The sequence below is a fragment of the Hippocampus guttulatus genome, chromosome 1 (assembly GCF_054856545.1).
Source record: "Hippocampus guttulatus isolate MCC_2025c chromosome 1, RoL_Hgut_1.0, whole genome shotgun sequence".
Lineage (NCBI taxonomy): Eukaryota > Metazoa > Chordata > Actinopteri > Syngnathiformes > Syngnathidae > Hippocampus > Hippocampus guttulatus.
In genome coordinates, this window is record NC_141261.1 from 10882663 (window position 1) to 11142500 (window position 259838).

Here is a 259838-nt window from a genome sequence, read left to right on the forward strand (position 1 = left end):
CGTACCCCTCACCCCCCCAAAAAAATCTAATGTGATAGTCACACAACAGGGACCTTTCCTGTTCTCTAAAGAAAGTCAAGTCACGAATACACAGCTCCATCTGGACAAAGACACCAGTTCACAGATCCGCTGATAATTTTCCTTTTTAATAAGTCATAATTACGCAGAGGGTCTGACTGTGCTGTGCAGCCCTTGAAAATGAAATATGTTACATTGGGGCCTGATGGTAAAGGATATTGCTTGCCGTTCATACATAATTGAGCAATCTTGAATGTCAAAGCAGTGGGAGAAAATGCAACAGAAGCAACAGAACACCTCACCACAAATCTACTCGGCCTCCTCTGCTCTCCCAGGCTGTCAGCGGGGAGGAACATGTGTTATGTGGTGTACCGATGGGCCCGCAGGAGGTGTATGGTGACAGCTTTTAGGGGAAGGCTCCCAATTCTCATGCTCTTTTACCACGACGACTTCTCCTCCTCCTTCTACTACTAATATGTATGTGGCTCTCCTAGTTGACGAGCCTCTGCAACATTTGCATGGATATCGGGGACAGTGCCTCGGATTGGCAGACCTGGGTAGTGGTCCCCCTTTTTACGAAGTGGGGCTGGAGGGTTTGCTCCAACGGCAGGGGAGCCGTTCCTGCACACCTCCCAGGAAGTCAAATCTCAGACTAAGGAGGTGTAATGTGCTTTTCTTCCTGGCTGTGGAACGGTGGACTGGCTCTGTCCGGGTCAGTAATGTCTCTACTGAAGTCAAGCGAATGTACCACTACCCCATCACTGACCTTTGGGACTCTGTTTTCAGAGACATCACACTTGAAGCGGGTGCAAGCCTCATTTGTTAGAGTGTGCTACACCTTGCTGGGCATTTTGGCGGACGGAGGGCATTTTCTTTTACGCACCCAGGGCACGACTGACAATTTGGTAGCTGAAAGTAGACTAAATTTGAATACATGGTAGAAGCAGGTCTAAGTTGTGGTGCAGATGGTGACGCGATTTTGGTAGAGGTGCAGGCAGACAGATTCTGAGCTCCGTGCAAATGTGTGGTGGATGTCATCAATTGGACATATTATGATTATTATTTGTATTATTATTATTATTATTATTGTTATTATTATCCATCCATCCATCCATTTTCTAATCCTCTTATCCTCACAAGGGTCGCGGTCGTGCTGGAGCCTTCCCAGCCGTCTTCGGGCAGTGCAGGGGGCGGGGGAGTACAGTGATCCCTCGCTATTTCGCGGTTCGTTTATCGCGGCCTCGGTGCATCGCAGATTTTTTTCAAACATATTCATTAAAAAAAAAAAAATTTTAAAAGCGAAAATGCCGCAAAAAGTCCGCAAAAGGTCCGCGAGAGGCAGTGAAAGTCAGCAAAACAACAGCAAGTCACATAGGCAACATATACAGTACTACACACATGTGTTTATTGTATTTCGTTATTCATACACAAACCTAATCTAATTGATACATGTTTAAATATATTAGTATATAGCGTTAGGTAATGTTAACTACTACAAACATGTATGTATACCATTAAATTTGGCCTTATAAATATTATTTATGCTCATACACATGTACATATACCTATATGGGGGGGGGGGGGTTCGCTACTTCGCAGATTTTCGTCTATCGCGGGTGGTTTCGGTCACCATTAACCGCGATAAACGAGGGATTACTGTACACCCAGAACTGGTTGTCAGCCAATCACATGACACACACAGTCTAACAACCATTCACGCTCACACTCACACCTCTGGACAATTTAGAGAGTGCCCCATTAACTTGCCATGCATGTTTTTGGAACGTGGGAGTAAACCTGAGTACCCGGAGAAAACCCACGCAGGCACGTGTGCTGAAAACATGCAAACTCAACACAGGAAGGCCAGAGCCAGAATTGAACCCTGCACCTCACCTTCTTCCCACATTCCAAAAAACATGCATGGCAGGCTGATTGAACACTCTAAATTGTCTCGAGGTGTGAGTGTGAGCACGGATGTGTTGTTTGTCTCTGTGTGCCCTGCGATTGGATGGCAACTGGTTCAGGTTGTGCCCCGCCTCCTGCCCGAAGACAGCTGGGATAGGCTCCAGCACGGCCCGCGACCCTTGTGAGGATAAAGCAGGTCAGAAAATGGATGGATCGATGGATATCTCTAAGTTCACAAATATTGTAATACTGTACATACATAATGTTGCTTAAAACAGTGCTAGGTGACTTATATATATATATGTGTGTGTGAGTGCATGCATGTGTGTGTTGTGGAGGTCTGGCAGAAGGAGAAAAGCCCGCGTGTAAGCAGATATTACAACTAGATAAAATACACATTGCTTGGGCATGGAGGCTTTTTATTTTCTCCTTCTCAGAGATGAATGAGCGTCTGCCTCGCCCAGGAAAGTGCAAGCTTTATATTTTTGACGTTTTTGTGTTTAATGCGTTGTAAATGTTTTATACAGCTTACCTTCGCGCTCTTCCTTTCTGCGCGTTCCTATCCGGCTCAGTTATTGATGCCCCTGCCTGGTGTATATTATGCCTCTCCTGCATGTGGGTACCATTTTTGCATATTGACAGTAACAAGAAAATGCAGGTACGGAAATGGACTTATTTGTGTTACGCTCTACTCACGAAGCTCTTCTTCAAATAACGTATGTCACGGAACACTGTAAAAGACTGCCGGCGAAAAACAACACGCGGCTTCAGCTGTAAACGACTTTTATTTTATCTTGCGCTAGCGGAATGACAAATTGTGTCTCTTTCTAAAGCTTTTAAGGGGTGTTTCAAGGGCCCCTGAAGGGGGGCCAGGGGAGGCACAAGGGGACGAAGGGTGATATTGATAAGAATGGAAGGTGACGAGAAATGTACTCCAGTGTAATGTGCCTTTACGATGGCCTTTTTCATTTAGGATGACCGTCTTTTATGATTCAATTTCTCAGGTGGAGCACGGTGAAATAGAACCGAAGGAGGGAAATGAAAAGAGGCGACAACGCTGAGCACAAAAACCCCAAAGACTCCCTGAAATTAATTTTCCGTCAAAATATTTCGTCGCGATATCCGCTTTCCAGAGCCGATAATAAACTGCCACCTTGTTCTGACAATATTCACTCCTCATTAACAATTTGCACCTTTTGGGTTGAGCTCCACACTTATTAGCTTGCTATCACATTGCGTTTGTCTGGCATCTCTGCGTTGAAGAGCAGTAGGAATTCTGTCAAACCATAAAAGTGGACACGGGGAGCCCTTTGTTAAACCATTTAGCGCCGTTTTTCCCGCTCCCTCGCAATAATTATCCGTTTCTCTTTCCAACGAAACCTTCTGAAACCTCTTCAGCGCCTCTTCGGGATATTTGAATAGGTTTTAACTGTATCTGAATGTACACTAAAGCTCATATTTTTGTGTTAGCAATTACTTACACCACTGCAAACTATAACCAAAGAAACATTAGGCATTAGTCTAAAAGAATATGTCATATTTGGACTTTTTTTATTTTGGGTGTGTGTGTGGGGGGGTAATTTCAACAAATTCAAGAGACAAGAAGAATAATCAAGACCTGGAGGGCTGAGTATCTACACAGATATGAAGAAAAAACACAATTTGTATTTTTTTAAATTGATATTGTGACAGTAAGTTAAAGATGACTTGTGCAATTATGCTGTTAAATTAACGACATGTTTAAATTAACACCTGTCAGCCGGCGCAATTATTTCCTGAGGCAGAATGTTTCTGTTGTGTTGGGTGTCATTATATTGTGCTAGTGGTCGTCATGTTTAATTTGTTCATTTTATTATTTTTTTTATTTTGTCACCTTTTTTTTTTTTAAATTATGAATAGGTACATGTCTTTGATAGCTTTAGTGGCTGATCCAAATCATACCGAATGGCAATGAAAACTCTTTTGAACATTTGCACCTCACCATAAGGGAGTTGAACCACAACCAGGCAACCAGTGAAGAAAAATCCTGATGATATGAATTTTTTTTTTTTTCGATGAACTAACAAATTTTAACATGGCATTAACCACATCCAGGGGCGGAGCTACGTGGTGGACATGGCAACCACTACCTTTCGAAGATTTTCATGCTTCGGATTCTTAGATTCCTTGCCACTCTGCTACAATACATTTATATCCATTGAATATTAACATAAAAAAAATAATCTGCTGACGTGTATTAATAAAAGAATATGTGTTTGTTAAAGTTACTGCAAATCAAATGGACTAATTTAACATGATAGCAAACATACGGCTAACATGGCCAAGAAGTCATTGTTTATCATACCATCTGTAGTCATGAAATAAAATACAAATAAATATATAAACATATAGCAATCTTGCCCAATACACTCAAAATACAAGCAAGGAACAACCCCACAATAAGTTTAGAATCGTGACAAATTAAGAAATATTTGCGTCATTGTGTGTTTTTTAGACATGATTTGAATGAATGAGCCATCGATCGCAGTATGCAACTGGTGGCAGTTGAGCACTCTGATTGGCTGTTAACTAGCGAATCCGTGTATGAGATACGAGTACAGGATGTGATATTACACAAAAGCTAAGCAGCGGCAACAAAAATTGGGATTATTTTAGAAATGAAGGTGAACAAAACATGACTTTCTACTCACACGACATCCCGCTTGTATGTAGTGTGTTGGGCAAGGTTCTGTATGTTTGTAAATTTTATTTCATGAAACCATGACTGCGGATGCTATGATAAACGAAGACGTCTCGAGAGGACTACAAGAACGTGGATGGCTGCACGTTTATTGAGGGAACCCAATTACCGTAGTTGTTTTTGGAGTATGAGATGAAGACAGAATACATGTAGGAGACCCACACGGGCATTCTGTATTTTTATCGGTTTTTCATTAGGGTTGTGTTTCTAAAAGGAGCCAACAAAGAGTTCAAGGGCGTCTGAGGATGGTGCATCCATCTTTTAAAATTACATCTGTTTCTTTTTCTTTTTTTATTTGGTTGCGAATCTGCCTGAAGAGAATTTGCCTTTTATTCTTCTTCTTTTGTCTTCCATGAGTTTCCTTTTCCTCCACACGTGTTTGCCAGCACTTTGTCTTCACACTCAAGATAAGACAGGAAATTTACTCCCCCCCCCTCCCCCACACACACCCCAAACAGGTCATCTGTTGCAGTATCTCACAATGCTTCTTTTCAAGTCATGTTTTGCAACGTTCAAACTGATTTCTTCCATGGATCAGTCATCATTATTTCGAGCACATGGTCACGGATATTCTTTTGTTGCTTTAAAATTGATACAGGATTGATCTGGAAGCCCAAAAACCTCAAACAATCTTCTCATGTAATACCACATGGATGCATATTTTTTTTTTGATTACATTTGAGGAAAAAAATATTGAATACACACGTTCCAAATTTATGCAACTTAACCCTTTCATGCACCCTGTATACTGATCACATGACAAGCTGTCCACTCAAGTAACCACCACCGTCTCTGAAAGGGTTAAATGAGCAAATTACCAACAACTTTGATGTTTGTTAGTACCTCAAGTTTCCTGGTATGATGATTGCGATTTTGTTTGTTGCATCAAGTGGAATCCCCGAAGTCTGACCAAAAATATCTGGAAAAAAGAACCCACATCATCCAACTATTGTTACAATTGAATGGAACATCGTGAGTGATCCAAGCCAAATGCCCGAGTTTTGGCCTGGGCGAGGCCTCTCTCCACCGTCGACTTGCGACCTCCGCATTCCCCTCAGACTCGAGCTGTTTTTGAGAATGAACTGATGAATCCTGCTCGGATGAAAAGGGTCTTCTTATAAAACCCGAACAGTGGCCTTTGGCGCAAATGCCGGCAGATCCTGAGCGTTGGATTTGGGCATCATGCTCGCTGCACGTGTGTGGCTAATTTGCAGAGCTGGTTCGTGTTACCGTAACACTTTCTTTATAAATAAGTCAGGCGACCAATGAAACAGCCTTGGACGCTGTTGGTTTGTTTACGGTGCATGTCTTGTGCACAGAAGTGAGGGGTGCGACTTTGGTCGGAGATCCCAGCGGGCGTGAGGGAGTAATGAAGAGAGGATCCATTTAAATCCTGCTCACGGTTTTTAAAAACTGGACCCCACCACCCTTTAATCATGTTAAAATGTTGCTTAAAACATTTTGCAAGGTTTTTACGATGCTGACAATTGACCCTGGGACAGAGTCATTCCGTTTCAGTCACTTATATATATTCGGGTATTGGTAGCCGAATTGCATTTAAGTTTACTTCATTCAATTAAATATTGCTTTTTTTTCCCTCTTGATTTTGCTACAGAGCACCTGAAATGTTTCCCCTCTAGAAAACAATCATATTATGGTAATGCAGACGCAATAAAATCCTATAAATCCTTTTGAAAAGTAAGCGCGCTTCACCGATGGAATGGAGACGTTGAAAATGTATTTTTATAAAAACCTACGAAGGGATGTTTTCATTCTGTCGCAGTGAGCCGCGTCAGTGATACGCTTTAAGGCCTCACGTCCCCGCATACATGCCGTCATTTTTCTCTCTCTCAAGAAGCTTTTGTGGATTTATTCTCAGGCACATAAAAGGCTTTATAAGGGTGCTTACAGAGAGACTCCAGCAGAATTGAGCTTTTTGAATCTGTTTAAATGATTTTAAAGGCAGGGCTGAAGTCTATGATTTTTCTGATTTATTGCCTCCCCCCTCTTAGTTCAGATTGATGTTTGGTGCCCCCCCACCCCCCATGGTTTCCTGTTTTTATGGCATCATCTTGTGTCCAGAGATGCTTTCCTCAATAAAGAGCCTTTTAACTTTGCTCACGTTTCAATTAAACATAAAAAGAAGAGAACTACAAGAAAAGGAGGAGAAACCAATTTGAAAAAGTGGAGCACGTGTGATACAATTGACACTTTGCATTTCTCAAGATCATACTGCAATTGCATGTTATTCGGCTGCGCGCGCATTGCGACTTGCGCAAGGAGAAAACCCAGTGAGGCGCGGTGTCCTCACGTCACGGGTGTCGCGCGGGGTCGCCGTCGAAACAAAGACGCTGTCCGGCATTCCGAGAGGAGCGAGGGGGGACAGGTTGGTGCACGACGAGAGACATCCATTTTAATTAAAAGCTACACCATCCCACTCGGAGGCCTTAATACAAGGGGGCTTACTGCAAAGATCTCATTGAGGACAAACAAGATGACTGCATCGTTCTCTCTCTCTCTCAGCCGCCGTCCTCGCTGGGATGCGGGCCTGTAAAATGACTGATGTTTGTAAAAAGCGACAGTTGTGCCTACTAAGCACTTCGGCAGGGACGCTCGAGACTTTTTATGTGCGGGTTCATAAACTCCCAGACTAATGCACTCTGACACTCTTATTTTGATATCATTACGGCCGTTGTACTCATCCCCCCCTTTTTTTTTTTTGAGGGGAAAAAATGCGAGTACTTTGAAAGTCGAAATTCATAAATACATTTATGTCAAACTGCACTTAATATTGATTTTGTTAGTGTACAGATTCAATAATAAGGTACAGAGTGCATGAATATTTAAATATCATCTTCATTTCTGCATCTCCTAATGGCCTTTTCTCCTCTACACTCAATTTAAACACAATTTGAAAATGATAATGTATTGAAAATGACTGGAATCCAGCAATAAATCATTGCCGGGCCTTTTTTTTTTTTTTTTAAGATAGTCCAGGATTAGTCTCCAAGGGGACGTGCACAATTAGATTTTGTTCGGCAATTATCCTTCCAACTATGTGTTGTCCCTCCTTTTTCAATGCACAAATGGAGAAAAGCTAAATGGACTACATGATAGAGAGGCTGACCAGACATGTCACAGGTCAAACGATTCCCCACAGTGTACGTAACTTTCTTTTTTTTTTTTTGCATCCAGCACGAAGTCCGTTATTGTTAGCAGCTAATGGCTCAAAGTACAAGCAAGAGTGATGTGTAGCCCTCGCTGGCGCAAATGAATGAACATACGTGTAATAGGCATGCAGAGCCTCAGCGTGCGATCCATACGATGGCCATCAATAATTCATTCTTGACTTTGGCCTTTTGGGAGGCATTAAGGTAATATGAAGAGCGGCCGGGCCAAACGCTTTGCAAATCCTTTTTAAGCAGGATACATGGTATCATTTAGTCCACTGTACTTTACAGCGTATCTAACCGATTTGGATTCATTTTATTGGCTGTGATTACAGTCACTTGTGTGGCTAACAGGTGCAAATGCATTGTTTCGTTTCATTTTATTTTTTTAAGCGTTACAATATGGAACAAAATACGCCTCCCTTGGGGATGACCCTGCGGCACATGAACAGCTGCTCGTAGTTTGTTGGACTTCCTCTCGGCGCATCTTTGCCACAGCCTCACTTTGCAATTTGGTGACGAGACCGTTTGATTTGCGGCCACATTTAGATATCCATATGGCTGTGGTTTGTTTGGAAAATTGTTCTCATATGATAACTGGCAAAAAAAAACAACCCTGATTGTTTTAGGTGAGAGGAAGCCCCAGTTTTATTTGCGTCCCCTCATATGTGTATGCAGTATCTGGACTGGAGTCTTTGAGCGGTTTGACTCCTCAGCCCTGTGATTAGTCCAGCCCATAATATGGAAAGGTGGCCCGGCGGTGGTGGCTAATAGCCTCCCTGTCCCAATAAGTTATGGATGTAGCCTTTTGTGCTGCAGGGTCGTACATAAAGGTCCCCCTTTTTAATTCCCGCTCACCCATGGTCAGGCTAAATGGCTGATGGTGGAATTAAAGGCCCACGTTTTATTCCAGGACACAAACCCTTGCTTTGTGAATAAAACAAAACAAAACAAAACAAAGAAAAAACAAATCCTATTGTCAAGACTCAGAGCTCCACGCACGCACACACGCACACACAAGCACGCACACACACACACACACTTTTTTGGCCAAAGATCGACTTTTGAAGCGACCAACTTCTCACGAACGACCCGATCGCGCACGTGCAAGCATACACACACACACGCGCGCGCGCTGTGCACTCACACGGGTGCCCACCAGTGCACTCGCGCAAATATGCACGTATACCACGATGAGCAACAGTCGGAACGGGCTGAAAATGAATGAAAGCGCAAGATACTAACAAACATCTTTTTTTTCCCCACGCATTTCCTCCTCCCACCCCTTGCGGTTCGCTGGTTCGATTCTGATCGACGTATTAGGCACCGCTGCCTTAAAATCAGAGGTAATTCACTGACTAGCTTAGCACTTAGCGCCGTTGTTTGCGCATAAGCGGTCATGCAGTCATCTGATTGGTTGCCTTCTATGTCAATCAAGTAACGGGATTGATGATATGTTGACTAGCTTAGCCCTTGGCGCCTTTGTCTGCGCTTGAGCGGTGATGCAGTCATCTGATTGGTTGCTCTCTATGTCAATCAGGTAACGGGATTGATGATAGGCTGATGGAGTACGTTCTGTGAAGTTGGCGCCTTGTTTGAATGGCATCGCCACTGCCGAGGCGTTTTCGACGCTTGTCGTGTGAGAGCCCGGGAGCCGCATTGAACCAGCCAAAGAGCCGCATGCGGCTCACGAGCCGTGGGTTGGCCACCCCTGTTCTACTCTCTCCAGTAGGCATTTCTTCAAAACCTATATTTTTCTCTCAAAATGATTTTTTTCTCGTGAATTGTCTTTTTTAGTCTAAAAATGGCATTTTTATTCTCTCGATAGTTACATTTTCCCGTAACACCTTAAATGTTGTCTTTTAAAGGTGACATGGATTAAAAAAAAACATGTTTCAAAACATTTCTCAGATCAGTCTGTGACACACTGTCATGGAAAAGTGTCTTTGCGTATGAAAAAAAGAATGACACAAAATTGTTATTTATTATCAGTCAAGGCCATGATCGTACAGTAGTAAGTACCCTGTGTTGCAACCCCAGTCCGAATCCGGGTCATGGCTTGTGCAAAGAACATACTTGACTTTTGGTTAGCGCCATGACCTCACAGTGCAGAGGTGCAGGGTTCGATTCCGGCTTTCCTGTGTGGAGTTTGCATATTCTCCCCCTGCCTGTGTGGGTTTTCTCCGGGTATTCTGGTTTCCTCCCACATTCCAAAAACATGCGTGACAGGTGAATGGAACACTCTATTTCTTAGCCCTTTGGTGTGAGTGTGAGCGCGGATGGTTGTTCGTCTGCGTGTGCCCTGCGATTGGTTGGCCAGCGATTTAGGGTGTCCCCCGCCAACTGCCCGAAGCCGGCTGGGATAGGGTCCAGCACCCCCCGCCACCCTTGTGGGGATAAAGTGGATCAGAAAATGGATGGATGGACGAATGGATATTATCATTCCAAAAAGACCAAGGACAAAGAACGATGCCGTGCTTTATATCGTCTACTGTTGCTGAAAGTCGCCTGTTTTGAGGGGGCGGCCCTGTATCTTACGTGAGCCCATACAAGACAGTATGGGTTCTCTTTGCCCTTGTGGAGGCAGCACTTATCGCGTCGTCACTGATTAACACTTCAATTCGTGTGCTGATCTGCGAATATGGCACAAGCAGTGGCTACATTGGCATTTAAATATGCCCTTTATGAATACTTTAGGACACGGGGAGTGTTGTTTCCACTTTCCGTAGCAAAATAGCTTTTCAAAAGCGCTGATACATGTATTTCAACAACAATCAGTATGGTGGTGGTTCACATTTTTTAAACGCATCACGTCATTTTGCAGCCCAACACTGTTCGCTAATTGTTTCAGAAGTCGATTCTGTAGCACTTATTATGTTTTTTTTGGTTTCTGGAGTAGATGATTAAAAATACATAATTCTTTGTAATAGAGCCATTTCTGTCGCATTTCATATTTTAATCCAGTTTCATTGAAAACATGGTACATGAATCAAATATGACAGAACACACTCTTAATGTAATCATGCAGGGCTGATACGAATTGCAAATGTCTCACTGACTGAACAAGTACCCCAACACACACATGAAATGTATTTCCATAAATGTTACGAAATAAAATAATCATGACCATTTCTTTTTTTCTTTCTTTCTGTCTTTCTTTCAAATCAACGACTTGGTAAACGTGCGGGGATGTTTTAGATTGGGATTAATATGAAAATGGGAAATGTAGAAGCTTCACATTAAATTGCGGCGCGCTTGGTGAACGACTTGCGCCATTTTCTGCCTTGAACAAGGATGATTCTTGAAACTGGCCCCTTGTTGAGCTTTCGAAGCACTTCCGACATCCTATCGCCCGTGATGCGCCTCCAAGAAATGTGAAAAAGGAAAAAGAGTCATCCTCCGCGAAAATGAAATGCAGGTGCCAGGGAGTCAGTTCACATATGACATCCTGCAATAAATATAATCCATTATCAACGAACAGACGCTATTAGACGCGCACACGCTTGCATTTACGGCCGAAAATATCTCATCAGCATTTGGAAAGTTTTGCTTAAAGAGACCGGGAATGAGCATTCTGCAGACATTGGCTTGAAATAGAGAGGTACCTTTCAAAACAAGTCAATATCCAGCACAGAAGAAAGAGGTCCTAATTAGATTCATTTGCTCCTTGGATCAATGTTTTCCTAGGGATGTGAGTTATAAAGTCAGAGTGGAGCATAAATAATCAAAACCAAATAAAGATGTGTGTTTGGAGAAATATGGCTGATAGTGCTCATAAAATCTGCGCCCAGCGAGCAAAAGCTAAATGAATATTTCACGAGGGGAGTGAGAGAAAATAGCTCAGAAAGAGGAGAAACGGAAAAGGTGCGGCTTTCTAGAAAAAGGGGGCTGACCTTGGCCGGCAGATTGGAGGACTCCTTCAGAGGGTACCTTGGCCCATACTTAGTGAAAAGTAGATAATTTGTTCGTGTCACACACTTGTTGGAAATGGCAGATAAATGGATTCTGGCCATTATTTTCCCCACCTAAGTGAAGTGAAGGAGGAAATGTTGCGAAGAGGACAAACCCAGTTATGACTGATAAGTGTCTAAAAGCTAATGAAGGCTGCCCAGGCCAAGGTCAATGGCTGAGAGTGAGATGCTATGTGCTGCGGCATTGTCCCGCCGCTTAAATATAGAGGAAATATACATTGAGCTTTTAACACCTTGAAACACGGGGAGAGAGTTGGATGTGAAATATGGCCATGTAATGGCTTTTTAATGATGGCCTCCAAGCCCACTATTCTGGCCTGAGATTGGAAATCGGAGGTGAACCTTGATATCACGGCGCTAAGTGCTTGTAATGCACCGTAACTTCTGGCCGGCCCGTTGTAGGAGACAGTTCGGTCCGGCAGATAAATGCCCCGCTAGTGGACGGGGCCTGGACTGGCAGGAGGAGGTGGCACTCGCCATGACTTGCTCTGCGACCGGGCGCGCTCTGATTTGCGGCTTTATACACGAGGCAAGCGGATATACAGGCATGTTTGCCTGTGCGAATGCAGGAAGATCCACTGATACATTTACGTGAGATATCCCCAGAGATGAGCAACTTACAAGATTTTCTCGGTTCGTCATTGGTCAGCGGCCTGGCACCTGTTTGTCATTGTCAATCTGTCATTACTTCAAACTACACACTATTCACTCACATACATTTCGCTAACGTTTATTTACCAATCCATTGGACTGTTAAGTACAGCGGAAGCACGCTGGTGACCGCATGACACGGGTTTAACTCCGAAAACGCTCAAAAGTTTTACTTTAAAAGTATGCTTACCTTAACCCTTTCAGGGACGGCGGTGACTACAGTGGACAGCTTTTCAGTTTATCAGGTTACAGGGTGCATGAAAGGGTTAACCAGAATTCGGGTGGGACGATCCATTTTTCACTAGCAAGCTCAGTTTATGTTTTTCTAAAAAATGTGTTCGTTGACAAGCCACGCGGCTGTGAGCTGGTGGTCAATGCTAGCTACTCTTTTGCTAACAGAGCACAAACATATGCGGCGAAGCAGAAATCTGAGTTTTTCAAAAAAAAAAAAAAAATGTGAGTAGATGAGTCCACAAATGTTAATTGCTGAATTTGCGGGGTTTACTGTCTAACATTTAAGCTTTCACACCAAAATACCATTGCCCTGGTCAAAATAATATAGCACAGCCAGCACAACGTGACCCAGCACGCCGCTCGAGTGAGCGCAGGGGCACTCATTTTGCAAAATGGTCCCGTTTCAACGTAAAACAGAGCCAACCTTTTTAATATTTCCTTCTTTATCTTGTAAGACCGTGTTGAGGGATGAGTTCGATTGGTATAAGAGACTGCAGGTCACACAGAGTGTCGCTCCCGCCATTCGGGTACAAGCAGACCTTTGGCAGGACTTTGGGTTCTGACTTCCATAATCCAGCCACTGAGTGAATAATTACAAAATAATAACACAACGTGCAACATCATCCTCACGCCATCCACAAGCATGGCTCCCTCCACCCGCCACTTGTGTGCTTAATGTCCTCTAAAGACCCATATTACACCCCAATTAGATGGCACTCTTGTTTCCTTACATCAAGGGCTTGACTCAACTGCCTTGTCACCCTCCCTTGGCCTAATCAATTTCATTACTCCAGTTACAGGCGCAGCCCTGCAAAGCGGTGCCCTTAAACTTCAGCTCGTGCTTCAATCGATCAATAGTCCACGTCCCTGCCAAGGTTCCATTTAAAGTTCATTTATTTTAAGCCATCATATAAAACAAGACAGCGCATCGATGCGGCCCCACTTTGTTTTATTTGAACGAGGGTTTCCACCACGACACTCAAATCCACTCTGTTTTTGTCACGCTGCTGTTCTGGGAAGACCCTGTAGTGTAGGTCAGATGCTCTGTGTTGATTCGGTAACGGTAAATAAAATGAGTGTGTACAATCGACGCGGCAAACATGGAAAGGCAACATTTTTGTTTTGGATTGCTCCCATTTTGCCTGAATGAAGGTAAAAGCTACCGATGTAAAAAAGAAAATCTTCACATGTAGTCACCTTTAGGCAAAGCGAGGCAGCTTAAAAATTGCTCAGATATAAAATGTACGTTCTTAAAATTACGAAAAGACTGTAGATGCAAGACCATTTGGGGCAATTGATGGACCGGTAGCAGAATTTTAAAATCGATTCTACAGCTGAGCCAGGGTAAAGCCCTTCGGCCTGGAGTGTTGGTGTTTTGGTCTCTTTGTTCTGGTCAGAGCCCGAGCTGCAACTTTCTTAATCAGCTGCGGCTGTTTGATGCTCTGCTAATGGAGTCCATTCAGAAGACCGTTGTGATGATCAAGTCTACTGGAGATAAAAGCATGGATGATATTCTCCTGGTCTGATTGGAGTGTGCAAATTTCTCCGTCTGGATGTTTTTTCAGCTGGCAAACGGCTGTTTTGTTGATTGATTGGATATGATTGTTGAAAATTTCAAACTTGGCCGTTAATTTCTAAAGACTGGAAGGCGGGCACTCCAACGAACCAACTGCTAATGCAACGCATTTTAAACCTTTCATGCACCAATAATGATGACCTGTAACCTGATAACATGCTGTCCGCTGTAGTAACCGCTGTCCCTGAAAGGGATAAAGTCACTTTTCCACCATATGTCCTCTTAAACGGAAATGGGTGCAATAACAGACAGATTTAGATTTTTTTTTTCTGCATGCTATTATAGTGTCAAGCTTTCGTTTGTCTGTATATATAAACACGAAGAGACAAGAACAAAAGCAAAAAGTATTCATCCATCCATCCATTGTCTAAAGGCCAATCGCAGAAAAGTCTGCATGAGTTTCACTTATTAATGCCTCATTTCAAGTTTGACAAGAGCCATGGCAACGCCACGTTTGTTTCTTCCCAGTCCCTCTGTGGATCTTGCAAGTGCAACATCTTCAATGATCGCTCGGAAATTATTTTCAATCATTGATGAAATATACCTAGGTCTGTCTCCTCCATTACATTTTTTTTACTTGTGATGTCATTTGGGGGACCATGCTTTGGTGCACAATTTTATACAGAATTAAAGTGGTACAATATTCAAAACGGTTATATAGAAGATGATTGCGATTGTGCATTTACCCCAGAAAACTTCATTATCATTCACAGCTTGACAAACACCTGAAATGGATTTGGAAGTCTAACAAAGATAATTGGCTTTGAATATTGTCAACGTGGTCCCCAATTTACAGGAAAGTGCCCCTTCTCCCAAACACCGAGTGAAGTTGTGTGTTTGGCGGATGTTTTTCCATCCCTCGGCGCCACTCTTCACACAGGAGAGCCTTATTATTTAGTCTGTGTGTTTCATGTCGAAGACACTGACCGCGAGTTCACACTTGACTAGCCACACAGGCTGCTCGCATCTCAGGTTGCATGACAGGTGTCAAGACAACCGCCGAGTGACTTCTGGGGACTTTGTTCATTTGTGCTGCTGGTGAGTCAGCGCGTGACGGCTCGCCGGCAACCGCAGGCGGGCTCCTCAGATGTCCACTCAAATGAGCACAAACGCATAACGTGTCACGGGACATTTTCTCTCGCGACTTTCTCATGTACATTCATCATCACTTCACTGGAGATGAAAAAAAATGGACGCAATCGAACGTATACGTATTATACTGTTACAATGAATGGCAATTCTTTTGTATAAAAGATTTCGAGCCTTGAATCGAGTCTAAAAAAAATACACAATGCATGGGACATACCGTAGGTTGACAGTAGAAGGGTTTCAGATTGTTTTCAGAGACGTAACTACACTTTGGACGATTTTGGACCGATACAGTGACCCATAAACTATGGGAAGTTGTTTTATCTCCCTGATATCCAGCTTGCTGTGTTCTTTTTCTTCACTACAAAAATAATTCAGATGACTAGTACCCCCCCAACACACGCACAACGTCCTTCCATCTATCTGCACACTAGTCCAATAAGTTTGACATATTAGCCGGACAACTGCATGTTACTCGTGAGACAAAAAGAGCAGAGTCGACATTTGCACACTTCTAGTCCTGCTTCTGCACTTTGTGTCCTGAAATATCATATAATTTTTCAAATATAATATAATTTTTTAAAATGTTGTCAGTTTTAAACACTTTAAAGCATTGTACAGCACTTTGTTGGATTTGGAGTTGGATTTTTATGTTTATAAATAAAGTTTGACTCATTGAATAATTGATCAAGCAAGTGCTGATATATTGCATTCTCCCTTTCATGAATGACGTTCCCAAGCTTCGTACAGACCATTTTTCATGTGTTCCCTCACAAAAGCCTGATCTCGTGAAGATGAAGAAGCTGCATTGACGTCATACATCCGAGCAAAACATTTAAATATGGAACCTCTGTTTATGCCGTTCTAAAATGTGGAGAATTAAAAAAATCATAATAGAATGTCTCGTAAGACCACGCCCACTTGGCATGAAATCTATTTTCACATGGATTCAGAAAATATTATCAACTGCTGTTTTTTTCAATAAAAAAGAAAAATGTAGATTTTATGAGTTTTTAATACCCACTGTGTTAGTTTTAAGAGTGAGGCTGAGCGAGTGGAACTTCACTTTGATGGAAGAGGCTTGATTTAGTTCTATGTTCAAAGGCAATAAAAATCCTGTTTGGCACAATGAGCATGTCAGCTTTGCCACATATGACAGAGGCCGCTTGCAGTGGCGCTTTGGCGGCAAGAGGCCCGTCTCTGCGAGTGATTTCTTCCAAAGTTGGCCCAAACGACAGCATCTTGTTCTAATCAGGGATTTTGGCTGCGATAACTGCAGCGAGCGCTGCGAGGACTTGGCAGCTGCTTGCATCGCTAACCGTGGCACTCGTACAAAATACACAAATATTTCCACAGTAATTATGTGTCAAGTCAAACAAGCAATTGAGGGCTCGGGGTGAATGTGTTGGGAGGCAGCTGAGAGCAAAAAACCAGCACGGTGAGTTACTTGGACGAATCAGCGGCACCCCAACAAGACAAATTAGGCCATCAGGCTTCTTAAAAGGCGACAGGATATTTTTGGGGAGCCCTGGCAAGTGCAACAGACGACACCGCGTCTTGAAAGCTGGATTCAACAGCATCATGTGGCGTTGCCAATGGAGGAACCCTTGTGCGGCTCACAAGTTGGAGTTCAAAAGATTCAGTGGCTGGCGAAAGGGACTAAGGCATTGTGAGATCATTGACTTGGGCTTTTTTTTGTGGTTTCTAAAGGCTGATTTACAGAGCAATCTGGCGTTGTCACTTGAAAATGAATCACTGTCATGCAGTGCGGTTCAAACGTTGCTGGAAAAAGGCAAGACGTCAAAAGAATTCACACTTCTACCAAACCTATCAACAGAAACTGCTTAGACCATGATGTAATGCTCATTTTACTCCCAGAAGGGCGTAACAAAGTGAAGATGAAAACCTATACAGTATTTTTAAAAACAGCGTGATGAAAATTTTATTTTGCTCCCTGAGTAAAATAAATTACACGAATAAACGATATAAAATGATTGCTGGTTTTTTTTTGTGTGTGTGGGTTTTTCTTTTATTCAAAACCCTGTAAACGCTCAGTCACTGTTTGAAAAACCTCCATCTTGAAACAAACAAATGAGCCAAGAGGAATTCGGGTGATGTCTGAAACCAAATGAGTGACTGCTTTGTGTTTACTCGGTGTGATGGATAGGTTAAAAATTTTCAAAAAGGAGCTCGAAGTGAGGATTGGGGAAAGTGATGAAGGTGACATGAGAGAAGGCAAACTGAACTATTCGGGGATCAGAGTTCCACAGTGAATTTAAGCAGGAAAGACAAAACAAATGTTAGTACACATTGTATATTTATTAACAATTTATTCAGTGATTAAAAATGGTCCAATATCCTCCTGACTACCAGGAAAAAAATGTTGTCCAATCACATTTATTTTGAAATTCCCCAATCTATGTGAAGTAATTGGACTACTCCAAAAGAAATTTTTGAAATTCCACTACATTTTTTTAAACACTTGAATACAAGGCCCAAATACACTTAAAACAACTCAACGTGGTCATAAGTCTTATAAATAAAATGCCAACAGTATTTCAAGACAAAATGTGTTTGATAAAAAGTATTACTTTTCCTCTTCCCATAAAAAGTGCTTGCACTAAGGGAAGCCATTTTGGGTGAGAGATATTTAGGTTGACAAATGTCCTCTACAGAGGACAAATTTGAACTACTGGTAGTCAGGAGGATATGGGCCTGGCATCAGCTGTTCACATCACAGTCTTGCCCCCCCCCCCCCCGACCTGCCAAAAAGCCCTCAATATTTTTCAAAAAGCAAACAACTCAATCTCAAATGTCATAGAGTCATGAGTGACGTTACAAATAACAAGATGCGTTTACTAAGAAATTTAATCGGCAAAAATTAATCTGCATGGACTTACCGCACCAAAGCATTACAGCGATCATTTTAGAACAAAACAGGTTTGTTTAAATCTATCTATCTGTCTATCTGATAGATAGATCCATAGCCTTCTCGGCAGCACACGGGTACCAGCACAGATTTTTTGATTGGGAGGAATGTCGGCGCCATTTGACTGTCTTTGCTGGACATCCCTGGGGCGCTTGTGTCTTGCGCCTGAAGTAGGCAGCATTTTCACAGCCCCGCTTTGTTCAGCGAAAAGGTCGGTGCTGATGGACAGTCTGTGGTTGGATGGATGCATGGATTGAGGAGCCGACGATGAGAAGAAAGGAGCGTCAGCGCAGAGTGCCGATGCGTATGTGGACCTGGGAGTCGCGGCTTGGAGTTTGAAGCGGATTACGTGGGACAGGAGAAGTGAACTAATCTCTCTTTTTCATTAATGGATGCTACAGCTTCCTGTTGCTTTCAAGCTTAGCTTGTAGCAGACGCGTGTGTGCACATTGCAGCATGACGTCCGTCTTTTATCCACTGGTGAAAAGGACACTTTCATTCGCTTCTCCTTCATCTATAACTGCTTCAGACAACAAAGTGTATGCAAAAAAGTGGTTAAGGTTGCACGATTGTCTGTGTCTCATATGTTGTCTTGTATTATTTTGTCATTTTTTCGGCAACTTTTCTTTTGATGGCGGCGCGGACACCCGCAGCGGCTCCTCTTGTTTTATGTTGACAGGGAAGAAATTTCATCTGTGCTGTACGTTACACATACGTACAGCACATTTGACAAGAAAGTTGCATTCAATTCAATCTATCTATCTTTTTCCATGAATGTTAAACAACACCCATTGGACTTTGCTAACATGCCAAAACAACATCAACAGAAGTCGTCTTTTGTGGACCAACAGCAAAAACAGGTCACCAACAAAGCCAATGAGTAGCCACGTTACGTTTGACCGGATTGCCTTGAGATCAGATTTTTACATGCTCCAATTGGGATATTCAAAACGTCCTTGCATCATTGAATGCAGCATGAACCTGCTGCCACGTGAACCAAGTTTCAGATGAATGTCAGCGAAAAGGAATTACCGAACCCAAAAGTGAGCACTGTTTAGTCGACCCCTACAGTCATCCACAATATAGGAGCAGGTTATTTTACACATCCACTTAAGCCCGCTCACAAAGGTATTGTGTGACCTTCAAGCTCCAAGTATCAGCGCACCTGATTTAAAGCTTGCTTATCCAAACAGGACACCAAGCACTTGTCAATTCAGCAAAAACAATATCCCTGTGCGCACAACACACGCACACACACACATCACAAGCTTTCGAAAGAGGCTTACACAGGATCAGGCACTTGAAAAGTGGCCTCGCAGAAATGTGTGCCTCTAGGTCAAGTCCCATTTTTATTTTTTTTCTTCATTGTTTGACGGCCAAGTGGCAGGACTCACATGCAATTCGTCCTCTTTATATTTAGCTTGTTGATGACAGACTCAAGCAGTAGTGAAGATTAAAGCGTATTGTACAGATAAATTCAAGATGCAGTTGATTTACTCCTGATGGGGCAGACTTACTATGAAGAAAACAGAGGCAATTGCCCGGGATCCTGAGATTTCCAGGGACCCTAAACATCTCATAAAAACACATTAATACAGTTTTATTTGAGCTAAAGCCATTATTATTGTTTTAGTCGCAATCCTTGTTATTTAAAACACAACAACATTTTTAATATACTGCATCATCAGTTTGAGACCCCGCCCCCCTCCTTCTCAGGCGATGGACTATTCCATCTTCCCGAACAAGTACAGACTTGATTCAGGAAGAGGTTTGCCAAACAAAGTTTGCAAGTGCAATTTGCAAATTGTGAGAAATATAAGGAATATTTATCCCAGTGGAGCAGGGAAGAGGATAGAGCAAGAGGAAAACAAACGGTTTTCTATCAAAACTATCAAAGGTTTAAACGTTTTTCACTGTGACACTTAATATACTTTACTGACAACAGCAAGAGCCTGACACAGTAGCACTGCTGACAGTTTCACTCAAGGAGGGGGAGAGATAAAGCGGAGAGTGACATTAGGCACGCTTTTCACCACAAAGATACGAGTATTAAAGTGGCTGAAATGGTGAGTATATTACATGTTGATTAATCTTCTTATCAGTCACAGAAAAAGTCTTGAGACGATTCACTTGTAAGATAATTATAATCCTCAAGACCTCGTGTAATAAAACCTTAGAGCGGCAAATAGAATGGCCAAAAGAAACAACAGAATGTTATCATATAATAAATACAGAAACAGAAAGCCAAACAAGGAAAAAAAATCTCCCGTTTAGCTGTTTTTACATACGTCACAAGGAAGCAGTGACAGCTCTGATGAAGGCTGAAGTGACTGCCAAAAGAGAGATTTTTTTCTCTCTTCAGTGCAAAAAAAAAACATTGTCTGGGGAAAAAACATTTAATTAATTTTATGTATTTTATGAATAAATGGAAAAATAGAATGGAAAATTGCCATTAATTTCATACAATGTCAGGAAAAATGCTACAGCGGGTGTGTCCTTGAGGGCCTCTATCCAGAGCATGTTTTCAATGTCTCCTTCCTCCAGTACACTTGATTCAAATGATCAGAATTGTTATCAAGGTTCCCAGAGATTGCTGTTGAGATCAAGTTGGATTTTGACTAAACCAAACATCAAATATTTTTATAGATATCTAAATACACAAAAACTCATTTGCTTAAAAAACCCCAACATGCTATAGATGAAATCCGCTTTCAAAAATATAGAAAATAGATCCTATGAATGCAATTTGTTCGCTGTTCCATGCTTAATTCAACTCAACTCAACTGTATTTATAGAGCATTTTAAAACAACCACCGCTGTATACAAAGTGCTGTACACAGACCTACCGAGTCAGTATTTTGTCTGATTGTCATTTATTTTGTGCAATGATGCATCAACACACACTGAAAAGCCAGCCAAGGACAGTACAGGAAGAGGGGAGGTGGGTTGGTTAAAATGCAGGTTACGGTTTTGAATGCACTGTCATGCATTACAGCAAACAGCAATTGGGACAGTGATTGCTTTACTTTTGCAACATGTGATACAATCAGTCTACTGTTCTTTATCTGGGAGTTTTTCTAAGTCACAAAAAAAACAAAAAAAAAACAACAGCAGCTCAGGTCTCAGTTCCCATTTCAATTTTATTGGTGTTCCTTTCATAAATAATATGGGAATTGAGAAATAAGTTCATGTGCTTGGATTCCATTTCTTATTTAAATGCTCACATTGTCTGCTCCAAAAAAAACCCAACTTGATTTCCCTCCTCACTCCGCTACACAAAGCCCAACTTCCCAGGTGTCTGCTGCAGATGGCGTTAAAAACGTACCCGCTTTTTGAAGATGTTGTCTTGGGTTGCGGTGTAAATTCATTATTAAGGATATCCTTGGCTGGCTCTTATTATTGTCGTGTTTTTGGATGAAAACTTCCTGATTACCAGTGGAGTGAAGGATGAAGACGCAGGCCCCTGGATATTTCATCCGCGCAACTGCAAAATCAAAAAAGTTTTAATGAAAAGTGTGACAAGAATCAGAACAATACAAAAGTCCTGCAGGTTTTCATCGTCATCTTGCAGTGATGCACTTTTAACCGCAGAGAGGGAATCGTTGGAGAAATCATCTGTGGTTGTTTGTGGCTTGATAAAACACCAAACATTTGTTTGGTTTTTACTTTTTAAGCCCAGCATCCCCCCATCCCGCCATCTTCATTACACGCAACATGCCACAAAAACATCCATTTTCTGATCTGCTTTATCCTCACAAGGGTCGCGGGGCGTGCTGGAGCCTACCCCAGCTTCTGGCAGTAGGCGGGGGACACCCTGAACCGGTTGCCAACCAATGGCAGGGCACACAGAGACGAACAACCATCCGCGCTCACGCTCACACCTAGAGACAATTTCGAGGGTTCAATCAGGCTGCCATGCATATTTTTGGAATGTGGGAGGAAACCGGAGTACCCGGAGAAAACCCACGCAGGCCCGGGGAGAACATGCAAACTCCACAAAGGGAGGCCGGAGCCGCAATCGAACCCACAACCTCTGCACCCACCTTTCTTGACTTGGATGGATGATGCAGCTAATAGTCAATTATTACAATACACGCACTCTTTTGAAAAGAATTTCAATATCCCCACAATGTGCTATTTTTACATGCAGGCTATAATGAATCCCCTTTTTATATGTTTACTGTAACCTCCACCCCCTAAAACTGTCCATTCCGTTTTTTTCTCAGTGAAGTCTGTCACTTGGAAAGCACTGAGCAGACATTGTTTTAGTTGTTGGCAGCACCTGCACTCTCGTGAAGTTAGCCAGTGGGGGGCGCTTTAGCAGTGTTGGATCACAAACCCATGTGTCAAAGTGTCAAAAGTTTCTCAACATGAGTTTCTTTCACTTTGCGTGCTCAGTACTTCCATGCAGATCATAAAAAATGACCGCAGCTATTCTTATCATGTGATTGAAACATTTGATTTAGTAATACACAGAGATGAGAAATGTAACACTACTGCATTGTACGCTGATTGGAATTTGTATTGTTTGCAGCGGTGCACAACTGCACTGCAGCGGAATACGACATGTTTCTTATATTCTGTAAATAACAAAAATAGTGGAATGTGGTGTAACGCAACACCTCTGACAAAGCTGAGCTTTATGATCTTTGTCAAGGGGGCATTTTGGATTCAACTGAATGTATCACAGTAATAATGATCATTGCAATAGGAGGAACAAGAAGAAAAGTGAGTGAGTGTTGACACTGTGTGTAAAGTCAGAGCATCTTGTTGAGGGTCAAAGTGTCTTTTCTCAGATTTCAGTTCATTCGCACCAAGACAATGTGACGCCTCCCTCCCACTGCCAGTCAATACCTGCAATGTAAAGGGAGCACGATCACCAAAAAGGAGACTCCAAAGGACTCCGGACGGGGAGAAGTTGAGTTTTATTTCAGAGGAAACATGCCGCAAATAGGCAGGAAGACAGAAAACAGCAAACTCTTGTCGTCGCATATTAAAGTGGCTTGATAGAAAATGAAACCTTTCGGAGGTTGCCATAAAAGAGCAGAGTGCATTTGTCTTTTTGTTCCACTCTTAACAAGGCAGTGGTATCCACACGAGACAGTGATAATGCATTTAAATATGAACCCTATTTTCTTCTTATTGTTATCTTGTATTTTCTCATTCCCCGGCTCCGCATCTTTGTGAACCAGATGTGCCTCCACGTTGAAGAATTATTTCTCCTTCCCTTGAGTCAAATAAACGCAATCAATATTGCTCTCAGGCCTTGAAATATTACATTAATGTTCCATGTGGTGACATTTTAGCTGGAATTTTCAAACACATCACACAGGCCCAAATTAATATTTATCAGCAAGAGGCTTTTATGCTGTGCAAAACGGCATTAGAGTGAACTCCAATAATCTTGTCCTCTTAGCGGGGGGAGTAGTGTCGGTGGATGCCGGAACATTTTGGTGGGTGTAAGCGAACCGGTTGTCTTAATGTGGTCACACTTGAATTTGATTCACAGGCAGACAAAAAATAAAATAAATCGTTTTAATATTTCACACACTTTTCATTTACAGGGTGGCGAGGCTCTCATTTGACTTGAGTAAGGGAGGGTGAGGGTGGGGCTTTGCGGAGGCTCAGCATTGATATTATTATTTATTCAGCTATGTTAAACAATTTGCCCTTCCTATCCTTGCTGATCAGAGCAGAAATGGCGAAGAAATTCCGCAAAGATCGATACCTCAATATGCACTTGATCCCGCCACATAAAGACAGAGTGTTGAAAAAGGGCAAGAATCGTTTATGCACACGCATGCTTAAGTTAATGTTGTATGGCCCTTTCCATTTTCTCCCCCCCCCCCCCCCCCCAACACAAGCAAATCTTTCCAAGGCTCATCTTGCCAATCCAGTGAATTGTTATGCATCTGTGACCATAGGGAATAGCATTCTATCGTTTATAGATCTGTTTTAAATTATTCCTGTCATTGAGCCTCAAATTTATGCTGCCATTGATCCAGCAAGGAAAATATGAAACGAATTGAGGTTGCTATTTGAGGACCTGCGGGTCAAGGAGATTTTAACATTGCTATTATTGAGCGTGGCATCTGTCGTTTTTCACCCAGGCCGCTGCCCTCCTCACTTTCGATGCTCTTCACTGCCAGACAGGGAGCATAAACGCTCCCAATCTGATGACTACAAGGTGAAACGCAAAAAACGGATGCAAATAGAGCACAATGCTTTTCTGTACATTTTCAAGCTTCTATGAGCAAAGATGGTACATGAATGCGCATGTTCACTCTCTTAAGCAAAACTATCTATCTGAGCAGTTACATACCAGGACAAGTGGCGTACTCTCATCAAATGACTGTTATGTTCCGGAATAATCTGGATCGGGGTGGATCCCACAAACGTAGACAAGGATACGATCTTTGCACAAAAAGGTTTATTTACAAAAAAAAAGCGCAAGACCGACAAAGTACAGCAAATGACGCTGATTCCAATAACCGGGAAAAATGAGACAAAACAAAAACGCTTGCAAAAGGCAAGGACAAATGTCATGAAAAGACAAGAAAAGCAAGAACGCAAATAAGACAAACCAAGACTAAGAATGAAAGAAAGACGACTTACTATGACCCCATGCAAAAAACATGACGAGACAAATAACTGGCTTGGGACGTCTCGAAAATTCAAACACTTTCAGATTCATAAGCAAGGCGAATGATCCGACATTGGGCTGTCAGCTTGGAAGCCCTTACTTAAATAGTCTGTTGATTGTGATGCGTGACGGGTGCGCCGCTGGAGGGACCGCCCTCCACTCTAGCTGGAACCGAGACACAAAACACAACAGAACATGACAATGATAATCGATTCATTTAACTAAAACTCATCGCTGCCGACTAGCTTGCTATTTTTTTTTCGACGCATGTTGCTGGTCCCTTGTTGCTAGGCAGAATTCATAGGCCATCCATTCATCCATTTTCTTCTGTTTATCCAGAGTTGCATTTCATCTTAAGCACAGAATCCCAGATTTGTTTCTTCCCAGTTCTTTGACAGACAAGGGGTTCCCAGGCCCACGGAGAGACAGTCCCTCAAGCCTGTCCTGTGTCATCTGCCGCCTTCTCTTGGTGGGACATGCCCGTATCACCTCGCCAGGGAGATGTTCAGGAGACATTCTAATCAAATGCCCAAGCCACCTCATCTGGCTCCTCTTAATGTAGCTAAGCAGCAGCTCTACTCTCGGCCCTCCTGGATGATCAAACTTCTCTAAGTAAGAGCGTGGACAGCGTGCGTAAAACATAAACTCGACCCCTTGTGTCCTGGATCTTGTTCTTTCAGTCACAACTCATAGCTCGACAACATACTGTAGGTGATGGTAGAAACATAGATTGATCGCTAAATTGAAAGTTTGCCTCCGCCAGCTTTGTCTTCGCCTCGATGGGCCGATCCAGAGTCTGCATCACTGCAGATGCTGCAGGGATCCACTTCCTGCTTCCTTTTCCCCTCCCTCATCAACTAGATCTCAAGATACTTGAGCTCTTCCATTTGGAGCAGGATCTTATTCACCACCTGGAGAGGACACTCCATCCTTTTCTGACTGAGTACTCCAGTCTCACATTTTGGAAGTGCTGATTATCATCCCAACCGCTTGACACTCGATGGCAAACCGCTCCAATGAGAAACTAAGATTGTGCCTTGGGCAGGACAACAGAACCACATCGTCTGCAAAATGCAGCACGCAGGAACAAACACCGACATTCTCTATGTCTCGGCTGCACCTACAAAAGTTGTCCAAAAAGATTATGAACACAATCAGTGACAAAGGGAAGCCTTGGCGAAGTCCAAACCTCTCTAAAAAACAAATCCAATTTACGGCAATGTGAACCAAACTCTGACACCGGTTGTACGAGGACTGCATCCTGTATACCGGCACCCTCACATAACGCCTCAAGGGACATAGGGGAATGCCTAGTGCAAGTCCGAATACACCTTACTTAGGGAGGCCGAGTGGTGCATTGCACCTTGACCCAAGGACATTCCCCACAAATGTTAAGAAAAGATGCTTGAAAGATTAAGAGATTTGACCTTCTTGAACGGCACTCTGCTCCCCCAACCTGCCCTGACAGCGAGTCCCTTCCCTGAAAAGAGTTTGGATGTTGCTCCATCCTGTGGCAGTGAGCATCTATTATGTGTCTGATTGGCAGAGCGTGGCAGAGCATTGCACTCTTTGCCTCAGAGCTCAGAGTGGAAACGAGCCAGGTGTTGTGGTAACAGACTTCCCCTGTGGCCCACTGATGAAGAACATCTGGAGTGCTTCTGTTCCGCCACTTCTTTCCTGTCCCCAATATGACCAGGCGATGTAGCTAACAGTGCGATGCATGTCGACACATGGCTCCAAGGTCCCCTGATAGAGGTGGAGACGCTCCGATACTCCTTCAGTGACAGGTCCTCCCCATCCACACATACATTGCCGTCTTCTCATATGCGTGTCTGGTGCTTGGTGCGAAGGGTACAGAGTCCGGTCAAGAGGGTTTCGACACTTTCAGGCTTCAATGCTTGAAGGAAAGCCTCGCATAACATCTGTATATTATTTCACTGATTCCTGATCAATTTATATGCAGTGTATGTGTATTGTCATCTTTTTTCCACCAATTTTTTCCTGTCACATTATAACACACATATTCGGTGCACCAACCTCCATCTGATATGAGCCGTTCCAAGGCAGATTAATAGCTAGCGGAGCGCGAACTGTCGCCAAATACAGTCATACCTTGGTTTTCAACCATAATCTGTTCCAGAAGGCTGTTCGAAAACCGATTTGTTCAAAAACCGAAACCACGCTCTTTAAAAAAAAAAAAAATCTTTATCGAACACGTCTGCTCACAATGGAACGCTACACGAGGAAGCGTCACTTCCTCGTGTAGGGAAGGCGAGAGGAGTCAAGTGGTGCATTCGAGCGTGCTCAGTTTGGTCGAGAACCGATTTTCGGTCGTAATCCGAGGCATAAAAAAACCTCGAAATCTTTGGTCAAAAACCGATTTGGTCGAGAACAGAGACGTTCGAAAACAGAGGTTTGACTGTATAGCAAAAACATTGGTAAATTAGCAACATGTCACACACTAGCTGCAGCACTGCTCATTACCTCGCTTGTACTTCCGTCCACAAAACCATTTGAAATAAAAACACAGCATAATTTACGTTTTTGTTAAACATTTCTCCTTGGTCACTCTGAGGTGCTGGTCGGAGACTGTGGGTTGACCAGATGAGGCCCTCGGGCTATACTTTGCCTAAGTCTTATACTGTAAATGCTGAAAGCATTAAAAACAACAACAACAACAACAAAACTAGTAGGCCTATTGTGTTTTTGTCCTTCGAAGGCCACGGAGGAGTTAAATCTGCTGGAAGTCTGCCCAGCTGGCCAAATGAAGGGTAAGCACAGTGATCCAAAACACCCTCTGCAGAAATAAAACAATATATAGAAATGTACAACACTGGAATTTAATTTTCCCACCACCATCCATTTATATAATACATGAAATGAACCTCAAATTAATTTGCACCGAGGCTCTAAAGTAACAATGTAATCTCAGCGTTATAGCGCAGTTGCAAATGGATTTCTGTCTCTAGTAATTTTATAAGAAGCACTCCAGAGGTCACCTTAAAAGATGTCGCTATTTTTTAAAAGCGCAAACTACCCCATGGCCTGTCAGCAAAAGGGAATCTCAGCAAGGCAATCTGTTTTGTGCCATCGATTTGTCTGCTGTTGCACCTTGTCACATGCTTTGCCTGTTAGCTTTGCTCCTATTGGCAGGGGTGACTAATATTATACCCGCACGTCTGTAATAGAGTGAGGTGTCTCTGCTTATGAGTGTGCAATCTGCTCCTTCCTGACCACTGCGCAATGACTGGAATGTGTGAAAGGTTTAAAGGCCCAAGATGATATTACATGAAACAACAAGAACATCACAAACACATTGGAAAGAAATTCTTTATTTTCACAGAGTGTGTGTGTGTGGGGGGGGGGGGGGGAGGAGGGGGGGGGGGGTGTTACGATGGAGTTCCATTTCTATGGTGGTGAGTTGTATTTACTGTATTGCAAGTCTATGCTAACACAGTAGCAATTTACAGCACATATTTGAAAAACACTTCTAGGCCATGAATATAAAACAATCCAAAAGAAAAACAGCCACTGAGAAAACCTTCAAATGTTGTATGCGGGACTTTGGTAGACCGAGGACCTCCTGTATATGTATCCATCTGTCAATCTGTTTCGTAACCTAGCTAGCAAACTGGCTTTCTATCTACAATACTCTTTGTTATTTATTATAATGACCATACACCAGAACTAGATTTCATCTTGTTTATTCAGTAGAGCCACCAAGTCAACCCTGTTGATAAGAGTTACAAAAAAATGTTGCAAGTGACATCCTGGTTCAGGGAAGATACTGAATAAAAAAAAAAGTGCCATTATGATTCTGTAGTTGAGACAGTTCCATAGAGGCTGTAGTGAACTGGTGAAATTTCCTGTGTTCGCACCTTTATCCAGATCCTCAGCAAAATACAACAGGCTCTTTTTTTTTTTTTTGCAAGTTTTACAATAATTGGTTTTGCGCAATCCTTTTAACTGTATCCATTTTACTATTTACTCTCTTCGGGCCCCATTTTTTTGCCCATCGAAATTCTAGCACAAACCATGGTCTATCCATAAACATGGGTGGGGTTTTCTTTCTTTTTGTATTTTCACAGAAGCACGCAGTTAGAAACGGTCGCTTGCACCGTTGTGGGCGTGAACTCAGCCAATGGATCGGCTCCTCTCATTCCCTTTAAATTCAGCGCAATAAAGACACACGGTCTACAAGGCAGAAGGAGAATCTGACTCACTGGAATCCACACAGGAGATCGACATGTGCAAAGTACGTTTATAAGTATCTGAAAGCAGAACGCCACGGGTGGATGATGTAAAGTTGGCCAGGGCGATCACAAATCAGCACTGTGAAGTGGGCACGACTGCAATCCTGAATGTTTGTGTCCACATCTACGAAAATGGAGCCCACAGTGTCACATCGATTGATTACTGGAATAAAAGATTATTTAAAGACCAAACCTGGAGCTGGCCCAAGATTTTTGCACAATACTCTCACTACACTGCAGGCACATGTATTCTTCAAGCAAAGTCGTAGACCATTCTGTCATTTCCGGTGTAAAACATATTATCAGAAGCTAAATAATAAAATGTATCGCGTGTATGTAGTCCATTCTTGTATAAAGGGGCAAAGAAGAAAAAAAAAGAAGGGTCACAAGGACTGAAAAGCCATTAAAGTGGCGTCTTTTCCATTTTAAAAGGGCAAATATCTGACATATGTCGAGCAGCAGCTGTCAGGCAATCAGTCAGTGCAGCCAGAATGAATGTCATCTTGCACTTCAAATCCACTCAGCATTTACAGAACTTTTTCATACGTCACATGAGCCCACCCCGATAACTCCTCAGCCATAACTCAGCACCTAAATTTAGGCTATATATTAAAGCTCTCCCAGGCTGGACACGATGTGACTTTTGCCTTTTTTGGGGGGTGTTAAAAAGGCAGGCGAATGGGAGGCTGCCCTTGTGCAGTGTTTAGTTTTCAAATTACCACACAGACTGTGAAGGTCGCTCAGAATACACAGTGTGACATGATTCGTTTAAAAAAAAAAAGGCTTTTATAAGGCTTTCACAACTGCATTGTTTGAGAACGACCCAATAAGACAGCAGCATTGCTTAAAAAGACAATGTGGACAGCATCAATGCTATATAATTTTATTGATCGAAGCGTCTTTCTTCACAGTAATGTCACAAGACTGACAATAAATGACTCACTGTGATTGGTTTTGACATTGTGTGTCGCTCTTGTCCTTCAGTCATCCCCAAAGCAAGCCCGATCAGGTGGCTTGTAAATTTCCTCATTTCAGCAGTTTATGGATCGTCCAGTTGCTGTGTTCATACACCAACCTTTCATCTTACGCCCACCCCCGCTCTTTGTGCCTCAACGTTTTCTCCGAAGGAGGAATTTAGGGCTCAGAAAGTTTTATAAATAGTCCTTCTATCAAGTTCCACAACAGGTGTGACCTCTGTGTCCTAAAACTGAACACTTTCAGTGAGTGCTGTTCACTAAAGCAATCGTCAAGGGAGGGAGGGGTACTGAAGTGCCTCCAACTTTATCATTGTAAAACCATCGCTTAGTATGTGATAATGTGGCAGCGCAAAAAAAAAATCTATCTATCTATCTATCTATCCTTTTCCATGACAGGTTAAACAACACCCATTGGACTTAGCAAAGCAGCTGCAGTGAGGACAGACAAGTCATGGCAATGGAAACAGTGCCATATAATTTGGAGTTCTACCAAAATGTTCTGGAAAAATAGACCTCAAAAGCATCGTCGTGTGAAATCAAATCATCAGCGCTTTGTGCCAACACGGGTATATTTTTACAGCCTTGCTTCTAGTTACATACAATGACTTCCAAATAACGTAAAAACAAAACAAAACTACAAAGCGCAAGCTGTTTTGAATTATAACATTAAGTATGCTTTTGTAGCGAGGAGGAAACCGGCTACATTATTCCTGTTGTCAATGAGATGACGATGAAGTGTTTTGTTGACGGTATAAAATTGTAGGTGGAAATTCGGTCTATTTTCGTGACGACGCCGGCACGTCACCATTCAAAACTGCTAATTCAAATGTTGGAGAAACTCTGTCCCCTCATTCATGTAAACTGGTTCTTCCAAATGATTCAGAAATGGGAATTTTGAACTTAACCCGAACTTTGGCTGCATGTAAACGAAGTGTTGTGCCGTATTGCCACTAGTGAGCAGCTGGGGGCGGGTCCTTACCAGATCCAATAGATCAGGGGTGCCAAACTCATTTTTGTTGCGGGCCAGATTTTAGTTAGTTTCCATTGGAGGGCCGTTATGACTGAAACCATGTAAAGAAGTCAAGAATAAGTTCCTGTAATGAGGGGTTTGGGAACAAGAAAATGCTTACAGCATCACTGTTATTCATTACAAATGAGAATTTGAAATATTGGTAGCGATTTTAGCAACCATCATGAAAATTGACATCTTTGATTTGCTTTTGCGGGCCACATAAAATGATGTGGTGGGCCAGATATGGCCCCCGGGCCTTGAGTTTAACACGTGTAATAGATGATGCGTTTGGAAATATTTGTCGACGGGCCGTCCTGCGCCAAAATGTAGGTGCTGACGGGGTGCTGAAATGTAATAGGTGGTAGATGGCTGCTGGCAGCCATGATGGGCAGGATCGGCCGGGAAATACACGGGGCTCCTGGTGTTAGAAATATGGTTTTGAAATTATTGATTAGAAAAAGAAAGTTTTGTGTTGACCAATGTTGAGGGTCGACTTAGCCGAGTTAACCGATTCGATCCCCCCCCCCCCCCCCCCCACAGCCACAGTGAATAGCACCACCTGTTTTCGTGCTCTGTCATATTGCCCTGACATGAGAAGGCTGTGTTAGCAATAGCGTCAATGCTAATGTCACAGTTGCCTTTGCTGCACACTAAAATAACGAGATGATGTGTTTATTTGAACTCGTGATGTGACAAAAACACGTTTTGCTAGTGTTTAGCATTCCAATGAATGTACGTGTCATCGTAGGCATCTGTAGCTCCTGACTATCTCTCTGCCACTTCAGGTTGAATAAATGTTATTCAATAGATTACCACAACTAAGTGAATTATTTATGAATGGGATATTATATAGAATTGTATTGTACTGTAAATCTTTCAGTTCTGTTTTTCACAGTGGCTTAAATGCAAATTACATTTACCACCTGTAGAGGGAGCATTGGAGAAAAGAAACAGAACAAACTTTGGTTAGAATTTATAGGGCAAGAGGGCCTCAGGTGTGCATGTTCACATCTGTCAATATCAGACAGAGAGTAACTTGTGAGTGATTGCCCCCGAGATGAAATGTTTTCAATGTTTGGATCTCAAGAAAGAGTGAAAAATAAAAAATAAAACAACAGAATCACTTTCATGCATGTTAATACATGCCATACGTTACGCCTTGCTATGAATACTAGTCGGAAAGTTGAAAAATTAAACTGCAAGGAGCATTTGGGCCCCGAGGGAATAATTACGGTCAATCATAAAACTTTATCACAGTGTGAGACAAACAGAGTGACAGAGACGGAGCTGATTGCTCAAATATGGGCTAAACAAAGACACTCAGCCATGCATGACTGATGTGCTCCACACTTCAGTCCTCTTAAAGTGATGATTTAAAAGCTACAGAGTCATCATTCTACATGTGTCAGAAAGGAGTGGCCCATTTCTGCCTCGTGTCTCAGGCTAGTAATCAGCTTATATGTTTTCTAATGCCCTAACGTTGCAGTGGAAATGTAAAAGTCGAACACAATCAATTTTGGACCGTTGGTCAAACTCAGATTAGTTGATTTCCTCGAACAAATATTGTTGTCCCGATAGGGTTTAATGGAATAATCGTAAAAACTTTTAACTCTATGGGTCATTTTAAAGCAACTTAACATTCTTAACGGTCTTACAAGTGTAAAAATAATCACATGTTGTAAAAGCAATCAAACAGTCAGTCATAACTTCCATGATGAAAACACCCATAACTTAATAGTCATATAGTGACCAAAGTAGTGAGACACTGCTTTGAATGTGTCTTGTTTGCTTCACCTAACTTCAGGTATGTGATAAATTCTCATTCTTCATTATGTTGCACCCCGTGTTGTGTCTGCTCCTGCCATTAGAGTAAGTGTCACAAAAAGCCAAACATGAAGTAAAAACACAGAATTGATGGTTTGGTGCAAGCTGTCTTGAAGTTTTGGAAAAAAATTGATGAAGTCTTCTGGAACGTCAGACACGATTATGGTTCAAACTCAAGTTTTGTGCAAACTTAGATCGAGGCTTATTTAATCAACTGGACTAGCTTGGGTTTGTCCTGCAGATTTCATTTTTTAAAATTTGAAATATTACACATAGATGTGCCTTATTCAGCTGTTTTTTTGTTTATTATCCGCCCCCCCCCCCACACACATTTCAATTATCACCAGTTTTAAAAAGTTAACTACTGTTAATAGCAAAACAATGAAAAGCCCAAGTCGCTGACTTGTGTGCGGGCAGCATGGGATCGGTTCCCACTCAGTGACGGTGTGATTGAGGGTACGAAAGATTGTCTGTCTCTATATGTGCCCTGCGACTGACTGGCGACCAATTCAGGGGCTCGTGCGCCTTTTGCCCAAAGTCAGCTGGGATAGGCTCCGGCAAACCCCGTGACCCTCTTTAGAATAAGCGGTGTTAAAAATGGATGGATGGATGGATGGATGAAAGGTCCACCTTAACTTTCATCCAAAGAGCCAAGGCAAATTTGTATTTTCAAGTTAAGGCATTGCCTTTGAGGAAACAAACAAATAAATAAATAAAAAGCAAAACATCAAACTATATTTAACTTACCTTGAGGCTCACTGAATTGTGTGACGTTTGCTGACACAATTATGTCATTGTGCCGCCTTTCTAATTTCCTCTCAATTTTTTTGTTGAAGTCTGAATAAAGTACTTTACAGTATAACAATAATATTGTCTCTGCATTTTAATACACTACACTCCCGATGTATAACATCTGTGTGACCAAATTATATTGAATACATTAATGGCCTTTAACAAGGTGCAATATGTCAAAAACTAGCCATCCTATTGAACTTTTATATAGCTTTTTTTTTCTCGTTTCACAAAGTATGTACTGTACTGTAAATCCGTAGCTGGAAACTACCATGAAAAAATTAAAAACAGCGACAAATAAAAAAGCAAGGTTAATTATGTGGTAAAAACATTACATATGCAACTCTTTGTCATTTTATCACAATGAGCGACTTGGGAATGACCACGTTATAAAAACACTCACCACAACCAGTTGGGGAGGTCATGAAAATGAAACACGGGTAATCAGGAAGTGTATGGGTACACTGGTAGTGGTACGTTCTCATTCTCTTTTTCTGTCTGTCTTCCACTCTCCCTCTCTCTTCTCTGCATAATACTTTACTTAAATACTCAAGTACATTACGTATCAGAAAACTATGGCAAATGTCAGACACTTGAAGGATCTGACTTACGACTACAGGTGACGAAAAGTACAAAGAAATTGTGAGATTGATACCAATACAGGATGTGCCATACCTCAAGCACAAGTAAGTCATTGTTGAGCAAGTCGTGCTGAAACGCTCCTGAAACTGGTTAATCAACATTTTCACCTCCATAAGAACACGCCGTGCCAAATAATGATTTTTGACGTTAGTTCAATGTACACACCCTCCAAGCAAAGTTATGTTCTTTTTTCTGCTGTTTTCTTTCGACTTGTCTGTTCGACTCGCCCCGCTGTGCAAAACGCAGAAAAGTGGGAAGTTGGGAAATTGGAGACAATGGGTAACGGTGGGTACAATGCAGCGCTTCATGCCGATCGCTTGTCCTCAAATTTCCCCTGCTGTGCCCTATCAGCTGAGCGCAGTGGCTGCGGGTAAGACAAGAATGAAAGATGATTTGGATTACTTCACATTACTCCAATCAATTATTCAAATGTCCCCATTGGCTTCGTGGCGAATTGAAGGGACATGGCGTGCTCTCACAAAAATGGCAAAACTTTCATTTTCGGGTGATTGACGGTGCAAATATGTCAACGGCAGGTTTTGGCCCATTTCAATCCATGCCACCTGGGTCACACACAGTATATGAAGGAGTGATTATTGACACGCAAGTGGTTCAGCCTTTGTCCCAGACAGAGCATGACTTTTCAGTTTCCAGGGTGTGAAAAGCTAATAAATATTTTAGAATTAGGTGTGTGTCAGAGGCAGGCCGACTCCATCAGGCGTCTGCTCGGCTTACTCTCCCAGGGAAACAGGTGCAACCACATGAAGGAGAATTTCATTTCCAAAATAGCATTTAGCATTTTGCTCCTTCTGCTGCAGGCCTTCTCTGAGAGAAATTCTCATGTAATCATACACCGTGGTTACGGGAAAAACGTCTGAAGTTGATCCACAGAGACATATGGCGTCCTAGCGGAGGGGAGGAGCCACGTGGGCTTGAGGTACCCAAATAGGATTTAAATGTTTGTTTAGCGATTATCTGCAAAGGGCATATTGCTGTGACAATTACGGGAAATTGCCTGGCTGCCTCATAATACAAATAAAATAAACACATGCATGCATAACTATTCGTATTAAAAAAAAATCTGTATGATTATTGTTAGTTTTTTTTAAAATTATATGCCAAGAAACATGGTGTCTCCACTTGGGTGTGATTTTTCTTAAACAATTTCTCAAAGAAAGGTCATTATAATGCATGCACTGGAAAGGAGAGAAATGAAGATACGCAGAAGAGTATATGACTATGTTTACACGCAGTCAATATTCGGGTTCAGGTCAAAATTCCGGTTTCTGAAACATTCGGAAATATCCATTTACATGCGTGAGCGGGGATAGTTACTCCCGCATTTGAATATCCTGATTTAAATGGAGATGCACAGACAACGTTGTGACGAAAATAGACGGCATTTCCGATTGTTACTTTCTAACCTTCAATAAAACGCATTATATTCATGTCACTCACCACAGGAATAAAGCCGTTGGTTTCCTTCACGCTCCAAAAATGTGCTGCGTCTCTGATTGGCCATGATTGTTTTACCCGCCAGACATACAGACTTATACACACGTATACATGTGTCCACAGTCACACTCGGTCAATTTTGCCCTAGAGACAGAAAATAACGTGAAAACACCACGGAGAAATCAATATATTCAAGTTAGGCTAGCTTAGCGAGCGGCAACGTAAGAAGGTCGTCAGTGGCTTCACTTCTTGCTATGACGAATAGCATCGCCGCTGATTTCCGTGCATACAAATAGAATAGAACAGGCGCAGACCACAAACAATGCTCCTTTCAAAGGAGCTAACTCAATCTCATTTACTTGTCCCAATATTTGGGTTAGAAAAGGGGTAGACCATCAGCAAGCGATACAGTGGCATGACATTGATCCTGTTCATTTGATTCAGGTGTGTTGCAACAGGAAGAGATGGAAAACATGCAGGATGACGGCCCTCCAGGAACGGAGTTTAACAGCTATGATCGAGAGCAGGGGGGTGTCCAAACTCGGTCCTCAAGGTCCACCATCATGCCTGTTTTCCAGCTCGCCCAGCTGCAAAACACCCGATTCATATGATCGGGGTCGTTCTAATGCTGCTTCAGACCTGGTTGATGAGCTGATCATTTGAATCAGGTGTGTTGCAGCTGGGAGAGATGCAAAACAAGCAGGCCCGGAGCTGGACTTGCCTTATCTAGTGAAACGGTGAGTGAGGTAAGGAGGTGAAGAAACCGATCCAAACAGGTTGGAATGGGTGGAGGAAAGTGTCATGGGTGTTATGTGATCCAAGTGTCTCTCCTTGGATGAAGGGGAACGTTTACAAGGCGGTGGTGAGGCCAGCCCTGATGTACAGATGGGAGATAGTGGCTTTGAAGAAATGACAGGAAGCAGAGCTGGAGGTGGCGGAAATGAAGACGTGGAGGTTTTTCTTTCCGAGTCACTAGAATGGCTCGGATTAGAAATGAGCTCGTTTCGAGGGACGGCCGATGGGAAAAGTTAGAGAGAGCCGACCTCAAGAGGAGAGAGAGTGAGTACACCGGTAGAAGTCTGAATCATACGGAGCTGCCGGGGAAGAGAGCAAGAGGAAGACCTGAGAGAAGGTTGATGTATAGAGTGAGGGAAGACACGAGGACAGCTGGCATTTGAAAGGAAGATGCAGAAGACAGACTTCAACAGAAAGGAAGACACATGGTGGCCACCCAAAACAAGACAAGCCGAGAGGAAAAGAGGAAAATTCATAATCATCCATCCATCCATCCATCCATCCATCCATCCATCCATCCATCCATCCATTTTCCGATCCGCTTCATCCTCACAAGCGTCGCAGGGGTGCCGGAGCCTTTCCCAGCTGTCTTCAGGCAGGATGCAGGGTACACCCCGAACTGGTCGCCAGCCAATCGCAGGGCACACAGAGACAAACAACCATCCGCGCTCACACTCACACCTAGGGACAATTTTAAGTGTTCAATCAGCCTGCCATGCTTGTTTTTGGAATGTGGGAGGAAACCAGAGTACCCAGAGAAAACCCACGCAGGCACGGGGAGACCTTGCAAACTCCACACAGGACAGCCGTAGCCGGAATCGAACCCTGCACCTCTGTCCTGTTAGGTGGACTAACCACTGGACCACCTGGCTGCCCGATGAAAGCTTCCTACCATCCAATATATTTGTTGTCCAATGTCTCAGTGCAATCACGTTTACTTTGGAAATGCAAATCATGCATTTATTCAAGTGTAAACTACAAAATAAAGATAAAGAGCATAAAGAAGATGGCCGCTTAGTTTGCCCTTGAACTGCATGTTTACATTTGATGGCCTGCCACAAAAACAAAAAAGGGACCCTCCAGCGTCATGAAGCACGTTTAATGAAGACATTTTCAATTTCAGTGAACCTCAACATTTATTGTGGCGCACCAGTAAATGTGTTCAGCATTGTATATTGTGCCTGTTGTTGCTACACGGACATATGTGTAATTCATTTCGAATGATTCACATACTTTTCAAGGCCAGGGAGTACATTGTGTACTTCAGCTGCACTTCATTACACGCTATTTTTTTTTTTGTAAAGGGTGAGATTGTGTTGAGGGCCTCTTTGCAGCCTGCGCGCTTATAGCCAGTGAGTGCCGTGCACTTTTGAGTTGTTCCAATCGCGTCATCAAATGCCGCCTGCTACATAATGAGAGATGTGGCAATTAATTTTCTTTTAATCAAGGTTGAAATGAAGTAAATTGCTGCAGCTGGGCGAGTCCTCATTTTCTATTTTTGCAGCGATGCAAAACAAATACGATAAAATGATGGCCCTCCTCACCTCCTGTAATTAGAAAGCATGAGTGTTGCGAGGGAGATGATACGTAGAGTACCTCCGACAGCGCCCCCACCCCCACCCCCGAAGATCAGATTTCAGCTCTTTTGAAACAGATGACCATGTTTTCTTCACCACGCCTCCCTTATTTGCCTCGTCTTGTTTCCCTCCGCTGCAGTTGAAGACAGCGAGAGAAGCCCAACGTGACATTGACTGCGGGGTTGTTTAATGCCTCTCAAATCTTATTAAAGACCACAGCTGTGAAAGACCTTGCTGAGTCCTCACATTCCGATTAACTCTGTTCTTTCAGAAGCTTTGAGAGCTGATGACGATTGTATTAAAATTACCTGGCCATTGCTTTGTCAACATATGGCACAGCAGCACTGTTCTGAAGATTGGCTTTGTTTTTCATTTTGTCATGTGACGAGTGTACTATTTTTGTCAATTCAAGAGTCATTAGAAACTTTCCAGGTCAGATTCCGATTTGGATTAAAATTCCATTCTCTCGGAATAAACCATTTCTCTTGAGAGAAAAGTTAAGATTGTGTCGATATTGCGGTCTTCTCAGAGAACCTTAATTTCCTGTTGGAGGTGATTGAGGAAGTGGTCACCTGCCTCTTATTATCTGCTGCTTTCAACATGTAAACATGGAAGCCGAAAACATATTGACGGCGGTGTTAATGACCACATTTGATACAAATTTGTGTATATTTGTAGTTGAAGAAAATCCTTATGAAGAGTTTTAAACCAAGTGGCTGTGCTCCCACACAAAGGTGACATTCAAACATTTGGCTTATGCTGTACAACAATTGTAATGGTCCTTTTTGTTTAAAAAAAAAGTGGGGTGAAACAAGTCCTCGAGAAGTTCAGGTTCTTCGGGAAAAAAATGCTTGAGGCATTTTTTTTGGGGCCTCAAGTACCCGCTTATTTACATGTACACTGTCAGGCGAAGAATTCAAGCTAACTGTAGCATCAGTTGCTTATGGTATGCATGACAGTAACACGCCATCAACGCGGTGAGAAGGCCAACTTCAAAATAAACCTTACCTGACCAAATAATATATGGACTTCAATACCTTAGAATGCTTTTATTTTCAAGTTATTCCCGGCAGCGTGTCACGGACTAACATCTGAGGTCAACAACCCAACATCACTCTGGAAGTAACTTTCAATTGTTCATTAACTCATTCACTCCCAAAGACGTTTTTAAACGTCTTTTCAGACTTGGTCTAGAATTGGCTGGTACTGAATGAGTTAAGCATGCTTAACCCCCCCCCCCCCCACCCCCCACTTAATTACGATGACACTGTATTGTACGGCGCCTGCTGTCAGTGTTTAGCAGTGGCTCCGGGGCAAGCGTCTTGCAGCGCCACCTGAAATCTGCATAATTTTTACTGGTCAGGATAAGCGGATTAGAGAATGGATGGACGGATGGATGGATGGATGGATGACTGAAACAGCGACAAAACTGAGATTTAATGTTATTGTGCCACCCTTATGGTGCAGTGAGTCAATCATGAACCCTTTTCTTTGAGGCATTAAGACATTTTTTTATCAAGCTCCATGTTCCACTTCTTGTCTTCTGTTGCTCAAAATATATCTCTGTGGCTGGATCACACGAGCTGAGCACAGTGTTGAAATACAGTGGAAAACGTAAATACATAAAGCCTTGAGTACAAGCTCCAAGTTGGCAAATAAAGCTGGTATGGCACCAGCAGTAGAATATGAACTGCAATCCCACGTTCACCACCACCGTTGCGTCGACAACGAAAAAAAGAAGAAAAAAAAGATCTTTGTTTACTATACACCTGCCACCACCGTTAACTTGTAAAAGACAGCCATCTGCTAAAGGACATTTGTATATGTCTTCAGTTAATTAAGTTGAATGCCACTTTAGTCCGTTCACGCAACGTGACAGAGGATGAATCGACCTTGATCAGATTCGGTGGAGGCATGTAAAAGCAAGGTGTCTTCTAAATAAAAATGTCAGCTTCAAGAAAAAGGCTCAGTACAACTAGACTACATCCTACCAATATGCATCTCATGCACGTTGAACTTATCCAAACTTGTACAATGTCATGCATTTTGTCTACTAGACAAATGTGAGAAACTGAACATATAAGCGAGACGTGATTGGACATGTTTGATCCATAACTGTGTGACAATGAGATCAACGCCCGGTACAGTTGAGTTTATTTGTCTTTCCGAGGTTAACGTGGGGCCAACGGTACAATGAAATGGGGCAAACTAGAAAAACAGGTTTGCGTGGCAATATGTGCAGTTCCTATATGTAAAATACACAATTAATATTTGTATAAAGGATAAAGTGAACAAATTTGAAAATTACAAGCAATGAGTCATTTTAGTAGAGTTGAAAAGTGTTTCTCACTATAAAGGTGCATTCATTTCTATTAGCCCGAGTGTGAATTTAAGAGAAAACTGTTTGACTGTGAAATGAAACCCTTTGGTGGACTTCCTAAAACTATTGTGACGTCCTGGTATATCGATCCATAATCTGAACCGCTTTATCCACGTGAGCGTTCCGGGCGTGCTGGAGGCTATCGGGCTGTAGGTGCGGCCCACCCTGGAGTGATCGCAAGCCAATCGCAGGGACCCACAGAGCCAAACAACCATTCACCCTTTAAAAAAAAAAAAAATTACATCTTCTTTTTTCCCTGAGCTGTTTAGATTGGATTGGTAATGACAGAGGCCTGCTCTGAGGATAAAGTCATGTACTGAAAAAAAAAACAAACAAACACGAAAGCATTTCAAAATTCTTACCTGCCATTCAAGTATAAAAACAAGACGTATTGTCAATATTCATGTTGACGGGGTTTATTGGAGCATTAGGATCATAGAAAGAACGATTTGCCCTTGTTTTTTTTAAACATTTTTAATTGTCTTAACAGCAGGGATGGCGAGTTTATTAGTTTAGCCCCGCCAGCATTTTACTTAATATTCTAAAATATATTTTTAAATTAGTTTCTCAGCTCCACTTTGTATTGGTCAAGCCCTCTTTATGCAGGGAGAGAAAAAAAAATGTTGAGAGGCAGACACAGCAACAAACATGAGACCCGGACGCCCTCCAGTCGATCAATAGTTTGAAATAATTTTTACATTTGCATTTTTTTGAAATGAAATATATGTAAGCAAGACGTGATTGGAGATTTTATATATATAAATATATATATACAGAGAAAGAGAGATAAAAACATATTTGGGATTTAATTATAAAACATTATGACATGACACATCTTGGCTGGAAGAAAGATTCCATAGCTGGACCTTTTTAACTTTTAATTGGGGACCCCTGATCTATTTTTATTCCACATTAAATAAATATGATGACTCCCTCCATGCTGCTGGTGTTTTTTTTTTTTTTTTTTGACAAGCCTACGACTCTAACCGCACGGAGAGAATATATTACAAAGCCATAAAAAAGGTTACAACACATAATCATATCCACGCGGTTCATAATCGGTATTATGTCACTCTGACATAAATTTAGCTTTACCTTACGTTAAAAACAATCAAAGATGTGCGCTTTTGTTGGGATAATACAAAGCAAACAGCGTGTCTTTTCTAACCTTGCTCTGACCTGTGATTAGCTTTTACTGTTTTACAATTAGCGCGACTGCTGAAGGCGTCAGCGGGGCAGAGGTGGGATAGCTACGCCCTTGAGAGTAGGACTTATGAATCAGCGGCCGGCAATAAATGGAGCGGATCATTACTGAATCAAGCGATCTGCAGAATAATCTATTGATTTTCTCATCTTTCGTACTTCTTTATTATTCTGTATCACAGTATTGCAACATCAGGAGGAACCCACTGATGGATGGGACACCTCGGCTGGGACCGTGGGGGCAGGCGCTCTGCTGTTTTGCGAACACCGTCAAGGGTACTGGATGTGAAATGAGCTGTTGTTCAGAGATTTTCACCTCTGACAATCTTAACTATATAAAGAGCTGTCATATTTGAACTAATATATCAATGTTTTGTTTGTTGAAGTTGGTGCGAGGCTTCAGCAAGCACACTGTGCAACAACACAGATCAGGGCAGAGGGAGAATGACAAATGAAATAAGCACTTTAGTCTTTTAGAAATCCACATTTGTGGATGAATAAAGGTAGATAGATGCCTAAATTCAATTTTTATTCCCTTTAAAAGAGTATTTGACTTTCCTTTTTTTGTCCATCCAGTAGAAGTGCGTAAAAAGATTGTTTACACTCTTGTTTGATGTTTTATTTTGACACGTTTCTCTGACGAGTTCAAAATCTGGAGGGTTTGTGTGCTCCCATCTCAGTTGCTATCGCTATTGATCCTTGTGATTCTTATTATGTACAACAGGATGTGTCACGGAACTGCTAATTGGCAATAATCGGTGTGTCAATAGATGGCGAGAGTGCAGAATTTAGATCAGGAAAATTTTCAAATACGACAATGTGACTCGCTTCAAGGAGCCTCATGCTCGGAATAATATCCTGGAAAGTATTGATGTATAGTAGGCTGGAAGAAAGGTAAGGGAAATCCTCAACTGGAGGCGACATCTTTGTTTCACACGTGGCAAGGTAAACGGGATGGTAGAAGCATTGAATGCCACAGATTTGACACACACATTTCAAATGAGCATTCATTCATTTTCATTCATTCATTCATTGTACTCTCATAGCACCCCTCACAGGACAACCCGGGGGACAAGGCGAAAACCTTTCCACAAAGTAGATTGGTTGGGTGAACTTCCATGCACCCACTGTTCCAAAGCCTGGCCTTCCTGTATCTGTACAGTTCATCAAAAGTCATAGAAACACAAACAAACTAATGCTCAAAGATGATTATGCTACAAATGATGGGTGTGCACAAGAGAATCTTTGCAATTTTTGCAAAATTGTGTGCGACCATGCAAACCATGTAACAAAAGTAGTATTAAATTAACGTCACTGGAAGATTCCTCAAAGCATTTCTGAACATTTGTCTCATTAGTAAACATATAAAGAAGTGTTGCAAATTGTCAACATACGCTCATGTGTCATACAAGGCGGCCGGCCGATCATGCGCATAAAGAAAATCGAACACTGCTGCAAAAAAACCAAACCGTGTGTTGTCTCAAGTTAGCCAAGCGCCGTTGCCAAAAATAACACACGTTACTTAGAGCAACTTGAGAGTTGATGCCAGTAAACAAACACGAACCGTGTATTGCATAAGAAGATACCAAAGTGTTGCCAAATCTAACCATGTGTTCCATCAAGCTACCTAATAGTTAGGGCCAAAAACTAACCACATTGCGGTTACTCTTGCAGCCTAGACAGTTAATTACTTGTTATAAAAACAAGTGACTCAAAAGCCACTGCTTATAGCTACCATTTGGTGACAACTTGCTGGCTGCACTGGCAAACAGAATGAGCATTCTGAGATTTGCACACCTCTCATCATGCCTGACCATACAAACCAAATTCGCAATCATTTTATTGCATTTCTTTTGTTCAACAGCTTGTATACAATATTTCAAATACTTATACTGTAGGTAGTTCAGGGCAGTGATTTTTTTTAAATCTTTGAGATAGATTCTGAAGTTCCAGTTGTTAAAATTTCTAACAATATATTGAGGGGTTATTTGGTCACCTTGCCATTAAACGTTAAACAAAGTTCAAGTGAAAAAGCGGCCATTGCAGCTTCCACTCTTCTGCGAAGGCTTTCTCCAACAAGATGATGGAACATGTTTGCAGGAATTGTAGCCTACTCATCCAGAATAAGGTTTGCAAAAGAGTACTGAAACGGTTTACTCAATTCTCTCTTCTTGTCAAGTCAAATCAAATGTGTTTATATACCCCTAAATCACATAAAAGTCGCAAAGGGCTTCTCATGTCCACAGTTGACAAATATCGACAACATCCCGTGATCCGAACACCCAGGAGCAGGGGTCCCCAACCTTTTTTGCCCCACGGACCGGTTTATGTCAGACAATATTTTCACGGTCCGGCATTTAAGGTGTGGCGGATAAATACTACAAAATAATATGCTAAGAGCTGCATGAACACTGGGGGTTTTTCGAGATAAACACGAGGAGCGTCCAATTTGGCCGCAACGCTGATCGCTACGGTCTTAATGCCTTCAAAATACAATACAACACAAATTCAAAGTGCATGAAAATCTCAACTCACCACAATGCTGAATCAGTGCGAGCGCCGAAATTGATTTTCTGCAAGCGGGCGGTCCCATCTCGGGGTAATAGGAGACAATGACACCTGAAGTGTGTGCTTCATGTCGAGTCTACTTCGTCATTTTGTTTTACTCGCCGTTGCTGCACAAAACCCCCGCCTCACACAGGTAGCATGTCGGAAATGGCAACATTGCTATTGTGGCGATCTCAGAGTGTTCAGCCATAACTTGAATCCAGAACACCGGCAGAGTTGTTGTCTCGAACGCACTTTTGAGGCCGCCGTCATTTGCGATCTCCAGCAGTTTATTTTACTCATTTAGCAAGCTCTGGTGTTTTGTTTTTAGCGTAATCAGTCACGTGACGGAGAAGCGTGGTTTGACGTGTGTCAAGTGACACAGCCGGATGTAACGGAGAATCCGATAATTTTTCAAAATAAAACATCTTTCGTATTCCAAAAAAATATATACGACGGAATTAATCTAAATTCTTATTGTGCGGCCCGGTACCAAATGCCCCGACGACCGGTACCGGTCCGCGGCCCGGTGGTTGGGGACCCCTGCCCAGGAGGGTACAGAAAAACTCCCACAGAAAAAATAAGAAACCTTGAAAAGGGGCCGCAGATTGGGGGAATCCCCTTCCAGATGACCAAACTGCAATTGCTGATTGGCAACATTTAATACAATATGATACCATACAATGTTAGTTCCAAAAATGTAAGAATTTGTTCCTAAATAAATAAATAAATGCACGCGCACGCACACACACACACACACACACACACACCTTTTTGTTTTACTTAAAAGCAAGCTTCAGATATGCCACTGCTCGGGTGCAGTGCAAAAAACCCGTCATCATTGCACAATATGTGAGGTGTTCGGTTTAATCAGACTTTCTAAAAGCTGTTAATTCCTCTATTTTCTCTTGTATGTTTTTATTATTCTATTATATTTGTATTTTAATATACAGTGCCTGGCATTGGAGGGCAACCAGTTAAGCGCATAGGTGTCAAACTCAGGTCCTGGAGGGCCGCTGTCCTGCGTGTTTTCCGAGTCTCCCTGTTGCAACACACCTGTTTCAAACGAACAGATCATCAGCATGCTCTGCGCAAGCCTGACATTGAACCTGTTCATTTGAATCAGGTTGGTTGCAATAGGGAGACTTGGAAAACACGCAGGACAGCGGCCCTCCAGGGACCTGAGTTTGACACCCCCGAGTTAAGGGGATAAGCGGGTCAGATAATGGATGGATGTATAGTGCTATTTTTATTTCGCAAAAAACTAATGGAAATTGTGTTTTTCTAGTTCTGGAATGGATTAATGACATTTCAATTCATTCAATTGGGGAAAATGATTTTATACTCTTGACGAGTAAATTGGTTTAGAATTTAGTGACAGATCAAACTGAACCATAGGAAACCAAATTGCCACCGTATATATTTTTTTGCATTTGCAATTGACATGCTCATCTTAGTTTTTCATAATGTGCTCAGACATACCCTTGGAAAATATAAGCATTAGTAGTTATGCTTGAAAACATGACGCGAAATGACATTTGTCAAAACTTTTTTGTTTCCATCTTCGTTACTTCGACAGCGCAAAAGTTGGTCACGACTCAGCGTCAATGGAAAATGTCGACCCCAGCGTGGCAAGAGTTGAGAACCAACGCAGTCGTCAGAGTCAGAGAGAGTCCAGGCCACTTTTTCCAAGCCACACCTTTGAAGCGACAAATTCAATTAAGGACTCCTCTTCCCACTTTGAGTCGGTCTCCAGGGCACATCTTCCGAACGACTCGCTTTCAAAGAAATTCGAAAATTCCACAATAAAACGTGAAAACAACCCCACTAATCTTAATACTAGTAGTGATTATGCAAATAATAATAATAATAATATGACAACTCCGGAAAAGGCGCCAGGCACCGTCGAGGCTCGAGGGTCTCTTGTAGTTTCAAGTGGCAGCAGGACGACAAAGTCCACACAGGTAAGAGTTTGGCGTTTCCTCCAACTCCTCTCTGCATGTTTTCATCTCTGAGTGGAAGTCCACGCTGAAGGCGACACGCGAGTGGGCACAGTTTGGAAAGGAGGGAAGGGGGGAGGGGGGCGGCTGTGTGGGACAACCACATCCAGCCGCTTGACCGAGGGGAGCCGCTCGCTTAGCCGGCCAGCGGGACTTCCAGCGGCTTGGCGACAGCGGCGGCGACGGAGGCGACTGGAGCCGCCTGTGGAGGCTGCTGTCTTGCCTTGCTTTTTTTCTTTTTTCTCACCAACACTCTTCACTTCAAACTTACACGCTTTCGAAAAACTTTCCAAGCTGTAACGGCGTCAAAAGACTTGGAATCTCACTCAAGTGGAGACGCTTATTGCAACTTGATTTGATTTAGTTCGCTCTCTGCAACATGAGTTTCAACTCAACGCGGCTTTAGAAATGCAAGTCAACACAAGGGCATTAATATTGGATGTCTTGTTTTGTACTTTGGGTGCGACTTTTTTAAAAAATTTTCTAATTATTATCCTTTTTTATAAAAACGGAGTGAAACTCGCCCTAAACAAGGAGTAGCCCCCATACGATGTCATTTACTGTAAATAGAGGAACTTCTTTAGCCTACGTAAGTGCATTTAATATCGAGGGCTTGACAAACGTGGTAATTCTGTATTTTTTCTTCTTCATGAAAACAATTTTTGTCGTTTAATGATTCAATTGTGCAGAAGTGGGATCCTTGCATCATTTATTGCCAATTAGATCACGAGCAAACACTTCTGAGAAACAGTGTTTTTCATGAACTTTCACGCACCGCAGCACACACTGTATTTGAAATGCCTGATACGATTTTGCGTAAGTTCCTGCTCTCAGTGCCTGACAGTCAGGTTTAATGACTTACACCTCCTCTAGAACAAACAATCTGTTTAAAAACAGTGTACATAACTCCTGCCTGTTTGCTTAGTAGTGATCGCTACAAAGCACCACCATGTGCGACTTAATTTCATACGCCTGTTTTGTAAAAAGGGTCACTATTTGCTCTAACCGGCATCTTGCCTGTGGTTGTTGCTATTCTCAAGGATGAGGACAGGAATAGATGATTGGCACTTTAAACCCAGGTCTTTCATATTCTCGCCGGATCTTCCTCCTTTGCTAATTATTGTGTTGTTTTCAGAGCAAATATGTCATATCCATGGCGACCAGGCAGGTTTATTGTCTCTCTCATGCAATAGCTCACACAAGTAATTAATTATCCTTCCCCCTCTCTCTCTTTCCCCTCCTGTCTTTGGTTAAACAGATCATTCATGGAAAGCCATCATCTTTATTAAAATGCCAGAGCTAGTACAACACAAGGTAAACAATGAACGTTTTTCAATTTTACTATTTCAATGTCCCTTTTTGTGCTTTCATTCTGTTTTATACTGTTCCTAATGTGCGTACTTGAGTGATATTTCCCCATCACGCAGCAGCTGTGATGCATCCATTCATGCAGGCAGAGCGAGCACACATGCACGCACACACAAACTTTAAACACTTTAAAACACATTTTTCGGCAAGAAATCATGTTGCATTTTGTGTGAATTGCGTGCAAGCATTCGCCCACCGACTTTGGTGGAGACTTTGATTTCATGAGGTCACCGGCTGGAATGACCAGCAGCAGGTGACAGTGCCTAGTACAATATGCGTGTATTGCTGTTGTGCGTTCGATGCACTTTTGCACCCCCGCTCCCCCCTGTAAAAAAAGGTGATTAGTTGCTGAGTGCTCCATCGTGGAATGTGACGGCACATGTCTTTTGCTGCATGGACGTCTGTCTTGAGCTGGACACCTTCCAGCCTTCACTGTACGACAAGTGGCGCAGGTTCTCATCTCTCTTTAGCATTGATGTGACAGCAATATCCATCTGTCAAACATACTGCCCCTTATTTTCCTTCCTGTCTTTTGACCGCTCCCTGCCTCCCTTCCCTCATCCGTCGACGACCTGACTTAATCAGAGTACACCCATACTGATTTTGACCATCTGAACGGATTTTTAAAACGTGAGCGACCCCACACAGGATGAGAAAACACTTTGCATGGGTCGTGTTTACAGCTCCTATAGTGTGTGGTGTGCACAAAATGACCAACACGGCAGACCGGCAGACGGCAAACCAGATGTTTGTCGTCGTTTCAAGGCTGGCCTGTGAGAGGCAGCATGGTGTCACAGAGCATTCAAGTGGCTGGAAAATACAACGAAGAAAGAGAAGTCGCTACAGTGGGTAGTAGTCGTCGTCGAAAGTAGTTGCAGTAAGAGAATAAGAGAAATACATGAAGTTAGTTCGACTTTTAACTCATTTCATAACTACATTTTGTTTGCAAACTTCTCTCCTTGTTGTTTGTATTGTGGAGAAAGACTGCGGTGAACACTCAACGCGATCGGTTACCCCTCCATTCGCTTCCTCATGACTATTCTTCTTGTCACAATCACTGAGTCCCTGGCTCGGCCGAACTCGGTGACCACACATTCAGTAGCTGGAATTGTGATTCAAAAATATTGAACAGGTTTAATATTTTTGTTTGCCCAAACCATCTTCTGAGTCGATATGGAGGAGGTAAAAAACAACAACAATTTATCACACAAGATATCGCAGCATAATTCCTCTGGATAATCCACCGATTGGACTTTTGTTGACTTAGTTTTTCAACACTTGTGATCAGACTTAATTTGGCCTGGCTGTTGGTGTGTATTTACAGAGCTCAGAAAGCAAAGATCCATATTCACTATTTTTGCAGTTTTAACTTAATATCTATCTATCTATCTATCTATCTATCTATCTATCTATCTATCTATCTATCTATCTATCTACGTCCATGCGTGTGGTGGTTTTGTTTTTTGTTCTATTTTAAATATATTTTTAAAAAAGTCTGTAGTTGTGGACACTGTCATTGTTGTGGACACTCTCATTGCAATTGTTGTGCCACTCGCATACACATTTCCTGTCGCCCGATCAGTCAGTGAGATGCCTCATGTCTCATAAGCACCCATCTGCATCTGTCAAGGGTGTGTGCAGAATTAAGCCCATGTGTATTCTGCCTCTGTTTGACCTTGGCAGCGGACCCCTGTTTTTGTAATGTCAAATAAGCATCAGTAATCCCAGGCACCGCTTGACAGGCTTCAGGAGCCATTAGTTTTCTTTCGCAGCTCATAAGCTTCATCAATTGCCCTTTTGTGTAATAATTTTGCCGACAAATTCACACCAGCGTCGTGTTTGGCCTTGTAAAAAAAATATACTGCCATCAAGCCGTGCTGGCATACCAACATGGATACACACTTTTTTTTGTTTTGTTTTTAATCACCTCGATATTTTGTATTTTAGTGCAGAGGAAATGTCCCCCTTCGCATGCCTGATCAGTCAGTAGAAAAATCCAATACAATGGAGGTTCAAGGTGAATGGCATTCTGCGTGTTCACCCTCATTGGCGACTGAAGGGAAATTCCGAAGGTAAATCAACAAATCACACACACAAACAGCATATGGACATGAAATAAATATTGATTACGTGCTGCTGTTCACGGATGAAAATTGCCTTTTTGTCCATTTGTCGTGGGCCTTTTTCAAAATGTCTGAGAATGAGGAAGACATTCAGTTCCGGAGGGGAGGAGGAGGGGGAGGAATAGAACAAGTGAGGGAGAAACACAAGAGAGATTTTACAGAGTTGAGAAAGGGACATGCTGCCCCTTCCTTAGCTCATTATCATTCCTAATAAGTCTTAAAGAAAGACGGAGCATTGAGTGTAAATGCAGAGTAATCCTTCCACTGTCCAAGGTTAGAAGGGACGTCGGCACGGACGCACCGTTCCCAGCTGGCCACTTTGGGACCAGAGGAGCACCGTTAAGGAAAGATGTTCAAGGAGAAAGCGAGGGTATTTAGACACTGGGTTAAGGTTAGATGCCCTTACCTTCTCCCTCGAAATGCACCAGCTGGCATGCAGTCAGTGCTTTAAAACACCCATTTTTTGGACATATTAAGTAGAAAGCTACCGTGTGGGATTTCAAAGCCACATTCAAGATCCGAATGGGGTCGTTTTTGTCTGAGGGTTGAACATAAAGGAGCTCTCTGCACTTTTGGTGTGGTCCGGCACCAAGCAGCAAGATGAATTGCAAGATCTCGTGACCAGTTAACTAATTTAACAAATTGCCACTCTGTTGCAGCAGTTGTTCAACCGTGCGGCTTTAATGGAAATCCAATGCCGTCTTTATTTATACACCCTTTTAAGATCACAGTCCAATGTTCTGTCACTCTGTGTTTTCTACACTAAGTTTGCTAATACTGTCGTCCACACGTGTGGTAATCAACTCGGAGGTGGCACATTCATCTTAATCCACAGTTAAAAGGGGGCGATTTTAATGCTCGCGCTAATTCAAACAGTGAGTGGTTTTGCTCCTACATGTCAAGCTGTGTTTATAGACTTAGTTAAAAAAAAAAAATACCGCTACACATTTCTTCTTTAGCATTGTATCGACACTAAATTCGGTAAAGACCATGGAAATGTCACCAGAACAGTTGTACTCTTTCTCATAACGCTGGTCTTAAATATCAACCTAAAGCTTTTAGTGTCGAACACATGTATCACAAATAGACTGTGACATCACAAACTCAGACTGCCATTAACTCTTATTTGCTGGAAAGCCCGTGGATTTTTATTTTTTTAAATTTGTGCTCATACTGTATGTCGCATAATATCCCTTCATAAAGACTTTGAATGATTGATATCTCAGCATTCCCAACGTTATACAAGCAAAAATGCTCTATTTCTGCTATAGTGGCTGGGTGTGTTGGCTGAAAAGGAAAGCCCACCACCAAATTTAGTTTACAATAATACCAGATGTTATATTCAGCCCCGCTCGTGTGACCATGGTAAGCGTACTAAAATTGTGTTTGCCGAATATGAATCCACCTGTTTTTATCTGTCTCAGAGGGCGGCCATTTTGTCATTTTGCCATTTGCCATAAGCAAATGAAACTGGAGCTAGCGTAGTTCAGTTGGAGTTGCCTTTTGTCTTGCGCAGTGCGGCACCATCTCTGTATCAAATCATTTTCCCCATCTCATACCAGGAAGAATGAATTAGCCTCAGACAGATGTTAACAAACCTTTGGCCACCATTTTGTTTATTAAAAAAAAATTGCCCCTTATAAAGGTTATTCCGTGCAATATTTGAGTACGGTAGCTTCTGCTCACTCTCAGGTGTTACTATGACTGATTTACTGCTATAGCTGCCTTCATGGATTTGATGACTGTCTTCATCGCCGTTTTCTTTATCAGTCTGCATTTTAGTCGCTGCCTATTTTGTTGCTTTGCCGTTTCCCGATCACCACCCTCCCACTTCACTCTTCAACCACCTCCTGGGAGCCTTGGGTGGCAGAGAGCCATCACCATGGTGATCTGAACACAGATTGCCTGCAGACTAGTCCATTGTGACCGGCGTGTGTTGAGGTGAGATGGAACAAAATGTCACAGCAACAGGTTTTGGGGTGTGTTTTTGCTTTTGCCTGATTACTCGGTGGGATTGCGCTAGGATCCATGAGCGGACAGACTGGGAATTAGAGAAACAAGTTTTATTTGTGAGTTAAGAATCTGCACAAATGCAGTAGAATACACATTGTGGCACACGTATTTTTTAGTATGGCAGAAAATCTTTGATTTGATGTTGAAAGTTTAACAGGCTGCAAAAGTGCGTCGCACGCCTCCGCATCACGTCTCCCACTAGGGTAGGCAGTGATTCCTTCTTAACAAACTCATCAACTTTTGCTTCTACTTTATTTTTCTGTTTCGTTCATTTTAGGGGCCGTTATGGCTGTTGCTCATCATGACATGTGCGTGCGTATGCGCGGTAACGGTTCAATTGCGGGAGGTTGGTTGATCGAGAAGTAGATCTTAGGTCTAAAAAGTTTGGGCACCCCTGCTCTTGCCTATTGGCTCTTGATAACCACACATTATTACCTCTTGCTTTACATTGACTTTGATCTGTCTTGATCCACACATCGTGTCGCCGGCTACGGATGTTAGAGTAAAAAATGGTTGTGTAGACAATGTGGCATTGAGGAGATGTGGCAGGTTCTGGCCTCAATCCTGAAGAGGATGCTGGCTATTTTCATAAAAGGTACAGGGTTCTCCTCAGTCCCTGGGAATGGAAAGGAAGTTTGACCTGCAGCCAAAAGAGTACAAGGCGGGCTTCAAACAAACAACTCAAACATCTGGCACAATGTCTGGGCATCTTGCCCTCTGAGGGGCAGGAGATGCCCCATGGCTTATGACATCAAGTCCAAAAGTCATGTTGGTAGCCTCGTTAAAACTTTTGGGGTCTCGCAAGATGCGGTGTTTGCTTTTGTGAAGCGGTTTTTAATGCATCAAGTCTCATTAATGTTTGTGACTGCTCAATAGCTGCCAGGTCTGTTCATGCCAAGTCTGGAAGAGGAAACGGCTCTTTCAGTCACATTCGCTCCCCGCGTCGGTGCAAAGTTGTCTTTCCCGAGAGCTTGTTTTATGGTTGGAGACCTCAATTGCTTCAATGATTGCGATCGCCACAGCAGCCACTAGTGGGTCTCCGTTTGAACTCCGCTCTCGCGTGCCGTCGCGCTTCAGGAATAGTCTTGGCAAAAGAAGAAAATAAATTTTTTAGTGTTTATTCGAGTACAATTTGCCAGAAGGGACTCCTTCCCGCTCTCCTATTGCGGCAATTAGCAAATTGATTAGGAGAACTTGAACACGCCTCTTTGGCTCTTATCCCCTCATTCTTGGACAATCTTGCTGCACCATGGGACAATGTAAATATTTAAAGGGGATCCCTTGATAAATCTCAATAAATGGCTATGGGGCAGAGTAGCTGTCTCCTGCTGAGGGTCCGAGCCAATTTTCACAAGTATGATTAAAGAAAAGTTTTGGATGATTTAAACGTGCCATATCCTGCCCCCACCCCCACTGTGATTATTGGACCCTCAATGCCAGGGCTACTGCCTTCCCTTTGGTTCTCTTAGTTTGAAATCATTCGGGTGATGACTCTTTGAAAGTGGCGGCCATTCTGGGATGTCATGTTCAAAAGGCCACAAAGACCTCTCTTTTATGCACAAACTCTAATTAAAAACTGTTAACCCTCCCTCCCATCCCCAAGATGCACGGGGAAAGACTTGGTCGCAATTTGGTGGATAATCAAATTGCATTTTAAATCGTGTTTAAAGATGACTGGGGTTTGCTCACAGGAAGAAGCAGTGGTACAAATTAGGCTTGAGTAAGATGCGATGTGCTCAGAGGACCAATACAGCAAAATTCACATCATAACACGCAGTGCTCGGTGTACGTTTTTTTTTTTTTAATGACTTCAAGTGATTTTATTTCAAAAGACCATCAGATTTGTTTTCATGCATGCAGCAATACTGTTTTCCTTTTAATTATGAATTCTTCCTTGCGAAGTGGCATTTTCTTTACAGCGTGTCCTTACAGTCTCACCAGTTGAGGAGAAAATGCTAATGAGACGTGATTTGTTCACGGTTTGTCATACCTCGGAAACATTTCACTCTTAATTCCAGATTTTCGGTCTGACAGAAATGGCAAACTGGGTGGAAACCGTTGTCAACAGTGATGTTTGTCTGGAAAAATCTATGCTTAGAAGCTGTCCCCCCACATTTGATTTACATCATTAAGTTCTTTTCAGCCAGTCAAATTGTCTATTCACCCAGCATTCCAGTGCAAATTAGTGACATCCCGTTTGCAGAAAATAGAAAACGGACACATCTTTCGGGGGGGGGGGGGGGGGGGGATTGCTTCTCCTTGAATAAGCAATAAGTTCATTTCTTATGAAATAAGAAAATTGGATTAAACTTGAACTCCCCATGACTTTTTATCTCAACTGTGTATGTTCCTTGCAAAACGGGATGCATCAAATTGTAGTGCTTGTCTCGTTTGGACCATGTTTCATCTCAAATATGACACTGAGACAGACAAATGCAGCCATCAGAAGTATTTCATATGCACATTCATCACATGAGAAGTACTGTATTTTCCGCCCTGTAAGGCGCTTCGGAGTGTAAGGCGCATCTTCAATGAATAGCCTATTTTAAAACTGTTTTCTTATATCGGGCACACAGCATTATTAGACGGATGGAAGAGAAGCTACAGTGGCTGCTGCGGTTACATTATGCATCCACTAGATGGAGTTACACTAAAGAGAGTACAATACAATTCAATCCAGCTTTATTTATGTAGAGCTTTCACAACTACTGCAATTGTATAAAGCACCTTTTAGAATATTTTAAAATACTACGTCCAAAAAATCAGAATATTAATCCAAATATGTATATATATATATATATATATATGTGTGTATATATAAAGGTGCATCAGTTTATAAGACACACCGTCGGCTTTTGAGAAAATGGAATGTTTTTAGTTGCGCTTTATAGTGCGGAAAATATGGTAACATTTTCGGTTTAAGTACACAGCACAGGCAACAAACTACGTTGACACGGTTACAATTTTTCAGTATCTTTATTTTTGGATAAATTGAACTTGTCCGAGTAGTTTTCATGCAACACACTTTGTAGTTTTACCGAAGTATTTGGGGTATGAAGAAGTGGTACTTTAACTCCCTCACAGTGAGCTGCATTCTGCCCACTTCTTAGATTTGATAGTTAATTGTTGTATCTATTACTCAGTCATTGCGTTTGTGTTATGAAATTGCCGCCAATATTTGGTTGTGCCACCGTGGCCGGAATGTCGGACGAGACACACAAGGATAGAAAACATATTTACATTTCAGTCTCTCCTCAGTCTCTGTTCGCTGTCCAGTAAATATAATGCAATACAATAGTTAGGATTCGGAACTGAATTGACCTGACACATTTATTCAGCCCAAGCAAAAGAGTATGAGTTAAATATGTCAGATTTTAAGTGTGGCGGCATTGAAATCTTCTGTCCGTATCCCCAGGCGTCTCTTGTTGCTGCAAATGATGGTATTAAAAGTCATTTTTTATTTATAGACATTTCCGCTTCCAAGACAATAGACTAGTTCTGTTTTTACATTACTGTAGCCTTTGTCTTTTTAATAAAAATCCTGACTTGGTGAAAGTTTAATTAATAAGGGACTTGAAGCAAGTGAAATGAGCAAGGGAGTGCAGTCTTTAAGGGGCCGCTTATTTTTCAATCTGGGCTATCCTCAAAAAGAAAAGTTTAAAAAAAACAGTCAATTAGCGCATTAAGCTGCAGAGACAAAAACTTCATTAGTTCTAGTAAAAAGAACAATAGGTGAGAAAGGTTTCTCTTTAGTGGCAGGCCAAAAGTACTCGCGTATTTTGTGTTATGCAATTATAAGTTTCAAGACGTTATAATTCAGCGGGACGTGACTTTCTTATTGTAGTTTCTAAATTTGTCAGGACACCATTTTCTCTTCGGACATGTTCAACGATTAAAGTAAAGTAGGAGCGAAAAATTGAGAATTGAACATTTCTATCCATTCGTCGCTCTTTGACTTTTTATTTCAAAGCTTTGTCGCTCAGCCGTGATTATTTTAAAACAAACACACAAACAAACAAATAAACAAATGCAGAGATAATCAAGAAAAATAATGTGGTCGTGAAGAAAATACCTCTCCTTTTTGCATCGTGCGGTGAATGCTACTAGCAATGGTAACGGTAGATCCGCCAATAAAGTAATTATTTCCACCTCATGGTTAAGTATGTGCTACTCTTCCAAATCGAGTGCTGGCACTTGGTTATTACGCTTTAATAGCCCGCTTGCCAAACTAACGATATATTACTCTGTGTGCTGGCTCAGATCAGAGAAGATGAATTGGCTATTAATTAGAGTTGCGCTGAGAGGGCACCGGGGAGAGACTCCTCATAGCCTCGCAATCAACGCCAACACGGCCTCTTGTGACTGGGACAGTTGGGATGGGCCCCCCGGTCACAAAGTTTTCATGCAAAAATCCTCCGAATGTGGTTGAAGGGGCACATTTAATCACGCAGCCTTGGTCTAACCGTCGCACCGAGCGCAAGTGCGGTTCTGCAGAGAGGCGTCGCAGGCCGTTTGGGCCCTTTGAGCATGTTTCACAAAAGACTCACGGAACCAAAGACTTTGAATGAGAACACTTCACTGGAAAGATTTGACAAGCAAAGATGATTTGTGGGGAAATATGGATGTAAGCGTTTGGCTCGCTTTTGTTGCGCTGCCTCTAGATTAGCCCTTTTATCACAATTAATTCGGCTTTCTTATACGAGATGTTCCATCTTGAGCTCATCCACATAGGATAAATAAGTCAAAGCTGTAGGATATATGTCTTTTTATTGGCTCACATGATCTCGGGCGCATCTGTATCGGGGGCTGACGCTGTCTCTGCGGTGCGACTTTGTGGAGGACTCTCTGCCATCACTCACTTTGAATGCCTCTTTTATGGCTCGTATTGTTTAGAAAAAAAATGTTTTTTTTTTTCTCAAATGCAAGGTATCTGGAGTTATGGGCTGTCCATGCAAATGAAGGAGTTTTGACAGTTTGTTATTCATGTCATCACCTTTTTAAACACTCCAAAACAATAAATTTCACCGTGATATGCCACACCGAAATTGCCGCTGAATGTTATTAGTTATTTCCTTGTAAATAAGCATTAAATGTTTGAACGATAGGCGGGAAGAAAAATGGCTTTGCATCAACTTATTAGACGCTATAAAAGTGACATTGATTTATCATGGATGTTGCGTTAGCCATCTTTTGCTTATTTTGTAAGCTTGCTTTGTCTTGATGGGGCCCATTAAATATGGACGCGCTGTTCAAAGCCTGTGGTTTCGCTCGTCGTGAAAATGTTAGCTGCAGACATATTTTTGTACCTGTGGTCCTTGGAAAGATGGGATGATACACAGTTTCACAATGACATATATCAGCAAGTTTTTATGACCCTCAAGGCACTAAAGGTTGGGACAAAGATTTGAAATTTGACTCTGATGAAAGGTCGTCACTTTGGAATATTTTTTGAATCTATTATTCTATCAACCACCCCACTGATTAATCGACGAATTGGCTCTTTTAGCATTGAATTGTATTGGGCACACCGCGTGAAGGCACATATAATAGAAAGTATGATCGTGGCTGCTGTTGCGCTATGCATCCAGTAGATGGTGCTACGCTAAAGGGAATACCATACAACACAATACCGTTTTATTTATATTGAGACTTTGATGTAACAATGAGAACTGGTCACAAACACGGACGTGAAAGATATAAATACAAATGGCATGACCAAACAATAGATGAAAGGCACAACTAATGAAGAACAAATTAACAAAAAGGCACACAAACCTTGTGGGCTAACATCCACAAGGGGCTTAATATACTTAGAAGTCTTGCTTGTCTCCTTCTTCCTTCGTTTAGTTAGTAGTTCACGATGCTTTTGGAATTATCTTCGTTTCATCAAGGCTGCGCAGAGCTCACAAAGTCGTTTTATATTTGAGTGTGTGTTGGCGAATGCGCATGTGAATTGGTGTTGGGCAGAACCTCTTTAGGTAACAATTGGTTGTTGCAAATAATCACCACTAGATGGCATGGGAACACTAACAGGGAAACGACTCAATGGAGATTATAAAGAGAGTTACACTCGCTTTCTATTTGGCGCATCACACTGTTGGCTTTTGAGAAAATTGAATGCTTTTAGGTGCGCCTTATAGTGAGAAACTTATTTTCAGAGCTAACTAAATAACTAACCAAATTCCAATACGATCACATGACTCCTCATTGAAGTTGTCGAATGCAACACGGCCCACGATCATGAGGCTTGTGTCGTTTTCTTTCGCTGCGCCGTAACACTTTAAATGGTACGGCACAACCGTGCGGTCACTTTGTAAATAAGCAAGTTAACCCTCAAATACAGTTAAAGCACAAGTAGCAACAGTGAAACTGAGCCATGGTTAATTTTTGGGGAGACTGGCAACAAGGTCCCATTGTGCTATGGAACACGAGATAAGACTGGCTCGTTCAAGAGGAGCAAGTACACGGCTCTTGCTAGGTCAACAACCACATTCCGTGTATGGTGAATCGTATTTTCATTCATTTGTTTATATTAGTTTCGTGTTTTCGCATGAAACCAGTCCGTGGTGCAAAAAAAACGTTGAGATGTATTACATTGACGAAGTTGACAAACATTACATTAGCTTGCGTTGGCACGGCTTGTTTCTAAGTGGATGTTTTGAATGCTGTTGAATACATATATATATATATATATATATATATATATGTATATATATATATATATATATATATACAGTATATATATATATATATATTTTATGTTCGTATCGTAGTTGACGTGTCATTGCGGTATGCCAACTCCGCTTTGCAGGAGGGACACAGGACTTTGGTCGCTTTTATTTTTTTTAGCTTGAAATGGTCTGCACGTTTCAAGTTTTCTCCCTGAATTTCCACCATCGTAGCACCCACATTTTTCTACACTGAGTGAGTGGCATCGGTCTACAGGAAATGTCTGTGTGGAAATATGGTCCCAGCGAATTTTTGAGGCAGAGATTTTTCATTGACCCTTTTTTTTTTTTTTTTTTTTTTTGCAGTTCGGTTATCTGAGATGTTTGATTGTTTTTCCAGCCCTACACTGGAGTAATGGCTCAAGTGACAATGTTACCTGGCAAACTTTCCAAATTTCTGAACAGTTTTGGGACAATATTGTCCAGACGATCGCGTTACATTTCAAGTTGCAAAATTGCAGTCATTTATTGAATACGTGTAACACGTGAAGAAAAAAAAAAAAGTGTAAATATTGCTGCTCGTACATGTTTTGGTGACTTATTTACGAGACCATAAATGTGACGCGATAATCATGTTATCGTCGTTTTTATCGCGATGCAAGTTTACCCATACAAATCACCAAATCAAAAAGTCCAAATCAAAACATGAAAGGTTTTCAAGAAACGACAACAACAAATTTTACTACGAGGTTTGAGGATCATTCTCAACATGGACTGTTTGAGACTGAGACGTCTGTCTGTCTTTGTCAACACCATAAAACAATTATTTCCGATGCACAAGGAAGTATAGACTTTAATACTCGCTTAAACCTTTCAGGGAGAGTGGTTACTACAGTGGACAGCTTATCATGTTATCAGGTTACAGGGTGCATGAAAGGGTTAAAAAAATGTTTTCCCGTATTTACCAAAACACCGTTTCATTTTGATACTGTGACGAGGCTGGCGCGATCGTTGTGGAACACACGTGCTTTTTCTTTGGACTTTCTAGGGCTCCCTTTTAGATATTCAGAAGGCTATTGTGGGTCATGTAATCCACCAAGCCTTTACTGTTTGGTTCGAAGCCACAGCAGCATTACACAAATCTCAGTGCTGTCTGTGCACATCACTCTCACTGCTTAGTGTGACGTGACGGCTGCCATGTCAGCAACACGGCACATCTCTGTGTTTCCTCTCCGGAGCCCTCTGCGAGTTTTCCCTGGGGTTGACAGAATACGAGTGCCCCCTTGTCTGACTGGCTATAACCTTGCCACCAGCTTGTGTGTGTGTGTCTGTGTGTGTGTGTGACTGTGTGGTTTCCAACTCTAAAGACTTGAACAATGATGACTCAAGCCGCGCTGAGTACACCTCAGGGAAGATATAGTGGAAATAAAAATAACAAGTGGATTTTTGACTGCAGTCAGATGTGGGACGAGGCGTGCCGGCACTGGGCTAAAAGCATGGCTAGATTCTATCCCCCTCCCCGTCATTAGATTAGGGTGTCTAGTGTTCGGGAAGCGCTGAAAGGCACTCCAGATTGTATCGCCACGAAATGCCGTCCTTCCATCCAGTGACAGTTGCCAGTCTCAGCTTTTGAATTCCATATCCATCCATTTTCCTATTCGCTTATCCTCACAAGGGTCGCGGGGGGTGTTGGAGCCTATCCCATCCTGAACCGGTTGCCAGCCAATCGCAGGACACAGAGACGAACAACCATTCACGCTCACAGACACACCTAGGGACAATTTACAGTGTTCAATCAGCCTGCCATGCATGTTTTTGGAATGCGGGAGGAAACCGGAGTACCCGGAGAAAATCCACGCAGACCCAGGGAGAACATGCAAACTCCACACAGGGAGGCCGGAGCTGGAATTGAACCCGGTACCTCTGCACTGTGAGGTTGACGCGCTAACCACTGGACCATCGGTGCGCCCTTGAATTCCACAATAGTTCTCAATTCAGTCAAGGTTGTTTCTCTACCCCTTTCGGAAATAGGAAGGGGTGCCTGCATTTGACTTTCTGTTTGAACTCATCCATGTGCTTTGACTACAATATTTATTTTCCTGACACCAGCGTACGACACTCTTGTTTCTCTTGGATCATCGTAGAGAAACGCAAGGCCTTGGTAGTGCTTCTTTCCGTCTGTATACTTGAGAGACCCTCATCAAACAAGGATTGTTTTTTTTGTCATTTCTCCTGTTGGGTGGGCTGTGTTGATGTAACTCTGTGCAACTCTCTTCGGGGGGCTTCCCCTGTCATCTGCTTGATGTGACGATAAACATAATTGGGCCAAAATGTGGAGATTATCTCAAAGAGTTGCACATAGATTTAGTGGAGAATAAGACCCCCCCCGCGCAACCTCACGCCAGTGGCTTGCAGCACGTGCCAGTGCAAATGTGCGAGGAGCTTAAAGGATCCTGGGAAAATGGGGCCTTCTTTGAAATGCCACAATTAATTGCTGCGCATTGTCTCCAACGCATGGATGATTAAATGTGCTCCTAAACTGCCCTGATTTGTGGGGGCACCTTGCCGATTTTATTTGCCACTGTTAACATTTTCATTCGTGCATTATGCATGGTGCTGTGGGCCAAGGAAGTGCCGCAAACAAATGGCCTGAGGGATCGGCGTAAACACGGCGTGCCATCCGGGGCGAGACGAGTGGTAGTCGAACGCCGCCCCACTCGGCCGGTATTGACACACAAACCAGACTGCCCCCCTCTGCAGCTGCCTTCTGTCACTTCCATCCCTTATTCAAAACTATCGGCAAGGAATTTGCCGATGTAAATTGAAAATGGAAAGACAGGAGTTGGGGTTTAATATTAATCAACACTGAAATGCATGTCTGATGGAATATTTCTGTCTAATTGAGTGTGATTCATCCTCCTTCAGCATGTATAGGCTAAGGTCACTCTCGCTAGTTAAATGTGACAGCGAAAGCAACGCGCTGCCGGTTCCTTTGTGTTTTGGGATTTTAGTTCGTCATTGCAATCATCGGTGACTGATGGAAGCCTTAGTGTTTTATGAAGGCATGCCAAATCACATGTGCTCCTGTTGAAACATGAAACACAGAAAAGAAGGATCTGATTTTACACATTTGTGGCATATTAACTCTGTGATTAGGATTCACTTGATCATGGTTCTCGACTGTGAGAAGAGCGAGCCCCGCGCCCGTGCGCTACTCAAGGTGTCAGCTGACAATGTCATTGGCCCGGTGCGTCTCCACCCTCTCGCCCCAGACTGGAAATGCAAATCCAAATGCAAACGAAATTTAGGCAGCAGACAGCTCTCAATACAGCAGACTCGTGTCATGTGTCATATGCGGTAGATAGATCGTGGCCATTTTTTACCCACCGCCCCCCCCAAAAAATAATGTTCCGGCACGTGAAAATACTCAGCTTGGCATTAACTCTAAATAATGCTCTTGGCACTGTAAAGACAGACAATATTGTACTTTATGGCCTGACCTTTAAAATGCGATTGTGTTTTTTTTGATAAATTTACTCTGTACACAGGCATTAAACACGCCTCCATAAGACAACAAAATAAAACCATCTCGTTCAGTTTTCCCGGTTCGAGTGAATCATGCTGTCTGCCGGCTATGAGAAGTCGGTTTTAGTGGACTGGAGAGTCGTGTTAAATAGGTGACGACCAGCTCATTAGAATGCCTTTCCGAGCATGAAAAATGACCTTTTCCCATCTAATTGTAGTCCTAGATAGTTGACGGGAACCAGAGCAATACCAGAACCTGTACATTGACAAGGATCACTGGAAACAATTAGCATTACATTTCACTGCTCGGTCCGCAAGTCGCTTTCATGAACAATTTCAGTGTGCATTCTTTCTTCTTTGTCTGATTTAATTATTCATGGCAGTTATAAGGTGGGAAATGCCTGATGTGATTTATAAAGTGCTATGTGCTGCATGTTCGCGTATGTATCATTGTCATACATTTCTACAAGTAGTGGAGAATGTATGCTTCATTTTTTTTTTAATGTGGTCAAATATCTTCTTTGCATCTCTGGGGATTTTGCAGTTAGTGAGTTGACTCAGACCAAGTCCAAATGTACGAGAAGCCTTTTGGTGGATTATGAAGAAACGGCTAGTGTCTGGATGGTTTGGAAAAACCATGAAGCTTGGTTAGGAAGGCAACGCATCAAGGGGTTATTTACTGTAGTCCCCCTTGTAATAGACAGTCTATGCTAGGGGTGCCGAATATGTCGATTACGATCGACAGGTAGCTCATGGACTGGTCACAAGTTGATCGCAAGGGGTGTAGAGAGAAAAAAAACCCCAACCCAAAACATTTGTGTATCTGTGTGCGTGTTATTAATATGATTTATTTTTGTGTTAGTGCACACTGCACCCTGAGCATTGTATCAGTCTCACTTTCACAGAAAGTCTTTAAAAAATAAAATTAAAAAAGCAGCTCATCTTTAACCCGCGGTGGCGCGTGAGCAGCAGTCTCCAATTGTACCCTGTGATCAAGGCTGTTGCGCTTTATCTTTTTATTCTTATTATTCTCATTCAGTTTGTTTCATGTACAATTCACCAAGGGCACTGGCAAAGAATGGCAATCTGGAGGGCCGAGAGAAGCGTTTGAAAATGGTACACGCGCGCTACGATAGTTAAGACGCTGCAAAAGTGCGTGCCTCCGCGTCACGTCTCCCACTAATGTCGGCAGTGACTTCCTTTTCACAAACCCATAAACTTTTGTGTCTACTTTATTTTTCGGTTTCGTTCATTTGAGGGGCCCTTATGGCTGTTGCTCATCAGGGCATGCGTGCGTAAGTGCGTGCGTATGCGCGGGTGTGCAGTAGTGGGTCGATCACGGCAGGGGGTTTTATTGACTCAAGGGCAGAGAATGCCACCCGTCTTTAAGAGATAAAAGAAAACCTGTGTCAGGGCGGAACTGGGCTTTCCGATGTCTGTCGATTGGTGGGCGGAAAATTGTTAAAATGGGAATAGAATGTATAATTGCATCACATAAGCAGTTTCCGTTCTATCCACTATTTTATAATATGTTGGCCATTTATTCTCGGTTCCTGTCAATAATACAACACTATCATACAATTACAATACAAAAATACAACACAGGGAGAAGTAATGGTTCACGGCTTCTTTGCTCCGTGTCACGTCTCCCACTAATATCGGCAGTGACTTCCAGTCAAGTTTCTGTCTTGTCTTTGTACGCTACAATTTCTTTTTGAAGTGACGCGTTTCTTTTTCAGTCCAGTCCATCATCTGTTTGTCTAAAAATCAACCCAAGACATCGAGCTCCGGTGGCTACTTAGGGACGCTGCCGAAAACGAGTAAAACAAAAGCGACGTGTTTCGAGCTTTCTTTCACATTGTCCGGCTGCTATGTTGTCACAATATTAACCGATACCTGCTAGCACCTGTGGTTGAATGGTAACCAAAGTGTACCACTTGTTGGGAACGTAGCTTTTGATAAGGCTCTACAACCACCTAGCACAGGGGTCGGCAACCCAAAATGTTGAAAGAGCCATATAGGACAAAAAAACCCAAAAAACAATTATGTCTGGAGCTGCAAAAAAATAAAAGCCTTCTATAAAACTTACAATGAAGGAAACACATGCTGTATGTATGTAGGAGACTGGACTGTCTCAAAATTGTTTGTTATTCATTCCTTTGTTGTGTGTGTCACAAACGCCCCCACAGAATTTATTTTGTAATTTCCTCGCTTGATTTTTTTGTTTTGGTGCATTATTTTCGCTTTTCTTAGTGTCAGTAAAGTGACCATTAATTTCCGTTTTTCGTCTGTCTTTGAACGCCTCTCGAGTCGAACGAGAAGAGAGAAGGCACGGAGTCGGACGCAGACATGTCTGTTTGTCGAGACTGTATAGCTGTCTGTTTGTCGAGCATAAATAAAGTGTACGTTTTAAAAAAAACAACAACACCACAGCTCTTTTTCGGAGCTGCAACATGTATTTATATCTATTTGAGCTATATTAGCCTACTATCAAAATCTTTTTCCATTTTCAAACATTTTTAGAAAGCTCCAAGGAGCCACTAGATGTCGTTAAAGAGCCGCATGCGGCTCTGGAGCCGCGTGTTGCCGACCCCCGACCTAGCAGAACGACCAGTTTTTTTTTCTTTCTTTTTTTACCCCGCTTGTCAAGTCTGTTAGGCGACGGGTGTTTGTTTGTTCAAGTCGATGATGCCCTTGGTGACTTTTTGTCGACTATTGATGATTGTTGAAATCGTAATACGAAAGCATGAAAAGAACATCCTGTTTACTCTTAATTTTAACCGCTGGCATTATGAGATTTAGGTTTTTGTTTTCTTTTTTCCTCATGGCTGTGCAATGTTTAGAGCAATCATTCACAGATGAAGAACATTTTAAGGTACTTGCAAAGGTGACGCACATCTGTCAAACAGCCCAAGGGTGAAGAGCAGCACATAGCAAGGCAACAAATGCTGATCTGGGACTTCTCGGCAGCAAAATAAAATATGGCTCAAATTTTCATTAAGATCCTATTGATTAGCTTTGGCTAGCAGTGAATTATGTAAGACATTAAATACAAGGGAAAATATTTTTATGTCTTTGCTTAGGCCATGGCAGATTCCCCCCTTTGCCTCGTTTACCTCATGTGTGCTCGCCCCGACAGGCATTTGCGTTTGTGTCCGTGTCATATTTATTGCAAAATCCAATTGCAGTTCTTCATAAAGTTAGGAGATCACTGACTCAGACACGTCTCAGAACCGTCCCACATCATGATGTGCTTTCATGTGGAATCTTTCAGTTTCAGTCTCGCAACGTTTTGCCATTTTCAACAAAAATGAGAATTTTCAAAATGAATTCACGAGGTTTTATCAACCAATTTGAGCCTCTCTAAAAGTCAGAAAGGACTCAAGCAAAACGTTCATCCACTAAATTAGTTCTTCTGTTCAGCCGTCCAGAGATGCCCGTTTTAGAATCCGCTGGCAAGTTACATGCTGTCCTTGGGTGTGCACTATTTACACCACACGTGTCAAAGTCAAGGCCCGGGGGCCAGATCTGGCCCGCCACATCATTTTATGTGGCCCGCGAAAGCAAATCAAGCATGTCAAGTTTCATGATTCTTGCTAAAGTCTTAACCAAAATTTCAAATTGTCATATGTAAGCCACAATAACGGTCATTATTCTTGATTTCTGATTTTAAAACTAGTTATTCATCAATTTGTTGTGCGCTGTGTATGTAATATGTGGAGGGGATTAAACATTTATAAGGTTTCCCAAAATTCATAACGGCCCTCCAAGGGTAACCGTAACAACAATGTGGCCCGCGACAAAAAGGAGTTCGACACCCCTGATTTACACGATGCGGCCATCTCTTGACATCGCTCATCAGCTGCACCTGTGGCGAAATTATTCACCAACTCAATGTTACCGCATGGTGGTAACATGGCATTAAGAAGAATAACTTCCAGCTACCATGAGACATTAATAGCATTCGTCCTCATTTGGGTCAACTGGAGTCTATCTCTGTTGACCTCGGTTGTCTCGTGAATCCCTGAGCACATACCTGCACACTGGAGACAAACAAACACCCACATTTGCACCTACGGACATTTGTTTGTTCACTTAACCTGAGCAGCATGCTCTCAGGATATGGAAGGAAGAGCCCCTGCATTGGAAAAAGCCTCACAAGGCTCGGGAGAACAGTGATCTCCTGACTGTGGCAGACAGGAGTGCTGACAACTGTTTTATCACGCGGCCTTTAAAAAAAAAAAAAAAAAAAACAACAGCAACCAAAACAGTATGTTGAAAAAGAAATGATCACAGTGGCTTCATTTAGAATGAATACGGTATGAAACTTACAACGGGTGAGATAAGAGGTGCCGGTCAGCCGATTAAGATTAATCTCAGAACAATTTTTGATTAAAAATAAAATTTTCATTGAAAGTTTCTTGTTGACAATTACACAAGGAAAAAAAAAGACCAACAGCCGCCTGCTTCTAAATGTAATAGTTCAAGAATGTTATTGCCGGAATTGAAAGTGTTTTACAAAGGTTCCACATGCTTGGTCTGTGATCTCGAAGTATTTACCATACCCGGTGATACTTAGTATGTTCTTCCCAAAGTGTTATATAGTACAATTGTCTTCGAAATGTGTTTGCCAGTTTTTTTTTTTTTTTGGCCGATCATCGGTGTTGCAGCACATTATGTTCCAGCAATCATCATTACTTTACCTGGCCCTTCCCTTGACTCACGCAGTCCTGATAACACCATGAATGCGGCGGAAGTGTTTTCAAATCATTCCTTTGTCTCACCACTCAATTCACGATTTTCGAAATGCACAAATTGGCACATACGCTTCTTTGAACCACCCGCATGTTTTGCCTTACTATACAATACTACACTATACTATACTAGGCGGCACGATGGTCGACTGGTTAGCACGTTCGCCTCACAGTGCAGAGTTCGATTTCCGGCTCAGGCCTGCATGGAGTTTGCATGCTCTCCAACCGTGCCTGCCTGGGTTTTCTCCAGGTACTTCGGTTTCCCTCCACATTCCTAAAACATGCATGGCATTAATTACATTAATGGAACACTTTAAATTGTCCCTAGGTGTAAATGTGAGCGCGAATGGTTGTTTGTCTCTGTGTGCCCTGCGATTGGCTGGCAACTGGTTCAGGGTGTACCCTGGCTACTGCTCGAAGACAGCTGGGACGGGCTCCGGCACGCCTGCAACCCTTGTGAGGATAAGCGATTAGAAAGCGGATGGATGGATGGATATATTATACTATACTGTAGCTATTCTATCATTCTATAGTATGATGCTGCGCTTTTTTTTTTTTGCCTTGCTTTCGTTTGCACAATATTTAATGCTCGTGCATCTCAGCAGTTATTATTACCCATCCCTGTAATATTTGACTGTAGGTGTTGCCTCTTTCATAAAATGAAAAATTAAAGTAGACTGAAATATACAAAATACTAAAATAGAATATATATATATATATATATATATATATATATAATACACACACAGGCATTGTATTTTCCGCACTATAAGGCGCACCGAAAAGGCGTGCCTTAAAATTCGTTGCGCCTTGTGTATGGTCATTACGGTAATATGTCGACCCCAAGATGGCTCCTTGCTGGAGACATGCTTACAATGTTATAACTTGCTGTTGGTTCAGTTAACTGTGTTGCTGCTTTATATTAAATAAGTTCTTGTTGCAGCTCCGAAAAAAGGAGAGCGTTGGTGTTGTTTTTTTAAAACGCACACTTAATTAATGGTTTTCACGGTCTCAGCAAATGCAGGTACGTCTTTGTCTGTCTCCGTGCCTTCTCTTATTCCGTTCGACTCAAGAGGCGTTCATAACCGCCTCGGAAAAACGTAAATTAACTATTCCTTCAATGAAACTACAAAAATTGAAAATAATGCATCAAAACAGAAAATCAAATGAGGAAATCACAAAATACTGTAAATTCTATAGCCGCACTACAGAATTTATTTTGTGATTTCCTCGTTTGTGAATACAGTACAAAACAAAGGAATAAATAAAAACCACTTCTGAGACAGTCCAGTCACCTCCAATTTAACTCAACTCAATTCAACTGTATTTAAAGAGCACTTTCAAACAGTCATTGCTGCAAACAAAGTGCTGTACATGGAACAACTAACATATATACAACAATAAAGCAATAATCAGTAACAAAGATGGTAGTAGGCACCAAACGGTAAAACTAAGGTCATATTTGACTGACATCTGATCGTTCTGTTTCAGCTACGCTCAAGGAAAAGCCAGAATAAATTCTGTCGGGGACTATAGAATCTATTTTTGATTTTTCTGTTTTGATGCATTACTGTATTTTCATTTTTCGTAGTTTCATTGAAGTAATTGTTAATTTACATTTTTTGGAGGCGGTCATGAACGCCTCTCGAGTAGAACGAAAGAAGAGAAGGCACGGAGACGGACAAAGACGTGCCCGTAGCTCCATCTAGTGGATGCATTCTAGATTGCGCCTTATAGTCCAGTGCGTGCAATATACGAAAAAATTAAAATATAGGCCATTCGTTGAAGGTGTGCCTCATAATCCAGTGCGCCTGTTAGTGCGGAAAATACGGTATGTACAGTCATACCTTGGTTTTCGACCATAATCCGTTGTAGAAGGCTGTCCGAAAAACTATTTGTTCGAAATCCGAAATTAATTTATTAGCCCATGATTAGGGGCTAATACACTATGCAGAAATAACAAAAACAAAAAACTGTCAGATTTGCGTAAATCACAACAAATGACATGTTTCACATGCTGTCTCGTATTCATTGCAATGGCTCATATCTTCACAATTGTAAGTGAAGCACAGCAGCAAATAAAAACAACAGAGAGCAATTTACAGCATAATTAAAAAAACAACAGCAAAAAAAGGAAAAAAACTCTTTACATTGTTCAGACTGCAAGCACTTTCTGTGCCAGGTGTTTTCCCTCAAGTCATTTCCTCAAGACAAATGGAAACGTGCCATGTTCTTTAAACAGCCTGTTAATATGTCTTATAAAAGTCCCCACAGCTGACAACCCAAAAGCTGTGTTTTCTTACCGTTTATTGACTTTGTCAGGCATAGCTTTGAGTGTACGTTTTCAGGTAATGATAGTGTTGCTCCAGTTGATCGGCACAAATAAGCACTTTGGGGTTAAAAAAAAAAGTTGGGCCTTAGCAAAAACATCTTTGGACTGGACCTGATAAACAAACTGCCTGAAATTTTTCAAAATGCACTTGAAGTGTCTGTCCACATTTTGATGCAGGAGGTGTCGCGGATGGCGTGGCTGTCAATCCAGTTCATGCCTGCTCTCCGAGCTTACACCTTCTTGCTTTTTTAAAAATGTTTTTTTTTAAGACAAGGCTAAATCTGCTTGAGTAAGGAACGAATTGAGTTTTCTCCCCATATATGTACAGTGACAAATTGCATACAAATGTCATATTTAGCACCAGAAACTTAAATCTATCATTTCACAGAACATTTTATGCATACATCCATTAAGTTTCCTACACTAACTCTTGTTCCAAATGATCTCATCACTGAAATGTTGTTTTTATCATGCATGTATACTGTTGAAAAAAAACGTCTCGGCCCTCCGTCAACATAAGAGTAGCATGAGTTCAAAATAACATTTTTTTTCCCGCCGCGATGTCATGAACTAAGACGTTCTGAGAGTGGAGGGGAGGACCTGCTGGACCAAGACGAGCAAAAATGTCCTTCTCCTTACATGTGGAATTTAGTTGTCCTTCACACAAGAGCCCATTGTTATGATTTGTAGAAAAAAAAATGGGGGTGACTGTCAAAGTTTCTTTGGTCTGCGACACATTTGCCAACTCTCATCCAACAAAGGCAGTTTGCTCTGCTAAGCATTGTTGAAATCAGACAATCAAAGCTATTACAGAAGGTCCACATTCGCGTACGAAGCTTATTCAATGTTGCACGCGTGCCACGGCAATCAATACATGCCAAGAAATACTGTAGGCTTTGCACTTAGACTCAGATCACGGAGGAAAATAACAATAAGTAATCTTGTGTCATTTAGCTGTTCTATGCAAAGTAATGCAATCATCTAATGTTTAGTGTAATGCATCAATCATGCAAAAATCTATTGTTGCATTAGCCGTGAAAAAACAATAATAATAAAAATGCTATAATGGTTTGGGCTTCCTGGGCATAAATCACACTTTGAGGCTGCAGGGGGGGGGGGGGATCTTAACTTGCTATTTTAGCTCATCCCAGCAGCTCTGCTGAATGTTGAGTAGCTTCTGACACAAAACAACAAAACAAAAAACAAATAAACACATCCCCAGTTGGTCAATTTCAACCCAAAGCGGTCGGAAACCCCGCGTGACGTCGCCTCCATCGGAGGATGACCCAACACCTTCTATAATGGCATCAAGCATTTTTTTTTGATAGCCACTCAGCACTTGACTGTAAATCAAGTGTAAATGCATAAAAACGGTGCCGCCTGCTCGATTTACGACCACATTACAAATCCTTTCAGACAAATATTAAAATAGGAACCAAATCAGTTGCGAGTTCGGTCCCGGAAGCTGACAGGCTGTCTGAATTTACATCCGTATTAGCCTTGGAATAATAACACAGCGCTCAACTTTCGGCTGGATGTGTTCCAAGTGTGTATTTCTGTGATGTATCAACAAAATGCTAATAGAATCAACACATTATCACAAGCGTAGTTTACTTGGCACCGTTACACCAAAGATGCATATATTAGCAATGTAAAATGCGCGAGCTGGAAGCACACTTTCTGTTCACTTGAATGCCATTACAAACACAGTTTTGTCGCAAATGTTTTCCTGTTTGATGAGGGGGGGAAGTGTGTTGTCAACCTTTTAGAAGTGTTTCTCTCTGAGTGGTGCTCCGAGTACTGCGCGAAGAGGATTTTTGATTTCACGGAAGAGACGCTGTGCCGCGGCAGCGGGCGGAGAAGATAATATTCTGAAAGAGGGAGGAAGAAAAAAAAGCGGGCTTTCATAAACCTTTTTAGTGGGGCCTAATCATTCATTTTGAACCTTAAACTCAACAGAACAACAAAACAAATCATTTTGGGGGGGAAATACATGTATTTTAATGCCTCCAAGCAAAACTAATTAAAGACGACACCCAATTTACATAAATAAGCATTATAATTTGCATGCGTGCGCAAGGGAATAGAGTCAGAAAAGAAAGCAATATTTTGCAGTCTGCTTATTTTGTTTCATTCAACGGTTTAAGCTTAATAACGATTCATTTTGGCGGGGCAGAGAAAATAATCAAAGGGGGAATTTGAACTATCTCCAAAGATGCAGCAGCTCGATGGACTCAAAGGTTCCTTCCGAGTCGGTGGATGACTCCAAATTTGGTGTGGCACCTCCTGGCCCCAGTCCAACTCAGGCTCTTTGAAAGATTAAAAAAAAACAACAACAAAAAAAGAGATTTTAAAGCCCAGTTATTGTATATTAGTATGCAGTTCTGGCGTCGGGTAGCGAGTTAATGGCGTTTACTGATAATGACTGTAATCGTGGCACAAATGGGGTGTTGAAATAGCAAACAACGGGCACAAGGCATGTAATGGGGATTTTATTAATTGTAGCATGAGAGGTCTTCAGGATTCCCAACGACTGCCGGTCGGGAAGGTGTCGACAAGTGTAATTCAACATTGAAAGGGTCCCTTTGGATGCGACGGCGGAACCATCTTGGAACTCCACAACTTATTATCACGATTAAATTAGTCACCGTTTTTATACGGATTGATTGGACAAATCAAAATACAAAAAAAAAGGTTTATGTGCCTTATGATCCAATTTATCCATTCAAGGCTCATTTGTTAAATAATAATCATAATAATGATCAGATAAGCAAACCTTTATTTGTCTCACAATAGAGAAATTCCCAATTTACAGCAGCAAAATTATGAAAGGGAGAAAGTAGAAGACAAAAAGCATATAAATATAAATATGAATATAAATACAACATATAAATATAAGCATATTAAAAATGGGTGAGTGGGGGTGAGTCCAGGTTTTCAAGACCGTCTATTCAATAGTCTGTAATAATAATAAAAGGAATGGTAATAATAATAATACTAATGATAAAATAAAGTATAAAAAGCAGGAGGTTTTGGCAGTTGATTTGAAAGTGTATTTGAGAGTGTTTTTTTTTTTTTAAAGCAACGCTGTTACCATTTCCATTTGGGATCCAAAACGGCGGCCCGGTGGTCGACTGGTTAGCGCGTCGGCCTCGCAGTGCTGAGGTGCAGGATTTGATACCGGCTGCGGCCTTCCTGTTTGGATGTTCTCTTGTACCTGCGTGGGTTTTCTCTGGGTACTCCGATTTCCTCCCACATACCAAAAACATGCAGGCTGATTGAACACTCCAAATTGTCCCGAGGTGTGAGTGTGAGCGTGGATTATTATTTGTCTCTGTGTGCCCTGCGATTGGTTGGCAACCACTTCACGGTGAACCCCGCCTACGACTCGAAGATAGCTGGGATAGGCCCCAACACTCCCGGCGACCCTTGTGAGGATAAAGCGGATCAGAAAATGGATGGATGGATGGTGTTCAAAACTGAATGACTGTCAAAAGACAGTTTTGTCCTGGGGGACAAATAGTTGCTGAGCATCCACATGGTGGTTCTGAATAAACTGCTGGGTCGCCATTCATATATTACAGTGCCGTTTGTCATTTTTACAGGTCCCCTGTGAGCTGAGATTGTTTTTGCAAAACCACACATTCCCACAAAAAAAAGACCCCGCCCCTGCGCACACACCCACACACACACACACACACCCACACACACACACAATCTTGTTTTACAAAGATGTTCGTACATATGCTGAAATAAACTGCCTTTGGAGATGTTGTCAGCAAATACACAAAGAAATCGAACACACAAAGAGACTATTCACGCATCAACATATCACCAAGAGAGAATTGATTAAAATGCCTTTTTATGACTCACTGTATTCTTATTGGACACCAGCCTTTCAAAATGGAAGAAACAATTTGAGTTTTACTCCTTTGTGGCCAATGCTGATTTATATAAATCATTGCACGGGTGTGAATTTTCCAATAAAGGACTGAACCACTCGTGGCATACATAATTACCATAGCTGTATTTGGTACACACTGTCGACTGCATCTCTTTTAATTGGAAGGATGCAAAAGTCACACCAATTCAGTCTCACTCAATCAACAGATTAGGTGTGCTTGATGGGAATTTTAAATAATTTTTCCCCCCCACTATATACTTTAAAGCACTGGTGTGAAACTCAAGGCCTGCGGGCCAGATTTGCCTCGGCACATCATTTCATGTGGCCAATGAAAGCAAATCATGTGTACCATCCATCCATCAATTTTTTTGATCTGCTTTATCCTCACAAGGGTCGCAGGGCATGCTGGAGCCTTTCCCAGCTGTCTTCGGGAGTCACCCTGAACCGGTTGCCAGCCAATCGCAGGCACACAGAGATGAACAACCATCCTTGCTCAGACTCACACAGAGGGACAATTTAAAGTGTTCAATCAGCCATGCATGTTTTTGGATTGTGGGAGGAAACCGGAATACCCGGAGAAAACCCACACAGGCACAGGGAGAACATGCAAACCCTACACAGTGTAAGGCCGGAGCCGGGATTGAACTCACGACCTCCGCACCGTGAAGTCGACGTGTTAAGCAGTTGACCGCCGGGCCGGGCCGTCCATCATGTGTACGTACTGTATGTTCGTTGAACAAACTATTATACCCATTGACTCCCGATTTCACAACTCGTAATTCATCAATTTGTTGTGCGTATGTAATAAGATGAGACAATCAGACATGGTTTCCCCATCAGAGCGGCCCGTGACAAACCTGAGTTTGACTCCGCTTCTGGAAAGCTAATATTTATACTTATTTTTTCAAGCCCCAAAATAGACTCAATGCCAACGGCAAACAAACAGTGCGATAAATCCCAATATTTCACATGAATGTAGTGCATGTAAATAATATGGACATTACAAATACTTTTCTTCGTTCATTTTGCGCTTTTAATATACGTGTGTGTTCTGCCCCAGACTTAGTTTCAAGCTCCGACTAAAAGATTTTAACGTTAAGGCAGTCACTATGTTTCCACCGTATTTGTTGAGAATTAAAGGATGTGCAGCACGTTTATCCCCAAATATTGTAAATAATGATGTACAGCTTCTCTCTCTGCTTCTGCTGCATGCTTTCTCTGTAAAATACCCATTTCAATGTCATTTGTTGTTGATTTTTTTTGGGTCAAATTAGGCACCGTTCACATTTTATCAGGTTGAATTAAAGAACAAAAACATGTTTTGAAAATTCGAATGTAAACGGGGCTGAGGGGTAAATGATTATCACACACACAAGAGGAGCCAAATTCAACATCTGGCATCATTGAGCAACTACGGGGAAATTTAAACTAGGCAATATAAAAATCAATTAGAGTGACAATTTATTCTCATTTAAACCCGAGAAAAAAATTGCTTCAACAGCATGTTTTTATTTTTTATTTTTGGTCTCGTAGATAATACAATAATGTTCAAGAATTCCAAGAACCTTTTAGAAATGGTGTCTTGTGAGGTGCATGCATCGAACCTGAAGGTCCCTGTCACGTAAAAATAAATAGGTCCTGTAAATATGATCATCTCCAAAGAAGTGCGATGAACAACCCTGCCCAATTTGAATGATGAAAAAAAAATCTACATGTAGATAAGGAAACCATAAAATTTCATGGCGTTCTCCCCGCTCTCAAATGCTGTGGGCGAGTTGGCTGAATGCGCTGAACCCGACTGGCAAATGTCAATCAAATACCACTGAAAGAAACTGGCCTGAAAAAACGGATTCTACTTTGTCTAGAATCTTTCTTATGCTTACACATAACTACATGTTTGAACCGCAAAAATGTAGCTGGGGTGACACGAGTGTTAACCCTCGTGAGGAAAAGTATTTTGGATATTGGATGGGTGGAAGTTCTGATTCTCAGTCTTTGCACATTTTCGGCAATTATTTTCAAATGTGCCGCTGGGGTCTTTAATCATGAACGTCTAAGATGTGCTCACTCTGTGCGCTGTGATCCTGACCAACGGTTCTTCTTAGTTCGATATGATGTGCATTTTATGCGACACGTGCGAACATAGGCTATTCGTCATGACCATGCACACTTCATTTTTTTAAAGCATGAAAACTTCACCCCATTTCAATGAAATTTTACAGTTACATTCCTAAAAATTACATTCCTAAAATGAAATACTGTATCTACACTATGGAATCTCATTGTTCCCACAAGTCATGCGAGCCTTCACAGTCCAGTGACACACACACGCACATACACACACACACACGCACGCGCACATGCTCACACTGGTTGAAAAGGCAACTGGGTTTTATTTTACACGGTAAACCGACAATTTGGTGGAACTTTGCAAACATAAATGGATGAAACTAGAGTATATGAGCAGTCTGATGTTGGTACAAGATCCTTAATTTCATATCCTTGAAAACATTTGAAAAAAAATACCTGGTGATATAAAAAAAAAAAATCAGTGGTGTCAGCAAATGGAGCAAAATGAAGACATTTCTCGATTGGAATTGTGAGGATTCCTTTAAGTCCCATCGCGTGACAGCACAAGTGCCTTTTATACTGAACTGTAAGATATATTTATCGAGCATGCCCAACGGCAACAAATGGTAACATAACCTCGGAAAATCTCGCCACTCAGGTTTTGATTTTCTGTGTTTCTGCCGTGCCTTTGTGCATAGTGTCCTCACTCGGCTTTTTCCATAGGTGACTGCGTTCATTTGAAGGTCTGCCCTTCTGATCACATCCACCTTTCAGGAAACTCACTTGCACACCGTCACGACGTTTGAACTGTTTGACTGTAATTGGTCCTCACAAAAAGGAATGCGCTTACATTTTGTTAGTTATGTAATTATTATTTTTTTTATTCTTGACCTAAAAAAAGTTTCGTTTAATCATCAATTACGGCAAGAACATACCAACCCGAACCCGCTTTCTACTCCTGAGGAAAAAAGGGAACCCCCCCCAAAAAAACATATACTGTGTATATATCTCCGGTATATATATATATATTTTGTTTTTCGATACGTGACTTCCTATCCACTTTATGGATTTGAAATGTGTGGGAAATACATCCTCCGGGTCCAAACAGCCTCTCAAGAGTCAGTCACTCAACAGTTAACATATTTCAGCAGCTTTTGATGGCTGTTTTTATCACGAGAATCAAAATATGCACTTTTTCAAAACCTTCCCTTGTTCGCATGTTCTGACAAGGCTTTAGCGAGTCACTTGGCTCCAGATTGTGTTTACTGCCTTACTGTGTGTTTTACTAAGTATGCCTTGTGGAAAATATCACCTTATAAAAACAGCCGAGAAACATCCAGTGAAATAGTATGCCCCCCCCCCCCCCCGCCCCCTCGGGAAAAAAAAGGCATGATTCTTCTTCCTTGCCTTTCAGTTTCATTCATTGAAAAAGTTAATACGATATGTTTCAAATTGATACCTGTATTATAAGTCAATCTGTACTGATGCCATGATTATTTCTATTTCTTTTTAGGGAGTCTGATTTCAGGATAAGTTCATTTTGATTTGGATTCTTTTCGACAGTATATACAGTATATATATATTTTTTGCGCATTTCAAGCGTCAGCAGTGTCACGGAAAATGCCGTTTGTAAAGCAAATACCTTGAGAGAACATGCCTCATTCACTTGTGAAATACTCGGCTTTTTGCTTTTTTTTTGTTCGCGTTTTTGCATCAAGTGTCTGTTCCCAGGGTGTGTACATTCTTTGGCAAGCTGTGAGATCATGTGTGAAAAATGTATTGAAAAACAGTCATGCCATAACGTATCAAAACCTGTTTTTTTACGTAATGATCAAGATGTTCTTTTCTTTGACAAAATAAGCCCTATCTGAAAAGATGCAATGAATGTAGCTTTTTTTTTTTTTTTTTAACCTCACTTGCTCTCTGAGGCGAAACACACTGAAACCAATGTTGGCAGCATTCTTTGGCAGTGACACACACACACGCACACGCGCACACACACACACGCGCAGTATCACCTTATTTCTAACTTTTCAAATCAACCTGAAGCATTTGTATGTCTCCAGACTTTGTGTATAGCATCAACATTGTATGCAGAAGATACACATTTTTTTCTACACACACACACACACACACACACACACACACACACACACACACACACACAAGTGGATATAAACAGGGTAACAAAATGTTTGCAAAATGTCACCGTTGTTAAGTACGTATGACAATTTGAGATTTCGGTACAGATTTAAGCAAGGATCATGGAAGTTGACACACATGATTTGCTTTCGTGGGACACATAAAAAGACATGGCGGGCCTTGACTTTGACACGTGTGCTCTAAAGTGTATCACTTTTTGAGGAGGTCTTTGAATCATTCTCCCAATCCGCCCACAACACCCTGAGTGGAGGTCAGCATCATCCCAACCTCACACACTCAGTGTTAATGGTGCGCTGCTTGCAAAACAGATTTTCCGAAGATGGGAGTCAGGAAAACAAATATTTAGCAACATGTGTCATGCAAGTCAGATGTAGCAGCCTCATGGGTGTTAAAGAGATCTGCATTGGCGCGGCGTCTCAGACAGTCATGTTGCCTCACCTGGTTTTATGTTTACCTCAGATGTTTGGATTAGAGAGCAGCCGGGCGGGACATCTGAGATGAATCCATCATACCTTTACACTCAGCGACATCGTTGAGCAACGGCCTTAGGAAATATAAAAAAAACAGCAGCTGCATTTTGAGGATTTTCAGGTTCGGAGAAACATTTGGAAGCCCGCCTAGTGTGTATGTTGGCGGAAGTTTTTATTGCTGTCTATCTGAGCCTGTCTTATGTGATCCCTGTTTTTAATTTGCATTTTACAATGAATATGTTCAATGTTTCGGCGCATCAACACTAAAGTGCGATTTTGTGAAAGGGAGAGAGCAGTTGCTGGTCACAGTTTCCTTTACTCTTGTGTGGGAATTTTGAGCTTTGCTTTGGGATGTCTCAATCACATTATTTTGAACCCGTGTCCGAAGTCACCCTACTTTGAGGACAGGCCAATACCGAGTCCAGATCCGATAGCTCAGCCATGTGTTGAAGGGGAAGTCCAGTCAAAAATGAACACAATATCTGTGTACTTCTGGGTTATTTTGTTGGGTTGTGGCCCTTAAAACTAATTTAAAAGAAAATAACATTAAAAAAAAAAGTTTCCCCGCAATTGCAATCAGCCGAAAAACTGATCAGGCTGGCTTTCCGATCACCTAATCAGAACCTCTGCTAGCGAATCAGACTTTTTTTTTTTTTTTCTGCATGACTGTCATGCCCACACCAATCGCAAAGCAGAGTGAGCAACACCATGAATGGTATCAACTTTTAATGATTAAGGCATTATGATAGTGACTTAATTGAAAATGTATTAAGCAACATTAATTACTTCATTTGATGAAGACTCTCTTACATTATCATAGGTATTTAAAACTGGTAATTAGCAATCATGGGAATTTCTCTTTTTTTTCACCCCATTTGAGTTTGAACAGTAGAGTAATACAATTTAATGAATGAAACTATTCAATGAACAAAATAATTATTTTTTGTCGTTTGTAAGCTTCATGGCATGAATTATTCATTCGGTTTACAAGAAGAAAACAGTTTTTTTGTCAATTGACAAAGCACACCAAAAGAATTTATGTCTTGGAATATTTCATTTTTCAATGATTGGTGACTCAATCTGTCATGTCAGAAATCATTTTATTGCCCACTAAACATCTACTCAACCGATAGAATGTGTACAGCACGGAATGGTGATATGGGATGGATGCGGTCACGATACGTGTACAGCGATGAAAAGGTTTGACCAGGTTCATTCAAACGCAGCAGCCTGGTTGGGAATCACTGTTCCAGTCCACCAGCGCGTCAACCTTTTTTTTTCTCCATAATATGTCCATACTCTGTCCAGAAGACCGTAAACATTTGTTCTGACTGGACCTCATCACTCAAATATCAAGTCGTTTTCTAATAAAAAGTATCCCATTCAGAACAATTTGGTAGGTCAGTGACATTTCTTTCACCAAAGCCAAAATGTGTGAAGTACGGGTTGCTCTGCTATGCTTTGAACTTGCACCTCTGTTTTGTGGAACAACATAATTGTCTCCAACATGCACAGAACCGGCATGCACCAGTCATGATACCCCAAGGCCGAGATTAATTAAGCTATGAAAACCCCATGAACAGAGAGCATTCAGCAGGTGCCTGTTTGCTTTGCTCTGGGACTTGTAGTTGGCGCTGGTGCTCATTATAAATCTCTAATGAAGTTACAGTTTTCTTTTTTTTTTTTTATAATACTGTCATTGGCAACACTCTTGGTGATATTGCCCTATTTTGTGTCATAGACTGTATACATTGGTGCCTGGTTTCAGTCTTGAACACACAAACAATGGTTCCTTGTCAAACATTTTCGTCAAATTGTTTCTTCCAAAGTAGTTTTCCTTTCAGGAATTCAAAATCGGGAAAAGGAAAGTGTCAGATCTTGTCTTATTTGCTTGGAATAATACAGTGGTACCTCTACTTACGATCGTCTCTTCATATGAAATTTTCAAGTTACGAAATGCCTCAACAGGAAAGTATTGCCTCGAGTTACAAACGAAATTTCAAGATAAGAAAGGTAAAAATACCGTATGGGCTGCTACTCGTAGCTCCGGGTTTCCTGAACGCGACATACTTATAGCTGCTCTGCCATTGGCTACTACCGAGCATCCCATTAGCTAAGAGGGACCTCTACCATATATGTCTATGTGTGTAAATAGATATGTGTCTATGCAACGTCCTCGTCATTCGCCCCTCGGGCCATGAGGCGTTCCGATAGTTTTACGTAAAGGTGAATCTCCCAGAAAAAGTGTTCACCAGTCAGGCGATCGCTCACTATGCTGATGTTTGCCTTGGACATTTTCAAAGGATTATTAAAAGCTGACGAATGCAAATGTCCTTGGATCAGTTCTTTACAAAATGCCAGGCAAAAACCACTTTTGAGAGAGAATATGGACTAAAGAGGGCAAAAAACGATGAGGACGCAGTTAAAAGTTAAATGACCATCATTTTTATTCTTTTTTCGTTTTTTTTTTTTACATTATGCACAACTCTAATTTATTGTGCTTGCGTGTTGCATATTTTGATGCATTTTTATGTTTCATTAAACATTTATGTCTGAATTTTGGGGGGCTTGGAACGGATTAGGGCATTTACATGGAAAATGTGTCGCTGCTTAAAAAATTTTCTTGTTAAGATGTTTCTTCCTGTAACCAATTAATTTCATAAGTAGAGGTGCCACTGGATGTCATTTTTTGGGGGGTGAGGTACATTCTCCTTTTTACAGAGTACGGTAATATGTTTTGAGATGCATTTCTCCAAACATATAATATTAGATGTTCCATATCATTTAGCATTTTGATTGCCAATGCAGTTATGAATGAGTCCGATTCAAAATCTTTCATACAAAGCTGCTACTTGTGCTGCACTTATAGCATGCAGGAAGGCAGAATTTAAACAAAATGGGACAGGAAATAGGGAAGCTTTATCAAAAGTTTTGTTCTTTTCCAATGAAGTTCACTTCCTATAAATCTGCAGATTGACATCCTGCTTCATTTCGAAATCCTAGAGCACTTTTCTCAACTCAACTGTATTTATAGAGCACTTTCAAACAGCCATCGCTGCATACAAAGTGCTGTACATGGAGCAATTTAACATATACAATAAACAGTAAAACAAATCGGTAATAAAGACGGTAGAAAGCATTTTCGTAGGTTTCGAAAGGTGGATGTGTCTCAGGAGACCCGTATGTCTGGTGACCCTACACAAACCACTTCAAGGGACATCATTTTCAAACACTTTCTTTGACAGGTAAAGTATACTTTACACTTGAAGTTTGAGGTGTGGTATTCTCCACTCAACGCATTCTAGATTTTCCTCTCTGCTTTCCTCGACGCCCCCCCCCCCCCCCCCCCCCTCCCCCCGGCCTCCTTCCCTGCTGGGCTCCACCCAAGGGAAAGACGCCTTCCACGTGTTGTAATAAGGGTAGCTGATATAATGAAGGTCATTGTAATCTAAGAGCTAATGTGCCAAGGAGTCAAGGAAGTGTAGCTTTGCTTGCCAGTAAGGCCTGCGTGCGGCGCCCCCGGGGATCATGCTGATAGGGTTATCTTGGCTAACCTGACTCTAATACAGGCCTTTGCGCTGCTGTTTGTGTCAGTGTCGAAGGCGGACTTTTCCCAGGGATCCTCTTCATCGGTGGACGGTGGGCATGGGGTGAGGCTCCATCCTGGTTCAACCCCATCCCGGGGTGTTTGGCTCTCCTCTCTGTTCACACACAGTCTGCGCGGATGCGCCGCTCTTCATCTCGGTGACTGTCGGACTTGGAAAACAGACTGCTTTCGATTGAATGCGCTTGACAAAGAAACATTACATCGCTCTCTGCAGAGGACTGGCTCATAAGAGATGACCTCTAAATCTAATCCTATCCCTGAGGATATGCAAATGTGCTCTGATCAAATTTGATTTGTGTTTTTGTCAGTTCAGGACCCAGCGGTTTGCTTACTACTCTTACACACACCAACCCAAAGGATGGCGGTGCACGTATGAAGCACCGTCGAATATGCCATTTTTATTCACAGCTGACTACAGGCTTTCCTCTTAAATGTAAGCCGCATGCAATGAATGATAAAGTATATTTAAATATTTAATTTTCAAGTTCATGTTTTGATTCTTTTTATTCCACTGCGAGAATCTGTCTCATTATTGTTGTCCAACTGATGTTTTCCATAGCGATCACCGTATGATTTGGATCACATTCAAGTTATGGGTTCATACTTGAGATTTCAATTTGCGCCTAATCTATTATTATTATTATTATGATTATTTTTTAATTATTTTCCGTATTATAAGTGATGGTGTGGTGAACAACACAAAAATGACAATCCACTGTTGGGTCGTTAGCGCACTGACATGTTTCACTTCATTGTGCATTCATTTTATTCGATGTCAGTGTCTTTGAAAAACTTTGCATGCCTTTCCTGGTTTAAAAAAAAAACAATGGAGGAAAAAAAATGCCACACATAAAGTTGCTGCGATCCCATCATTCAAACTTCTTAACTTCTTTTTTGTGGCTTCCTGGAGGACTACGGTGAGATGATCTCTTTTGTTTCGCATCATTAGTTCCATCTGTTGTGTGAGCCCCCCTGTCTGTTCCGGAGCATGCCAATGTGATGGTCGCTCGGGGCGACTGGAGACGCTACCGTCCGGGCGGCTTGTGGTCTGACCTCGGCCACCAGCACCACCTTGTCTGTGATCCTGATGACACTGATTTCTGTTTGACTGCTTTAAACTATTGACTAAAATGTTACATCTGTGGAAAACCCAAATGCATGTACTTCAAAAACATAAATTATGGCAAATTCAGTTATTTTAACTCTTTCAGGGACAGCGGTTACTACAGTGAACAGCGTATCAGGTTATCAGGTTACAGGTTATCATTATTGGTGAATGGAAGGGTTATAATGAGAGCATTTTTGAGTCAGCGTATCATTTGGTTGTTACTCCACAATTGTCCAGGCCACAAACGGCGGGTTGCCCAGCTACATTGTGTCCACTCTGTCGGTTGGATTGTCGCGCTTGTCTTCTTGCAATCAGGAGTAAATGGTGTGCATAACAGATGTAGCATTTTCTCCCAACAAGGACATATTTTATTCATGATTTACATGAATGATAAATCTTCAGAAAGTCTTAGCGCTAATGGGCATACACAATTTAACATCTGTCTTCTTCAGAATAATTAGTTGCATATCAGAACACTCGGGACTTTGTTTTTTTGGTTTGATTTTATTTGATCTAATTACATCTTGAAAAGCAAAGTATTCGCTTTGATGAACATCAACAATAGAACAAATACTGTAAAAAAAAAACAAAAACAAAACGACTGAATTGAGCATTCTTTGTTTTAACCTTTAAAGACCCCCATTTAAGTTTCTGGACCCAAGTCCACAAACCGTATTTTCTGGATTATAAATCGCTCTGGAGTATAGGTCGCACCAGCCATAAAATTGATAATAAAGAAGAAGAAAAAAAACGTATATAAGTAGCACATTTTTTAGGGAAATGTATTTGATAAAATCCAACCCCAAGAACAAACATGCCATCTTGAAAGGCAATTTAAAATGAAAATAAAACAGAGAACAACAGGCTAAATAAGTGTACGATATGCTAACATTGCATGACGCATAAACAACGAACTGAGAACGTGCCTGTTATGTTCACGTAACATATTCAGTTATTCAGATAACTATAGCATAAATAACATGCTAACAAGTTTACCAACGCATCAGTGTCACTTCACATCACCAAATCCAATGAAATCTCCATCCTCTGCGTCATTTTCAAACAACTCCGCCAACTCTGGAGGTGAAGATGTGGCGCTTCCTCTTCTATGTCGCTTACGTCAGATTCATCGTCGATTTATCAACACCGGTCTAAATCGCCCTCTTGTGGTTTAATGTGAGAATAACATGTGAAATGATATAATAATGTGTTAATAATTTCACACGTAAGTCGCTCCAGGGTGTAAGTCACACCCCAGCCAAACTATGAAAAAAACCCTGACTTATAGTCCGGAAAATACGGTCCTCTCCCTCCTTAGCTAAGACCGAAAAATGTGGCTTTCACTTTTAATTAGAATTTGTAATTCTGCGCTGAATATTTCCATAATGTCTCCCAAGTGAATTGCTCCGCTCCGGCCTTATTGGCACAGTGTGGGATGTACGGCGCAAGGGCATCCGTGTGCATGTCACTGGGGGAGATCACCAGATCATTTTCATTGAAGATGGAGCCATCAAAGGTCATAGCCATCTAAATGACCTAACCTTGCAACGTAACACCTGGAAGTAAAAGTGGACTCATCCTATCTAGTGGGGTGTTCGTAATGTGCCTCTAATGTATAAAGTGCGGAAATAAAATAAGAGTTATAGGTTGGCTGTAGAGGTTTCAGCGGGTTAGAGAATACTGTAACTGGAGAGGGTAGAAAGACCGCGTTGGTCTCACCCAAGGTGACAGACTACCACCAAAGTGCCGTATTTGTTGGATCCGTGATGAAATAAAGTCTGCGGAAAAGGCCAATATTCAGTTTGAATTGATTCTCGGAAAACTCCAGAAGTGAATATGCTTTCATTTTGATAGTATTACTATGGACAAAATGCGTTGCATCCATTTCACCTTGTCATTACTTTGCTCCATCAGGGCAAAACCTGCTGATTTTATTTTTGCCCAGTCTATTTTCTGCGATAAAATGAATATCTGAGAGCTTTATTAAGTCTGAGTGACACCTAAAGCCGAGAGCCTGGAGGAAAATAAGTCATGTGGGATCTAGTTTCCGTTCATTTTTTTCCCCACCATTTCCAGCTCCTGATCAAATACTGCACTTTCCAGTCGAGGCCTAATGGGAGTGTCAAGTTCCTCTCATTCCATTACCTTTTGAAGAGTTCATCTTTTGGCATGTGCGCTGTGTAGCGCAATGCAGCGAGACTTGGGATGATTTGCGTTGGGCCACATTTCAAACTGTGCTGAGAGAATTTTATGAATTGCGTCGAATGTTCCAAGACAAGACTACGCCGGTGATGATGTCTTTGTGTGAATTAGGGATGTGCTTCTCTATCACTGTGGCTGACTGATGTCACACGTATCTCGATACACTGCCGATGATCCTATAGATTCATGATATGTATTAAATTGCTCCTGATGTGACATGTTTCACTCCGATGACGATGCCAATTACTCCAATCACAGTCAGATATGATTTGATTGTATTTAGCAGACTGCTCCCATTGTAATGACGTTTTGAAGCCATGCGTTGCCGTTCACTCTCAACCATGACACTGGTCTTCAAATCAGGCCATCACATCGATATCCAGGTCCTCACATACAGTGGCTTAAAAAAACCAATTTTCTAGGCATTTTGGCTTTTTGTGAGCAGGCACTTTGGGGTGGGGTTTCTATTGAAAAGAAGACAGAAGTGATGGTGTTTAGTCCCAGTGGCCCTTGTACATCCCATCCTGTAGACTAGGGTCCCCCGGCTCCTTATCTTAAGCCAACTGTCAAACTTGGGTCTTAAACTGGACATCCATCCATCCATTTTCCGAACCGCTTGATCCTCACTAGGGTCGCGGGGGGTGCTGTGGACAGTGATTTTAAATTCAATCCAGCTTCTTTCATCTTGGGCATCTGGCTAAAGTAAAACCTCTCATTTCTCATGAGCACTTTGAAACAGTAATTCATGCCTTTGGTGCTGGATTACTGTAATGCGCTTTACTTTGGAGGCAGCCAATCCTCCATTAAGCATCTCCAGTTGGTCCAGAATGCTGCTGCCTACCTCCTGACTGGTACTCGTAAGAGGGAGCACATAACTCCGACACTGGCATCCCTTCACTGGCATCCCTCCACATACAGTACATTTTAAAGTTCTTTTTTAAAGTTCACTTGCCAGCATGGATGGAGATTTTTATCGGTGTTTATTGATTTTTATTGTATTTTTAAGATAACATATTGGTGCATATGGTGTTTTTTGTTTTGATAAAAATACATTTATACATCAGCATTATTTATTTTTTAATTCTTCCACTTGTCTTGAGTGTACTTAATATCAGCACCATTCAGAAAATGTGCAATGCTTTACAATAAGTACAATGGTACTGCTATGGTATGAACCTAAAACACTAAGGGCTTGATTTGGAAAATAGCAAAAATAGGCCGAAAGTTGATCTCTAGATGGACGCTATACACAAGGCGCAGCCAGGGATGTGCAAATATCTGTGAAGTAGATCATGCCCATAGTAGGAGAAATATGGAATATGGCCATATGGATTGTTCCATCTACTCCAATGCAGTACAATACACTTTGTGTCTTATTTGATATAACCATCATACTCATGTTAATATGTATGGACAAAGTAGAAAGATAGTTGTGCATGTCTATACATTTATATAATATGCATGTATACTGGAGATGTTTATTGATATTAGTGTTGATATTATTACCTATGTGCGGAGGCGGGAGTGGTGGTGTTCCGTCTCCCAGTGTGTGACGGGCCTATCGGACTGAATTTGAGCCTCTCCCAGCTGACTTCGGGCGGAAGGGAGACTACACCCTGAACTGGTTGCCAGTCAGTCGCAGGGCACAAGTTGTGTTAATTGTCAACTGCATTTCCATGTGTCTGCGTCATTTCAATGCATTGGGACAATTGGCGCTGGCCTCTCCCAAGATTTAATTGCAATGTCACAAAGGCTGGGCAGTGCACACATCTGTACATTTAATTGCTACGCTCTTGGGGCGAGTTAAATCAAACATAGCTTTTATGGGTTTGCTGGCTTCTCCAAAATAACCGGAAGGATTATTTTATTTTCTTTCACTCAGCATTTGCGTCTTCCAATAACGCTTTCAGTGTCATCATTCAACTTCATTTTGGACTTTTGATGCCCTCCCAAATATTCCATGGTGAAAACCACGAGTGCTACGAAAGCGGAATCTGTCTTTTAAATAGAGTGGACGCCGCCACGTTGACATTTCGCCAAACGCACGCACAATTTGTTACGAGTGAGTGAACACGCAATTTCGTCTCGTCATTTAGGATTTTAATTATAAGATTGCATTCTTAGTGTACACACACACTGAACATGTGCACCACCAGCCCACGCAACAATATGTTAGAGTAAACATGCAATTATTGCCCACTATTTGGGATCCTGTTAAATCCGTTTTTATTCATGCCCACAGCCCTTCGGTGACATATTTTGCTTGCTTCTGTGATGTGCTTTTATGTTATAGTCAGCATTTAAATTTTTTTTCTTTGGCATTTCAGCACTGACAACCAATAATCATCTGCACTCGACCATTTGAACTTTGTTCCTCGGTGAAGCTTTGTGATGGTGCTTTTCTTTTAAAACAAACAAAAACATGGACACTGATCTCTTAGTTTGGTGCCATTCGATAAAACAAGCTCAGCTGTGAACCATACGGGATCTGTCATGCTGGGCACTCCCCCCACCCTCTGAAAAGACGCCGCCACCCCCTTCCTATTTCAAAGCTATCAGCTTTTGCTTCCCCCGGGAGAAGCAGCATCATCCTGTGGGCTTTATTTAAACTTGTTGGGAAGAGCTGGCGCTTTTCATCCAGTAGGCCAAATGACATTTAGAGAACAACCCCACGTGGTAAAGGAGTGTTTGAGTTCCAACCCGTAGGTGATGGTTTCCGGTTGCAGTAATATGCCGGCAGGATTTTCAATTGACGCTCAATTGGGTTGACTTCTGTATCCCTGCTGCTAATCTGCTTGGTCCTAAACCTAGAATGAGGAATGCTGAGCCAACGTGTAAACTGGAAATGTGAAAGAAAGATGAATGAGGAAAAATGGCAAAGACACATTGTTTTAACTTGAAAGGAGACACGCTGAGTGTTTTTTTTTCTTCGCTAAACTTTTCTTTTAAAATATCTACCGCCGAAGGTATGGCACTTAAATAAATGTCATTTTATAATTTATGGTTTCAGTGTTACACTTTGATAGGCGGTATTTGAAGCTTATTCTCACGGGTGTTAGGTCGGCTTTTGGAAAAGGTACGAGTAGAAAGGTATTGTAATTAGTTCAAATGGTATTTTAAGTTTATCATAAAAAACTTAGTTTTTCTTTAAAAGAACATCCATCCATTTTGTAATCCGCTTATCCTCAACTGGTTGCCAGCCACTTGCAGAGACTAACAACCATTCGCGCTCACAATCACGCCTAAGTACAATTTCGAGTGTTCCATTAACCTGCCATGGATGTTTTTGAAATGTGGAAGGAAACCGGAGTACCTGGACAAAACCCATGCAGGCACGCGGACAACATGCAAACTCCACACAGGAAGGCCGGAGCCGGAGTCGAACCCCTGACCTCTGCACTGTGAGGCTAAAGTGCTAGCCAGTTGACTGACACGCTAACCAGTCAACCACTGTGCCACCCTTCCAAAAAAATAAAAAATTAACCACGCGCTTTCAAATAATAGCAAGATGGATTTGGCATGATCCATTGGTCGATTCGTTCAAGTGTCTTGATGCCATTGAGGTGAAATTGAGTGCCGATGTTGATTCGATCTCAACTGGCTCACGCTCTGAAAGAACATCAGCATGTCGTCATCTTTGTTATCTGTTACCTAGCATTTGACGTTTGAGTATAAAAAGCAATTGATTATTCTCAAAATATCTCCAGTATATAGAAAACACATTCTTTCTTATCTGACATTGATAACAATTCAAACAGATAATAACTTACCAATTCATTGATTACAATATTGAGTTACTTGGGGGAAGCGGGTTATGTGAAGGTTGTTAGGTGGCTCGCTGTTCAACATGTTGTTACGTTCGCTCTGCAGGCGCAGATAGTTTGTGCATGTGGAGTGAAGCCCATGTTGTTACAAAGATGTCCCCTTTGGAAATTAGATTGTGCTTACCTACGATTATGATTTCCTACTAAATTCACGTGAGAACAGGACGGGCATTTTCATGGAATCCTGGCGGATGGAGCTTTCATTACAACTCCGAGTCTTATCGAGGCGTTCAGTACATCTCGGGGAATTAATTAAGGCACTTGGAGTGCATTTCTTTTTATTGTTCATTTGGTATTTTACTGTCATTTGATGGCATGTATTATGAAGGTGGACACAAAGTTTGGGGAACAGTTTGACATAAAATAAAGGTCCCCGGCCTGAAGTGGACCTGTGTTACCACCGCCATGTGGCATGGGCCCCAACTGTTTGGCGATCAGGACACCCCAGCACATCTTTTTTTCATCACCTTTTTAACTGCCTTTTAAATCATCAAAGTGGTCAGCCTCAGTGTGTTACTTTTTTTTTTGTACCATCCTGGGAGGACAACTGTGCTTTGCCATTACATTATTGGACCATTAAACCGCAGCCCCTCCCACTATTAAGCACTTCGGTTCTGTATAAATGCATCGGAATTACTTCCAGAGGGAGGGGTGGAGGGGTGCAAAAAGACCCCTGGAAAGCCTACTTACTCTCTTAATGATATCTTGTCCTTTAAAAGTCGTCATCTTCTTTCACAAATGGATGAGTTTGGAAGTGGAGCCCCAAAGGGATTGAGGTCGTCCCAACCTCCTTGTACAGAACGGGAAGGTATTTTCTCAGAAAAGAAGCAGGACAGTTTGAGCTCGAAAAAAGGGAAGACAAACCAAGAAGCATAGGGAATTGACATTTGTGTATGATTTGTTTCCTTTTGCTATTTAAGCTTCGTCTACACAATTTAAACTGATCCTCCTGGGTGAAAGGAAAAACTGTTGGAAAGGACTTCGAGAGTGAGACGCACGAGGCTCTTCTCAACCTTTTATTGCATCTCCTATACCTTTATTGAACCAAGACACCGGCTTGACTTACTTTTATCGGAAAAAAATGCTCCAGAAAATATGAATGCAGTATGGAAATAAGGGTAACTCCCATCTTAATTTACTCACAAATTGACCTACTAAGTGTGAAATCTGAGCCTGTTTAATCGAATCTAAAGCAGATATAGTTGCAGTGTCATAATTCGGTTTGGGACCAACAGGTGGCACTGTAGGGCTCTCCCTACAGCTGCACACCTGTTGGTCATTATGTAATTAGTGCTTTAAAAGGACTCCCAGCCTGAACACTGTGTCGGGTCATTGTTGCTCTTTGCTGCTGTCATGTTTGTTTGTCAGTCAAGTTTAGGTCATGTTTTTGGTCATGTTTCTGTTATTGATCGTTTTGAGCTTCAGTCATGGGTTTTTGTTTGATACTTTGGACTTTGTTTGTTTAGGATTTAGTTTTCTGTGTTTTATCAATACACTTCTTCAAATACACCCTGCTCCTCCCTCCTGCCTGCTTTTTGGGTTCCTCCACCACCACGCAACGTGACATGCAGGAGCCGATGACCAATCCTTTTGTATGAATAGGAACGAGTCAATAGATAGGCTTATTGGACCTCCTCCCGTCTAATAGAAAAGGATTTCTTTATTCTGCCTATCAGTATATGTCGTTGGTATAGATAGATAAACAACTGGCAAATCGGTGCTGTTGTTAAATCCCGCTTATTTCATTTTAGGCAGCTCGCTGGCTAAATTAAAGCCCTTCCTTGGTCAGCAGCACTTTAGTCCTTGCCCCTGTTACATCTTGTCTAGATTACTGTAATGCACCTTATTTTGGAATTATCCAGTCCTCCGTCAAGCATCTCCAGTTGGTCCAAAATGCTGCTGCCCTCCTCCTAACTGGAGCTCGTAAGAGGGAGCACATAACTCCAATTCTGGCTTCCCTTCACTGGCTGCCAGTATATTTTATCACCAATTCTTTTGTATGAATAGCAACAGGTCAACATACAGGTTTATTTTACATCCTGCCATCGAATAGAAGAGGATGCCATTATTCTGCCTGTCAGTATATGTCGTTGGCACAGATAGATGAACAAAGATCTACTTATATTTAACGGAGAATGACTTTCAGACAATTGAAGTGAAGTGGAATAATTTCTCGCGGCACACCAGAGTGCCACAGCGCCCCAGTTGTGAATTGCTGCCATCGGAATATGACACGTACCGTACATTTATTGGACTTTTCACCTGAAATGCTGTCACCTTTGGATTTTCCCCAGTCGCACATCAAGTGGCTGAGGTGTAGTCAGTTATATACATGACATGCGTCTCTCAGGATTCTCTCATTTGTGAAATAGCCTTCAGACAAGGTCATAGCAGTTTGTGTGTCTTTGAAGACGGAGGTAAGAGAACATGTTCCTCTTCATCGTGCCTGCGGAATAGAAGAAACGTGAGATCACGGTGTCAAGGGGCTTCCACTTCTTCACAGATGATATGAATCAGACATGAAACGTTTTCGATGGAGTGATGGCTATCTTAATTCCGCGCGCCGTCACTTGACTGGAGGAAAGCACCGGGAAGCGGAATAGGCTGGCGATTTAGAGTGAAATCGCAAGGAAACGTATCCATCTGGTGTATGAATAATTTAGTGGACTCAAGTTGGTTCCTGTTGCTGCAGTGTTTGTGCTCGCCTCGGTCTCCCTGCACAGCAGCCCGTAGCCCTCTCCTCCTCCCTCTTAGACTTGTCTCCCGAGGCTTGTTTGTGATGCTTAAAGGGAAGCCGGGCCACACGAGGAATCTCTTGGAAGAGACCGTGATTTTCTATCCCTGTTGTGCTTAATGTCTCGTTTCCCGTTTCCCAGACCGACACGTTCCTCGTAGACAGTTTAATACCCAGTTAAGTTTCACTCCTATTTGTATATCGGCTGCAGAGAGGCCTTTTATGCACACGTTGCCTGTGGATATATGGAATGAAATGAGAATGAATACCGTGGATTTGAGTCGAACGAGCAACATGCATTGTGTCGATCGATTATGCGGCTCTGAAGAGACGTTCATCATTGTTCTCTATCTAATCTCAATTGCCGTGACAAGAAGTGTAATATGAGTGATGCGATGATGTGCTCCTCAAACGCATATGCACACATACCTTGTACATACTCTGGATTGATATGCTTCATACTGTGAGTATTTTGTGGGTGTTTTGGGAGTCGTAATAATAATAATTGAAGAGGGATGAGGTGTGAACAGAGTACTTAAGTCTTATATTTGATATTCCATAATGAAGGCTGTCATTTTTCATCAATATGATACTGCCGGCGGCCCGGTAGTCCAGTGGTTAGCACGTCGGCTTCACAGTGCAGAGGTACCGGGTTCGATTCCAGCTCCGGCCTCCCTGTGTGGAGTTTGCGTGTTCTCCCCGGGCCTGCGTGGGTTTTCTCCGGGTGCTCCGGTTTCCTCCCACATTCCAAAAACATGCGTGGCAGGCTGATTGGACGCTCTAAATTGTCCCTAGGTGTGAGTGTGGGCGTGGATGGTTGTTCGTCTCTGTGTGCCCTGTGATTGGCTGGCAACTGATTCAGGGTGTCCCCCGCCTACTGCCCGGAGACGGCTGGGATAGGCTCCAGCACCCCCCGCGACCCTAGTGAGGATCAAGCGGTTCGGAAAATGGATGGATGGATGATACTGCCACCCTGTCTGTGAAAGGTAAAAAAACAACTGCATTGTCAAACCAGCTGACAAGAAACAAAAATTTCATTTTCGGTTGCGTTTAGGTAGTTTACATCAGTAAATGCTTTTACACGCACACTCCAAAAATTGTTTATGCAAATTTGATATAGGTAATCATTGCTAAATTTTTCAAGCGATTGTAATGTAACATTGACACCCAATCACCCATTCCGAACACTCACATTTAATTTTGTCATGAATTTGACTGAAATAGTATACAACATGTCTTTAAATAATCTTCACTTTGCCTTCCATCAGATACTCTGCAACAACAAATATAATAATAACAATCACCATCCATCCATCCATTTTCCAATCTGATTATCCTCACAAAGGTCGCGGGTGTTCTAGAGCCAATCCCAGCTGTCTTCCGGCAGTAGGCGGGGTACAACCTGAATTGGTTGCCAGCCAATTGCAGGGCTCACATAGACGAACAACCATTCGCGCTCACACGCAAACCTGGGGCTAATTTTGAGTGTTCCATTAACCTTCCACGCATGAATTTGAAATGTGGGAGGAAACCGGAGTACCCGGAGAAAACCCACGCAGGTACCGGGAGAACATGCAAACTTTACACCACTGTAAGCAATGTTTAAACAAGTCATTATTCTTGACTTCCGATTTCAAAACTACATATCCATCAATTCGTTGTGTGCTGTGGATGTACTGTGTGAAAGTGATTAAACATCTATATGGTTTCATAAAGGCGGCCCAGCGGTCCAGTGGATAGCGTGTTGACCTCACAGTGCAGAGGTTGTGGGTTCGATCCCGGCTGTGGCCGTTTGCATGTTCTCCCTGTGCCTGTGTGGGTTTTCTCCGGGTGCTCCGGTTTCCGACCACATTCCAGAAACATGCATGGCAGGTTAACGGAACACTCTAAATTGTCTGTAGGTGTGACTGTAAGCGTGGCTGGTTGTTTGTCTCTGTGTGCCCTGCGATTGGATGGCAACCGGGTCAGGGTGTCCCCCCACCTGCTGCCCGAAGACGGCTGGGATAGGCTCCAGCACCCCCCGCGACCCTTGTGAGGATAAAGCGGATCGGAAGATGGATGGATGGAGATAGGTAGATAATATTTTTTTTCTACAAATAGTACAGACTCCACATTTATGTACAGTCGGTCAGCTGCACTTGACTTAAAATAAAATTGGGCAATGGTATTCTTGTGTCCTCCAGTGTTCAATAATTAAGTTACTGTCTCAGAATGGCACTGCTGTGAAGGAAGGCGGTGGCACCGAGAAAGATGAGGAGGATGCCAAGAAGAGGAGAGGCGACAGAGGAAGAGTGGAAGGGAGGGAGGCAGAAAGGGGGATGTGACAGGCCCTTGAAATCTCAACCTCGCTCTCCTGGCGCCCGCACTAATCAACCCCTGTAATTTATGCAGAAAATATGATTTATATTTAATTTCACTACACTTGCATTGTTAATTTGAGATGTAATTAACGCGTCGCCACAGCAACCAATTTCTCGATGCTGTAAATTATCTCTGCCTTTTCATCAAAATTCAGTTACTTTGGCTCCTGTGTGCAGTGTTGCGATGCAATTAGGTTACCAAGGTAACTCCTGAGTGTTGATTTCCTTTTGTTTTATTGGAAGCAGAAGTTTTATAACGTTAAGTGCTCTTCTCTTTTTGATGCACTTCCATGTATTATTCTTGGAAATCTCAAGCCGTGGACTGTTATTTCAAGCCTGTGGAGCTTAGCGCTCGCTCACGAAGACAAGCCGACGACGGCGCTCCCTCGAATGATTGATTGACAAGAGTTTGCCGCTACGCGAGTCGAGGTGTTGTCCTTTTGGGAAAGGGCATATTTGTCAAAGGGAATCTATATCAATGAGAAATGCGTTCATTGTCGGAATTTAAGGGAGCTCTGTTTTTCCACCGCCTCACCCTTCTTCCTCTCCATCACTTTCCATCTTGCACATACAAACATGCTCCTGCATATCACACGCCTACTTTTTTTTTTTTTTTTTAATTCCCTCAACAGTAACTGTGAAATGACTCAATATTTTAATCACCTGTGTCTCATTTGCACTCCAGCAGAAGATCGGGCCACATGTGTGTTGTTGTTGCCCTAGCTTGCACTGAGTATGCCTAGTATGGTTGGTTGTCCGTGGTGAGCCGCCCTAGACTGCCACGCTTGCTGGTCTCTGTGGCCCACTCAGTGCAATCCGTCTCCAATCCGTCCCCGCCTTGGTTAGCCTTTAGGAAAAAAAATAATCAGGTAATTTGCTGCTAAACATTGGTTAAAGGATTTTTTTTTTCATTATTTCACTTTTTAGCCTCTTTAGTAATATGTAAGCGGCCCAGTAGTCCAGTGGTTACCACGTCGACTTCACAGTGTAGAGGTACTGGGTTCAATTCCAGCTCCGGGCTCCCTGTGTGGAGTTTGCATGTTCTCCCGGGGCCTGCGTGGGTTTTCTCCGGGTGCTCCGGTTTCCTCACACATTCCAAAAACATGCATGGCGGGCTGATTGAACACACTAAATTGTCCCTAGGTGTGAGTGTGAGCGCGCATGGTTGTTCGTCTCTGTGTGCTCTGTGGTTGGCTGGCAACCGGTTCAGGGTGTCCCCCGCCTACTGCCCGAAGACGGCTGGGATAGGCTCCAGCACCCCCCGCGACCCTAGTGAGGATTAAGCGGTTCGGAAAATGGATGGATGGATGGGTAATATGTAAGCATGTACAGTTTTTTTTTTTTTTTGTAGTAGTAGTTTGCTTTGGATGCCTGCAAGAATCAGGGTAGAGCTCTCACGAAAACATTTATCAATGAACGAATCAAAAACAATTTATCTCGATCAGTCATTTTAACACACGGACCGAAAAGGCATCGGCTGAAGCTCTCGCTTATTTTCACCGACCCGATATCACTGTGAATGATGTGGCTTGATATTGTGTAACCATAACGTGTGTCCTGGTTGAAATATCACAACATTTGTCATTTTACCTCTTTTGGTAATTAACATTGTATTTACACAAAGTCGTTGAGAATGGTCCGATATCATCCCCCCGCCATGTGGTGAGATGTCCATTTGAAATTGAAACTTCTACGTTTCCAAACAAATATGGTCGCTTGGTATATAATTGGCAACATCAACATTACCTCCACAAATCAATTTCCATTTTCATAGCAGTTTTTCCCCCCCTTCTTTTTTGATCATTATTACACAGAAAAAACGTCTCTGAATTCGATTAAACTTGGTGGTGGTGAGGATCTAAATTGCTGCATTGAATTTAATAAGGAAATGTTGATTGACGTGATTGAGTTGAGTTAACTGGCACCCAAACAAAAATGGTTGTTTTTTCCAGATCACATCCATTCAAATTCGCCAGACTCACACTTTTTTAGAAAGTGTGCCAGAGAGAAGTTAATGCATTTAACGGCGGCGGAATAACTTCATACCCTGACTGCTAGTCCACATTTGGACATGCAGCTTGTCTGTCGCTTCAACAAAGTCACAAGTTTGAGTACGCGTGCCACAGTCACATTTAGCGTGTGAGAAAAGGTCATCAAGGAGGCTTTAATGGAACGTACACTTTGAAAACTCAGTTGATTAGACTTGTTTATTTATTCGGGTCCAAAACAGTATTTGGTTTTGTCGCATTTATTCCCATTTTGCAAGCACAAGGGGCCTTGGAAGACAAGTTACCAAGGAACGCAAAATTTTAATTAGTGTATTTTAATCATTCAGGCTTTTCAAGCTAATCCACAGACCCCTGAGAATTCCCAAGATGCAGCTCTGTGCTGCTTTACCATTTATTGTTGAGTCTATTATAATTACTGTTAGCAGGTGGGGGAAGGGAGACGTTTATTATGTTTTTCCATCTTTATTATAATTACTAGGGGAGGGGGGAAAAATGAAAGGATGCTATTTCATTAAGTATAGAGATGATGCCATTTTCACCCTGTTTTCTCCTCAGTCTTCTTCCTGCCTTTGTTCTAAAGCCCTATTGTACTGTCTTTCTTTCAGCCGCTTTCATACGTTGCACAGCTTTATGGGGGGGAAAACAACAAAAAGAGAAATCTCTTAAGAAAAGCAGAAGGCAAAGATGTTCTTAAAGGACTTCGTTTTCTGAAATAGACTCCAACGTTGAAACAGTGCTCTGTGCACATGCATGGTCCTAAAAGACAAATAAATGTTCATTCATAGAGTTGGACCGGGATCAGAACACTCATGCAAAACTTTTCTTTCACATTCTTCACTCATGGAGGATAAGAGGACAAGTAAATCTTTAAGCCCCGAGCTTTTGAGGCTCTGCGGGGATTTTAGCATCTTCCAGCAATATTTCATGTTGGTTTAAATATTATTTTGTCATAGGCTCTTCCTATTAATTCCCCAAAGTGTATCCATCTAAAAAAATAAAATAAAAAATCAGGCACACTGGAATTTGGATCCAAGAGCACTTTGGTGCCAGCTACTGTGTGCGGAAAATTTTAAAGTAGAGGAACAACTCACTGTGTTTTTGTGTATAACAAGACTGCTACAGCGAGGGCACTCGTTTCGAACTCCTAAGACAACACAGTGTTTCCTTCCCTTGCTGAGTGACTGACAGTCAGACCTATGTCCCGCTGAGCAAAAAGGATGCGTACTCCTTAAGACCACTTTTGTCCTGTCGAGAGGAAACCAAGGTGTGGATGTCACTGAATTTCTTAAATTTCAATGAAAAGAAAACTGAAGTTATGGTGTTTGGTCCCAGTGGCCCTTGTACATCCTAACCCCGTTGATCTGGGCCCCCTAGCATCTTATTCAAAGCCAACAGTCTTGAAGGTGGATTTTAAACTGGACTGGAAAATCGGTGCTGTTGTTAAATCCAACTGCTTTCATTTTAGGCAGCTGGCTAAGGTAAAGGCTCTTCCTTTGTGAGCAGTACTTTAGCCTCCACTAGATTAATGTACTGCACATTATTTTGGAAACAGTCAGTCCTTCGTCAAGCATTTCCAGTTGGTCCAAAACGCTGCTACCCACCTCCTCTAACGGGAGCTCGTAAGAGGGAGCACTTACTGTAACTGCAATTCTGGCTGACCAGACGATATTGGAAGGACTGTTTGAAGCCTCAGAGGGGATCAAGCCTTTTCTGTTGTCTGGAATTACTTTGCATTAAATGTTAGGCAAAACCCCTCCCTGTCCATTTTTAAAACTTGCTTGAGGACACATCATTATTCGTTATTTTTCGACCCAATATGAGACTGACACTGTTCTATTGTTTTCAGATGTCTACTGTATCTGAGTTAGTCTCATTAAGTTGTGTTTTAATCGATTGTTTTCACTTGCTTTTGTTGGGGTAGCGTTAGTTTGTTATATATAAAGTGCTTTGTCACAGCTGTGGCTGTTGTGAAATGCACTCTATCAATAAAGTTGAATAGTGGTGTATTGTATTGTATGGTACTATCAATTCGAAGCTACAGCTTGTGCAATGGCTGAGTCGAAGTCAAACACTTCTCATAAAACTTAATGCTTGTCATCATTTCAGTTTCTGTCAAGAGCACCATTTTGGCAATGGTTCTCATTCATTTTCCTAAGTGAACAGATCTGAAGCTGCCATTGGGGTGGAAAGCAGTTTGCATTACTTTTCCTCAGAATGAACTAATTAGACCTCCAGTTCTTGGAATGGATGCCACACTGTGAATCTGATCACCAATATGTGATAGAGAAAGATAGCGATAGCCACCCTGAAAGATAATTGCCATTCTGCACTTCTGGAATGGCGGGAATGGTTTTATTTTATTTAATTTTTTTAACTGATTTGAAGTCTTTCGTTGTCGCGGATGGTATACAAATCAGAATGTCGGTCATCCATTTCTTGTGGGTGAATTTTGTTATGCCGAGAGATAGACGGTTGAGGCATAAACGGACTGTCAAGACTATTTTGCAGTTGCTTGGAAAGAATGCTCTGCATTTGTCACTTTCCCAAACAGAATTTCAATAATATTTGGAAAAACAAGTTACTGTTGCAATCATAACAAAAAACTTGACCAACAAAGGCAATGTGTTATGGCCTGGTATTTTTTGCAAGTTGTCGAGCAATTTTAAGTTTTAAAGATAGCTTGAGAGAGCCTATTGGGAGTATGTCTGTTACCTCAGGAATGAACATTTTTAATTTTTTTTTTTTTAGACAAAAACAACAACAAAAGAAAATAGTTTGGTTAGCTGGAATTGACTATGTCTGCTTTGTTAAAAATCAGGAGCGGTAATGCTTTGTCACAGAAGGAGGCTCTGAAGATCAGTTTGGCAGCAGATGAATTTCCACCTATTACAATGGCTAGTCAGCTCATCTTTTATGTATTTTTTATTTTTTTGGAAAGAATTCGTAGATCTTGGAAATACAGTTTGGGAAGAAGAGACATGACCACAGTAGTTAGCTTTTTGTAACTAAGCTTTAACTTTTGTCAGGGGCTCGACACGAGGGCAAACTTTGCTGGGCACTGCTGGGAACGGGGATGAGTCAGAATCAGTGGATTAAATTAGCAAATTTTTCTTTTTTTGCAAATGAACCCTTTCATGCATCCTGTAACCTGATAAAATGATAAAGATGTCCACTGTCGTCACCGCTATTCCTGAGAGGGTTATATTAGCAATTGAACATTATTTTGGGGAGGCATTGCGTTGGTGTTCATGTGCAGCAGTATTGAAAAATAATAAAAAGCATGTTCCCAATTTTAACGATGTGATGTTTGGTAACTCAAGCAAGATGGCTTTTTTTTTTTTTTTTAATTTCCTGAAAATTTGTAGTTTGGGAGATGAGAGGTTTTTTTTTTGACCCGCCAGCAACAATAACATGATCTATTGATGCACCTTTCCAATTTTTTCAAAAGAGAAAAATAGAACAATAAAATATGGGGGGGGGGGGGGAATGCTGACAAAATTTTAACCCCCCCCCCCCTCAAAAATAATAATAATAACCACCTGCCTGGAACATTTGACAGATTCACGATCATCATTGTTTTGGGTCTGAATGAATTCAAAAAGCCAGAGAAGGCAGTTTTGACTATTCTCAAATTTATTTACAACCTCAAAATCTGACCAAGCCACAGGAATCTCTTTGTAAAATGTACTGATAACCAATACCAAATGCTCTTGTAAATCAGTTACAAGATTGTGCAGATCTATGCTGATAAGTTTGCAAAGACTGCCCAAAGAATGCAACTCCTTCTCACGATCAAGTTTGATATTTTGACAACACCTCGACAGGATGTCTCATGTAACAGATGAGAATGAATGCATTGTGCTTAAAGCTCCAGTTTGATTGCAAATATGATGCAATCTTATCATTTCACATGGCCTTGATAAACGTGACAAATGATTCTGCAGCCGGTTGTCTTAAGAAAAAAACAATATACTGGATACCGATCTTTTCATAACTTTTTGGAACCAAACTGTCATCTTTTTTTTTTCTCAAAACAAATGCTATGATGTACTTTTCCGGGGCATATGCGTGTGTTTAAGGAGGGCAAGCAAAGCAGTCTTGATACAAGTGCCATTAATCCACGTGGCTTCTCCATGGACGACAATTGGACAAATTACTGCACAATTTAGCTGCAATCACACTCTTAACATGGAGAGGAGCTTTTCTAATCATGGTCAATCTGTAAAATATTGTCTTTGTCATTTTTGTGATTACAGCACAGTACAAACGAAAGCCCAGCAAAGAAACATGTTGTGCATTAAACAAAATGAACCGTACGTATTGGGCGGAAAACTTCAATTCTGCCTTTATTATTCTAATCCGTCGATGCATCAGTGGGTTTGAAAATTACCTCAGGACTTTTTTTTCTTCAATGTGTTTAATTGATGATTGTTTCATCTTCCATTGATTCCTCAAATAGGGTGTCTTTGACATTACGATTTTGGGATTTGTGTTATGGTTTTCAGGTTATTGCAATTTTTGTATTGGTACCACACTTTTCCATACGTGGTGGTCAAAAATGACAAATTTCAAAGGTTTACCTTTACCACTCAGATTTTTATCAACTATGACTGTCAGGTGTACATTTACTGTTGATCCACATCTCTAATCTCAGCAGTCTTTTCACCCTGAAGGTTAGTGTCACAGTAACACAACACACATGTAACTATTATCATCCCTTGTGCACCTCGTGAGATATGTGCTGCGATAAAAATATGAATGTAGTTCCCACACCTATGAGTTTTGTGTTATCATCAAAGATATGAAGACAATATATGCCGGCGTGCTATAGCAGCCCAGTGAAACGACATGCCTACGGTACTTTTGCTGCACCACCCCGGCCCCCCCCCCCCCAAAAAGAAAAAAAAAATCATAAATACTGGTACAGTGTTACCTCTAGTTACGAAATTAATATGTTCTGGGGGAAATTTCTGAATGAGAAAATTTTGTAAGTAGAGGCGCGTTTTCCATGTAAATGCCATAATCTGTTACAAGCCCCCCAAAATTCAAACATACATGTTTTATAAAGCATAAAAATGCATCAAAATATGTAACAAATAACATATGCCAATTAGATTTTTGCACAATAAATAAGAGTTGTGTTTAATGTAAAAAAAAAAACGAAAAAAGAATAAAAATGATGGTCATTTAACTTTTAACTGCGTCCTCATCATTTTTTGCCCTCTTTAGTTCATGTTCTCTCTCAAAAGTGTTTTTTGCCTGGCGTTTTGTAAGGAACCGATCCAAGGACGTTTGCTTTTGTCAGCTTTTAACAATCCTTCGTTTTTCTGGGTGATTCACATTTACGTAAAATTATCGGAACACCTCATGGCCCGAGGGGCGAACGACGAGGACGCTGCATAAACATTCTATCACACATAGACACATACGGTAGAGGTCCCTCTTAGCCAATGGGATGCCAGGTAGATGCTCGGTAAGAGCCAGTGGCAGAGCAGCTATAAGAATGTTGCGTTCAGGAAACTTGGGGCTGTGAGTAGCAGCCCATATTGTATTTTTACCTTTCGTATCTTGAAATTGCTTTCGTTACAAGAGGCAATATTTCCCTGTTGGGGCGTTTCGTAACTTGAACATTTCGTATGAAGAGACGTTTGTAAGTAGAGGCACCACCGTATTCGGAAATGATTCTGTCACATTGTTTTTGTCCCTTAAAAATCACGATACGGGATTGGTACCAGAACTTACCACTGCAACACCAGTGTGGAGTAATGTCTTGATCCTTGAGCCTTAGTCCTCTGATCATCATCCATCCATCCATTTTCAACACCGTTTATCCTGAACAGGGTCGCATGGGGTGTGCTGGAGCCTATCCCAGCTGACTTCGGACCTTGAAATAGTTGCCAGTCAGTCGCAGGGCACATATAGAGACGATCAAGCACTCACATTCACACCATCACTGAGTAGGAGCCAGCCGATTCCCACGCTGCCAGCATACAAATCAGGCGAGTGCGCCACTACACTGTCAGCGACTTCTCCTCTGATGATAATTTCCCCAAATAAAAACTCCTCATCCACCCGAACCAACTTACATCCTCGTTTGCCCCTTTTTGTTGCTCAGCCCTGATCCTCTGAGGCTTCCTCTTCACTGTTACACCATATGGTTGTAGTTAGGCACAATGCATTGATTTGCAATAATTTAACACCAGCATAAACCACGTTGAAAGCTCTGAAAAAGCTCCACTTCTGCCTTAAATTCTTCGTCCAAGACTCTGCAACCACTCAAACTTTTAGCGTGATTTACCGTCAGAAAGCAACATTTTCTAACCAGTGTAAGCCATTGTAAGTTTATTCAGCAACCTTTGAAACCGAGATCAGACACAGCCTCTAAATTATGGTTACTGATGATAAACTTGGAGGTCATGCGGAGGATTCCGGCTTATTTATTAAACGATGAGAGGGACACACGGTATAACTCACATCACCAACGGCAATTAAAAAGTACCACGAGACTCATCCAATAAGTCCAGTTTGGGGTTGTCGCTTTAACATGTTTAGAAATTCTGTTCTGGATAGAGCATAAAAAAAATATATATATATATTATTTTTTTCGAAAAGGCTTTGCGACGCATAAAAAAAACATTTTTTTTTTTCGAAAAGGCTTTGCGACACATTCGTCTTTGTTTCACAACAAGAGTCATCCAGACTCACGAACGCACACCAAATCGGAGCACAGCTGGTTATTATTTAAAGGGGGCGATCTGGATGATAATAACTGACAACACGTGAAAGCATTCGGCTCCTTTTCCTCCGTACTTGTTTTTTTCCTTTCTCACCATTACGGCTCCAAAACCAACCTGACGAATAAGTGGCGCCCTTTGTGACATATTACACAGCATAACAGGTACAGCTTTAGTGTCACCTCCTTTTCAGTGAGATTCCCCACTCCTTCATATTACTTGAAAGCTGTTAGAGAGGCCCCAAAGGAACTCAGCAGTCTATTTTCCGATGATGTTTTCAGCCATGTGGTGTACACCCCTGAGAGGTGAGAGTAATCATCATTTTCATCTCAGGAGAACGGCCGATGTTGACATGTTGGCGGGCGCCGTCCTTTCAGTCTTGTCTGCGTCTTGTGTTTCTTCATTTTCTTTCATTTTTATTAATTTTTTTTAACAGCTCTGAAAAAAAGTCATATTCAACCCTCCCCAAGAGGAATAACATATCACACTGTGATTGCTGTAAGACCTTTTCATTCAGAGATTTTATTTATTTTTTTTGATGACAAGCTCATTTCAAGCATCAAACCTGAAAAGTGCGCATGTTGAAATACTTGAACATTTCAACGAGGGGTGGCCCGATGGTCGACTGGTTAGCACGTCGACCTCACAGTGCAGAGGTGCAGGGTTCGATTCTGACTCCGCCCTTCCTGTGTGGAGTTTGCATTTTCACCCCCGTGCCTGCGTAGGTTTTCTCCGGGTACTCCGGTTTCCTCCCACATTCCAAAAACATGCATGGCAGGCTAATGGAACACTGTAAATTGTCCCTAGGTGTCAGAGTGAGTGCGGATGATTGTTCGTCTGTGTGTGCCATGCGATTGGCTGGCATCTGGTTCAGGGTATCCCCTGCCTACTGCACGAAGACAGCTGGGATAGGCTCCAGCAACCCCCATTGGGAGGATAAAAATGGATGGATTTCAACTAGGAAAAAAAAAGACGTTATGTAGAGTATTTTGTTGGACTTCTTAACAGTTGTTCAAAACAGGTTAGACATAGTTGATGTTTTTTTTTTATCATCATGAAAAGTGACGCTAAAACAATCACGCATTTATACCGCAATAGTAGCACCTAGCGTAGCGGTCATAAGACATTGATTATACTCTACGTTTGTGAAACTCGTACAACAATTGGCAGACCTCATCTTAACATAGATCGATCATGGATATAAAAAGTTGTTCAAATGCCAATTATTATTATTTTTTTAATTCAAGGGGCGAAATAAACATAAACAACGGACAAATCGTGTTCGCACAAGTGTGCACGAGCTCCTAACAGTCGACGTTGCTGCGTTCGGAATTGACCAATCACATCATATGAAATGGGAGTCAGAACGGAACCGCGTTATTGTGCCGATGAGGAACTCATATAAGGTTCAGCTGTTCTCATCGGCTTTTGCATGCGTGCTGGCGGCATCGTCTATGTGTCAAGGCTGTTTTTCTTACATTGGAGCAGGTGCAAGGATTTATGAACACTTCTGAATGGCAGTCATCGAAGAAAAAAAAATCCTTTGGATTTACCAAATTCAAATTGATGAAATTGTGTTAAAGTAAGAGATCATTTGAATTTTGATGAGCAAAAGAGTAGAAAATAACTCCAGTCTAACCACCACATTTTAATCACGTGCAAGAATGTGTGTAAATGTAAATGTTGTGACTGGATGGGACTGTGTTTTGGGTTGGCTCTTTCATGTTGTCAAGTTGCTATGCTATTATTTTGTCACTTTTTATTTTGTCATGTGGAATTGGGCATGGCCTGACGTCTGTCAGTATTTAGGCTCGAGTTGCTCAGTGACACGTCAAACTTTCAGAATGTCTAGCTTTCTTGCATGCTTTCTGCATCCAGCCCTGCCCTCTGTTGTCTCTTGGTATTTTTGTGTTCTTCATCGAAACCGGCTCTCAGTTGTTACCCTGTATTATTATTATTTTTCAAGTAGAAAGACTTTTTACTTTGCTATTTCTGAATCTTGTCTGCATCTGGGTCCAATTTCAGCTTCTCACAACAGAAAATTAAGAACCCCCCCACCCCCCCTACAGTGCTATTTCAAAATCGTCAAACCTGTTCTAGAAAGAATGTACAAGGAAAAATAAATGGCAAGAAAAGCCGCGTAGAAAAGTATTTGAGCTTAATCAGGGACACCTTAAATGGTGGCAGGTGTATCTAACCAGAGTTTTGAATGTGAGTGGTTAATCCTGAATGGATGGACGAATAAATGAATGAATGGCTTTGCTGCCTGAAAGTTATTTATATGAGGTCAGCTTCAAACATCCGCTCAACATTCATGATTTAACCCTTTCACCGGCAGCGGTTACTAGAGTGGACAGCTATTCAAATGTTGTTTTCTCCTCTATTAATTAATCTTAATGTCACAGTTGTGCATCAACCACCACAATGGACCCTTGAACATGTGTTGCCATCCACTGCCATGATTTTTTTTCACGCCTAAAAACTAATAAAATCACTTGAGAAAAAAAAAATCCTGGTGTAGATTAGGGGTTAATTTATTCCAGTTAAGGTCTACTGATAAAAGCAACTCTAAATGTGGCTAAATGGGTCTCTAGACCAGGGTGTGCTACAACCTTTTAGCACGATACACATGTTAAGCGTAGTTCCTTCGACTTAAACTTACAAACTAGTAACAATATAGATCATGTATTGCCACGTTATTGACATAATGCAATAACGATAACAATATCCTCACAAGGGTCGTGGGGCATGCTGGAGCTGTGTTCGGGAAGTAGGCGGGGTTCACCCTGAACTATTTGCCAGCCAATCGCAGGGCACACAGAGACAAACAACCATACGCGCTCACACTCACACGAGGGACAATTTAGAGTGTTCCATTAACCTGCCACGCATGTTTTTAGAATGTGGGAGGAAACCGGAGTACCCGGAGAAAACCCACACAGGCACGGGGAGAACATGCAAACTCCACACAGGAAGGCCGGAGCCAGTATCGAACCCTGCACCTCTGCACCGAGAGGCCGACTTGCTAACCATTCGACCTCCGTGCCACCACAAAACTAATGATAGTAGTTATAATAGTTTAATAGAACAAACATAAATCGAGAAAGACCTTTTGTCTGCTTGTTGATCAGTAAAATGACCTGAGGCATTTCACAATGACAACAAAATCTAAAGACCTGGTCCTGAAATGAAGTTTTCCAAAATCTGCTTTTGAGTCATAAGATCTGAAGCGCAATAGTATCATTTTTTCATAAATGTAAACACCGTCTTTGGCACAGTTGGAGTACAGGATAAAGTTATTCTGTTCAACTACTGCGACTGGACTGAAATCAGCACAGGCAGCGGATCACAATGTCATTTCGAGGAAAAGATTGCAACCTGAACACCCTCATTATTGTACACGTTTCTGAGGAGGCTTTGAACTCTGAGAACACACCTTCCTTTTGTGTAGGTGTGGAACAATTGCTCACTCTGCACCTCCCTAAAATAGCAGACGTGCCCGGCTTGTAAGAAAATTAGTCAATTAAATTTCCTTGAGTAATGAAAATGTCATGCACCATTTAATAAAACTGCAAGAAAAAAAAGTCGCCAGTTTTACATGCTGCAGATAGAGAGGACCCCGTGGATTTGAAAGTTTGACAGCTGCCCCTTTTGATGTTTTGTCTGAGTTTTGTTTCTTTTTTCTTCTTTTTTTTTTTTTATTCCTCCCTCGGTGTGATTTCAAATTAATGCTTACAGCTCAGATGTAAATGTGAAATTGAAACTTGTTTGGTCTCCCTGTGACAAGCCAGAGCACTGCTGGCTGAGGCAACTGATATCTCTTTCCCCTTTAAACTGCAAATTATTTTACGTTCATGAGTTTGTCTCATCTTCAAGGTCAAAAATGTAATTTTTGCTCTTTCAAAGGGTTATAACCTTAACAGAGAAGCGCCATCCTTGCTGATTAATGAGAGACTCCTGCATTTGATGTTTCAGCTGTGACATTTTAAACTTTAAATATTTTATACGCATACCTGTGGAAAAAAAAATGAAGACACGCATTCATGTGGAATAAACGGTATTGCAGAGAAGAAAGGCTAGGCTGGGTATCATTTTAATAGAACAGTTAGAGTGCAATGGTTTTTCTTGGTGATTTTTATTTGAGGTTTTTATGTGTGCGCAAGCTGATTTAAAGGCACACTAAATCACTGGGGATGGGGAGTGCTGGATTATGCATTTAATCAAGGAGTAGGCCTTGGGAGAATAGCAAGCCGAGTCACGGGGGCATCAGTGAGCCTTGGCTCGAACATGGGGGCCAACCCTCTTTGTTCTTCACCATAATGGGCCATTTTCACATCATTTGGAGGGGGGAAAAATGGCAGAGGCTATGCTTTTGTTCTAACCATGTCCCCATGATAACTGGAAGAAAACACCTGCATCCACTTAAAAGAAATAAGGAAATTAGCACAACCGCCCCCCCCCAGCACAGTCCAAATTTGCTTTCGTTTGGGACACCACATGGATACACAATTTCATTCATAATAGTGTTGAACATTTTATGCCCAGTACCAGTTTTAGAGGCGATGTTATTCCTCTGAAGTGGTCAATGCAAATCAACAGCAGTGAATACGCTTTCACTGTCCAACAAAAACACACGTTAGGATTCAAGACAACATAATTGCTAAACACAATCAAAACACTTGAGAGAAATGTTATTATTTTATTCACCTTTATATGTCATTATTTGAATATTTTATTTTATCCCTACTTTTAACCCATTCATGCACCAATATTGATAACCTGTGACCTGATAACATGATAAGCTGTCCTCTGTAGTAACCGCTGTCCACGAAAGGGTTCAAGTGGATTTAGATATACAGTGGTCCCTCTGCTTACGAACGTCTCTTTGTATGAAAATTTTGAGTTACAAAACGCCTCAACAGGAAAATATTGCCTCTTGTTACGAAAGAAAGGTAAAAATACCGTATGGGCTGTTACTCTGAGCTCCGTTTTTCCTGAACGCGACATACTTATAGCTACTCTTCCATTGGTTATTACCTAGTATCTTCCTGGCATCCCATTGGTTAAGAGGGACCTTTGCCGTGTGTGTGTGTGTGAATGCGTATTAATGGAGGGGCTGGAAATGGATTAGGGCATTTACATGAAAATGTGTCTTGACTTCAAAATTTTCTAGTTCAGAAATTTCTTCCAGAACCAATGAATTTCATAAGTAGTTACCACAAATCTACATTTTAAGACCATAATGATGCCCCAATCCCTCCTTTTCTCTAGAATAGAGACAGTACGGTGTGGTCATGAATTGTTTCGGCATTAATCTTTCGCAGGGAGCATTCAAGATGCTCCCATGACTGACAAAACCACATTAACTCATTATAGACAATCGTTTTTTTTTTTTTTTCCAACTCATTAAAGTTTATAGCCCTCAGAACTACTACTGTAAATGTTGTGCAAAGCCTAATGTGGTTCTGGAGTGGGAGTTGTGATGTGAGTCAGATGTGAGTTTAGAATGGGAGAAAAAAAAACATTGGCGGTTGAAAGACAAGTTGTGTTGTGAGTCTGCAACCTGCAGATTTTCACATGACTAAAAGGTAACATGTTTTGCATTTGCCCCAATCATTTCCCAGGAGTCTTAATCACATGTCTGTGGCATGCTTTATTTAAAATACACCAAAAATTGAGAATTATACACAGAATTTTAGAGTACTTTTGGTGCCATGGTGAATTTGCCTAATGTTTGCAGCGGATATATCTCATGCAATTCGCCAAACCTCATGGCGAGTGTGACTTTTGTTAGCCAGTGGGCTCGCACATTCACATGAGGGTTTGCAGCGGCCCACCGCTTGCGGGGTAGTGGTAGCAGAGCACCGGGTGTGCAAAACAAGCAAGTGCCCTTAACTTACAGACAACAAAAGTGTTTTGACTCACGAATGGCCCATGAGCATGTTGTGAAGACAATTTCCATACCCCGCACTTCTTCACGGAGCGACAAAGTCATTGCCAAACCCAAATACCACCATCCCCCACATCAAGAACTTAGCTTAACTCACTTTAACTTCAATTAAACATTATATTCAGAAGCTAATTCTGTTAACACTGTAAGCTAATGCAATTTTGTCCGAACGCTGCATCTTTGCTTACCTTTTGACATCATAGTTCTTTGGCCACCATGTCAAAGTTCTTCTCTTTCTCCATGCCTAACAAGCAAGGCATTGGCTAAGAAACCTGGTCTGGGCGTGGTTACGATGTCACTGAAACTCATTCATGCATAACAGTGGGTCAGAAATATGGCGTGGCTTGCTCATAGACAGATTTTCAGCAATAGTCAGGCCAAAGGTTTTCTTTTTTCTTTTTTTCATTTCACACCTTCTAGTTTGTAAGGCACTCCAGAGACCTAATTATTTAGTTTCATACAAACAATCAAAAACAGTTTTCCATAAGTTGTCCCCTTTAATCCTTTCATGCATAATAATGATAACCTATAACCTGATAACATGATAGGCTGTCCACTGCAGTCATCGCTTTCCCTGAAAGGGTTAAACAGCGCACACTCTACGATGTACATTGTTTTCTTCATGTATTATTGTACTGAGCAGTCGGGACACACGGGTGTACCGTTGACCCCACATTGCTTTGGGTTACATTACTGGCTGGATGGCCTTCATTTGGTTTCTCACTTTATCAATATTTTTAACCTTAGGTAGCTTCTCAGAAACGCAAATAAATAAATAAATGAAATCACAAGAAAGAAAACCGACACCCACAAATTAGTCTTTCACCTCATGCTTCGCCGAGGTGAAGTCTTATGAAGGTGTTGCATGACAGTGTGTGCCGTATCAATTTCACCTTGTTATGCAGTGTTGAAGTGAATTTCCACTCGAACACAGATCGTGGTTTTTACCGTATGCTGTTCCTTTTTCACCAGGAATCTGGCAGCTTTCGCCATGAAGCGGACAGCTTTGTTGGCGAGATACACACAAGCAAAGGAGAGAAGGCTTTAAGCATGACTGTGAATGATTATCTGACCCATTGGCGCCGTGTTTTCTTTGCTAAAATTTAATAATGAAATTGGACACGTTCCAGAATAGTAAATAAGGAGCAAGAATTTGGTGTGTAATTTAAATTTCCTATATATTCTGCAATTCTTTTGTACTTTTCTCCAGTGAAACTCAGCATGCAAAGTGAAATCTGCACAGTCCAACATCAGTCTTATCTCAGCTCGCACAGTGCTTCTAGCCATGAAATTGAAACAGTCTTTCAGGGGAATAAATAAATAAATAAATATCTGCATCCATCCATCCATTATCTACCGCATATTCGGGGTCGGGTCACGGAGACAGCAGCTTCAACAGGGAAGCCCAGATTTCCTTCTCCTTAGCCACGTCTTCCAACTCTTCTGGAGAGCTCCCAAGGTGTTCCCATGCAAGCCGGGAGACATCGTACCCGGGGTCTCACCAGGGAGGCAGGAGTGGAGGAGTAGCAGCTCAACTTTGAGTCCCTCCTGGATGAACATTCTCCTCACGCTATCTCTAAGCGAGAGCCCGGACACCCGGCGTAGGAAATGCAGCCGCTTGTGGGATCTTGTTCTTTCAGTCACAACTGACAGCCCGAGAACGTATGTGATGGTAGAAACATAGATCGGTCGGTAAATCGAGAGCTTTGCCCCTCAGCGTTACTCCTTCTTCACCACGACAGACCAATACAGAGTCCACATCAGAGCACACAGATCTGCCTGTCGATCTTACGCTACACCTAATACTCACTCATGAATAAAACTCTAAGATACTTAAACTCCTCTACTTGAGGCAGGATCTCATGAAGAGGGCACTCCACCCTTTTCCGAATGAGGACCCTTGATCTCAGATTTGGAGGTGCTGATTTTCATCCCAACCGCTTTCAAACTTGGCTGTGAACCGCTCCAGTGAGAGTTGAAGATCACGGCTTGACGATGCCATCGATACCACGTCATTTGCTAAAAGCATAGATGCTGGACTGATGCCACCAAAGCGAACCCCCTCAGCACCTTGGCTGTGCCTAGAAATTCTGTCCATAAAAGTTTGGAACAAAATCGGTGACCAAGGGCACCTGCACCTCTGCAGTGAGATACCTGTATATATATATTTCCCCAGTGTGGGATAAATAAAGGATATCTTATAAATATACAGTATATACTGTGTATATAAATATATGTATATATATATATATATGAATGGTGATTTTAATGTAATGCATAGTACTACTATTAATCTCAGATGCTTAATATACATGAGTTGAGAGAAAAGGTTGTTAAGGTTTTTCGGGTATGTTTAATAGTGGAGTCCTGTTAGCCTGGGGCAAGTTATTGTCACTGTCTCCAAGATGTTCCCATTACCAACAGTTCTTTGAAAATTAATACGTGTACTTAATGCTTGATGACTTGCTTTCCTGCTGGCCGGCAAAGCTTAATGTTTAATTTAAAAGTCATTGCGTGCTTTGTATGTCAGAGCCATGCAACTGTCTCAGGTCATAATCAAGCTGGCAGTGCATGAATCAAGGATGAACTTTGAAAGCAAATGGAGGGTAATGGTAACACTTTCATATAAGATGCCGAAGACATTATTTTTTATATGGGAAATGTACCACATGCCTGCATAATGTCCCCCCTATCTGGTATGTTCGGCTTCTGAAGGCTTGGGCTGGCTTGCGTAGACATCATAATATAGTACAGAGCGCTGTGTGAGCAGATACAGTCCTGCGTGAATAAAAGTGCACTTCTCTTTGTTTAGTTCAACAATCATGAATCAAGTAAGACACTTTCGATCCTGGGTACAGCAGGTCAGAGAATTTTACATGAAAATCAAATCAAATCATAATTGTTCACACACAGTGACAACCCCATTCAGATTCACAGATTGAAAGTCTCGTGAAACACTGCGCCACTCTTCAAGTGAACCGATCTTGTAATTTCTGCCAGTTTCAATTCATGCACCCAATATGTATGATCAGGTCTCTCAATATCTTTGATCATACAGTCTAGATTGTTTGATTTACCTACAACCTCACATGGTGGATCTCCAGTGTTCTCAGTCTTTCCATAGATCAACTATTTAGAGCAGGGATGTGCTCCCCATGAGAGCGTGGTTTGTTTTCTCCTCCTATTTGCTCCTGTGGGGGATTAATTCTGTCAATCATTCTGACTGGCACCTCTCAAATCACACCCTTGCAGCAAAGTGGCAGATTTTGTCAGGGAGAGAATGGTGTTATCGGTACAACCTTGTTTGGAGACTCGCGAAACCACTAAAGCCGCAATTCATGGGAGATCTGTTTACAATCTGCTCCGGCCATTGACTGCTAAACAGCCTGGGCAGATCCATCCTGGGCCACTCGCAGCAGGAGTGGAGCAGAGCAATTACATCCTCAAACAGCAATCTGAGGCTTGGACGGCATGCAAACAGTCATGACGTACACACACAAACACTGACAGATTCTTTCATAAGCAATATGTTTTCTCAAGACTCTGCGGAGTCTGGTTAAGCTTTATGTATAAACATGTCTGGCCTATCTAATGTTGCATGTGCTGCGCAAGGCAGTCATTTTGCTGACAGGAGGTGTCTAATTTTACTTTCCCTGATTCAAATGCGACATCAGAAAGCCACATCCTGATTCTCGGGTTTCATATAAATGATGGCTGAAACACAGAAATGTCCCTTTTCAAAATAATGTACTTGTCCAACACTTAGTTGTTTGGCTTTATTGCAGATAGGTCACCCTATGCATAGATAGGCTTTGTAAATTGACATTAAGAAAAAAAAAACATACTCCTTTCACATCATTAGACCAGATATGTGTGAAATGTTGCGAGCACCATGGTCCACTGCCATGTAGTTCCGCATTAAAAAAGGTGACACCACCAATATGAGCTGCAATGACATCACTTCTTTTTGTAATGCTATCTATCTATCTATCTATCTATCTATCTATCTATCTATCTATCTATCTATCTATCTATCTATCTATCTATCTATCTATCTATCTATCTATCTATCTATCTATCTATCGATCTGCAGCGAGCTACGCAGCGAGCTATGCAGCTAGCTTGCTATCTTTCTTTTCACGTTTTATATCTTAATCAGAAATGGTAAAATTTGATCTTTAAAGTTGAATTGTTTTCACACATAATTGTGAGGGCTAGAAACGTCTTGAGTAGAAAGAGTGCAACTGGATAGAGATGTTTTCTGGAGTGTTTTGTAAGTGTGTATTTTTGTATACCTATGAAAAAAACAGATATAGTTTGGCTGCTCTCAACTTGACTATGTGCCAAATTTAAGGTCTGGAAATGACGTCCAGTCGTTACATGATTGAAAACAAAAATGACTAAAGTAATCATCCACCCGACTTTATTGGTGTAAACCAGGCCTCCCTCTCTCTGTTGCAATTGGTTCAGAATGCCACTGCTTGAGATTACATTTCTCCTGGTACAGGTGAGATTACGTTCCACCTGGTACTTCTCCATTGGCTGCAAATCCTTTTTCATTTCATTCAGTTTTAAATATTATTATTTGCTCATCAAGATCTGAATAGACCGGCCTCATCCTGTGGTCCTAACCTTTTATACCAATCTATTCCAGCACGGTGTCTGAGGTCAGCTGGCAGATAACTTCTTGTTGTCCCAAAAGCAACACTGAAACTCAAGAGAGACAGTGGTTTTGCTGTGATGGCCCCCAGACTCTGGAATGAGCTGTCCCCCCCTGATTAGACAAGCCCCCACCATGTTTACAGCCTAATCATTCCGGAATGGGGGATTCCTGCATCTACAGCCACTTCTCAAGGTTTATTTTTCCACAGGTGTTTTTTTCTTTTTTTTCTCCCCTTGCCCTCCACTGGGGTTAAGATCAGGGGATGTCGTTAATATTTGTCAACTGTGGGTCTGTGAAGCCCTTTGAAACTCTCTTGTGATTAAGGGCTACATAAATAAATTTGACTTGACTGACTTAAATTTACTTCAATTTAGATTTGAATCTGGTTTAAAAGCCCATTTGTTCTACTTGCTGTTATTAGACCTTGTGTGGGAGTTGGTAGGTTTCAAGTTATATATTTTTGCCATGATTTTGGTTGTACGGGTTTTGTACAACTTGCCTCACAGTGTAATTGAACTGCTGAAAATAATTGAATAAACAACCGTTGGGCAACAAAAGCAAATACTCCCCAAAAGTGAAAATCTCCAAAATATGCCCCGTTAGCTATTTGTGAATGCACAGCTGGTGTCTTAAAATTTAGGGATATGGCCATACATTTTCCAATACAAATCATAACTTCAATGATTTTATAAGACAAGGTGCACCCATGTCTTTTTGTTCACCTTTATTCCGATGTACAATTTCAATACTGTATCAAAAGCATGTCAATTTATTTTGACTACTCATTGTTTTGCCCACTTTGAATAGCAAACCTTTATAATGCATGCCACCAACAACTTTACCTTCTGGCTCTTTACGGGAGGTCCAAACTGCAAAGTGGTGTCCTGTCCATTCTTTGGAATTCAAGCAGTGAGCCTTGTGAGTCTTTCAAAGCCAGGTTAAAAGCTATAAAGATATCATAAGAAGATTAAAAGCATTAGTGGTGTTGTCAGTGGATCATTTTTTATTTTGCTCACCGCACTGCCCGTCAGCATTTCTTCTTCTTTTTTTTCTGTTGTTAGTTTGGACATATGGCCCTCTAATCCAAAGTGGCTGATTGTTATTTTTACAGCCCTGCAAGATTTTCTCATTTGGGGCGACACTAAATCATATCATTTCACTCAATGTTGTACGGAATGACATAGTGGACAAGAGAACATGAATGTCTTTTCCTTCACAGCTCAAGCAGCTTATTCGGTATAAGCCGATACTTTTAATTATTATTTCGTTTGTTCAATTACTTTTGTTTTTTCAGCATTCAATCTTGAAATATAGCATTTTCCATTCATTCATTCATTCATTATGAATTGATGTGCGTTGACGTCCAGCGTGCTATATCACAATTAGGAAACGAATGAACTCCGTGTTCTCAACAATATGTCACAGGAGGTGTCCATTAGGGTTTACGGTTCTTCAAATGCAAGTCCTCCAACGAATGGAGCATTTGGCATGATACTTGAGGGTGATGTAAGAGCATATTGCTTCATCCATGAAAGGATTTTAATAGTTGAGTTACATTATTGATTTTATTTTACAGTGATAAATATATCGCCGATTGAAGGTTTGTCATGTCAAAGACAAATTGCATTAGTCTGGCTTTTGGTGGAGTTTTAATATTGTGAAGAGACTGAAAAGCCATAAAATGTATGTCACACTCAACGCGGGTGTTACACCCGCATACTTTTTTTTTTTTAACGGCTTTGTTTTAAAAGAGAAAAAGCAGCAATTGTACATGGGAGTGATATATTATGTTGCAAACAAATTGTGCAACGGAACAAACCATTTTTTTTTTTCAGAACAGAAACAAGATTTATTTTGATTGCACATCAGCCGACCCCGGGCAGAAATAAAGTAATAGAAGTTAAAAAAAGGAAAAGATTAAATCGTGTGTTCCTTTACCTGCAGTTTTTTTTAAATACTAGGTGTTTATGAGATTCAGAGTGAATGATGATATGTGACAATTAGTCGCAGCAATTAGTGTTACTGTTAAGAAGCGTTTTTGTTTTCTCTCACCCATACAGAATGTCACAAATAAATCCTCACTCGCATTTGCATATTAATTGGATCTGAGACGTCAAGCATCTTTCATTAAGCAAAATGATCTGCATATTTGGAGACATAAAATAGTTTATTTCAGTGTGGGGAAAGAAGTCATTGAAAATGACCGCATACGGGATGTAAACTTTGGCTGATCCATTAAACCTTTTACCCCCTGGCAGTGGATGGAACACACAAAGCGACAGCAGGCTGATTAACAGTGTGATCTTTCAAACAAAGCCGCGCCAAAGGGAAGCCAAATAAAGGAGCACGCTGAACTCTCTCTATTTCAAATGAGATTTGTTCTTATGTATTATCAACACCATGAGGTTTTCTATGTAGATGACATGCTTTTTTATTTTTTATTTTTGGACTTGATGCGTGTTGACAATGCAAAACGACGTGCGCTCCATCGATAAGCTGGCACATGGAATCGACAATGTGCGCGCGCCCGGCAACCTTGAAACCGTGTGAGCGAAGCAGCACGCGGACAGAAACGGTCTCGCGTTGGAAATGGTCTTATTGAATAAGTCATACTTGTGTTTGAATCAGCAGTTTTGTTTAGCTTCTTTTCGGATTAGGCCCTTAAGGAACCCAACCCCACGATTATCAAAATCCCTTGTGTCATCTGCACTTGTCTTTCAAAGTTAGCCTGAATAGCTCCAACTCTGCCCCCGCTAATCACCGCCACAGCCAACCTCCCAGGAAAGCCTTATTTGGACATACTGTATTGTCCTATTGTTTCAAGACTGCGTACGGCAAATGATAAAGTTCCCCTCCTCTTGATCCGCTCCTTTCTTCGAAAGTAAGTCAAATCCCAGGAAAATAGGACGTGGACAAGGAGGGCGGACGCCACCGACTTTGTTTGTTTGCTCCGTCTGGCGGCCAGTCTAAAGGGAAAAAAGTGACATTGGTTGGCTCGATGCGATTAGGCACCCAGGCTGCTAATGGAAAGAGGAAAGACTGCTGGGTGGACGTAGTTAAGGGGCCGGACTTGTGAATAATTTGATTAGTTTGCTGGGGAATATATCTGGAGGATTATGTAAATGGAGGTGCCCCCTCGCAGAATTCTTTTGAACTCTTCACAACTCACATCTGCCGGGGTCGACAGCTAGACAGGACGGCCGCCTTCTTGTAGCCTGATTCCTCCGCGTTGGAGGAAGGTGCTTAAAGGTCATTTTGAGTACAAACAGACTTGTCCTGAAAGACCTCTCCATTCCAAAGAGCTTCAATTCATTTTGTGTTGATGCCCATGCAATTATCATTTTCTTTGAGTCAACAATAGCCGAGTGTAGGACAATTAATGTTGTATACTAATTAGCCAGACTGTGTGCGTGTTTGTCACCAGTCACCTCTTGCGAGTATATGTACACACTGGAATCTCTTGGACCTGTTTGCAATAAATTTGAGAATATCTCTGCCTCTCCCTCTGTTTCTTCTGTTTATGAGACCCCCCCCCCCCCCACCCCCCCTTTGCCCCCCATTCCTTATTTGGTGTATTTCTGGGTGGGGATATGTTTGTGTTGAGAACTATGGCAACCAAAGTCAAGGTGACCAAGAGCATGTTACACACAATAGATTACCAGAATGGAGGCTGGAGACAATGCAGTCAGCACACACCAAAAAAATAAATAAAAAAATCCCTTTATCTGCAAACCGGTTGATGGGACTTTAGCGACCATCCCTGGGCTGGATTTATTGTTCTGGTGAGTCGAACCAGTACACTCTTCACTATTTGAATGATAACTGAATGTGTATGCACCCACTGGCCACATTTGAGACACCTGTATGACCAAACGAGATCCAGTAATTTTGGGAATATTTGTATTTGTCGAGGCTTTAATGCTCTGTGATGAATGACACTCTCAGGGAGGTTTTCATTCATTAAAAAGAAAAAAAAATTATGGTTATTAAATGAGATGTAATTTTGGTTCTCATGTACCCAAGTCACCAAAATATTAGAAACATGCTCACAGTACAATGGAGTACCGGTTACACCCTCGCAAACTGTTCATTACCTCTTAAATTCTTGCCACTGACTGTCATAAAGTGCAGCTCTTACATCATCTCTACAAATTGCATGACTGTACCTAATACTGTGGTGTGACAGCGCAGGGTTTACCAGAAACACCGTAATCCGATAGAACGGGGATATTTGATCTATTTAACTTAAAATACGAATTAACAAGATTCAGAACTCCGTTGTAAAATTGGCATGCCACGGAGAAGGGAGATGTTAACATCCCTTTGAAATGTGCCAGATTAAAACAAACGCCGAGTCTCTCAAATAAGACTTCAAAATGAAGTCAAGCCAATGTCTCCGCTCTCAAATGCTGTGGGCGTGTCTGCTGAATGTGTTGAAGCCACGCCCCACTCAATTGTTCACTGTCAATCAACTTACCACAACTGGAGACAATGGTGAATACTACACATGTGCAATGAAAACAACGTTAGCTTACGCGATGTAAAGTCACATTTGAAGGCGAGCCTTCAAAATTCAAGATTGACTGTGTAATACAGTCCTGAAATAAGCACACAACCTAACTTACACTCAGAGGTGGGGAATATGATGTTACTACTGCAAATAGGTCGCCCAGTGACATCACTGGGCAGCTCAAGTTCCTAGTCTGCAAAATATCTGGTGGGGGAAGAGCAACTCATGTTGTGCCATTTCAGCCAAAAAGAAAATCCGTTTATGATTATGCAGTATCTGCACAATTCAGCGCTAACAGTCGTTGCAGACATTTGAAGCAATTCTCTTCAAACATAGATCATGTATTTTAGGATTCACTCTTACAGGGACAAAAATAATATTTCAGTCGTGCAAAATTTCAGGATATCCACACCGTTGTGTTGGTGTAATCAGATGTTGTTTGTTGTGTCACAATTTCATCGAGTCAGTCTTTCTGCCAAGCTCTTTTGTTCCACCAACCTAAGGAAAAGAGCAAGTTTCAGCATCTGGTTGAAAATCTGGTACGCTTATAGTAGCACATGTTCCGTAAGCACAGTCTACTTGCGCTTGCATGTGCGCCGCGGCTGTAAATGTATGTCGAGGCCTTTCGGAGATGACGTGCGTTCTGACTTTGCTGCGCGACTGCGGCGCCATCCCTCTCAAACGCATAATCGCTTTGGCAGACCACATTGTGGGATTTCAGTCTCATTGGACAAAAAAAACGTGAAACGAAACATGCAGATTTTTACGGGCTGTAACATTATTTATTTAATTTTTAACTTCCTTCCACAAGCGTACCCCCATACTGTGATATGAAATAAAAGGCGATGCCTGATGTGATCGCGTGCTCACTTGCGTGCTGCCGTTTCCTCTCTCCAAAGACCGATGACCTGACACACTGACATGAAAGAAGGCTGACAAAAACCTCCCACTTCCCATCTTGGGCTATAGTTTATTATTATTTTTTTTATTCTCTGGAATATCTGCACCATTACTTCACCAACAGGAAGGAGGATACAAGGGCATACTGTAATTATGTTCAAAGATACAGTTTTTGACTTGAGCAATCAGTTTTTGGAATCCTCTTTTGTGGTTGTCGTGCAATCGGAGGAGTCTGCTTTGCCCCGGCTTGTGACCACTTGTTGAAGGGGTTGGGAGTGATTTAGGGAGGGCAGCTGGATAACAGAGATCGCATTTATGTACTGCGAGAGCGCTTTATTTTTTTTTTTTGCGAGCGGCTCTCGGCTCGCAGTTGCCTCTTTCATGTCTTTGTGGCGGATTCTGTGAAATGTGTGAAATGAGTCTGACGAAAGGGAGGAACAGCTGAGAGGGTGAAGGTGTGGAGAAGAAAAAAAAAGGATTGGGGTAAAAAAAAATTGCAAAATGCTCGAGATGTTCACGCGTGGGGATCGACAGGGACCAGTAGAAGTGCTAAAGTGCTAAAGTGCTAAATACTTATTTCCTCCCGCTACCTTAGAAGAAATGGAAACAGAAGGTAGACATTTACAGATCTGTCTTATGTGACACACGACACGTGCATATGAGATTCGACTTATTTGGGAGTAATTCATTCAATATTCTGATCAAGCGGTCTTTTAAAGAGTTCATTACTTTCACTCTATCAGAAGCGTTTTTCGAACATACCCTTCCTTATTGTTTCCCTCATCTTATGGAAAGCACTTTGTGCATTCTGAGTGTAATTGTTCAGTGTATGTGGATAGCTACGGAGGTCAAGGGTCCGGCATTCACCAAACTGCCTGCTTGGATCACCGTATTAAAGATTACGCTGGGTTGAAATACTCTTGGGTCTTTTGCAAATGATCAGGGAGTCCTTGAGAATACAGATTTGAACTAGAATACATAAACACAAGAGACTGTGATGCAGACAAAGGATCACAGGAAGTAGTCCACTGTGCCAAGATGAAGAGATTTTTTTTTTTCACTCTCGACCACAGAGAGGGTGTTTACAGAGCCTTGCTCAGGAACAGGAATACCCTGATGGTCTCATGCTGTTACCTTTAGTCTTCTTTTCTTGGTTTCATAACAGTGTTGTTTGACCTTCTACGTTGGAACAGTTTGTTTTAACCTCATTCCTCTAAAATTTTGGAAAACAATGGGGCCAGGGATAGGAAGTCACATATCACCCGAACCAAAACAGATTAGAGAGTTGCGAAAAAGACCAAAAGCAGGGAGAAAAAAACCAACTTGCCAACTGTTCAAAAGAGACAACAACAAAACAGAACCCCCCCCTGACAATGGCTCAATACTGAGGAGGGGAAGTACACTGGGTGGGTTAAAAGTGCATCTCTGCTTTTACAAATAAAATGGGGCTGGTTAAAGCGACGAGTCTGTTGGACCAAACCAAAACCTTTTGGACAGGCGTGTCAAACTCATTTTTGTCGCGTGTTTCCCTTAGAGGCCCATTATGACTGAATTCTGTGAAAGCATCCACCCATCCATCCATTTTCTAATACACTTATTCTCACTGGTCGCAGGGCATACTGGAGCCTATCCCAGCCGTCTTCGGGCAGTTGGTGGGTGACACCCTGAACCGGTTGCCAGCCAATTGCAGGGCACACACAGACGAAGAACCATCCGCGCTCGCACTCACACTTAAGGACAATTTAGAGTGTTACATTAACCTGCCATGCATGTTTTTGAAATGTGGGAGGAAACCGGAGTACCCGCAGTAAACCCATGCAGTCAACATGCAAACTCCGCACAGGAAGGCCGCAGCCGGATTTGAACCCTGCACCTCTGCACCGTGAGGTCAATGCGCTAACCACTAGACCACCGGGTCGCCTTTATGAAACCATATAGATGTTTAATCACTTTCACATACTACATCCACAGCACACAATGAATTGATGGATACGTAGTTTTGAAATCGTAAGTCAAGAATAATGACTTGTTTAAACATTGCTTATGTGGTGTAATAAGGGGTTTGGAAACGAGAAAATGCTTGCAATATCCCCACGTTATTATGGATTACATCGGACAATTTGAAATTTTGGTTTAGACTTCAGCGAGCATCGTGGAAGTTGACGTGCTTGATTTGCTTTCGCGGGCCACATATAATGTTGTGGCGGGCCAGATCTGTCCCCCGGGCCTTGACTTCGACACATGTGCTTTTGGAGGACTAGAAATGTGATTTCACAAATTCATTTTAGTCTTCATCCCAAGAGTTCCTGCTGAAATAATTGAAAATGAGGGTATTTGTCAACAATAAAAACATACTTTTTACTTTTCACCCCTATGCTAGTAAGTACACAAAATCCCATGGATATGCGCATGCCATTTTTCAAATAGGCGAATGCAACATTTTGACTTGATTGACACCATTCTTACTTGATTGTAGACCCTGAGTTCAAAGAAATACATTTTTACATGTTTATTTTGAGAATATTTTTCATAGCCTTTCCCATTACAGCTCCCTGGACCGTGTTTCCTCACATGTTCAGGGATATAAATAAAATCAAAAGGTGAAAACACTCTCAATGCTACATCCAGTCATCCTTTTCCACTTTCTTCGATACGATGAAAATAAACCAACTCAAGGTCTAAAGTCTAAAGTTTCACCCGACATGTGGCCGAGGATATGAATCATTTTGTGCTTCGGTGTACTGTGTTTGCACTCGGCGGTTGGAGCGACCGTTCGTATTTTACTTCCATTGAGAGATTCTTTATCAGCCCAAAATAACCTTCTTCTGGTTTGCCTCTCGTCAGAATCTCTAAAGAGGGACAAGAGTGAGCATTATCACACAAACTCAAAATAACCCCAGAAATCAGACACTACCTTTTTAGGTCATGAGTCCCCGAAGGGAAGTCCGTGAACAAAACTGTATTTACGGGCACAGGACAGCATAACCTAGAATGACTTCTTGGCAAGAGGATTCAACTTTACAACAGTCACTTACAATAGTCAACTTTGTACACTTTTACCTGCAATATCTCGGATAAAATAGACTCTTACGAAGCAAAATGAATCGCCCGTACTGACTAGAATATTCACAACATAAGATGAGTTTTCATTTGCACGCTACTCAGCTGATAGTTGTTCATTTCGATATAGTCGATGAAAAGATCATAACAAGTTTAACAGGTGAGTTTTGATGCCTCTCTGTTTTTTTTTTGATCCACTTTAGACACAAAGGTCTGCCTGTTCGACAACATGCCTGACTTGTGTGCTTTGGACTGGATTTTGTCCTTGAAAAGGGCACGAAAAGTGACAGTGTGTGGGTGTGTGCATGCTTCTGTTCGTACAACACTTTGGATGGGGCTGCGTGGCGTCACAAGTGACACAGATTAGGAAAAGTGACACTTTGCCTTGAAATACTCTGCAGCGAGATAAGGAATGTCGGGGCTTGATCATAAATGCCACTGTTTCTTTTAAAAAAAAAAAGGGGGGGTAAGGCACTTTGGGTGCAGTGGTGGCCTTTAAGTCTGGTGATGAATTTGCGAGAAAGGGGACAAAGTTTTGCAATGTGAGAGCAGATTATCAGGATACAAATATAGAAGCGACATAGTGGGTTTTAAGTCAGGTGCTCCTTTGAACAAGTGGCTGCCTCTTGATTGGCCTGACGGTGGGGTGTGACTACGGGCTGTTTTTCTTTTTTTTAGTTTGGAAACCTCTTATAGACCCTGCAAAGCAAAAATAAATGTTTTCTAAATTTCACACACCACGAAGAAGAGTGTTGTTAAGAACACTGCCTAATTTTAATGAATTTAAAAAAAAAAAATCACCAAGCGTGTAAAATGAGGCTCTGCTCTAAAAAGCTGTGGGTGTGTCTGCCTGATGTGCGGAACACAGCCCCGCTCAACTGGAAACTGTCAGTCAAATTACTCGAGGACCCGTTTCAACCCTAAATATAACCTTCTCCATCACGCTAATGGTTGCTTTCATTTTTTACTTGTGTAAAATGTCATGTGAGAGAATGAAATCGGTGAGGGGCGTTCAGGACAGAAAGTTTGTTAGCCCTCTTCATTCAAGTTGAAACACTGTCTAAAAAGTGTGTGATTATTAAATCCTTATTAAATTGATGGCGCCTGAACACAATAGCTGACTGGTTAGCACGTCGGCCTCACGGCACATTCATTTCCGGCTCTGGCCTTCCTTTGTGGAGTTTGTATGTTCTCCTGGTGCCTGCGTGGGTTTTCTCCGGGTACTCCGTTTTCCTCCCACATTCGAAAAACATGCATGGCAGGCTGATTGAACACTGAAAATTGTCCCTAGGTGTGAGTGTGAGCACGAATGGTTGCTCGTCTATGTGTGCCCTGCGATTGGCTGGCAACCGGTTCAGGGTGTCCCCCGCCTACTGCCCGAAGATGGCTGGGATAGGCTCCAGCACACCCCGCGACCCTCATGAGGAGAAGCGGATCAGAAAATGGATGGATGGATGTACATTAAGTTGATGAACTTCTGTTATACCTGTTGATCATGTAGAATTTACGCAGATCTGATCATCTTGAGCGGGTCGGCAGGTATTTTGCATATTATTGCAAAACGGGTGAGCAGTTGTATTGTCATGATATGCTGATCGAGCAATGTCATTGATCGGAAAATAAGCCATTATGGCAAACACTATTCTGTTCACTAGAGGGACATTCTGTGCTGCCAAGGTTTCTCAGCATAGACGGTCGGATTTTTTTCTTCATTTAAAACAATTTCCATTGATTGAATATTTAGCAGTGTTTTTGGGGAGAATAGTACTCATAATTAATGATACAACAAACTTTTCCAAATGCATTTCAGTGGGGTCAATTGTGAATGAATTTTGGCTATTCGTATGCCAGGCCTATTTGCCGGTGAACTACGGTGAACTCCGGCAAGTCGACTGCACCTTAAATGAACAAGTTACTTGAATAAACTGGAAAGATTGTTCCATATTCTGATTTGATTGGTTATCTTATTGATCTTTTTTTTTTTTAATACTCAGACAAAACAAACGATTCCAAATCTAAGCGATCTGGATGGAAAATTCATTTTGACACCTGCCCAAATCGAAGTTTGACTCTCGACATGGAACGCTACCACTACCAAAATAGTTCTTACTTATGGTAATTGTTATATTGCTCAAATCAAGTAATTTACTTGATTCTTTCCTGAGCCCCTCTCGTTCTTCTCTTCCTCCCTGGAACCCTGACAACGTCTTCTTGGCAGTGCTCCACACTTTGATTGATGTGGTTTCCAGAAGTCCTAAACTGCAGTCCCTGGCCACTCTTTGTGTCACTGGTAGACCTACTGTCTCTTTAGCCCCCACTGACTCCTCTTAACCCCCTCCTGATTTTGTCGTTTTGGAGCAGCTGCTTTCCATCACCTTGGCACATTTCTTCTACCCGGATATCCTTTGATTCTTATTATTTTTCCATAAAATGTCTCTTAATGTGGGCTAAACATGCAAACATACACCACAATGCTGAATATCTTTCAGGGTTTCTTCCAAGAACTGAAGAAAACCCAAAAGTCACCGGTTCACTGTTGTAAACATACCAATGTAATGATTCACATTCTTTAGCTTATGCGGCATGGTCGCCATTTTCTCCACCCAGCCTTAATAATATGTAAAACTGGACTACAGTTAATCAGCCCAATTGAACCCATTTCTTGCCGTGACCTCTACACACCGTAATTTGAGTGATGGAGGAAGGGGGGAGTTGAGGCTGCAAGATAGTAGTTTCAAGGAGGGCTTTGCAGAGGACAATCATTGACCTTATATGGGCGCCTTTCCTGCATATACCAGCATGTTCAGGGGGAAACTGATAGGCAGGTGAAATATCTGGCACTTACAGAAAAGAGGCAGCACGGACAGGCAGGGCAGAATGGATATGGATTGAGTCACAAGGCTGACGTGGCTTTCCTCAGGAAATGAATATTCCTTGTAATGTACACTTGGTGACACTTAGTTGTAAGGACATCACACAAAAGCAAAGGCAATCTATTCCTCGCTTTAGTTGGCACGCTCTGACCATGATAAGTATGAGGTTCAGCTGCTTTCGTCTTTTTTATTTTTTTAAATTAACATTCAATATAATGGACATCCAAGTATAAACTTTGCACTTGGGGCAGATGGAGCAGCGTCCTACCCGATTTAGCGGTCTCTCCAGTTTTCCTCCCCTCCATAGCTTTGTAATAAATATTGAGTCATGATAATTACAAAATTAACTTGTATGAATAAACATGGCGGATATTTCCATGTTATACCGTATATCATCGGTCTGCTGTGTCTATGACATTTGCGTGGGTGTGTGTGTGTGCGTGCGTGTGTGTTCAGAACACACACACAGCCTTATTTGGATCCCTTCAGTTTTATGTGTGTAGTGTATCAAAAACAACCAAAAGGCGCCCGTTCACGTGTGATGTTCGTCATGCCCCGCATGCAAGCACCAGAGTACCCGGAGAAAACCCACACAGGCCCGGGGAGAACATGCAAACTCCACACAGGGAGGCCGGAGCTGGGATTGAACCCGGTACCTCTGCACTGTGAGGTCGACGTGCTAACCACTGTGTGTATGTGTGTTTGTGTGTGTGTGTGTGTGTGTGTGTGTGTGTATATATCAATAAAATTTATTTTTTTTAATTGACCTTTTAGGTAGTTAGGCTTGGGCAGTCCAAACTCTGCCTGGCAACAAGTGGCCCCATATGTCATAGGACCAGGAAGAAGCAACCAAGCAATCCATTCATCTAAACTTGCAAAATGTTTCCTTGACGAAATTTAAAATATCACTGGAGTTGTGGAGCCTGCGTAATTGTTGCCCCCACATCCAATTATTTGTCGAGTAACAGAGCAAATACTGAAATATGACCGCCACATCTCCGTGATTTAAAACTAAACAAAGTGAATGACTTAATTGAATTGTGCATGCGGTAATATACAGTACAGTACTGTATGTATCCACTTTCACCCCACCAGCAGAGGCAAATTATCATGCGGTGGACTTGCACTTTGTATCAGATGAAGGCGATGCAGTGAAGGCACAACTAAACGTGCCCAGGGGGCTGGAGTGAAACCAGCGTCTCATTTTCAGGGGCAAACAAACACATACAGGGAGCAGACATGGCTGTCACATCTCCCTTACCTCCCCTGTCACCCCTGAGGGCTGTGGGCAGAGGCGAGCGCGGTGCTGTTGTGATGCCACACGAATGTACATCACGCAAGGACACAAATATTGTACATGACCAGCCATACGCAAACGTGCGGTGAGTAGACTCCAATGGATGTTGCTAAACCGCTGAAGGTATCAGATACACCCCAGCCTTCCGGTTCCTCTTGAGGTCACCAAAGTGACCTCCCACGAAGCACATTAAGGCGACAAACTGGGCTCCATTTTTGACTCTCCAAGATTGATCAGTGATTGTGCTGGCGCCAAGCAGCTGTATAGCTTTACAGCAGCCGGGAGGAGGTTTAGTGGTTTTCAATAGTAATGCAGGATATCGTCGCCGCCGCAGTTTTTGGCAGACTAACAGCTGTGACCAGCATTAGTGTTCAAGCAGCCGGTTCTTAATGTACCTCAGCCCTTTGCCTCATTTGTCACATGGCCCCCATTCAGCGACCCGCTAGCCGTCCGCATCGGTTGGATTGGTTCAAAGTAATGCGAGACCAACCGTTTGCAATATGTTTGAGACCACCTCCGCATTTGAATTTAAGGTCAGTCATGGTTATATGAGTGCTTGTGACATTCTCCCGCAGATGCCAACTGCGTGGAGACACCTTTCTAATTAACAGAAATAAAAATGATTACTCCTTTTTTTTTCTACCAGCCTCTGGACCAAGGGAAATTAGTTACAAAGCCGTGTTGCTTATAATTTGACAACACTGCCTTGAATTCACTGAGATGTAAAATTAATTCTTGCAGTTGTTTTCAATGGGACCTTCATGTTTGCCTTGCTCATTGTTAGAAATCTGAGAAAAATACAAATGATTGGGCTTGGCTCAGTAACTTCATTGTGCGAGGAAAAGAAAGCCAAACTGGCTGGGGTTCAGTGGGTTTAGGCCTTTTGAGGGTTCATGTGTCAGGATTTATGCATTTAATTACATACACATTCTACTAATGGAAGTGGAGGGAAAAAAAAGGGAAATGGATAAATAAAAGCCCTTCAAGCCAATAAGCTTGTAGTTTCCCTCTTACTGAAAGTTGGCCACTACTGCTGTTTAGCTCCCCTTGAACTGGGCTAATACTTGTCTATTCCGATTAGGATTAGTGCGTGATGCGTAGGCTCAGAGACCCAGGGCTCGTAATCTAATAAATCAAGATAAAAAACTCTGAGATTGGTTTACAGAGGTCTGGGATTTACTGTGGCCATCTCGGAGAAAGAGGGATTAACAAAGCATTTGGTGCTGTCGCTACACACCCCCTATTCTGTTCCTACAGGGAGGCAGACCAAGCAGGCAGGGAAGAAGACGGACTGGGAGGGAGTGGCGTAGATAGCCTGGCATAAGCTTTATATTGCCTAACAGACAGCAAATTAGACTCGCAGTGACAAGGTCAGGTTAGACCTTGTACGGAATGCTTTGCTCCATAGTCAGATTAAAGGTCCTTGACAGTTTTTGCACTTTCAGATCATGTTGAACATATTAGAAGTCATTGCTGAATGAAGTGCCTTTGCCACAAAGAAGAGACATAAATGTAGAGACAGGTACACTGTCCTATCCTTTCCCTACCGCTGAGTAAGGAGCGGAAGCAGCAAGTTGAGTCTGGTAACTTGCCGCTGCGCAAGCTAGCTACACCTAGCCGTGCAATAAGGGCCATGCACAACTAAAATGGCAGCGGGTATTTTATAGACTCAAAACATTGAACATCAACATTTAAATATGGACCTTACAGTGGACATTTTTGAAAATGTTCACATTACTGCTTCTCTGTAGAAATGTAAAATACCATTGGAGTACTTGTTTTTCCAAGTCATGCATGTCAAGATAATAAACTTCAGATCTCCATGTAAAAAAGAAATATATAGATATATGTGTGTGTGTGTGTGTGTGTGTGTGTGTGTGTGTGTGTGTGTGTGTGTGTGTGTGTGTGTGCATGCGTGTGTGTATATATGTCAGAATGCCGCTCCGTTATCATTACCTTTTGTACATTAAGGGAAAACCCGGAAGTGAATCAGCAAGGCAAGCAGCGTACTGTGTCTCTGCTAACAGAACACAAAACAATGCTCTGAATCGTTGACTCACAAAATACAGTTTTTTTTCTGACATTCAAGTTTGAAAATCAAAACTATGTTGCAAAAATGTCATCAAACAACGAAAACAACTAAATTGTAACACCCCCTCAAAAAAGTGAAATCCTGGGACCACGAACCTGCTATGCGGCTGTTTTGACTGTCTTGATTAAGTATATTTACATTCAAATGTTTTCAAGAACCTATGTGATGGTCTTTTTTTCAAACAAGAATTTTAGATGAAACAAGATCAACACAATGACTTTTTAGTCACTGTGTTATCAAAGTGACTAAAAAGTCATTGCGTTGATTTTCACATTGGGAAATTCCTTGCAACATATCCCAGCTTGGGCAGGAGGGTTCTTTGCTTTCCTTCTGAGGGAACTCTTTGTAATATCAGTGGGCAATTAGCAAGGAAACAAGAGAGAAATAGAGAAGCCAATTACTTCTGTGAGTTAGCTAAAGGCCATTTTAAACTGTGTGCCCATGACATAATAATGTTTATGGTAAATATTATAGTTGGAGACATTGAGTGCATGGCGTGAGAGGCAAGGGGGGGAAAAAGGCATCAATCTCAAATCGAGAATAATTTATTAAGATCTGAGATGTGGCAATTACGTGGAAAGGACCAAAAAGGGAAAAAAAAAAAAAAGAAGCCAACTCTCCAGGAAGCGCATACATGATTGCAATCTTGATTAAATCCCCCTGGATCTAATGAGTTGATTTTCTGCTGTTAATATTGCATTGGCTGATGATGGATTCGTTAAGATAATGGAACGAAGCTAAAATATAAATGACTCCCTGTCAAGGAGCAGATTTTCGTCATTTTCCGTCTGACACCTCTGCCGTGGGGATTTGGTGAAGCCTTTTTGTGTTTAGAACCATAAGTATCCGGAATACTAATTGCTCATATGTAGGAGCTTCTAATACCTCGCCCCCCTCTCTACACCCGCAACCCCTCCTATCATCTTGGTAAATATGTCGAGTGCATAGTCCTCAATGTGGAAACAAAGAAACTGAGTCACCCTTTGCTTTAACGTTGGCCACGGTATTATTTTAGATTCGGTTTTGTTATGAAAAGAGCAGTGACCATTCCCGATTTTTACCTTACACAAAAACATCCATTCATGCCGTTTAACACAATTTGTTACCTCCGCCAAGAGCAAAAACATGTGCAAGAGGCATCCCTGTTCGTGTGTTTGTCTTAACATGTATTTTTTTGTTCACATCGCAGTTCAGTCCTATTCTGTAATCCAGTGGACATCCGTCTGTATGTCCACACCATTTGAACGTTATACAAAACATAAAGGCAGAAATGAGCAAGTGTCAGCACCGATGATGTCCTTTAAGAACAGTTTGTGTATCGAAATTGGACGCCACGGTGTGTTCATTTGAAGTAAGCCACCTATAGACACAAGCCACCTATGTCATCCCAAACGTTGGCAATCATTCTCTTAATCACCTTTGTAGTCAAGTTACACGCTTGCCCTGACCCTTCCTTTGGTGACAGTGATGATATTTCCCTATTTCTGTGCCCTATTACCGGGGAACCTGTCTGATTGGGCCATCTGCTAGGGTCCCTTCTTTGTGTGTGTCACTTTTTGTGTCCTTTAACATGGTTTTACTAGAAAGTCCTTTTTAATCAATCAAAAAGCAGGCAGAAAATAGGCTTTGTTATGGTCTGGCCCGGGGTCGTGTGATGCCTGGTGACAGCTCTTCAAAGGGGATAAAATGGAATATTTTGGGAAGAAAACGGGGGTTTCCATGGCGCCGGCACTTGTTGCACATGGATCACAATTCTTTAGTCCTGCGTGAGATTGAGCTTTCAAAGGGCCGGACAACAAAAATTAGGCGAGGACGGGACAGCGGGACTGTGGAGGTAGCTGCCCCCGACGCCCCCGACTCTGTCCTCCCCTGGGGGAGGAAGAGAATAGAAGGCAAAAGTGACAGCTCAAAAAGGGGCCTACGAGGTGTTGTCAACTAGGCATGAGTAAATGGTCAGTTTCCCCATTCTGCTCCACTCCAAATGCTGACCAAGTGCAGACGTATTGTTGTGGATCATATTTCATGCAATTGGAAGTGCTTTAATAGAAAGGAGATGTTCATCTGAAAATTTGTTTGGGAAATGAAAACGAGGAAGCAGAAACTAGATTGGCTGTTTCAGTAAAAAGGCTTCCATTTAGCTCACATTGTGAGAGAACAGTGGTGGGATGTTGCCAGGTCAAAACAAAACTATCAAAAGGGAAAAATGAATTACAGCAAACTTGTCTGAAAATCGACTTACTGAAGTTGCACAGGCATGATGTGGACAACTCGGTAATCATGCTCAGCTCACGATCAGAGTTTACACCCGCTAACTAATACCTGGTCTGACTTTACGAGAGATCAGTTTCGTGGGGTTCTAAAGTGTTGTCATAGAATGTCTGACAAGATGGTCTCTTATTTCTAATCACGTTGTACGCATTTAGAATGCAAAACAAATGTTATATTCTTAAAATAAATCCAGCGAAAACAAAGAAAAAGGGGACTGCTACCAAGGTAACTCCCAGGCCTCTACGGATCTTTGTTCGGAAAAGTATTTCCCTCATAAGCACAAGACACCCCCCCCCCCCCTCCCCCGAAATAATAATTTAAAAAATACAGAAAGTGGAAGTACATTTTTTAGATGGAATGTGGCTATAAGAGTATATGGCTAGCTACCCCCACCCCCCGGCCCCCCTAAACAATTTGAGCTTAAATTATTTTCAAAATTCAACTTTTGCAGATTTGAACGGTGAATACAATGCATAGGTTTTTTTTTGTTTCCCTCCATTTAAATAAAAACAAAATTAGCTAAATGCCACGTGCCGTTTCAACCCCTTTCAGTTACCTTAGAATAATTACCTTTGTACTCCACCTTGACTGCCTCAACAATTACATATTCGTGTCTCTTTGAGAAATGACATTGGGAGGGCAAGGTTTTTTTGCATGTCAGGATTCCTTAAAGCAATTTGCAAACATTTCCATAGAATCATCACCGCCACCTTCATTAACAAACAAGGTTACCGACATGCTGTCAACACTCGTGCAATAAGCAGACTGCGTTTCAACGTCGCTCTTCAGTCAGTTGAAGAGCGACAGTCAAAATTGGAGCATTAAAAGTATGAAACTCTGCAAAAGATTCCTTTGTGTTTAAGAATGCGTAAGTGTAAGGAAGTCCTTGTATATCCGTGTCAGGGTTGTATTTCATCATGTCATATTTCCAACGACAGTATATAGTTGAAGTGTGACTACATACCACAAGGACTTCTCTGTGCATTTAAAAAAAATATTTTCTTCTTCAAGGTGCCCAACAATGTTCTGTCATTCTGTTTAAAAGGTTAATGCAGCTGGGATATGTTCCTTGATAGGATTTTATCATTCTAGGCATGCTCTGTTTCCTGATGAATATATTAAAATTATTACTGTGCAAACAGAGTTTCTAATTACTGACCTGCTTGCCATTGTACTCTGCATTCTGTATGCCCCCCACACCCCCCGCCACAAGCCCCCTCCTCTCCATGCCTTGTTTATTTATCTGCACCAGTGAATACAGAATAGTCAATGCAATGTCATTTCCATCCACATGAAAATGATTTTGAAAATGCCAATCTTGCCTATTATACAGTGTAATTACTTGTCCGCTTTTTGATGTTATCATATATTCAGTCCTTGCTGAGGCTAAACATCTTTGTGGAGCTTGTCAGCTGATGAAAAAGCATTTGGAACAAAAATACCCCATTTGGCAAAAGAAAGTGTCGTCCCCCCGTCGATGCAATGCCGCTAGTGTATCGAGGAATGCGTCCATTGTGAGTGAAATTGAGATTCACAGCAAAAATGATTCGACGACACTGTATTTGATGGAAATAGGTTTTAAGAAGAAGCTCCATGGGCACCGTTCTTCCCACATCTCACAGCAGGTGCACTATGTACAGTAAAATACGGCAACACCTTAATGCATTCTTGCCTTATGAATGAGCATTTGCGAATTTACAGGCCTGTCAACTCAGCAGGTTTTTCAACTTACATTGCCAAAAATGTTCATTTTGACCTCGCCAGCATCATGCGACGGTTCCTCGCCAACGGTTGAGGACTTTACGGGAGCTCCGCGGGAAAGCGTCGTGAGCGTTTGCGCCGTGCAAAAGGGCAACCTTGTTGTTTACTTGTCTGCCTGCAATGTTGCACAGGGGGGTTGATCAGGGGAGTTGATAGGAGCTGCAATTTAAAAAGAGGACACTTCAGCTCAGAACAAAAACAATTAAAGGAAAATGAAAGACGTCCCCCAAGGGTTAAAAATAGAAAATTATCAACGTGCATCCATGAATCCGCTACGTCCCACACCACCAGCCCCCCCCCCCCCCCCCATTCACCCCATAACTCCCCTCCCAGAAACTTAGTGGGCCTGCATTGTTATGTATGATCAGATCTGCCAGTTCTTCCTCTAAGCTCCTTGTCACATTTTGACTTAATGAAGTGCAACTTAGAAGGGAATTGGGTTCATCATGCTAGTCGCACGATGCTCCCTTGTTGTAGCAAACAGGAGCGGCGTGGGACCGAAGCGCTACAGCGCGAGTCGTTATCATTCCGGTCAGTCTGTTTAACACAAAATTAAACAAAGAACTAATTAGTGCCTCATGAATTAATAACTGCACTGTTGCCGAGAAGAAGTTAGGTTGCTGAGGGGAGATATAAAATAAGTAGGAAGATCAGGTTAGAATTATTATTACTTTTTCGGGGATGCATGGGCTCTCAAGGTTAGGAAACTTTTGAGAGGATTTAAAAGTGACTCAAGCGGCACAGATGAAGTCACTGTTTGTCCTCGTGTTACATTTCGTCAGGGTTAATGGGTGTCATCAGTGGCGAATGCGCCTTTACTTTTTACGCAAATAGGAGAGACATGTGACAAGCGCATATTGAAATAGATTAAATGTGACTTAAATACGTGGCTGAAACGGAACTAAGCTGAGAGTGGCTGGGAAAAGCTCGACATGGATGTTTGAAAGTTAACAATTGAAGAGGAATTGCTGAGGTCAGGAACGACATTGGAGCAACAGTCTGGACTTATTTAACCTTCAAACTACAAACCCTATTCCAATTAAGTTGTGACGTGGTGTTAAACATAAATTAAAGAATGCGGTGCAAATCATGTTCAACTGATATTGAATTGGATTCAAAGACAAGATATTTAAAACCGATAAATTATACTGTTTTTAATTAGTAATTATTAACTTAAACCTTTATGGCAAAATCTACCATATGTTGAAGGGGCAGCCATCTTGGCACACGCCCCTCCCAGTTGGACTTGCAATATGGGCCGGTCATATTTCAGATCATATGGTGGGAAGCCTGGTGTGCTAACGCTCTGTAATATTCTGAAGAACAAAGAGGCAATAAAGGGCTCAAAACCCATAAAAACAAGGTAAACGTAACTTGGTTCCGGGGCTGTATTTCCATTCATTTTAATGGTAAAAATGGCTTTAGCTCACAAACAGAACCTCTGAACTAATTAAGTTCATGGTTCCATTTTACTGCTTATTGCAGGAAACTGTTGCCGTTTTACTGTGATCAATGGTGCAGCTTGTGATTGGTTAGTATTCATGTTTGCGTTGCTTTGTTTTTGTGGATCTAAAATCCGTGTGGGCGGCCCGGTGATCTAGTGGTTAACACGTTGACTTCACAGTGCAGAGGTACCGGGTTCAATTCCAGCTCCGGCCTTCCTGTGTGGAGCTTGCATGTTCTCCCCGGGCCTGTGTGGGTTTTCTCCGGGTACTGCGGTTTCCTCCCACATTCCAAAAACATGCATGCCAGGCTGATTGAACACTCTAAATTGTCCCTAGATGTGAGTGTAAGCGTCGATGGTTGTTTCGGTTGCCCTGCGATTGGCTGGCAACCGGTTCAGGGTGTCCCCCGCCTACTGCCCGAAGACAGCCGGGATAGGCTCCACCCCCCCCCCCCCCCTCTCACCCCCGCGACCCTTGTGAGGATAAGTGGATTGGAAAATGGATGGATGGATAAAATCCGCGTTCGCCAAAGCATTTGGCCAATTTTTTGGGGGGGGGGGGGCGGGGGGGGATCTTTACTGTGATGGAGGTGGTCCACACGCTGATTGATTTGATTTGGAGTGAATTTGCATTTCTTGAATGAGTATCTTCTGACCCAATTGTTCCTTGACGCGGCGTTGTGTTCTCACAACTGTTCCCGACAACGGTCTTCTTCTCGGAGCTCTGACATGTGTGCTCCTTCATACTGTTGATAAAAATCACGTGAGCCACAAGTCATCGGGAGTCGAGAGTGTTGTCGTTGGCTGCATAGCAACGACATGACCTGTTTTCTTTTCATTCAGTATATGTTTCAATAATCCGCATTTCTGTTTTTTTATGCCTCTCCTTTTCCAGATGAAGTGATTCCCCCCTGAACGGAGTGACTCCCCAGGAAGAGAAAAGGAGGTAAGACAAATCTCCGCCATGACTGATTACTGTCCCCACCATCTCCCCTGTTCATATCTACAACAATATCAGGCATCTTCATTAATCCCCATGGATCAATGTGTCTGGGGGTTGTAAAAATTGACAAATGACTTATTAGAATCCCACCGTTTTATTTTCCAACTGATTAACTCACAGCAATGTCGTACGCTATGCTGGCACACTGATGTATCTGTTTTGCAAAGAGGGGCCCCATCTCATTCGCTCCCATTCTTGTCATGCCATGAGGTATGTAACACTGTGGAAAATACACGCCAGACAGAAGTGCATTGGCTCCATGCGACAAGCACAATATGCTGCTTTTGACGTACAACAACTACGCTTTTATGAGTTCCTGCATACGAACAGCTGGAGAGTTGTGCCTTTTTCATCGTGTCGTGCATCTTGTTATTATGAGCTCAGCTATGAAGGCACTGTTTGAAAGAAGAACAGCTCCATTTGCTTTGTGCGCCGTGTTGATATTTACAGTACTTGTGTTGATTTTAGGCCGATGTTCCATAATACCTGGTTTATGTCTGGAAATTGTCACGGCAGCAGCCCACATTGTCATTTTGATAAAATAATGTAATTTCCCCCCCCCACCGTATGGCATTTATTACTGGAGCAGACATTAGACACAGACATCTAAGTAAAAATGACGTCCACCAAATTAACAAGAGGATAAAACCTTTTGTTGCTGATTAAAAAAAATAAAAAAATCTGCCCCTGTACAATTTGACTCTCCAGAGGACACTAATGACTTGTGACTTCAAGAAACTGGGTTGCTTTTCTCCCCCCTTTCCCTTCTCCTCCTACTCGTCGTCTTCGCCGAGATGAAACCTTGTGTGCTAATGATGTTAGCTGGTATGAGCACAATGCTGATGTGGGAGTCTGTCATGAAGATGCAGACAACAACCCCTGCCCCTGGCCTCTTAGTCAAGAGGGATCTCAACATTCACTCGTGACACCGTGGGCTGCCTCATGTCAAACTCGGAGACCCCCGGCTACAGCTGAGGGCTGGCGCGGTCGTGAATCGAGACGGGGGGCTACGCCACGCTCCTTTGTGTCTGATGGTGTCACTCGCACACTGGAGAGGAGACGCGGAATGACAACTGCGGCACTTAGCGAAGATTCCCTGAAAGATGCGCACATGTATTATACATTTCTTCTATAGAGTCGATGCGGATGTACCGATGCTCTTTGCAGAGAACAAGTTGCTTTGCAAGTGCGGTACGACTGTCAAAACTGTGTATACCATCCAAACGTTTCCCTGGCGTGTAACCACATTGCAGCAACATCGTTAGTTTAATTGGCTTGTGATAAATGTTAATGCAACTTATAAAGACCAACCCGGCTTTAACGCAGTGTTGGCGTGACATCCCCCACCAAACCCCCCCACCTCCTCCCTCTCTCCTCATGGCTCTCGTCGACGTACCGTCGGCCCAGGGAACACTCCTGGAGCATCACGCAGTCGCTCTCCGAGACAGTGGGAAGAAAATTAAACTGCCAAATTTGTTTTCATTGGTCCCAGGGACGATCTCGGGGGACGTTTGGGCTTTTAATTGAGCTCACTGAGCAGAAATGTATAGGGCTGCTTACCAACAGTGACGTCTCCCCTTTCCTTCTCGTTAGGCTGGAGCACATTGTTTGTTAAGTAAAGTGACGATTTGCCAAACATTAGTACCTTGCGCTTAGCTGACAGTTTCTCTGCTTGTGTTCCTACAATGCAGACTTGACCATTATTGATTTTTGCAAACTGTAGCTCATTTTCTTTCGTGTCGCGCTTCTTTTGTCCAGCTTTCTGCGGTAGGGCAATGCTTTTTGAATAAACACGGAGTTCATTCGGTCAATCGCCGACAAATCTGCACAAAAAGGAAAACCGTGCAGCGTAATCTGCATTCTCGATTCACTCAGAACGGGATAATAAAGTCAACTCCACCATTCCCCCACTTCTCTGTTGCGGGTTTTTGTCCTTTACATTTTTTTCCACTGTGTCAAAACAAGTAAAGGCGACATGGATATGGCAGTCCTGTGTAAATATTTATGATGTAACATCTCCATGTGAATAGACTTTCCTCTGAATCCATCCATCATTACGGGCGTATCGTGAAAGCCCACCTCCGGGTCCTATGGAGCTGAGACAGGAGCGGCGTGTCCCCCTCTCTCACAGTATTTGTTTTTCTTTGAGTTGGGGGCAGCCCAGCTGTGAGGGCATTTCATGTGTCAACCGTGCAGTTTTTATTCAACACCAACTTCAAAGACCATTTTGCTCCATTGTTTCTTTGACTGGGCTCCTGGACCTGAAAATCCCTAAACAGAGAAATTTGATGTCGGTCAAGTTCCAGCAGCTCATGAAAAGTGACATTCTTTAAGACAAAACATTGAAGTCACGGGCAGCAGGATCTCTTTTTTTTTTCTTTTAAGACAAAACATTGAAGTCACGGGCAGCAGCATCTCTTTTTTTTTTCTTTTAGACCTTGTACTTTTTGTTTCCAAGAAATTTCTTCCCCCGGAGCTGATGAATTCGTTTCAAAAACAAAATGTTGAAAAAATATGTACGGTTCTTGCTAGGCTTGTGCGATCACCCTGGACATTTGCATGTATACATATCAATGAGGAAGTCAACAAATACTGTAAGTGTCAAATCTTGCTCTTGGTTTAGCACTATTTTATTTGCAATGTCGAATTTTTCCTCTGCACTTGCACATGTCAGTCGGGAACGTCTGCAGTGATACACTTGAAAATAACAATCCAGATCCAATATCCGGTTAGGTCCAGAAGTATTTGCCCAATGACAGAGATTATACAACTTTCCTGCATACACCATAACAATGGATTTGAAGTACACCACAAAATTTTCTTTGCAATGATTAGTTCGCGCGGCCCTGTGTTCCAGTGGTTAGCGCATCGACCTCACAGTGCAGAGGTCGTGGGTTCGATCCCGGATCCGACCTCCCTGTGTGGAGTTTGCATGTTCTCTCCGTGCCTGTGTGGGTTTTCCCGGGTACTCCGGTTTCCTCCCACATTCCAAAAACATGCATGGCAGGCTGATTGAACATTTCAAATTGTCCCGAGGTGTGAGTGTGGGCGCGGATCGTTGTTCGTTGTCGTTAGCTGGCAACCAGTTCAGGGTGTCCCCCGCCTAAAGCCCAAAGACAGCTGGGCTCCAGCACCCCCCGCGACCTTTGTGAGGACAAAGCGGATCAGAAAACGGATGGATGGATGATTAGTTCTTTATGGCTCTACTAGTCCAAACACGGCTTTCTGATTAATATTGTGATTGTGGAATATGAGTTAGGAAGTAAAATTGCTCCCGCATTTGTGCATCTCTGGGGGCGGCCATTTTGCCACTTGCTGTCGACTGAAAAAGACATCACAGTTGTTCGGGGCTCAGGTGTCAGGCTCACCTGTTTGTTTGTTTTTTTGGAAACCAAGCCATGATTGGTTGTTACCTGAGCCCTGAGCAACTGTGATGTCATATTCAGTCGACAGAAAGTGGGAAAACGTCCACCCCCTGAGATAACTAAAAAAAAAAAAAAAAAGGATTTTGCTACTTCCCTTCTAATACACAAACACAATATTCAACAGAATGCCATGTTGAGAGTAGAGGAAGCAGAAGAAAAAAATGGGGTTGACCTCCCCTTTGAAACATGTCTTTTGAAATCTCCAAATACATTTAGGCTTGCCTGATTGTTACTACCTTGGTAGTATACGAGTGCTAAGGTACAGACAGTGGATTTATCAGGTTGTGTGTGAAGGTAAGTCTCCTGCCTTGCCTAAGTGGATTACAAGGTTTTAGGCTTTTCTCCTTGCACAACATATTGGCAGAAAGTAGCTATTGCAGACACTGGCTAAATATCACCACACGGGCCTCTCACAACATTATCATTAGGCTACGGGAGATTGCTGAAGCGTGAGTGAATACATCACCATTTTGACATGCCTCCAAAGATAATGTGGATTACAACAACGGTTGTAAAATCTTAATGCTGCCGTCCAGGTTTGTCCATTAATCTGCACTGCCGAGTTTCCTTTGTGTTGTGAGCATTACACAATATCTAAATAACAAAGGTAACGTTCACGTTGACAATTAACACGCTGTTTAATACTCAGCCCGCGCAAGCCACAGGGGAGAGCCGAGATACAACTTGCCTCGGAATGCGGAAAAGTTCATAATACGTGATGAACATTAGACTTGGGATCAGATACCTGATTATCTCAAACAAAACTGTTGATCCTGTATTGTTCACTTACAAACGGTTGAGTGCTGAACGATGCAATTCGCTGTGTAATTGCTTTTCCTTTTTTTTTATGATCTTTGTGTTTCATTAAGTCGCCTTCAGATGATACATGGTGAATAAATGCCATTTTTTCCATGATTTCAAGTGGCTCTTTTCCCTCAGTGCATCCATTCAAGCTTTCAATACCTTTTCTCCCCCTCTCTTCTCCTGTCTCTTTTTTTTTCCACGAGCAGGAGGGTTTTACTTTACTCCTTTGTCATCCTAATTGATTGCATTAACCTTTTGAGTATTGAATTTCCTGTGCATCACGCCGAGCACAATGTGGAATATTATCATAATCCTTCCAAGTAATGGACACAGGGCAATCAACAATGCTTTAGGAAAAGTACATCTTTGAAAGATGGAGCATCATATTATTTTCAGTCCAAAGATGCGGATTGGCGAGGAGTGTTGGGCTTTAAGAAAGTTGGTCAAATTAAGTATGGCCTGTTTGTCCATCTATCAAAGACGAGATTTACTTTTCTTATGACTCGTTTTAAACTGTGGCGTCTTGATGACAATTACTCACCGGTGTGAAGGAAAAACATACTCATAGCAACCTCAGTGATGTTACGTTTTCTTGGTTTTTTTTTTATTCCGCCAAATTACTTACTTTTTGAACTGCTAAATGAATCTCTAGTGAAAAGCTACCTCAGGCACAAATATGTCAAGCACTGCCTACTCTGGGCTCTCCAATTTCTGTCAGACTAAATATGGGTTGACGCATTAAAATCACTTAAAAATTTCCCACTCCTGATTTTTTTAAGAGCTGAATGCTAGACTTTAGGTCCATTTTGTTGTGTGTTGGTCTATATTTAGGGTATTTTAAAAGGAACGACCTAAAAAACAGATTAATATGATCCCAAGAAGTGTCATTGAAAGGCTTATCACGAGGCTTTGAGGCAGTCACTTGAACAACACTGATCAGCCAAGAGCAAATCCTGATGGTCACTTACAGCAATGGTCCCCAACCCCCGGGCCACGGACTGCTACCGGTACCGGTACCGGTACAGGCCGCACAGAAAGAATAAATAGCTTACATTACTTCCGTTGTATTCATTTCAGAATCTGAAAGATGTTTTTTTTTTTTTTTTTTTAAATTACCGGATTCTCTGTTACATCCGTTTACAATACGTCAGTCTTGACATGCTTCTCTGTCACGTGATTGGTCACCGCTAAAATGAAACCCAGGAGATAGCAAAATGAGTAAAAAACAAACGTCTTTGGAAAGTTTTTTCGGGAAGAGGAAAAGGCCCAGCCAGGAGACAGAAGAGGAGCCTACGACTTCCAAGAAAAAGAAAGCTACATTTAATAGACAGTATCAGGAGTCCTACTTAAAATACGGATTTATTTCAACGGGAGTTGGCACAGTATGCGGTGACGGTGAGCCGTATTTCCCATGCACTTTGTGTTTGCGGTGTATCTTATTTTAAAGGCATGGTTCAACATCACCATAGCAACCAGAGTGTTGCGTCCATGCCGGACGTTCGTCGTGTCATGATTTGTGTTTATTATTATGTTTAGAAAATACCACAGTTTTCATGCAGGTCATATCAGATTATTTTGTTGTATTTATCTGCCACACCTCAAAGGCCGGTCCCGAAAAATATTGTACATGCGGGTATCAACTTTTGTCGTATTATGTTTCGATATCATTGCTCTTTCATGCCCCACGTTATATAAAATCCAACTTCCGATTTCACATGGAAACTTGTTGTTCGCAGCTTTTTAAGTCAGCTTTTATCTCTGCGCAACTCAATAAAATGCATACAGTACTGTCTACAGTCCACTTCAGAAGCTCATATGTTGCTATGGATTCCGCGAAGTACCTTGACGTCCGTTGGTAATTTACACAGACTACAGTATGTAAAGGCTGGCGTTAAAGTGATTGATTGTTGAAAAACTGACAAAAACCATTATCGTTTCCTTGGCAACGGCCAGTATTATCTGAGTTGTTTTGATGAATTGAGGCAAGATACTCTGTAATTCATATCAGCTCTATTATTTTTTTTTCATTGCTAAGAAGGACAAAAATCAATTGCAACAAGCTCTTATGCATGGATAGATGCAAGTATTGATTGGTACGTTGTTCATATGGGTAGTGCATTTGAGTTTGATTTAAGACAGGTCACTCAAAGACATCGAGTGAGGCTCTTAGATTGGATAAAAGTGTTTGTAGTCAAATCAGGCGCGGTCCGGCTTTTGGCCACATTTTGGCAAATTCGCTCCTGTTTGTGATTTAAAAAAAAAAAAAAAAAAGAGTCAACGGATTGAATGAGGTGATAGGTCAAAAAATAGGCCAAGGTCAGTCAAAAGCACAAAGCTTTACCCTGTCCGTCTTTTGTCTTCTGTCAAGCGTCACTCCTATTCCACCGGGAACGTCTGCGCTGTTGGCATATGGAAAACAATGACTTTAAGTTCAATTAAACAACTCCATGGGGCTCACAATATTGATACATGTCAGCATTCTGAAAAGGCTGATCAACCAGTTCACCAGAAATGAAAAAACCCAAAAACTTGATGTTGAGGTTGGACGGTCCTTTCATTAATTTAGTGAGCTGCAGTCACTGGCTGATCAAGCGATCCAGAGTTTTTAGTCAAAGAATGTCAATGTAATAATGGTACAGAGTTCCTTCCACTATATTGCAACATCATTCACTCCCCTGTTATGTCATGTTTTTTTTAAGCAATCTTTTTTTCAATGGGTTTTTACAGTATATTTCAGGGCTGACAGGATCCGGTCCTCGCGGGCCCCTATCCAGCATGTTCTAGAGTTTTCCCTCCTCCAACACACCTGATTCAAATGATCAGATCATCCCGAGAATGATCCTGATAAGAGGGAAACATCTAACACATGCAGGATAGAGTTCCTCGATTTAACATGTCTCTGATGAAGCCCCAAATAAATTTCCCTTCTAGTCTGCTTTTCTTGACAGTTTGTATGCCGAGCAGGCAGAAGCCTGAAAGTTTTGTGTTCACGCGGACTTAGATTTTTAATTGCTCGTAATTCCCTCCACCTTGTCTAAGGCCCCAGTTGCATCTGAAGAAAAACAGCCCCCAAGCATGATGCTGCCGCCACCATGCTTCACTGTTGGCACGGTGTTCTTTTGATGATGAGCAATGTTTTCTGTTTACACCAAATATACGGTACCGATACCTTTTGGAATTATTGTCACAAAGTTCAACCTTGGTTTCTCCGGAGCGTAACATATTTTTTATTTGGAAGATTTTGTTATGGTCCAATGAAACCAAAACTTTCGAGCTTTTGCAAGAAAGCAAACAAAATTTCAGGAAAAGCCTACTAGAGCAACATCAATTTCAGGGGCTTTATCAGACACTTGAAATAGTTGGCCGGTGTGTGTTGACTCAAATTTAACTCATTCACCCCCAAAGACGTTTTTAAACATCTTTTCAGACTTGGTCTAGAATCGGCTGATACTGAATTTAACAAGAGTTTGAATGCGATTGGTGAATGCTTGACATAGCTACACGTGCCACCACATTATTTCAGTTATTTTTACTTCCCCTCTCAAAAGGACAAAAAAAAAAAAAAAGAACCAGTTCAGTTGTATAAGTTACTGGTCACATTCATGGTTCAAAAAAAAGGAGAAAAAAAAGCTGTGATATCATTTACCTTTGTTTCATTTTTACAGCACAAAAACAACTTGGCATTTATAACAGGGCTTTGTCACGACACGTGTGTTCATTTTACTTTTGCGTTTACTCACTCCCTTTGTGGGTTAAACTCGATACATATTAACCTGATCCATTCGGGGGCTAATTCACACCACACCTTCATGTTGAAAGAGTTCCCATGAAAACTGAGAAATGTTCCGAGTTAAGCCAGCGTCCCCCCGTTCTTGAGGGTTGTTTGTCATCTATCTGTCATTGCGCTTATTTGTCAGCCTCGCCGCATTCGGCACCAGAAAAAGACCGAATCTTAATTGATCTAATCTGGTTAGCGCTTGCTATTTTCCACAGTTACATTAGAAATCCTCCCCCCACACCCCCGCCCCGCCTCGCTCCCTTCACCTCTCTCCCGCTCTACCCCCCATCCGCCCTGACCTACATGGTAGTCACATGGCCCCGACTCCCTGGCTTGTCATTTTATGGAAAATCTGCAGGAGATAAAGCCACGGGGTTTAAAGTGTTATCCCCGCCTGTCCTTTGAGAAGGGCTAAACACTGAATGAGGTGTTATTGCATCAATGCAGTTGGACACTCGCAGGCAGCAAAGAGGATATCTTCGTCCCTTTCTCTCTCTCTCTCTTCCTCCTCCTCCTCCTCCTCCCCCCTTCCGTTTGATTGGATTTATTAGAGTGTCACCACTGTGACTTTGGGGGATTTCTCTTTCCCTGACACTGTCTTTGCATGCTCGCTTGGGTTATTTACTTAACTTGTCCAGAAAATGGACTGTGATCTACAGCTTACTGCCATGTCTAGGCAGGGACTCGTGCCTCATGCAAGTTAAGATGTAGCAGGCAGACACCTTCCGTGCTGGCTCACGCTGCTTTGCGTATTCCTCCACCGGTGCTGAGGGTTTAGTTTTTGCACTGTGACCGAGTCCCCTTCACACTGTTGCCTTGCCTTCGACGTTTTCTGCTGCCCTTGCCATTCAGCCAATTACGGCAAAACAGCTTAAGCCATTTTATCTTTACTATTTTTTCCCCTCCTCCTCCCCTTCTCTTGTTCCTGCTATATGTTGATACACAGCTCAAGCTTAGAGCTGCAGACAACAATTATAGTTCCTTGTCAGGTGCTTTATGGTTTAGAATTCACGGCCGTATAAAGTGGTCATTGAACTTGAACTTTTTTTTCTTTTTTTTTTGGGTAAAGATTTGGAATCCTGCTAAAATTGCAACTCCTTTCCTTATTTTGGACTCAGTAATCCCTGCAGACTGTAATTTGAACAAAAGTAACATATTTTTAGTCTCACTTGAAAACTGTCACTTATTTACAATTGCATGACCAAACCCTAAATCTCTTTATGCTTATTATAACTATGACATTGGACTGCAGTTTTTACTGTCTCTCCTGAGGCCACCACCACCACCTACTCATCTCAGAGCCCATCCCGTATCATCGAATGCTTGAACCCTTTCATGCACCAATAGCCTGTAACCCCAATAACCTGATAAGGTGTCCACTGTAGTAACCGCTGTCCCCGAAAGGGTAAATGAGCCAGCACCCAAAGTGTTGCCATTTTGAACAGGAATGAGGAATTCCAAACTGAATTCACCTTTTCATATGCAAATTTCAGCTAGTTCACCTAATCAAGCCTCACAATTCAACCACCAAAACAAAATTTTCTCTCTCCGGGACTTGAAGTCAATCAATATAATTTGACTTCTTCATCAATAAATAATAATGCACTTGACTGTTCTGGGTTTTTTTTTTCTCCAATTGTTTTGTATGACCCAAAATGTAAAAATAAATGAATAAATATCATGGATATTAATAATAATTTTGATTAAAGAGCATCTACATACTGGTGGATTACCCATTGCGGAAACGCGATTGAATAATTTTGGTAATTATCAGTGATGCTGATTTGCATAAAGAGGTACTTTACTGACTTTCTTGTTCAATCAAGCGCTGGTCCCAAACCTGGTCAAAAGGGAAGGTTGCATCGAGAACGGTAGCAAGTAGGGGTGGGCGATATATGTGGTCATCAAGATCACCGTCAACGTTCCGTTCATAATATGTAATTTTTACATTATCGGGTATTAATGCCAACACTCAAAATTGTCACGAGGGGTGAGTGTGAGCGTGAATGGTTGTTCTTGGATGTGTGTCCTGCAATTGGCTGGCAACCGGTTCATGGGTGTACTCCACCTACTGTCTGAAGGCGACTGGGATAGGTTACAGCACGCCCGTGACCCTCGTGAGGACAAAGCAGTTCTGACAATGGATGGACGGATGGATATTAATGCTTAAAATAAAACACAAATGGCTCCAATGATTGGCTGCAAAGCGGGAGGAAGTGATGAAAGTCCTCATTCGGCAAATAAGCGTGCAGAGACGGCAAAGGGGGAGGAAGTGATAGCTCATCCTTCTGCCACTCAGTGGACAGAATTCAGTGTCGTGACTCATTGGCCCAGTTGAGCACGAGACGGCTTCGTTGCAAATTGTGTAAAAAAGATGTGCTTAAAAATGGCCACGGTAAAGAGGAATTTGCCGATATTTCCGTTCAAACACGGACCACATGAAGTATTCCGTGACTTCACAAGCAAGACTACCGCGAAGCAAAAGTTAACCCAAGCCAAGTTGACAAAACACAAACTGCAATTGATAAAGCAAGTTAACGTTGGCGAGACATACCGCCATGTTGACCTCCATTACTTTTTATTGCGAGTGAGTAAAGGTTTGCTGGATAGAGTAAAAGTTTGCTGGATAATTCGCATAACATTGAGTTCTTTCACGCTCTTAGTCCACATCATAGCCATTGTCACGCCTGCATGCGTAGTATGTGTAGGAACATTTTAGAAACTATCTGTCAAAAGATCGTTGCTGTATTTGTTGTCACTTCAAATGTATACGCAACGGCACTAAAAGCTATATTTGTCTTACTGTCTGTGTCAAGCTCCACAAAGTACGTCTTCCAGGGTAACACAAGTAGCACAAACCAGCATACATCAAATAAAAGATGATTGTTTTTCATTCTGACTGCTGTCGTAGCTGTAAATGCCCGCGCTTTGCATACTACGTATCAATTAAAATTTGGTGCCAAGCATAAAAAGAATGTCACAAGAGGAAGTCAGTGGAGCCTTTTAAGTGAACCGTCAACACCCCTGCCACAGAATGCAAGTGGTACACTCCCATTCACACACGATCACACTGTCCAGCACAGTGGCTGTCACTTAAATTTGTGGAGCTGTTTATAGCTAGGTTTTAGTTTGTAATTATTAGGTATTAATAAAGGCGAAACGACGGTTTTTTTTTGTCTTTTACAATTTTCCTTTATGACAGTTTACTCTGTTGCAAAGATGGCGCAGTCAAACGTATTTCCTTGCTAGGAATGTGTTGATATTGAGCCACTGAGTGGCTTTCTAGTTGGCATTACAGCTCACATGTCAACGTTTTGTCACGTGTTTTGCTGTACTATTTATTTACTTTTTGTTAGGGCAACAAGACCACTGTCGATACGATGTCAAATGTAATGCAGAGCCACAAAGTACTTTAGGAATGTGCCCAAAGTGCTCTGACATGTTGCATTCTGGTGTTAAAATGAACTGTGCCAAGATGCTCCCCAAATATGACGGTGTCGATGCAGCTGTCAGGTCGCCCTTTGTAGAAAGATGGAGATCTGAGATTTGGCCCTGTTTTTGTGTGAACCTTCGAAACGCGCAGTGTTTTTCGAGAAGAAATGAGCTCTGCCCGATAGTGGGAACGGAAAGCAAAACTGCTTCATATGACAAAGTGAAGCCATAAACACTCGAAGGGAAGGTTAGAATTAGGATCCTGAAAGATTCATGCCTCCTTTTTATTTATAATTTGTTTTCTTTTCCTGATTGTAATGTCGTTGCAAATGAATATTTGATGTCTATCGCCTTAGAAGTAAGGAGGTGATGTCAGGGAAAGGGAACAAAAAGCAAAGCAAAACAAGAGAGAAATGCATTTTGCTAAGTGTGCGCTTTGGAATTAACTCAACTCTCTTTTCACAAGTGGCTTGTTAATTAAATGTGAGGGGAGTTCGCTATCTGCAGGTAGTGCTGAGCCCCGGCGAGGCGAGGGTGCGCCTCTCCGTATGCGCCGCACTGGCCGCCGGGTAGTCTCCGTACGCAGAACACCATCTGCATTTTGCTGTTAACGCTCCTTCACATCCGTGGGAGGATTAGGAGAAAATCCCCGGGTTTTTTTCAACCAGTTGACAAATATCAGATTTGTCTCTTAAAAAATTAGCTCCATCTATACCTCCCACCATATGACACACACAAAAAGATTATCCTTAATACCCAACCAGCTTGGGTGTGGAAAAAGCAGATTAAATTTTCAGTTTGGTCATATTTACCCAGACACTTATGTCTGCATTACGCAGCAGACAGACCTCCTCACCAAGTGTCTCCCTGTCCACACGTACTGATGCACTCACAAACTCATACACACACACACGCGCACACGCACACGCACACGCATATGCACACACGCATAGCCTGTACCTTCCAGAAACAAAATGTCTGTCTTGAACCAATTAGACACCACGTCTAAATAATTCAGCATTTTCCAGTTGGGCTCTCTCCTCCATGTGTCTTTAAACAGACACAGTTAGTTGCCAAAGGAGGCGAAAGTGAATAAAAGCAGCAGGTGCCTTTTCAGATGAAGCTTTGTACTCTGCAGAGAGTACCGGGCTGTTATTTTAGCAGCACACAGGGAGAGGGTTGAGAATTGGACCTGGTTGCTGACCTGAGACCCCAAAGCTGTCCTGTTTGTAGCGGCATGCTTGGACACCATTCCTGAACTTGAAATCAGTCTTGGCTCGAATTGCAGGAGAAACTGAGGTAAAATGCAAAAAGTCAATAAAAATAAACAGACAAGCTAATTGAATTTTGTGCCGACCAGAAGTTCAAGTAGCACAGTAATGACTTCAGTAATGACTTCACAATTTACAATCCCAGTATCGTGTTGCAATGTATATACCTGTATACAGTGAATCGCTGTTATTTGAGGCGGGTAGGGGTTGAGTCCTACGGTGAATCGTGAAAATCATTGAATAACTCACCCCCCCCGCCCCCCCAAAAAAATGCGTATCCCCCAATAGATGCCACAAACTGGTTCCACAGCAATTGAAAGGGAGATGATCATAAAGCATCAACTCCATGCTTCTAACATGAACACAATCATGTTACGTGAATGATACTTATAGTACTACTTATCTAACACTCGCAGACAGTGTGCACACTAGCATTTGATACAAACGGTATGAGGTGCGAGTGGTCAGATCAGTCGTTTTATGCCGCTGATTCCGATACCGATCATCCATGAATGACATTTTCCACCCCCCCCCCCCAAAAAAAATAAATAAATCAATCCTCATTCCATTTCTTTCATGACGTTGAATTACAACCTGTAAATTGTTCTTGACTGAATCGGTGGCGAGACATCTCACAGGCACAGCCTGTGTGTCGCTATTATCTACGATTCAAATTGTAAAGGACCAAATGGAAGGATACAAAGTTATACTTCCGCAGTCGTTTTGGAGGAAGTGAATTTCGCAGTCAAATGAACGACTTTGCTGAACGTTTTGATAGAACACGGGTTGTGACAGGCGAGTGTGTGCGTGCATGGTTACGAGCCATCTGCATCAGAGGGATTTCAGCCTTCAAGTATGATGACGCTTAAGCCTCGGCTAAGCCACTTTGGTCTTCCGTACATATTCATTGTTAGCACGAAATATCGTCATCTGAGAAGGACATAACTGAAGGCCCTGGGCCTTACCTTGTGTCCTGTATGCCGCCAAGACCACTGCCCCCACCCAGAGGTTGCTTTATGAACACAGGAGCCCCATAAATGAAATTAAGGTGTCAATTAGTCAATTACAGCATAATAACTCTGAGGGCAGACATTTAGAGACAGAGAGAATCTCAGCTAAGTTCATTTCCTGCGGCCCAAGAGCCTAGCGCTTGGCACACGTCACTCCCCACCCAGACTCGCTGAATAAGGGCCCCAGTGCTCTCCCTAATGTTATTTTCCCCTGGATATCTTTTTTGATCAACAATTTCCTTTCATGGGATTGTTTTTCCACATGCAGGGGATGCACTATTTCTCTACCCAATTTGGCCAGGGAGAATTTTATAATTCAGTAATTAAAATCTTTGTTAGGCTTTAGAAATTGCAGCTAATTGAATTTAATGGGGAGATGAATTTCATTTTTATTTGATTAGCGGGACCCCTGGCATAGGTATTTATGGAAAAAACCCGACAAAAATATGCTGTGTGGGCTAAGATGGCATAATAGAATTACACCTAATCGGATTTCACTGTCATGAATTTCACTCTAATTTCACTATAATTTTCCATTAGATAGCCGGTTTACAAATATTTGCTCATCTGCGATGGGAAAGGCTATCTGTCTAAAATGATTACCGAGCAAGCCTTCAGAAATATGTCCCCCCCCCTGCCCCCCCCCACCTCCCTTTTAAAAACCAGATTGCGAGGGATCAAAATTAGGAAGATTGCATTATGGATGTCTGCATCCGGGAGAGCAATGGGGGAGATATGATGATTACGGCCGGGGGATGAAAGCTGCGTCAAGAAAAATATATTACTCTAAAACATAGGCCTATTCTATCTACAAAATCTCTGCTCTCAGCACACTGCTGCCAAGTAACATACGATGTCATAATTCATGCACTCGTATAAACAGCGCGCAAATAAAAGCAAGCCGTTGCAGCATGTTAAGATATGACTTATGCACCAGACAAACTCCATGTTAATTGCTTCCAAGTGTGTAACCGTAATGAGATTCTGCTGTGATTTTCAGATTGTGTGGAAGTCGACGTATACGCGGCAATTATAAAAAAAATAAAATCAAATCAAACGAGATGTGAAGAATCATTGTCAGGGGTTGATGCAAATGACAATCATCGAGAGGTGCTGTTGCATTGCCATCATCATCATCATCCTCATCATCATCATAATCATCATCATCATCACCATCGAGCTGGCTTTAAGTTTAATATTCATCTCAGTCCCCGCACCGAAATAAATATATAATGCCTTCTAAACAGACGTGAGAAGGAATAATATCCCACATCAGAGGCAACCTTGAATAACACAAGGCTGAACTCTCGTTGAATCCCACTTTAAAAGTCCCTGCGTCAGAATTAAGCTTTTACACGTTCCATTTCCTTTCCAATTTGACGGCAACCTGTCAGGAATCAACTTGTCAATCGCCTGCTGAAAACACAAACTCTTGATTGTTGTGTTGATAAAGTTCGACACAGTGGCTCTTCATTCTGTCCCCCCAACCAACCAACCAACCTGAACATCCATCCACCTGTCGGAACTGAGCTCCACCCTCAGCCCACTCTTCCACCCCCCCCCCCCCCCCACACACACACACACTTTCCTCCCTTCCTCTCACTCACTCTTTGGCCCGAGCTGCCAGTCGACGGCAAGAGGGGTTCGAGAAACACAATTTGACTCCCCAGCAAAGGTCAGATTTCTCACTCGGCATGTCTCTGGGCTTTGGGCACAAAAGCCACTGAATTCACATCTTTCAACTGGACCGTAGCCTTTGTCCTGGCAACGAAGGCTTGCGAGTGGGCCCTGCACCAGACCAGCCCCTCCTGGAGAGCACTGTGAGGAGCAGCCAAACGTCTGGCCCCGCTGGCCCTTTGACTGATGCACCCCTGCCATGTCACGCGCACGGCAGCGACGCGCACACGCTCACACACGTACGCGCTACACCTTACCCTCAACATTCTCCTGCATGAAGCATACAATACACTGGGGCCACATCAAACGAAAAGCCCCCACAGCTCCTTTTAGAAAAGTAACGCTTTGCCCCCCCCCCCCCCAAAGATGGCGGTGCCAGAGCCCAGGCTTGTGCTGCATCCACCCTCCCTGCTGAGGATGTTGTCACTTGAATAGAATGTGTCCCTCCAAGTCCACTCCAAGACTACTGTAGATATGCGAGTCGACTTTTTTAAAATTATAGACTGCGAGTGGACAGACCCCGGCACAACATATTCTTGAAGCATGTTGCACCAAAGGAGAGCGCTCTACAATATTAATGTTTAATGCAGATGACTTTGTCCACATTGTTACCCATTACTGAAATTTCCACTTAGATGGATCACAAGTCTTAATGGAACAATCTGGATATCGCCAAAGAAAATGCAAGGATGCATTTATATCCACCGCTGTAATATTAGCATTAAAAGCTGGTTCAGTACAGACTTTTTTTTTTTGTCTTTGTCAAAATCTTGACTGGAATATTCAATTGTAACTGGGACGGATTTACGCAACAAATCTTCATTTCCAAGTTAGTGCCGACAGTACATCAATTTTTTTTGGGTAATGTCGAGTTATTGCAAGAATCTGCTTTGAACCCATATGACCCATATGCTGTGTTGACATTGATCGGAGACCAGAAACAACCCGTATTTGCACATGTCCCAAAAGCAGTAAAAGCGTTACACGTTGGACGGCGGAGACACAGGCAACATTGAACAGCAAAAATTACGTAAACAAAACAAACGTGATGACATGGCATTCAGTTTGGTCTGGAATGACCGTTCCCTGTGACTACACTGGCTGACATTTTGTTTTGAGTTTGTGTGTGTGTGTGTGTGTGTGTGTGTGTGTGTGTGTGTGTATGTGTGTGTGTGCGTGTGTATGTGCGTGTGAGAGATCATCATTCTCATTTGTTTTACTCTGCTTTGATGCCGATCCAAAGTGTCCCCCCCCCCCCCCAAAAAAAAATCCATGCATTGTTAGGCTATGTACACTTTTTACATATCCAGTGTGAATCCCATCTCTTGTCTGAAGTCAGCTCGAATAAACTTTAGTTACCTGTGACTGTTAGAAAGGACATCTTGGATGGCCAATTGGCAACGTAGGGAAAATGATAAACCCTATGCCCATTGAATAGTGCAGGTCCAGTGTATACCTTTAAGTTGTAATGTTACCCTTCACCATCAGATGGCAGACACCGTTTGGTTGCACCTGGTTTTACACTACCCTATACTACCACGTGAGTCTGTCTAATGTTTTTTGGCGAATTTGGAATGACATGCAGCATAATACCTGAATATTATTATAACTTTGAGTGTGTTGATTTGTGTGTAAAAATGCACAAAACCTTTGTTCTTGCACTTGGTTTGCTGTTCAGCAGTTTTGTGCCAGTGCTTTTATGCAAGTGAGCCCTGTGTAGAATAGCAAGATGATGTGCTCTAATCTCACTTTGTTTTCTGTCAAGTGTGTATGATTGTCAGTTGATCAACATGACACCACATGCTAGGGGTAAAGATTCTAGATTGTGTATTTTGTACTGTTCAAAAGTACTTCAAAAGCATCAAATATCACTAATAACGATTTACAATAATGTGGTTTGAGTCCACGTCAAGACCACCATCTTCTTTCTATTTGTGTTATAAAGTCCACATTGTCACTTTACTGTAGGTATGGAATCACTTTTTAACTTAACAAAGCACAAAGTCAGAGTATTTGGACTTGGTTTTACCGACATACTGATTCTCAGATTAACATCACCACGGAAACACGTCACAGACGACCTCGTCAGAGGCATAAATAACATTCTTTTCAAAAATAATTGTTTACATGTAGGGCTACCTTGAATTTGAACCACTCCAAAAAGTTGAACAACTTGTTGTTGTGATCAAAATTGAATGATTAGTAATCATGTGACGCCATCATATGAGTCATCAGTGCATCTGATTTGTGGATTCCATTGTTGTGAGCTGATGTCAGCTGCACCTTTTATCTTCAATGAAGATCTTGCTTTTGGCAACACTTTCCTGAAAGGGCAATGGTGGTAACTGAACATGAATATCCACCTGAAAGCTACCATTTGGTTTCGCGCTTGGTTGGCTTGATAGGACTCCTAAACAATATTGGGCAGATTTAGATTTTTGTGTGATTTTGATCTTGATTTTCGGTGATTGGTGATTTACATTTGAGTCACATTTTGTGACCTCTGGCAAGGAGGAACACTGAATGAAATGGAGACCGCTGCGTGAGCTTCTTTTGTTAGCCACTAGCTAATGAGCTTTTGAGTGGTGACTGTAACTGCCATTTGCTTGTCACTTGTGATAATCATGTGATAAGAAGCTGTTTTAAAGATTGTTTTGTTTGGGTTTTTTTTTCACAGATTGATACGAATTTAGACTGACTGGTTAACGTCTGCTCCTATTTGTATGTGACCTACTACGGTTTTACGAACAAGTCAACCAAATCAAAGTTTAACCAGTATCCCGGTGCTCATCGTGATCAACCTTGATCATGGTGCAGTCAAATCTAAGTAAAAAAAATCCTTTACATGATCAAATTGAGGATCCTGATGTGTTTTTGACAAGCATGATAAAAACCGTCATGTATAAGTTGGATCAAAGCAGATCAAATTTATCACAGGAATTAAGAACGTAAGCATTTTTTTTTCCTCAAGGAGAGACTGTTTTCCCTTTATGATCTCAGACGAGTCATCACATTTTAGAAATGAGGTAAAACCTATTTTATGTACATACCTTTTTTTCCCCCTTTTTTGCTGACCGCATGCAGCTTAAGCCAACACAGTGTATCATTGCATTTGGTTCACAGCCATAAACTTGTTCATTTCCTCTTTTCTCTCTCCACTAAATGCTAGTTAGGCACCACCTTTATCAAATGCCGTGCCCTTCTGTAAACTCTGCATTCTTTATACCAGAAGTCATGTTGACAGCACAGGGGTATTAGATCCAAATGGTCCGGAGGCACTTTGCATGCCACTGCGAAAAAGAAAAAAGAAAAAAAACTGCCAGGCAAATACGAGGTTTGACTTATAAAGTATTCATTGTCACCTGGTAACGGCCGCCCTTTATCATTTCACCTGAAATTACAACGAAAACTGATATCTTATCAGAAGGAAGCACGGAGAGAAGAGTGAGTCTTATATGACGTGGAAACTCTATTTGCGTGAGAGATGAAACTTATTTGCTTTAAGCTAAAAAGCCATAACCATGTTTTTTGTTTTGTTTTTTTGTTGACACTTGATTTGAAGACACATCTGACTGCCATATAATACAGGCAATTTTTTTAATGTACTGCACTTCTTAAAGTAGTAATAAGCCACCGTGCACATAAGTAATGTGCATTTGCGCACATGTACTTAATAAATGCGCATTAAATTCAAGTGTGTCACTGTCCATTTGTGGACCAGGCATTTTTCATTTTCCTTTTTTGGGCGGGAGAGTAGTGGTTGGTGGGTTTTGATTAGCCTTGTGTCATTCGTGATCGAGTTATTCAGATGGACAAATCTTTTGAGTGGACATATGGAATCACTTAATGAACTGATTTGTTTCTTTACTTTTCAGTTTAGTTGAGCCCAGCCATGTGCTGAGGCATCACCGATGAAGTGGTGGGTTTTGTCAGAATCTCGGCCTTGCTGCGCAGCGCCTGTGATGGTATATGTACCTGTATATAAATATATGTATATATTTTTTTCTGACATATCGTTGAGAAGTAAGACTCCAAAATCATAAAATTCCTCTCTTCCCTCCATCATGCAAGAAATAAGAATGTTGCTAACCTGAGGGCCACAGTCGGTGTTGGACTAGATATGTATTTATTTATTTTATGGTCGCATGTGTGGTCAAAAAAGTCACTAAATACAGCGTCGAAATCTCGAAGTTGGCAACACTGAAGACAAGGTGTTGCTCTTGTTCGCTTGCGCTACTGGCACACATGCACACTGAAAAGAAAAGCAGCACATACTCAACATTTTACTTTTACTTTATTAAGACTGCGATGGCCGTACAGAGACTGCGGACAGGCTGGACGGATGTGGTCGCTGTGTGTAAAAAAGTGAGAAACAAACTTCCATCCATCCATTTTCGAATCTGCTTATCCTCACAAGGGTCACGGGCGCTCTGGAGATTACCCCAGCTGTCTTCGGGCAGTAGGCGGGGGACACCCTGAACTGGTTGCCAGCCAATTGCGGGGCACACATAGACAAACAAACATTCACGCTCTCAATTACACCAAGATACCATCGAGAGTGTTCCGTTAACCTGTCACGCATGCTTTCGGATTGTGGGAAGAAACAGAAGCCGGAATCAAACCCAGCACCTTGACACTGTGAGGCAGACGTGCTAACTAGTCGACCTCCGAGGCTTGAATACACGTTATTTACAATGTCATTTTGTACGAGACAAAAAGAATAGAGTGTTAAAGAATAAAGTGTTCAACTGCAAAGATGAATAGAGCGAAAGAGTAGTTGAGTGTGGGTAGTTGATCAAATATTTGGGTAGTTGATCAAATACTGTCATTGGGTGGGAGACTCTGAACTGATTTCCAATCGCAATGCACAAATAGACAAACCACAATTAATACATACACACACGCGCGCACACACACACACACACATACTGACATAGAAAATTTTGTGTTCTATTAACCTACCAGGCATGTTTTTGGAATGTGGGAGGAAACCGGCTTACCGGGAGAAAACCCACGCATGAATGAGGTGAACGTGCAAACTCCAATACATGAAGGCCAGACCTCGCATTGAAAACCACAACCTCTTCACAGTGAGGCAAACGGGCGTCGATAAATACAATCAAATGATATAAAATATTGGTGATTATCACAATGATTAATGAAGCTGACGTCACTTTTTTTTTCTGTGTGCTACAAATAAGAAATAGTTTTTGCTTCCTATCCATTTAGTCTTTTCGCAAAGTAATATGTAATTTTGTATCTGTACTTTATGTCCCGCATCTGCATAAAATACATCTTTCTCCCTAAAAGTAGGGGTGCGCGGTGGGGGTGGTGGGGGGGGGCTCCCCCTCCCCTAATTTGAATGGAGGCAGTACAGGCTCCTCCCCGAGAGAGTTGAAAGGCTAGAAGAGCACAAAGATGGAAAAGGCCAGCCCACTGAGGGAGGCAGTTAAAAAAAAAAAGCGCAGGGGGCTCCTCTGCCATAATTTCCCATCAGCCTATTGAGACGACATCACCAGCAGCTTGCTCTGTGCGTGTGTGCATGGAGGCAAAGCAGAGGGCGAGACATAGGCAAATGCACCAGAGAGAGAGAGAGAGACAGAGAGAGAGAGAGAGGAGGGGAAGGGGGAGGCTCCATCTTCTTTCACCTTCCTCCCCCAAGCCGCGGAAAGGAGGGGCCAGTGCCGAAGCTGCCAATCAAATCTGCTTGTGGCAGCCGGCATGATCGCAGCAACAAACTATTGACAGATTACATGTCAAGGAGTTTAGCGCATGATTGAAGGAAGCCCCCTTTTTTTTGTTGTTGTTGTTGTAGTCACTTTTCTGCTTCATCCGGCCCTCCACCGAGCAACATTTGAATGACTTTCCACCAGAGTTCAGTAGTATTATGAAAGTTACATGTCTGAGAGGATTTAACTTCGACTTCCCTGAATATGGTGAGTACTCCTGCTCTTTTCCCACTTTGCCAGCCAGGTATGGTTTTTTTTTTTTTAATGCGGACAGTTAAAGGTGTGCCTTTATCTCGCGCTCTCTCTCACACACACACACACACCTACAAACACACTCAAGGGGGGAAGTTGTTCATGATTAAGCTATGTGCCAGCGAGGACGGCACACTGTATACACTATACGTAAGTGTTGCAACACCCTTATTTATAGCACTTTTCAGGGTGCCCAAAGGTGACTGCAATATGAAATCGGATCGCCGAGCGTTCCGCTCAGTGTTGACACCGTCGAGTGCACATGTGGAGAAAGTTCACAGGACCCGTTTCATTTTCCCTTGCCTGACACTTTCTTTCTTGTTTGTCAAATAAATTCCCATCTATTTGTGAGCCGGCCAGCATATTTTGACTGTTCAAATACAGGTGTTGGTTTTCTCCACAGAGGCACTGACAATGCCATTAGGATAGAATGAATGGCCTAAGGATTTGTTGCCAAGGGGACAAAGCAAACAAACTGTTTTGTTGTCGCACATGTAAATGGTGCAGGCCGGTCACTCTGACCACCTTTTCAGGTATTTCTCAGCAGTGTACCGTACGTGCTCCGCGATGATATTACACCTAAGTGGCGAGATCAAATTAAAACACTGTTATACACTTGGTTTCAAGTGAATGGCATGATGAGCAAAATTTTGCTTCTTGCTACATCTGGGGATGAGCTTGACCTGCTCCAATCTGACTGCAAGCGGCTCAATGTCATTTTTTTTTCTTCAGGGAAGGGCTCGCTTTTATTTGAATAATTACTACAGCACAGTAACATTTAGTTCTTTCCGTTTCGTGTGTGTGTGTGTGTGTGTGTGTGTGTGTGTGTGTGTGTGTGTGTGTGTGTGTGTGTGTGTGTGTAAACTTCATACGGGTATGCTTTCTCTTGATGTGATCATATTGGTGTGTTTGAGTGCGTTTGTGTGTACGAGTAGTTGCCGTACGGTTTATTTAGTATAACGACACGACACGACGACCTTTTACAGAACTTTCTGTTATATTTTTTAAATGTTCTGTTATGAGAATATTTGCTGTGTTGCTGCGCAATCATAAATAACATTGTTTTACAAATATATTAAGATGCAGAATTATTTTTTGCCCTACATATTTTCCCCCCCTAAACTGTAATTCACTCTCGTCAGCTTTTGCTTCAGGCTGTTATTTTTAATATGTCTGTGTGATATTTATGAAGTCCATCCATTTGCAGTTTTTTTTCTTTCCCTCGTCGTTCAGAGTCTTATTGGCACTTGAGCTCGTCCCGATGGCGAAATTAAAGAGGTTCAGTTCACGTTACATTTAAGTAGACGATGTCCACGAGGGTAACGGGACCACAAAGTCATGCGAGTTAGACTTGCTGGCTTGCCTGTCATGTGTGGTCACTGTCGGTGAGCGCTGTGCACTTTTAGTCAAGAATAACAAGAGTCGAGTGAGACTCTTATCGCGACACACCCTAAATTGAAACTTTTCGCCAGTTGGGAAGAGGTGCCCCCCCCCCTTCCCCTACTTATGAGTCATAATGTTGATTGCTCTCACCCTCACAGAGTTGTCTCATTAACCCTTTGTGGCACCCTCCATCTTTTATGGCCTTCCACAAAACCGGAATGAAACGAGGGAGGAAAACAAGTCGTGGTCTGAAGGGCCTCAATAACCTTCGATCACAATTTAGCCCGAACCTGAATCATTTTGATGTCCTGGCAATAAAATATGCTGTAGCGCTCCTCTTTCTCCTGCTCTTCGGATGACAGTCAATTTACATTTTTTTAATTAAACGAGGCAGATTTTTTTTTTTATTGGGGGCTGGGTTATGCTAATAAGAATGTTGTGTACAGCAGGTTAACAGAGTTTCGAAATAAATTTCACAGGCAGCCATTTAGATGTGGGGGAAACGTGAGTCATTGTTTTAAACCTCTTCCATGACAATTTCTACTGAGGATCCCAAATATTCTGTGAGGAGCCTTGCTGAGTTCTGTCAAGCGAGGCTCCATGAACTGACTCAATTAAAGCAAAACAAAAAAAAAAAACATCTTAAAAAATACATCATTATTTTTCTGTTCCGTCCAAATAAAAACTTCAAATGAATTTGATTGTATGGGGCAATAACATGCTCCAAAAAAATGATTGATTGATCATTTTTCTTCCCATGAGCAACTGCAAAATGTGTATGTATATACATATTCATTAATTAAATACTGCGGGATTTTATTTTTTTCATTTTAGAATTTTTTGTTTGTTTATTTTAGACTCCTTTTCATGTTTACCCAATGTAAGGTTAAATAAAAGAGACGCCGGGTGAAGATGATTGCAAAACACAGTAGTTAAATGCAGCTTTTATGTTTGTGGAGTTTTATGGTCCGCTCGCACCCCTTGATTGATGTTTTGCTTGTGTGTGTGTGTGTGTGTGTGTGTGTGTGTGTGTGTGTGTGTGTGTGTGTGTGTGTGTGTTGCTTGGTTTGTGCAGAGGGAGAGGAGCGGGAACATGGTCGGGAGACAAGGGGAGGGAACTGCATTAGTGTGTGTGTGTGTGTGTGTGTGTGTGTGTGTGTGTGTGTGTGTGTGTTCTGAGTATGTGGAGAGAGGGGGCCAGCAGAATCCCGATTGAGCATGTGCCCAGTCATGAAGTGGCCTTTTTTAAATTTTTGCAATCAAACAAGTGAGATCGAACAGTGGAATCAAGTCCAGTTAAGTGGGCTGTCCCGCATCTTACTGCAGTCGTCCAAGTGTTGGCGGCTACTTGATATTGGCCACGAGTAAGGCAAGTGGCATCAACACCCCCTTTCTTCATGGCTGTGCACTCATGCAATGGCCGGCACCTAATTAAAACCTCAAAGCTCCGCGTCACCAATATGGACTAATGGCTTAATTAATACTCTGAACAAAAATATAAAGGAGCGATGAACAGGTTGCACCTTTGGACTTTTTGGGGCTAAAATTTAAAACATCAACAACAAAAAGAAAACACCTTTTTTACGGTTGTTTCGATCTCATTGAGAAGATGTCATTTTATTGTGCATTTTATCCGGCACGACAAATTCAAAACTCAACTAAAATTCCACAAAAGAAAAAAAAGGAAAAGCTTGTATCCTTCTCCTCAAACACCTTTTTTATGGTTGTTTTGATCTCATTGAGAAGATGTCATTTTATTGTGCATTTTATCCGGCACGACAAATTCAAAACTCAACTAAAATTCTACAAAAGGAAAAAAAAGAAAAAAAGAAAAAGCTTGTATCCTTCTCCTAATCTTACATCACAAATTCAAATTTCACAGGGAGAAAGGGGAGAGAAATAATCTCAAGTCATTGATATGCCATATAAGAGGGCAAAATGGGAAATGAAGAGCTAATTAGCAGAGTGGCAGACTTTGGCGTGTTTGTCTGAAAGCGCGGTCTCCACCGGCCATGAATGAATTTGCATGCTTCGCTTATCGAGGCGCACTTATTAGTCGGGGCTGAAAGAGAGATTAAGCCGGCGCAAAATGTGGTGACTAATCCTTTTAAATGTGGCAGCGGGTCTTGAGGTGCAAACCGGGCGGCCCGGCCCGCGCGTACCTTCGCTGCGGCGGAATGTGACGGGTCGCGACTTCGACGCGAGGGAGACAGAGGATGCGCAGTTTGGCAAGGACGCTTTATTGGTGACCATCTCTCGACCCTCTTATCTCTGCAACCGAAGCGCCGTGTGGGGCCGGCCCCATGTCAGATTATTTTTTTTTTTTGCCCCTCTTTGAATTCTTTGTCGCATACGCACGACTGCATGCTTCTCGATGAAAATGTAAAGAACAGAAAAGCTCCCCCCCCCCCGTCCCCACTTCTCTCCCTTGAGTGAGGAAATATTTGTTCTGCTGAGTTACAGAGCCAGTAGCCCTGTCCTCATCCGTAATTGACTGCAAACATGAACGTCTAAACACTGCCTGCACTCACCCTCCACTTCAGCTTCCACCTCCTGCTTTTGCTACACGGTGACATTAAGGTCAGCAATGATTCCTCCTCTCCCGTCCGTGCGTGTCATAGCTTAAGGCCAGCTGCTCATTTTTGTCTGTGCCGACGCAAAGAGAGAAGGAGAAGGATAGCGAAAGAGACGGAGCGGGCGCAGGAGTTTGCTGTATTTCTTTCCTTTTTTTTTTTTAAAAGTTGGTAAGTTGATAGGATTACATGGTTCTGGAGCCTACACCTGTTAAGAGGCTGTTAGAAGAACAGTTGGCAGTCCCGTGGCTGCGCAGCTAAGCTTTTTTTTTTTTCTCCCCCCCCCCGCCCCCCTCCCTATGTGTTGTCCGTTCTGTGCCGCCTTGTGGGGATTTTACCCGGCATGTCGTCGGGGAGTTCATTTGGCAGGGCTCCTGCCACAGTGGAAGCATGGCGGGGGGCGGGGGGGGGGGGGGTGCTCCTTTTGCGAGTATGTGTTCAAGTTCATATCCTGCATCGGTCTGTGTGTGCGTGCGTGCGTACGATCAGATCGCCCTCCCCACTCCCGAGACTCATTGTCTCCGTGCAGTCGCGCTTCCTTCTTTGACCTCAGTCACACGGCCTGAGCCACCCCAGCAAAGAACGTATCAGCAGCACAAGTTTTGGTTTGTTTTTCCTCATGGGTTGGGGACAGGTGTTGGCAGAGTCATAAAATGCCCAAATACTGGTTAAACCAGACCATTTAAATGATTAAGGGTTAGGTTGAGAACATTTGTGCATATTTTAGGAGTGCCAAAGACCTGTTGTCAATCAAAAATACTTTTGGAAGGAGTGGAGAAATGAGTAATGCATAAAATGTCTTGCTTGTTTTCTCTTGTTCGCCTATTATTTAAGAGGAAAACAGTGGTGAATTGTTGTCGCGGGCCGGGAGAGCGAATGCGCAGGAGACCGTTTGGAAGTGGTGGTGACGGTTATCAGGAAAAAAAAAAAAAAAAAAAAAAATCACATTACAGTTGGGTGCAATGTTTCCCACTGCCTTATTTGGCATTCGGCAACTCCCGTCATTTTCTGTCGGCCTTCAGCACCTGTCCCCCCCAACCGCCCCCCCCCCTCCCTTATTGTGCCGGAATTTTCTATATTTGGCAAGAAGTGGGGCCTCTTTGGATTGGTGCGTAGGTCACTGTTTGTAAGAGTTTGTGAGACATAAACTTGATATTCGCATGTCTATTTTTGTTTTTTTCTCCCGCAGTTGTTCAGCAGACAATATTAGACGACGTGATTCACCCCGCGAGTACCGAACATTTCTCAGCGGGGCTTCTAAATGTCACGTATGATATTGGCAGGCTGCCTTTCCACGGCCGCAAATGATCTCCCTTCCGGAGCGCGGGAGAAATAAAAAAAAAGGAGCAAAGTTAATACATATCTTGGGCTAACTTTTAATTGTTCTGATATGTAATCGCTAAATGACAATAAAAAAAGGATGACGGCCACTTTAAAAGCTTTATCTCTGCTGCTCTGCGCTCAAAGTGTCATGTCCATAACAGCACCACCTGATCTACAGAGTAAAATAACCGCTTCGGCTTATTGTTTGGACAATATTGGAAAGCCCCCCCCCCCCCCCACCACCACCGCCACCTCCAGCGCCACCATCAGCACCACCCCCGACGCCCCAGCTCCCCTCGCTGCTGCGCTCCCCTCTCCCTTGATTCATTTCACCCACTGTCCTCGGCTGCTGGAAAATGGCGTTAATTTTTTTATTACCTGTTTGACTCTCCAGCCTTATTACTGTAGCCCCTTAATGTTCCCTGTAACCGTGGAAACCAGATGAATAAATGTCCGCCAAAGAAAATGAGATGATTAAACAGGTCACCCTTGCAAAACAAATTCGCTTGGTCGAGCGCAATTTGTGTACCAAGCGGCTGTCTTAACAGTTTGCTAACAAGGGGATTGTTTGCCAGACTCATTCGAGAGGGGAGGCGGGGGGAGATTCAGGGCTCGGAGGGGGGGGGGGGGGGGGGGGGTGAAGATATCTTCCAGGGATGGGGCTTGATTGAAGAGATAATATTTTAGATGGCCGTGCAGTTTGTCTCATCGCTTTACTCTTGGTGATCGTCCGGTCTGTGCCTTTGATTTAAAGTTCCACCTTCATCCGTGGCAACGGCAGTCTTTGCTGCTTCCGCCCGCGTCCGCTTATTTAAATCATGTTGTTGTCAGCGGCATTTGGTGTGTGTGATCATCAGCAAGTGCAGTGGCAAATCGGAATTTCCTCATTTATGTGACAACCAATCATTACTGTTAATTGTCCTTGAGGCCATCTGCATGGGCTGGCTCGTCCTCTGCCGGTGTTGCTACGGAGCTGGTCACGGATTTACGAAGTACTCGAACCGACTCATCGTCGTCACGGAATAAAAAATAAAAAAACATTTGATGGGCCCACAAAAATGATACCGCAAACCCAATCCGGCAGCAAACAATCACAAGGTTTCATAGGGTTGAGCTTTGCCCTTCCCATCATGCACCGAGTGTAATGCCCCCCCCCCCAAAAAAGAAGACGCTTCCACCAATCGGTGCTTTTCGTTTTGGTTTGCCATAGTACACCCTCCTCCCACCACTTTCTGTTGATAGCATGACACAGGGTAACCAGCCAATTAATTCAACAAGAAGAATGTGACAGTCTTGTTGCGTGCTGACATTTTCCATCATCAAGAAGCGCAAACAAATGTTAACCCTCTCCACACACACACACACACACACACATACACTCATGTTTTGTGTATATATATATATACATATATACGTATATATATATGAGTAAGTTACGTTCCACAACCATTCCATACCATATGCAGTGAACATTTTGCCATTGCTTATGATTCAATACCAAAGTGTGGCTTCATGGGAGATGGGCACACAATGGATAAAACCCACTCCCAACAAAAATGTTTGGCGTTGTCATGACTGGCTAACGGGTAAGATTGGACCGAGTCCAAATGATTTTGGGTCAAAACACAGGAGTGACACAGACAGACTCAAGTTGACATTTTAAGGGGGGGGGGTCAATTTTCCTACCAGACAGTTGATCGGACCACCAACCAATGTAAGATCCCACAAAATGATTTCTGCTGTGGTCAGCATGTAGACTCTCTTGAACCAAAATATTTTTGAGCACTGAAATGTAATTCTCGAAAGGCAAACAAAGAACTATTTATTGTTGAAGATGCCAAAGTATTTTACTTTACTTTCTTTTTCATGAATATTTTCAGCGAAGCCCAGTGAGTGAGTGAACTCAAAATTGGTTACACGAATCTTGATTCAGGCAGAATTTCTCCTTCCTGTTCAAAAAGGTAAAATGCCCGAGAGCTCACTGAAAACAAAAGGGTAAACATTGAAGCAGTTCCTGATGCTTCAGGAAGACTCGTATTTACGACTCATGTTCTAATGCTGTGCGTGAGTTCAACACGCATCCATGTTTGGGTTGGACCAGGGGCCTGCACCCCCCACCTCCCCTTCCCCAAATGACGATTGATAATACAGTCAATGAATGTGCATGTTGAAGGGGCTGAGACAGAGGGTGCATAATCCCCCCCCCCCCAAAACATTTTTCCTTGCATCTGTACCTCCGTGAGTGGATGAATGACGATTGCAAATGTCGAAGGGGCGTGGAATTGTGATCGAGGGGCAGATAATCTTGGAAAATCAAATCCAGATTCCAACCTTTCTGAGCGGCAGTGCGGACATTCGTCCAGCGTGCCGATGATCATTTTCCGGGGGAATTCGAGCGATGAGGCCACATAACTGATCAAACTTGTTAAAGTCCAGGATGTGGCTGTGGTGTTGATCATGGAGGGATGCCAACGCTTGTGCCACTTAGGCTGTTGCCTGTTTTTCACTGATGCACCAACAGCACTTAGTGCCTTCTTGCTTGAAAAAAAAAAAGCCACATAGCTCTCAGCTTATGCCGGTGTTAAAAATCTCACACTTGGCCTTAAAAATCAGAGACATTATTTGCTCAAGGGGAGAACCGAGGCCCTTCCTGCGCGTGGGCTTGGTGACAGTGAGCCATCTTTTATTTTATTTTATTTAATTTTTCCCCCCTAGCAGAGTGGGTATTTCATCCCAATACTGGGACACTATAGCTCAAAAACTGGAAAAGCACTTATGCATTATTGATGTTTTAATTTGTGCAAATGCCCAAGTCTTTGTTAAGTGATTATAGTGCAGGAGAGATAACCGGGGAGGTACTTTTCTATGAAACAAGAGCCGGGCTTGCCGGCCGCACTGGGAGAATTGAACTAAATCTAACAAGCTTCTCGTCTGCTCGGTGAGACGCAGCTCGCGTCGCGAAGGCTGCTGGATGAGTGGGAGAGAAACAAGAGAGTTGACTGGAAATATCAACCGATATCAAAAAAAAAACAAAAGATCAACCATTGATCTTTCGTCCATATTTCAGCTACACCCCTCCCGTTTATGATGCATGGTTTATAGGTCTTTTACATCCCTTATCAAAAATTATTTGATGTAAATACAATAGAACTGACCTGAAAAGCCCCATGAGCAAATACTCCTCGTGGAAACCGACCTTGGAGAGGCGGTGGAGGGGGATGAAAAGTTGTAATGCTTGCAAAACAAGCCAATAAAATAATGCCCTATTGAAAGCAGGGAGTTTGGATAAATATAAAAGACAAGCAATGATTAACTTCAGAACAAAGGTTATCAAGGATGACATTTTTTTTCAAAACACCGTAATTCCTGTGCCATCTGCGGTCAGCTTTCCAAATTAACATCACACATTCAGTGCCAGTAGTTGCTCTGTTGTATGAATATTATTTCTTTTTTTTTTTTGGAAGCTATATGAACATACTATGTTGGGCTTTGTCAACCCAAGAGATATTCTCCGTTTGGGCTAAGCTTTCAACATGAGTCCCTTTGCATTTCATTCATGAATAAAGGCGGCTTCGGATTAACAAAACAAACAAACAAAAAAAAACAGCCGTCTTTGAGGTCCCCAGTGGAGGTAAAACACAAGATCATGCATGTACATCCACTTGTGCACGCACGCACGCACACTCGCGCTGCCATACCACTGCATTTACTGCTTTATTAAGCTGTCTCATGAACCCACCAGCAGAACATGAAAATAAAGACGAGAGGGGAGAAAAAAAGAAAAGAAAAGAAAAGCCCATATTACTTCAATGATTTGATTTCATTTGTGAACTGTAAAATGCTCACTTTTATTGTGCGCGTGGGGAGAGGAGAGTCGGGAATGAAAAAAAAAAAAGCAGTTGTCTGACTTGGTAGAAATTCTCCATTTCAATTAGCACGCGTAATCTGAACCTGCTGCCTTTGATAGGCGCTTTTCTTTCTTTCACTAAGAATACAGCCGCACTTGTAAAACATTAATTAAGATGACTTTTTTTTTTTTTTAAAGGAATAAATTGTGCTTTATGCAGCCTCTGGTCCCCAGTTACCTTCCAAGAGCTTCAATGCAAATCCTTTGGGGCCAAAAAAAATAAAATAAAAATCCGTTGGTGTTGTTTAAATCATGAAAGAGACAACATTCAGAAGGATGATATCATGTGAGAGCTGAGCCTTTTGCCGGAGAATTGAAATGCATCCCGGGCTCAGTGAAATCGAAGCCGGCCGCGGGAGAACGAGCCTCTATTTTAATGCCTTTCTACCCTGACAGATGACTTTAGACTGGGTTTTGTATCAGATTGCCGTGACACGGCCAATCATTGATTATTCATTATTTAATTGACAGGTGGCCCAGCTGTCGCCATAATTGCGTCCGAACCGTTCTGAAAAAAATAAAATAAAAAAGATGATATGCGATCAATTTCTAAGCAGAGTCAAAGGGATACAGCACTGATGAATGCTGCTTAACGTGCAAAGTTATTACAGTCCATTCACAGAAAAGAAACCCCGTGAATGAATCAAGACATAAAATGGTGCAGTTTAGTCCCGGCGGAGCATTTACCAAGATCATACGTCCATTATGTCTCAGGTATAAAAAGGGAATGTTCAAGATGATTCTACTTTTGAACTATTTATGAAACAAATTAGAATTTTTATGTCACGGAACCTCTCGGAATATATCGTGAAACGTGTCCCTCAAGTCCACATATGCTCTTGCGCAGACTATTGTAAATCCTCCGGCGCTGGGAGATGAGTACACATGGAGATGATGCATTAAAAGTGCCATAACTCGCACACCCAGCAAAGCTAAAAATCAATTGGAACGGGTAGTTAAGCTGGCCCCCTAAAAATCAATGAGCAATTCATGTCCTTGATCACAGCGAGTGTCATTCCTCTCAATGTGAGAGCCAGCCGATACGCTCTTCGCCATTTTGTTCACATTCGGCGCAAATTCAGAGGAAACCCCAACAGGCAGCATAGCGTCCTTGTATATTTCCAGCGTGTGTGAAAGGATATTTAGCTTTTTTTTTTTTTTTAAAGGCCGTCTGGTAAATAAAACGCTCTCGTCAAAATAGCAGTGTCACATTTCCAGTCAAGTGTTGTTTTTGAACTCTGCAAAATGATGCAATCCTAGGACATTGTACACCAAGATAGAAAAGTAGAGAGGGGAGAACACACACACACACACACACGCACACACACAAACATATAAATACATGGACAAGAGCGGGGCTTCCAAAAATGAAAACTGTGTGTTTCAAAATAGCACTTTTGCCCTTATTAATGCCATTAGTGTAACAGTCGTAGTCGATCAAATCAAGGGATGACCGAATCTCCTCCTCTGTCTCTACACAGTGACGGGATCACGTCACCAACAATTTGGCCATTTTGACTTGATGAGGGAAGTTTACTGCACGGTCGAATCCAACATGCCGAAAGATGCCTATGACTTTTTTTTTTCTCTTCTCTGTTCTTCGCTTGGGCCAAAGTATTCTATAATGTACTCGAGAATAACCAGTCATGCATAATTTCCGGATAATACCGATTCAACAAGTACGTTTTTATCAAAATTCGTCCAATGTTCAGTTCGGATGTGTTTGGGCGAAACTATCTCTGCAATTTGATGCTGATCCACCTTTGAATTGTGTGGCCTCGGTTCAGTTTCATGCCATCCTTGTTGAAATTTTCAGTTCAACAGTTCAGACGTGGATGCCATCATCCTGCTTTTTTTGCCTGCTCTGAACAGAAGTGATCCAGTCTTGGAGAACCACTATATTTTTAACCGTGATTTAGATAACGGCACTGTGACAAGTCACAGTCATCCGCCAGGTTATTTCGGGCCTTTCCCGTCACTCGCGTGTCCAGCCCGGCGGCTTTGAGAGCAAAGACCGGTTCAGGGCAACCCAACTTATGTTTGTGCGACAACATATTTAACCCCCCCCCCCCCCCAAGTCCAAAATTCTCTTCTCTGAAGCCTTTTGACAGCACGCAACAGGTGGTCAGTTCTTTTTTTTTTTTTTTACAGCCCATTACTCTGCTAACATTTGAACGGGTCATTCAGGTCCGCTAGCTAAATACCACCGATTTGGGGAGAGGGCCTTGGAAACAGTTGTCACCAAGAGGATCGGTGGAGCAGTTGCTCATCCCCCTCATTGGAGGTGCAAAATTTTCCAGCAGCTGCCACTTGGCATCTCTGGCTTTTTTTTTTTTTCTTTCCCCTCATTTCCAATAAAGCAGAAATGAGTGTTAGCGGCAACTGGAGGGGGAGGGGCCAACGGATTTTGTGTGCCCCGTCAGTCACAATGTCAACCGTGTGTGTCCTTCCCATCCGTCGGGTTACATCGCTCGCCAGCCGCCAATCATAATGCGCTGCTTGTTTTCCCACTTTCTGGTGGCATTTTTTGGGGGGGTTGGTTGGTTTTTTTGTTTCCAGCATCCTAAATATGAAAATAACATAATGGCATTTCTCTCGCCTGCGCCCTCCTCCTTGCTGGCATTTCCTTTTCTTCTCTCACTCACTACCCCCCCCCCCCCCTCAATCCATCTGCATCATGTCGATCTGTCAGACTGCCAGTGTCTGTTCCAATTAGATTCCACTTAATTCACGTAACCTCGATTAACACGCAATCAAGCCCAGATAAATCACGTCCTATAAGTCCCCCCCCACCTCCGCCGCCTCTCCTGCATTGCTTTGCATCACTCACTTTTCCGCAACAAGCTTCCTTCCTCCCGCACACCTCTTTCTCAGAAAAATGTACAAAATCGCTCCTCTTATTGTCTCAGCAGGCTCGCCATCACGTAAAGCGGCTCTCGTGTTTCCGAGAGTCTCGCCGCTGCCCTCGCACCCCTGAAGATGAAGGTGTCCTAATTACATCTTTGCTACAAAAGAAAAGACACCCCTTGCTTTCGAGGGGCTGTGTAGTCTATTGTCTCGGTGACCTTTTTAGCTAGCGGACAATTGCTTTGACTAGATTACAAATTAAGACACAGCACCAGGCACTTAGGCGGCAAGTCTGTTAGAGAGCAGTTGTGTTCGTCGCAGTTTGTGAAGGCCATCGGGCCGTGTGTATATATCAAGCGCGGGAATAAAACACCACCGAGTCCGCCACGACCTGCACATGGTCCATATTCATTGACCATCGAGGGACATTTATTTCCGTGATAACTGCAATGAGACTCTCGCCCTGCAGGAATGTACAAAGGGAAAAGAAGCGCCGTGCGGCTCGGGATAGGCAGCTGATTACAGTTCTTTCAACAAAGTTAATCATTCACTGCGTTTATGCTAATAGGAAAGAGGAACGTTGAATAACCAAACGGCAAAAGGCAGTAAAAAGACAAAGCGAAAAGAGAAACAAGCACGGGGCACTGAGAAAGCACACGCAGCACTCCCGGGGTCTTCTTTTATTAATCGCAGCTAAAAGTGCTAACATTGACATGTTGAACAGATTAGCCTCTTTAATAACAGGGCGGGTCAACATGGCTACTGCTGCTGATACATGAGGATATCCTGTCGGGAGGTGAATAGCTGGTGTGTTTCATATCCTGACCTGCGCCTCGGCAGGCTCGGCCCTGCGCAACACTCAATCCGACTTGTTTATTCACTCTCGGGGGTTGTCAGCAACAGCCTCCGTCTTTCTCGCACGCGAGTTTTCCCCCCGGATTTTCAGACTTTGAGGTGCACTTTTTTTTTTTTTTGCAGGATTGTTGTCGTACGAGTGCCTTTGTGCTTTGCCGCGTTCGCACGCCAATTTTTTGGTACGAAGCCATTACGTGAATATCTCGATGCTAGTTAGAGCTGACAGGGCCGGCTGCAGTGCAAATAGGGATTGGATTTAAAATTACATGAGGCTATGACAAAAACTCACATTTGTCAGCTTCTTTCCTCTGCTGCTTTTTAATACCGAAGCAACAATGCAATCAATTTCGCACTTTTTTTTTTTTTTTTTTTTTTGCTACTAGTACATTATAATAAACACGTGTAATAGATGATGCACTTGTTCATCAGAAAGTTGTGCGTGTTTTATTTAATTAGTATCGGGTGCAAACACAATGACTATTGAATAAACACTCGATAGCCCACCGCTCTATCTTTTTCCATTTCTAAACTCTGCCCTCTGCCACAACAATGTCGCGCTGTCTCTTTAAACAGGGTGACAGTTTCCTCCCATCAGTCGAGCGAGGTTTTTCCCTCTCTTTCCCAGAGAAAAAAAAAAGAAAACGTGGAATAACGCTGATGAGTTTTAACAGCTTCAGCCAGGCGATGGGCAAATATAATAAGTGTTTTTGTAGACGCCACCAGTGATTATCTCATCGAGGCGTTTGGGGTGAATGTAGTGGATTTAGAGGCTTGCCTCCCATTGTGCTGACATCACCCGTTCACAAACCAAATTAAATCATGGTTAAAATCATTTGAAACTCTCCCAGAGTCTGTCTCAAATGACTAAACAATGAAAGTCTGGGAACATTTTAAAGGGAACGCTGTGTGCGTGTTTATGTATACGGACACGGGTGAGTTTGGTCATGGGGGGAAGGGAGGGGATGGGGTCGTTATGTTGAAATGGGCCAATTTGACACCCGTGGTGAATAATGAGGTAGGGCCCCCTAATGTCCACTTGGCTGGAGCTCAACTGGATGTATTTCGATCGACGTTTCATGTTCCATCCGTGAATATTTTTCATTGGATTGGTGTGGCGACCAACCGCATGTTTGGTCACACAAACTTCAGTTTCACTGGACACCGCGCCGCGCTATGCCTCATCATTCGGCAGTAGAATTATGTGAATCCCCTCACCAGACAATCTCGAATGTGATGTCATGATGTTGATTTAGATGAGAATGAAAACATTCTATTTCTATTTTTACCATCCCATATTTTGAATGCTTGCTACAGTGAATAAATGATGCAATTGTAATGCTATTATTATGTACATTTTTTCTTTAGTAATGCCTACCACTGCCCCCCCAATAAAAAATAAATAAATCCCACAATGTATTAGATGAAAAGTACATTAGGATTCTAATTTACTTTTTTTTCTGTATATAAGGCACAGTCCATATAGCCCGTTAATGTATTGATATTGACACTAATCTAACCTTACAAACCATTAAAGATGGAAAGACTCTGATGTTGCTTTGTGTTGTTTTTTTTTTTTTTGCACTGAAGTAAATATACAAAGAAAAGAAAGAACATAAGTGACTTTGTTTTAAATATGAGTTTGTTTGGACTGCCCGTCACCCAATCTGAGAAAAAGCTCCTGTAGCACAGCAGGAACACAACTGGGAGCCATCAGCTGATTCCCCACTCATGCGATGGTGCTTGCCACCTGTGACCTTGTGAAATGGACAAGAGGGGAGAAAGAGCGCGAGTGAGCGCTTGAGTCAGCCGAGTCAGTGAAGGCGTGGTGGCCAAGTGCTGAGGTGCACGGAGGTAGCGCATGACAAGGGTGTGGGGGGGCGGGGGGGGTGCAGGGCGGGGAGTTGCTCAAGGCCTCAACTCGGCCCTTGCGTCCTGATGTGACAAGATTAGCGAAGCCCCAGTGAACAGGGCTGGTACTGCTTGTGTGTGTGTGTGCGTGTGTGTGTGTGTGTGTGTGTGTGTGTGTGTGTGTGTGTGTGTGTGTGTGTGTGTGTGTGTGTGTGTGTGTGTGTGTGTGTGCCGGAATGGGAGCCTCGAACTGCTGCTCGCCACCAGCCGAGCCAAGACAAGACATGCGAGATCAACAGCAAGTGGGTCCGTCGCTGCCATTACGCCTTCATCATCAGCCTTTTCTTCCAGCAGCAAGGGGAGGGGGGGGGGGGGGGGGCTTCGGACCATAGAAGCCACGGCCAAGGCAGCCGAGATGCATCGGGGAGGGCTGGGACGCAGTGGGGGACAAGTGGGCGGGCAGCTGGGGCTAAAGTGAACGTGAGTCGGGAAATGATCCTATTAAATTGAATTAAAGAGGCAGTCTTCATTTACCCCAAGAATGATGGATTTGGCTAATTAACAGTGTTAATGGGGACTGGTTAAAGAGGGCAAAGGCAACCAGTGATCGCAGACTTAAAAAAGAGCCAGGCAAGAGCCTTGGCAATTCTTACAGAAATATTTCCAGACAGTGACATTCATGCCTCTCTCTTTGATTTTCAAGGTGTTCCGATTTTATTAATTTTTTTCCACCTCCACGAAAGGATGGCGACGCACATCCTAACGCGACACACATCAAACGATGTTGTTAAACAGCGTCCAAGCAATAGACGAGTATGGCTTTAGCCAGGATGTATTTCGCGGCACTGAGTGCATTTTACCAGTTTAATGCCCTCATCCTGACAACCTAATTATGGCAGTCGCGCTGTGTGTGAAATGTGCGTGTGTGTGTGTGTGTGTGTGTGTGTGTGTGTGTGCGTGTGTGTGTGCGTGCATGTTAAAAAAAAAAGGCACAATGCGGTGTGCTTTGTGCGCCTGCATTTTCACTTTGGTCATTGCACAAACGCTATCTGCATGTCCTTAATTCTGGATGATGTGCAGGCCTCGGGCAGTGTGTGTGTGATGGAGAGGTTGCCTGTGTGCCAAGTTGGAGTGATCAGGCGGAGGGGGCCGCGCGCCGGCCCTCAACCCCTTTCGGAACAATCCCATTGCGGCCCGCCGCTCGTTGTACTGTTGCGCGTTGCCAGTTTTCACACGAGAGCCAAGTAGTGGCGAGCCGGGCCCCGCAAAGGAGCCAGATTTATGGGCGCTGCGCGGGGGCAATCTGCGGCTCGTCTATTGCTTTGGAAATAATAGCTAATCCCGGAGAACAACTTTAGTTAGCTTCATTTACATGATGCCAGCCATTGCCTTAATAATTCTGCTTCCTCATTACGCATGCGGGATATATTTCTCCCCGCATTGTTTGAGGTGCGTCGTTTTTCTTTTGACGCAAAGCGCCGCGCGTGATCAATTTCGACAGTTGCAAAAGACGCACACTGGACTGTCCATTACGTGGGGCGGCGGATTACCTGCACCCTGATTAGGCGGAGGGTGTCCTCGGTAAGGGGATCAAATAATTTTATGCTACTTGCACCCCCGCCGAAAGAAAGAAATAAATAAAAAGAGGAATTAACACCGCTGTTGTCGGTGCTTATGCGCGAACAAGAGAGTGTGCGGAAAGAACAATCTCATCAAGCAGGAGGCCCTTTGCTTAGCAAGAGCTGACAGTCTTTGTGTATGTAAATGAAGAATTTAGACTAATGGAGTTGAACCATTTCTAATTTTGTGATGGCAAGAGGATTTTGATTGAAAGTAATTAAGCAAGCTAGCTGTAAAATTAATTAAAGCAAAAGGAGGAGGGGTGTTGGGGGTGGGGTGTGTGTGGGGGGGACTTTTATTGGATTGGTTAGCGATATAGCTGCTGTCAGGCAGGGGGGACAAATGGGGGTGACCTGGATTCTCTGCCCTCCCTCCTCCCACTCGGGACTTTTATGTCACTTTAATCTCCTTAGAGCGGCTGGTGTGCATTTGTTCGAAATAATCAAGGAAATATGGTCAGAAATTGTCAGCTATCAGATCTCATTTACCTGACAGCCTCGCGAGTGTGTGCGCACGCACAAATATGTGACTGTGGCAGGTCCCTTTTCTTGTCCTCCCCTCAGCTTTGCGGAAAATGCTTTTGACAGTCCTGAAAGCATCTCGCTTGTCGGAAGGGCAGGGTGGAGGGAGGGGGGGCGGAGGGGACTTGGGTGGCGTTAAGATGGACATTTCAATGAGGCCCGTTTGGCCCCGGCTTAACACCTCTAACCTTGATGCGTGTGATCACGTGCGCGCGCGTGTGCATCTCTATACACTCGCATGTCCCCCCCCCCGCCCCCGTAACATATTCCGATATCTTGGGACGGTTGCACCTGTACTTCCGAGCGACTGCTGTCTGCAAGTTAGCCCCAAACGAGCAGAAGCAGATTATGTCCGTGACAAAGCCTGTTACAGCTACTTAACCGTTGACAAATAAGATTGGACAATCTTGCGCCAATAGAATTCTTCTTTTCCCGTTACGTATGGCTGTGTATAATATTTCCGGCTCTTCGCGCCGTAAATGCGCAACTCACTGGCGTTTAGAAAATATCAGCCCCCCCCCCGGTGCAACATTTGCAAAGCTAATAATCGGCAATAAAATAGCGCCGCTAATGTCCTGCGACATCTATATGGCTCGGAGCTGTATGGGGGTCAGTATTAGAGGTCCACGGGGTTCCCAACGATTCCGCAGTGGGTGAGATGCCACTTCCTCTCAAAGCTTCTGTTTGTTTTGGCGTTTGTGGCCCAGGGTCTCAGTGTGGCCCTCGGTAACCCCCCGAAGAGAGAGTTAATTAAGGTCTAGGCCCAGACAACGCTGCTGGGACTCTGAGCCAGCGCGCCGTTGTCCTCCCGCCTTCCTTGCGCTCCTCCTGGGCTCTGCTGTTTGCTCGGAAGCAAAGCGCCACCATCAGGGCCTTTAACAGGATTAGGAATGCCTCCCAGCTGCCCCGAAAAGACCCGCTTCCCTTCCTTATGCACCCCACGCGCAGTCCCTTCCTCCGACCGGCGACCTGTTTTATCAATTAATATCATAAAAGGTGCAACAAAGAGCTTTCTTGCCGAGGCTCTGTAATTAGAGTCGGAGTTCTCCCGAGGACTGGCATTCCTCGGTTCCCGAAAAAACACGATTCTCACTCCCAATCAACCCCCGCCGCGACCCCGTTGATTCAACCAGTCAGGCGGAACGTGGACTGCTCGATACGTAAAGCTGATAACGTAAATGTAACGTAGAGGCGACATGGCGTTATCTATCTATCTCTTGCCAACAAACGGATGCCACATTTGAGAAAAAAAACGATCGTTTATTAACTCTCCTTTTCTCCTCGACAAAAGTATTCAGCGCTGTCGCCTTCCCGTCGGCCCGCAGCAAATCACTTTCGCCGTCCCGATTCCGACAAGTTACGTGTCACTGCACGCTGTGAGCAAACGTGAGAAATATTCACCCGAATTGAGACGATCAAGATCGGCGTCGATAAAGGTGAGATACCATTGAATTTTATAAGACTGTCTTTGTCTCTCTCTTCGACTCAACTGTGTCTGCACGGGTGTGAAGGGAAAGAGAGACAGAATGTGTGTGTGAGAGAGAGAGAGAGAGAGAGGAGCGCCCACTTTCACAAGCAGTGGAGCTTTCAATAGAAATTAGTTTTACAACATATGCAAATGTTCCCCCCTTTGCGAACGGGGGTCTTTAAGTGACAGGTTGATATGTGATTAAAGGACAATTAGAGTGCTGGAAATACGTGTGGGAAGTGGGTCGAGCACCAGGCGGCTCAGATGGAAAGGTATCGCGCTATTGCCGAGAAAGTTTTTCAAGGTTGCAACTGTGCAAGAAATTAAAGGTGAGATCAAGACAAAGGTTGCGTTGCGCCTTTTGTCGCGATGGATAAGTCGGCGTTATGTTGATTCGGAATAACTCGCGTTTGGCATCGAGGCGTAGTAGCACCAAAAAAGTCCATGCAGTGAGGCCACCAAACTAAGATTCAAGTCTTCAAGTGCGCAATCGTGACATATTTTGGATTAGCCGCACAATGCTTACAGACACAGAAAAAGGAGGCTGCTGCTTATTCTGGCAACAGATGGCCTCGTTCGTCCCTTTAATCCCTCTGATGCTGCGGTGGACAGCGGCTCCCGAACATCTCGCGAGCCAAAGCCTGAGCCAAACGTGATCTACTTTTTCCTTGAAGTAACCCCAATTTGCCAAGAATTTGTCGGCTGTCGGCACTTGTTAAGACGCCAAAGGGCATCGTTTTCTGGTTCCTCCACTCTTGAGTTGTGTCACAGACGCTCGCCTCTGTTTCCACCATGCAGTGGAGGCAATGGCGCTTTTTAGTGGTCGCGGTGCAGAGTGCAGACCATACTTAACTTCTCTCCTGGTTTCCTTCTAGGATGGTGGGGGGGGGGGGGCACTTTCTGCGCTATACAGTAGCGGCTGCACATGGCAGGAATTGGGCTAATTAGGCTTCCAGCTCATCAATGTACTCACCTTGATTAATGTGATTTAAACGGCAAAATTCGGTTCTTGTCACCTCCAAATGCATTAAAATGACAGCGATGTGTGATCTTTGAATCCAATCTTAATCTGAGAGGTGTTTCTAATATTTAAATTGAACAAAAGAAAAGGGAAAAAAAACAGTATGATGCAGTTCAATGCTGCAATGCTTCAATGATAAACATTTCACTTTATCAATCAAATCCGAAATCTTTCGACACAGCTCTTTGCTGGATCTTGCCGAGCGTGCATTACTCCCCTTTCCCCATTTCTCTCCGATCGCCGTTTAATTTAAGTCCACTGTCAACATTTGTCCTCACCCTCGGTCACGTTGTTCTCCGCCGCTTGCTCCTTCAATTCCATGACAATAAACACACTGTTGCGTGTTGGAAAGCACCAAATTTGCAAAGCCGCGTAACCCCAAATTAGGGCAGACTGTCGATAATGTTTTATCATGTGAGAGCTCGGGGGTGAGGCGGGGGGGGGGGGATAATCATCAGTGAGATTTGCTCACGTTTCCCGCAGGTCTGTTGAGATGCATGTACATAGCTAATGGGATTGCCCCCCCCCCCCGCCACCCCCCCCCCCCCCCCACATCCCTCTCCCGTGGCGTTATGGAGCCGCCAGCTGAACTTGAACGGATGCGCACGCCGTTGAGTCGTGCGCAGGACTATTTCAAGACCGAAATGCGATTGTTTTAATACTTTAATCCACCTGTCCTTGGCATTCAGGATGTTGCAGAAGTCGCCTAATTATTTCAGGGCAACTTCTGTCCTTCCACATTGAAACGCAAGTGACAGCCGCCAGTCCTCGATGGAGTAACTCTTCAAATCGTTCAGAGTCGGACAATAGAACGCATGCGGGTGGGGGGAAGAAAACAAATCTGAATTTCTCCAGTCTCCGGGTTGTCGTTTACGATTGTAGTTGTCGAGCTTCACTCCCAAAAGGTGCACCTTAATTGAGATATTAAAAATGCATCCCCGCAACGGGGATGTGAAATACTCAAAATCAAGCCATGAAATGACAAGTTTTCCCAGAATTGTCCCAGGATCCAACCCCCCCCCCGCCCGATAGTATGCAAACATAAATATTTTCTTTTAATTAAAAAGGTCTCATCTTGCTATATCCTCCCCAAAGTCTGCCGCTGCTCCCTCTGCCCCCACTTCCCGCCCCCCACCCCAAGTCGACCCACGAGCACACAAACGCTCACGCTCTCCTACTTTATACTCGTACTTTATCTCCAGTCAACACACACAAACAGGCAAATTTGAGAAAAGTGATTATTTGAATTGTGTCCCGGGCCACGGATTCCTCTTGACTGGCTGTTAATCTGTCAGAGCCGGGTTGTCAATTAAGAAGCGGGGACACCAGCAGTGACGGCTGTCCGGTCCACTGATAGCCCCCTGAGGGACAGTTAACCCTCACGCAGCCCCACCGAACAACACAAAAAAAGCCCACCCTCTCCCGCGACCCCCCGCCCTCTCCTCAGGCCAGCTCAGTCGACCAAAACCCAAGGTGGGACGAAAATGAAGAAAGAAGGCTATGGGTGCGCAGAACGGGTGGCATTCGCGTCCGCCGCGTGTGTTGATGAGCGACAGTCACGTTGGCATTGCGTGCGCGCGCGTGCGTGTTTGCGGACATGCAAAACGCGTGGTTTTGTGGGGGCTGGCGGCTTGATAGTAATGCATGTTGATGGGTTTAGTGATTCTTCATTTCAGAAACAGGGGCCTCATTAACTTCAGTCTTCATCAGGCCAGCGAGCAGCGGGCACATTAGGGGTCCACAGGAAGTCAGAGTACAGCAGGAGAGTGCATTAGGGAGGCCTGGGGAGACACACTTCCCCTCGGTTCCACTTCCACCTCCAGTGCTTTTCTATATCTTAATGTAGCTTTCAGAGGAATTCAGATAGAGGTCAATAATTATACTCTTTAAATTATTCAGTCGAGGTCCTCTGTAATTGTGCTTTTTAGATGCTCGGACATCGACGTGTTTTTTTTTTACTGCGCTTGACCGGATAAGGAGAAAGTTTGTGTGTTTTCGACGCTGGAGGCGGCCTCGTTTATGACATGACAACACGTCATCACCAAACGGAAGAATCAACCGCTTTGCTGAGCAAACCTGCCATCGCATCAAGTTTCTTCAAATAAGCGCTTGGGACGGAGTCGGACGAGACACGCAAACGCTAACATGTGCGAATGTTTTGTTTGGGTCACGGGCATGTTATCTTTGCAGGTCGAGGAGTGGAAAGCCCAAACTGCCAGGGTTGCGAACAAAAAACAAAACAAAAACTTGACTCGCCCAAGTAAAACTTTCACCCCAGCATGATAACACTGTCAGGAATTATTCTTAAGCGGTCTAAACGCATGCTTGCGGAAAGCAGCAATGCTCATTTCCGCTCTTGTCACCAAGGTCTAATATGGATCTGAGATTCGTACCTTTTTGTGCGAGGCGCTGACAACGGCGTCGCACACCTTGCAGTGCCAAACGCGGTCTGCAGACTTTTGTCACGGCCGGGGCAAGTCTGTAATTACTGTCTGACGCTTCTTAGCTGCCGCATTAAAATAGCGTTTATCCTGTCGCCCGTGTTCCTGCCATGTTTTGCGCTCGCACCTCCCAAAACATTCTTTCTCTCCTCTCTTCCTCTTTTTTTGTGTCTGGGGCTGGTTGTTTTCAGTTGAGAACCGTTGCCTTATAAAAGGAGATATGCCTTTTGCTCCCCTCTGACTCACCCACGCACAAATAAACATAAAAAGCTCATTTGTTAGCGCATTCATTTCAAAGGCCTGCGCTGGAGAATATTGTAGGGGAGGGGGGGGGGCGGTGGAGTAATGCTTTGTCAAATGTTGACATGTGTTGCAAACATGGGGCCTTCAACAGCAGCGTTTGGTGGGGCTGCTGCGGCACATTGTTGGCACATGAAGAGAGGATGCTTTGAAACAAGATTAGCCTCCAAATGGCCCTGCCTGACCTACCCCCCCTCCTTCCTCACTCTGCCCCATCAATGCTCGTGGTGCATTTAAACGCGCGCATGTGCGCCCGACACCAAAATGCTAAATGATCGGATCAAGTGAAATATTGCGCAGGCCTGTTGTCTTGCTGCGTTGGGCACAGTTGTTGGGCTGGGCTGCGAGGCGCCAACGTTTGGCACGTGGTCAGGATGGGCTTTGCTGGCCCGGAAGAGCACGTCGCTGTCACCGAGGCCTCCTCCTCCTCCTCCGCCTCCGCCTCCCCTTGGCTTTGGGTCAGGGTGACACCGGGCAGGGGGAGGAAAAAATCCATCACCCGACACCCTGCCCCACAAAAATGAATAAAAATTGAAAAACAACATGCAAGGTCCGCTTAATACAGGAACACTTGCAATATGCTGATGTTTTGTTTTGTGCCCTGTGTTTGCTAAATTGCCTTTGACTGCGTGCATCGGTAATGAAACTTTATGTCCTTGTGGAGAGGGCAGCAAGTCCGTTCCGGTTAGGACCGGGACGATCACTCCTGTCTTGCTATTGTTAGACTTTTATTTTTCTTTTCCCAATTCACGTCCTTATGAATAAATGAAGCACATGAAGTCATTTTTTCCATATTTGCCTAAATTGCTTTAAAAGCATTTTATCATGTCATAAAAAGCGCAATTGATCTGCTGGGCTTAGCCCATTGGACAGCTGTGTGTTTTGTTAATGGCCACTTTGCTCCAAGCAGCTTATTAAAAAATTTATATATAAATGCTAAAATTGCATAAATTATTTAGATACAGTAAGCATGTCTTTTTTTTTCTTTTTTTTTGTTTTAGTCCGGCAGGGAGGGGCTGCTATCAGTATGGAAATTTACCATAGTGTGATATCATAATATAGCCGCTCAGACACATATGTGTCCTCTTCACCACACCCCCGACACGCACATGCAGAGGCGCGAGGAGAGGGGGTGGAGGGGGGGGGGGGGGGACAAAACAAAAAAAAGTATATATTTTTTGATGACTTCGTTTCAGCAACCACAGAATGTCACCCATATCCCGGTTGATTGTACTTTCGAGTTTTATGATGTTTTTCCATTGATTTGTTTCCCCGGCGCAGCTGCCGACCTCTATTGAGGGACGAACATAATCAGCGCTGACGCAAATTAGATGGTTATTCGTTTCGAAAATTGACAGAAAAACAATAAAAAAGATGAAATGCTCCCAAATCAATAGATATAATGAAATTCAAATAATCCGAGAGATGGGGTCTCCATGGCAACTGATAATGTGGAAAAGAAAACAATTTAATAAAGGACAGACACGCTTTGAAAACAGATTGGGGAGGGAGGGGGTCGGCTGTAAAGCGGGGAGAGGAAGGTGGGGGTGATGGAGGGATAGGCGCAGGGAGGGAGTGCGGCCGAGGGGGGTGTTTGAGGCTCTGCCGCTTTGCTCTATAGCTTGTTTCCCCCGGCGTGTGAAGGATCTGTGTCTGTCCCAAGGACACGGCAATAATTAGAAAAGCTTTCAGGCCAGAAAGTGCAGATTCAGGTTTTAATACACAAAATTATTTCAGGGGCAGTGAATCGGAAAACCATTTGTTGGTGACCTTCCCGAAAGGCCTGCCCCACCTCCCCCCTGCCCCCTCCCACCCTACCCCAAACGCTCCCCCCACCGTCCCTTCGGTGCGGGGCAAGATGGAGGCTATGTGGCAGCGCTGGCTGAGTTATAGCATATTTGTGTTTTTATAGAGGCATGGGGAATGGAGTTGGGGGGTGGGGTAGGTGGGTATGGTGTAAATGTGTGCCTATGATTGTTTGTGTGTGAGCGTGTGCATGCACAGGGGGATGGGTCACAGGGACACCTTCATGTGGAGTGTAGAGTTGTTTTTTTTGGGCGGGGGGCGCAAAGATCAGAACCGAGAGAAAGTGCAGCAGCGACAGACAGCGGGAAGTTGAGGATCCGGCTTTATTTACAGATCACTTGTCAAAAGGAGCAATTTAAGGGGAATACGCCCGTTCCTGTGCCGTGACAGGCGAGGTGGCTGTTTAGACGGGGGAGAGGAAAAAAAAAAAAAGCAAAAGACAAGCATGAACCTGAGTGCTAGATAGTCAAACAGACTTTTTTTTTCTGTTGAAGACACGCAGAAGCAGAGGGTGGCGAGGGAGGCGAGTGGGTGTTAAGTGACTTCATTTGTAGTCTATTTAAGGGATGTTTTACTTGTCCTCGTGCTGCTCCTCCATCACCCGATACCACCTCTGCCGTCTATATACTTCCCCAGCATGCACTATTTTTTTGTTGTTGTTGTAAATAGCAATTATTTCCCGTCATTCGGCTAAAAAAGGTGTTTGCGTTCAGCCCCGCTTCCAAAGCGAGAAGTGCAAGTCCGCACTTAATTCAACATCCGTGTTCTGCTCTTTTCACATCCTTTTTTGCGTGAGAGTATGACACTCTGTCAGTGTTTGGAAAGTCGTCTAACAGGGCGTTAAGCTTCATCCGTCAACTGCTGCCCACAATATTTTTTTTTTGGTGTCATTAGAGGGCTTTGTTTCATTCAAATAAAGGTGATCCACCCTTTGTTCAAATGAGAGCGTGTCCAGGATATCGAATCTTGACTGCAGATACCTTATCCTGTTCTTGGCGGCAATAAATAGCAAAACAAGTCCTCAGACAAACTTTGACCTGATAATGACACTTCTGATATTTTAATGGCGTGCCAGCCTGATGTGATCAGCGCTTTCTGCGTGATAAAGCGTCTTTACACCTTGAGCAATATTTGATAAAACAAAAATAATAACGTGAGCGGGATAAAGTTCCCGCCTGCCTTCACCTCAGTCCCTTCTTATCGCCGAAGCAGAATCTGACAAACGTGCTATGCCATTCTTCTGCTAATGAGACATTGCACCCCTTTGTCGAGTCTTTAAGAATCTTTTTTTTTTCTTCCCTTTCCCCTGCGTGATGTTTTTAAAGCAAACACGTTAAATTTGGCGTTAACAAGATGCAGCGCACGCAAGGCAAACACGGGCTTGTTTAGACTTCTTGACAGTCACATTCAAACTTATTATCCTCTGGGGATTGTGCCCTTGTTCGAAGACAAACACAAGAGATGACGCTCCTTCGGCGGGACAGCTCATAATGCTCCAGTATTGATATTACGATGTGAAAAGTGACCCTCAAGTAGGAGAGAAACTAGAAATTCCCCACCGCAGACTAGCTGAGAGACTTCAAATTTAACATGCCGGTGTCAATGAGCACCGCTTTCTCTTTAAAAAAAAAAAAAAAAACTCCTGTTAGAGCTGAAATATGAGCGCCAGCAGGCACCCATGGTGTGTTTTGTGTGCTTATGCGCACACACGCAGTCGCACACACGCACACGCACGCACATAGGGCACAAAGCAAGTGTTATCACTGTTAACAGCAGCACAAAACAGTTGATGGCCTGTGTTGTGTTTGAGTGGAAATTTGTGTGTCCAGAAACCCCCACATTCACCCCCTCCACCACCCCTTCCCTTTCAGCAGCTGCTGTCGCACTGTAACTCTGCCTTGCTGTGTGAATGTGTGTTTGTCTGAGTGTGTGTGAGAGCGAACGAGAGAGCGAGAGAGAGAGAGAGAGAGAGAGAGTCCGACAACAGTACCACACACTTGAGGGGCCAGGAGCCAAGTCCAACAGGACTGAAAAGGCCCGAGGGCCAGCTCCCTGAGCAAATCACCCACTTTACACCTGTCTCTCTCTCTCTCTCTCTCACACACACACACACACGCGCGCACACAGGCAAACTCAGCAGTCTTGCTGTTCAGCGCAGGGTTCTCATTGTAGCAGTGACGGGAGGGGGTGGGGGGGGGCATCCGTTAAGTGGCTCGCTCTTCCTGTGTCTCTGTGTGTGTGTGCGTACGTGCGCACACTGTTCCTCATATGTCTGTGGGGTGAAGAAAAGCGATGAAGGACCCCTACCGGTAAAGTGGGTACACTTGCGCAGCTTCGACATCTGTGCTCAGAGGAGGAGGAGGAGGGGGAGGAGGGGGAGTGGAGGCAGACAGTGAGAGAGGAGGAGTAGGAGGAGGATGAGGAGCACAGAGTGGGAAAGAGGAGAAGAGTGTGAAGGAGAGAGGGAGGGAGAGAGAGAGCAGAGCCCCGGCGCTCAGCACTTGAGGAGAAAATGCCTTGTTTTGTGGAGAGAATCCTTCCAGGGCAGGAGGGAGAGGTGAGGCAGAGCGCGGAGGGCGGTCCGCTGCCAGGTAAGACTCTCACACACCTGCAACCAACCCCCCCCCCCCCCACCCCCTCCCTCTATGACCCCCGCCCGCTTCCCTCACCCCCTCCCCTCACAGGCAAAACACACACACACACAACCTCGAGGTGAACCGCCGTGCTACTAGTTGCAGCTGGCGTTGATGGTGTGGAAGTGCGTAGAGAACAGGTGTCAAGGCTTGTTTGCAATTGCTCTTTTCACGATGAGGATGACGATGAGGGTGATGCACTTTTCCATCTCGACTTCCATTGACTTCATCACGACTTCAGTTGACTTCAATTCAATTCGATAACTTTGTTCAAAGTTTTGTCCCGCTGGAAAGGAACTATCATTCTTTACCGTTCCAAAGTAGTTGTTCTGGTTTTTAACACTTGTTCTGTGGAAGTGACATGTTTTAATAACTTGTGCAAACTGTCTGTCGATGAAACATTTCACCGCGGGAGAACTTTTTGCTCTGTAATTTTCGTCACAAAAACTTTACACGTGATTTTTTTTTTTTTGTCATTTACAATTGATTTCTCGAAATTCAAATCTGGTTTCCGAGAGCAAAAAAGAGACAAAGAAAGGAGACAACAAAAACAGGCAACTCGAGTGAAGGGTCAGGGTTCGTAAGGAGCTTGCAGGAGAAAGTGGAACAACCACAGTGCAGTTTAAATGTAGTTCTCAATACGCAGCAATTTACCTTGACTTTGCCTTTTTAGGAGTTGAACCTCAAATAAAATATTTTAACATGCTGGTTTTCTGCTCAAGTAAAGGATTACTACTCCATCCACCACTAATTATATATTATTTAGCTTTATTGCAAATGCATTTGATATTTTATGAAGCCCCTATTCGAGCAGCGGTGATGATTAAAGGCTACATCAATACACGGCCTACTGTAAGTACACCGTTGCACAGGCTAAAAGGGGAAATGATTCAAAAGCACCTTAAACACCGCTGCGCTAATGTCAAGTGCAGATGTGTGCTTTTTTTTTTCTTTCTTTTTTTTTTTCGGATGCGACATTGAAATAATTTGCAGTGTGGAGATTGATTTGGCGGTTGAGACGCAGATGTGATGGAGAGGTTTGTCATCTGAGGGATTTTCCACTCTGCGCATGTAAACACCGTCTGCACGGGGCTCAAGAGTCCTGTCCTCGCCGTCGCGGAGGGGAGCGAAGCCTCCTTGCGTACAATTTCTATTTTCTTTTGCTTAAATAAACACGCCGTCACTAAGCGTAAACACAGATTTACATGCCCCCTCCCCACCCCCGGCCTGCCGCCACGCTGTGGTCCGCACAAGTCAAGATGAGGTGAAGACACAAGTCGGTGAACTTTTTGGAATCACACTTATTTGTTTTGTTGGATAAATTAGAAGATAAATAAACAAACAGACAGACAAGGCAGCGGCTTCCTGAGTGAAAGGTGAAGTCAGAATTGAATTTGGATTGTGTTACCATGACGATCTCGAAACCCCTCCCGTGTCCCACGGGGCTGCTCTGGTTGCTGTGCGCCAGCGCGTGTTTGTTATTTAACTTTGTGTGTGTGTGTGTGTGTGAGAGCAGTGGGTGGTGGTAGCTGCATTCACCCGAGAGACATTGTACTAAGCAGACATTTCCCCCTCTGTTTTCACTCTGACCTGGTAGGAGATTGATGACTGAATTGTGGAGTACATGTTAACAGTAAGCGGTGATTTATGAAGATACTTAGGGTAAGTGAGGCCGCACAGGCTGGAGGGGAAGGAAAAAAAAAAAAGAAAGGGGAAAAAAAAGTTATAGCCTTTTAAGTTAATGTAAAAATATAGCCTTTTTAAGTCATAATTGTCACGACTGCCGCCCGGGGGCTGCGCAAAGAAGGTTGAGTCGGATTTGAGATGTGCACCGAGTGTAAAGTGAGGCTCTTCCTTTTCCGTTGGCCACGTGCCTTTTTCTTGGCCTTTGAACTCAACTTCAAAAGGAAGTTTATGACACGGAGTTACAATTTAGGGAAAACACTGCAACATTGGTGTCGCATATGTTATATACTGTTCGGGATAATGTCAAATAATAGAGGGGGAGGGGAAAAAAAAAAGAAGAAAAAAAAAGACCTTTCCTGTTTGAACCACAGTGGAAAACCTTTCTTGGACGACCTCTTGCACTGCAACAAGTGCACTGTGTGCTTTGGCTGCCCCACATAAGCCAATTTCTCAGTCAGCCACGACGTGTAGTTTTTGATTCATTTTCTTTTTTCTTGGCTCATGACTTCCCGAATTATTCGTCACAAGGGGGATATTACCTCTCTATTCAAATTGTTGAATTCAATTCACTTGGATGTGATCTATGGCAGTTTGAAGCAAGGAAACAATTTGAGAAACAAGGAAAGGGGGTTCCTGTGGAAAGAGGATAGTACTTTTTTTTTAATTTTAAGCCACCTCTGAGTGACTGAGTGAAATGTTTCCCCTGTTCGCCCAGGGACAACTTTATTTCTTACTGGGGATTTAACACTCACTCAGTCCCCTCATAAATACAGCGTCCCTCAGCCTTTTGCTCGCCGTAACTCACGCGCTAACTCTCCTGCGAGCTAAACTCATATAGCAGAGCCGATGCTTGCTTGTCTTTTTGCCTCTTTTTCTTCCCTCAAGCTGATTTACACTGAACGCAATCTCCTCTGACTGCTGCCTCACCGGGCAGCTCTGCCGATCTCCTCGGCCCACCCCCGTGGCGTGTTTTGCGAAAAGAGGGCCGTTTGAAGATGAGCCGGCCCAGTCTCCTTCCAAGTCAGCCAAATGAAAGGGGAATGAGTTTCCCAGAGTGTCCCAGTACCTGTTGAAGGAATATATATTGGCTCTGTCACTATTCTAACAGCTCACTGAATAGTAGGCACACAACAGTCGATGGGCCCTGTTGATTTTCTCCTTTTCGCTCACAAGGGCGCTCCGGTTTACTGCGCACCTGAAGTCACCATTCAACAGACACTTTTCCGACGTATGGTTTGGAATGATGAACCCTGATCTGACTTGTGTTTCCACTGTGGGGTGCGTCGGCCAGACGACGATCGTTTGGCATCATTTACATCAGCGGTCCCCAACCTTTTTTGCCCCACGGACCGGTTCAATGTCAGACAATATTTTCAGCGACGGGCCGGAGAAATACAACAAAATAATACGATACGACCTGCATGAAAACTGTGCTATTTTTGTAACATAATAATAAACACGAATCATGACACGAGGAACGTCCTATCTGACCGCAACACTCTCTGGACGCTATGGTAATGTTTAAACGTGCCTTCAAAATAAGATACAATGCAAATACAAAGTGCATGAAAAATACGACTCGCCATCGCCACATATCATGCAGAGGGGTTTGGTCCATGGGAATGTCCCATTGAGACAAATCTGTATTTGAAGTTGGACTCCTACTACTGTCTATTAAATGTAGCCTTCTTTTTTTTGAAAGTCGTCGGCTCCTCTTCTGTCTCCTGGCTGGGCCTTTTCCACTTCCTAAAGAAACTTTCCAAAGACGTTTGTTTTTTTTACTCATTTTGCTAGCTCCTAGGTTTCATTTTAGCGGTAACCTATCACGTGACCGAGAAGCCGCGCCTTGACCTGCGTCAAGAGTGACAAAAAACAGAGAATCCGGTAATCTTTCAAAGTAAAACATCTTTCAGATTCCAAAATAAATCAAACAGAAGTAATCGAAGTTCTTCATTTTTTATGTGCGGCCCGGTACCAAATGACCCACGGACCGGTACCGGTCCGCGGCCCGTGGGTTGGGGACCACTGATTCACATCACGTATTGAGATAAAAATAGTTTGCAGTCCGTTTAGGTCCTTTTACCACTGGTTGGAACCCTACCAGAAGAAGGGTGACAGGGGAAAAAAAAAAGTGGTCGCATTTGTTATGTCAGTTCCCTCAACAACTTTTGACAAGAGAAAACGATACTGTACCAAAGTGGAGTGCAAACGGGGCTGGTAGCACTTGGCAGGTTGGGAGGAGACTTTCTTTCCTTCTGGTAGGGTTCCTGTATTGGTTGTTAACTGCCTCCTGGCGCCTCCTGTTCTCACTGTTCTGTCCCAAAGGCCCGACTCTGACATCTCCTGAAGCATCTAAAGACCCTCTGAAGTCAAAATCGCCCATTTTGATGTCTCATGGCAGTTTGTTGTATTTGCGTTTGAAAACACAGTCCTTGCTTGGAGAAATTACCCTCAGCACTTGTTGGTGGATGTGGGGAGGAGGATCGCGTTTGTCTCCATCCCCCCCCCCCCACCCTCCTCCTCATCTCCCTACTCTCCTTGCTGTCCTTCCTCCCTTTTTGATCTCGCTATCGAATCTCCCCTTCTGTTTTATGAGTGACGTTTACCCGAGAGCGGCGAGGGAAATGGCTGGCGTAAGAAGACGTTTGAGAAAATGCGTCTTAGCAAGCGATCACCTTTGATAATGCCAACGTTCCGGCGGGAGAGGAGAAGAAAGGCAACGAGTAGAAGAATTGTTGGAAATGAAAAAAAGGCCCTTGCGGGAGGGGTCCTCGCTGTGATCGCTGCCTGGTACACCAACATTGTACAGTACAGCAAATAGTGCGGTGGCTCGCTCTCCCCTTGTCCACCAAGATCTGGATCTGGCATAGCACATGGTGTATTTTATTGCACACCAGCTGGCCACCAAGTAATCTCATAATGATACAATGACATTGTGCGCGCACACACGTTTGCGCAAACACACACAAACACACCGCGCGCACACACACTTCCATGCTAACAGGTGCTGCCATCAAACACGTACGCCTGCACCTTTAGCTCTGTCAAAAATAAGGAAACAAATAAATAATAGTGGAAGTGGATCATTGCTGGAGGACCGGCGAAACAAGAAATGTTAACTTTAGTAATTACTACCGCCATAGAGAAGCAGTGTCGAGGACAGAGGGGCACGCGAGCTACGAAGGAGGGCCCCGTGTGCAGATAATGATGGGGTATCACTGCAGCTCTGACGGTGTTAATCTTGGTGCGCTACACGTGTGTGTGTGTGTGTGTGTGTGTGTGTGTGTGTGTGTGTGTGTGTGTGTGTGTGCGTATTTAAGTGTGTGTGCGTATTTAAGTGTGTGTGACTGCCATATGCAGACTTTAGATATAGGGCTTAGGTGCATGACATTGTGTCATTTATCTGTAGCTACGAAAAACCGTAACCTCTAACTGAAGCAGGGACTCCCAAGTGTGGTCCACGAGGGCCCCAATCTGGCCTGTTTTACATTTCTCCCTCCTCCCAACACGCTTGATTCAAACGATTAGGTTCGTTATCAAAGCTTGCTGATGAGCTGATCATTTGAATCAAGCGTGTCGGAAGAGGGAGACATCGAAAACAGGCCGGGTAGGGAGTCTCGAGGATGGCGCAAGGCCACCCCAGAACTACGGTAGACGCGTGCTTTAAAATCAGGCTAGGCCTATTGAGTTGAGCGTTGCCAACGTTGTGCAGTGGCATTTAAGTAATTAAACATGATAAATACTTAAGTGTTGCAATCGGCGGGTAACTTGTTCAGGTTTTTCCCTGGCCTCTCGCCCAAAGTCAGCCGGGATGGGCTCCAGCACGGCCTCGTGAGGTTAAGAAGAGGAATACTCAAGCGCGACAAATCTGTCATTTACCGTCTTTGTGGGTGTTTTCGTCTGGACTAGAAGAGTGTGAATGAGTCTGTCTGTGTTATTCACAAGGACGTGAACTGGGTTTGTCACAACTTAACACTGCGGTAGCCTAAAGTGGTATGAATGGCTGACGTATACATCAACTGCTCTTGTATAACACAAGGAATCAAGTGGACGAAACGAATTCGTAGGACATACTTAGTCCGCATCTAAGTCATTAAAATTGAGTTTTTCATCTTACGGAGTAGTGTCGTCAGCATTTGAAGTACAGTCTAAAAATTTGAATGAACGTGTGTTTGAACTGGATTGATTTTACCAATAAGCGTATGAAATAATCTGCTTTATACACCGGGGGATGAAGTTGTGGTGTCAAAATGAATGAATTAATCGATAGTTAATCAACCATCAAATGCCTCGACAGCTATTTTGAAAGTCTGTCCATCATTTAGAGCCGGTTTTCATTTTAAATAGGCATATCCGATTTTAAGGCATCTTCAAACATCCGATTTTATTTAGGAGAGCGGTGTTACACATTTTCGCATTCTGCATTTTCTGACATATTACAGACCAAAACTGTAACTGTAATCAGTTAATGGAAAAAAAACCCCAGCAGCCATCATATGAATCACCTGTAATTGAACCTGAAGCCCAGAGGTGCAGGCAGCCCTTTGCATGAATCAATAACCAAGAAGTAGCTGCCAGTTTCCAAAACGTTGGCCAGTACGTCACTCCCTCCCAGGTGAATTGTTTTCTGCTTTTGTTTCATTATGAAGCAATACCCAATAACCAACGAGAATTGGTTCGTAAGCAGCAGTGTGTGGCGGGGGGGAGGGATTTTGCATTTTGGTGCAACATCATTTTTATATGATTATTCGAGGCCTCCATCGAATAACTGACTCTTAAAATAGTCACCAGTTCAATAGCCCTAATAGAAAGTCATGCAGTTTATGACCTGGTGTTGTCAATGTATAACCCGGCCTCGAGGGGCCTAAAGTCAAACCTGTTTTTCACCTGAGCCTTGACTATAGCATAATAAAAGATCCAGTTCCACTTTTAGCCTGGATGTCGTTTCGCAACGTGTGAATAAAGTCGCATCCCACTACAGTGACAGTCACTATTTCTTGAAGACCTTTGGCGGGTGGGGTGGGGCGGGGGGGGGGGGCTGTCACACAACCTGCCGGGTTCCTTCCTCTCAAAACTTGAGTGTGCGGACGCGCTCCTTGCAGAAGAGAGGAAGACTGCGGCATAGCAGGAGGGGATGGAGCAAGTCAAACTTTGGATCCGCGACACCTTTTTTTTTTTTTAATCCCCCCCCCCCCACCTCTCCTTCCATTTGAAGTTCGGAGACAGTCTCATTTAAGCCTCATCGCACAGCAACACGGGAGGAAAGTGTAATGAATATGTATCAACACAGCATATGGCAGCAGGAGCACTGGGACTAGGTGTGTCCAGAAGGTAGTGTGCCGCCAATGCATTATTCTCCATTCAAATGAGAGAAGAGGAACTGAAAAGGTGTTCAGCACCTTCTCACATGGGCCACTCGCAGAAATATTCGAAACACAAGAGGAAGAGGCACTGTGTGAAATGAGTAAAAAAAAATAATAATAATTGAGAGGCAGTCATGAGGACAGGAATCAAGCAGTGAAGTTTCCTTGATTTCCAATTTTTTTTTTATGTCAACCAACCCAGCGCTCGCTGACACAAACGTGATTAAAAGTGATCTTTCTGACACATTAGGATGCACACGGGAAGTAACCTCCTCCAAAGCGTTCATTATTAGATGCATGACAGACCTGAATATTTATAAAATAGGTTTTAATAATTAATCGCGGCAATCTGCTCCTGTAATTCATCAGATTTGCACTTCAACGGAGTATCCGTTTTTCACTTTAAAATAATAATAAGCGGAATATCAATGTCGCGGGGATGTAAAACGGGCAGCTGGATGCAGTGGGCCGAGCGCCGTTCGCCTGCTCAGGATTTCCCCGTCGCGAGGACAAGTCAAAATATATTTGAAAGCTTCGGTATTGCGCAGTGTGAAGAGCAGCGGTTTGTTCTTGTGCGTGACAGTTCAGTGAAGGGCTTCTCACAAGTGTCATGAAGATGCAGGAAACGCAAGTTGGTTTGGTTTAGAATGCTAAAGTAGTTTCTGTGGTTTTTATTTGAGAAAAAAAAAGGTAATTCATTCGTTTGAGTCAACTTAACAGTACTTCCTTCAGTTTACTAAGACCCAAAATAGACAGCGTTCCCCTACCCCCCCCCCCCACCCCCGTCAAGTATTTCTGCTTGTTTCATTTTTTTTTCCCCCCTGAACCCTTTTTTGAAAAGTTGTTTTATCACACCTTCAAACGCAGTCACAGCACATTCCTCATTCGACTGAACTCCCAGAAAGAACATTGATCCTGTTTCAGGTGAAAACTGCCATGTTTGATTCCACCTCCTATTGAAGTTCTGGCTAAAAAATTGTTGTTGTTGTTTTTGGTTGTTTTTTTTTTTTTTTTGTTTAATGATGTGACCCGCAGCTTTAAAATACTGCAAACTGAACCCGCGATCATCCACCTACTCTGAAATAACTATGACACTCTTGTTCTTTTGTAAAGGCTGAGTCTTTGATCGTATCCCTGTCAATAATATGGCTGGTGAGTACGCACAGCAGCCATACATGGTGCGCTCATTCCCGTACCACTCAGGCTTGCGCGACGAGCACATCCGACTGACGCCGTCATCCTGCTCGTAAGCAAAAGACAACAAATGAAGGATCTATGAGGGGGACTCACAGCCATATGGGGGTGGGGGGGGGGGGGGGTCTGTGAAATCCCCCGAGCCGGAAGACTCTTTCTCTTCACTTCCTCCCCGCAGTCCTACAAAGAAACAAGTTTCATCAAATTTTCATCAGGCATCCAAAAAGTTAGCACAATATTATTATAGGAGAGAGCGAAGCAACATTGAACGGGGTGACATCGATTTAATCAGTGGGGGTGAAAAAAAGAAAAGTTGGAGTTAGTCATCGGGGATCGCACTGATGTATTTATTTTTATGCCAGAGTGCCTTATTTGCTGTCAAAATGTCTTCAGCCTCTTATTAGAGGAATGCCACAGCTCATTTCCTTGTAACGCCATTCATAGGCTGCTGAAAGAGGGCATGTCTAAAGATCTAAACAGCCGGCTTTTTAGGCCTCACATTAGTGCTTGCATGTCATTGATTGACATTATTGGGCCTGACAGGGCTTCACGTCAAGGTTAACTTCACGGCCAAAAGTGCTGCCTGCACCAACACACATCGACGCACGCCGATGCGACGCGCTCATTCGCTCGCTAATATGCCGCCCCCCCCCCCCAAAAAAAAGAAAACATCCTCAACCTCCTGTTGAGAGCCATGATGAGGATGATGATGGTCTGTGTGTGTGTGTGTGTGTGTGTGTGTGTGTGTGTGTCATCTTCATTGTTGTGAGCGTGATGCCAGGTGGAGATTTGGAGACTTAATTGATAACTAATGGAGCGGCATGTGCTGAGTTTACCCTGGAGGATTGACACAGAGTGTGTGCGTGTGTATGTGTGTGTGCGTGTGTGTAATTTGTAATTTGACTTACTCAGCAGTGTAACTCCGAATTGCATCGAATTAAACGTGACCCCAAAAGATTACGACGCGCAGTGACGCGTCAGTCGAGGTCACCTGACCTCTCCGACCGGCCGCTAATTCTCTTTTCCATCCAAACAGAAAGTGTGTAACAACACACACAGACACGCACGCACGCAAGCGTCATCTCACTCTCAACAAGCCACAAAGACAAAGCGAGATCCCCGTGACCAAACTACAAGTGAAGCAGTTAATCTGTACAGATATTAGCTGAAGGGCCCTTGAGAGGTGCACCGTTGAGCCCCCATCTCCACTGTACTACCCACGATGCCTTGCTGCCGCGCCACACGCCACGGCCGGGGGACACACACACACACGCGCGCGCGCGCACGCACACACACAGGAGTTGTCTGCTCATTTACCGTGGCGCTCGGTTGATCAAATTGCACCCCTGCGAACGTCTTGAAAGTGAACGTGGAAGCTGAGGTCCAAAACAAAGCTGCAGGAATAAATTTCCCCTGCTATTCTCAGCAAAAGCGTTTGAACTATGTGGGCCAACTGTGTATTTATTTCAAGCCCGGACTCGTGAAATTGAAACAGTCACAAGTGAAGTCATCCCGTGCTTCCAGCTGCGAGTCCAGATTTGGTCTGCAAAATTAACAAGTTAGCCGTGTGTCCCGTGAATTACCCAAAGCGGCGAGCGGCATAAAAGTTGGCTCTGTTGGTGTGCGGCTGTCACAATGGGTCTCGTCACTCCTTTCTTCGCCCTTCAACCACTTTCGGCTGCGTGTCCTCCGCTCTGGAAAAGACCGTAATTACTCCGTTTTTGGATCAAGTCCCAGGCTGTATTTGTCCTAGTAGATTTGCCCTCAAGTTCAACGTCTTTTCCTCTTCCTCTCTCACTTCAAACATACTGTCATACTGTTTTTGCGGCGGGGTTTTCGGTCCATCGTCCAGTGTGTGATTCTGACTTTAGTCTCTGCCATTGCCCCGTAGCGTCCTATTTGCTTCGCTCGAAGGCTCGAGTGCTTGTGATTGTAGCTCGTAGACCGTGCCTATAGGAAATAGTCGGGGGCCCTTCAAGGGTAGCCCTTTCGGAAAGATTGCACGCAATGAGCAAGGTCATATTTCGGACTGAGAGCAATAAGTGCTTTCTTGAGAGGTAATTGAAGAAAAAAGATCAAATAAAGAGGCAGATGCCCGAGCATGTGATTATTAATAAAAGAGATGTGTGCGCGAGAGGGGCCTGTGAGGGGCGTGTGTGCAAAGAGGACATGTTTGAACCACGTGCACGTTGCAGTCCGCCTGCATGCATGCGTCGATATTGAAATCATAATTTAACCCTGGAGAACACAAGAACCCTTTTCTTCTTTGGAAAATGATGAATTTTACATGAAATGACTGATATATGTTCAGTGAACACCAAAATATATGTTTTTTTCACATATTTAATGCTTTAATCCTAATTTAGGATCAGGGCCAAATTTGACCCTTTGGGATTTAAGGGTAGCATTTGAGTAGCAGAATTGATAGGGGCCAAATTTGACCCCGTGGTTTCTCCAGGATTTAAAAAAAAAAAAACACAGAAAGGGAACCAAATGTTTTAAATTGATAGCGATGGTGGTTTTCCACCAAACCAAAAAAACAATTCTGACTATTTCCGCTCAGTCATATTTGTCATCATTGTGTCTACTCTGCAATTATCGTCTTTCGTGAAATTAAACTGAAGCACTCCGGCAACCAGGGAACTCCAAAATGAGCGGATTTACATTCGAGTTGGGGGAGCGCCGTCCCAGCACCAACTAAAGCGCTTCTTACAGGAAGACGCTGAGGCTCAGGTGGGCTGGCGGGGCTCAATATGCTCCGCCAGCCCCTTCTACCTCCGGTTGTAATCTGCCCGCAAGTACTCAGCCATCTTTACAGCCTTGTCTCTCAATCCCCACTCCACATAAACTTCCCCTCCGATGTGCCCACCCCCTAATCTTCATCTATCATCTAGTTGGCAATGGCATTGTTTTTAATCATCAGAACCTCAAAATTATTATCGCTTCTGATGCGGCAATTAAAACTTCAGGTCAGAGGCACAACGAGCGGTGATCAGCAGCCGAGCTGAGAAGTTTTAATTAGACGATCAGAACCATTAATGCACAAAAAAAAAAGGTGTGCGCTGGGAAATTAACGGGAACGTCTTAATCAGGGTTAGCGACTCCGAAGAGGAGTCAAGTGAACAGAGAGCAAAAAACAAATCATTTCCGCACCACTGGGACAAAACTCAATTAAATATGGATGCGGAAAAATGGAAATTTCCCGGCATCAGCTTCGCAGACTCCTCGAAAAGTGTAGCAAAATCTCACACTGGGGTTGACGACCTCGCTTATTGTTATTCTTGTGTAATAAAAATGAGAAAAGGGGCCAGATGCTGGGGTCCGGGCATCATGGCGCACGTCCATCGGTGGCTTTCCGCTTGACTTCCTCGCGGAGGAGAACAATTTCAAACGCTCTGTCTGACACACACACACACACACACACACACACACACTCACGCACATAATCTCAAACACACAGCCCAGGTTCAACTGGTACACGCCGATTGATTCAACCACCAAAGGTTCATAAAGTTCTAAGCTAAAGCAAATCTCGGTTGCATCATGTAAAATAATCTTCATCTCACAGACGCTGTTTGTATTAATTAAGTCCAGATATTGCTCAGTTATTTGCCTCTGCATCATTCATATTGGAACTCAGCGGGAATCGACAACCAAGACATACCGTAACGGTTTTATGGGGCGAACGCGTTCGGCGTGTTCATGACACTAAAGTGGATCGACCTCAACATCTACCACTCTTATTGAGACGATAAAACTCATCGGCCGCACAAATAAACTCAACTATGGATTTACTGTCTCCGCAGGGGTTTAGATAGCAGCCCCGCACAAGAAAATCCAGATGGAATTGTTGACGATCGAAGACATGTCGTATTAGGAAAATGGATAATTAGTAGCGGATGTGAAAAAAAAAAGTGACGGAAACTGTCACAAAATGCCTTTCTAGAGATGACGCATTTTGTGTTTTTATTTAATTTCTTTGGATTTGTTTGCCCACCATAACACCATCTTTGTTGCACATTAAAAATAATAATAATAATAATAATTGGACCCGGATAAACCCAGACAGAGGTAAAGCCGTGACCCGACTCGTCGCCGCCATCATTAAAATTCTCCCATCCTTGACTCCGAAAGCCGCCTTGATTACAGTCTGCGCGCGTTCACACAGATAATGCACTTCCAACAGCGTTATTAGGATTTGAAACGCCACTTGATTGGGTGTGATATCATTCTGGCACACAAACAGAGCCTCTACATTAAAAAGAAAACCAAAAAAAAAAAAAAACCAGGACCTTTGGAGAGTCAATTGTCGGCTCGGCAGAATGTCGAGCGACTCTGAAAAGAAGCAGGGCCCGAAAAGAACTTTCTGACTCAACTTGAAAAGGAACCAAGCCCATTCGAAACATGTTTCCTGCCTTTTTTTTCTCAGGTTTTGGCCTTATACAGACAAGAAACGGTGCTTGTTCTTTGCTCTGCGCTGTTTCCAGTAAAAATAGTGTCACGCTTAACATAAGCAACTGGAAAAATTAGGATCAGATGCTGTGTTTGACTTCAACCCTTTTTTTTTTCTCTCTCCAAACTCACAATCCTGACTGAGCTGTCAGCTCACTGACAATTAGCACACCCGAGGAAAACAAAAGTGTAAATACGTCCAATGCGCATGACAGCCTTGTTTTTCTTTTTGATATTCATTAATAAGGCAGAACGCTTAGTGGACTCATCGGGAGGTGGAGGAGTCGCTCCCACAGGGAAAAGTTGTGCTTTCATGTCAGTCCCTTTAGATTTGATATCATTGTACGCTATCATGCACACAAACGACTCGAGGTAAACAGCTTTAGTGTTACCATAGCAATCTGTAATGTAAGCAAAGGGCAAAAAAAAAAAACTGCTGCGGACAGAAACCTCAGCGTAAATAATGGTGGAGACAGCTTCCATAAAGCATCCAACCTTAACGCCGTCCTCCTTGGGGGCTTTTAAGTAAGTTCTGCTCACGTTCTTTGTTGTTAAAAGCAAATCCTACATAAATAGTCTCTCATGGAGAGAAACAACTGTGCAGGGGTCATTTTCTACAAGGATCCAGAGATGGCAATGCAAAGGAATAAGGTAGTTAGAGCATGAAATACTGAACACGGTAAAAAGAAAGGGGAGGGGGGTTGGGTGGGGGGGACTTCCACTGCAACACTCAAATGACCTCAATCTTCCTTGGGGTCTAAAAAAAAAAAAAAAAAAAAAAAAGTTGGAAATTTATGTCTTCCACTTCCTAATAGTTTTTCCAGGTGATTTTGTTTCTCCACCACCAGCAGCCCTCTGCCCCCCTTCAAAAAAAAAATTGCCGTCCTCTAAAAGGTTACCCTTTCAGCCCCGCTTGCAATTGTCTCACACTAATTTGTTGGCGTAATGTGCCGTTGCCGTTTGCCCCCCCCCCCACCCCCCGCCAGCTCTCAAAACGACATCATTCCTGAAGTCATTGTTTCCCTGAGGAAGTGTGCAATGTAAATACAGTAACCGAGAAAGCATGTGTGGCGAGCGCCGCTTGCATTGTCCGCTGACGGGGTGATTTGTACACTCCCTCCAATGGTATATCCTCTAATGATTCTTTGCAAAAGAAAATGAAAACAGGATTTTATGTTGCGCCGGCGTGATTTACATAATGCCGGCAACGGCTCACGCGTGATTGTGTTGCGTTTTATGGCCGAGGGAAAATGAAGTGGCTCGCACTTGTTAGAGAAAGTCAATTGAGTCTTGAAGATAGAACTTTGCAACCTATGATATCATGCATTCCTCTCCGGTGAAATTGTGCGCATATTATTGTCAGGCGAGATGCAGAGTCAACATCGCGCGAATAAATAGCCGCCTTCAGCCGGTTGCCGGAGCTTTACGTGAAATGAAAAAAAATTTATCACAACTTTTAAAAATATCGCGAATGGCGCATTGCTCCTTCGTTATTTACAACCTCGATTAAAAAAAAAAATCTGGCCTTGAGTCAGAGTCTGCAAAATGCCATCGCAAGGTGAACTTTGGGTGGCAATGGAAATAAAGCGAAAGGTAACAGAGTGCACTTTCGGCCCTAAAAAGGCAGCTCGGGATGTGGAATGCCACAGGCAGCTGTTCCTGCCTCATCAAAGGACATGTTATAAAGATAGCCCCACTTGGGTTAAAATAATGCCACCCATTCCCGCCCCAAAGCGCACTCTATCACACTCTATTGTTCAGAGGGGCCATCCGGGCGGAGGGGGCATCCAGTACGTCCATGTCGCACGTCAAACGCGCCTAACTTGCTGCATGCTTTTGCATGACGTGTGATCGTCACACATCAAATCACCCTCGGAGTCATGTTTTTGATCATCAGCTCGCACCCAATTTCTTATCTTCGTAAGCATTTGTTTATTTGTACAGTTGAGGCTGGAATGATTCATATCTTTTGTCAGATTTTGAGTCAAAGGGACTTTCTGTTTGTTTCATGGCTTTCGGCTCGAAATGACACAATCAAGTTTGAGGTGGTGGGAACAAAAGGTTTCCTTTTTATTTATTTATTTTTTTCTTCTTTTTCACTGACATTCTTAAAGCATTCAGAGCACAGGTGTCAAAGTCAAGGCCCGCGGGCCAGATCTGGCCCGTCACATCATCTTGTGTGGCCCGCAAAAGCAAATCAAAGACGGCAACATTTCTAATTGTCATACGTAATCCACAATAACAGTCGTTATTCTTGACTTCTGATTTTCAAACTGGTTATCCATCAATTTGTTGTAGGCTGTGTATGTAATATGTGGAGGGAATCAAACATTTATATGGTTTCCCAAAATTCATAACGGCCTTCCAAGGGAAACCGTAAGTACAACGTCGCCCGTGACAAAAATGAGTGTGACACCCTTGATTCAGAGCCTTTTTCAATACAGAGTCAATGTCTCGCAAGTACAGAATAGATTTAAAATTAAATCATAGAGTCGCTAATTTCTTACCTTGTTTTGTCACATTTTTGTGTCATTTCTTGTTAAAAGACACTCATTGAATCATTGAAAATGAACCATAAGCCAACATTTTGGCCACGGCACTGAGCTGGAATGCTTTGCTTTCAATTATTTTTATGGATTTTTTTTTTGAATCCGAATAAGTACACGAACATTTTGTTGTCTTTTGGTTTACTCCACTTCCAAAGAGTTTGAAAACCGTGTCCCTCTCCCGTCGCTCTCAGAGGCAAGACCGGACTACAGCCTCTTGAGGTGCGAGTGAAGATAACATTTCAGTGTGTCTATCGCGCTGTCATGTGAAGGATTATGTCGCTCGCTTGTTCTGTAGTACCGGTAGCTTTTGGGGGGGGGGGGGGGTGTTGAGGGGGGTGATACATGTCTGTCTGTGGTTTCAGCTGCCACTGCTCTTTTCTCCTTGTTTTTTTTCCACCACCCTGAGCTGCCAGTGGAGGTGCCACTTGGAAAGATATGTACAGTATCTCGGTGTCCTCACTCTTGTGCTCTTTTAAGTGCTTTGCGGGGTTATTAATAGCGCGGTTACCATTCAATGTCCGTTGTTTTTCCGTTGTGATATTTGAAATCCGACGTTGTTTATGACCGTGAGGTTTGCAAGGAAGCCCGCAGTTTGCCCGTGGCACTTAACCGGCTATTTTTCTGTTTTCCTTCTCGTCAAACAGCTGAAAGGAGTTTATGCACTGAAACGACCTCAGGAAAACCCAAGATGGCCGCCAAAAGGAAAGGTGGCCTAAAACTCAACGCGATCTGTGCCAAGCTGAGCCGGCAGGTGGTGTTTGACAGTAGCTCGCAAAATGCGGAGGGCGAGCAGAGCATAGCTGAAAACAGCGAGCGCGGCAGTTCCCACTACGATGATAGCGAGACCAACTTCCGCGAGAGCCTGAGTTTGAGTCAGAGCCTGGAGGAGGACCAGAAGAGACGCGAGGCGATCGAAAAGTGGGTGAACGGCGAGTACGGCGACGAGCCGCCGGCGCACGAGGGCGGTGACGAGCAGGAACACGAGCTCCAAGATGCCGACGATGAAGACGCCCCTCCCGAAGGTGTCTACATGGTCCAGCCCAAAGGCTGCAGCGACGAGGAGGACAACAACGGCGAGGAGGCGGAGCCCTTGCTCGGCTCTCAGGATGGCAGTTACCACGACGACAAAGATGCTGAAGACGCGCTTTCCAAGCCCGACGCCTACATGCCGCCGAGCGAGGCCCCCACCCGCCGACCGCCTTTCTCCTCTCCAGGTACATTTGAACTGAGCGTCCTCCAGTCACATTGCTCAGCACCCTCACCGTGCCCTTTCAAACACTCCACTTTAGAGTATTAAGGGGCAAAGGCTCAAACGGCCGCGCGTGTGCGCGTGCGAGAAAGAGAGAGAGCGACATTGCCAAATGCACATAAGCTTAAGTGTGCCCATTATTGGAGAGAGAGACACTCTAGAGTTGCATTATGAATAGTCGCTGACATTATTACGCTAAAGACGGATTCGACTGGCGTGCCGGAGGGCAGACATAGGAACTTGTCAGTGTGTGCTAAACTGCATGAAGAACTTCATAAATGGGGTTGGCTTACAAAGCCCGGCAGTTGTAGCAGCTGTGCGAAGGCAAGAGCACATGGCGGGGCCGGGCTAAGCTTCATATTACACTCCGGATTACATATTGAGTCTTTGATTGTCCCTTAGCTCACTGAAGTTAGCCACTGCTGCACCATCAGCTTCTCGGTGCTCCGCAAGCATTATTATCTACCAAGGGATCGTGAATAATCATAAAAACAGATCATCCTTGGTCCTCCCATTAAATTACTCCCCAAAAAAAGATACACGGGAGAAATGCTGTAATCGATCTGATCCCTGGCTAAAAAGACTTTTTCCATATACCGGTAGTACGTTTAGTAATCAGTAAATGTAAGCTAGACAAGTAAACTGATACCAGGTCGCGTTTTGGACATAATTTTGTTCAAATTTAAGGTTGAACACCGAGTTTGAGCGGGATTCTAGATGTGTCATAATGAATCGACTAATCAACAACTAATCGATTGTTAAGTTAATCGACAACAATTTTATTCATCGAATAACCATTTAGAGTCATTATTTGACGTATTGTTTTCCACATCCTCTGATTTTGGCCCCTTTACAATAAGTATTCTCCGATTTCTGTCGTCTTTCATGAAAGACTGAGTAAATCAAAATAAGACATTTGCAAACATCCGCTTTTACTTTGGGCAACATTGAGTGAACCAGCGCCTGAATCAGTTTCAGAAATTTGGTGAATACATTATCACTGCCTCTTGTCTGTTTGCTTAATTGTTGCTTTATTTTTTTAAACACTTCACAATACCAAATAAACAACAATAATTGGTTTCCTAAACAGCCATGGGGGGGGGGGGATAGTTTTGTAATACACTTTAATGCAAACTAAAATTGCCATTAAAAACTTATTTCATTAATCAATGGAATAATTACATGGTGGAATAATTTATTCCAAATATATTTGATATCGACAGCACTCATTAAAAAAATCATATTGCAGAGTCGAAAACTAAATTGAAGATAAAAGGCCACATTTTTTAGACACGCAGTATTTATTAACCCAAAAAAAAAAAGCAGCAATCCAGGGTGGGAACTTCTCAGGGGAAAAAAAAATCTATGCTTTTCATTTTGATATTCTTCTTCTCATTGTCTGTCATCTTATGACTAAATACGTTCAACGCCGCACAGAAGGCCCACAAGTTCACTTGCCTCCACGATTGTCCCGCGACTGCGACACTTCATTTTGTTTCCTTCCGAATTCCTCTTTGTTGATTGTAAGTAGGGCATCTCGACTTCTGTGTTTCTGCTCAGCACACAATTAAAACATTTATTTTCCTTCTCCCTCTCTCTCTCTCTCTCTCTCTCTTTCTCCCCCTTCTCCGCTGCCGTTCAAAGGCTGATGCGCAGTGCACATAATTATGCATATAAACATAGTGGCTTAATTATCTCGCACAACATCAGTGACAATGTAATTAACAAACATCGCAAGATCAGTGAGAGAAACTGCGACCTTCAAAACATTTAACTCCGCACGCTGAGGCATCGCGCGGGATTTCCTATCAGAGCAAAACTCCCGAATAATTTTCAAGATAATTTAGATGTCGGAAGAGAGACCCCGTCCGTATATGTCAGTCGACAGGAAAAAAAAATGCTCATATGGACCAAGAATACGGCTGGAGGTGGGCAGAGTGAGAACTGTGGGTGTGGCAACACCCACATAATAATACGGTACATTTAGTAGCATTTTTTAAATTAAGGTTTAGGTTCAGTAACAGGTGGAATTTTATTTCTGAAATGTCACAGCGATGATTTGCAACACATAGTAAAATCAGTATCGCGTAAGGTTTTCAAGGTCGAACTTAAAAAACTATAACATCAAAAATCGCCTTATGTGCTGGAAAAAAAATTTTTAAGTCGTCAACAAAAATACGTTTTGTGACGCATAAAGTCAAATCGGATTCAAATTTGCTGCTGACCAGTGCAATTCAAATTTAAAATCTCAATATGTGACATTTTGTTATTTTAAGACAGTAAACATTTCATGTAATGCTGTGGGGAAAAAAATCAATTTCTGTTTTAAGGCACCAGTTTACATTGTGCAGGTATGATTCCAAAGTGACACGGCTGCTAATGTTCCGACTCCAGATTAGTCCATATATAGCCACTAGTGTGCACCTTTATCATCAGCGACACCTCTGCCTCTCTTCCCGTTTGCAGACTGGCTATGCCACACTGATGCCCATATTTGGCTTGCCTAAAGGAGCTATAATGCCCCGTCTGCTATCATATCTGCGAGGGTAAAATGTGGCCTAATTCTCTCCAATATAGACAAGGCAGGTCTGGGCCTTGTTGCAGAGAGGGAAGATTTTCCAGGGACGCCAAAAAAAAAGAGCATCCAGCGGCTAAAAGAAAATGAATGAATGAAGATTCCCGTTATGTTCACATTCGAAGGGATCAATAGAACCTTAAATGTCAGTGAGAAGCAGCCTGATAGAGCTTGAGCAGGAAAAGTCATTTGCCCTGTGTTTAAAAAAAGAAAAAAGAAAAGAAAGGTTATCTTCTGTGCATGGCAGCCCTAATCCTTGCAAGCCAACATCATATGCCTTGCACTGATAGCATGGTCACACTGCTCCCTCTTTAAATACACTCCTTGCACTTTTTTTCTTCTTTCACGGGATGTCGATAATACCGCGAGTACATCAAATACTTGTAAAAAGCATATTTGCACCACCGCAAATTACATATAGCGATTTTCCCCCCCCCCCCTTTTATACAATACTCGCGCTGATGTAAAAAGAGGACGTTACTCAAAGTCAATATGGATTAATCATACCAGGGTCAATGTTTACATGAGTGATTATCATATATATTTAATTTTCAAATTGGCAATTTGGCGATAGGCTTTTTCATTATACCTCGAGTCGTCCAATGGAGTGCCATGTTGTGTCGTTTAAACGGCAGGCGCCGGTGTACCCTAACTTTAGAGCAGGGGTGTCAAACTAATTTTAGTTGCAGGGCCAATTTGGAGTTACATCTTCCCTCGGAGGGCCGTTATGACAGTGAAACCACAAAATTGTTACTTGTATACAACAAATTACGAGATTACTAGTTTTGAAATCAGTCAAGCCAATCGTAAAAGTTTGTTTGATATAATTAATTAAGAAAATAATTACTGTTCAAATGAGTGTAAACAGGGCAACACAATTATTGCAAAATCTCAACCTTATTTGACAATTTGACATTTCACAGATTTTAGCAAGTTGACACACGTGATTTGCTTTTGCGGGCCACCTAAAATGACCTGGTGGGCCCGATCTGGCCCACGGGTCTTGAGTTTGACACCAGTGCTTCAGAGATTTTTGATCCATTGCATCCTGAAATGACCTGAAAAGAAATTCACAGCAGCACCAAAGTCCATTTAAACATTCTCAAGACCGTCCCACCCGTTGTGAAGGTTTCGTACCCGGATGTGGATTGAAGCGCATTCAAATGCTGTCAGTCTGTTATCCCCGCAAAGGTAAAAAATAAAGAGAAAAGGCGACAGGGCAACATGAGGCCTCCCCAGTTTCAGTTTATGTAAAAACATTTGATGGAATTGTCTACGGCCAGCTGATTCGTTCAACCATTCCTCTTAAATGTTTCATGGGCTTTTTTCGATCCAGCGGATACTCTTTCAGCCTGATCCGCCGCGCAGAAGAGCGACCCCAAAGCAGTGGGTGGAAATTTGGGGATTATTTTACATGCTGCTCAGGAGACGTGAAAAGCAGAGCACAGCAACTCATTTAGCAATAACCGAGAAATTGGAGACAGGAGCTGAAATATTTGTGTATTAATTACTCGAGTGGTAGGCGGTATTACCTCTGACCAGCTTAAGTGCGCTCAGCGGCCGAAAAAGCAATAAAGCACTTTTTTTTTTTCAATGGTTAATGGGTAGTCATGAGAACTTTGCAGCAAAACATTTTACGAAAAGTTACGCACCATTGTATGGAGGGATGTGGAGAATGCTGCCTGAAGGAATCACCATCGACTATGTAGTTGTTCCTGTAGCTGATGAACACGCTGTTCTTTTTTTAGATAACACCAAACATGTGAGTGACTTTTTGAGGGAAAGGGGGATGTTAAAATTGTGCATAAAATAAATAAATAAGTAAACAAGTGCAGATGTTGACTCTAATATAACTGATTAAAGTAATAAACACCACTCTATATTGTCAAATAACAACAGGCTCGCTTCTCATGCACAATTAATTCAACACTACTTTGTTGACAGATTCACAAGTTGGAAGTATATTTTGTCGTTATTTTTAGAAGCGGGCGGCCCGGTGAGCCAGTGGTGAGCGCGTTGACCTCACAGTACAGAGGTCGTGGGTTGGATCTCGGCTCCGGCCTTCCTGTGTGGAGTTTGCATGTTCTGCGCGGGCCTGCGTGGGTTTTCTGCGGGTACTCCGGTTTCATTCCGCATTCCAAAAACATGTATGACAGGCTGATTGAACACTCTAAATTGTCCCGAGGTGTGAGACGGAGCGCAGAGGGATGATCGTTTCTCTGTGCCCTGCGATTGGCTGGCGACCGGTTCAGGGTGTCCCCCGCCTACTGCCCGAAGACGGCTGGGATAGGCTCCAGCACCCCCGCGACCCTTGTGAGGATAAAGCGGAACAGAAAATTGATGGATGGATGGATGGATTTTTAGGAGCCATCTTGCCATTTGAGATTTCATACATCAGATTTGAATCACTTTTCCCATCTACTTGCGCAGTTGTGTTTTCAGTCTATCGTGAATTAATTAAAGGGAGACGAAATCAGAACTCAATAAGACGATTAAAAATAAATAAATCTCCGAGGTTTGTGTTAAACATTTGCTCGATCAAGTCAACCTGCAAATTTTGCAGCAGCGTAACGCAAAACCAAAACTGGTAAGGCGCTCCCTCAGACTGCCTGTTGACTGTTTGTCAAATGAGAACAAAATACACAAAGAAATGTTGTGACCCTGTTTGCCAAGTCGATCTTTGTTCAAGAAATCATATTTGCATGTGTTTTTACTGATATTTGTCATGTTATCTCACGTGTACTTTTCAGGTCTTGGGTCACGGTCTTTCAAAACATGGTTTCAGGGATGTAAAATGAAGTAAAGTAAAAACAGGTTTTACCCATCAAATATGATTTTTCTAATGTTTCAGGAGAAGCGTCTGCCCTCCGAGACTATGCAGCCAACACCATGAATGAGTTTTTGGGAATGTTTGGCTATGATGACCATCATATGCGGGATGAGCTGAACAAGAAGCTCAGCTTTGAGAAGCTCAAAGCCGCTACCTCAGACCCCTCGTCCCTCAGTAGCGAAGAGGCCTCTCGCCGAGCCCGCTTCTCCAAGTATGAAGAGTACATCCGAAAGTTAAAAGCTGGTGAGACCCTGCCTTGGCCCATGCATGCTTCCCCACCCAAACCAGATGACCTCAATTCAAAAGTCTCCCAAGACAAAAGTCCAACCATGCTCCAGACCTCTGGCGGCCTCCCGGCGGCCGAAGCTCAGATCTACCCCACCGGTTTGGATCACAAGCAGCAAGGAGGAGCTCCACTGGTTTCCGCACAGCCATCGAATCCCTCTCACTTGCAGAACATGGCCTCCCGGGCCTCCAAATATGACTTCTTCATTCAGAAACTGAAAATGGGTGAGAGTATACAGCCCAATGGTAATGCTTTTAAACGACCCTCCAAATATGACCTGGAGAACGTCAAGTTCCTGAACCTTTTTAAACCGGGTGACGGCAGCCCTGACATGGGCGGGGCCATTGCCTTTAAGACTGGTAAAGGTGGGCGCCCTTCCAAGTATGACATCAGAACAATGCAAAAGATGATGCCAGGAAATCCCGAAGGCTCGCTGATGCCCAATATTCTTGCAACTGCGCCGGGGAACCCGGGAGCTCCCGGTGTCCCCGCCATGGGCGCGGCTGGGGCCAGCATTGCACCGGGACTCGCCGTGGACCAGACGGGCCATATAAGCTTCACCACATCTGACTACCTGAAGTCCAGCTTTTCCAAAACGGACTCCATCACCACTGGCACTGTGTCCTCCGTTAAGTAAGTCTGCTCACACGTTTCCCCTTTACTTGAATGTGTCTTACTACTCTTCCTTTTCTATACGGCTTACCCTTGAAAAAGGTCATGAGATGGTGGAAAGATATCCCAGCTGGCTTGTATTCCGTGGATGTACTGTAGCTGACCATTCAGTCAATCACAAGAAGTGACACTCCAGAAAGTCAAATGCATTGGAACAGCTTTAAAAAACACATTTCAAATATTTAGAAATCAAAACATTACAGCATGTATACAGTTCATGGAACTTGTTGTATGTGTCGGAACCACAAGAACCACAAGAACATGCTACGCAAATCTTACCGCCGACCTTAGGTGAGGAGTAAAATAACATGAACAATGCACCCACCTAAGAGTTTTTCCACCCATCCATTCATTTTCTGACCCGCTTATCCTCACAAGGGTCGCTGGAGCCTATCGCAGCTGTCTTCGGGTAGTAGGCGGGGGACACCCTGAACCGGTTGCCAGGCAATCTCAGGGCACACAAAGACAAACAACCATTTGCGCTCACATTCAGACCTAAAGACAATTTTAGAATGTTTCATTAACCTGCCACGCATGTTTTTGGAATGTGGGAGGAAACCAGAGTACCCAGAGAAAACCCACACAGGCTCGGGGAGAACATGCAAACTCCACATAGGAAGGCCGGAACCGGAATCGAACCCTGCACCTCTGCACCAAGCGGCCGACACGCTTACCAGTCGACCACCTAATTGTTATTGATTTTCTTTTTTCAAGGTTTTGAAATAACACACATGGTGTAGCATAAATGTTGGAAGCTCGGTTACATTTATTGCCCCTCAAAGGATCAGCTCGAAGCTCCTGTGAGCTCACAGACTGCTATAGCGAGCCAGTTTGCCCAACGTAAAGGTAATTACCTCTGCGGAAGCCAACAGCACTGTGGTGTGAAATAGTGCATGGAGCCCAATAGGACGGCGACATGATGAGTTGCGAAGGCACATGAAGTGTTTACTCGCCGTTCAGGCCCATTGGAGACTGATTTGGCACAGTCATCGCAAAGTGACTGACTCGGTTCATTTTGGCTCGGGTGTAACAACCCTCCCTTTAATTACTTTGGAGTCGCGGCTAACCTAGCGGCGAGTCACAGGGGCACGTGCAACAACGTCTGAGTCGTGCACTTTAAAAGCAAGTGAACAAGAGGTAGGCTTGTCCGCACCACTGGTACCAAACCGCTGTTTGATTAGTTTTGATCTTGTTCCCGGTTAGGTGAGAGCTATCAAAGGCAGCGTTCAAGAGCCCTCAGGCGCTTCTCCCTCAGGGTCTGGCCTTGGTCGCATTGGATTGTGGCTCACTTGAGCTACAAGCTTGGCTAACTGACCCGTTTAGTGTGAGACATGGTCTGGCAGGACGTCTTCCCCTCTGGGCCAGATTAACCTCAGGTCATTCCCCATGTGGAGCTTCACATGGAACTAAATGCTGCAGCTGAGGGGGCGACCAAAACTGCATTATAACTGTCATCCTTCAGATAGTCAAGTGAATCTTATCTCAGGTGAAGAAAAAAAAAATAGCATTCGTTGAAATCCATTCAAAGTTGAATCAGCTGGATATCTGTACGGTCCCATAAGGAGAATAGAATTTTCTTCCACCAGCCCATTATCCAGTTTTGCATATAAGCACTCACCAAAACACCCCCATAAAAGATTAATGTCCTTTTTGCTCCTGCATTTCTCCTTCCATTGGCTGAAAGGCCATGCATCAAATGTGTGCTCCTTCCATCTCTGATTCATACGGCGCAGGAAAATGCTGCTCTGCCACGAGAAAATGTGAATTGATAGTCCAAAGTTTCCGCAAGTAAATATTGTGTCACTTTGTGTTTATTAACAACAGGCAGCCCACACCTGCCATTAATCCTGTCCCTTTTGTGTTTCCCGTGGCGTTAGGAATGGCCTGCCACCAGATAAACCTGCCAGCGACGACGTCAACCTCTACCAGAAATACATCGCCAGGTATGCAAATCCGTCAACGGGCCATGCTAAGCACCGATGAAACAATGCATCCAAACAGAGACAAAGCATTCCCCCTTCCACTGATGGTGTTTTATTCAGCGCTGTAACTAGATTCTGTTATGAAGATGCTCCGTGTGCAGTGAATTGATTAAGCAAGGCTTCAATTTATGTGGCGAGCGGGATGAAGGGTAATGAAAAAGAAATGGCTTGATTGTGCCTGTGACTGTAAATGTTTGAATACATTTCCAGAGTGCGTGTGCCAAAACACAAGCTTTCATTTTACATGGCCTCGGACAAAAACGAATTGTCGGGTTAATTCAACTTAAACTTACGTTTGAGATTCATGCACCTTAGTCCAACTGTAATTTTCAGGGGTGAGATTTTTCCGCATTTTGGCGGAATTCCGCTTTTTTCCAGTCAAAATGGACCTTTTTTATATTGTTCCAAATCCATTAAGAAAGTTTTAGGGGTGGGGGGGATAGGGTTTGGTGTTATTTCTGGGCTGCCGGACTTACTTGTCTTCGGCAGACTCGTAATGTTTGCAAGCATCCATTTTGAATACCGTTTTTTTCTCGCGAAGCGTTAGTTTGTCTTTACTTCGGATATGGGTTAAAACCCATGTCTTACTTGTTGTGATTGGTCGCTATATCGGCAAATGCAGAATCACAACCAATCCGTGTTCGCATTCCTAAACCCCTTTCCCGCGAATTCTGAATGGTTTTGTCGTGTATTGAAATTACTCGTGTATGTAGTCTGTATTAAACAAAATGCTGAATGTTATGGAGACTCGTGACGAAGCTAAAGTGCGTCAGACCCCCGGCTCATTTTCAGATTTTTTTCGTCACTGGCCACTCTCATCCCTGAATTTCTAAGGGGAAGACAAACATTTTTTTTCCAAAATATGTTCTATGCAGCCTCACTAGTCCAAACACGGCATTCCGGTTGATATCGCATATGGTGGAATATGAATGAAGCAGCAAAATCCACCCATTTTATCGATTTCAGGGCGGGGCGGCCATTTTGCCACTTGTGGTCGACTGAAAGGGACGACGGTCAACGGCTCACCTGTTTTCTGTGTTTGGTCATGTGACATTTGCAAGCCGAGCCCTTAGGCACCGTGATGTCATTTTCAGTCATAATGCCGTTTTAGACGAGTTGGGGACGCATAGAACATATCATTGTAAGCGGTGCAATGCTAACACAAACAGTGGAGCGTTTGCCCTTTATATTATCAGCGCCTGCATCACGGTCCCTCTCGACGAGCTTTGTCTTCGACGTACTGTAGTATACAAGAATGGAGTTCGACCGGAGAGAGAATGGCGATTGCACAAACTGCCTTTTTACAACACGTTTACAAAAGCGTGTTGTCGAGAATTTTAATAGAAGGAATAAAAAGAAGCGTACAGAATGTACAAAGTGTATCAAAGTGCAACAACACGTTGCTAATTTCCGCGTTAGCTGATTGTTACCAGCAAGTTTGTTTGCGGAGAGCATATGATTGCATTGTGCCACCTTTGGATTAGAAGGCAAATATTCCCCTGGCAATAAAACAATACCTCTACAGTCACACAGCAAGTTAACATGGATGTGTGTTGTAATTGAGGCCGCAGAAACACATACGAAATAAAGTCCAAGATGTTTGTTGTGCTACAGATCAAGATCAAAACGATTGTGATCGTTCTGTGTTCTGTCAATGACTGACACAGAAGATACGAATGTCAGGCTTTTTGTTCGGTCTGCTATTTATTGTATGAGTCAATTAGTTACTAATTTTTTTATTAAAAAAGAGCAAATCATGGATGGAGAGGTGTCTCTCGATAGCCTCAGAACAATGCCTGACCACCCACCACCATTTTTAGCGGATTCATTTCGAGCTGCAGCTCAAAGGTGATTATCACTTGTTTGTTTATGCCCTCGAAAAAAGAAAAAAAAAAAGAAAGAAAGAAAAGCAACATTTGAAAAGCCGAAGTGGCTTTGGCGTTAATGATTACTTCTCCAAGCCATAACATGAAGGGCACAAATCAAAGCCTTGGCACTGACACACACACGCAAGCACACACACGGACACGCACAAAACCTCTTCCTTGGACTGATTACATTTCACAAGAAGATTTAATTAAGGAATTTTTAATGAGGCTTCTGCTGGCACTGCCAAGAACTGTTTTGATATTTGCACTGCATAATGCATAAAATTTGTCTAAACATCTCGGCAGTTGATGCACGGGGAGGCTGCAGATAAGCTCAGATACAGTTTCAATTTCCGTGTCGGGTTGGGTTGGAGGGAAAGAGAAAGGAGAGATGGAAAAATGGGAAAGGAGAGCTCATAAAAGGGCAAATGTAGCACAGAGAGGGAGGTGGGAGCGGGGGAGGCGCCTCCTTGGAGCTCATGAGCACACGCAAGTGCTAAAACCGGTTTTGTGCATGTGTTTGCACCCAATTCTTGTTAAAAAAAATAAAATGAAAAAGTTATTGAATCGTCTCACCACAAAATGTTTGAGGCTTCCCCGGTTGACTTTAGTCGCAGTTTTCCCTCCCGCTTTCATGCAGCCACGAATTGCCTCGGCACTTTTGATCTGTGTCTCTCCATTGTAACTGGAGATGCGCTGCAATCTCTGCATCGTGGCGATATTAATATTTAATCTGCAGCTGAATAGCGGCGGCCCATTAGGCCCCTCGACGCGGCAAGTGGGAATTGTCCAGAGGCAAAGTGATACAGCTGGGCAATGAGCGGAGGGGTGGGCCGCCGTCTCAGGGGGGCTCTGTGTGTTCATAAGGATGTATGCGCGCAAACGAGGAGTGTATAGAAAGCACACAAATGTTTGAGACATGTGTTGGCTTTATTGCTTTTTAAACCCCCTCCTCGATTTACTTCTGCCATCTTCCAGGCGCAAATCCACTTTCACACGCATGCATCCAACTTAAAAAAAAAAGGGGGGGTGGGGAAAGAGTAGTGGATATGGCGTTCAATTAGCTTAATGAACTCTGCAAAGTGATCTGTAAATGCAGCTCTGGGATAATCTGAACAAGGAAAAAACAGAAAGCAAGATGGGGGGGAAATATTACTTAGTCCCCATCATTCCCCCCCAAACACATGCAAACACACACACACACACACACAAACGCACACTCCCTCCTCTCCTCTTGCACTAGCAGATGGAGTTCTTGGCAGCAGCGGTGCAATGTTTATTTGTGTGTTTTCACTGGTAATTGGAGGATTTTAACAGTCATCATCGTCTGGCTTATAATCAGTGCCATAAAGTTGCTGTACTGTAGCAGGCAGCAGCGGCCTTTCCCTATCCAGCACCGCACTACACAAGAGGATGATGAAGGGAAAGGTTTGTAGTTTAAAAAAAAAAAAAGAAAAAAAAGCAGCATGATGTTTCTATCTCTCATAATATAAGAGGTTTTCCTCCAAAATAATACGATAATGACATTGATTTGACAAAGATTTTCACAGCGTCGAGGCATAAAGCATCAGGGGGCTTCGGTGTGCGTAATAAGTGTGTCTTGCGGCTGCGTTGGCAATAAATGGAGATAATTTGGCTGGAATTGGTGTGACAGCCTGGTAAATTGTCGCAGCGGTGTACGGAGCGGGGCTGTGAGCGGCGCTACTTTGAAGGTGAGTTGAGCGTCATGCCTTTGAAAAGTCGCTCACCTGTTTTATTGCGCCTGCTTTCACTGTTGACAGGCTCTTTGATAGGCTTTATTGTCACACAGCTGTCCTAAATAGAAGACCCTTCCTGAGCCTCCTCAGGGGAGGTGGGATAGGGGAGGGGTTTGGGGTAGGGGGGGGGGGGTCAATCATGCAACAAAAATAACATTACAAATCATGTAAGGGGTCCAAGTGCAGAGGTCTTGGCCCGCGTTTCGTTAAAAGCACACCATTTAGGTTTAAAAATGCACGTTGGCTTTCCTCCTCGTGCAATGACATTCTGCTTTGAAGCAACTCACCAATAACTGTGTTGAATGAAGACTGATTTCTTCCTTTTTTACTATTTTATTTACCTTATTTTCTGTCAAATTATTACTGTATATGTTTTATGTTCAATAAACAAACCAAACCTTGCTGTTGGAATCAGGAAGCAAACATCGCGCATCTCACGGTCTGTTGGTCGAGCCTCAACTCAATGGCTCGGCGCAAGCTCCATCGCCACGACAAGTCGACTTGCATTTTGCATACGGTACACATTACATTTTATTTTCCACATAGTGGCTCGACAAACAATGTGATGCGTCACCTCTTCATTATTCATAACATCCTGACACATTTTAACTAAGAATAAGTCTTCTTTTGATCTATTTTTGTGGATTGTGGCTAGGCAAATTGCACATAAAATTAATCTGCCAGCAAACCCCACGTCACATGTGAGTATTTTCACTGTGGCCTTTGTTTTAAGACAAACCACAACTTTGAAAATGGGATACAATTGAATTTACTGTAATGCACAATCATCTCAGTAGAAAATAATCATTTTCAACTCTGTGGCCCCCCACACAATATAATTATTTTTGCTCTTTTCATGATTCTCATTATTTTTTATTTGCCTTATAATTTAGTGTCGAAATGCATCATTATTGAACTTTATTGGAGATACCCAAGCGGAGACAATTCCATTTCTCTTCAAGGATAGTGTTCAGTGTGTCATATATCACAATTCAATTTCAACCCCAAAATGGAAAATGGGGAATACTAAATTCTGTTTTCAGCCAGTTTATCCAAGTAGAGTTGCCATCCAAGTTCCTCTCTTTAATTTAGAGTTTCGTGCAATGTGGTTAAGAACATGGATAAATGTTTCGGAGGACTACAAGATGTGAATAGAAGGTATTTCCAAATCACCAAAGTATTGGTTTTGCAATGCTGGTGTTGCTGGTAGTACAGTTCCAACATAAACGGCCCTATTTACGTTCCGAGCGCAAGTCTAGCGCAAAGTGCAGTCGAACTGCGTGCAACTGGTTGAGTTTTCTTTCGTTTGGTATTTTGCAAGACTTGACGCCGGTAGAATGGGCCCGAATGGGGCATTTGCGCCACTGGGCCACCCCTGTGGGATGGTAATAGTCCATTTCCGGCCAAAGCGACCGGCATCCCTCATTTGCCTCAAAATCAGGGCGGTCGTAGGCACAGTTTGCACAAGGACGCCGTGATTGATATCACAGAATCAGAAATAGACTCGCTGGGGTCCCTGCATGACATTCGCAGGTAAACTGCAAGCTCTCCCCTTGCCGATGATGTCGTCAGCCCTGCATGTGACATGGGCAATTAGAGACTGCCTTGCACCCTCGATTGTGACTCTTGACATCTCCCTTTCCCTCACAATAGTGCTGGGTGTTGGGGGTTCTGTCAAAATATTTTTAATATGTTCACGATTGTCATGAAACACAGCACAGTGAATTGACTGCTACGGTGATTTGAGATTGCCCCATGCTGGTGTCATATTTGCAAATGAAATATCGTAATGTCCACCATATATATACACGGAGCCCCCAGATTTTCTGCCTGCACCTTGATCAAAATCGCTCCAGCGCTACAAGTTAGACTTGGTTTTTGCGAGTCCAAAATGTAGTGTAATTTTTGTAACTAAATTTGCAGATGCGCAGCATTCACAAACAAGCTGAACTAAAGACAATTGCCCCCGGCACGTAAATGACAATGCACCCGTTTTTATGCGGAACGCACACTGCAATCTGTTACCAAATTGTCAGATGAGTCAGGGGCGAGGCAACTCAGCGCGCTGGAACGTACAAACAGGCGCAACACGGCCCCAAACATGCAAGACTCGACTCGCACTGGCATTAAAATGAAGTTATGCACGTTTTTATTCCGAGCGCACGAGCACCCCAAAATTGGGGCCCAAATTGTGTATGCATACACCACAATATAATGAATGAGTTTTATTCAAAATTCCCACTGAATTCCTGGATTGTTGGTATAAGTCTTGAAAAAGACTCACCGCTCTTTTTCTCAGTTCCCAATTTTTTTTTTTCATGCCTGTCTTTTTTATATTTCAGGTTTTCCGGAAGTCAACATTGTGGCCATGTGCACTGTGCCTACCAGTACAGGGAGCACTACCACTGCATGGACCCTGAGTGTAACTACCAGGTGAGCGTGAGTAATTTATCACTTTTTGAACAGCACTCAATGACACGTTTACTGTCTGCTGAACACGGAAACAATGCTGCTCTCTCTCTCTCTCTCACCTGACAGAAATAACGGCGCAACATTTTCAGAGTTTCAAGAACTGAGCGTAACTCTCGAATCAAATTGCCGTTTCTATAAAAATGTTGTTGCGTCATGCGAAGAAAAGGGAGATGTGGCTCGACAAACAATGTGATGCGTCACCTCTTCATTATTCATAACATCCTGACACATTTTAACTAAGAATAAGTTTGTTAGCCTGTGGTTTTCCAAACACAACATTGTTTTCGTTTGCAAGCGTCCTCTGGCTATTGCTGTTCCGTGCTTTAAATATGTTATTTATTTAGCAATATTCATCATTGAGCAGTGTCGCACCTCTTTCTCCTCTTGGCCGCTGTTCGGAAAAGATTAGCTCTCTGTAAATATCGGTTAAGAGGTGGAAAGCGTGAAAGGCCCAAGTTTTCAGGTTCCGGCGTCACGGTTTGATGAGATGTACTCTGGGAGAAACACAAAGGAAAATCATTTCATGTCATCATTTAGAGTGTTAGTTCGGGTTATCACGGCAATTTCCATGCTTGGGCCCCGCGTTACTCCGCTGCTCCCGGGCAAATATTTTCTGCGTGGCACTGTGGGTGTCAATTCCCTGAAAAGGAAAGAAAAAAAAAAAGCACATGATGTGCAGTCCCTTTCGAAGTGATAACTCTTGAAATGTTACATGACACACGCTCCTGGAATATTATCCCACTGCCAGCCTCTGGCCGATTGGCTGAGTCTTGACATTCTCCTTTCATGGGCTTGTACATGAGGGACGGTGCGTGCATCTTGCCACACTAGTGGGAATCCTAAAATAAATTGTAGCAAGTGACTCCCAACCTTCATCACCACTCGACTGAAAATGAGATCTTTTTTCCCAGTCAGCTCTCTCCATGGCCTATTTTGGACGCCTTGATGGATCGAATGTACCGAGACTGCTTTTCCACTCATCTTCCGGTCCACATTGGACTGACGCTAAAACGTGCGAGCCCCCACCTGCCTCCTTCCCCCAGGAACATTGTCAAAGAGCTGAATAATAAGAATCCTAATGAAGTCTTTGCTTTTTCAGTCAAAAAAAAAAGGTGGAAATGGGCCAAGAGTGACTAAGAGGCGCTTTTTTTTAAATGCATTTTGTGCTCGAGTGGAACACACAACACAAAGCAATTAGTCTACTTTTGTAGAGCAATTAGTTGCTTTTCAAAACACTTCTTTCTGATGTTTTTCCCCTCAACTGGAGATGAATATGGATTGAAGACAGAAGTGTCTCATTGATTTGCACGTCTCCCGTTACAGTTTCTGTTACATCAGCTTAAGGCCAATTACAGCAGATTTGGTTGCGGCGGGTCTCTGAGGAGTCACTTTTCTGCTCTCTAACTGCTGCATGTGGGAGGGATTATTTATTTAGTCATTTTAGATGTGAGGTCTCTTAGCGCGTGCACTCATCGTAAACGACAGCAGAAGCAAGTGTTCATAAATTGAAATTCCACTTTCAGCAATTGAACGTGAAACCTTATCTCTGCAAATTGAAAGGGAAAGAAAAAATCCTTTTGGTGGCTGGGCTTGTTCATTTGTCTTTTTTTTTTTTAACTTTACAAGAAATATCCAATGTGTTTGTCTAAAATCAGAATCATCAGTTGAATCGTTTTTAATTAAGTGTTTTTTTAAGTCCTTGGTACGGCTTAATCTGTTCTGTATGGCACAAAATGCAGTTATTGCTAAGATAAGACCTCAGTAATAAGTTGTGAAAAGTACAGGTGAATGAGGCCCGACGGCCATTTAAAAAAGATAAATGAATCGAAGTTAAAAATGCATGATGTCCACATGAATCTAGTGATTGTGCATTTAATTGAGGGGACATTTTGAGTAACGGGAAACAAACTCAGCAGGCAAACGTAACATGCGGAAGCCCCTTCTGACCCAGGGTGAGCATATGGGTTGCCTGTATTTGGAGAGACACACGTAGAGGGAAAAAAAAACGTCTTTTGAGGTGCCCCCCCCCCCCCCCCCCGCCACCCACCCACCCAGGCCCCATCCCTCAAATGCCAAGTGGCCACTTCGTGCTGCAGCTGCTGTTTCCGCCGAGATAAAGTGACATGTTGCTGATTCTGTGCCTGGTGTAAATAAACACTAACCTGTTGCTTTACAAACCTCCCACACCCTATCCCCACCCCCCTCCTCGTTCCATTGCAGAGGTTTACCAGTAAGCAGGATGTGATCAGGCACTACAACATGCACAAGAAGAGGGATAATTCCCTGCAGCACGGTTTCATGCGTTTCAGCCCCCTGGATGACTGCAGCGTCTACTACCATGGCTGCCACCTCAATGGCAAAAGTACTCATTACCACTGCATGCAGGTACATCTCAACAACAAGTACACGCCTGCAAACACGATACACATGTTTGCACATCCTTGCAAAGTCTTGTTTGGCCTTGCCATCTGCAGTTAAACCAATATTACCCAAACGCAGTCCAAGAGTCAACTTGTATTTGTTGACCGTGTATTTTATTCTATTTATTTTTTATTTTTTGGGGGGCGGGATGACATCAGGAAAAAAAAGTTTATAAGATATTGTTTTTTTTCCATTGATGTTTTGTTACGTTTTAAAATGTGTTCATATCCTTGACAACCTTTTGCAGAATTATGAAGGCTCCTGGTAGATTTGCATGAGCGTTTGAATCAACTGTACGTTTACAACATGAGATATGCCTGTACAATGGTACCTCTACTTATGAAATTAATTGGTTCTGGAAGAAATTTCTCAACTAGAACATTTTGGAAGCAGAGACACGTTTTCCATTTAAATGCCCTAATCCGTTCCAACCCCCCCCCCCCCCCCCAAATTCAGACATAAATGTTTCCGAAAGCATAAAAATGCATCAAAATATGTAACAAATACATGTTACATTTAGATTATTGAACAATAAATGAGAGTTGTGCATAATGTAAAAAACAAAGAATCGAGTAACGACTAAAAATGAGGGTCATTTAACTTTTAACTGTGTCCTCATCGTTTGTAGCCCTCTTTAGTTCATGTTCTCTCTCAGAAGTGATTTTGGCCTGGCGTTTTGTAAAGAACCGATCCAAGGACGTTTGTTTTTGTCGGCTTTTAACAATCCCTCGAAAATGTCCAAGGCAAACAGCATAGTGAGCGATTGCCCGACTGGTGAACATTTTTTCGAGGAAAACTAACGTAACGCCTGAGGGGCAAATGACGAGGACGCTGCATAGACACAGATCTAGCTATCGACACACATAGACACATACGGTAGAGGTCCCTCTTAGCCAATGGGATGCCAGGATGATGCTAGGTAATAGCCAATGGCAGAGCAGCTATAAGTATGTTGCAGAAACTCGGAGATGCGATTAGCAGGCCATACTGTATTTTTACCTTTCTTATCTTGAAATTTGTTTCATAACAAGAGGCAATATTTTCCTGTTGAGGCATTTTGTAACTTCAAAATGTTGTATGAAGAGACGTTCGTAAGTAGAGGTACCACTGTAATTTGACATCATTTATGTCAAATCAAAATGATGAAAATTATTGTTATTATTATTCTTTTTTTTTTTTAATGGCAATCCATTTAATGCAAATGCACACTCAATATTTCCGAAGAGAGGATTGCTTTAGAACTTAACTAAATACAGTTTCAAGTTGGTATGTATAAATGTACAGCGTATATGAGTCCATCGCCTTACTTTCTTTCTTGCTCAAGACCGGCATCAAAGGAGGAGCTCAGTAGGATTTTGTACAAAAGACTTTATTTCGGGTCTTTTTTTTTTTTGGAGAAATCGTGTTGATGGAAATGAGGGACTTGACAGCTAAATATAGAGCTGGTGTTTGTCTCATGCAGCATGTAGATACCGTGACATTCTCGTTTCAACGTCATGTCCTGATGTCACTTTTGCGTTTTCTGCCGCAGAAGCTTTAAGACACCCACCGCACGCCGCCCAACATCAAAAGAGTTAAAATAGGGTAGCAAAGGTAAAACGTGTCATCTCGTTGAAAGCAATGAGTCGCTCACTTCAACAACAAAAGGAAACCCCCGCACTCTTTTCCATCCACATAGAAGCATCTGAAAGAATGTCTTTTCAAGCGAATAGCAAAAAGAAAAAAAAAAGATTCCAATTGGCGCACGTATACACACAAGGCAGTTGCTCCCCACCTCCTTGTTCCCTCGCTCCTTAATTGGCGTGGATGAAATTCACTCAGGTGTTTATGTAAATGTGCACATTCTTCATGTTTTAGTACCGGGCAGACGGTTCAAGATTATTCACCCGTCTGGATTTGTTTAATTTTTTGGAGTACATCTGCTTAATTTCACCGTGTCATTTTGCTTTTAGCATTCCCTGACGGTGGAGGATGTGCTTGAGATAGATTTTTTTTTTTTTTTTTTAACAATGTCATTGTTATTGACATTCCAGATTTTGTTTTAACAGTTCTGTCAAGCTACAGATGTATCTGCCTGATTTAGGGAGGAAAATACAAAGAGGCATTTTTTTTTCCATTGTTTGACCTGACATGGAGAAGTTTGCCATTTTGCATGGGCGACAAACACCAAGGATGATGTACTGTATGTTTGCTGTTTTTAATTCCAACATAATCGCCGGCCCTATTAGCCCCCAGGGTTCAACTTGAGACCATTCTGTTCCACTCTCTCCCTCTTGAAAGAGTGTTACAGTAAGTTTGTGGTGCCCTCAGCCCCCCAAATGTGACAGGAAAGTACTGTAGTTGTAGGCGTCACTCACTTCGTGAAAGCAGCACGGCTTTCAATGGCAAACCACAAATTAAGTGTCGAACAGGAGAACCATTTCTCGGCCGTTTTCTTAACCGCACCGAGAACTTCCTTTTTCTTGACTCCCCTCACAAACGGAAATCCTGCGGGTCGCTCTTTGTCTCTGCTCGGCAGGTGGGCTGCAGCAAGGTGTACACCAGCACCTCGGATGTCATGACGCACGAAAATTTCCACAAAAAGAACGCCCAGCTGATCAATGATGGCTTCCAGAGGTTCCGTGCCACTGAGGACTGCGGCACTGTCGGGTGCCAGTTTTATGGCCAGAAGACGACGCATTTCCATTGCAGGTGACGTTGAATCAAATCCACCTAGATTTTGGGTTTTTATTCTTCTTTATCTTTCTTGACACTAACATGACATAACCTCGCAGAAATAAGTTTGTGCTAAACTGTGTTGTGTGTGTGTGTTTGTGTGTTTGTGTGTGTGTGTGTGTGTGTGTGTGTGTGTGTGTGTGTGTGTGTGTGTGTGTGTGTGTGTGTGTGTGTGTGTGTGTGTGTGTGTGTGTGTGTGTGTGTGTGTGTGTGTGTGTGTTTTTAAATGCCTGTTATAAATACCTTATCCGTTTTTTGGTGCCACTTGAAAATAGATTAAATTCATCTTCTTTTGTTTTAGTTTTTGGCTCTGTCGTGTACATTTTCACCACCTACTGGACTGGAGTCAAACGTCATCTTGTGACTTTAACAGTTAAATTGATTTTTAAAGAAAACAAAAAAAAAAACAAATCTGTAAAACGAAGCTTCAAAAGTCCTGAAAATCTAATCGTCTCCACTCTCAAACGCTGTGGGCGTGTGAACACGTGTCAACTGTCAATCAAATACCCTGACTGCAACCTGAAAAAAACAAAATGGATCCTACGTCATCGAGCATCTTTCATATCACTACACATCCTTACAGTTGAGCCCTGAAAATATATCCACTTCAAACCTCCCTGGCTGGCCTATATCCCTGCAGATTGTTGTGGGTTTTATCCACGCTGCTACCACGAGGCAACCACGCTAGCCCTAATCTCTGGTCCACATGCTGGCTGTCAGGTTGGACTCCAAAAATAAAAACAATAAATGACCCCCCCACCCCACACCCTCCCTTCCCCACTCTTCGTGAAATGTGCTCACTTAGTGCCACACTTGCAGACTATCCAAAGGGAAGATGCATTTTCAGGGTGGACACATGCTAGCTAACCGCACGTCGCAATTGCGTTGGATAATCGGAGATTCGAATGGAAGCGCTCAAGTACTTATATCGCGGTACCATTTTAATACTCCCAAAACGAGTTCGACATACAGTATGTCTCGGACTTTTCACGTTTCCAGCAATTATTTTCAAACGTGTATAATAGTTAGAAACAAATCACGGATTTTGTTGAGTCTTTAAGCAATCACCCTGTCCTACGGTGTTTAACTTGCATGCAATGGTGTACGAGATGCAAGGAGAGTCGCTCTCTGGCAAATGATAAACAAACACATCTGCGGAGGCCCACGGTTTGCCCACAGCAAACTATCATGGAATGTCTCCCACTGCCAGGTGGCGGCGGCGTGTCAGTCAGCGGTCACTGAGTTGCCTCTTTGACCACCCCTCCATGATGGTTACTGAACGTAACAGAACGTTGAAGTCTCTCTTTACACCCCTTTTCCTGTCAGGCGCCCCGGCTGCACGTTCACCTTCAAGAACAAGTGTGATATCGAGAAGCACAAGAGCTACCACATCAAGGATGACGCCTATGCCAAAGATGGCTTCAAGAAGTACTACAAGTACGAGGAGTGCAAGTACGAGGGCTGCGTGTACAGCAAAGCGACCAACCACTTCCACTGCATCCGCTCGGGCTGCGGGTTCACCTTCACCTCCACCAGCCAGATGACCTCCCACAAGCGCAAACATGAGCGCCGGCACATCCGCTCCTCCGGCGTCATGGGCCTCTCTTCCACCTTCCTGGCCCCAAAAGACGAGCCGGAGGAATCGAGCAACGACGACCTGATGGACTTCTCGGCCATCAGCAGCAAGAACTCAAGTCTGAGTGCCTCGCCAACCACCCAGCAGTCCACCACTGTATCCCACCTCATGGCCACACCCACTACTGCTGTCTCCTCCTCCTCATCGGTGGGCCACGCCCTCAAGCCGACGCCCGCGCTGCCCAGTGTGGGCCAGCGTATGTCCAGCCTGCTGTCCCAGGCCTTGCCCAGCAACATGCCGGTGGCCCTCTCTCTGTCCAACAGCACCATGGCTGCTTCCAGCCCCTTCTACCCACTCATACCCAGGTTGCCTGTCCAGCCTCCTCCGCATGCTGCCGGCCTGTTATCCGCCGTCTCATCTGGTGGCCATTCCATGTCCACCGACTCGCTGACCCAAGGCTGCTCTACGGCGGGGGCGGACGGCACCATGGCGTCCACCCCGACCTCCTTCTCCACCTCCTCCATCATGGAGAAGATCTCAGCCAGCAAAGGTCTGATATCGCCCATGATGGCCAGGCTGGCTGCTGCTGCTCTGAAGCCTTCCAACGGACCAGATGCAGGTCAGTCACATCAACGACGGTTGGCTGCGCAATCACAAATCCCCAAAATTAGTGACCCCAAAATTGACTTGAACGCTGTAATAAGAGTCAGAGTCCATTTGTAGGCATCAAGGCACTCCTGTGTGTATCCCCTGCTGGATAATGATTGAATTCAAACGAAACCATCTCCACAGGAGTACTACGCTGGGGTCAGAAGCATTTCCTCTCAGGGTTCCCACGGGTCCTTAAAGTTCATAAAAATCCATAAAAATAGAAATTGTAAAATTATGTACTTAATTGTCCTTAATTTTCACGGAAAGCTTCTGAAATCAATAAAAATCCTTAAAAATGTATTTTTATTTAAAAATAAATTGAAGTTTTATATTTTTTATTTTTCTTAGTGTACTTTATTTGAAAATGAATTTAAGTATTTTTTATTTTCCTACCTGTAATACAGGTAGGAAAATGTAAATTTGACATACAATATGTCAAATAAAGGGTTAGCTGATTGCCCCTAAAAATAAAAATGTGCCCTACCTTTAGCAGCAATGATTTTAGCACCAGCTCAGTGATATGTGGCTTTCTGCTCAGCCTGCATATTGTTGATCTGCTCAGCCCGCACATTGCTGAATCCACGGCTAAATTGAGAAAAAGTCCTTAAAAATGGCTAAATTAGCCCTATAAAGTCCTAAAAAGGTCCATAAATAAAAAGCAAGTGGAAGAGTGGGAACCCTGCTTCTGCTCTGGGCTCGTTGTTGTTGTGTTGATGATGGTTAGTGAGATACCCATCGTGCATTTGGAGATAAATGCGTTGACAGAGCCGAGTAGACGCTGTAAAAAGTCTTTTGTGGCGCTTGGCGAAAGGCGTGTGGGCCAGCTCCCGGGGCCTACGTGGTGGTGGTTGAGGTGGTTCCTCATCAACAGGCCTCTTATCTGTGTCTGTCTGCGCCCGTTCACATAGCAAATGGAGGTGGAATCAAATTAAGCGGAGGGGGGAAAAAAAAACAAGAACAAAAAAACCCTCTTGTTTTTCTGTGAGCTCCATGCAAACTGAATTCTCGGGGAAAAAAAATACAACAAAAATCAACCAAGCAGAAATGACAGCTGAGAGATTTTCCTCCTTCCATTAATACAAGATCACAGACACACTTGCACGCATCAGCAAAGACACGCTTTTGGAAATTCCCACAAAAACATATCACCATCTATTTAGCATAAACAAAATCCACATACACTTTGAGAGGTAATTGCCGTGTTTGTGTCGATCATATTGTGCTCAACCAAGCCCACGAAAATGAAAATAAAAAGCAAGTTAAAGAGTTTAATTGATAAAGAACCGCACAGCGCGGGTTTTAAACGTGCTCGCAGTGGGACCTCCTGTGCTGAGCTACACCAGGTGGGGTGCATGATAGAGATTGGGGCTGCAAGGGAGAGCGCGTCCGGATGTTGAGACTGGGAAGGATTACAGTTCCTGGTGGTGCTCCCCGAGAGATTATTGTGGGGGGGGGGGGCTGAGCCGAGCCGAGCCCAGGCTGTCAGGCTGAGCTCCACCTCTGTGCTTCTAGCAGGTAGTCGCAATTGCTTAGAAGGGGCCCCTGCTGAGGGCGGAGCCTCCACAGATGGTGCCATCACCCCCCCCCCCCCCCGTGGCCTTGTGTGAGGCATCAGCTCACATTTTTCTGCTGTTTAGCATCTAGGTATAACGTCTATTGTAAGGTTAAAAGTGTAGACACAGGATGGGGGTGTTAGCTGTGGTTTTGTTTCTCGTATTTTTCTCATCAATGTGTGATTTTTTTCTATATTTTAGGGGGAGCGTGGCGAGGGGGCTTAAATACTGGAGGAAGTGGTTTTTGCTTCTATTTCACACACACAAAAAAAGTCAATGTTCTTGTGGCCAGTTTCATTGAGCCTCTTCAATGTTGCCTTTAAATAAGACAGTGAGCCTTTTTTTTCTTTTACTTTCGCAGTTTTTAATTAATGTCCCTCTCTAATTTACCCCTGCGTGTTTTGCCCAGAGATTCGAGCATATGAAAGCTTTACTAATTAGACACACCGTACAAATGATCTTTCGCAAGCTCCGTATCTCATCCAGCGCAATTACATGGCGATACATTATTCCTGGATAATTTCCAGAAAGAAGCTGCTTTGAGTCAAACTCATTTGTACTCCCTCTTTGGGAAAGAAAAAAAAAACACTGTAATGATTTGAAACAGAACAAGAGATGTTTGCACTTTCATCCACCCTAAACAGTCAATGTATCCTCTGAGAATTTGAAAGAATTCTTTCATCTGCCTGGCGATCATGTGTTGATCACATAGCGAATGGCTCCTCTCGAAAGTCGCCTCTCATTTGGGCTGATTTAATTGTCGGTGACAAGGCCGGCTCGTTAATTTTGTGCGTGGTGTGATCAAGTTGGGGGTGGGGAAGGCTGGACTTTGTGAGCCTTGATGACCTCAAAGCAGTTGAAACATTCTGACTGCATTTTTTTTTTTTTGAGCGCCGCCCAACGCTCACCAACAATCCCCTCAAACCACGGCCATTGTCAAGCCCAACTGACATTGACACTTTGCCCGTCTCCGAGCTTTTAGCTGACAAGGCCCAAGACTGGCCTTTCTACTTCTATTCTGCCTGATATGTCTCTGGGTCATCTTGTAGCAGCACCAATAGGAGGAGGGAGAGGGGGTGTGGGGTGGTGGTGGTGGGGGGGGGGGCATCATGGCTATGTCCACCCTCCCACCTCACGTACGTTTGTTCTTGTTTTCTCCCTAGCAGTAAAAATAAATAAATAAAAGGGAGACCGGCCTTACCAGGATGAGGCCAAGGGCACACACTTGGCTGCCCATGACCTTGCCTGTCACAATCCCTCAACGCAAGCCCCAATTCCTAACCAGAGTCCAAACCCTGCCGGTGTTCTGATGTTTTCGGTGTCTTAAGTGTGTGTGTGCTCCCGTTTTTGCGGATAAAACACCACTTATTGTCTCCCAAAAACCTCGGCTTCCCCGCATGGCCCCCGGACAAATTAATATTTCAATCCCATGGGATTTGGAGGAGAGGGTTCATCTTCCTGTCAACGTTTCTGCCTTACGTTGTCCCTTTGGTCTTTGTTTATGACCACCACCAAGGGGGTTATAATTTCCTTTCATTTATTTATTTATTTATTTTTTATTTGCTAGTGTTCACATTTCCTCCTATAGTGGCTCCATTCATGAGGTCGGACATTATTTTTACAAACTATTTTCAAAATCCTATTTTTAAAAAATGAAATATTGTGAATATTTTGCCTCAAAAAAATTGTCATCATTTATCATCAGAGACTGGCTAAGGCTTTGGCTAATGCTTTGGTTTGGGCTGCTGTTTTGGTTAGCGCAAGAGATGAAATGTGCCCAGCCATTCATTCTTAAATGCAAGTGTGTGAACAAGTGGGTTTCCTCAGGGAGGGGGGGGAAAAAAGTGCGTGTCTATTTTAAGAGAGAGACACTTACAAGTTAACGACAGTGCAGGCAACTGTTTGAGGAAATGGTGTTGACTGAACCATTTTCCACGGAAATTTGAGAAGGGCGTGTGGTTTGATGAAAGAAGAACCAATAAAGTCCCGGTGTGGCTCTTGAAAAAATACGCTGACGCAGAATTTTGGTATTTTTCTCTGTATTTTAGGTGAAGAAATCGTGGCTCGATTTTGGTGTTGGTCTTCGTGATACTTTCTGTGGCCTTGGCAGAGATTTGCATTCAACTGAGTGCCACTGAAAATTTGCGTACTCCTCCTTCGCCGAATCTTCCAAATAACCTATTTGGATCAGAACGGGAGCAGGAGGTCGCTTTGTTTGAACCGTTCTGATTGGCTGTCATCTCCAATCTGACCGTCATAACACCCCTGTTCCTCGTGGGTACGCTCGGCGGTACAGTATTGGCTGCAGCGCGTCGCCAGGCCAACGAGGAACCGGATAGGGAGGGGAGGGGTGTGTGTGTGGGGGTGGGGGGTAGAGGGGGGTGTCCAATCTGAGGCTGCCACTTTCCCTCAGCATTAGCATCTCACTTAATGACCAGTTAAGAGGCAGCCCGGCAAATGAGTTGTGACAAGGGCTGCAGAAAAGGGAGTTTTTTTCCCTCATATCGCCCGCCTCTCAATCACCATTTAAAAGGCTTGACGGCCTGACATAATTTCACAATAATTATCACTCCGAGTTCTCTTTTGGGGCCGGGACAGAAGTCAGAATGGATCTCGTCACAGGGTAATAGTGCTGACCAACAATAACGTTGTTGTTTCTCCCTTGATTGTTAGGGAGCGGGCAGCCGGTGCCAGTCAGCCAGTTTCATCTGGCTCAAGTCAAACAGGAACCAGCGGAAGCCAACTCGGGGGCCTTGCAAGACTCCACACAAGAACACAGTTTGGACCTGAGCAAGAAAGACACCAGGTATACTGTGTCTTTTTTTTTTTTTTTTTTTCACAAAATGTGGATCAGGCCAACGAAATGAACAACTCTGACCGATTGAACACGAGCGAGAGTTTCCGACAAGATTGTTTATCAGAAACGCTCCATTTATTCCGATCCTTTCGTGTCTCGATTTTTTTTTGTCTGAGGAGAATGTTTGCGTAAAACCTTCAACTTCAACTCACAGTCTTTTTTTGTTTGTTTGTTTTTTAACAAGACAGTGTTTTCATCTTCATTAGACCGGCACACCTTGCGTGATAAATAGTAATATTTACTGTTCTCATGCAAATCTTTACTAAACAATGTTCATTTTCTTTGTTCCAGTAGTAATGAATCAAATGGACATGCTGTACCGGGGAATGCATCTCTTTTATCCTCGCTTATGAATAAGGTAAGATCCATCCATCAAAGCCCTTTCATCCCAAGACAAATTAGCGGCACACGGTGGGGCCTGTTTGTTTTTTAATGTTTCGCCGCTAATAAGATGAGTTTGTATCATTTAAATTTTCCAGCCATTTTTCACACGGAGTAATTTCCATCGCACCTCACACAAATTAATATAATGAAGTAGTAGCTGGCTGCAACGCCAGATATATCGTCATGTTTGTTTTCTGATGAGCTGTTTTGAACCCGAGGTGCCCTTTTTTTTTTTTTCTCCCCTCCCTTTATGTTCCTTCTCCTTGCCCTGTCTGGCTCTGCATTTATCCACCGTTTATAAATGATATGATTAAAACGCCGCCGTAGAAAGGAAGAGGGAGGTGTACCCTCTTTTTTTTTTAGCAACTTCAAATGTTAGGCTGTGGATATTTACATTCGCGTGCGTGTGTTGTGATGATTAAAATGGACAATGTCTCTAATCACTATAATGACAGGTCAGCCCACCCCCATCCCCCCACCCTCATTTCTTTTTACACATGGGCAACTGTTCAAGACCTCCTTTCGCATACAATTTCCCCTATGTCATCGTTATTAGCTCCGAGACGGACTTGTGCTCGCTTTCCATTGAAGCCAGAGAGCTTAAAAAGCTTGCCAGGTTGGCTTTGGGGCCTTTTTCAAGCGCCCCCACGCCCCAACCCCTCCACATCACATTAAAGGGTTAACCGTGAGTCCCACGAGGACGCTTGGCAAACGTTCCTGGCCTGCACTCAAGCAAAAAGCTGAATGTTTGTCATTCCGTTTGCGCTTTTCCTCCTCTCGCCAAATCGTTTGCACGCGTGCGGCTGTGTGTAAACTCTTCTCACCACGGTGAGCATATTGAAGAGCCCAGCGTGAGTTTTTTTAAGCCGCGTCTCTTACTGTAGATGGCACAGGTGAACCCTGCACTCTTCAACGCCATGCACCTGAAGACGGAGCTGGAGGGCGGCCAGGCCGGCGAAAATTCGGAGGTGGCCCAGTACCTGAGCCAAGTTCTGAAGAGGCCCCAGTTCGACAAGCCCAGCGAGATCTGGAGGACTTACCTCCGCAGGTAAAGAGGTGGCATGGAACTATGGTCAAATTGATTCTTTGATTGATTCATCAACTGACTTTTTAGTCCCTATCTCATTCAGATGTTGGTCTTTCACCCTTTCATGTGCCAATAATGATAACCTGTAACCCGATAACATGATAAAGCTGTCCACTGTAGTAACCGCTGTCCCTGAAAGGGTTCAAAGTCAGCCATTGATTCATCAATTTTATAGCCAAATTTAAAAAGTTATGCCTATTTTTTGATTTTGTAAAACGGTCAAAGAAAAAATCTAAAAGGCAAAAAAAAAAAGGTAAATTGGAAGGAAGTCTTGATAAAATTACAAGCATAGATTAGATGTTTCTTGTGAAGGGCTAATCATTCTTTCGTTCAAGTATAGAATTCCGCAAATGTTTTTTTGGGGGGGTGGTTGATTACATTAACTATCTAATTATTTATCTCTCGATCTATCTATATCAGTGGTTCTTAACTTTTTAAAGGTACCGAACCCAACCAGTTAATCTGCACATTCACCGAACCCTTCATGAGTGAAAAATAAAAATATATTTTTTTTACAAATTCAAGATATTAAAAAAACGCATTTATTAAAAAACTGAAAAAAATAAATAAAACTTCAAGAGATCAGTTTACCTTTTTAAAAAAATAATAGTACGACGTACGATCACGACAGTCACACGTTGACTACTAAGTCAACTAAATTTTCCACCGCACTGATTGGACAAGCAATGTTATATGATCATCTGCAGCCAGCGCTGGCCAAGCGGTCGTGTCATCACTGATGGAAACGTTGAGTCGCGTGTGTCTTACCCTCCATGGCAGAGGCTCCGTCGAACCCCCGAGACTGATTCACCGAACCCCTGGGGTTCGATCGAACCCAGGTTAAGAACCACTGATCTATATAGATTGATAGATCTTTTTTTTTTTTTTGCGGGGGGGTACAATATTCCACCTCCCGCGCACCAACATTCAGTGTCATTTATATTCATTAAGAGTGAGTAGAGTATTTTGTTTTATGTCTAAATGCATCGCTGGGCAGTCATTGTAGTCGCAGCACTGTCCCTCTCATACTGTATGTATCACAGGAAAGCCCCGAAAAATGTTCCTTCCGTTTGAACCGAGTCTGACGGGAATCTAAATGGGTTTGTCATGTGAAATACTACACAGAGGTGACATCAGTCGTGTGATTTGTTGTCAATGGTTTCACTCTGTCTCTCCGTCGACGTCAAGGTTTGACACAGATGACTTCTGCGAGGCTCAGTGTGACTTCCTCCAGAAAGTGCACTTTCACTGTCTAGTCGAGGACTGCGGCGCTCTCTTCAGCACTGTGGACGGAGCCATAAAACACGCAAAGTATGTGCCGCAACCGTTACGGTCCTTGATGTACTTTATGAGCATCAAAAGGGAAAAAAAAGCAAGCTCCTGTGTTTTTTAGCTTCCACCTCCGAGCCACTCTGAAAGTCAAGTCGGAGCCTCCGTTTAGCGAGGGCAAAGTGTCCGGCGAGGGCGGTCCTCTGCGGCCCGCTGCCCCCGTCTCCATGGCCAACAACTCCTCAGTGGATGTGATGCATATCCCCTCGTCCGGTGGCTACAGCTCCCCTCCTCCCTCCCTGTTGGCTTGGAAGCAGCTGACCGGCAGCATCCCCCAGATGCCGGCCTCCATGCCCAACCTGCCGGCCAACTCCCCTCTGGCCACCACCTCGTTGGAGAATGCAAAGCCGCAAGTCAAACCTGGTTTTCTGCAGTTCCAGGAAAAGTATGACAAACATGAGTTCAAAATGAGTAGGACAACTAGAACACGGAACTCTGTTCGACAACAAATGCATTCCCCCGCACGCGCTTCAATTTGCTTACACACACTCACAGGCACACAAAACTGTACCATCGCCTGCAGTAACACATTCTACAAACATTGCTCATATGCTGAGCTGAAAATTGTGTTTTGTTTTGAAAATCGCATGAAGTGGTTAGGCAGTATGTGTTAAGACGTGTTACTTCGTCTGCCGTGCATTAGTGTTTACACGGTGATAAATAGTGGCGTCTTCCACGTTGGTAAAGGATTAACCCAAAACATCTTGTCACTGCCACGCATAAAAGCTCCTTTATCCTAATTTGGTCAGTTTCATTTATTTTCACAAATTAGTACGACTGGTCTCTGGGCCTGTTTTTTATTTTTTATTTTTTTTTACAAATAATGGATGAATGTGAGTGTTGAAAGTGTGGTGCTTTCTGTGATGAGGAAATGCCAATTGCTCAAAAAGCATGCTGATTTTCTCTTTTCCTGAAAAGTGATCGTTTTGGAGATGTGAAGATTCTGGCCCACGCCAGCGATATTATTGCAGAACATTTTTTGTACACCATCCAATCAATTCTCCATGCCTTTAAACTCTAAAAAAAAAAAAGCGCTGCCATACGATTACGTTTTTGTTTTTTGTTTTTAACAGGGATGCACTGTAAATTTCAAACTGACAACGAAACAACTTAAATGATGCACAACAACCAGTAGATGTCTCATTTTAGATATGAGAAGGGCTTAGTTGAGCGTGCTGGGAGAAACAGCTTAATTTTATGCCACCTACATTTTTTCGACAGCTGGTTACAAAAGAACGGAAAAAGGCAGAATCAAACGTTTCTTTTTCTGCTGATGAACGAAGTCTGGTGTTACATTTGGTAGTTTGGCGCCGATGTCATCATTGACCACAATATCCTGTGGGTCTTGAAAAGTCAAAATGGTCAAAAATAGCCGGCAGCGGATGAGTGTTTAATTTTTTTTTTCATTGTTTTTATTCAGTGATCCCTGTTTGGCGACGGACTGCAAGTACTCCAACAAGTTCCACTTCCACTGCTTATTCGGGAATTGCAAGTACGTGTGCAAGACGTCCGGCAAGGCCGAGTCCCACTGTTTGGACCACATTAACCCCAACAACAACCTGGTCAACGTCCGCGACCAGTTCTCTTACTACTCCCTTCAGTGTCTGTGTCCCAACCAGGTGAGTTCACTGTGATAGTACCTTCTGTCGCCCCCCCCCCCCCCCCCCGGCGTTTTCAATGCATGAAGTATGTTGCCCATTATGGCACGATTTGAGGCGATTGGACTCAAGGCTTTCACAAGCGTGGCTCAGCGTCTTCCATCTCAGCTGAAGAAGACAGTCAAGTCACCCCAGTAATGCCTGTTTATATGTCAATAATGTCATTTTGACTGCCGCATTCTCCTCTCAGAAAAGGCCAATTTAGCTGATATTACCCAATAAATCATTGTCACTGGCACAGTAAACAAGGCTGTCTGGAATAGGGCAAAAATCAGCGGAATGCTTTGCAAATGAAACCTAAATGGCAGCCCCCCCCCCCCCCCCCGCCTGCTCTCATGAGCCCACATTTGGAAAACCGTTTAAATGAATTCATTAATGTGCCGAAAATCACCCCTTTCACGAATGCAACCCAACCCCCCCGCCACCCCTTCCCTTCACCCTCCTCTCCCTCCCATCCCTCCTTTCCTCCTCCACCAGCTTTCATCTCCCCGAACGGAGCAGATCTTATTTGGCTCAGTCCTTTGGGACGCGGGCCCCACCAACAGATGGTGGTGTACAGACACGTTAAGAGAGGAGGGGTGACGCTGTCTCCTTCTTAGATAGTGGCCCTGTTCCAAGAGGGAGTAATTCATCTCGAAATTGAAATCAGAAATGTTGTTGTGCCGTTGCCAAGCTGAAATGACAATCAAGAAAGTCAAGACACTGAAGACAATCAAGGGGCGTTAATACATCACAGGATATCATAGCAATCACCAGATGTCATGCAAATGTGCCTCCTGAAGACTCCCCCAGAGCAGTTATGAATCGAGGACTGTGGCGGTTTATGCCGGTTCATACATTACAGCATAGCGGCAGACAGTGGACAGGATCATTATGTCATTGTCATCGTATGCATGTTAGGCATCAGTGCAACCAAAGAGCACTATTGATGAATACAGCCATTCGATATCATCTTCCGACAATTCAAAGACATCATGAGGTTCGCTTTCAAGTCTTCCGACTGACGAAAGTAAGGCGCCCACAGAATACAGTGCCATGAAAAAGTATGTGCACCCCGTCCTAATTTTTGTGTTCTTTGCATATTAATCACACACAAAGATTTCAGTTCATCAAACCAATTTTAATATCACATTGAGATAACCCAGGGAAATTCAAAATGCGGTTTGTAAATGCCAATTTAATTTATTTTGACACAAAAACAAACCTACCTGTCCCAATGTGAAAAAAGTAATTTCCCCCTGAACCTAATTATGGGTTGTGCCACCCCTTCGCAGCAATAACTGAAATCAAGCATTTATAATTATTGGTGATGAGTCTTTCACATCGCTGTGGAGGAATTTTGGCCCGCTCTTCTTCGCAGAATTGCTTCAACTCCGCCATATTGGAGGGCTTCGTAGCATGAAGTGCACGTTTCAAATCCGGACTTTGACTTGGCCACTCCAAAACCTTAACTTAGTTTTGTTTCGTATCGTTGTCCTGCTGCATGACCTAAGAGCGCTTGAGTTTGAGGGCGCAAACTGACTGTCGGATGTTCCTCCTTCAGTGTTTTCTGATAGACAGCAGAATTCATTGTCCCATCAATGACAGTCAGTTGTCCCGCTCCTGAGGAAGCAAAGCAGCCACAGACCATAACACTGTCACCATCATGCTTCACTGTTGACATTGTGTTCTTTTTATCAAATGCTGTGCCATTTTTACCCTAGACGTAACAGGCCGCACATCGTCCAAAAAGTTCAGGTTTTTTTACTCATCAGTCCACAGAATGGTTTTCCAAAAGTCTTGAGGATAATCAAGATGTCTTGTCCCATGGATGCCATTTTTGTCCGGTGCGTTGCTTATGCTAGTCGTGAACACTGACCTGAACTGTGGCCAGCGAGGTCTGGAGTTCTTTGGATGTCGTTCTAGGTTCTTTTGCGCCCTTCTGGATGAGTTGTCGTTGCACTCTTGGAATAATTTTAGCTGGTCGACCACACCTGGGAATGTGTGCCACTGTTCCCAGTTGTATCCATTTGTGGATAATGGCTCTGATTGTGGTTTGCTGAAGCCGCAGAGTCTTGTGATTCTATTTATGTGACTTCCTGATTCAACAAATGTGGTGCTCGGGTCTTGCCTGTGAAATTGAACTCTCTTCAAAACTGTCGTTAGTCACATTTACTTTGTGAATTAACAAGGGGGGTGGGGGGCTACCTGAAAACCTTTGTATGTGAAAAATATGCAAAGAACACAGAAATCAGGAAGGGAACAAATACTATTCCACAGCACTCTAAGTCACATATTTCACCCTTATATTGAGTTGGATAAAATTGACTTTACTCAAGCATTACAAAGCTTATCGCTCAGCATTCACACACAACCACCCTCATGAAATCTTCCGCGCGTCTCGTCTGTGCAGCACTGTGAGTTCCGAATGAGGGGCCACTATCACTGTCTGCGGCCCGGATGCTACTTCGTCACCAACATCACCACCAAGCTGCCATGGCACATCAAGAAGCACGAGAAGGCTGAGCGCCGCGCCGCCAATGGCTTCAAATATTTCACCAAGAGGGAGGAGTGCGGGCGACTGGGTAAGAAACATTCTCATCCTTGAGGGAAGCGATTCTCGACCATTGCGTTGCAACAAATTAATGTGTCGTGAAAGTTAATCATGGGAAATCATCCAATTTCACTTCATAGTTCAAAAATGTATTGTTTGTTTGCAACAAGTTACCGTCTGTATCTTTGTTTATCTGTCCCTGGCTATGCCAATGACATATAGTGACAGGCACAATTAATTAAATTCTCTTCCACTAAATGTACCCATCATGATTTAAGCGTTTAGTATTTGCTTTTTTGTGACATATGCGTTTTAATACTGTTTAGATTTTTTTGTAACATACTGTATGTACCCTGGCTCGATAAAGGTTGAGAAAAACTGCTCTTGTAGTTGGTAGCTATTTAGCTTGGCACAATTACTAATTTTGTGAACCATTTTCCAAAAAGTAAGAGTTAAATAGTATTTATATATTCTAGTACAATAAGCTATTGGTGTCCCCTTGCTGCTGGAGCAGATTCATCATTTGTCATCGTAAAATTTGAGAATACACAGCTAGCGATGCCGAAAATAAACCACATGCTAACATTAGCTTGTTATCGGCAGTGTAAAGTAGCTGAAAGTAAAAGTACAAGTTTTTTTTTTTTTACACGTATTGGATGTTAAATGTATTTAAATAAAAGTAAAATTATTTTTAAAAAAATGAGTAGTTAAACTTTCCTGATGTTTTTTTTTTTATTCCTTTGGTTTTCTTCAGCGATGTAGTTCAAGATGTGCATGTTGGGTAATGAGCGGAGTTACCCGGTTCATTGTGATGCTGGCATCTGCTGGCCTCAAGCCGAAGGGAGCGACAGAGACAGACACACACGCATGCACCCACGCAGACTTCCTCATTACCTGCCACTTCTTTTCATTACTTTCCCCAAACGGTATTTGTGCTCCGCGGTTGACATTACAACAATGATGAATGTTTTCTGATTTAACAATATTTTGTAGTCACGAGTAGCTAAGAGGTTTTATTTGTTGAATGTAAGTTTCCATAAATATAAATCATGAAATAAAGTACGAAATTGTGAGAATTCAACTTCAATACAGTAACAATGCTGGTACTTAGGTCCGGACTCTCGGCACCGCAGTCTCCACTTTGCTGCAGCTGTCCGTTGTCTTGCTGTCGTCAGTCTCCTCTCGAATAGCATTCCCCTCTCTTTGAAAGAAAAGCCGCAGGAATATAGACCGGAGACCCGAGTTCTCTTCCATTGTTATTTTTTGTGAGCGTGTCTCGTTCTGACTGACTGCTCAATGCGCCGTTCGTTTCCTCGGTTTCCCCCGGTACTAATTTAAAGCGGAAAAATGACAACCTCTTGTTCTCGGACTTTGACGATCAAGCTTTAGTTCTCATGCCTGGAGATGTACATTGATTTTTGGTCAACTCTCACAAGAGAAAGAGCAGTGTTGCAATGAGGGAGGGGAGGAGGTGTTTGTATTTGTTTGTTTGTTGTTTTAGTTTTTTTATGACTCGCAATGACACGTCAGGTCCCCAAGGTAGTCGTACTGTAGCAGCAATAACATCGGTGGGTATCCGGCTTTGTTTTCCTCTTCCTTTTTGCCCCTGTCAGAAATGAGCAATTAGGTTTGTGTTAGTTAATTAACCGGCTTGTCTGGTTTAGCCTGTTTGCGCTGGGAAGCTGCACCTCACAGCCGCCGTTGCCACCGCGCACAAATGAATTAAGAGTGATCAGTTTTTTTTTTGTTTTGGTTTTTTTGTTTTTTCAGGCAGTGACACAGGATTTTCATAATACTCAGACAAAGCAAACAAAAACAGTCCCGAAACAGCTGTTTTTCGTCCCCAGCCGGCTCTGCCAAGTGTATTGTTTGAGCGGGGGCGTGGGGTGGCGGTGTTGGGGGAGCAGAAAGGATTAGCATGGCTAACACTGCCGTCATAAAGAATTGATGGCTTGCCAGTCTCCATGGCAGCGACATTAAACTGAACACCGCAGATGATGTTACCTGGTTGGTGTGTGACAAAAGGCACGCCGTGTCACAGGGGTCACTGTTATTTGCTCAACTTTGCCCGGTTTAAAATGTGCCCTGTGTGTGTGTGTGTGTGTGTGTGTGTGTGTGTGTGTGTGTGTGTGTGTGTGTGTGTGTGTGTGTGTGTGTGTGTGTGTGTGTGTGTGTGTGTGTGTGTGTGTGTGTGTGTGAGTGAGAGCTATTTGATGACACACACGTATGGTGCTCTAAAACCCCGGGTGTCATGGTTACTGACACGCTAGCACCTGCCCAGCATGTTACTCAATTATTTCTGCCTGCCTTTACAAAAACAGTATTTGATTAAGTGGCACAAAAAAATAAAATAAAATTAAATTAAATTTAAAAAAAAATATATATATATATATATATATATATATATGTATATATTCATTCAAATTTGAAATGAGAAATCAATTAGGGAGTAAAAAAACAGGAGAAAAGAGCAGAAGGTGCTTAAAAAAAGGGAGCAAAAGACGACTTGGAAAAATGAATTTAATACTCCAATGATTGTGTATTTACTTTGGCTCGCAGGGGTGTGTGTGCGCATTATTGGCCCACGGAAAATGAGAATTTATTTATGTAAATTCCTAATCGAATAAAGGATGTCAGTGTAATAAAAGAGCTCCACAGGTTTAGTGCACAAAAGTCCTGACTTGCTCAGCGTGACACCCCAGTGATCTAATATTCCTCCTACGTTCACTTTTTCTTTTGCCATAGCTATCGTATATCATGAAATTAAAAAAAACTATATTAAACTATATAAATATTGCACTTTGTGCGATCTAATCATAATCACCTGCTGTCGCCTGCACTGACAATATTCAAAGAAAACAAGCTTATGGCCGTTTTTTTTGTCCGTTTTGCCAGGTTGCAAATACAACCAAGTCAACAGCCACTTTCACTGCATCCGCGAGGGCTGCCAATTCTCCTTCCTACTCAAGCACCAGATGACTTCACACGCACGCAAACACATGAGACGGATGCTGGGGAAGAACTTTGATCGCGTCCCATCCCAGGTACTGACTCAGCATGTGACACAAGATGCATGCCATTCTCAAAAGGGCAATTACACAATTACACACAAGTCTGTACGAGCAGGTGCCAGGTGTCTTCCACACACTTTCTGAGGCCGTGACTGCATTTCCTTTTTTCACGATGATACTGGCTGCAAATAATAAACTCATTTTTAATCGGAAACACGGTGCCCAGAGCGAATATCATATTTTGGCATCTTCTCAAACATGTGATGATTGTGTTTTGTAGTAAATATGAAACAGCAAGAGTACACGTCCAAATAAGAACATAGAAAAACATGCAAATAAATATTCATATAAATATACTGTACATATTCGGGGGGGCCCCTTAGTCGAGTGGTTAGCACGTCGACCTCACTGTGCAGAGATATTGGGTTCAATTCCAGCTCCGGCCTTCCTGTGTGGAGTTTGCATGTTCTCCCCGTGCTTATGTGGGGTTTCTCCGGGTACTCCGGTTTCCTCCCACATTCCAAAAGCATGCGTGGCAGGCTGTTTGAACACTCTAAATTGTCCCTAGGTGTGAGTGTGAGCGCGGATGGTCGTTCATCTCTATGTACCCTGTGATTGGTTGGCAACCGGTTCAGGGTGTCCCCCGCCCACTGCCCGAAGATAGTTGGGATAGGCTCCAGCGGCCCCCGCGACCCTTGTGAGGATAAAGCGGCTCAGAAAATGAATGCATGAATATACATATTCATAAAAAATACCAAATCTAGTGTGAGGATCCCCACTGAGGGCATCGGGTAGCCTCCAAGAACCACGTGAGGACCCGCGCCGGACTGTTAGATAAATAGCTCACCTGTGATGGGACATTGGTATTTCCTAGGAGTGTTGTAGAAATTAGAAAATGTGAACACTGGCAGAGATTTGTCAAATGGAAGTGTTGTCCAGTGATAATGAGCTCTTTCCTATTTCCATGAGCAATCAGTGGCCCCTGTTACCAATACGCGGGCCGTTTGCTAGCGGGCTGCACAGATCGACTGTTTGTTTTTCTTTTTGGTAGCAGCCCAATTGGGAATAATATTTTGTAGTCGATATCGGCAACTGCCCCCCCCCCCCCACACACACACACACACTCAGTGATTACTTTACAATCACTGAATATCAGCACCAAAGCCACCTCCCCCTACAAATCCCCCACCCAGTCATCAACGAAAGGTTGCCGTGAAAAATCTGTACTATCGGTCCCGGATGGAAAAAAAGGTTGGGGACAACTGATACTGATTAGCATGAGCAGTATCTTCTCGTGAATGAATTTCATTCATTATTAATAGTAACTTATAAAGGTAATTTCAGCAAATTTGTTCTTTCAGAAGTCCGAATCAAACTGGCGGCCCTTTGCATTAATCAGTACCGAAGAAGTCGCTTTCGGTTCAGAAAACGTTGGCGAAATCTGATCTAAAAACCAAATGCAAAAAAAATAAAAAATGAAAACGTTTGACAGAAAACTAAACGAATCTGACAAACATGTACTTAATACACTGATGTGAAAGAGACTGATATGTAAAAATGGAAAAGAATGATAAAAAGTACGCCATTGTTTTTTAATGCAACTCTATGCCAAAACGCAATGGCTTCCACCTTGAGAAGAGTGCAATACTTCTCATGCCGAAGCAATCCGTGACATTCAAGACTCCGTTTGAAGGAAAATATTCTCATTGCGTCTCACTCTTCATCTCTATGGCCCACATCGCACTATAAATGGATTCCCGTGTGGATTTTCTGGTTCTGTTTGTACTTTTTTTTTTTCTCTCCCCGGAATGCCTCATGCAAAAAACGTTACATGACGTTCCAAAAGTCAAACCCCGCATGAATTAAAAGGCGTTCCGTGTCCGTTTTTTGCATGGCTGCAGGTGATGCCACTGAGCCAGAGGCCCGATGACCTGCATCATGGCACCGGCATGGTGTCGGGAGCCATGGCGGCCCACTCCGATATCACTTCCAGTTACTCCTCCGCAACCGTCGAGGACGCTGACGATTACGTGGACTACATGGGAGGCGGGGGCAGCCCCTTGGGTATCTCCTCCGAGTCGTCCAATCAAGACCGCAGCTGCACCAGCACCCCAGTGGGCAACGATGGCTCCCCAGCAGGTAGACACTTCACACAAGCACACGCGGGCGGGGCCGCCACCAGTGTGACAGGTGGAGACACGCAATGTCATCCATCACTCATCATCATGAAGTCACGTACTGTATGTCCTCATCGAGGAGTTCAGGCCTACTGTACCTCACCGGAGCCGTACGCTGCCGCATGCTTTCACTTAGAGATCAAATCTGCTTGGGTGCGCTTGGTCATTCTTTTCTTTTCTTTTTTTAAATTTTTTTATAATGGATTTGTTTATTTAACACGGGCAGCGCTAAAGTGATTGACAAAATACAGAGGAAGATGAAATACAGACAAATGCATGAATTCATATTTAAAATCCGAGACAGTAGTTTAAGCCAGACTTGTGTCATGTTGTGAGGTGCCAGTTAGAATCAGTCAACAGCCTCACCCTACTAGGAAGTCAATTCCAGAGTCCGGAGGCTCTTTTAGAGAAGTCTTGAACATCCAGTACATCGTCTCCATTTCCTCGAAATTGTTTCATAATAAGAGTGTGGCTTGAAGTGACTTTTCCTGCTTTTTTTAAGTCATGTTTTATTTCGAAAGATTGTATATACCTGCGTTCTCCATGCGGTGCCACCTCTGTCATCATTGTAGTTCTGGCTGGTGCTTACTTGTCTTGAATGGGCCTCATTTTGTATCATTCTCTTATCTTTATCTTCCCTTTTTACTTCCCATCCCTGTGTGTGTGTGTGTGTGCGTGTGTGTGGGTGCGCTGTTTGTGGGCCCCAAACTCCCTCCCTCTTGCCCGCCCTTCACCCTCTTTGGTCAACCTGTCTCTCCAGGACTAGGCTGCCCCACCACCACCACCACCACCACCACCACCCCTGCTGACACTAGCCAAAACGCTCCTCCTTCCTCACCTCCTCCTGCTCCTCTTCCACCACCGCCACTTCCACCTCCTCCTTCCGTACCGCAAGCCGGCCTGCCGGCCCAGTCTCAGGCTACATCACTGTCTCCCGCTCTGCTCCGACCACCCTTGCCCTCGCTCCCATACCTCCTCTCTCCATCCTGTCTGTCATACTCTCTGCTCAGCGCCTCTCTGGGAGCCACTCTGAGTGTTGTCATGCCAACCAACACACCAGCTTACAGCCCCATCATTGCCACTCCGTCGCCGGTTAAAAATGACGTCCCGATAGTGCAGGACGCCGCAGGTACTTATCCTCGAAGCAAACCAACACTGCAGCCGTCACTCACTGTTGAGTCCTGTGCAACGTGTTCATTGTGTCAGCAAAAGTGGCTGTGTAGATTTGTGGGAGGAAGACAGTAAAATGAATTTCCCGGCATGCATTTAGAGTCTTAATAAAAATTGAAATAAAACAAAAACATTGACATTACACTCACATGACAGTTAGTAGGCCTTACAGATGTTTTTTACAAATGTTTGGGTGGTGAATCCAAAATCTCAGTTTTTGAGCTATAGGATCCAGGTTTTCATAACAAATATGAAATAAATGTGTATGCAAATAAAACACAAAAATCAAGTTGTTAAAATAAAATGGAACAAAGGTATGGCCATGAAAAGCCAGCGCATTTTTTTTTAATTCCTACTTTGCCAGCTTTCTGTTTGCAAATATTGATGGTAGTGTGAGCTGCACACACCTCTCGACACACCGTCTCAATTCTGACTGCACCAACAAGTTGCCACGTAGCTGTCGATGAGTCCAATCGTATTAAGCGGACAAGTCTTACGACAGCTAAGCAGTGGAATTTTGCTTACCTGGAAAGCTGTGGAGGAAGAAAAAAAACAAAAAACTTGACGTGCCGGAAAAACACTGACTGCAATTTTGAAACAAGCGTGCCAGTTTTACTTTTAATCAGCATACAAAGCTAACTCAACAGATTTTTTTTCTTCAAAATTCTACCCCAGTATTATCGATATATACACAACATTAAGTGTCAAACTCAAGGCCTGAGGGCCAGATCTGGCCCGCCCGGTCAATTTATGTAGCCCATGAAAATTAAAAAAAAATTAAATCCATTTTATTTTTAATATATATATATATATTTTTTTTTGTAATACAAATTGTCATGTGGAATAAATAACATTGAGATTTTGCAATAATTTTGTTACCCCGTTTACCCTCACTTGAACAACAACTGAACAAACTATTTTAATCAACCTGACTGATTTCAAAACTAGTAATCTATTCATTTGTTGCGTACAAGTAATAATTTTGTGGTTTCACTGTCATAACCAAATTGACCTGCGACTAAAATTAGTTCCTACATGGACAAATTTATTGGGACACCTGCCCATTGCATCTACAAGAAGTGACAATGGAAGACCCTCATTGTATGGAGTGATAATAACTTGCACTCTTCTGGAAAGACTTTCTCAACAATAAATTGGAGTGTGTCAAACTACATTGCAGTTTGGCCCACCCCCTGGTTGACACGATTAAAATCTGCTCACTATCACAATACTTTTGTCCAAATAGTGCGCCTGCGTGTTCCCATGGAGTTGAGATTTCAGCAATAGTGCACTAAACTTGGTAAAAAAAAAAACCTCAGTCCTCATCTCATCTTTTACAATCCAGTTATTTTAATCACGCCTCAAGTTTTATGGAGACCCACCGTTTCCCATCTTGCCGAACGGGGATCACATCATTAGCGGTGACCGCAGGGTGTCGCGCAAGGTGGGCGCCCCCACTTAAAATAACACGCGGATGAGAGGGCCGGTTAAGACCCAAAGCCACGTCTCTGTTTGGAGGCGGGAGACACCCTGTAAAAGTGTCATGTTCCAAAGTCAATCTATCACTTTCCTCCCTCTTTGAATGGTAATGGCAATTAGGAGTCGGAATTGGTGGCTCTCTGTGCTTACTCAGCTGTGAACCACTTGTGCCTGAGTGAGGTCGGACATTAGCGTCGCAACCGGGAAGATCTCACAATGTGATGATGTCGTTTGCGGCTTTCACTCGGAGAAGCAACCGATTTTTCTTTTACGCGCGTCCTCTCCTTTGTTGTCCGACAGGAAACACCATCTCCATCCCCACCGCCGCCGGAGCCAAGAAGCGCTTCTGGATCATCGAGGACATGTCCCCGTTCGGCAAGCGCCGCAAGACGGCGTCCTCGCGCAAGATGCTGGATGAAGGGATGATGCTGGAGGGCTTCCGGCGCTACGACCTGTACGAGAACTGTAAGGACTCGGGCTGCCAGTTCTCCCTGAAGGTGACCCACTACCACTGCACCCGCGAGAACTGCGGCTACAAGTTCTGCGGCCGTACCCACATGTACAAGCACGCCCAGCACCACGACCGCGTGGACAACCTGGTCCTGGATGACTTCAAGAGATTCAAGTCCACGCTGAGTTGCAACTTCCTGGATTGCCAGTTTTCGGGCAACAGCACCCACTTCCACTGCCTGCGCTGCGGCTTCCGCTGCACCGACAGCACCAAGGTGACGGCCCACCGCAAGCACCACGGCAAGCAGGACGTGATCAGCGCCGCCGGCTTCTGCCAGTTCAGCTCCAGCGTGGACTGCGAGGTTCCCGACTGCAAGTACAAGCTCAAGTGCTCCCACTTCCACTGCACCTTCCCTGAATGTAAGCACACAGTGGTGGGGATGTCCCAGATGGACTCCCACAAGCGCAAGCACGAGAAGCAGGAGCGCGGCGAGCTGCCGTCCGTGTCGCCCAAACCGGAAGCCATGCACCACCTGACCTCCTCGGCCGGCCCTCAAGCCTCCCTGGCTTTGAACGCGTCCCGTGGACTCAGCCACCACGTCGGCAACAGCAGCACCCCCTGCATGCTCTACTCGAGCGGCGGGCCGGAGTACGGCCACCCGTACCCGCCGTCTTCCATCAGCCTGGACGGCTCCCTCAACCTGGGCACAGACAGCGGCAGCTCCCTCTTCTTCCTCAAGAACGCCACCGGTCTGGGTCTCAATGACTCGCTGGACCTGAGCAAGAAGATCCACCAGGAGGCGGCGCGACGCACGCCGGGCCACAACGCGCCCCTGGGCATGCTGGCGGCTCAGGACGACACCACCGGAACATCCGGGGAGGCCGAGGACGATCTGTCGCCCGAGGAGGAGGCGCGGGCTGAGGATGAAGAGGACGAAGAAGAGGAGGAGGACGACGACGATGCGGAGCTCAACACCGACTCAAACGATGATTCGGCGGCAGAGCCCGAAGAGAAGGACGACGGGGAGAGTTTTGATGCTTCCGTTAACCACACTGACACTTCCCAACTGGCCAAACAAGTTGGCGACCCCTGAAGAAAAAAAAAACAAACAAACAAAACCTCGGCGAAAAGCAAGCCGATGAACGCTTAAGCAAACAAGAATGAAAGAGGCCTCATTCATCATGTTTCGAGACTTCACGTGACAACAAGGAACAACTGCAGCGAGGACAATGGAAGGAAAAAGAAGACGATGGCCCAATTGTGATTGATGATGATGTTTACAAGATGACCAACATGATTCATTCAATAATGCATTAAAAAAGATGAACGGAGACACATGCAATTGGGCCCGGTTTACACTTGGGAGTGGCAATGTAAAACATTTTACTACACATCGGTCTTTTTGTGTGCGTGCATGTTTGACATTAATTTATTTCAATTTTTATTTTTCACGTTTTTGTGTGTGTGGGGGGGAAACAACAACAAAAACAACAACAAATCTCTCTATGTAACGATCTCTGTCAAGTGTGCGACGAAAAGAAAAGGAACTTTGCCCTCTCGGGCCACCCCCACGTGAACCTGCAAGGAAGCACACGTTTTAAAAGACAACAAAAGGGAAGTGAATCACTAAGGAAGAACAGGAAGCGTTCAAACGATTTTTTTCTTGTATTATGTATAATTATTATTATTATGAGACACAAAGAGAGTGTCACTCTCTCTAAGACGTTGGACTTCTTTTGGGGGAGGCGTGCAAGCGAGCCGGGCGGTTTGGGCCGCGAGCTCCGCTGAGCACCGCCTCACTCGGGCTGACATTCTGCTGGAAAAGGCACCAAATAAGCAGCCTGTGTAATTTAACCACCCCCCCCCCTCACATCCTCCCACCCACCGTCTTTGGTGGAAGAGAAATCAACCCTGTGTGTGGATAGTGCACTTTTCTACTAGCTCACCATGATGCAAATCGAGTGGCGGCGGATGACTCATGTTTATTTTTGTTACCATTTGCATTACGATGTTGTTTTGTTTGCTGTCAGTGAGAAGCATATCAATCTGTAAGCTGAATTCATAAACGTGAGGTGGGTGGGGGGAGGGGGGGTCAGTAGTTGATTAGATGCAGAGCCGGATGGAGGGAGGAGCATCAGGTAGTGTATTTAATATTGGAAAAAAAATGTACAGACCGAAACTGCCTCAAATGGCGTTACGTTTCTCTCCCCCTCCACACCCCCGCCCTCCCTCGCCCTGCTCGCTGTCATGGCTGTAACGGTTGAGCTTCGGTTGTGATGGTTTTAATTTAATATTTATGTGAACTTCCAAAAATGAGAATTTTTAGGGTGTTATTGCACTTTTTAGTTTCATTTTACCATTCGGGGATTAAAAAAAAATAATAATAATAATTCTATATATATATGATATATATCTTTTTACAGGGAATTTGCTTTAAAATTATGTTGTTTTAGCTCACTTTGCTTTTAATGCACAAATAGGTGTTAGTGTGACAAAAAAAATGTTTTGTGATTTATTTAAAAAAAAAATACAAGCTGTTTTGTTTCTTATTTTGCTTTTTTTTTTTTTTTGATGGGGAAATTTTGGTAACAAGAAAATGTGTATGCCAGATAAAAATGGCATGCTTGCAAGAAACACTAATATGGACTGTGAGTTTAAGTTTTAAACTTCATGGCAATGCTCTTCTTGTAGTGCTAAATTATGAATCACTCTGGTTTATATGGAGCAAATATGTACGACTGAGGAGTGGACACACTGGTTATAAATGATCTCCTGAGCTTGGCATTGGAAATAAATATCCATCATATAGGGAATAATGATGTGTGTAGATGATTTTCCTCCAGCTATTGTTTAAAGAAGAAAAAAAAGAGGCTGTACAGTATTTTCCTCTGTAAAAAAAACAAACAAACAAACAAAAAATGCTCTTTGAGGAAATTTTAAAAACAAAACCATAAGAAGGAAAAAAAGTGATAATAAAAAGAATACAAATAATGTCATAGTTTGCTTGTGTGTGTGACATTTCTCAATTATGACCGGTTCCGATTTTATTTCTTTTTTTTTTTCAAAACGGTTCATACTGAACATCTTTGGCTTCCGTTATTAGGCATTTTCTTAAACAATGTCAAAGCTCAAACTCACTGATTAGAATGTGTCTGGTTTATTGAACAATGTGTTTTATTCATTTGTCATTTCTGTGTGTGCTTTGTTTCTGTGTGTGAGTGTGTGTGTGTGTGTGTGTTTTTCCTCATGAACTGAACTTTTTGTTTGGTTTCTATTTGTAGTTTGCTGTGGGCATGCCTCGTTCACAGACTGTCTCCCGGGACTCTCTCGCAAAGCAAGAGATCCTCCGAAATTTTTTTGGACATCTTTTTTTTTTCTTTTTCAGACAACTGTAGGAGCTGGGAGACAATAATCACTTGAATTTAGTTTGTACGTTTGTATGTGTGTGGCTGTACAATTGCAGGATTTGTAAAAAGTTGGAAATAAAGAAAATATATAGTGATGACATACGGTATATGTGGTGCTTGAGCATGTCGGGAGGCCCTTGGGGGACGAGGAGGGCGCAGGGGGGGGGCTCGATGAAAGCAGGGCCAAAGGTTAAAGCCGTCCATTTGCCGCCTTTTTTGTAATGTCACCGACACTACTGAAGTGAGTGTGCATGCATGCTTGTGCTTGTGCGTGCGCGTGCGTGTGTGTGTGCGTGTGCGTGTGTGTGTGTGTGTGTGTGTGTGTGTTGAGTGTGTCTCACTGTTAGAAGACACCAAGTTCACCAGCTGCTCACAGCTTCGATTCATATTTCATGACCTTGTGCCCTGCTTTGTCCCACCAAACCCATCTGAGACATTTTTGTCTGTGTCACATGATCACGAATAAGAAGCGGCGAGTGGGGGACTAAAAAAAAAAAATAATTAAAAATTAAAAAATCATCCACATTCCCACAGGTAGAAAAATCTCCAATATTTGTTGTCAGGTTCAGCCGTAGTTTATGGCTGATTTGAGAGAAGTACAGTGAATCCACCGAATTTGTAATGTAAATTGAATGATTTCATTCAATTATCAAAGTGTCGCCATCTTAAATTGTTTTGTAACTGGTTAGGGTTGGATAAGATTAAGCGTAGTCACAGTGTTGTGGTAAACAAATGGTGGAGCAACACATGTGGCCAGCCAATACTCACAGGCATACATTCTTTATCCTCTGCAAACAACAACTCAGGCAATTTTAGCCCCAAAAAAACGACCATGTATAGTAAGGCATTTTTGGCCGAAAAAACCGACCATGTATAATAAGGTGTTTTTAGCCCAAAAAAACGACCATAAATAGTAAGGCATTTTTAGCCCCAAAAAAACGACCATGTACAGTAAGGCATTTTTAGCCCCAAAAAACGACCATGTACAGTAAGCCTTTTTTAACCCAAAAAAACGACCATGTATTGCAAGGCATTTTTAGCCCCAAAAAACGACCATGTATAGTAAGGCGTTTTTAGCCGAAAAAAAACGACCATGTATATTAAGGCGTTTTTAGCCGGAAAAAAATGACCATGTATAGTAAGGCGTTTTTAGCCCAAAAAAACGACCATGTATAGTAAGGCATTTTTGGCTGAAAAAAAAACGACCATGTATATTAAGGCATTTTTAGCTGAAAAAAAATGACCATGTATAGTAAGGCGTTTTTAGACGAAAAAAACGACCATGAATAGTAAGGCATTTTTAGCCCCAAAAAACGACCATGTACAGTAAGCCGTTTTAAACCCAAAAAACAACCATGTATTGCAAGGCATTTTTAGCCCCAAAAAACGACCATGTATAGTAAGGTGTTTTTAGCCGAAAAAAACGACCATGTATAGCACGGCGTTTTTAGCCGAAAAAAAATGACCATGTTTCGTAAGGCGTTTTTAGCCCAAAAAAACGACCATGTATAGGCATTTTTAGACAAAAAAAAACGACCATGTATAGTAAGGCGTTTTTAGCCGAAAAAATCAACCATGTATAGTAAGGCGTTTTTAGCCGAAAAAAAAACGACCATGTATAGCACGGCGTTTTTAGCCGAAAAAAACGACCATGTATAGTAAGGCGTTTTTAGCCAAAAAAAACGACCATGTATAGTAAGGCGTTTTTAGCCGAAAAAATCAACCATGTATAGTAAGGCGTTTTTAGCCGAAAAAATCGACCATGTATATAGTATGGCATTTTTGGCCGAAGAAAAACGACCATGTATAGTAAGGCGTTTTTAGCCCAAAAAAACGACCATGTATAGCACAGCGTTTTTAGCCGAAAAAAAAACTACCATGTATAGTAAGGCGTTTTTTACCGAAAAAAATGACCATGTATAGTAAGGCGTTTTTAGCCGAAAAAAATGACCATGTATATAGTAAGGCGTTTTTAGCCGAAAAAATCGACCATGTATAGTAAGGCGTTTTTAGCCGAAAAAGACGACCATGTACTGTATATAGTAAGGCATTTTTGGCCGAAGAAAAACGACCATGGTAAGGCGTTTTTAGCCGAAAACCCCCCCCGGTGCAAATGGTTTTCTTGATTGGCTGTCAGCCGGGTGAGGGTGCCCCCTCCCCTCTGTCGATGGCCTGAAGACAGCCGGGGGAGGCTCCAGCACACCCCCCGACCCCGACCCTTGTGAGGACAAGGGGATGAGAAAATGGATGGGAGGGTGGACGGACAACACCCGTGCCAGGAAGAAGAGAACACGCAAGCGCGACAGGCCGGAGCTGGATTTGAACCCTGGACCTCTGCGTTCACACTCCAACGCACTAACCAGTGGGCCACGGAGCCAGCCCAGCTTCACACTCAAATGTGTAAACGACAGCATAAAACATCTTTATTATTTTTTTTTTTTTTTAAAAAAAGATCAACACAACACATTAAAAGTCATGATACTCTTAATTCTCTCTGTGTTGTCGTTTCTTGCTCTTGTGCAGCTTTCTTGGCTTCGATCTTCTCCACCAGTTCCTGTCGGAGAAAGGGGATATGGCATCTGACCATCTCAATCACAACAGGACATTTCTACCAATTCAAGTGGAAGGGTTGTTGTCATTGGGTGCCAAACCTTGGTCGTTTTTTTGGGGCTAAAAATGCCTTACCATACATGGCCGTTTTTTTTCGGCCAAAAATGCCTTCCTATACATGGTCGTTTTTTGAGTTGAAAACGCCTTACTATACATGGTCGTTTTTTTGGGCTAAAAACGCCTTACTATATATATACATGGTCGTTTTTTTGGGCTAAAAAAGCCTTACTGTATATTCATGGGCGTTTTTTTCGGCTCAAAACACCTTTCTATACATGGTCGTTTTTTTGGGCTAAAAACGCCTTTCTATATATACATGGTCGTTTTTTTTGGGGCTAAAAATGCCTTAATATACATGGTCATTTTTTTCGGCTAAAAACGCCTTACTATACATGGTCTGGGTTTTTTTTGGATAAAAACGCCTTACTATACATGGTCATTTTTTTTCGGCTAAAACGCCTTACTATACATGTTAATTTTTTTTCGGCTAAAAACGCCTTAATATACAGTACATGGTCGTTTTTTTCGTCTAAAAACGCTTACTCTACGTGGTCGTTTTTTTGGGCTAAAAACGCCTTGCTATACATAGTCTTTTTGTCGGCTAAAAACACCTTACTCTCCATGGTCGTTTTTTTGGGCTAAAAATGCCTTACTATAAACATGGTCGTTTTTTCGGCTAAAAACGCCTTACTATCCATGGTCGTTTCTTTTGTCTAAAAACGGATTACTAGACATGGTTGGGGTTTTTTCAGCGAAAAACGCCTTACTAGATACATAGTTGTTTTTTTTCGGCTCAAAACACCTTACTATACATGGTGGGGGGGTTTTCGTCGAAAAACGCCTTACTTTACACGGTCGTTTTTTTCGGCTAAAAACGCCTTACTACACATGGTCGTTTTTTTTTTAGTTAAAATGCCTTACTATACATGGTTGGGTTTTTTCAGCGAAAAACGCCTTACTAGATACATAGTTGTTTTTTTTCGGCTAAAAACGCCTTACTATACATGGTCGTTTTTTTCGGCTAAAAACACCTTACTATACATGGTCGTTTTTTTTTTTTTTGTGTCTAAAAACGCCTTACTATACATGGTCGTTTTTTTCGGCTCAAAACACCTTTCTATACATGATCGTTTTTTTCGGGTAAAAACGCCTTACGATACATGGTCGTTTTTTTTCGGCTAAAAACGCCTTACTATACATGGTCGTTTTTTTCGGCTAAAAACGCCTTACTATACATGGTTGTTTTTGTTGGTTAAAAACGCCTTACTATACATGGTCGTTTTTTTGGGCTAAAAACGCCTTACTATATATACATGGTCGGGTTTTTTCGGCTAAAAACACCTTACTCTTCATGGTAGTTTTTTCAGCTCAAAACACCTTACTATACATGGTCGTTTTTTTTCGTCGAAAAACGCCTTACTATACATGGTCGTTTTTTTCGGCTCAAAACACCTTGCTATACACGGTCGTTTTTTTCGGCTAAAAACGCTTTACTATACATGGTCGTTTTTTTCGGCATAAACACCTTATCTTCATGGTCGTTTGTTTTTCGGCTAAAAACGCCTTACTATACATGGTCGTTTTTTTCGGCTAAAAACACCTTACTCTTCATGGTAGTTTTTTCGGCTCAAAACGCCTTACTATACATGGTCGTTTTTTTTGTTTTTTTGTCTAAAAACGCCTTACTATACATGGTCGGTTTTTTTCGGCTAAAAACACCTTACTCTTCATGGTAGTTTTTTCGGCTCAAAACGCCTTACTATACATGGTCGTTTTTTTCGGCTAAAAACACCTTTCTATACATGGTCGTTTTTTTCGGCTAAAAACGCCTTACTATACATGGTCGTTTTTTTTTTTTCGGCCAAAAACGCCTTACTATACATGGTTGGTTTTTTTCGGCTAAAAACGCCTTACCATACATGGTCGTTTTTTTTCGGCTAAAAATGGCTTACTATACATGGTCTTTTTTTTCCGTCTAAAAACGCCTTACTATACATGGTCGTTTTTTTCGGCTAAAAACGCCTTACTATACATGGTTGTTTTTGTTGGTTAAAAACGCCTTACTATACATGGTCGTTTTTTTTTGGGCTAAAAACGCCTTACTATATATACATGGTCGGTTTTTTTCGGCTAAAAACGCCTTACTATACACGGTCGTTTTTTTCGGCTAAAAACGCCTTACTATACATGGTCGTTTTTTTCGGCTAAAAACGCCTTACTATCCATGGTCGTTTTTTTTGTCTAAAAACGGATTACTACACATGGTTGGGGGGTTTTCGGCGAAAAACGCCTTACTAGATATATGGTTGGGGTTTTTTCGTCTAAAAATGCCTTACTATACATGGTCGGTTTTTTTCGGCTAAAAACACCTTACTCTTCATGGTCGTTTTTTTCGGCTCAAAACACCTTACTATACATGGTCGTTTTTTTCGGCTAAAAACGCCTTACTATACATGGTCGTTTTTTTCGGCTAAAAACACCTTACTTATACAGGTACATGGTCTTTTTTTGGTCGAAAAACGCCCTACTATACATTGTCATTTTTCTCGTCTCAAAACGCCTTACTATACATGGTCGGGGTTTTTTTCGGCTAAAAACGCCTTACTATATATATGGTCGATTTTTTTCGGCTAAAAACGCCTTACTACACATGGTCGTTTTTTTTTCGGCTAAAAACGCCTTACTACACATGGTCGTTTTTTCGGCTAAAAACGCCTTACTATACATGGCCGTTTTTTTATTTTTTGGCTAAAAACGCCTTACTATATATACATGGTTGTTATTTTTGGGCTAAAAACGCCTTACTATACATGGTCGTTTTTTTCGGCTAAAACGCTTTTCTGTACGAGGAAGTTTTTTTCGGCTAAAAACGCCTTACTATACATCACTGGTGTCAAACTCATTTCACATGGTGAGCCACATACGGCCTCGGTAGATGTCAAGTGGTCCGGACCATTAAAATGATACCCTACTTTGCTATAAACAACCAAAACAATATATCTTTCCTTTGTTTTGCTATAAAGAAGCACAAGAACATTTGGAAAATGTTGAAATTTAATGAACGTACCTTTTACAAAATATTTCATGAAGCACCTTACATTTCCTTCAACAAATGTGCAATTTACTTTTATCATTCACATATATGCATTGCAACTGATCCCATTGATTGTACAAACTTTAACAAGTAATTGGTATTGAAAAATATAGTAATGCACTTATTAAGTCGCTGAAAGTAGCAGTAATTTTTTTTTCATGTCTGATGTTATACTGGCCCCTGATGGCCAAGGCGGGCACACCAGAAGGAGAAGCACGGTGAACTGAATAGAAGCATGAAAATCATGGTGCACAAACTGTTCAATTCTTTATGTTCTATTTAATTATGTGATGAAGCGTTTTTTTTTTTCATGAAATCCATTCATTTGCTGGGATCGGCTCCAGCACGCCCCGCGACCCTCGTGCGGATGAACGGATTTCGAGAGTGGATGGATGGATGGAGATACCCACTGAGCTAAAGTATGAGGATGCTTATTGTTTCTCGTGATGTCTGGCGAATAATCCTCCCATTAATTGTGGTTGAATTCTAAATTGTAACACTACTGGGGTTCAGCTTCAAAGTTTCTGCATCAAAGTTGAGGACCACTCAGAACACTTAAGGGCCTGCTAACTGGGGGGCACCACAGTTTCATTGTCTATTGACTTAGATGGACATGCTGGGCTCCACTCCAACATGTCACTCCGCAGTAGCCAGTGTGCCAAGTCTGTCTGTCTGTCCGCTCGTCTACAGCTGTTGCCGTCCTTCCTCCTTCACTCCTTGTGATGTTTTTTTTTCCCCCTCCCAGTAAAAAAGCAGAGAAAAAGGGAGGTAAAGACATGACCATCTGCCCACCAGCTGGCATCCTGTGTATAATCATCAGATTAAAAAAAAAAAAGAAGCTAAACATGAAAATTATATTACACCAAAACCAGAAGGAAACAACCTCCTAATCCTGTGCAGGCTTCGACCAAAAGGACATATCATCTTCGGTCAAAAAGTTGAGAAGGATGAGCGTATTTCCACTGCTGGATAGATTGTGCAGTCAAGCGCAATAAAAAAAAAAGAGCATTTTAAAAAGTATTGCACTTTTGAAGTAAAAGCCATTATCTGTAGCATGACAAATTTTATTTGAAAAGCTGCCAGCCACAGGCCAGGGGTGTTCCTAACATCTGGACACATAGACAACTGACATGAATCGCATCGAGTTTATGTGAATCTTGCAAAGGGCATGCATCAACCTTTGGATGACAAATATTGGATGTAATTCATTGAAAATAAGCATTTATGCTGATGCTTGCAGAATTTAAGGACACACTGTAATTTTACTGCTGTTCTGTAGCACCGGTCAAATGTTATCCCTTCTTCCCGTTCCACTGTGCTGTTGAGACTGGTTTTTGTCTCAAAAAAACCAAATCGATTGCAGTTTAACACCGTGAAGCTAGCTGAACTGACGTTTTGCAAATACGCTGATGTTTTACAAACAAAATTCACAATGTCAAGGTGCAATGATAGTGGACTCAAGTAATACACAACTTGATAATATCACAAAGGATCTGCAAGACGTAAAACCTTGTACAGTGTACACTTTACACAGGCGATAGCTGATGACATTAAAATAAGACAAATTAAACAAATGGTCGACTGGTTAGCGCGTCGGCCTCACAGTGCCGAGGTGCAGGGTTCGATTCTGACTTTGCTGTGTGGAGTTTGCGTGCTCTCCACATGCCTGTGTGGGTTTTCTCCGGGTACTCCGGTTTCCTCCCACATTCCGAAAACGTGCATAGCAGGCTAATGGAACACTCTAAATTGTCCCCTAGGTGAGATTGTGAGCGTGAAAGATTCTTCGTCTCTGTGTGCCCTGCGATTGGCTGCCGACCAGTTCAGGGTGTCCCCCCGCCTACTGCCCGAAGACAGCTGGGATAGGCTCCAGCATTTTAGGTCAAATGAAACATGGTCAATTGTCTTTGCTTGACTTGTGTACTTGTGAAGTTCATGCCCAGTAAAGAAAGTCTTCCTTGACCAGTCCTGTTGTGAAACAATGTTCTTCTGGAATTTAAATTCTACAATGATCTTTCCACAGACGCCATTGTAACTGGCACATTGAGCACAAGCTGGAGTCATGTCGCCTCCGGGACAGACTGGCTCAAATTCTTTTCAGTCAGAAAGCTGAAAAATCTAAGCCTAGTCATTGACATTTACGGCTATCTGTTTTATGAGGTATGCTCGCTAGGGGCTTACACAGAAGGAGAACAGCACCAACGTAAAACCTATGCGCTCTCGTGCACTCCAGTCAGTGTGGCTGCCACGGCCACATGAAAGGAGGCAGCGTCATATTGTGCGGAAGCAGAAAACAGTCCTCACCTCATGCTTTATCTGCGTTTTAATGCGATAGGTGGCACACAAATATTCAATGCATTAGCTTGGCTCCTGAATGCATATTTGAAATGTCTGAAAACATGTTGCAGACGTGAAGAGAGGCAGAAGGAGCATTTGACAAAAGCCTCCTCTGAGCAATTTTCCCAATAAATCTTGCCGTTTCTCTGTGCGATTTCTGTGGAGTTGTGAGTGATTTCGCAACATGAGGTGAGGCTGGCTGTTGACTGCTGCACTTCCAGTTTCCAACAGTCACCGTTGCCGTTACCATTTCCGTTCCCTTCCAGTCCCTTATAAGCAGGACAATTTTAGGAAGAACAACAAGTATCCGGTGGCTTGTGTCAACAAAAACATTCCCGAGGACCAAAACTGGTAGAGTTAGATTGGGACCATTTATATATTTAACTCCAGAAAATGTTGCTCAAATCAACATCCGGCCTCTCTCTCTCTGTCTCTCTCTCTCTCTCTCTCTCTCTCTCTTCGCATTAAAAATGTAATCCTGCAACATAATTTTGGCTGCCGCTGCTCAACCCATATTGTTTTGTGTTTTTTGTTATTGTAAAGTGTCCTTGGGTGTCTTGAAAGGCGCTTATAAATAAAATCTATTATTATTATTATTATTATAATCCGATTTTTAATGAATGTATCTGCTATCGTGTTTTTTTTTTTTTTCTGTAACTTCTGTAACAGAAAACAGTCACCGTATTTTCCGCACTATAAGGGGCACCCAAAAGCATTAAATTTTCTCAAAAGCCTCACAATGTGCCTTATAATCCGATAGACCTTATATATGAATCAGCATTCTGACTTCTTTTAGTTTAAATGTTCCGTAAAGCGCTTGGTTAGAGCTGTAGCGTTTGTGAAAGCGATATGTAAAAAAAATCTGTATTGTATTGTATTCCCTTTAGCATAGTTCCATTTAGTGAATGCATAACGCAACTGCAGCCACTAACGTAGCTTCTATCTAGGCACCGAATAATGCGGTGCACCCTTTGTATAAAAACTGTTTTAAAATAGGCCATTCATTGAAGGTGCGCTTATACTCCGAAGCGCCTTATAATGAGGAAAATACGGTATATCTGTTTGTTTAGTTTTAAAAAAAAATCTGATTACACAGCATCAGTGCATTCCAGTACTGCCCAAGCCTGGTCACATCCTTAAAAGAATTTTGCTTGTTATGGAGTCGGGTGCAACCCTCAAATCGTTTTCTTTTGTTTTGCCTTCACGATATTACAGTATATATTCTTTTGAAATGTTGAAAACCCCCCACCACAAAAGATTATGAACTACCCCCACCGCGCCACTTTGCCCAAATCACTGCCATAGATGTGTCACTGGTCTGCTTCATTGTTGCTCTAAACAATGCAAACAGTGTTTGACGGAAGTAGTGATGTGGTTTGCGTCGTATAAACGCCAACTCATTTTACTTTTTTATTTGCGGACAACACTTGTGGATGACTTGTCGCCCCTCCTCGACCTTCTTTTAAATCTTTCAATTGTTTGTTTGTTTGTTTTTTACATGCATATGGGCTTATTTTGGGAAGCCCAACAGTCACACGCTGAAAAAGGCTGCTTCGCCGTTGGTAGCAGCTGTTGCTGTCGAGGCTCCTGGGAGGAAATGGCGACTTGGACACACATTCATCCAATTTACCGTTAACAAGACGTTATTGGATGCAGGGCCACAGGAGCGCATGTGGCTTTGCCTTATGTGGTCGTGTTTGGACGTGCTACTGCTTTTCGTCAATGCGTGAGAGCGCCTCGCTGGAGTTTAGAGTTTGAGTCAAGTCGCTCTGCTTTGTTACCATAAATCAGCGCCAACTTTCCTCGAGATAAAGCCTTTTAACGCAAACTTGAAGTATGTCTGTGTGAAGTTGAAATAAGACGAACGCCCTTGGCTGAGCAACCGCCACACGGACAATTATTTGCTGGAACGTCACACTTGGAGCATGAGAAAAATGCTTCTTCCATCAAGTCGGGTTGGTTGGAACGCTGTTCAGACACGTTTTTATTTTCATGCAATCTGCCACGACCTGGTGCTAAATGCACATATTCTGCGTTTGAGCGTTTGATCATAATTCCATCTTCCTCCTTTTGATTGTGCAACTGCAGCATGCTTGGCTTCAGGCCGGGTGACATTTTTTTCTCCGTTTTCCTTTTAACACCCCTCCCGTTCCTTGAAGTGGTTGGCATTTCTTTCACTTCACTGAACACAACGACAACAACAAAACCAAAAAAAAAAAAAGTTTCCTTTCAATCTTGACACGGCATTCTTGACACAGCTTTGCTGGAACATTCCGTTAGCGAAACGAGACAACCGTGTGGGGTGAGAAAATGTTGAAAAGCAGATTCAACTGGATTCACTTCACACGGGAGGACTGCTGCCAAGTTTGTGACAGTGTCTTCTTGTGCAAAGCATGACACTCTATGACTGTTATGACTGTTTGTCACAGCCATACAGTGACAATGAGCCCAAATATTGACACCCCCTAAATATGTGGTGTCGGCAGTGCAGTGAAGGAGTGATTCGCACACCTGCCTCTCAGTCCTTTTCGGGTGCTCAAATCTCTGCTCGGGCCCTCTTTGAGGAGTTTGCAAGTTCTCTCCGTGCTAGCATGGTTTTTCTCCGGCTTCCATCAAACACTTTAAGACTTGAATTTGTCCGTAAGTGTGGATGTGAGCATGAAAATGTGTTTGACAATATGCACAATGTGATTGGCTGGGGACCAGACCAGGGTGTTCCCTGCCCCTCGCCCTCGTGAAGAAAAAGACTCACACAACCAGAATCCAGTGGGAAGATCTGCATCTTGAGATCCTGTTACCTAAACTGCGAAACACTCTATTTGGTCCATTTCTAACCTCAGCTTTTCTCATTGTCATAAATTCATTGTTCGTTGAATTAAGCGGACTCTGCCAGCAGAACAAACCACAAGTAGCAGACAGCAGCCCAAACAAGTGCAAGAAATAAAGTCTAGAGTGGTCGGACGCCGCATGGCACCCGCTGGACCTGACCTCACTGTCACAAGGAAGGAGTGACATTGGAGGAAAAGAAATAGCAGCAAAAGCCAGAGGAATATTCCACTGGAAGTGCCACAGTGAAGTTTGTCCGACTGGCAAGCGAAGGCTCACTTGCTGCTTTCCTGGCAAACCGTGAATTCCTTTAGTGATAAGCTGTAAATTTGCTTAATATGACATGAGACTGAGGGGAATGGGATCATTTTCTTGCAGTGGAATGAAAAAAATAAAATAAAAATCTGGCAAAGAATCTGACAGTCCGTTGGAGCGCTCCAATGTGTTCTGCTGTGAGACGATGGCTGTAACACACAGCGGACGGTGTTTGACGGAGCTGTAAAACCACTTCACTCTGGCACTAGCCTACGATGACTCACTGCAAATGAAAATCATGAAAATGAGCGTTCCCACTTGAGAGGCTCGAGGTAGGTTGAGTACTGAGCTTTAAACCCAAACGCTCCGTGCGGCCATTTGTTTCTGTCATTGAAGACAGGAAATACCTTGTTATCTTGTCATCTCATTTGCATAAAGACGGGTTTTATTCTAAAGGTCGCTGGCGTGATCACATGTTCCCTGACTGTCGACTGGAAACATGGAGGTCAAAGAAGAGGGGTTAAGAGACACAAAATGATGTTCCTGCCCGTGGGATAGTTTCTGCATCTGTAAACATTTTTGGAATGCCAGAAACAAAAATCAGTGTGACACATTCATCGGGCTCCGCATTTGTGGGCTCGGATGTAAATATTGCCGCAGCTCGATGTTTGTGACGGTGCGAGTCTTTAGCGTTTCATCCATCCATCCATCCATTTTCCAATCCGCACAATCCCCACAAGGGCCGCGCGGAGCTTATCCCAGCCGTTTTCGGACGTTTTTTCGGACATTTTCTTTTACATGCGCCCAGCACACTTGATATTTTGGTGGCGACTCAACGTTAACTTGTGGCGCAGGTGGGTTGTAATGCGACTCTGGTGAATTTGATCAAGGTGCGGACAGAGAGAATCGGAGCTCCGCGGATGTGTGAGGACGATGCCATTGAATTTCATTTATAAAAATGACATTGGCATGCATGGAAACCTCTGAATCATTGAAGAAATCAATTCACTGAAGGCATTGTTATTATGATCGTCTTTATGACATTTTTTAAATCTCCACATTTGTTGGGTCGCTGGCGCATACACGGCTCGGGTTGGAAGCTGACAAATTTAAGAATGACTTGATTTATAGTTTCACAGTTGTTGTTTTTTTTTTTTTTCCAAACACAACAGAACATTTTTTTTCTTATAAATGCCTTCCTCGGTCAATTTTGGTGAGGATGGGTTGCCTTTAAATCTTTGTTCCAGACTCCACAAAGCCTCTTTGCTCCCCCAATGTCCGACTTTAAAAAGACAGCTGTGACCTTCATAAAGAGAGCAGGGCAACAGGTGCGAATCACATGAGCGCTAATCTTCCACATTATGGTTATTGATAACAGACGTTGCACAGGCCGCAGTTAAAACGATGTAATTTAATATGGAATACATCAGCAATGTGATATTTGTAGCATGGAAGAAGCAAAGGTTGGAAAGATTCGGTTGGCGCTAATTTTAGAAAAAGTCCATCCTTCACCGAGGGGTTCTGTTACAGAGGAATTCTGTCAGTATCGCAGAGCCTCCTCACCAAGACATTGGGGTGGGCCATCATGCGGTTTGGGGATTATCATTCTATTTTTTCAATTTATTTATATATCTTTTCACAACCCCCGTTTCTGTAATGGCATTAAATTGGGGTTGTATTTCGCTGTGATGACATTGTGACCAATTTTGGAGGACAAGGTCACCGAACGTATCAAACAACCTTTAGGGTGTACGATCACATGGATTCTGGCTGTTGGCTCGATCAATGGTGTGAGGGTGGCAATAAAAAGCACAGCAACTGACACTTTTAAAAGTTGAAAAACTATGTAAATAAACAGGAAATACATATTTTCCTTTGCCTGTATGTTCCGTAGTTCTTGTCGTATATATGCAATTTCCAGCATAGAGCCAAACTTGGCTGCCAGCGCAGTACTAGCTATTTAAAGTTGGCAAAATATCGCTTGCGTTAATATAAACTCTACACACGGCTACCAAGAATTGCAATACGAAAAAAAAAAAAAAGATCAGGGCAAATGAGTCCAAAACGTTCATCCATCCATCCAATTTCGAATCGGCTTTACCCTCACCAGGGTCGCGGGCGTGCTGGAGCCCATCCCAGCCGTCATTGGGCAGTAGTTCACCCTGAGCTGCTTGCCAGCCAATCGCAGTGTTTCAAAACGTTTCCACCCAAAATGTGAATAAAAAGTTGTCCAACTCAATTTTCATTGACATTTTTGAAAGGGGAAAGCAAATTATTGAGATAGTGTGCACACCCTCTGATACACAACTGGGGATGTGGCTGTTTTCAGAATAAACCAATCATATTCAATTCACGTTAAATGGGAGTTGGCTCACACCCGCCACCAAAAAAGTGCCTCTGATTAACCCTAAAAAATCTCAGCTGTTCCAGTAGACCTTTTATTACTTTTGCCTGAAGGTGATTTTATTAGATTCCTGAAGGTTTTGTAAACCATTATTATTGACTTTTTATTTGGTTTCAGTCACAACGGCCCTCCAAGGGAAATAGTAACTAAGATGTCGTTAGTTTGACACCCCCGCTCTAAATTGTCCCTCGTTGTGAGTGTGAGCGTGGATGGTTGTTCGTCTCTGTGTGTGCCCTGCGATTGGCTGGCAATCGGTTCAGGCTGTCCCCCGCCTACTGCCCGAAGACGGCTGAGATAGCTCCAGCAACCCCAGCGACCCTTGTGAGGATAAAGCGGATCGGAAAATGGATGGATGAATGGAGGTTACGGGTACGAGAAGCTTATCTGGGTCACATTATTATTACGATTATTTTTTTACGATTATATGACATGCGGATTCCATTTAGGCTTTCCAGACTTAATGTGATTGAAGGCAAACAGTCCCATGTGATGTCAGCAGAGTAAAAGTATAAATGGCCTGACAGAGCTTGTTTTTATCTCCCGTATTTGTTTAATATGACAAAACAAAAGAAGCAGCCATGTTACACACCCTTCATATGCCCCCACCTTCTGCTCGCGGGTCAGTCCAATACGCACAAAACGCACCTGTTGCCTGCGTGCCGCCTGCAGCTGCAGTCTCTCTACAGGCTGACAGGCCTTCCCGCGGCTAATCCAATCTGCTCACAACAGCATCGGTGATTTATATGCTCCGTGAGCTCTATTTTTTTTTTTTTTGTTCCCCATTCAACGGTTTGTTTCTCCCTCACCACGGCGTGATGGCTCATTAGAGTCTTGGTGACAAGGGCCGTGTTATTCTTTTACCTGCCTATTAAGATGGGTAAAGCGAACGGCGTCCATGGAAGAGTCCTTGCACCCGCTTCCATGCCGACCCATGAGTATCCATGCTCTACATTTGGATTTGAAAAAGCGCCAGAGCAAAATCAAGTGATACGTGGCAGACAGAGGATGGAGTGTTTATATAGCAGGTGATGACAAAGTGCTTATACGACTTGGGCTTTGCCCGTGGCCGACCTTGGGTTGTCAAACGATGCCGTTTTCACGAGGAAGGAAAGAGCCAGTGTCGAGTAGCTGTGGACTGTTCCTGAGACAGTTTTAGTGATGCAGTCATGAAATTTTTGTTTTTTAAGAGACTTCTTACATCACCACTAAGACACTTTTGAGGAAAGTCATTCGTCACCTCACACGGAGCGGGTTACGGCGCCGGAATGGCATTGGTCGAATAACTGGGAGGTTTCTGGTTTCGCCACTGACATGTGTTTTAAGGGTAAATGAAAGAGGTGAACGTTTGAGCAATTAGGTAAAAGTATAGACCGCATATTACTTCCCAACAGCTGTCAGTTGAAAATTCCAGACGAACCAAAAAAGCACTATAACCTTTACAGGTGACCTTCAGTTGATTTTCTAAACCAGTGCTTCGCAAACCTTTTACAATAAGATAAGATAAGATAAGATATCCTTTATTTGTCCCACACTGGGGAAATTTACAGTAAGTACAATAAGTCCTTCTTAAAATATACGTTTACTCTCCAAGTACCACCATCAAAGTACAGTTGCGGCAGTGTGCCTTATAATTCGATGCGACTTATGTATGGATCAATATTCTGATTTCTTGGACGTAGTATTTTAAATGATTAGTAAACCGCTTTGCAACAGCGGTTGTGAACGCTCTATATAAATAAAGCTTTAGTGTATTGTATTTCCTTTAGCATAGCTCCATCTAGTGGCTGCATAATGCAACCGCAGCCACTATTGTAGCTTCTATTCTATGCACCGCATTATAAGGCGCATAGAATAGAAGCTACAATAGTGGCTGCGGTTGCATTATGCAGCCACCAGATGGAGCTATGCTAAAGGAATACAATACAATGCAGCTTTATTTATGTAAAGCTCTAGATATGAAAACAGTTTTAAAATAGGCTACTCATTAAAGGAACGCCTTATAGTCTGAAGCTCCTTATTGTGCGGAACATATGGTGATACGGTGTTCCCTCTCTCTTTCGTGGTTCAATTCATGAGGCTTCAGTCTATCGCAGGGTTTTCATTTATGACCATAACGTCATCTATTGCGGGTTTTCTTGCTATTTTTCTTCCTTCCAAGTTGGACCAGTCAAAAAATATATTTTTATTTTCAGAGGAAATGTTTTGTAAACTAATTTCCATGAACATGAGAGCTCGTCACCCACCAAATTACCGTTGCCTCATCGTTGGTGCGCTCGGAAATACGTTCCAAACGCACTGTTTCATTCAGATTGTTCGGAAACTCAAGAGTGTTGTTCAAATGTGCCGTCTGGTTATTTAAAGTGCCTGAAAAAATGAAGTACTGGAGTCCAGTGCGTCAGACAATATAAGGAAAGTAAACAATTGAAGCATAAGCTGCTATGATAGACGGCGCTCAGAAATTAACGTGAGCGGACCAGACATTCACTTAATAACTACGTTAAAATGTTCTTGAGTTTAAAATGGCTTAACTTAACGAAAACCCCACGGCGTGCTATAACTCAAGGTACAATTCCGCTGCCTTTTGGCCTTCTTGTGGAGACCGAGGGTTCGTTGCCGGGGCTACGGTTCTTCTTCTTCCATCTCTTTTGAATGGAAAACGAGGAAGGAGAACTTTTGCATACGCAAGTGGACCAACGGTGGTCATGGCGGCTGGCTTTTGGTTTCCACAGCGCCAGTATTTATTCTTCATTTTGCATTTTAAGTTACATATTACGTGTAACAAGCGTTTATAAGGGTGGAAAGCATGTGGGGGTTCCTAATGGCAT

General features: G+C 43.0%; 1 protein-coding gene across 9 annotated transcripts; it reads left to right on the plus strand.

Moving 5' to 3' along the window:
* Window positions 1-46145: 46145 nt before the first annotated feature.
* casz1 (castor zinc finger 1) lies at window positions 46146-243592 on the plus strand. 9 transcript variants are annotated; one of them, XM_086109352.1, is made up of 21 exons: window positions 46146-46347; window positions 47642-47697; window positions 134065-134115; window positions 197985-198554; window positions 204016-204913; window positions 206830-206895; window positions 212902-212998; window positions 215252-215416; window positions 217971-218143; window positions 219494-220362; window positions 224621-224753; window positions 225096-225162; window positions 226073-226236; window positions 227464-227586; window positions 227669-227989; window positions 229025-229223; window positions 231655-231826; window positions 234691-234839; window positions 236708-236945; window positions 237744-238112; window positions 239933-243592. In XM_086109352.1, the coding sequence occupies exons 4-21, from the start codon at window positions 198029-198031 to the stop codon at window positions 241174-241176; spliced, it is 5973 nt and encodes a 1990-aa protein (XP_085965478.1). In that variant the 5' UTR covers window positions 46146-46347; window positions 47642-47697; window positions 134065-134115; window positions 197985-198028; the 3' UTR covers window positions 241177-243592. The 9 variants fall into 9 exon arrangements, with proteins under 9 accessions (XP_085965478.1, XP_085965488.1, XP_085965471.1 ...); XM_086109362.1 differs by lacking the exon at window positions 46146-46347 and adding an exon at window positions 46486-46972; XM_086109345.1 differs by lacking the exons at window positions 46146-46347; window positions 47642-47697; window positions 134065-134115 and adding an exon at window positions 155142-155505.
* Window positions 243593-259838: the final 16246 nt, after the last annotated feature.

What these genes read in the sequence shown, in the direction of transcription:
- casz1 (XM_086109314.1), top strand. Translation starts at nt 181,976, where the DNA reads ATGCCTTGTTTTGTGGAGAGAATCCTTCCAGGGCAGGAGGGAGAGGTG. An exon ending in AGTGTAACTACCAGGTGAGC is followed by an intron (nt 212,999 to 215,251) that starts GTGAGTAATTTA and finishes GTTCCATTGCAG; the next exon opens with AGGTTTACCAGTAAGCAGGA. An exon ending in TGGAGGACTTACCTCCGCAG is followed by an intron (nt 226,237 to 227,463) that starts GTAAAGAGGTGG and finishes GTCGACGTCAAG; the next exon opens with GTTTGACACAGATGACTTCT.